The 273832-nt window shown below is 45.8% G+C and overlaps 11 protein-coding genes and 1 long non-coding RNA gene across 20 annotated transcripts; 6 read left to right on the forward strand and 6 right to left on the reverse strand.

The window, feature by feature from the left end:
- The first annotated feature begins 54320 nt into the window (after positions 1–54320).
- Positions 54321–57302, forward strand: LOC130204533 (uncharacterized). Its single transcript, XM_056431337.1, has 5 exons — positions 54321–54380; positions 54672–54958; positions 56345–56611; positions 56698–56838; positions 56930–57302. The coding sequence occupies exons 2-5, from the start codon at positions 54685–54687 to the stop codon at positions 57094–57096; spliced, it is 849 nt and encodes a 282-aa protein (XP_056287312.1). The 5' UTR covers positions 54321–54380; positions 54672–54684; the 3' UTR covers positions 57097–57302.
- Positions 57303–57557: 255 nt separating this feature from the next.
- On the forward strand, positions 57558–71509 carry gk (glycerol kinase). Of its 2 annotated transcripts, XM_056431155.1 has the most exons (20): positions 57558–57729; positions 58319–58392; positions 58487–58593; positions 58707–58784; positions 58883–58962; positions 59196–59333; positions 59418–59527; positions 59941–60007; positions 67836–67871; positions 67961–68028; positions 68116–68158; positions 68241–68321; positions 68423–68501; positions 68601–68697; positions 68792–68876; positions 69119–69239; positions 69622–69765; positions 69878–69964; positions 70326–70412; positions 70493–71509. In XM_056431155.1, the coding sequence occupies exons 1-20, from the start codon at positions 57637–57639 to the stop codon at positions 70501–70503; spliced, it is 1686 nt and encodes a 561-aa protein (XP_056287130.1). In that variant the 5' UTR covers positions 57558–57636; the 3' UTR covers positions 70504–71509. The 2 variants fall into 2 exon arrangements, with proteins under 2 accessions (XP_056287130.1, XP_056287129.1); XM_056431154.1 differs by lacking the exon at positions 70493–71509 and having other exon boundaries at positions 70326–70429.
- Positions 71510–71604: 95 nt separating this feature from the next.
- Positions 71605–77201, forward strand: nfkbiz (nuclear factor of kappa light polypeptide gene enhancer in B-cells inhibitor, zeta). Of its 3 annotated transcripts, none has more exons than XM_056431157.1 (11): positions 71605–71973; positions 72095–72159; positions 74136–74215; positions 74525–74790; positions 74871–74976; positions 75052–75198; positions 75781–75844; positions 75917–76080; positions 76162–76272; positions 76366–76533; positions 76750–77201. In XM_056431157.1, the coding sequence occupies exons 2-11, from the start codon at positions 72129–72131 to the stop codon at positions 76786–76788; spliced, it is 1176 nt and encodes a 391-aa protein (XP_056287132.1). In that variant the 5' UTR covers positions 71605–71973; positions 72095–72128; the 3' UTR covers positions 76789–77201. The 3 variants fall into 3 exon arrangements, with proteins under 3 accessions (XP_056287132.1, XP_056287134.1, XP_056287131.1); XM_056431159.1 differs by lacking the exon at positions 71605–71973 and adding an exon at positions 73822–73889 and having other exon boundaries at positions 71980–72159; XM_056431156.1 differs by lacking the exon at positions 71605–71973 and having other exon boundaries at positions 71980–72159.
- Positions 77202–77313: 112 nt separating this feature from the next.
- jagn1b (jagunal homolog 1b) lies at positions 77314–79155 on the reverse strand. The gene is made up of 4 exons (XM_056431160.1): positions 79065–79155; positions 78178–78275; positions 77909–77981; positions 77314–77827 (listed from the first exon to the last, which is right to left on the reverse strand). The coding sequence occupies exons 2-4, from the start codon at positions 78264–78266 to the stop codon at positions 77441–77443; spliced, it is 549 nt and encodes a 182-aa protein (XP_056287135.1). The 5' UTR covers positions 78267–78275; positions 79065–79155; the 3' UTR covers positions 77314–77440.
- A 799-nt stretch (positions 79156–79954) lies between these two features.
- Positions 79955–92503, reverse strand: LOC130204732 (collagen alpha-1(VIII) chain-like). Of its 2 annotated transcripts, none has more exons than XM_056431679.1 (4): positions 92460–92503; positions 85072–85196; positions 83518–83789; positions 79955–83050 (listed from the first exon to the last, which is right to left on the reverse strand). In XM_056431679.1, exons 3-4 carry the CDS (start codon positions 83783–83785, stop codon positions 81105–81107), a joined length of 2214 nt encoding a protein of 737 aa, XP_056287654.1. In that variant the 5' UTR covers positions 83786–83789; positions 85072–85196; positions 92460–92503; the 3' UTR covers positions 79955–81104. The 2 variants fall into 2 exon arrangements, with proteins under 2 accessions (XP_056287654.1, XP_056287653.1); XM_056431678.1 differs by having other exon boundaries at positions 83518–84572; positions 84639–85196.
- A 6742-nt stretch (positions 92504–99245) lies between these two features.
- si:dkeyp-34c12.1 (uncharacterized protein LOC570187 homolog) lies at positions 99246–108557 on the reverse strand. Its single transcript, XM_056431771.1, has 10 exons — positions 108381–108557; positions 107820–107871; positions 107613–107725; positions 107428–107526; positions 107176–107360; positions 105689–105746; positions 105547–105609; positions 105042–105478; positions 101322–101455; positions 99246–99253 (listed from the first exon to the last, which is right to left on the reverse strand). Exons 1-10 carry the CDS (start codon positions 108555–108557, stop codon positions 99246–99248), a joined length of 1326 nt encoding a protein of 441 aa, XP_056287746.1.
- Positions 108558–112515: 3958 nt separating this feature from the next.
- On the forward strand, positions 112516–191349 carry filip1l (filamin A interacting protein 1-like). Of its 2 annotated transcripts, none has more exons than XM_056431573.1 (6): positions 112516–112601; positions 158913–159234; positions 159476–159649; positions 159751–159929; positions 183412–186241; positions 190910–191349. In XM_056431573.1, exons 2-6 carry the CDS (start codon positions 158923–158925, stop codon positions 191090–191092), a joined length of 3678 nt encoding a protein of 1225 aa, XP_056287548.1. In that variant the 5' UTR covers positions 112516–112601; positions 158913–158922; the 3' UTR covers positions 191093–191349. The 2 variants fall into 2 exon arrangements, with proteins under 2 accessions (XP_056287548.1, XP_056287547.1); XM_056431572.1 differs by lacking the exon at positions 112516–112601 and adding an exon at positions 122456–122810.
- LOC130204805 (serotriflin-like) lies at positions 118944–121305 on the forward strand. Its single transcript, XM_056431772.1, is given in 9 exon segments — positions 118944–119006; positions 119144–119147; positions 119246–119364; positions 119497–119560; positions 119563–119586; positions 119706–119848; positions 119940–120034; positions 120841–120923; positions 121129–121305. Coding segments are annotated over 9 exon segments (771 nt in total). The 3' UTR covers position 121305.
- On the forward strand, positions 148016–149693 carry LOC130204806 (cysteine-rich venom protein-like). The gene is made up of 5 exons (XM_056431773.1): positions 148016–148132; positions 148241–148335; positions 148812–148894; positions 149121–149239; positions 149685–149693. The coding sequence occupies exons 1-5, from the start codon at positions 148016–148018 to the stop codon at positions 149691–149693; spliced, it is 423 nt and encodes a 140-aa protein (XP_056287748.1).
- Positions 191350–191631: 282 nt separating the features above from the next.
- Positions 191632–198539, reverse strand: LOC130204678 (epithelial cell-transforming sequence 2 oncogene-like). 4 transcript variants are annotated; one of them, XM_056431582.1, is made up of 21 exons: positions 198285–198538; positions 197435–197547; positions 197190–197352; positions 196843–197098; positions 196497–196722; positions 196216–196327; positions 195907–196072; positions 195272–195412; positions 195104–195196; positions 194780–194986; positions 194588–194691; positions 194357–194506; positions 194194–194280; positions 193714–193823; positions 193491–193638; positions 193335–193408; positions 193091–193247; positions 192936–193001; positions 192743–192831; positions 192254–192426; positions 191632–192153 (listed from the first exon to the last, which is right to left on the reverse strand). In XM_056431582.1, the coding sequence occupies exons 1-21, from the start codon at positions 198420–198422 to the stop codon at positions 192020–192022; spliced, it is 2907 nt and encodes a 968-aa protein (XP_056287557.1). In that variant the 5' UTR covers positions 198423–198538; the 3' UTR covers positions 191632–192019. The 4 variants fall into 4 exon arrangements, with proteins under 4 accessions (XP_056287557.1, XP_056287558.1, XP_056287555.1 ...); XM_056431583.1 differs by having other exon boundaries at positions 195284–195412; positions 198285–198537; XM_056431580.1 differs by having other exon boundaries at positions 193491–193823; positions 198285–198539.
- A 678-nt stretch (positions 198540–199217) lies between these two features.
- ccdc28a (coiled-coil domain containing 28A) lies at positions 199218–202496 on the reverse strand. The gene is made up of 5 exons (XM_056431588.1): positions 201189–202496; positions 200931–201106; positions 200654–200808; positions 200421–200443; positions 199218–200282 (listed from the first exon to the last, which is right to left on the reverse strand). The coding sequence occupies exons 1-5, from the start codon at positions 201341–201343 to the stop codon at positions 200228–200230; spliced, it is 564 nt and encodes a 187-aa protein (XP_056287563.1). The 5' UTR covers positions 201344–202496; the 3' UTR covers positions 199218–200227.
- A 506-nt stretch (positions 202497–203002) lies between these two features.
- LOC130204686 (uncharacterized) lies at positions 203003–211118 on the reverse strand. The gene is made up of 3 exons (XR_008833756.1): positions 209305–211118; positions 205102–205218; positions 203003–204628 (listed from the first exon to the last, which is right to left on the reverse strand). It is a non-coding gene; the product is annotated as an uncharacterized LOC130204686 (long non-coding RNA).
- Positions 211119–273832: the final 62714 nt, after the last annotated feature.

Genomic DNA, 273832 nt, shown 5'->3' on the forward strand with positions numbered 1-273832 from the left:
TATTTATATTCGCGTGGATGCCGGGAGCCGAACAGCTCCATCGAGATCTGCATAAGAGTTGAAGAGGTGAGCCGCTTGATGGCGCGCCTCGTTTCGGGCGCGTTTGACTCTTCAGCATATTCCCTGTAGCCCTCGGTACTTCTGTGACAAGCATTTCTATCAGTCGGTCCAGCGAAGAAGCATCACTTAGCATTTCCGCGAGAGCCGTTCTGACGTCCTCGAATGTGCCATCACGAGACTTCTCCTCCCGCATCCACATCGGTCAAACTCAAGACTGGCACAAAGAGGAGTGGCTGGGCAGAGGATTCCTAATATCTTCCAAGAACTTGCTGACTCATGCTTTATGAATTCGAGATGAGGTCACGCCACCCCTGCCGGAGCGTCTTGGATTGGCTCCGGGAGCCGCTCGTGCGCGGCAACATTGAGCTCCAGCAACGGGGAGACGAAGTGGAAACGTAAATAGCCGAAGAATGAAAAGAAAGCTGCGTCGCCTCTTATTTTTCTTATTAAAAATCGGGCTAAACATCAAGCGGTAAAGCAGCCCTCACGCTGTCCCTGCAAACAAGCTCTGAGGGGAAACTGAGACACAATCCATTTGACGAATGAGAGCTCTACAGCTGTGCACACTGCAGGCTGTTCAAGGACACGCCGGGGTGATTTTCCAAGGGAAAAGGCCTAAATTACTTCAGGTTGTAACTCTTTCAGAGTGATGCAGTGCCTTGAAAGAGAAACACATGAGGTGTGCGGAGGCCTTTTTGGTATTCAGTGCAGATGCGGATAAATACATTAGGATGGAAATCTTGAAGCTTACGCTGGTCACTTTATCTCTCGGTGCTGTGATTTCATTATGAAGCTCAGAGCTACAGGAGACATAATTGAGTGTGTGCACATATGGCTGAGCTGTGAAATACCTTTGTGCGCTGGATGAAAGGACACTCCCTCATGCAATAGAGACATGTCGGTGCACCAGTTGAATTTCTTTTTTTCAAATCACTATGAATGGATTTTATGCCAGAAGTTGACTAATAAGCTGCTTGGTGGCGAGAAAAGAAGAAAAAAATGTAGTGCTTTGAAATGCAGCCTGGGATAAATGTTCAAATCAAATTGCACTGCAGGGAAGGCTTGTCAGATATCACAATAACCTCCCTTTTAGAGAATATTTAATAACATTTTAAGAATAGCCAACTAAAATATGCGATTTGTCTCTCGCCTCCAGTTAAAATGTGTAGAAAAAAGAAAATAAATCCCTCTCAGATAATCACACACAATCATACATCATCAATTAGTGATATTTACTGCATTATTTTGGCAATAACATGTTGCAATCACTTAAATATATAGTTGTATGACTTCTCTGAACATGTAACAGAACCAAGAGTTGAAATGTATTTTGGTTTTAGTCCATTTGTTTTCCAAACAAGGCAGTTAGGTGTCTAACATCAGAGCTAGCTAACGGGGAGCTAGGAGTTGGTAAAGGAGCAGAAAGCTAACATTAGCATTGCAGGCGGTTCACTTCACTTCACTCCAAATTAATATAACTTCCAACACAAAGTCGTCCTGTATTTGAAAGTCAGCCAGGTTTCCTTCGACTCAGAATTCCCAAGTTGTTTGAAACTGAATTAACCACAACGCTTGATTAAAGGCAGCTAATATCAGCTAATCATGCTAATTCAGTCCTTTTAGGATTGATGAGCACGTCGCTCTCCAGTGAAAACCACGTGTATTTAAAAATGTATTTCTTCTTTTTGTGGAACACAAACAAAAAAATGCTTGATCATTGATGATTTCAGCTCAGTGGCAGTGTTTTCGAGAAAATCCTGTGTGCTCAGATGTAATAATAGCAAAAGACTTTATTAATATTTTGAACATTTATTCATGGAGAAGCCAGAGCCAAACCAGAAACTCAAGGACTCGAAGGTAGGACTCGCCACACAGTATCACTAACATGTGGGGGTGGAAGAGTTGTTGATTATCTGTTCACCAGGTTAATTGTATTATCTGTGTGTGTGAGGTTTTGGGGTTTTGAGTGAAATGTAGCAACAGCTAATGGTTGACTTTATTACAAATCACTATGGTTACAAACCCAGATGATACCCGGGTCTCATCTCTTTTTTCGATGGAGTAATTCAAAATACACAATGTCAAACTTTTAATTTATCATTTACTTTGGTTTATACGAACAATCACCTGCAAAACTACAGGCATTGCCGTCAGCTGTACTTTGTGCTCGGAGCTAATGAGCACATGTTGGCGTGCGAACACAACTCAACACCGTTAGCATCATTCCGTGATGAATACCTAAAGATAATATTTCTATCTATCTTCTGAAAATATGTATTCCACAGTTTTCTTTATTTCCAGGGAGCCGAGCTTCCCCATCAAACGTTTTTTAGCTGGCAAACCAGAAAACAGAATGGCTTTCTCAATCTGCTGGGGGGGGGGTTGTAGTTTAATGTCACGGGGCCAACAGCGAGTGATTTAAATCAGAAGCCCTGCGCACACAAAAGAAGTCCTTCGCTCAAGTCGTGCAATTTACATTAATGTTGAATACATCTCGCTCATGTTCCTATCGGTGCGTAGGAAGCGCTTTACGGTTTTGCTCAAGAACACTTCACACGCGCGCTGATGTTTGGGGATTTGACATGTGAGCTTCCAATTATGATGCTATCTCTTTCCGTGCTAAGCCAAGTTCACATTGTGGCGACATATTAGGAGAGCATGTGCTGCAGTGTCCCCCTTAAATCGATTATTACATTTGCAGAAAGCACCATGCGTAACGGAGCGGAGCCTAAGGATACAATTCTCACCAATAATTGAATGCACGGCAGGGTACATGTCAAGCTATTTGCAAGCCATTCGTGAGCCGTGGTATTCTTCTCTATTAGCCTAATGTGCCAGAGATACTCAACTTGGCTTCGTGCAAATTCATATTGGATTTTTATTAACACTCAAACCCGCGGTAATAGCTGTGCCTCTGGGGTAGCTTCCAAAATCTATTCGCTAAATAGCACAAAATTACCCCCCATAATTGTCTCCTTGGACCGCATTACCTGTCGAAGGTGATTCTCATCCGAATCCGGGTGAACTTTGCCTCATTGTCCCAGACGCTCCCTCGCTTTTGACTCCGCGTGTTCCCTCATTACCGCAACGACCCGACGAGAGCGGGAAAATCACAGCGCAGTTCCCGCCCGTCGAACGTCCCCGTGGCCATCCCTGCTGCTAATCCGAAATGGAGCTGTGTGTCTGGACACATGAATATGAACACAATCAGCTAGACTTGGCTCATTATTGAGTCAGGGAGAGCAACCAGCAGACAGGATTAATTAATTACAGAGTGACATTTATGGATAATAACCTTCTGGTGGATATCACGGCTAATGAATATGCATAAGACTATCAATGGGGAAGCATCCAGCCAAGACGAAATGTCTACATTCAGATCCACGATAGGGTTACTGCCGCGTGATGTCAGAGCGTGGGAAGTTATGAATTATTCTTTCACAACTCTGGACCACGTGATGAAACTTCGGCGTCGGACATATTGTGACGTTTCCTAACGTTGCCTTTTGAATATTCAGGCCTATAGCTGCAGAGGTACAAAGAGCACACCGTGAACCGGATCTAAACTGAAGCAGTGTGTATGTGTTGGGGTTACGTCTCCGTTACACCTAGCTTTACCTCTTGCTTATTGGGGAAGAAGAGCCAGAAAAGCATTGTGAAGTAGAGTAATTTCCTCATAGACTTTTATACAATTGGACCAGAGGAGTCGCCCCCTGCTGGTCAGTAGAGAGAATGCAAGAGTAGGAGAGCCTTGCTTTGCATTTGACATACTATATATTTGAAAAATACTGAATCTTCGCCAAAAGGTTAACATATGCTAATGTTTGGCTGAAGTAAAGTTAATAGGAGAAAAAAAGTATGACAACTTTAAGTAACTTTTGAGCAGAGGTTGAATTAGTTTAACATTAAAGGTTGAGTTCCTTCCATGAAGCAGAGAACCGCTCCTTCACTAAGACATTTCTGCCAGTGTACAACACATAATTAACCATCACATGAAGCAACACCTTGTCAGTGCAGCAGATGGGAGATAGGAACATTAAAGTATTAGTTAGGAGCAAGGGGCCCCTTTGGTTTTCATTGCTTGGCAGAAACTTCATACAGCATCGGGCTTAATTGAATTCCCTGGCTGAGCATTAAGGTGGTACTGTAGGTCAAACTAATCAAGTAGTTATAATCAATGGGATTATACAATGCAACTGATAAAAAACACATAAAGATCCCTGTTTAAGAATAATCATTGTTTCTGAAGGTCAAGGTAATTAATGTCCCTCCCCCATCCTTGAGGGATCTTTTACCCGACTCCGCCCGGACGTTACATTTCAAAAGAGAGTGAACCCGTTCAGCGTCCACGCCGATGACCTTCTGCAAATGATGATTGATACGGCTCCCCCTTATCTCATTGTCTCTTTCCCCGGCTGTATCAATCACTCACAAGACATATAATATGAAAAGATGTTCTTTGAGTTGGATGGAGGTCAAACGGAGGAACGTGCATCAAAGTGTCCAAACGGGCATTTCCTACTCCTCGTTCACGTTGCCTGGTTAGCCGCCACGCGACTTGACTTGAAGATGTTTCCACCGGAAAACAGATTATTCGTATATATGTCACAGTAAACATTTTTTAGGACGACTTTGTGTTGGAAGTTATATTAATTTGTAGTGAAGTGAACCGCCTGCAATGCTAATGTTAGCTTTCTGCTCTTTTACCAACTCCTAGCTCCCCGTTAGCTTGCAAGCTACAAGGCCAGAGTCAAAGCCACAAGATTGTCACAGGATACACTGAGCTGGTCAAATATAAGACTCAATTAATGTGATTTACCACACAAAGCTGGTTCCACTGTCACATGATGTCAACGGCAGCTTGCTTCTCGGAGGTTCAAGTACTTCCTGTTGAAACAGGACGTTGACAATGGGGCACCGTTAGCTAGCTCTGATGTTACACACCTAACTGCCTTGTTTGGAAAACAAATGGACTAAAAACAAAATACATTTCAACTCTTGGTTCTGTTACATGTTCAGAGAAGTCATACAACTATATATTTAAGTGATTGCAACATGTTATTGCCAAAATAATGCACTAAATATCACTAATTGGTGATGTATAATTGTGTGTGATTATCTGAGATGGATTTATTTTCTTTTTTCAAGTGGTGCAGGAATAAATCCAAAAGCAGGTTCTACAAATGAACCATCACAGCCAGCAAATTCCCTCAAAGTTTCTCTTAAATTGGAATGTAGAGAGCGCCTAACTATCTATGAATACGACTTGTGAAAGAATAGGGTCAGCTCCTGCCTTTTGGATCAGCTCCAGTCCTCCTCAGCCGTGTGCACTGGGAGATTGGATCATTTCTTCAAAGGGGCTTCCAGTTCTTTGAGAGATGAAGGAAATCTGCTCTACACAGTGTGCTCCACAGCTTCCTGTGAAGGTTCAGTGATATTTTGATGTGAGGATCAGGAGACTGCGGACGGCTTTCCGCTTTATCCCGCTATTCATGAAACCTTGTTTCTTTTTCACTTCTTCCAAATGTCCCGATGCGGAGAGAGAGGAGAGAAACGACATGTCACATGTCTTCTCACATATTGGTGTGAGAAGCATCACGCTGTGGGGGGCTGCTCAGTCGAGAGAGACCGTAGCTGAAAATGCATTGATGGGAGCCAGATTCTAGAGCAGCGGTCGGGAACCTATGGCTCGCGAGCCATATATGGCTCTTCCGGTGCCGGCATATGGAAAATTCGAAATATAAAATAATGTAATCTAAAAAACTTTGCCCGCCCCCCTGTAATTTTCTCTATAGCGCCAGATTACAGCAAAAGTAATTTAAGGTCCCTTTTCTTAAAGACGTCTTTGTTCTTTCATGAAACTAAACGTCTGTTGTTGGTCGTCTCTACACAGCAGCATGTCATTCTGTCTCTACTTCTCGGCTCGCCGTCTCGTGCACCTCAGAGCTCCGATGCCGGCGTGTGTGCGCGCATCGGGGCGGAGCAAAGAAAAAGTCACCTGCACCCCCCCCCCCCCCCCCCGTAGCATGATCATGCAGCACCAGAAGTCGCATTAAAAGCAAGACATATTTAATTTATTATACGTTAAAATACTATATGGCTCTCAATGAAATATATTTAGAAATATTTGGCTTTTATGGCTCTTCCAGTCAAAAAGGTTCCTGACCCCTGGTCTAGACAGTAAAGATTTTATTCATTAGAATAAAAATGATCGAAACTGGACCCTTGTATTACTCGGTGACTCGCCATTCCTCGTCAAATGACCCGATCGGGGCTGTTCTTTGAACAGCAGGACCGACCTGAAGCGGACCGAGCATCGGAAAAGTCACTTTTAAAAGGGAATGTAGAACAATTTCATGATTGAAATATGTCAGACGAGCTACGATGAATGGGGAGCAGGGATGTCAGAATGTGTCCTTGGTTTCTGGAATGGATGCTTACAATGGGCGCGTTTTGAGAGCAGGTACTTTTAGTTAACTTTCTTACGGACTGGAAGTGAGTGGTCGCTCGCCGCTTCCTGTGTGACCCGTGGGAATGTTAAATAAGTGTTCAATGTTTATATCACTGCAATGTCAGTTTCGCAAAGTGAATTTGTTGCTTTTAGCAGATGTGCAACTTGTTTGGCCTTCTTCTCACTCCCGAAATACAAATGTTCCTGATGACACACCGTTAATCCCAATCTAGCAGCCTAATGGATGCAGACGATACTCGACCTGTTATTGGACGCGTCGTTGCCCCATTATCCCAAATTGCCCTGAAATATGATCTCGTTACACGGGGCGCATGCTGGCAATCATTATGGATCATCAACACACTTTCGACATCCCTCCTCCCCCCCGCCCCACCATTGTGACTCCACTAAGAACATTCACCACTTGACGTATTCTATTGCTTTTTAGTCATCTGATTTTCTTTTTCTTTTTCTTTGTATGACTTAAGTTGATTTGCATAACATAACATATATCTTATCCTTCAACTGTACGGAGCATCTGACTGCACCATTTTTATTATTTTTTACTTTGTTGTACTATTTTTAACTTGGTTTCACGATATGTTTTGTATGTTTTTGTATGTATTGTATTTTGTCCTTTCTGTGGACCCCAGGAAGATTAGCGGTCGCTAAGGCGTCAGCTAATGGGGATCCAATAAATAAACTAATAAACGCCCACCCAGGATGACACCTGTCACCTGTTTTAGCGCTCGCCAAAAGGTGAGATGACATTTTGCGTGCTAAAAATGCGAGCGAGTGATCCCTGTGGTTTCAGCCGCCTGTCCATTAAATGTGTTTTTTTTAAAGGGGGGTTTCCGATGGCTCGCCATTTCGCCTTCGCTCGGCAAATCCGATTAGGGGGGGGGGGCTGTAATAGCAGGTTGCGTGAGGGGGGGAAAGCACTTTTGTGTATGAGGAGAGAGGACAGAGGCAAACACAGCCCCCCCCCCACTCCACTCTCTCTTCAAAATAACATGAAAGTGTATTATAGAGCGTCGCGCCGTCACCTTGGGCCGCGATGGGAAGTGGAATGGACTACTCAATAGAGCGCCAAATTAACTGTACTGTGTACAAATGCACATGCACAAGGCCACATACCTCATCGGTGTTCTGTATCCTGCTTCTGAAGAAGGTGTCCACCCTCTGAAGAGGCGACGAGGACGATCGCTGATGCCCTCGATGTGGCTGTTTATTGTTCAGCTAATACAAATAAACGTATTAGATAGATAGATAGATAGATATATACTTTATTAATCCCCAAGGGGAAATTTGTCGTAGCAGTAGCAGCACCAATAAACCAAACACACAAGAATCAAAAATCAAAAATCAAATATAAAATATAAAAAACAGGGATGAAAGATATAGAAGCATACAAAGCAAAATATAAAATAAAATATATATGTATATATACAACATATATGCATACACAATACTAATGACAAATTAAACTAAATATAAAAACACCAAATATAGACAGTGTGTATCAATAAACCCGGAGAAGTTTCATGGCTAGTTTTACCGACAATAACTTTAATATTGCTTTTCATCTATTGCGACATAACATTTGAAGGTTGCAAATTGCATTGGAATCGGGGGGGGGGGACCACCACATCGATCAGATTGCACTGTGATCTTTAGTTTCGTGGCGTGGGCCTACAGTCAACATCGAGACGCGTCGTGTTTTTGAGTTTGTGTTTGTATAATCACGCTGCTGCTCATCTGCTCCAGTGTTCTCATCGTGTTGAATGACGCACCGTCCCCGTAACCTTTACCGCTAACCGACGTGGCGTTGGAGAGCCGTGAGTTTTCCGGAGCGGCTGCAGGAATGTGCCGGCAACATCTGCTCTACCTTCCCCGGTTTACTTCGGAGAGACTCTTGAGGTAATTAGGCTGATGGTATTTCTAACACATCTTTAACACCGTGTGCGTGACAGAAGTCAGGGGGAATAACGGGAGGTGAGTCAGCGGCTGATGACACGAGGAGGGATATTGGACACGGCGGTGCGGCTCCGTTATTATAAAGCCGATGATTAAATCCACCCTTTTGAGCTTTCATTTCGGCTCCTCGTCCTCTTTCCCTCCATCGATGTCGTCTTGAAGTCGTGCCGCGAGCTCGCCGCTGTCGCTTCTGTGGATGTTCAACTGCTTCGCCGTTTCCGGTGCAGCGGCTTCACAGTTAAAGCCGCCTGCGTGCAGCCGCCGGTCGACACGAGGAGGAAGCTCTGAGATTAGTTTCCTGATCGCCCGCCCCCTCCTTTTGTCGCTTGAGGTCCCGATTTTCGATTGTCAATTTCATTATGATGTTTGTTTCTGGACGCTCTGGAAAACTTTGAGTTTATTTACAGTTCCTCTTCTCTCCAAGGAGCCCAGGAAATAATTGAGGAGCACCACTTTGTCCACTCTCGTCTTTTATCTCTTTCTTCCACATTACTCTCTCTCTCTCTCACTCTCTCTCTGTTTGCTACTCTCTCTCTGTCTCGGTCTCTCTCTCTCTCTCTCTCTCTCTCTGTTTGCTACTCTCTCTCTGTCTCGGTCTCTCTCTCTCTCTCTCTTTCTCCCTCTCTCTCAGTTTGCTACTCTCTGTCTCGCTCTCTCTTTCTGGTTAATACTCTCTCTCTCCCTCTTTCTGTTCGCTACTCTCTCTCTCTCTCCCTCTGTTTGCTACTCTCTCTCTCTCCCTCCCTCTGTTTGCTACTCTCTCTCTCTCCCTCTGTTTGCTACTCTCTCTTTCTGTTTGCTACTCTCTCTCTTTCTGTTTGCTACTCTCTCCCTCCCTCTGTTTGCTACTCTCTCTCTCTCCCTCTGTTTGCTACTCTCTCTCTTTCTGTTTGCTACTCTCTCTCTCTCCCTCCCTCTGTTTGCTACTCTCTCTCTCTCCCTCTGTTTGCTACTCTCTCTTTCTGTTTGCTACTCTCCCTCCCTCTGTTTGCTACTCTCTCTCTCTCCCTCTGTTTGCTACTCTCCCTCTTTCTGTTTGCTACTCTCTCTCTCTCTCCCTCCCTCTGTTTGCTACTCTCTCTCTCTCCCTCTGTTTGCTACTCTCTCTCTTTCTGTTTGCTACTCTCTCTCTCCCTCCCTCTGTTTGCTACTCTCTCTCCCTCTTTCTGTTTGCTACTCTCTCTCTCTCCCTCCCTCTGTTTGCTACTCTCTCTCTCTCTCTCTCTTTCTGTTTGCTACTCTCTCTCTCCCTCCCTCTGTTTGCTACTCTCTCTCTCTTTCTCCCTCTGTTTGCTACTCTCTCCCTCTTTCTGTTTGCTACTCTCTCTCTCTCCCTCCCTCTGTTTGCTACTCTCTCTCTCTCTCCCTCTGTTTGCTACTCTCTCTCTCTTTCTGTTTGCTATTCTCTCTCTCTCTCTCCCTCCCTCTGTTTGCTACTCTCTCTCTCTCCCTCCCTCTGTTTGCTACTCTCTGTCTCTCTCCTGCCTCCTCTCTCCTCTCCGTCCACCTCCTGTCCTCTCACATCCTCTTTTCCTCCTTTCCTCTCAGCGGGGAGTCGAGGCTTTTTTTGTTTACTTCGATTTGATCTCCACTTTCATCACAAGTATATGTTTCCAGCCTCGGCTCTTCCGTCCTATGAATATTCCGAACCAGTTTAGCCGACAGGCTAAATCGTGTTCTCTGCTCTCCGTGTGTGTTTCTACTGTTTCTATTCTGGTTATCCTGCCGGTAAAAAGATTTGACTGCAATCTTTAGAATAACGTAGCTCTACTTGTGGTCTTATATTGTTGTGCCATGCTTTACAACACACCACTTCCATCATCGGCACCACTGCCGTTTTTTTTCCGACTTCTCTAAACAAACACTACCTGCCGAAATCACATTTGAACATGAAACCTTTTTTAAAATAAATAGAAACTCTGCGGAGCGTCCGAGACACCGAATCGGCGCGTAACATCTGCTTCGGTTTGGCCGCCGGCCAGCTTGGGCGGAGGCGGAAGATGGCTTTTATTGACGTCCGTCCTCTCTTTTCGGCTCGTCCCCCCCCCTCCCCCGAGCCCCACACCGAACGTCCTCCCTCCCGGTTAAGCCGGCAGCCGGGCCAAGCCGCCACCGGAGGGGGGTCACACCGGGTCACGGCGAGCCAGCTGCTCATCATTGCCCAACCGGCCTCTCGGCAGCTGTGATTGGATGTCAGGGGTCGCCCCGCTCGGCCCACAGGGGCTCACACATGTCCTCTACACCGAGAACAGAGCTCAAACCGAGGCGCCAACAGTTGATTTGTATTCATCTGGGTCCAGAAGAAGTCTCTCCCTGTGTCTTTGGGACATGAGAATAAATCAAAGAAGAGACGAGAAGACGACCGGCGGAGACCAAAAGGAAAGGTCAGCGCTCGCCGGCAGCAGAACGAACCGCGTGGAAACGAATGGATACAATCTTGAATGTACAAAGGAACAAAATGATCTTTCCGAGTCATATTCTTCCAGGTATCGTTTCTAAGCAGGTTCTCGTTTATCTCCTTTGACGTATGCAGTCAGTTGTACGAGGTCTCATTTTCTTCTGTCACTTCTTATTTAGCATTTTCTGTCCTACGACAGATGAGGTCAGGAGACGTCGCTCAGTTTAATCCCTAATTCAACACCATTAGGCATCCCTCTTTAGTCTTTACTCTAAATCCATCGTTCATGGTTTTCATTGGCAAAACTCGGTGGAAACAATTATACAGGGTTTGTACGGTCCTGAAAAACCTGGAAAAGTCATGGAATTTAAAAAATGGTTATTTCCAGGACTGAAAAATTCCTTGAAAAAAATTAAATCCCCAGAATGTTGGAAAATGTGAAAAATGTCTAAATGAATAAACATTTATTTAAAAAATTATTCTTTTAATCAAACTATTGTCATGTAAGGTATTTACTCGTGTATACACCGAGATTTCTCAAAATGTTTGGTCATGGAAATTTGGTTTAAAGTCCTGGAAATCCATTGGTCACCACGTCTATGAACCCTGATTATAGTAAAAACCCGCCGACCGGAACCGACCCATCGACTATGTTTTTACTCGCAATGTAAAAAAAAGATTTGTGACCTGGTGGTTTGAGTTTGTGCGGACCCAAAATCTCTCTTTGTCACAGTTCCCCTTTGGGCGTTGACAATCAGTGCTGAAGACAACAGTCAGACAAACAACGCCAGCTGCCTTGGACGCCACTCTCAAAACAATCAGCCACAATAAAAGAGAAAGCCCCCCCCCCCCTCACAGGCTTTAATTGTTAATAAGGGGTTTGTGGCATAATTTATTTTTTTCTTTCATTCAGTTCCCAATTTGCTCCCGCTGCGATGGTGTTTGTGTCCCTCGGGTTTAATCTAACATTCAAGTTTCAACCCGCAAATGCTTGTGCAACAAACAGCCCTGAGGAGGAGGAGGAGGAGGAGGAGGAGGAATACGTTGATCTCAAAGTTGCTCGGCAGCCTCGCCGAACCAGATGTATTGTCACATGGAAATGTCACCGTGCCTCAGAGACTTTTATTTGCACATGGCGGGGATTCAAAATACCGTTGTGTACATCTGCACGGATGCAGCTGTCATCCAGGCAGATTCCTCCTCGCCGCATCACTGCACATGGAACTGCAGGCAGTGCGTTTAAATTAGGCCGGCTGTTAGTTGACGATGGTATTAGACATCATTCTTTTTGCAGCCCACGCGATATGCATGACACTTGTTCATCAGCTTGTGATAATATATTGTATCTCATCAGCGGGAAGCGTTGCCGCTTTGCACAAACAGACTTTTTCTGCAAAGATGCCATTTTGAGTTTATTGAACGCAAGATGTGAGTCCGACTCCTCCTGTGCGCGCTACACGGAAGCTTCCGCTGCTTTGGATGAAAGCGCTCCCATCCTCTGCAGTTTTATTCACGTCAAATTAGAGACCGCAAATCGAATGAGACGGGAAGCAGTTGTGGTCTGTTTATTCCTCCATTGGACAGGAGTGGTTTATGCTATTTCCCGTCTTTTGAACGGGCTTTTTTTCCCGAGGACCCCGGGATGCCCCTCTAAATCTGTGTTGAGTTGTGCTCCACTTCTTTTGAGAGCGCACACGGAGATGAGGCGGTGCAACCTATCTCGGAGCTGCCACACTTAAACAAGAAGCGTGGCCGTGCATGTGCATCGATAAGCAGCCGACCTCCAGCCCCCCCCCCCCCCCCTCGCTGTGGTTTATCTCTGTATCCATGCTTGTGTTGCTTTAACGTTATTTTCCCCCCCATTATTTCAGCCATAGTTTCCCCTCCAGACTAGTTTCTCCCACATCGACTAATTGAGATGAACAATATAGGGTTATACGTATCGGGGAAAGTGAGGTTGTCTTAAGTTTTCCCCTCGGCGGGGTCGAAGGTCACTTCATTTATGCTGCTTTGTTTGGATGCACTGTGCAGCACGAGGTTTTTAAATATATAATCAACCTATAGATAGATCTGAATCATGCCCTCTAATTACAATAAAACCTCATGCGATTATCACACAATCGGATCATTTAATTGGGTCCCAGGCATAAATATAAATGTCCACAGTGTCGTAAATTAAGCAAGCTTTTTAGATTTCTATTCCTCATTTTTGATCCCCTAAGTAATAATTATGCCGTGGGTTATTTGGGATAGGAGTAGATTAAATACTCTCCAATCACACCCGGAGCTGTTTAATGACTCACCAAGGAGGAATACATTGATTTTAAAACGCTCCAAAACTAATAAACGTTCCTCCAGGGAAGTAGAAGCTTCTTCCAGGACGGACAGTCTTGGATATCGGGCGCCTCGAATTAAGTTTTTCCATATTTCGTAAAAACAAACCTCGACACATGTCACCGAGTTCGGGGTGTGACACATTTGTACATTTGGTCTTGTCTGGTGTTATGGAAACGGATCTCTCGACGCCGTCACAGTAAATACTTCAGCGCTTAGAAATGATGCATTCTGGGATGCCCCTCCGGATGTTGCCTGCAGCAACTACTTGCAATGTTCCTTCTTCTCTCACGGAGAGACCTCGAGTGGTGCTTCAGAGCACACGGGGGAACACAACATGTTTGCAGTCATGAATGTGCTTTGGGAAAATCAAAGAGCTGTTGGGAAAAAAAAAGGTGCAGAAGACGAACATTAAAACAAAAAAAGCATTTCCACGCGCTCTTCTCCTTCTCCCGGGAGACGGAGGTCAACCACTGGTTCGAGAAAACGGAGCACCCCGTGGCGAGCTCATTTTGCCAAAGCTTCGGACACAACTTCCTCCCCGCTGACTCGTCTTTCTTTATCCCCCCCCCCCCCCCCCCTCTGTTCCAATAAACGCATGAGGCCTCAGATCTGTTATTAGTCGTCCGTTTGTGTTTTAATTGGATGCTTAAGTCCAAGGATTCGACCACAAAGCAAATAATTAGGGGAAGAAAACTGACACGCCGTGTGATTCGCTGATCACTGAGGCGGCCTAAGACGGAGAGAACATGAGAATGCGGGGAACGGCTTTAATGGAGTCCGTAACATCCCCTGGGAGGCACCTTGATAGAATAGGTTAACAAGGGATTCTGCTTTTATACTAATTAACCAATTTAAAATGAATCAAATGTTCCTACTCTTGCAATCGTCTGTTCTACAGTCTCTGATTTCCCTTTGCTCGGCGGCTGGATTGCGACATCACAAGATCGCGACAGACCCTCTGATCGGACAGGCGTGACTCAGGCGAGTTTTTGGATTCAAAAAAACAAGAAGAAGAAGAGGGCCGCTCTTCTCTCCCGACTCGCTTCGGCAGGAGTTCGATTGGCAGACGGCTCGTCCAATCCGCTGCCAAGTTTGGAAACGGTTTCCGATGATGACGCCGGCTCAGACGGTTGGGTGTCACACGCCATCTGGAGGCGTCAGCTGTCTGTCGGAGAGAGAGGCCGTACACGCATCTTCATGTGAAAATGCATTTACGGTGTTTGCATCCTGGAATTGCTTTTTCTTTGAAGTCAGCTTTAGGGAAATTCAGCAATTTTCCTGCACAGGATCCAATTGAATGGTTCACTCTTGACCTTGAAATGAAACGCGTTGACACAATCACAAGGTCGTACGTGATCCAGCATTGACTTCCTGGTAATGGTTTAACAACTCAACCATCCCCATGGAGGACTCGCTTCCTGCACAGTGGGCTGATGGTGTAGTTTGATGGTTTGGGAAGCTTTTAAAGATCATTTGGTAACCCCCCGGAATCCGGATGCACAGAGGGGCAAGATATTGGGGCTCCGTGGTCAGACGGCATTTTTTATCATCTTCTTCCTTCGTCTCTCATCGTTGTTGCATGTCACAATCAATCTGGTTCAAAAAAGAAGAAGAAAAAAACATTGTGGGCTTTAACAGAAGGTTTTTATTTGCTAATTGTGCGACCCCGATGGCGAGGGCTCGGCTGCGGGGCTTAAAAGCCAGGCTTCTCATTCGTGGATGTGTGCAGCCACGCTGGATATGCAGTATGACAATCACTGACGGGGGATCCTTCTTTCATCACGGAGGCCATTTGTCTCGGTGCAGAAGCCAGACGGAGCTCGGCCTGAGTGGGCGACGGGGGGTCGACCTGTCGGACACGGAAGAGTCCCCCGCTTGAGGAGTGGGAAATCCAATTTTCTGATGCATGATCTACAACTGTGGACTTTTGGATTTCTTCAAGCGTGATGGACGCTCAGAAAAAGTCGCTCTTTCCTTTTTTTTGCTCCACTGCGGCTGCAGGAACCAAGGTACTTTGAAATTTATCTCTATGAAAATAACAACAACAAAACGTCAAGACTTATCGGAGGAAAAGCTGCAGCCGGCTGCGCCGCTAATCGAGGCTAAATCGAAGATCTCGGAGATAAACATCACAGCTTCGCTTTCACAGCTTTTTATGCAGCGTTCATATTGAATGATTTGTCCTCCAGCGAAGCCTCGGCAGGCTCTGAGAAATGTGGACTCCGCTCTAACTTATTTGCAGCTTGTTTGAAGGATGAAATGCAGTTGCTATAGCAACCCGGGCCAGCAAGGTAGTGACTGTTTGCCCAAAGTCAAATTAACCTGCACTCTGCCTCCTGTAAGGAGATGAGAGGACTGAACGCCGTATTATTTTTCCAGTGCCAACCTTTTATCGGGGACATTCAATCAATAAATCTTTTCAGATGGAATTGCCGGTGATAAACATTGCCCTGCTGGAACGAAACATCTATTGACAATACGAATGCAGACTTTTGAAGGCGTATTCTCACATATACTCGAGGGGGCAACAAAGAAATTGCTTTGCCGAAGGATAGAAGAGGAGCGGCCACGAGAGACCGAAATCAAAAGGTCTTGCCTCGTCAACGTTAGACCTGCAAGCACGGCGTTATCACAACAACGAATCCTTGTTCCGTTTCATGCAAAAATAACTAAAGACGATGCGCAAAAAAAAAATCTGATTGGGAGCGTGACGTTGGAGTTGCCGATAAAGACGAGACGCCGTTTGTCGTTGCCGGGGTGAAGTCGTGCATTTCAATTCCGACGCTCCCATTATCTCTGAACGTGTGTCATCAGTCTGCAAATCAGCCAATTAAACAACATGAAACGGACGAAACGAGTCCGGCCGGAGCCGTCGCCGCCGCGCTCCCTTCTCATTACGGCTCAGTGGGGATTTTTCCGTGGCTCAGTAAGCGGCGCCCGGCAACCGCTGCTGTGCATTTGTTTCTTTTCTTTTTGCTCGCGCCTAAAAAGGCAGCTCGGCTTCCTTTTCCTGCGAGCGAGGATACATCTTTTTCATTTATTTTTGTTTGTTGTTGCTGTTGTTGTTGCCTCGGTGGTCATCTGGTGTGCGAGGAAAGACCCGAGCCAGGGCTGAGCCCTTCTGTGCTCTGTTACAGAAAATGGCTGATCCTATTACATCGCTCGTAATCTCGCCGGGGCCAGACGGGAGGGGTGAGGGGGGGGGGGGGTCCCATCCACCCCCTCCAGCACCATCATTGCCCACTGACCTTCTGGAGTCCATTTCCCAACAGCAGATCCAGGCCAATTGACAATTCTCTGGTGCGCACAGCGAATAAGACGGGAAGAGTCTCAGAGACCATGTGACGCGAATGAGAAACGGTGAGATCAGTTTGCCGCTGCATGACGAGAAATATAGACGGGATCAGACGAGTTACCGGGGATATCCAGTCACATCTACTTCAGATATCGTTTAAAAAAAAATATTTGCCATTTTTCTAGCTCAAAAACACACGTAATGCATTCTGTTTTATCTTTTACTTCTCAGTAGTGGGAGGTATTCGATATCTTTGCTGCCTTATTTTTGATCTTTGTGTCTGTTTCTTTGGCTTTTTTTTTTGCAGCATTCGGGCATTCTTTCCAATCTCCGTGAAAAGCATCCGAGCCGAGTCGGTTTCTCCGTCTAATTTAAGTTATTTTTGAACTTTTAAGCATCTACAGTGACAAATGTTTCCGTTACTGTGCTTAGCCGTCGTGATTTACGACTGCTCGACGAATGGAAAGTGTATGTGCTCGAAAAAAGCTGCGGCATACTTGCATATATACGGAAATATATGAATTGTCATCACGGCACCCCATTTTTTTTAATCCACTGGATTCCAAATAAATCTGCCGGACCCCTAAAGGATGATAATCTACAGCATATTTAATTTAGCTGTAAATACTTCCATATCCTCTTCCGTGGGATCTTGGAGTTTCCTCCCCCACTGAACCGAACACATTGTCGCACCGCGGGGGGTTGCTAGTTATCACTATGGCCTCCGCTAAGTGTGAGGCATCCTAATTCTCCTCAAAACGGTAGACTGTGAAACACGACAGCGATCCGACTGATTCCCTGGACCGCCCTCCTCGCGGCGCCAGATGGCGTGCTCCATCACATGTGAAACCGGGGGAAAAAACAACGTGTAAAGTTAATGACACCAATTCTGGCAGCTTCGGGAGCACGAGCTGGGATGAGGATTTTGGATGATCGCAGTTGCAATCAATATATTGGTTTTTAAAAAAGCACTTTGATTTATTCCAGTTGAGAGTGCTCTGTATAGTTTTTGAGGAAGCGTCTTCACAGCTGCAACGAAAAGGCTTTCAACATCTTTAATCAAAAGATAATCGCTTTGAATTTTTCTCACCCGTGTGTGTGTGTGTGTGTGTGTGTATTCCGCCCTCGCCCTGTGTCCCCATATCAAAGTCCCCAATCAGTCCGTGCATCGGAGATAGCGAAGCTCATCCCCACCTCGCAGACTCTGATGTCGTGCCGGCGCCTCCAGGGGGGAATCAATTAGAAGAAGAGAAAAAAGTGCGGGAAAAGGGGATTTTGATACTAAGCTAGTGGTTGGTTTTTTTGGGGTGGGGGGGGGGTGGATGTGAGAGCATTTACTGGCTCAGCCTCGCCGGCGTTAAAGTCGAAGCAAAAGCTGCAGCGATAAGCCGGAGAGTTCCTCGGACTGTCGGAGGAGAAGTTTGTTTGCTCGCTTTGTTTTTTTTACAAATCAATCAAAGACTATATAGGTTTCATTTGAATAACTCTCTTTAAATTGAGTTTTCTCGCCGCGTATGCTAATGTCTCGCTGCATGCCAATCACCGACCGACATGTCGCCTTTCTGGGGGCGAAGCGTCCCCCATTTTGTATTTGAATTGAGTCCAAGGAGTTAAAAAAAACTAATTTGTGCTGCAAATTATTACGTATATATATCCCAGGTCTGTTCTTGGGGAGAAACGACAGACAACTCGCCCTGTGGAATTGATAGCGACGGCATCAAGCCGCCCGGCGTGGCCTCCCTCATGTAAGTCATATTATGAGCCAGTTCAATGGCCTGGTTAATGACACAGCGGTCTGTTACACTCGTGTCTGTAAACAGAGGCGCGTGTTGCTGCTGCCAAAGATCTGCCCGTCATAAGTTTGACGAGAGTCTCCGACTTTGTTTCCACAAATAAAAGAAAGAAGCCGGCAAAATCACATCACGGTACCGAAACAAGCGCGCCACAGTTTGCAGGTGAGATGCAAGTTTGGTGATCAATTCTCATTTGAAGGTGATTTCAAGCGTTCTGCATTCATTCCTACAACCTCCTGCGCCAGAAAAACTCACCAGAAAGTAGTTAACAAAATAAAAGAAGAAGCTGACATTCAACCAGTGCCCCCAGAGGGAGCGTCTTCCCTCCACCCAGCAGCCTTTCGGGGTAAAAGCCTCTAAAGTCTATTTTAAAGGCACTTCTGCTTCATTAGACAGTCCACAGTAAAAAAAAAAAATTTTAAAAGGTAAAAAGACGGGAAGTACCAAGTAAAAGGTCCAGGCTGCTTTTTAAAACTCACTGCTTCGAGTTGACAGACCTCAACGTCTCCATATGTCTGCGTCTGTTAAATACGGAATACGCCATCAGTCAAATTAATAACTTTTCACACAGCTGCTCCTGGAAACTGACCGCGCATTAAATCCATTCGGCTGCTCTGGATTTACAGTGCATGTTATTGTGGAACGCTTGCCACGTACAATATAGGGGGCCATTTAAAAAACCCTGTGTCCTTCACAATGGAGGCGGTCCATCACCTCCGCCTCGATTTTTTAATCCCAGGTGACCGGAAACATCTGTCAGGATGACTGAATGTCGATAGAGCGGTACAGCCGGGGGGAGGGGGGGGGGGATGCAGATCCAGCCAGGAGAGATGACTTTGAGATATGAGAATCTCATCCAGATGTGGACACACAGAAACTTCCATGAAATGCATTAATAGAGGCTCATTCTTCCGTCTGATGCATGTTCCTCCCATAACAATATGGTGGCTGCATGCATTAATAGGTGGCGCCAACAACCCTGGAAGAGATAAGTGTCATACTTCATCCACCGATGGTCTGCTGGAAGACGGGTGGAGCGCATGACAGCGGCCCGCCTGCGGTGCATTCGAGGGCGGCGGGACAGCGGACGCTCGGGGGGGAAAAAGTCCATCTTTGACAGACGAGGTTATCAGATATTCATGTGGCCCAATTAAACAAGCACATCCCTTCGCGATGGCATAGAACATATACAACTATTTATCAAGGAGGAAGCCCCGCCTTCTTGTGTTTTGGTTTTTTGATGAATTGAGTTCCTGCGACGTTCCTTTAATGTGACAACATGAGAAACTCGAGCCAGTAAACCAAATAACAAATGGCGGAACATTAGCGTTGCTGTGATGAATCCTAATCGTAACTCTAAGGCCTGTAAACCTGAGGTAGGGGTCCTCCCATCTGCTGCAGCACACACTGCTGCAGGCGTCTACACATGTCTCCAATTAACAGTCTCACACCTGAGGTGAGAGAGAGAGAGAGCGAGAGAGAGAGAGAGAGACTCCCAATTAAACACGTCGACATTGTCACAACCTGGCGGCCCTGTTTGCGCAATTGCCTAATAACAGTAATTGCTAATATTTAATGGATCCTAATGGTAAAATGATGATTGGCAACGAGAAGCCCGTCAGCCGCGTCGCCCATCCACCTGTCAAAAGAAAAGGACGAATCATTTAGCGCACCTGTCATGGGAATATTTATTTTTAGAACGTCTGGTCAACAGTTTAAATTTAAAATGTGTTATCTTATCTGAGCAAAAAAAACTGCCTCCTGAACCCTCAATATTGTGAATGTGTTGCACAAACGAGCCCTCCTGTCAATCATGTGGGTGAAAAACCCGAAAAGAAAAATGTGTATGAAGTCAGATATGTACATGCAGATCTCACGAGGCATAACTCACTGGGACCAGGTTCATAACTCACTGGGAACAGGTTCATGACTCACTGGGACCAGGTTCAGGACTCACTGGGACCAGGTTCATGACTCACTGGGACCAGGTTCATGACTCATTGGGACCAGGTTCATGACTCATTGGGACCAGGTTCAGGATTCACTGGGGCCAGGTTCATAACTCACTGGGAACAGGTTCATGACTCACTGGGACCAGGTTCAGGACTCACTGGGACCAGGTTCATGACTCACTGGGGCCAGGTTCATGACTCATTGGGACCAGGTTCAGGACTCACTGGGACCAGGTTCAGGACTCACTGGGGCCAGGTTCAGGATTCACTGGGGCCAGGTTCAGGACTCACTGGAGCCAAGTTCATAACTCACTGGGACCAGGTTCAGGACTCACTGGGGCCAGGTTCAGGATTCACTGGGGCCAGGTTCAGGATTCACTGGGGCCAGGTTCAGGACTCACTGGGGCCAGGTTCATAACTCACTGGGACCAGGTTCAGGACTCACTGGGGCCAGGTTCAGGACTCACTGGGGCCAGGTTCATGACTCACTGGGACCAGGTTCATGACTCACTGGGGCCAGGTTCATGACTCACTGGGGCCAGGTTCATGACTCACTGGGGCCAGGTTCAGGACTCACTGGGACCAGGTTCATGACTCACTGGGACCAGGTTCATGACTCACTGGGGCCAGGTTCATGACTCACTGGGACCAGGTTCATAACTCACTGGGGCCAGGTTCAGGACTCACTGGGGCCAGGTTCATGACTCACTGGGACCAGGTTCATAACTCACTGGGACCAGGTTCATGACTCACTGGGACCAGGTTCAGGACTCACTGGGACCAGGTTCAGGACTCACTGGGGCCAGGTTCAGGACTCACTGGGGCCAGGTTCATGACTCACTGGGACCAGGTTCATGACTCACTGGGACCAGGTTCAGGACTCACTGGGACCAGGTTCATAACTCACTGGGGCCAGGTTCAGGACTCACTGGGGCCAGGTTCATGACTCATTGGGACCAGGTTCATGACTCACTGGGACCAGGTTCAGGACTCACTGGGGCCAGGTTCAGGACTCACTGGGGCCAGGTTCATGACTCACTGGGGCCAGGTTCATGACTCATTGGGACCAGGTTCATGACTCACTGGGACCAGGTTCAGGACTCACTGGGGCCAGGTTCAGGACTCACTGGGGCCAGGTTCATGACTCACTGGGACCAGGTTCATGACTCACTGGGACCAGGTTCATGACTCACTGGGACCAGGTTCAGGACTCACTGGGACCAGGTTCATAACTCACTGGGGCCAGGTTCAGGACTCACTGGGGCCAGGTTCATGACTCATTGGGACCAGGTTCATGACTCACTGGGACCAGGTTCATAACTCACTGGGGCCAGGTTCATGACTCATTGGGACCAGGTTCATGACTCACTGGGACCAGGTTCATGACTCACTGGGGCCAGGTTCAGGACTCACTGGGGCCGGGTTCATGACTCACTGGGACCAGGTTCATGACTCATTGGGACCAGGTTCATGACTCACTGGGGCCAGGTTCAGGACTCACTGGGACCAGGTTCATAACTCACTGGGACCAGGTTCAGGACTCACTGGGGCCAGGTTCAGGACTCACTGGGACCAGGTTCAGGACTCACTGGGACCAGGTTCAGGACGAGAGTTTAAAAGACTGCGGGGCGTGGCGCGGCCGTGTCCAGTCGCCGTCGCGGCAGCTCCGCGGAGATTGTGCGCTCTTTTAGTTTTTGTGTTTATTTTTAATATTTTCTTTGCCACAAACACATCGGCACTAACAACATACGACCGCAGCACACTTTTGGACATAAACTTTTGCGCAAAACAAGGGTTTTTGTCCACTTTTCCATCGATCCAGCGTGGCGGCAGAGATCGTGCGAACCACAACAACAGCAGTGGAGCCGCTACTACGGGAGACGACGAAAACATCGAGGGAAACGGAGCGGAATTCGGACAGACTGAGAGTTCAAGCCCACCGTCCACCTTTGCCCAGCATCCTTCTTGCTAACGTCCAGTCTCTGGAAAATAAGATGGATGATTTTAGGGCAAGGATCAGATTCCAACGGGACATGCGGGATTGTAACATCTTTTGTCTGACGGAAACTTGGCTGACCCGCTGGTGCGGATCGAGTCATATGTCCAACCGAGTCCTTCTCTGTTTTCCGTGCAGACAGAACGGAAGAGTCTGGTAAATCTAAGGGTGGAGGGTCTGCTTCATGACAAACAACATGTGGTGCGACCCCAAGAACATTAAGACTCTTTCTCGTTCCTGCTCACGAACCTGGAACATCTGACGATCTCATGCCGTCCATTCTACCTTCCCGGGAGTTCAGCTCGGTCATCACCACAGCCGTCTACATTCCACCACAAGCGGACACCGACGTAGCACTATCGGACCTACATGATGTGTTATGTCGGCATCAGAACAAGTATCCCGACGCGCTGTGGTGGTGGCTGGGGACTTTAACAAGGCAAACCTAAAAAAAGTCATGCCGAACTTTCACCAGCACATTACGTGTGCTACCAGAGGAAAGAACGTTGGACCACTGCTATACGCCATTCAAGAGAGGCTACAAGGCTGTCTCTCTCCCTCCGTTAGGGAAATCAGACCATGCCGCCATTTTTCTGCTTCCGGAGTATAAACAAAGGATCGCGGGAAGCGGTAGTGACGAGGAACGTAATGCGGTGGTCTGACCAATCAGAGGCTGAGCTACAGGACGCTCTGAGTATCGTTGACTGGGACATGATCCAATCCAGTTCCAGTGACGTCAGCGAGTTTGTGGAAGTAGCAATGAGCCTCATAGCAACGCTAACGGACACCATCGTCCCCACGGTAAAAGTTAGGGTCTTTCCTAATCAAAAGCCGTGGGTTGATAGATCCATCCGTGAAGCTGTGAACGCCCGTACTGCTGCCTATAACTCCGGTCTTGTATCCGGCAACATGGACGAGTACAAGGCAGCGGTCTATGGACTGAGGAGGGCGGTGAAGGACGCCAAAAGAAGGTACCGAGACAGAGTGGAATCACAGATGGAGCAGCGCGACACCAGGTGCCTATGGCAGGGGCTACGGACTATCACAAACTACCAGAGCAGACCCCGCGCAATGGTGAGTGCCGACGCATCCCTAGCGGACGACCTGAACTCATTTTATGCACGGTTTGAGGCTAGCAACAACAGCGCTAGCTCGCCGGCTAACAACAACACCGTTAGCGTAGCCGAGGTGAGTTATACCGCTGGGGATGAAGACACACTCTCTGTGACCGAGCACAGTGTGAGGAGGGCTCTGTTGAGGGTGAACACCAGGAAAGCTGCAGGTCCAGATGGCATATCTGGGCGAGTACTGAAGACCTGTGCTAACCAGCTAGCTCCAGTGTTCACCACAATATTCAACCTCTCCCTGGCTGAGTCCGTGGTCCCCGCCTGCTTCAAGAGATCCACTATTGTCCCTGTGCCCAAGAATGCTTCTCCAGCATGTATGAATGACTACCGACCGGTGGCCCTCACCTCGGTGGTCATGAAATGCTTTGAGAGGCTGATAAAGGACTACATCTGCGCCTTCCTCCCTTCCTCCATGGACCCGCTGCAGTTTGCTTATCGCCCAAACAGATCCACGGATGATGCTGTCTCCCAGGTACTGCACACCACACTCTCTCATCTGGACAGCCAGAGGGGGCTATGTGAGACTACTGTTCATTGATTATAGTTCAGCTTTCAACACCATAGTCCCTCCAGACTGGCGGCACGCTGGTTGAGCTGGGACTGAGTACGCCCCTGTGTGCTTGGATCCTGGACTTCCTGACCGCCAGGCCACAGGTGGTCAGGGTGGGCAGACACACCTCCAAATCCCTCACCCTGAACACAGGATCCCCCAGGGTTGCGTCCTCAGCCCCTACTGTACTCCCTGTACACACATGACTGTGTGGCCAGGTTCAACTCAATACCATCATCAAGTTTGCGGATGACACAGTGGTGGTGGGCCTGATCTCCGACAACGACGAGAAGGCCTACCTGGAGGAAGTTGCTGATCTGTCACTCTGGTGCCAGGACAACAGCCTCATCATGAATGTCACCAAAACTAAGGAGCTGATTGTGGACTTTAGGAAGGTACAACAACAGAGGACGTACTCACCACTGGGGATTAACGGGACTACTGTGGAGAGGGTGAGCGGGTATAAATACCTGGGAGTCCACATCACCGAGGATCTGACATGGTCAACAAACACAGACACTCTGGTGAGAAAGGCAAGGCAGCGCCTCTACCACCTCAGGCAGCTGAGGAAATTTAAAGTTTCCCAGAGGATCCTTCAGTCCTTCTACTCTGGAGCTGTAGAGAGCGTCCTGACAGGAAGCATCACAGCCTGGTTTGGCAACTGCTCCGCTCAGGACAGGAAGGCTCTGCAGAGAGTAGTGCGTTCGGCTGAGCGCACTATTGGAACTACACTCCCCACCCTGCAGGACTTGTACACCAGGAGGTGCAGAACCAGAGCCGGCAGGATCATGAAGGATCCTCACCACCCCAACAACAGACTGTTTCAGCTGCTGCGGTCAGGCAGGCGCCTCCGTAGTCACGCTGCAAGAACAGAGAGACTGAGACGGAGTTTCTTTCCTCAGGCCATCAGGATTGTGAACTCCGACCTCACCAGGACCCCCACATAGACCCACACAACTGCCCCTCTTAGGCACACACACACACACACACACACACACACACACACACTTACTGTAAATATTGTGTTTTTTATTTGTAAATAGTGTGTACTTGTTGCCCTTGCACATTCCTGCTGAGCATTGCCACTTTCATTTCACTGCACACCCTGTGTGTGTATGTGACAAATAAAACATCTTGAATCTTGAATCTTGAATCTTGGTCTCGAAGAGTTAATGGCGATCGCTCTGCTGTCTTCCTGCCAGGTCCCCTTCCCGTAGAAACCAGCGGCATCGCCCTGATTAGCAATCCAAACAGACTACCTTATAAAAAAGTTAATAAAACCCCAATAAAGGCGAGAGCAGCCGGCCTGGACCACCACCTGCATCTGTTCCTGTCCTCCTTTTGGCTTAATTGAGATACAGATGTCGGGTAATGAGAGCCGATGCCGCTAATGATGCTAAATCCAACGGGCGACAGTTGGCAGTGCCACCACGTGCCGCTTTTGATCTCTTTCCACGGCGTCCTTTTCCTCGTCCAATATTTTATTTTCCTCCCATTTTTTTGGCTGTATTTCTGGCGGTTTGTGGATTTAAATAAAAAATCATCACTATGTGAGATTTGTGACCATTTGAAGTCGGTGTTTTGTCACCGGAGCTCCTCCCCCGCGCCGCACACAGTCGGGCGGACTTCATTCGACAGGATAGAAAAACTCATTCCACCTCTCACACAGAACATCAGAAATTAAAAGCCTTTTTTTTTTTTTCCTCCTTCCTTTTTAAACGCCCAGCACAGCACTTTTTCTTTTCGACTGCATATTACTTTTTTATATATATATATATATTATGGAAAACAGTAAAGTTAATGTAAGTATTACATTAAATTGCGTGTAAATCTATTGCGTTGAACCCATCCAGCCGAGATCCCAAGGTGGACAAAGAGGAATTCGTCTTTTTAGGAGGCCGTTAAGCCCGAGGTTTGCTCACTCTTTCTGCATTCCAGACACTTCCACTAAAAATAAAGTGTGAGGCGGCGTCGCGAGGATTTCTCGCGGCGTCTGCTGAAGCGAGCACACAACTCCCAGAGTCCTGGCTAATCCAAGACCTTCGTGAAGCATGTGTTGGGCCTTAGCGACACATCTGTCATTCTGACGTCCGCTAGCTTGGTCTGGACTGTCGGCTCCTAATCCATCTGCGCTCCGCAGAGACCGTCTACTGCCAACTGGATCTCCACTAAGCCTTTGGAAAAAGCCGACTGCCATCTTGCCGGAAGTTTCTCCTTCCTATCTTTTCGTTTTTTTGTATTTCAGCTACTCCTATCCTTTTTTTTTGTGTAAACACTTGCCTGGTTAACCCTTGTGTTGCCTTCGGGTCATTTTGACCCGAATCAATATTACACCCTCCCCCCGCTTTAGGATTAATTTGACCCCATTCAATGTTTAATGTCGGTGTTCTTTCGGTAGTCAACAAACAAACATAAAGTGCCTCACACTTAAACTTGGAAAACAATATTAATTCTAATAATTTTCTGGAGGTTTTAATTGCTGGCGTCAAATTGAACCCAAAGGGTAAAATATGTTAGTAAATATAAAGGTAACAGGAGGGTGAAACATTGAATCGGGTCAAAATGACCCAAAGGCGGGGGGAGGATGTAATATTGATTCGGGTCAAAATGACCCTAAGGCAACACAAGGGTTAAGTGAGCGTGTTGACAAATGTTTTCCGAAGCTTTCGCCTATTTGCTTTGATGTAGCCGAGCGGTCGGGAATCCGTGGAAAGAGAGTAACTTTAAATCCTACAGCACCGAAGGCAGAATCAGGCCAATGACTTTGATCTCTCATGCAAAAAAAAAACAGTAATGTTCCACTGCACACCCCAATGCTGGGAATATTGGATTAAAAACTCCCTCTTTTATTCTGCTGTCCACTCATGTGAGGCCTGAGGTGTGGATGGAGTCTGTCGGCATAGAGATAGTGAGAGGAAGAGAAACAGGCGATTTGGCAGATCTCCTTTGGGAGCACCGGGAGGCAATTCAGCACAGCCCCATGTCATTTCCACGAGGGCATACAAATTCAAACGGGGCCCCCCCCCCGTGTGTTGATGGACGACCTCTTTCAGGCTCAACCTGCATCGAGTGGTACATAAGTAGTGTAATAGCGAGCTAGACGTAAGGTCGTGTGCCTCGGCGGCGGGCGGCATTGCCGGATTCCAGCTGGGGTGTTTTTTCTTTTCTTTTCCAGACTCATCAGAGGTCAGCGAGCTCATTCGCAGCCACTCGGATGCCCTGGGAAATTCTACAGCTGGGGAATCAAAAGGGCCACAGCAGTGTGGAGTTCAGATAATGAGTCATTACCGGAAATTAACAGCCGCGCTGATGGGGTTGTCTAATGGCAGATGATGGGAGCCGGTAATAGGTTTTCAACAAGTGTTCGTATGTTGTCATAACCAGTTTCATTACCAAAAAGCATCCCCTGCGCTACGCTAATTGCTAAAGACGAACGACAGCATTTCCTTTGACGGTCATGAGGATAATAAAGACGGCTAAAAGTTTCACCGACGGCTAAAAAGCTTCACTGAAATGAGTGTTTATGTATTCTTGACGGGTGAAATGGAAATAAAAGGTGGCGCTACAGGACTTAAACGACCGGTTAGCAAACAGTTCGTGGTTTGTGATGCTAACGTTAGCGCTCATGCGTCGCATCAATCCTCTAAAAACGAAGACCCAGAAAACTTGCATCACTGTGTGAGCTGGTGAGTTTATTTTGTAGCTCTCTACTTCAGTATGTGCTGATTAAAAGAATCAAAATCAAGACCTTCCCTTTCCCCAGCGTGTGGTCGGCCTCTGCATGTTTTTGATCACACATTTCTTCAATAGACTCGCGGCAGGTTTCAATTATCGTTTAAAAAACGTGCCTTTTTTTTTCATCCTTTCAAGCCCGGGGGACGGGTGACGGGGCCCGTATGCCTAAAATCAGATCGGGGCATGAAAAGAAAAAGATATGTAATCCGTCACGGCCGCTTAGTGATCACAGGTATGGCGCTACGTGTCTCCACGGCAACGTGAGCCCGTGAGACATAGATGTACTGTGTCTTTAAATACTTTGTGGACATTGTGTGTGGGCTGGTGACATGCGATTACCCCTGTGCATCGAACTCGATACCCGACATCTGGCCGTGGAGGTACCGTGTGGATCGCGCTGCTGCACCGGCCTCTTTCCGGCGATCCACGCGGAAAGTGACAGATTGCATTTGAGGGCGCGGGAGACTGAGAGAGGCTTAGCCTCTGACACGGCCGAGGGGCAGGGAGCTCGTCGGGGTGAACGGCTTTCCTTGTTCGGGGGTGGAGAAAGAGATTCTCGGGGCAACGCTAGTGCGAAAAAGGGGAACGGGGGTAAAAGTCAGAGACGGTGTGAAGGGGCCAAACAGGAAGGGGATTGTAATGGCAGGGTTTAAGACGGTGGGGTGAGAGAGGTGTGATGGAGGCAGGTGCAGCAGAGAGAGAGAGAGAGATCAGGTCACATTTCATCACTGTATGGATAGTGGAAGAGGAGGGAGAGGGGGAGGGAGGGAGGGGGGTGTATTGAAGGCCATCAGAAAGGCCTTGAAGGATCGTCACTCCAAAGCTTGAAAAAGATTGTCGACTCTCCGGCTGTGCTGACCCGTTCACAGCAGACCCCAGTGTGTGTGTGTGTGTGTGTGTGTGTGTGTGTGTGTGTGTGTGTGTGTGTGTGTGTGTGTGTGTGTGTGTAAGCACCTTTTTTTCTTCTTCTAATGAACGGAAATAAACCACCGGATCTCTCCAAAAGTCACGACAGCGACACGTCGTTGGAATAGGGTTACAAAAAAAAGAATAGCTCCCATTATCTTTCTCTGTGGACATTTAATTAAAATACTCAAAAGAAAGCACCTGAGTTTAAATGCACCACCACCACCACCACACCCCTCCTCTGCCTGTAGAGATGGATGAATGCGCTCGGACCCTTTGAGACATGGTACATTCCAAAGCCCGTGTAATAAAACGATCGATGGCCTCCCGCCTCCACACTCACACACAGATACACACTTTATATCTAACACCTTAGAATGAACCCATTAACCAACTCTCAACATGTGTTATCTTGTGTCTGTGTGTGTGTGTGGCGGGGGGGGGGGCAAAGTGATGTGTTTTTTGACCGGGCTGCCTCTCCTCTCGTCTTCATTGGCAATGACGAGAGGCAATTTGTTGGCGAGCAGCCGGCGGTCGGGGTTAATTGCCCGCGCTGCCGGTCGGGGAGAGAGAGAGAGAGAGAGAGAGAGAGAGAGAGAGTGTCTCGGCGCTCTTCTGCTCCGGTGGGCGCTGGAGTCCGGATGGAGAGAACAGCAGTAAGCACATTGTCATCTCCCACCTCGACACCCTAATCAGCGGCGCTACGCACTCCCATTGTTCCACTGAACTGGCTCCCTTCCCGGGGGAACTCTCTCTCTCTCTCCTTTCTCTCGTTTTCCCAGCACACCACCAAGCACATCCGCTTTTCTTCTTTTTTCCCCCCATCCCCAAAGATTCACTCCTTTTCTCCGTCTCCGTCGCCCCATGCCTGCTCGATCTCCCATATCTCCGGATCAATCATTATCCCACCATCACCCGCCCCCTCCCCCATCTCCCCATGCTCCTTCCCCTCACTTCCTGTTGTGTTGACCCCATCTTGCTCCTGGCCTCAGCCACTTTCCCTTCCCTCTTCCCAGAGGAGCAACGTATTGATGCCCTGAGTGCTTCTTAAGCTGCTCTGACCGACCCACCGCCGTCCACCCATTGTCCCCGTAACCGCAGGAAGAGACTCGGCCTCCCAAGAGGATTATCCCACCAGTCCTCCCAGTGCCGTGTCCAAACAAAAATAAAACGGCGAGAGTTTTTTTTTGACTGGGTGTCTGAGCGGCTCGGCTGGACTGACATGCCTGGCTGTCAGCGTGGTAATGGATCACAGAGATGTGGGCGGCGCTGTAATGAAGTATCGTCGAAAATAGAAGTGGAACGAAGGTGGGAAAAAGCGACTCGGCCCCTCGCAAAAGAAATTTGATGAAATCGAGTCGAAACTCTGGTAAAAGCTGATTGTTCAAGTGGACACGGATAACGTGGAGATTGCAGTCCGCCCCCTGATTTTCCTCATCGCTCTCGACTTGAGGTATCCGCGGCGTTGTTGGCGGCGTTCACGAGGTCACGTTCCGGGTCAACAGAGTGATTGAGTTTGACACGACTGAGCCGTGTTTCTCTAACCCCGGCCATGACTCCAATCTCCCCACACTCCCCTTCTTATTGTCTCACAGTAGTTTCCTTTTCAATGTCAAGCTTTATTTATTTGATTTATCAAGCTTTATTTTTCGCCCACTGTCGTTTCCCTTCTTTTTTTTATTATTATCGTTTATTCTTTATTTCATTGATTTGGGATGTTTTCAGATCATCTTTTTATCTTCAATGATGGAGCTGGCTATCTATTTAAAAATGTAATTTGTTATGGGGCGGAGTTATGTGCAGTATCCAGTTATTTAGACCCGAGGAGAGTTTAAATGAATTAAAAGTTGACACACCTACGGCAGCGTGTGAATCACAGATTTGGCTGCTCCGTAATTGACATTTATTTTGAGAGACTCCCACTAGGACCGCCAGCGCCGACCTGGGTGGCGAGAAATAGCTTTTATTTATTTATTTATTGAAGGAACGCTGGTGAACAAACTCAGAAACATGCATGTTTGGAGAGATGTACTATAGATGAGGCTTGGCTCTTCATTTGACATCCATAATCCTCATAACTGTATAAATGTGCATCATTAATATATTATATTATACTGCCTGCATCTCTGCTCACACAGCATCTGATCTGCAGTGAAAGTGGCCCAGTGTCCGATATTTAAAGCCAACTAATTATATTTTCTATTGCTTTTTTTTCTTGGTGTTTTTGTGCATAATTTCATAAACATTACCCTGTAAATCATTCAGATGGAGGAAGCGGACCCTAACATTTTCAATACTAAAGCTGCACATATAGACTTCAAATGTATTTCACGTCGTGTCTGCAGGGGGACATTTCCTCTTCTCACAGAAGATGGGGCTGGGATTTGTATTGATGTTGTTGATGGGTTTTTTTTTACTCACACACACACAACCTTTCTCTTCAAAGTGCCATAAACACAGCAACACCAGAGCCCGGGCTCTCTGTTGTGCCGCTGTCAAAAAACAACAGAGACCTTCAAAACTCCCGGCCACTCTTGATGAGCTCCGCTCGGCAGATCTCGGGGGGGCGGCTCGAGTCTTTTTTCCCCGTTTTTTCCCCCGATACGAACGTGTCACAAAGTTTTTACGTCGACATAATTGATTCGGTTCCAGATCAGAGTCGTTCCCGGAGCTCTTTGTGTCCAGCGCCGCTCCGCTTTATTCTCTCCGGCAGACGGAGAGTCTTTTTGGTGGCTTGAACCGCCGCAATGCCGGTTGATGGTCGAATCAATAAAACGGGTCCGAGCTTGTTTGCGGCCCAACATTTTTCCATATTCATGTAGACGCGGTAGAAAGATGGCAGGAAATGAGGAAGAGAGAGAGAGGACCCTCTTTGTGTTGTCTGCATGGCTGTGACGGCGTTCTGGGACAAAGCTGTTTACGCTCTTTCGAGGTGGTTCTCGCTGAAGTCGATGCGCTAAACGAATTTTACCGCGTATCTCCATAATGTGCAAACACTTGCCTCATTGGCGGTTATTTTTTCTTTCTTTTGTGGCATCACGTGACTGTGGAGGTACTCCTAGTTCCATGTGCAGTAAACCGGATCAACTCCGACGGGACTTCAGAGGTCCTTTTGTTATTTACCTTCTCCGACGCTCCGGTGATAAACTGTGTACACATGTTTACAGCCGCGGGACCGGGGATCATTAACCATCGGGGGCGAAGACCCAGGTGAGGAGGATTATCCCCGCGGGACCGCTACGAGAACCGCTCCGCCGCGGCGCCGCGACTCATTACCCGCCGTGGACTTCTCTGCGCCGGGCCCGGCTGTCACCGCCGGCGTCAGAGAGGAAGTGAATCCGGCGAGCGTGAATCGTCCGTACGGCGAGCGGCCCGCGCTGTCAGAGACGCATCGCGGAGGGATTGTGTAGCTCCGACGGGGACACGGAGGATAGAGACATGCTTGAAAGGTTGAGGTATTGAATTTTTACTTCCTGACAGCTGAGTGACCTTTTTCGGCGCTCAAGGAGGGGGACGGGGGGCAGGGGGGGGGGGGGGGGGACAGAGATGGATCTCGCGGCCGCTCCTCCTCCTCCTCCTCCTCCCACCGGGTTAAGAATGAATGCTCCCTTCTGCCTCCACTGCTGAGCGAGGAGGCCCGAGCTGAACTGCATCACCGAGCGCTCGTGTGGAACGTGGCGGTGAACGAGAGAAGAAGAAGAAGAAGAAGAAGAAGAAGAAGAAGAAGAAGAAGAAGAAGAAGAAGAAGAAGAAGAAGAAGAAGAAGAAGAAGAACTGCACAAGCGGAGGTGGTTATTCTCACGCAGTCCGACCGTTCGAGGAAGAGGCAGTTAATGCGGCGAATACCAATGAGACCCTCGTCTCGAACTCTCTTCTTCTGCAGTCTCACATCCTCCGTCTGTGGGGCCTGTGAGGTGAATGTTACCAATCACAGTAGCATCCGACAGCAAAAAAAACAACCTCAGTTCCTAACGTCTTTGTCCCTTTTCAGTTCGGATTGAATCCGTGGAGCATTTAGTGCCAGTGCTGAGAGTGTCTTGCTCAGGGACACTTCAGCAGGATGTCGGCTCGCCAACACACGACACTGAGCCCGGATCATCCAGCTAAAAGGACCTGGCTCCCACCGAGCGCTGCTGCAGTATTTACTGCTCGCGGTATTCGGAGCATGCTATGAATTCTTCATGAGCATGTCGAAAATATTGTTCTGGGAAAAAAAGCCCTTCTCCATGCCATTTCACACGCAGAAGGAATACACATGCAGTCCTCCAGCGACCTGCATTCAGTTTGGTTGATTGCCAGGCTGAAGAACAGTTCAAGCCAAACTGGCCAAGCATGGAAAAGTCTGATGGCTTTTATTACAAATTAGAGGAGGGGTCAAATACTCAGGGGTAAGATTTGGATTTTGAGGGGATTGCAAATACAGATGCAGGGTGGTGTATACAATACACACTTACAAGTAAAAGGTAATTAAGGGGGTGCCGGGGTTGTTTTTGTTGTTTTTTTTGGAGGGGGGGGAGGGTATGTGTGTGTGTATGTGTATATATGTGTGTGTATGTATGCGTGTGTATATGTATGTGTGTATATGTGTGTGTGTGTATGCGTGTGTATATGTATGTGTGTATATATATGTATGTGTGTGTGTGTATATATATGTTTATGTCTGACATTTTTGTACTTGTTTTATGTTTATATGACTAAACAAATAAAAAAAATTAAGTGACAAAAAGAAAAACTATGTATCTTTGGAAGATGTACTTTCAGAATCCCCCCAAAAAAAAAAAAGTTTGGTAATAACGTCTCACCTTGATTTTGAAAAAGACTGCAGACAACATATTGAATGTGTTTATGAATATTGGTCCGGCACCAGACTAGCTCGTGGTTTCCGATGGTGGTTTAGAGGCAGCTGATCGGAGCGCACTTTAGTGTAGCCTGTCGTGTCAACGTCGATCACGGCGGGTTACGGCGAGAGGGCGAGGAGGCGGCTGGAGACTCGAGCGGTGAAGTGAAATAGACCCTCAAACTGCCACCGTGCCCTCAGGATAACCCGTCAACACCCCCCCCCCCTCCCCAAGACACGTTCATCCCCCCGCGGCTCCGACGCGGCCATGAAACGCGTCCGATGAAAGGTCGGATGGTCGGTCGGGAGTGAGTGACGGGATGTCTTAGTCAGGAAGAGAGAAAGGGGAGAGGGGGGGGGGGGATTTACTGGTCCCCGGCTCTGTCCCTCCGTGGTTCAGGCCCTCACATCGGCAACCTTTATGGTTATGCTGCATCTTTCTGTCTTACTGATACTGTATTCAAATCCACAAAATAAGTGATTCAAGATCAAATCCCAGGGTTTCCACGGTGCATAAATCAATAAAAGAAAAGAGTTCCATGAAATGTGTAAGAAAGCCCACGGAGTAAAATACCAATCAGGAAGCCAAGGTTACGTCCTCGGTGTTGAGCATTCAGCACGTTGTCAGGCTGATTCTGGTCTTTTGAATACTTTAATAAAGATAAAGAAAATGAGTTAACAACAGTAACATTAGTATTCAATGTATTTCCTTTGTGTTCATCCATAAGTCCTAAACCCTGTTTATGTGAATGTAGAAGTAAATTAAATAGTTGGGAATGAATTGTCTACTTTTCATACGTGAGTAAATGTTGAAGTAAACACATTAAATCTATTTCAAGCAATAACAACAATAAATAAAAAAGCATCATCGCCGCATTGTTTCGAGCTTTAATGGTTGTTTCATTATTTTTCCCTGAAAATATCCAACCAAGCTTAACAACAAAGGCTTCTGCAAAACTGTGTGACGTTGCAATCTTTAAGAGAAAAAAAAGCGGTTCATGTAAAAAAACAAAAGGGTCCCTTGATTTAATTTCTCAGACTGTCGTCTCACATGACGAATGGCGCTGTCGTCGTTTCTTGAACTCTCCTGTGTGACAAGTTTCTCTTCTCTTTCTGTTTCTCCCCGAAGCCTCGAAAACATCCGTAATTACATTTCCCCATCTGTCCCCTCGCGCGATCCCGCCCATACATCACCATCACAACAATGCCATTAAGTCCCTCTGCGTTAAATAAAGAGGGCGAACATAAAAGGAGTGGGGGGGAGGGGCGCTCATGAACATGAGAGATGACGCCAGTGATGAGGTGAATCCCTCAAAGTCGTTTGTTCGGACGGATGTTTTTTAAAGCAACGCCGTCGAAAGAAAGGAAAGACTCGGCGGGCCGTTTCAACCCCTCCTCCTCTTCCTCCTCCTCCTCTTCCTCCTCTGTCTCCGTCTCTATGCACCTCGGCGCCGCCGAAAGTCCCCCGCAAGATGGCGAGGTGTAAAGCGGCGACCACGCGGGGAGTAATTACGGCTTCGAAAGGAGGAGAAGAGAACGAGGCGATTGAACAACGCAGTCGATAACGAGCACGTTTTTTTTATTTTTGACAAATTACTGTCAAGGTTTTTTTTTTTTGCCGTTCCGCCCGAGAAAGTGGGGCTGGAGACGAGCAACCCTCCCCTGTGGATCAGAATCATTATTCACTTTTGCAGGAAGAGAAAAAATCGAAAAACATCAGTAGAAGTATTCATATATATTAGGGCTGTCAGCGTTAACGCGTTAATCTATGCGATTAATTTAGCCGCGATTAACTCACTAAAATATTTTAACGCAATTAAAGCAACTTTGTTTACTTCCGGTGTGCGTTGAAGTTGTTGCACTCCTCTGAGTGTCAAGCCGCGGCAGTCCGCCTCCTTCCTCTCGTCTGCTCCTCGATATTCACAGAGAAGCAGAGGGCGACGTGTCGGTGACGCGGGGCGGAAGGCGCAGGGGACTTTTTATTTTGCTCCGCCCCGATGCGCGCGCAGACGCGCCGGCATGGAGCTCTGCGGCGCGCGAGACGGAGAGCCGAGAAGAGTGACCGACACGTCGAGACAGAATGACATGCTGCTGTAGAGACGACCAACAACAGACGTTTAGTTTAATAAAAGAACAAAGACGTCTTTAAGGAAAGAACCTTACATTACTTCAGCTGTAATCTGGCGCGATAGAGAACAGTACAGGGGGGCGGGGCCTCACCCTGATAGAATGGTGGGGGAAACACTGGGATGTGTCACATGAAAAAGCCTTTAAAAGGTGAATTTACATGTTTTTGTTTTTGTTAACGTGACATTTTACCAAGTTCACTTGTTCTGCTGCTGTTCAATGTTAAAGATGACAGGATCAATGGGGTCTCTAATACACCTTTGTTTTTTACTAATCTGGATGTTTCACTGAAGAAACAATTTATCATCCACGATATTAAATACCTCGCTGGCACTTTATAGGTAGGAGCCTCTTTGAAAACACAGCTCTGTGTGAAGTTTTGTCTTTAAAAAAGAATACAATTAAACAAGTGTCTAAAATAAACGCGGTCTGAAGGGATTACTCGTTCATTTAGAAGATTTAGTCTTTAGAAGAAAAAAAAACTTTTAATCGCGATTAATGAATTTCAAAATGTGCGATTAATTAGTTAATTTTTTTTAATCGATTGACAGCCCTAATATATATATATATATATCATTTATTTATCTATTTTTTAATACATGGAATGATTGCAAAATGGATTTCTAAAGCTCGGCGACTGGAAACGAGTGAAATCTCACTAATTTTCTCCGTTTAATCAATGAGTTTGAGTTATGGAACAAATCCAACGCTAGCTGTTTCCCTCCGTTTCCTGTCTTTGTGCTAAGCTACGCTAAGCAGCTCCCGGTGTTTCCCCTCACGGGCGTGAGAGATGTCAATCATCTCGAATAAGCCTGTTTGCCGAGATGTCGCGCTGAGTAAACATATGGAAGCGATGCGCCTGCTTATATGAAACATGTAATCCACCTTTTTTTCCGGCAGGCGTTTTGACGCGTCGGCAGAACGCGAGTTGCTAAGATCTCGAGGGAAGTTGTGCGCGTGTGTGCGTGACGGCGTGCTAAACGGCTAAATGGCATCCAGCCGTCAGTATTCCGTGTTTTTTCTCCCCTTCCTTTCTACACCTGAGCTTCTCCTGCGGGGACATGTCAACATGTCTGCTGTGCTCGTCCACTCGTAGCGGAGGCAACAAAGCGAGAGAGACGCGTCGCACCCACGCAGAGCCGAAGAGGTCTAATCAGCCGAAATAAGTGGGTTTACCTGAGTAGGTGGCTGCTAATCAACAATCAGACAAGTGGCCAAATTGTTATTTACCACGGCGCGGCAGACAATTAACTCGGGCTGTTTATAGAAGTAGCCCAATGGTACTTTTAATTAGCCCATTATGCAGTGTGGCATTCAACATGAATGGATGTGTGTGTGTGTGTGTGTGTGTGTGTGTGTGTGTGTGTGTGTGTGTGTGTGTGTGTGTGTGTGTGTGTGTGTGTGTGTGTGTGTGTGTGTGTGTGTGTGTGTGTGTGTGTGTGTGTGTCGCTGGCAACCGGGAGGCGGTTTTCCTTTTGTGTTGGGGATGTGAACCACCCAAAGGTCACCTTGGGAGAGTGGATCACGGGAGTCGGTGTGGAGCCGGCTGCCGCTTCTTTTCTTCGGAGAGAATTGCCTGTGCTTCTTCGTGACCTTCGATTCCGATGGCGCGGAAAGGGAATACGCATTTTTATGTTCACTTTCCAGATGTTCCCGGTTGGTCGCTGAATTATAACTGACGGCATCCGGTGGATGAAGCCTTCTGGGAAGCTGTCGACCCCTAACGAGGCGTAGTGGGCGCAGAGAAATGCGATCGGAGACTAAATTGTAGAGGCAAACGAAGATGTAAGGCGTTTGTGTTTCATCCGTGTGTTTATGTGCTTTCTTGCTTTTTAAATCCAACGATTACAAACACCCATGAATCATTAAAAAAAAAGCTCATTGGAAGCATAACAACAAGCCCATCATGAACTATTCCGAAATAATATCTGAGTGCTTAAACGGGTAAAGAACAAACACACACACACACACACTCACGGATGGCGAGCGAGCCCCCGGAGATAGTTGGCTTTATTTAGTGCGCCTTAGACAAGGAGGGATGCGGTACAGATTGGAGACGGAGGCAAAATCAATAATCAAGACTTTCATTTCCAAACGAGATGAGGCGCCAGGGAGTTGATGCATCGACGTGGAGCCGATGCACAGAGAGAGGAGGGAGAGAGGGAGAGAGAGAGAGGAGGGGGAGGGAGAGGGAGAGAGAGAGAGGGGAACCAGGCCTGCCACCGTCACATGACGAATGCCTGACGGAGCCGTCAGCTCCATCCTGGTGATCAAATCAGAGTCCAGGGAGACGAGGGAGGGGGGAGTAAACAAAAGATGCAAAGGGGACGAGCTTGACTTGTTTACTTTGCTCCAAGCAACAAAAACACACAGAAAAAGAAGATGAGGATAAGACGGAGCATATCTGCAGTGACGTTACCATCAGGAGAGATGGGTATTGAGAGTGGAACAATAATTCAAGTGAATAAGTGTAAATATGAAAGGAGAAAAGGGAAGTGGGATTTTAAAAGCTTATTTTCGATGGAACGACACTGAGCCAACAAAGCCAGTAGGCGGCACCGGAGAGAAGAAAAGAATAATCAGCTCGAAGGGTCCAAAACGGTTCATTGGAGGGGCATTTGTTTGGGACCTCTGGGATTCCAACAAACATAACGTTTGTCAAACTCATGTGCACTCAACTGTGCACACATTGACACAATTTAACTGCTACTTTTACGGTTTTTCTAAATGTGTACAGCTCCTAAAGAACGTAAACGCAGTCAGAGAGTTCAGTGCAGATGAGCGCGTATTCTCATTTCATCTCATGTTCCACATTTAGTTTGTATTTTGCATGACCGATGTAGACGGACAGTGTGGACAAGGCTAAACATTTAATTGGTGCAATGTGTGTATTCATTAATACATTATGGTGCATAAATTGTCTAAAATTGTGTGCTACTTAAAATGTGAAGGAATAATTAAAATACTGCTCTTTGTTATAGAGGGATTGGGGCGATTGAAACCTCAGACATGTCTGTAAGGTGCACATGCAGCTGGAGCCAATTAGCTTAGCTTAGCATAAAGAGTGGAAACGGGGAAACACCGAGCCTGATTCTGTCTAAAAGCTTTTTTTTTTTAAAGAACAAATCACCATTTTATGTGCTGACATATTTATATTTCTTTGTAGGCCCCGCCCCAGAACCCAAATATACAGGATTATATCATTAAGTGTGGCCACCTATATGTATTAGAGTAAGTGGAATATAATAAAAACATGGAATGGGAAAAAGTTTGAAGACTCTCACAAAAAGTCACTCGGTTCAGCAAAAAAGAATTAAAAAAAGAAAGAAATAACCTTATTCTGCCCTCCTCTCCCTCCTCTATCATTTATATGGAGCTTTATCTCTCAGTTCAAATGATTTTGAAAGTGTGTAGTTATTAAAATCTACATGAACATTACATCTTCAAAGCCACCTGGACAACATGTAAAATAAATCTCAACACTTTCTTTTTTTGAATCAGTATTATTACTGAGGACTAGCTCCTCAATAACCTAGAGATATTGAATTACTATCTGTATCCAATTACGTTGTTTCCATTTGAGAAATTCATCCTGGTTCACGGTGGATCCTGTAAAAAAAAAAGAAAAAAAGTGAGAAGTCGTTTCTTTGACAAAGGATCATGTGATAAAAAGGAAAAATGTGAGTTAGAAATGAAAAGTAACCTGCAGGGCGAGGATGATGGTAATGTGATGTATTAGAGCATGGCGATACTAAGTATAGTTCCCCTTTATTACAGAGGGACATGTGTGCTCCGTTCCCCCTGTGCAGACTGAAGGAGGTGTCACTCCTGCACTAGTTGCTCTGCACTGGCTCCCAGTAAAATCAAGAATCACTTTTAAAATTCTTCTCTTAACGTACAAAGCCTTGATTGGTGATGCACCATCATATCTTAAGGAGCTTGTAGTACCATATTTCCCCACTAGAGAGCTGCGCTCACTAAATGCGGGACTACTTGTAGTTCCTAGAATATTAAAAAGTAGAATGGGAGCCAGAGCCTTTAGTTATCAAGCTCCTCTTTTATGGAACCAGCTTCCACCTTCAGTCCGGGAGGCAGACACAGTCACCTCGTTTAAGAGTCGACTTAAGACTTTCCTCTTTGACAGAGCTTATAGTTAGGGCTGAATCAGGTTCACCTGGTCCAGCCCCTTGATATGCTGCTATAGGCTTATAGCTGCCGGGGGACGTTTTAGGATGCACTGAGTACCTATCTCCTCTTTTCTCTCCTTAAGGATGAATTTTCATCTCTCAATCACACGTTACTAACTCTGCTTTCTCCCCGGAGTCCTTTTGACTTCACGTCTCATGGGGTCATCGGACCCTATGAGACGGCATAGATCCTATCTGCCTGATGGATCATCGAGGTCTGGGTCGTGGAATTCCTGCTCCTGACTACGCCACTGTCCTGTTGAGACTCCGCCCACTGTTGAGCCTCCACCCACTCCTCCTCCCTACCGCCATCTGCCTGATGGATCGTGGAGGTCTCCATCGTGGAATATGCCTACTATGAACTATTCATACACTCTGTCACATTCATTGAATGTATTTAAACTCTAAATCTGTCCTTCTGTACACATGACATCTATTGTTCTGTCCATCCTGGAGAGGGATCCTCCTCTGTTGCTCTCCTGCAGGTTTCTTCCCTTTTTTTCCCCCTGAACGGTTATTTGGGAGTTTCTCCTGATCCGATGTGAGGTTTTGGGGCAGGGATGTCTATGTGTACAGATTGTAAAGCACTCCGAGACAAATTTGTAATTTGTGAAATTGGGCTATACAAATAAACTGAATTGAATTGAATTGAATTGTGCAGACATTTAGTAATCTGCTGTCTTCAAGCGCCCCCTGATCAGGACACCGGCAGCCGTGTGTGTGTGTGTGTGTGTGTGTGTGTGTGTGTGTGTGTGCCCCTTCTCCCTAGTCACTTCATACTCTCATATAGACACCATATCACTTCCATGATGCTCCCTATCGCACTAAGCCTCTCATCCCCATTCAAACCCAGCCTCCTTGCCCCGTTCCCATTTCAATCTGCTCTCCCTGTAATGGAGTTCGCTATCACCGTCTCCCAACGGGGCAACTTTGCCTCCGAGCCAATCTCTTTAGCTCTCTGTTTTATATACCGTGCCTGGGTGTGAGTCACGGGTCAGCAACGAAATGGTGAGTATATCCTCCGCCCCCTCCTCATCCTCGCGTTGGATCGTCTGGGAGCGCCGCTGTGTCAACAGCCTCTTCATGCATGTGCAGGGGGGTGGGGGGCTAACTCGAGAGGACCCCGGGGCTTGAGACGTGTGCTCTGCAATGACGGAGCCGCCGTGTGGTAAACTAAAGAGCTCCGGAGCCTTTTCATACCGACGTTCGTGGAGGAGAGGAGGCCAAGAAAACACCGTCAACACCAGCAGAAGGTTATTTACTCTCAGAGTTATAAATCTCTTTATCGCGGACGATTTTTTTTCTTCCTCCAAAACAAGCAAAACAAGATTCACAGAGTTTTGGCAATCAAAACTCTGTGAATCTGTTTCGCTCATCTCGACAAAAAAAAAACCGATCCCCAATTTATTTTTCTAAATCATTATCGGCTTGATTGGGGTTGGGGGGGCGAGTCGGAGCGGAGAGTGCGCTGATTGGAAAGATTTACGGTTGTTCGGGAGGCGCGCGGCTCGGAGGAAACCAAAGGCCACGCCGCCATGCGTTAATCAAAACCCGGCGTGTGTGGGGGAGGGGGGAACGGCCCGTCGCTGATGAAAAGGGGGACTGATCGGTGTGTGTGTCGACACAACCTGAAAGAGGAATAAATTGTGTCTTCATTAAGCGCTTTGATGTACAATCTCCATCATTGCTGGAACATCTGTGCCGCTCGGTAATGGCCGCTTTAAAAAGCCGTATTTTAGTGTGAAATGCTGATTTAATCCCATTAGAGGCCGTATAACAAACACTGAGTCCCAGCGCCTTCTTCCAGTATTACATAACGCCGCCGCTGCACTGAGCCACGCCGAGCTCGTTCTCTCGTTGCACAAGTCTTTTAATTTCTCATTCCTCATATCTTTGTGCCAAATATGGAGCTGGACCTCGTGTTGGCTTTCTCAACCGACGGCAACAAAAAATGCCATTTTAATAAAGCAAAAAGTCATTTGCTGGAACAGTGATATTTTTTTAAGGATTAGCGATGGAGAATTTGGCTTTCTTTCTGCAAATAATTGCACTTTTCACTCTGAGTATATTTGTCCGACAAGTTTGAATCAATAACTTCACTTTTTATGATTGTTATATCAATAAGGCGTCATTTGTCCCCTGGAGTAAATTCAAAAGCTACCAAGCAGTATGTAGAGTACAAAATATATATATATATATATATATATATTCAAATTAGCTCCACATTTAACAGCTGCAACACATTATTTCATCTATAAAATATATAATAATAAAAAAATATATATAATAAATATATTGATTTTAATGCAATAAAACTTAGTTTTCTTGCAGTATTTTAGTCAGAAAAGGCTCCAAATGGCTCAAAAAGGCTTAATTTGTGTTTTTAAAAATCACTAAAGAATGTATTCCACCCCCTGTATGGCGTCCCATTCTTCTGTCTCAGAAAGCCTCTCCAGACGGACGCCGCGGCCCATGCGGTCTCTTGTCCACCGCCACATTATTCTGTTCCATCAGCGGCTTCGGGGATTAATAAGGACGACGTTTAATCTGCAGCATGCGGCGGGATCGACGGGTCGCTGGGGCCTCCGATGCGGACGTCCACTCAGGATGTCGGCGGCTGGAGGAAGAAGAAAGAGGAAAGAGAAAAGAGAAAAGAGAGGAAAGCACATTGAGGAAAGAGAAAAAAGGAAAGGAAAGTGGAAAGAGAAAAAAAGAAAAGAAGAAAAGAGGAAAGGAAAGTGAAAGGAGGAAAGAGAAAAGAGGAAAGGAAAGTGAAAGGAGGAAAGAGACAAGAAGAAAAGAGGAAAGGAAAGAAAGGAGGAAAGAGAAAAGAAGAAAATAAGAAAAGAGGAAAGGAAAGTGAAAGGAGGAAAGAGAAAAGAAGAAAAGAGGAAAGGAAAGTGAAAGGAGGAAAGAGAAAAGAAGAAAAGAGGAAAGGAAAGTGAAAGGAGGAAAGAGAAAAGAAGAAAATAAGAAAAGAGGAAAGCGCATTTGTTAAGGTGGGGGCAAGGTTTGGACCCAAGAGCAGCAGAGAGTTCTCAAAAAAACAAGGTTTATTCGCTAGGATCGAGCAGGAACAGGGAACCACAGGGAAGGAAGAGCAGGGAAACAGAGGAAACCAGACGGGGACTTCAAAATAAAACAGGAAACACTCCAGGTCATAACAGCATTGAGGAAAGAGAAAAGAGGGAAGAGGAAAGGGCATTGAGGAAAGAGCCTTAAGAAAAGAGGAAAGAGAAAAGACTAAAGAGGAAGGAGGAAAGAGAAAAGAGAAAAGAGGAAGAAGAAAAGAGGAAAGAGCGTTGAGGAAAGAGGAAATAGGAAAATGCCTTTAGAAAAGAGGAAATGTTAAAGAAAAATACTAAAGAGGAAAGAGGAAGGAGAAAAGAGGAATGGGGAAGAGGGAAGAGGAACGAGGAAAGAGGAAAGAGAAAGGAAGAATACTAAAGAGGAAAGAGGAAAGAGGGAAAAGGAAAGAGGAAGGAGGAAGGAGAAAAGAGGAATGGGGAAGAGGGAAGAGGAAAGAGGGAAGAGGAATGAGGAAAGAGGAAAGAGAAAGGAAAAATACTAAAGAGGAAAGAGGAAGGAGAAAAGAGGATTGGGGAAAGAGGAAGGAGAAAAGAGAAAAGAGGAAAGGGGAAAGAGGAAGGAGAAAAGAGAAAAGAGGGAAGAGGGAAGAGGAAAGAGAAAAGAGGGAAGAGGAAAGAGAAAAGAGGAAGCAGCAGCTTCTGGACGAGTCTCTAAATAAAACCCTTTCAGGCGACGGGGGACGCCTCCTCAAATCCTCGGAGCTGGGCGCTCATTAAAATCGTGACCTGGGACAAAGGGAGGCATAAACAATTTGTTTCCCCTTTTGTTCTGCCCCTTCTCTTTCTTCCCCTCTTTCTCGGGGGAGTCCGACTCAGGGAAATTAATTACGGATTTTACTCTGACAACTCGGCGAAGTAGCTCACGGGAGCGGCGACAACTCCCACCAATCACGTGTCATCACACACTTTCCTGCTCATTTTAAGAAGAAGGAAAAAACACTTTTTTTATATCATCGTGAATATAAAAAATATATTTGTTGTCCCCCCCCCCCCCCTGAAGTCATTTCCAGCTGTGGTTTTTTCCCACCTTGAAGAAAAATGAATTACGGCATCGAAACGACAGCTTTGGGAGAAATATTGGAATTTGTCTTCGTACATAATTCACGCCGGGTCTCGTAAAAAATAAAAAAGAGGCTTACATTTGATGAATGCCTCCATCAAACAAGTCGATGGAACTGGATTCTGGTGCATGCAGGAGTGCTTCGGAGTGTCCGGCCCGGTGAGTGCACGTGTGCTGCGTCTTGATTGGCTGATGACGTAATGCCTCGGTTAATATTAACCCTTTAATGTCCCGATGGACCCGTCTCTCGCCCTCGAACACTCGACTAGATGTCGCTGTCTCTTTAAATATCGGGCCTTTCCAGTTTTGTTGTCGCTGTATGAAATAAACAACAACAACTGATGAACATGCACTGTTGTCAAAAATCATATATTTAATGTTATTCTATCATATGTTTGATGGAATGAGTAAAACTGAAAATGAGATCAATATTCTAGAATAAATGCCTGGTTACTAATTTCAATCCAACAAATTTAAAAAAAGTCTCTCGAAAAATGAACTGCAGGCTCTGTTTCTAAGAAGGAAACGCATTGATTGTTGTTAATATTTCGCGCCGCGGGAAATAAAAAAATGCAAAAGATAGAAAAAGGAGAAGAATAAATCTCATTGATTTTTTCTCGGCGAGGACATTCGATAGGTAAAGGATAATCTCAGAGGACGCCGCGGCGGATCAATGTTATTCAGATTGAAATGGCGCGTCGCATCTTCCTGCCTCCGCGCTTTGAATGATTTGAAAGTTTATTTTCAATACATGAGTGTAAATATGATTTGAGAGATGTTTGTAAATTCACGGTACAAAAGGCTAAAAAAGGGATTAAAAGAAGATGTATTTCTGTTGTAGGAGTCCAATTATGGAATAATGTTGAAATGAATGTAAGACTGGTGAACTCCTTTTTGGTTTTCAAGGGAATTATTTATAAAACAATTCTTGAGAGTTATAAATGTAATTTAAAACGTATTAATATGGAAGATGTATGTGGTAGTATATATAAATATATTTTGTTTTTTATTTTGTTTATTGTTGTTTTGTTGTTGTTTTATTTTCTTCTTTATTTTATATTAATTTTCTGATTTATTTTGATTTCAATTTAGGATAGGAATTCATAAGCATTTTTTTGCTTCTACCTATACCTTTTCAGTCTTTCTCTTTTGTATATTATTTTGTAAATATTGTATTGTATTTGATTTGATTGACTGAATAAAATAAAAATAAATAAAAAATAAAAAATTCACCCTTTCAGAGGCGCGCCGCCGTCTGCCGGAGTGACGGAGGGCGAGCAGGAAGCGCCCTGGCGTCTCGCTGAAGGACGTTCGCGGAGGATAAACGGCTTCCCGCCACACACGGCGGCTGTCGGCCGCGACGGAAAAACCCGTGTGACCTTTTCGGATAAACGGCGGTCTCTGCATGGGGCCCCAGCCAGCCAAGGTCAAGGAACATGCCAAGAGCTCCATGAGGGGTCCTCGCGCTGATCTCTGCTCACATGATGTGGACGCTTGATGGGACGGCTGCTCGTCACCAGCGGAGGACGAGAATGAAAGTAGAGAGAGCACTTGGAGTCAGTCGAGTGCTCGTTTCAGGGACTTGTGTTAGTTGGAGTGCACCACGCAAACACGCCGAGCTTTCCACCACGGAACTAGTTTACTTTTTGAGTCCAAATCACAATGCACAATTCATGTAATTTTTTATTTTTGCAGTTCTGGTTATTCATTTCTACATTCTCGCTTTCTAGCATATCTGACCTTCAGGCTCCCGCTTGCAAGTCCGTCCATCCACCAGCTCATAAATCTTATGAAAAACCCGGGTGTCACAAAATGTTGCCATATCCAATGGGAATGATGGAGAGAAGCATGAAAATAAGACCCAATCTGTAATAAACCAGTCCTCTGGTCCTTTAAAGGGAGGTACGTTAGTACTCCTGCCACCCTGGGTCATCATTAAAGACAACTCGGACCTTGAGGACTGTGTTCCTGGGGATGTGGTTTGAGGGGGGGGACTGAGATCGAAATGAGGCTAACGGCGTCGGCCATGGTGTGATTTCTTTCAATCATATCATTCAGTTTGTCCTTCCTCTCATCGTCACTTGAACATTCAAGCTTAAGGCGAGAAATGCTTTTCACGCAGTGATCATCTTTGAGATTTTGGGCTGTTTAGCTTCCGTAATCGCGTCTTCATTCAGATTATTGAGAAGAAAAAATGCTTTTTTAGGCATTTATTCTCCTAAACTCGCCAATCGTTAGCCGTATAACGCATATTTAATCACAACGCTTCAGAAAACAACACGAAAAAACGAAATACTTTTTATTCCAATCATAAATATAGCATGTTGAACCCTTTAATGTGCGTCTCATTCTCCTCTCTGTGTTTGTCTTCTTTAACCCTCCAGTTACCTTAGGGTCAATTTGACCCCATTCAATGTTTAATGTCGGTGTTCTTTGGGTTCAATTTGACCCCAGGCTGTTTTTCACTGTGTCAAACATATAAGAAATATCAACTTTTTTATACATTTAAAGGGCTATTTAGGTAGTCAACAAACAAACATGAAGTACCTCACACTTAAACTTGGGAAACAATATTAATTCTAATAATTTCTGGAGGTTTTAATTGCTGGGGTCAAATTGACGCCAAGGGTAAAATATGTCAGTAAATATAAAGGTAACAGGAGGGTTAAACATTGAATGGGGTCAAATTGACCCTAAGGTAACAGAAGGGTTAATTCAATCTACCTTTCATGGGCACGTCAGGGTCGTTTATTCAGAGTGTCAGAATATGTTTCATGCTTTCTTCTTCTGCTCTGACTCTCCCTGGTTATTTGTCACATGTTTCTTAAAGCATGGCGTCAGCTGAAAACTCACATTACCACTTTAATAACCTGCGTTCCATCCTTTGATCTTCATCGGCGAGGCGGAAATGAAAGCGCTATAACTTAGCGCCCGCACGTATGACCCGATCGTGTGGATCATATTGAAGATGCAGTTTGTTGTTGTCTTTGGTGTGCACCGACTCTGCAAGAAAACGTAGCCGTCAGTCAAATCAAATGTCGAGATGATCAATATTTGTACACAACTATCGTTAAAATGCTGCACGTACGTCAACACTGCTCGCCGATATTGTTTTATTATTTTTTTAATTTGTTGCTGGTCACATCGAGGTGACATGTTGTTTCATATCTCTTACTGATGTAGTTCAATTCTTATTATTTGTGTTTACGGTAATTCATGTTTTGTGCACATACTAACTGTGAAGGGAGGAAAGTGCTCGTTGTTCCGTTGGAAAAGAGCGCTGTCTCTTTAAGAAGGGGGCGTGGCTAAAGCAGGTGCAGGCAGCCTGCTGAAGAAAACAGAGTATTCTTGCTTTAACCGGGAATTTGTAAAATTAAATGTTGCTAAAAAGAAGAACGAAGTTTTATTAAAGAGTTCATGTCAAAGGTGCAACATGAACACTGTGCAGCGTTTCACTGGGTGGAGACCAAAACTGAGCAAAAAGAGTCATAAATCCAGAAACATGACACTAATCAAACTCATCATGTTAACACATGTTAATATTTCATGTGTTTACCACGTCACGGCTGACCCTGAGAAATTAACCTTCAACCTTTTTTCTTTTTTCCCCAGTATTTTACCCTGAGTGCTTCTGACAATCAGCATTTGAGTGGATTACTCAGCAAATTATGACTCTTAATCTTCCTCTCTCTCCAGGGAGAGCCGTCTCGAGGCAATGAAAGCACAGTTATTAAAGTTATTAAACGTCATTATGGATCCCGTCGTCGACGTGAACGTAGAGCGCTAGTTCAGCCACCGCGGACAAGAAGGTGGTTCATGCTGCAGAATGTTCAAGGGCCACTCCGAAGTCTCCTTCCGGGCTGCGAGTGGCCCCTGAACCGGCCTTTGAGCACCACGGATCCACAGCGCCGTGTGTGTGTGAGAGCTCATTAACTGGAGGGATCCTCTCACACACGATGGCACCAGTTCAACAACTTTTCCCCGGCGCATGTTTGCAGAGTGATAAGTCAAACCTTATTGAAGGTGGGATACGGCCCCCACCCACACAGGGTGGAGGTAAAGCCTGAATCTGAAACACACACACACACATGCACACACACACAGAACCATGTATGCAGGGCAGCGCGTTGCTTAGTGCTGCAGGAGAGATTGCTTAGGCTCCCTTCCGTGTCTGAGCTAATCCAAGAACACATAAGTGAAACAGGGGTCACTGTGTGTGTGTGTGTGTGTGTGTGTGTGTGTGTGTGTGTGTGTGTGTGTGTGTGTGTGAAAGACGGCGAGTGAATGAAAAAGAAAGTGCGAGGCTGCAAATCTCTGAGCAAATCCTCGGCGGGTCTATTTAGATATTCTTTTGAAAATCCCCGGAGCTCCTCGGGCTTCCGCTTTCACGCTCGGAAAACTGTTTTTTTGCAGCTCGATTCAGGCCCCTCGAAAACGCTCTGTACACTATTTTCATGGCCCACCACCACAACAACAACAACAACAACAGCGAAAGCGACGCACGTGGTCGTTGTGCCCCCGTCCCTCCGGAGCGCTGGGTGAAAGGTGCTGCCCGGTCCAGAAGCAGATGAGGGGGGGGAGGGGCTTCTATGTGTGCGTGTGCATGTGCGTTTGTGTTGCGACACCTTAAAGCCGACTTGGTGGTGTCTCCAATCGGGGTCATTTGCATAGAAATTGGTTCCTGATCGGGAGATGGACCCTCACACACACACACACACAAACAAATAAACATATAGAGAGTCTGTCCCTTTTGAGGCCCAACCACTCCTCAGTGGCGTCAGCAGGGAGGCCGTGATGAGAAATAGATCAGAGGATGCTCGTGTTTGAAGGGTGAGTGGCGGCCGGTGAGGATGAAACATGCAGGAATCCTCCGCACGCCGTTCTCTTTCAAGATGTTTATTCTCATGCCTCGGGTCCTCCACGCCGGCTGCTTCATATTCATATTGTGGTTATATCAGAAAGGTTCTTGGAGTTGACATGTTAAGCCACAAATCCTCAAAGTCAGTTTGACATTAATTTATTTGCTTTCTTGCAGAGTTTGGAGGAGAATATGTTAAATCTGTGGATATATACATATAAAACACATGGCTACAGACCGCCGCCTGTTAGCTTAGCTTAGCACACTGATGGATCGCGGTGCCGTCTCCAGGTGCGTTACCAGGACAGTCTTTTGGGATCGGAGTCTGTTCCCAGAGAATTCCCATCATCCCTCTCGGCGGCTTCTGCGCGTGGACAGAAGAAGAAAAAAGACAACGATGTTGCCGATGCCCATGGCGATGGTGTCGCTTTGCTTCCTCTGACAGACAAATTATAACTGGCGCGCGGCCGCTAAAGGACTTAAACACGGGTTGTTACGGGCAGACGAGCAATAAGCGCATGTGTCGCTGAAATTGGTCAATTTGCGCGACATCGTGTTGGGATCTTTTTAGTTTTTCAAGTTGCACCTGAACGCCTCCACATCCAGATGAATGGGAGGAACCGTCACTTTTCAGTATTTGCTGCGAGGGTGCAGGACGGAGCATCCAGAAGCGTCTTAGTGGGAAAGTGTTCCGGAGGAAAGCTGATGAATGTCATGACGTTGACGACTAAATGGGGGGTTGAGGGGGGGGGGGGGTCTGGAGACACTCAGCTGTAGTGACAGCCACCACAGTGGGCATCATGAGCTAATGCCAGGCTGCCTGATGCAGGTGTCCGGGCCTAAAGAGCCCCTTTCAGTCACACCTGCCATATCGGTGTGTGTGAAGGCTCACACTCGGAGTTAGCAGGCGGAAAGTTTTCTCCCGGCTTTTAGTGAATGTCACACAGCAATTTTCTTGGGGGGGGGGCTGACGACTTCAGAAAAGAACTCATCGCCTTTCTTTTTTTCTCGTGATGTACGAGCGAGGGAGACGGAAATCGTCACCGGTGTCGAGAGAAACCTGACGGATGTCTCTGAAGGAAAATCCACCAGCTCGATCTACAGTAGGGAAGATTATCTGCCAAGGACGGTTTGTTTTTGCAGTTCGGGGTGATGTATAGCGGTTCCCAGCGAGAGGCGTTTGCTCTGTTGTGAGGCGAGGTGGGAGCTGTGAAATAAAACATTCAAACACCTGAACGCAGCTTTGTCTCAGCGACACGAGGCATTCATTCATAATGACCTGCCGCTGCTTCCCTCCACGCCCTTTTATTTGTTACATAACCGTCTTTGGCAGTAATAAAAATACATTTGATAAAAATAATAATAATTCTTGAAGACGTGATTGAAAGTGTCTTGTTTGTGTGAAGTTCAAGTGTCTGGCTGGATGGTGGGAGCTTTGAGGAACAATGTTATTTTTTTCATTTAATTATTATTATAATATGATTATATGATTATAAATATTATATATATATATATATTATATATATATATTATTATACATAAATATATATGATTATATTATATATATATTGTAGTGGCCATTTGTCATACGAAATCAAACAAAACTATAAATCAAACCGCCACTGATGCACCGTGGGTTTCGGTGTTGACGCATGCAAAAGAAAGTACTGTCCATTTTCGCCTGTTATTATTTTAATAATGTATTTCTTAAACCGGCTGCACGGTGGTGTAGTGGCTAGCACTGTCGCCTCACAGCAAGAGGACCGTGGGTTCAATTCCCGGTCGGGGCGGTCCTTCTGTGTGGAGTTTGCATGTTCTCCCCATGGCAGCGTGGGTTCCCTCCGGGTTCTCCGGCTTCCTCCCACAGTCCAAAGACATGCAGTCAGGTTAATTGATCTCTAAATTGCCCATAGGTGTGAATGTGAGAGTGAATGGTTGTATGTCTCTATGTGTGCCCTGAGATGGACTGGCGGCCTGTCCAGGGTGTCCCCTGCCTACGCCCAATGTCAGCTGGGATCGGCTCCAGCGCCCCGCGACCCTAATGAGGATGAAGCGGTATTGATAATGGATGGATTTCTTAAACCAAAAAATAAAGAACAAACTAAATGTTGACACTTCTCTGTGCTGTGGTAAAAAAAAACATTGGCCACCCTGGTGCATGCTGTGCCTATCCACCTCTACATATAACCACAGGTGCCCAGTGTTACCCAATCAGTGAACCTAAAACTAAATATATTAAACTAAAGTACAACTATCATAAGAAACAACTAACATATCAAAATATAACCTAAATAAACAATCAATATTACTTTACAATAAAACCTAAATACAAATGTCAAATTAAATCGCTCCAACATCTATATATAATAAATATATATGATTATATTAGTATATGATTATAATTAGCCCCATCGGCTACTTATAATCATATTTTATGTTTGAATTGAAGTCATCCAGAAACTGGACAGGAATCAAGCACTGCTGAAGGTTTCTTTTGTGGCGGTGGGGACATAAATGCATATAATTTAACGGCGCTAAATGTCTGAGGGCGTTATCAACCTGGAGCAATTAAATGTGATTCATTGACGTGCAGCATGTCGACTCCATATGCTCCTTCTGACTGAACAGTGGGACGGGATCCACCATGAAAAGAACAGAAAGAGGCGAGAAAAAAGCTCCTCGCTGCCGACGAAAGAACAATCTGTGCCACGCGGGAATCACTTGAGAGAACAGGCCATTCATGGGGTTTTAAATAAACCATGAACAAAAATATCACTTTTTGACAACTGAGCCTGGCAGGTATATAAACTGCTATTTTTCCCTCTATAATTTAAATTACCGGCGGATCAGGATTTGGCTCTCGTGAGACTTCTGTCTCGGAGGACAGCCCCCACGGAGATGCCACTTATTCTATGATTCAGGGAATGCAACATTCCCATTGTGTGTTTTTTGACGAAAAGAAAGAAGAAGAAAAAAGCGTTCGTCTCCGTGACCCAGAACCGCCTTCTGGCGAGACTCTGCTCCCTCATTTCAATGCTAATGCGCCGTCACGGACATTTTTTTTTTCCTTCAAAATTGCCCGCCGCTGTTTATCATGAATCAGTTTACCTGAGAGGCGGCGGCTTTTAATCCTGTAGGTCCTTTCCTCCAAGAGGTCACGGAGATATCGTTTATAGACTCGGCCCGCCTTTATTATTCCAAAGGAGGGGACGACTACGGGCCTGGAACCAGCTGATGGATTCACTATTTACTCCCTCGTGCCACATCTGCTATCTTTACCTCTCTGCCACTTGGCAGGATCAGCGGCGTGTCCACCCAACAACACCTCCTCCTTATGCTTGTTTGTTCACGCCGGGTATCTTTATGAATTACTCGTCACAACCCGGAGGCTCCCGAAGAAGCTTAGAGAGAGGACAGCGAAACATAATGAATATGGACCCCGTGTAATGGGAGAGAGGGAAAACAATCTCAAACGGCCTCCAGCTGTTTACTGGAATAGAGTCAAAAGCAAAAAGGTACGTCGGCGGGGGCACAACAGGAAGTGGAGACTCCAATTAAGAGTTCGCCAGGCGACGGGCCCCCGTGGAGACGCGAAGACAAACGCATCATTAGACGTGAATGTCGTGATGATTGTCAATAAATGCAGGCTTTTATATATTCAGAGAAGCCAGCTGCGGCAAATTATAATACACCAGAGAGCTGGTGATTAGTGAGGTTGAAGGTTTACAGCACGAGACGATTCATCACCTCGTTGTTTTAGAGGATTTCGGGTTAAAAATAACCACATTGTGATGGTTGTTTCTTCCGGATGAGGTTCAGAATCCCTTAAACTGCGATGTCAAAACGGTTCAATCGGTCCTCTCCTCCAGTCCCGCTTGTTTGTGTCTCGGTAATTGTGGCATTGATTTCCGGAGCCGGGAGCTTCCCCCAGTATTCACATCATTCGCGTATAATCCCTCTCGGATTAACATATCGATCGGTGCATTCGTTGACGAGTATTGCGCAATGATACTTCACAGGCACCCTTCCCCTCCCCCCTCCTCCTCCTCCCCCCAACGGAGAGCTTCAGCCTCCCCGAGAGAGAAAAAAGCAAATGGTGATGTGGAGGTGAAGGCTGCCTGTGAGGAAGCGAGACAGCCTCTCTGTTTCCATCTTTCATCCCGGACGTGTGAAGACAACACACACACACACGCACACACACACACACACACACGCACACACACTACCTCATCTCCCCTGTGACGTGCTTCATATCGGCAGCCGGATCACGTTCGGAGAACCCAGTCAGTTTGAATCACGCTGCGCTTTTTCACCGACTTCCTGCGGCCATCGCTGCAGCTGAGCAACACCGGGAGGAAGTGGAGGCGAGACGAATACCAAGTTCGTGATTACTCAACAGATAACGTGACAGGGAGAAAGATCAAAGCAAGGTGGTCCAGAGCATCAACCCAACGTCTGTGCTTCTTGAAGCCCACCGCCAGATGGCATTATGCCGTGACTCGACGCATTTGAGTTCTCGCAGGCAGAGCCAATGTTGGCACAATTGATGTCAAAAGTAATTGGGAGATAATAGTTGTCCTGTGAAGGTGCTGTGTGGAGCATGTGGAGCTCAGTAGTCTGGCTCAAATTTGAATTTATTATGGCTCTTTGAATAAACATTTTTTTTATGTGACTCTATTGAAAAATGGAAAAAAAGGAAGAAAGAAATATGGAAATATTCCATTAGAATATCTAATGTCTGCCTTTTTTGAAGAGCCTCTGTGCCTCGGGAGAACAAATGAATCCGGGTATGCAGTCCTGATGCCCCCCCCCCCCCCACACACACACACACAAAAACACACACACACACACACACACACACGATGGAGGAGGTGGCGGTCAGCAACACAGGCCAGGTTGTGACCATATGTTCTGTATACATGCTGCGTTACCACAGAGCTCCGTTTCGATGCAGCAACACTGACCTCTGCTGGCCGGATGGGGAACTGACCCAGGACGTCCTGCGCTCCAATTACTCAACTTTGTGGGGTGGGGGGGGGGGGGGGATCTGAAACAATTCTCATGTTAGTATTTGTAAAGTATTACAAAATGGTTGGTGTATTCTTCAAACTTATGGTCGAAAGTTTCCTCTAATACTTTAGAAATACACATTTTAAATGATATTACTGGTCTTACTATTTATATTGTAACCTCACAACAAATTCGCCCTTGTAAAATAAATAACAATAATCATATTGCTGAAATCCAACTTCCTTGAAAATATAGTTGTTATAGCAAGAAACTTAATCAAGACAATTGCAATGTATTCTGGAGATAATTGTAATTTATTCGCCAATCTAGTTCTATTTAATTTGTAGTTAAATACGATTAAAATGTTTCTATATCATATGTTTTACATTTTTTATTGAAATACTGTCCATATATGTGACTGTATCATTTGTTTACCATGCTTCTCTCTTCTTCGTCTTCTTCTTCTGTCATGGCTTTACGCCACCACTAGGGGGCGTAGGTTGCGGCTGTGCTTCTCTGTCCAACCCCGCAGAGACACCACCGAAGCGTGATCACGTGACCGTTGAGCATGCGCACTTGCTTGTTCGTGTACAGCGGCGCTGCTACCTACCTGCTACCTGCTTCTTCGGGAGATGGTAAAGAAAATGACTTATTGAGACTGTAATAAGCGTAAAGACAAATAATCGTAAAGAGAAATAAACGTTAGACATATAAGAAAGAGACTCCTGACTCAGATTAGAACCACAAACAGACGTTTGGTAGCATACGTTTCACAGAAAAGGATGATCATTTGCAAGTTATGAATTCAGAGGCTGTTTTTATCCATTTAATTGGGGACATTAACCTGACGCGTCATGGATTGGTGCACAGGTGATTGCAGACAGGTATGTACAGTTTGGAGCTAACCTCAAACCCCCTCTTTCCAGGTGAGGCTTTCTCATGGAGGCAGTGTGTGAGCAGGTCCATGGAGGTGGTGAGGAGGAAGAGGAGGAAGAGGAGGGAGAGGAGGCAATGCTGTGGTCCATCCAGGAGGCTGTGGAGAGGCAGACCCAGCAGATAGGAGCGTCGACCTGCGGGGCCACAGCCGTGGTGGACGTGCTGAAGGCCCTCGGCGTGGACGTGGCCCCGGAGGACGCGGACCGCTGCGTCCAGACCCGCCTGAGGAGGCCCGAGTCCCCGCTGCCCGACTACCTGCTGTCCCGGAGCCAAGCCGGTAAATGTCCAGGAGAGCGAGCCGCGGGGCATTTACTCAAGTACTGCACACCGAAGTACATAATCAAGGTACTTGTACTTTACTTGAGTGTGTCCATGTTACGCAACACTTTGGCCTCATTTAAACAGTGTGAAAGTATCTCCAAATGTGGAACAGCCACACCTCCTTTCTCTTTTTTATATAACTTTTTTTAAATTTATTTTTTTAAAGCACAATAATACAATACATGAAATAAAGAAAATGGAAAAATTGCAAATTAAACGGGAATTCATTGTTTTGTGGGGAACTTTTCTTTTTTAGTGAGTACATTATACAGTATATAAAATGTATATATTGGTAAGACACTTTTACTTTTGATACCTAATTGTCGAAGTTTTTCTACTTACCCTCCCACCGAGGTCCCAGCATGCCTGTGAATGAAATATAGCTTTGACGCAGATTAAATAATGCACATTTTATTCCTTGCACGGTAATAAATGTACCACTGAAATATTATCTTTTATACGGGAAGAAAATTAAATCATAAACAACCAGCAGGGTAGCGTTACTGACAGCTGTGCAGTGTTTCCCCGACCATTAAAACAGGGCGGCGGTCCGCCCCCCCCCCCCCCCCTGTAATGTTCTCTAGAGCTCCAGATTACAACAGAAGTAATCTAAGGGTCTCCACCTTATTCTTTTATTAAACTAAACGGCCAAATCGTATCTACACAAAGGCATGTCATTTTTGTCTGATTTTGATAAATAAATACAGTAAATAAATAAATACACTACATTAATTAATAGATGGATACAACACAGTGCATAGAGAATACTGTAACCCGAGGTGAAGCACTGCTGTGTGTGTGTGTGGAAGACCGAGTTCAGACAGAAACCCTTAAAAGGATTTATTAGATCTGTTTGAATTCAAGTGGACTAAACTTTGCTAAATTGTCGGATATTAGGCTTTAAACACTTCGCCCAGCTGCCCTGCCACCGTTGTAGGTGATGCGATATGAATACATAAAGCATGACTTTGCACCTCCCCGCCGGGCTCCCCAGACCTTTCTGGGTGTCACCGGTGCTCGCCGAGACGATAACTCCCCGGCTGAATGTCGAGAACCCGTAGTGACAGCTGGCTGCACTGCCAAGCAGGCAAATTCAGAAGCACCCTCTTGAATTAGACAAAGATGTTTACGTCCCTCAGAGGAGCGACTGTAATTGACCTTTTGGGCTCCGTTACCACCGTCTTCTGCGTCGACATCTCGGGCGTTGACCTCCAGCCGTCTTCAAACTCTGAGAGGAAAACAAACTTTGCAATCGCCGGGTTTTTAGGTTGAGTCAAATCTAATGTCGGTGCTGTCTCCCTAGGATATGAAAATAAATGTGGATTCCTCCCTTTGCTTCTAGGTGCGACTCACGCGCAGCTCATCCGAGGCGCGCAGGAGGCCAGCGAAGGGAAGGTGGCGGGATGCTTCTTCCACCTTCACCCTCGGCGGCGGGTCGGGCTGGTCCCCTGGCTCGCACGCTGGATCCGAAAGGGCGCCGTGCCGGTGGCGACCATGAACATGCAGCTGGCCGTGCCCGAGGGGGAGGAGGTGCCGGACGCCTGGCACCATCAGCTCGTATTCGGCGTCGCACCCGGCGCCGTTTTCATGACCAACCCTTTAGATGTAGGTGAGTATGGAGAATTCTCTCCCCGGGCATTTATACAGAATTTCTACACACACACACACACGCACGTATAAATATATACTCTTCAGGAGGCGAGGAAGAGGTGCACCAGAGACTCTGCAGTGAATCGGTGTTGCTGATTCGTCGAGAGGATGTCCTGCAGAGACTGACGCCGGATTGCTGTCTGTCCAGTTTGTCTGACCCGCTGTGGAAAGCCCTGGATATCGAGGGTAACCGCCGTTAATTAAGGTTTACGCAGACTTTCCATCCCTTTCAAAAAATAAAAGTGTTCTCATCCAATTGGTTTCCCTGCCCCGTCAGGTCAAGTGAGGCAGATGGCCCTCGAGGAGGAGCAGGGGCCCGATCGACCCAAGTCGGCACACGTCACGATCCCGGCCGCGTACAGCTCGGGCGTCACGCTGTTCGCCCTGCGAGAGTCCGGACTGGGACGGGAACTCCTCAAGGCCCCCGAGCTCCCGCTGCTGTGACGGGGCTGCCACCCGGGGGACATGGAAGGGTTATTTTATTGTGACGTGGGAATGAAAGCGGGATGAAATACCTCTGTGTGGAGGCCAGTGGGATCAGTGCCCACATCTTCATCTTCATCAAGCATCTTCTCCTTCTAGTCTGTGTACTCTGAAATGTGAAATGTGTGTGTGCGGCTGCATTTTTAAATAAAGATTGAGCTCCATAACCCTCTCCGTTCTTGTCTCTGGAGCCCCGGGAGGAGACGGACGCCTCAGGGACAGAGAAAGAAGAAGAAAAAAAGTAGATGACGGTTTGGCCGAAATCGCCTCGTCCAAACCGCCCCGCTGAAAACGTCGGAACATCTAACTTTTGGATGCGCATGCGCGGAACGCGTGGCGCCCATTCCGCCGACTGTCCGCGTCATCGTTGTGCGACAGACGAACGCGTACGATGAAAGCCGTCGACGGACCCCGCGCATTCCTCTAGCTTTAAGCCGTTTCTGCCGGTGTTGATACTCGGTTCTCTAATCCAGCTCACTGCCACCGGCTCTCGGGTTGCCGATGAACGGCGACATGGCCGCGTCCTCACACCGGATAACGTTCGGCCCGTTGGTTGCCGCCATCGACCAGGGCACGAGCTCCACCCGGTTTCTGGTGAGTTCAACCGGAGCGACGTGCGGCTCTACGGTGCCGACAGCTCGCGGTGTCCTTGGGTGTGTTTTCATACGTGTGCCCTCTGGTTGTCGCTACCATCCATACATTAGTTTTACTTTTCACTCTATTGAAAGAATAGATAAACTAGTTCATTGAGTTGTTGCTCTCTTAACTAGAAGGAACAGATGTGTTATGTGTGTTCTAGGTGTGGCTGATATATCTTTGTATTGGCATAAGTCAACACAAACCAGACGCATGGCCACATATTTTGGATTTTAGATTAAACATATACGGTGACGTTTAATAGAAAGATATATTTTAATTGAACTGTGACTTCAAAAAAACTAATTGAATTGAATTATTGAAGCTGTGTCTTAACTTACACCTGATATGGCACATTCTCACTGGAGACGTGAGTCATAATGATACCAAATAAATACATACTTGAGCAGTTTCATCCCTAAAATGCTGTTTTTTAAGTTAAATGAAGGGAAATCAGAAATCCACACTGAACTACCAGACACGAGGCATGTTCAGTCACCTCTCTCTCTGAAGTGTTGTGTTATTGGCTCGTTTCTGTCTTCTGAAGGTGTTCAATTCAAAAACAGCAGAGCTCCTCAGCCATCATCAGGTGGAAATCAAACAGAGTTTCCCCAAAGAAGGGTGAGGGAAACGCATTCCTTAAAAGATGCACGCACAATTCAGAAATGCGTTTTTATCAGATTTCTTTTTATATTTTTGCCTTGTTTCTTTTCAGATGGGTGGAGGAAGACCCCAAAGAAATTCTGCAGTCGGTGTACGAGTGCATGGAGCGGACGTGTGAAAAGCTCACCCAGCTCAACATCGACATCTCGAACATTAAAGGTATTCATTCACATGAAGGCTTCATGCTTCCGCCTGCTGCCTTCAAGACATTCTCATTCATCTCTAAGAGGCGTTATTGATCTCAAATCTTTAAAAAAAATCTGTGTGTCCAGCTATTGGAGTGACCAACCAAAGGGAGACCACGCTCGTCTGGGACAAAGAGACCGGGGAGCCCCTCTACAATGCAATTGGTAAAGTAGTTGCGGTTCCTTTTGTCCTGGTAACGTTGTTTACTCATGTAAACTAATGACTTTTTTCTTTTTTTTCTGTTTCTATGAAATAACTTCAGTTTGGCTAGACCTGCGGACTCAAGCAACAGTTGAAGGTCTTATTAACAAAACTCCAGGAAGGAATAAGAACCACTGGAAGGTGATTTACATTCGGTTCTCTCTTCTTTTTTTTACTGGAAATGTTGCCTTTTTTTATTTTGTTAAAGGACATTTTTGCACATTAATGAGGCTTTATAATCGTGCCTTTTTTATTTTAATGCCACTTTTATTGAATCTTGTGGAATTCCAGTTCATCCCACAATGTCATCTTTCATTCCTACACGTTTGATATTGAAATGTCGACCTGGCTGAGTGGTTCATGTCGTTGTCCAGCACAAGACGGGGCTCCCGATCAGCACTTACTTCAGCGCGGTGAAGCTTCGCTGGCTGATGGACAACGTGGACGAGGTCCACGAAGCCGTCGTGTCTCACCGCGCCATGTTCGGCACCGTGGACTCCTGGCTCATCTGGGTGAGTGGCGGCTGCACAGACGTCGTGTGACTAGCTGCAGCTGACGGGAGTAAAACTGGACCCATGTGTGTTTGTATCTTTCAGTGCTTGACCGGGGGCAAGTCGGGCGGCGTCCACTGCACGGATGTGACCAACGCCAGCAGAACCATGTTGTTTAACATTCACACGTTGGACTGGGACCCAGAACTTTGCAAGTACGACATCCGTCTGTCATTTAGACTTTTTCCTGATGTTTTTAATTATTTGTATTTAAATTAATGTATCTTTTATGTCGCCAGGATAATCCCATTTGATACTTCTTTTACAAGAGATGGCAGCATAGAAGACTCACCACATAAACACAAAGATAATACACTTTAAAAACTGTGAAATAGGAAATTAAAACGAGTCAAACTTGAGAGACGACAGACGTGGAACAAACCAGAAAATATCATAAATCCAAGACTTTACGAAAAGTGTTAAAACGATTAAATTCAGTGCTCAAATGATCCTTAATTCTGCATTTACAATCGTGCATGTTTATCAAATATCTAGTTTAAATTGAACCAAGATGGTCCAAACACTTTTTAAATCTATAACTAATGGTGCTCCTGCTCTTTCCCGTCAGATATTTTGGTATTCCCATGGAGATCTTGCCCAAAGTGAGGAGCTCATCAGAAATCTACGGTCTCATGGTAAGCATGCAGACACATAACACAAATACACTCTTACAAGGAGTCTATCAAATTCACATTTGATCCTAATGATGTCATTGCTGTGCGTCGTGCTGTGTTGAAAGAGTGGATTTCTGCTTTAAGTGCGTGACGGTGGACTAAGAAACTATTTTAGGCTCTTTTTTTCTTCTGTGTGCCATTGTCTCTCCTCTCTACTGGTAGAAAATTTGTTCTAGCCGGTTAAGTAATACTCGTCATCACATCCTCTTCCTCCTCATGCACAGTAACCTGTCCCGCTGTGTCTCTGTGGTGGAGGCAAATACGACATCACACATGCATTTCCAAGATTCGAAGAACATCCCCAAAAACAAATAAACAAGCGGAGAAATGGGGAACATGTTTTAAATGTTTTTATTCAGCGTAGCTTCATCACAGACATTCGTGTTGGACATGTACCTGATGCTCCTCATTGCCCCGCATTGCTTCTGTGGCTGGTTGTCACCGCTGTCCCGGAAAAAAAAAACCTCTTCACTCTTTTGCACGGTTTTTAATTTAATCTCACCAAAGCAGAGATTCACCCCCATGTGAAGGAGTGAAGAGATGTTCATGTACACAGGTTCACACTCTTCACGTGGGGGAGATTAGAGTCTGTATGTGTGTGTTATTTGGCCTCCTGTTGTCAAATAACTAGTCGTTTGATTATTGCTATTGACGTCAAATATGTTTTAAGTTCACGGTTTTAATCTTTCAATTTATTTTCTGTTGGGAGGGAAAAGGCACATCGTCGGTTTAAAACAATGTCTACACTTTTCTTCTTTCTATCATACCTGCAAACTTGTTTTGAAATCAAAATAGGTCATCCAAGTGAATCGTGTAGATCCGAAGAGTTTTTGTTTTGGGGTAGGGGGGGGGGGGGGTCAACTGGCCGGCCGGCGTTTATGAGATTGGAGTGGGACACGGAGAAAGTGTGAAGTGGTGCTCTTCGCAATAAAACATCTTTGATGGGACGTGTCGCGTCTCGGCCAATCAGCGTTAAGATCTCCACAGCGTTTGGGGGGTTCAGGTTAGCTTGAATGTTAGTCCGCTACATCTGCTGCTGTCGCGCTGCACGGTGTAGCGATGCTAACAAAGTACCCGTACGATAAACACGATATGATTTAGCATATTTTTAGTATCAATACTTCATTAAAAGAGCGATCAGAACGCACGCGCTGCTCCGTGTCAAGCTGTCTGCACACACCGCGCAGCGCTCACAGCGAGTGGCGTTAAGTGGCGGAGCTTTTGAGACTTGAAGTCTTCAGCTTTAAAAAAAAGATGATTCCAGAAGTGAAATTTTCAGTTCTGTCTCCAAGGCAGAAAGTCTGTAAAGTTGTGTAACTCTACAGCTGCTCATCCTGATGAACTCTGTATCCTCTGGTCAGATACTGACTAAAGGCCTCATAGTGTATAATCAATGCTATGATGGGACCATGTAGTTTCATTAATATCTGGCTGTATTAATACTTATAATACTGCCATTTGTTAAGTGTTGAAAAAGTTGGTAAAAAGTGAACCATACAGATGTTTTATTTATTACTATTATAGACACATTTACCAGTATCGTATTTTTGGTATTGTTTTTATGGTATTTTATCGAATTCTGGTATGATATTTATGGCAGGTATCATATAGAAGTTATAATGTTAGTGACAGCCAGGAGAGGCAGAACAGACTCAAGGAACAGAGTCATGGCTCAGCAGAGCTCACGAGTCCTTGCTGTTCAGGCCAAAGAAAGGGAAGTTGGTTTATGAATGACTTTAACCATATGATATATAATGACAACGCATGTTTTATTACTATCATTATATCATTAATAATATTTCTACTTTATACATTTTGTTGTAAAACTACCAAAGTTCAGCTACAAATATTATTAGATTAATCAATTAGTTGCTTAAGAGAAGAAGAAAAAATTGATAATAATTTCACTTTAAATAATTTAAAAAACATTTTATGGTTCCAGCTTCTTAAATTTGAAGATGTGCTACTTTTTCATTTTTCCTAATTTGAATGATTTTTAAATATTGTTATACTTGTGTTCGCCAGTAGGGGGCAGTAGCGGGTTTTGACATGACTGGTGCCGTAATTCTTGTCTTAAACAAACAAGTTAGACCAGCGTAACAGAGACAGTGACGCAGCTGTTGATGCGAGTCTCTTGGGTGAAAAACGTACATAAGCACCAAATATATATTAATGTTATGTTCGCTCGCTTTTATATTTTGACAGTTATTAACTGTAGAAGTTAAAGTGAAGACAGTTAATTAAAGCTAGCGCCGTTTAGCTAGCGGGTGTTAATCGCGCACTAGCGTTTTACCACCATTGTACAATATTCTGCTGGCCTAATAATTACATTGTTCCATGAAAGATTAGATAGTTACATGTTGTGTCCCGTGACAGATATAAACAGTAGTATGCACACATAAGTACATATATACATCCACAACATGTACATGCATATAAAGTTTAAACAGGTTTCCTGGTGGAACTCACTTCTTGTCAGTGCTTCGATCTCCGTGACCTTGTCCGTCACCATGGAAACATTGTCACGTGACATGTAAGGACTCTGGTTCTGTGCTGTGACGTCGCTACTCGCTAGTGACGTCACGGAGCACCGAACCAGAGTCTGTATATAGAGTGATTTCCAGCAGGAATTCAGTGTGTGAATCTCACAGAAACCCCCCCACCCCTTCTCCATTCAGCCACTTCCCGGGGTGGAGGCCTCTGATGGGATATCACAGACAGGGTGGGTGGGAAGGTTTATTATATATTATTGGATCAAATAAGGAACAAAAGGAATTACTTTCTAAAATAATTTAGAAATTAAAAAAGTGTTCAATTCAATTCAGTTTATTTGTATAGCCCAATTTCACAAATTACAAATTTGTCTCGGAGTGCTTTACAATCTGTACACATAGACATCCCTGCCCCAAAACCTCACATCGGACCAGGAAAAACTCCCAAATAACCCTTCAGGGTGAAAAAAAGGGAAGAAACCTGCAGGAGAGCAACAGAGGAGGATCCCTCTCCAGGATGGACAGATGCAATAGATGTAATGTGTACAGAAGGACAGATTTAGAGTTAAAATACATTCAACTAGAATGGGCACTCGGTAGAGCGCATACCTTCGCATATCACAAGATTGGGCATTGAATTATGAACATTTTGGCATTAGTTGCATTCCAATTGGACAAAAATGTATCGTGCTATGGTAAAAAAAGAGTTTGACCTTTCCATGACCTTGACCTTTGACCCGATTGATCCCAAAATCTAAGCAAATGGTCCCCGGATAATAACCAATCATCCCACCAAATTTCATGCGATTCAAGAACATTTTGACCTGTTCATGACCCTTGACCTTTGACCCGATCGATCCCAAAATCTAATCAACTGGTCCCCGGATAATAAACAATCATCCCACCAAATTTCATGCGATTCGGTTCAATACTTTTTGAGTTCTGCGAAAGATTTTGACCTGTTCATGACCTTTGACCCGATCGATCCCAAAATCTAATCAACTGGTCCCCGGATAATAAACAATCATCCCACCAAATTTCATGCGATTCGGTTCAATACTTTTTGAGTTTTGCGAATAACACGCATACAAATAAATAAATAAATACACGGCGATCAAAACATAACCTTCCGGCATTTTCAATGCGAAGGTAATGAATATGACAGAGTGTATGAATAGTTCATAGTAGGCATATTCCACGATGGAGACCTCCACGATCCATCAGGCAGATGGCGGTGGGGAGGAGGAGTGGGCGGAGTCTCAACAGGACAGTGGCGTAGTCAGTAGCAGGAATTCCACGACCCAGACCTCGATGATCCATCAGGCAGATAGGATCTATGCCGTCTCATAGGGTCCGATGACCCCATGAGACGTGAAGTCAAAAGGACTCCGGGGAGAAAGCAGAGTTAGTAACGTGTGATTGAGAGATGAAAATTCATCCTTAAGGAGAGAAAAAAGAGGAGATAGGTACTCAGTGCATCCTAAAACGTCCCCGGCAGCTATAAGCCTATAGCAGCATATCAAGGGGCTGGACCAGGGCAAACCTGATTCAGCCCTAACTATAAGCTCTGTCAAAGAGGAAGGTCTTAAGTCTACTCTTAAACGAGGTGACTGTGTCTGCCTCCCGGACTGAAATTGGAAGCTGGTTCCATAAAAGAGGAGCTTGATAACTAAAGGCTCTGGCTCCCATTCTACTTTTTAAGACTCTAGGAACTACAAGTAGTCCCGCATTTAGTGAGCGTAGCTCTCTAGTGGGGCAATATGGTACTACAAGCTCCTTAAGATATGATGGTGCAGCACCAATCAATGCTTTGTACGTTAAGAGAAGAATTTTAAAAGTGATTCTTGATTTTACTGGGAGCCAGTGCAGAGCAGCTAGTGCAGGAGTGATGTGATCTCTTTTCTTAGTTTTAGTGAGAACACGAGCTGCAGCATTCTGGATCAACTGGAGGGACCTAAGAGATTTATTAGAGCAGCCTGATAATAAGGAGTTGCAGTAATCCAGTCTCGAGAAGTAACGCGTGAACCAATTTTTCTGCATCTTTTGAGACAAGATGTGCCTGATTTTTGAAATATTACGTAGATGAAAGAATGCAGTCCTTGAGATTTGCTTTACGTGGGAGTTAAAGGACAAGTCCCGATCAAAGATAACGCCAAGATTCTTTACAGTGGTGTTGGATGCCAGGGCAATGCCGTCTACAGAATCCACATCACCAGATAATTGATCTCTGAGGTGCTCAGGGCCGATTAAAATTACTTCGGTTTTGTCTGAGTTTAACATCAAGAAGTTGCAGGTCATCCATGTTTTTATGTCTTTAAGACATGCTTGAATTTTACCGAGTTGGTTGCTCTCCTCTGGTTTTATCGATAAATATAGTTGAGTATCATCTGCATAACAATGAAAGTTTATGGAGTGTTTCCTGATAATATTGCCCAAAGGAAGCATGTATAAGGTAAATAAAATTGGTCCAAGAACAGAACCTTGTGGAACTCCGTGATTAACGTTGGTGGTTATCGGCGTCATCGTTTACAAATACAAACTGAGATCGATCTGATAAATAGGATTTAAACCAAATTAGTGCCGTGCCTGAAATGCCAATCGACTGCTCCAGTCTCTGTAACAGGATGTCATGGTCAATGGTGTCGAATGCAGCACTAAGGTCTAACAAGACCAGGACAGAGAGGAGTCCTTTATCTGCTGCCATTAAGAGGTCATTTGTAATTTTCACCAGTGCCGTCTCGGTGCTGTGGTGTTTTCTAAATCCTGATTGAAATTTCTCAAATAAACTATTATGATGTAGAAAGTCGCACAACTGATTTGCGACCACTTTCTCAAGGATCTTGGAGAGGAAGGGAGGTTAGAGATCGGTCTGTAGTTAGCCAATACCTCTGGATCCAGAGTGGGCTTCTTCAGGAGAGGTTTAATAACAGCCACCTTGAAGGAGTGTGGTGCGTGGCCTGTTAGCAGAGACACATTGATAATATCTAATAGAGAGCCGCCAATTAAAGGCAAAACGTCTTTAAGCAGCCTCGTCGGGATGGGGTCCAAGAGACAGGTAGACGTGTTCGAAGTAGAAACCGTTGAAGATAATTGGTCACGGTTGATGGGAGAAAAGCCCTCCAAATATACACCAGGGCATACAGCGGTTTCCAAGGCCATTCCACTTGAAGACAGATTGGCACTGGTTATGGGCAAGAGATTATTAATCTTGTCCCTAATAGTTACAATCTTTTCATTAAAGAAGTTCATAAAGTCATTACCACTGAGGTTTATAGGAATGCTCGGCTCCACAGAGCTGTGACTCTGTCAGCCTGGCTACAGTGCTGAAGAGAAACCTGAGGTTGTTTTTATTTTTTTCTATTACTGATGAGTAATAGGCTGCTCTGGCATTACGGAGGGCCTTCTTATATGTTTTAAGACTATCTCGCCAAACTAAGCGGGATTCTTCGAGATTAGTTGAACGCCATATGCGTTCAAGCTTTCGTGACGTTTGCTTTAGTTTACGGGTCTGAGGGTTATACCAGGGAGCAAACCTCCTCTTCCTCACTGTCTTCTTCTTCAGAGGGGCTATTGAGTCCAGTGTCATTCTCAGAGAGCCTATGGCACTGTCAACAAGATGATCAATCTGGGACGGACTAAAGTTAGACCAGGAGTCCTCTGTTATATTGAGACGTGGTATCAAATCAAATACAGAAGGAATCACTTCTTTAAATTTAGCTACAGCACTGTCAGTTAGACATCTGGTGTAGAAACTTTTGACTAACGGAGTACACTCCGGTAGTATAAATTCAAAAGTTATGAGGTTGTGGTCTGACAGAAGAGGATTCTGTGGGAAGACGTTCAAATGCTCAATGTCAACGCCATAAGTAAGAACAAGATCAAGCGTGTGGCCAAAGCTGTGAGTGGGTTTCTGTACTCTCTGACAGAAGCCAATCGAGTCCAACAAGGAGATGAATGCAGCACTAAGGCAATCATTATCAACATCCACATGGATATTAAAATCTCCAACAATAATAACTTTATCAGTTTTAAGAACCAAACTTGATATAAATTCTGAGAATTCAGATATAAACTCTGAATATGGACCTGGTGGCTGGTACAGAATCACAAATAGAATTGGCTGTAGTGTTTTCCAGGTTAGATGTGAAAGACTAAGAACAAGGCTTTCAAATGAGGTGTAGTGTAATTTTGGTTGAGGATTAATTAATAGGCTCGATTCAAAGATGGCTGCTACTCCACCTCCTCGACCGGTGCCTCGAGGAATGTGAGTATTAATATGACTTGGAGGAGTCGATTCATTCAGGCAGACATATTCTTCATGGCTCAGCCAGGTTTCAGTGAGGCAACATAAATCAATGTGATTATCTGATATTAAATCATTCAGTAACACAGCTTTAGATGACAGAGATCGAATATTTAGGAGACCACATTTAATAGACCTATTTTGTTGCACTGCTGAAATAATGGTGTTAACTTGTATAAGGTTATTGTGTACGACTCCTCTTCTGCTTACTTTTGATTTATTTAATTGAAGTGGCCGTGGGACAGACACAGTCTCTACTCTAAAGTCATGGGTGGGTAACTGCTCGAATGTAAGAGCAGAGAAGGGTGTTAAACTACAACTCTGCTCCCGGTTCCTGATCTGAACCCTGGGTTGTCATGGATTAAGTCCGGTGATCAACTTGGTCATATTCGCAGAAATGAGACGCGCTCCGTCCAACGTGGGATGGATGCCGTCTCTCCTCATCAGATCAGGTTTTCCCCAGAAAGTCTTCCAGTTGTCTACGTAGCCCACATTATTCGCTGGGCACCACCTCGACAGCCAGCGGTTGAAAGACGACATTCGGCTATACAATTCGTCTGTCTGCAAATTTGGGAGAGGGCCAGAGAAAATTACGGTGTCCGACAAGTGCACACAATTCAGGAAGTTACTTGATTTGTAAAATAGTGTAACGTGGGACTTGTTAACCTGTGTGATTGTCGCTCAAGTGGGACGTAGAGATTTCTCTGAATGGGCCTCGCTCCTATTCACACCTGGGCCCATGCAAAATAAATATTACTGAATATTCCAAGGTGTGGCGGCCATATATATATATATATGTTTGTATGTATATATATATACAAACATCTATTATATTCTTATTAGAAGGGTTTGTGGGCACTGACTTAGTCAGAGCAGAGGACCCCCCACCCCGTTGTCACCTTTTTCACCCCTCATGAGTTTGCAGTTATGTTCTATAACCAGCATTGACTTTTAATCTTGCTTATAAAACAAGTTTCATCTTTTCTCTTGGCAGAAATCTGGAGCTCTTTCGGGGATCCCCATCTCAGGGGTAAGTTCATCTCTATTTTGACTCCCCGGCTTCTGAAGCCTTTGAGGCGTTCAATGTTCACCTGACGGATGTTTGTCATTCAAACCCAGTGTCTCGGGGACCAGTCGGCCGCGCTGGTCGGACAGATGTGTTTTCAGGACGGACAGGCGAAGAACACGTGAGTGGCTCTGTGTACTTTTGATTTTCTTCTCTTCAAACCGATGAGTTCTCGCTCTAGTAGTTTAGATTTATTTTGGGCTTTCAGGTATGGAACTGGCTGCTTTCTCCTGCGCAACACAGGACCCAAGGTAAAAACACTAAACACTGTGGTGTTAGCGATGACATCATTTTGCACACGGTTGCATATTTCTCTGTTCTGTCGTTTCGCAGCCCGTGATGTCCGACCACGGCCTCCTGACCACCGTGGCGTACAAACTCGGTCGAGACCAACCCGCCTGCTACGCACTCGAGGTATCGTAAACACTGATATTCCTCTCATTGTTTTCTGTGAACGCTTTTAGTCCTTCTAACCGCAAAATTTGTTTTATTCCCCCTCCGCTACTCGTCTCCAGGGCTCTGTGGCCATCTGCGGAGCCGTGGTCCGCTGGCTGCAGGACAATCTGGGGATCATCGAATCAGCCGAAGAGCTCGGTATGGAATAATAATCCCACGTGACATCCTCGGTGTCGGTTAATCTGACTCAAATGATCATATAAAAGGTGAAGTTCCCTTTCCTTTCCATTTATTTAGAGAAGCTGGCTGCGTCAGTCGGTACGTCCTACGGCTGTTATTTCGTTCCGGCTTTTTCCGGCCTCTACGCTCCGTACTGGGAGCCCAGTGCAAGAGGGTAAGTCCCAAGACCTCGTCCGCAGAGTGGTCAACACTGAGATGCTGGTCTCTGGGTATTTACGCCCCCCCCCCCCCAACCCTCTGACCCACAGGATCATTTGTGGGTTGACTCAGTTCACCAACAAGAGGCACGTGGCGTTTGCCGCACTGGAAGCCGTGTGCTTCCAGACCAAAGAGGTGAGCGCTCTCGGCTTCCCTGATTGGACGATACTGCAGCTCATGATGCACACGCTTCATTATTGTAAACTAACCCCAACCAACTTGTATAATACTCAGATTTAGCTGAAAATGGCATTCCTAATTTCATTTATCAATTTGACTCTGGTGTGAAAATCACCTGTAACAAAAACCATATATCATAATAATTCTATAGGTGTTTCTGTCGTATTAATAATAAATATATGTATTTTTTAATGCAGATACTGGACGCCATGAACCAGGACAGCGGCATTCCGCTGACTCAGCTCCAGGTGGACGGAGGGATGACGTCCAACAGGCTGCTGATGCAGCTGCAGGCCGACATCCTCTGCATCCCTGTTGGTGAGACGGCCGTTCATGTCTTCTCATGTGTGATGCTTTAACCGTGGGATCATAATCAACGAGATGAATTTTCCTTGCATGTGGCTACATTTTTTTTCCAGCACAAAGAATATAAAACAAACTCGTCATTTTCTAACCAAACGTTATGGCGCTACACTGGAAGTATCATCGCCCTCTGCTGGCAACACGATGCATTACTTATAACTCACTGAACATCTGCTTCTCATGACTGTATCTTTGTGTCAACATGCAGTAAAAAGTATTGTTTACAAAGCTAGATTGCCAGAATGAGTCCATAGCAACGCATCAATGTAGTTATGACTGACTAAAGAATATGAGTATTGAGTATTTTGGTTTCTCTTGTGATCGATGTCGTCTCCAGTGAAGCCGTCCATGCCGGAGACCACGGCTCTCGGCGTGGCGATGGCGGCGGGAGCGGCGGAGGGGGTGAGCGTGTGGAGCCTGAACCCCGAGGACCTGAGCGAAGTCACGTCGGAGATGTTTGAGCCGCAGATCAACCCCAAAGGTACGGTGAGCCGCCGCCGCTGCCGTACTGCACGCGTACCGTGTGTGTACCGTGTGTGTACTGTACTTCCTGCCTGTGCTTGAGAGGTAAAAAGGCCTCTGTGCGTCTGCAGAGAGCGAGTTCCGGTACGCTCGGTGGAAGAAGGCGGTTCAGAAATCCATGAACTGGGAGACGACGGAGCCCGTTGCTAACGGAAACGGTAGGCAGTTCAGGGACTCGTGTGTGTGTGTGTGTGTGTGTGTGTGTGTGTGTGTCAACCCCTTCTTTTTAACTACAATATTATTTAAACCATGAAACCAAAATGTGAACACTCATGTTGTCCTTTCTTAAAACAATGGTTCTGTGCTTTGAAGGTGTTGTTTAATGTGAGTGGAGGGGTCGACGCTCTATCCTCTAACTGCATGTTTGAGGCTTCACCTGCTTTCTAATGTCAATTCTGAATTTATCATAACGGTTAACATTGACACGCCAAAAAAAAGCGTCTCCGGATAAACACGTTCTAAGTCGGCCCTTGAAGCGGGGTCGTCGTCGGGGTAACCGCTCTCCGCGTGCTCCTCCAGGTGAGCCGAGTATCTTCAGCAGCGTCCCGCTGGGCCTCTACGTCATGGGCAGCCTGCTGATGCTCGTCGGAGCCAAATACCTCGCAGGTCAGCGTCTCTCGTGATGAGTAACAGTACAGTCACATTAATTATCAGACTCACCAAATGTTCCCGGTTTACGCCGACAGGCCCCGACTAGACTGGTGGAGGAATCGAACGCTCGTCACGCCGGACCGGCACCACCACCACCACCACCACCCGCTGCTGCTGCATTACCCAATACCAGGACAACAACGACTTATACTCTCTTATTCTCTTCTTTTTTTGGTCCTGTATCTTTCTCTGATACATTAGAGATTAATTTTAGCACGAGTGTGCATGCAGTATTTAATTTCTTCCCCGTGTTGATATGTTTATGGTACCGATGGGTTCTCAGTTCTGTGGTCTTCCAGCGGCCGTGTGTCCCGTCTGCGTTCGGAGTGTTTCAAGCCTCCACTTTGAGGCACACAGCACTTTATGTTTTTGTCTTGTGGGATCTGTCTACTCACGGAGTTTAATCTATATTTTTTCTAACAGTTGGGATTAAGATGAAAATGTTGAGTTTTCTGAGATATGAAAATAAGTGATAGTTGAGTACTGAGTTTTTTTTCGTTTAGAGAAAGCTCTTGTATTCGTAGTCATGTTCTTAAACTGTAAAATGTAAAATATGTGAAGACGGGCAACGATGAATCAACACACAGAAAATATGAAGACCTAAAAAGACACATGTAGTCGTCTTTAAACATTCTCCCAAAGTGGAGCGACAAAGATCAAAAACTGAAGCAGCTGTTAATAGGTGATTTATTTTGTAGATCATATCTTCAGAAAATCTTTTTTCTTGACCTATTATGGTTAAAATCTCCAGTTTGTGTCTATATATGATCATCAAAACAGAAAAATGTGTGATGTTGATGTAATTTGTTAAAATCTGGTAACTGCACGTAGCTTTAAAAAAAATGTGATCAGCTTTATTGCACCTTTTTATATTAAACCTTTTAAATGAAGACACAATTCAAAAGGGAGATTTAAACCAAGGAAAAACAAATTGTTACGCTTGATGAGGTCACTAATGTGTATTTATTGTTTGCTCTGCACATTCATGAAGTCACTTGTTCAACCGAAGGGATGAAGTGTATTAAATGTGCTCTTTTGGGGTGTAACCACAACTTAATGTGTGTTTATGAATGAGTTGAATACAATGGAAACGAGTCACCTTACATGCTCAAATGAAACTGGAGGACTGAGGGCAAACATTAAAGTGACATTTGATAAGCACTGGTTTCATGTAGAATAAATAAATAAACAATACGTCTCCACACTTTGGCCCCGCCCCCTTCAACTCCCTAACAACGGATATCAAGAGTTAATGATATACAGCAGGTTGTTCTCATATGCAACTCATTTGCATATTTACTGACCCTCAATACCTGGTTTATCGGCTGAGGGGAGGACTTTATGCTGACTCGTGATTTTAGAAAGTGAATAAACCCCGATCGAGGATTATTTTAATGCTTCTTCGTCACATTTAAGAGTTTTATTTTGAAACTGATTAGAGATTAACGTCAGTAACCAGTCCTCCAGGAAGTGGAGTCAGGTGTTTGGGTATTTCTACATTTAAAGTGGCACACAGGTGAGTCAGGCGTTTCATTAGTACTGCACTTTACATTCCAGGTGTGTGTGTCCAGGTGTGTGTGTGAGAAGGAAGAACCTGCAAGTGTAATTAAATAACTCCTCTACATGTTGAATCCAAGAGGGGACGAAGCCAGAGGAAGACTCATCGTGCCAATGGAGACACACTTCAACCACAACGATGAAGGTCAGTTGTTGCTGTTATGGTGGGATATGAATGTTTTTTATGATTATGAAATTGAAACCCGAGCTGGTATCTTTGATCCCACTCGTTTGGTGTTCAAGGCGGAGGGGAAATGAGGAAGTCCACCGAGTTAAACTTCAACATTAGAGAACACTTTACAACACGACTGCAAACTAACCAAACAATAAACTGAAGTTATTTTTTAAATGTTCTTTTAAGCAGATTCAACGTTGGGGGGGGGGGGGGGGGGGAATGTCATTTTAACCATTATGAAAGTAAAACCTTACACAACAATGGCCCCTTCACAAATCCTCTAAATAGTATCTGCTTGAATGTTTTTAGGGCATTTTTACTCTGAATTAAATCTAATAATGTCCATTATAGCACTCTGAGGATATTTCAAGTACAAATCTGAATTCAGGACTTTGTATGATCGAGTCAAATACTTAAAGTCAAGGATGTGAATTATTCTACCCCCCCCCCCCCCCCCCGCCGGTTTGTTTGCCAACTATTTCCTTTGTACAATGTCAATTCATGATTGTGTATCACTCCCCCTATGGAGGACTCAAAATGAATTGAGTATAAATAAATGCATGAATAACTAGAATGGGCACTCGGTAGAGCGCATACCTTCGCATATCACAAGATTGGGCATTGAATTATGAACATTTTGGCATTAGTTGCATGCCAATTGGACAAAAATGTATTGTGCTATGGTAAAAAAAGAGTTTGACCTTGACCTTTGACCCGATTGATCCCAAAATCTAATCAAATGGTCCTCGGATAATCACCAACCATCCCACCAAATTTCATGCGATTCAAGAACATTTTGACCTGTTCATGACCCTTGACCTTTGACCCGATCGATCCCAAAATCTAGTCAACTGGTCCCCGGATAATAAACAATCATCCCACCAAATTTCATGCGATTCGGTTCAATACTTTTTGAGTTCTGCGAAAGATTTTGACCTGTTCATGACCTTTGACCCGATCGATCCCAAAATCTAATCAACTGGTCCCCGGATAATAAACAATCATCCCACCAAATTTCATGTGATTCGGTTCAATACTTTTTGAGTTTTGCGAATAACACGCATACAAAAAAATATATATATACACGGCGATCAAAACATAACCTTCCGGCATTTTCAATGCAAAGGTAAATATAGGAATAAATGCATGAATAAATGTATAAATAAATGCATAAATAAATAAATACAGGAATGAATAAATATAAGTTATAAATCAACAGGACATCATTAAAAAAATATATTTCTACATTTCTGTATTTCTTCATTCATTTATTTCTCTATTTATGTGTCTACACGTATTTCTTCATTTATTTATGTGTGACATCTACGTGTCCGTATATTCAAATGAGCTGGGCCGGTCCGAACCTCTGTCTAAAGCATGATTGGTCACAGGAGTGTGATGCACCTGATGCTGAAGTTGACTCGCTCAGCTAACCGTTAGCAGAAGTTAGCCTAGACAGCTCCACGTCGCATATCCTTATTAGGCTGAATCTCGATAAACCGACCACAGATTTGATGCTTAAACTACTAACTTCTCGGCTGAAAACATCCTTAAATTACATTCCGTGACTGAACAACAGTAGTATTTAGAATGTGCAGACAAGAACGCATAATAAACGCTGTTCATCTACAGGTCCAAGTGCTAGGGATCGATTGCTTCTGTCTTGCTCCCTGACTTGACCAATCCTGTTCAACAATGAGGTTCGGACCGCCCAGCTCATTTGAATATACATAAATAAATGAAGAAATACGTGTGGACACATAAATAGAGATATTAATACATGAAGGAATACAGAAATGTAGAAATACATTTATTTAATGATGTCCTGTTGAGTTATAACTTATATTCATTCATTTCTATATTTATTTATACATTTATTTATTTATTCATGCATTTATTTATTTATACTTAAGTAATTTTGAGTCCTCCATATCCCCTCCCCCCAGGCTTTTATATGACTGATCCCAGACCGCCGGAATACTTCCAGGTTTCACAGAGGAAAGAACTGCTGCTGATGAGACGCCAGGTGAGTGGAGGACGAGTTGACCAGGCTACACATGAAGCTTGGGGGGGGGGGGGGGGGACAGGAAAAGGTAGAATGACATCAGGGTGAATAAATAAGTTCAACATAGCTGTGTTAAAGTCTAGAAAACGCATGAACCAGAACGTGGATGGATAAAAAAACACAAGGGTCAGATATGGATGAACACGAGTCTTTAGTTCCTCATGAGGAAGAAGGGATTGGAGCATTCCTACACACACACACACACACACACAGGGCCCATGTCAGATCGATCACGACTTAAACCGCAGCTCGGGAGCGCTTCTCTTTCAGGAATGGAACGACGGGAACTCTGTGCACCCGTTCAAACGTGCGACGTTTGAAGCTTGCGGCGAGGAGCCGGTGGGCCCTCCTCCGGCGCCGGTGAACTCTCAGGTCACGGGTCATCTCCCGGGCCACGCGAACGCACAGCGCCGACGCGTGGCGCCGACTGCCGAGCCGGCTCCGACTTTGTTTCACTGGCAAATCCAGCGAGAGCTGCGGAGGCTTGACGGCGTCGCTCCGGAGACGCTCTACATGCAAGATGCGGACGGTGACACGTGCGTACCCACGGCTAAAGTACGACAAGAACCGTGAAGCTCGATGGAAACCATTTTGAATACGTCTCCCTCCTCGCCAGGTTCCTTCACGTGGCAGTGGCACAAGAGAGACGGGCTCTTGCGTATGTGCTCGCGACGAAGATGTCTCCGTGGGGCTCTCTGGACACGAGGGAGCACAACGGGCAGGTACCGAGACCCCGCAGAGCGCCGGGTCGGCGATGAGCGCTCGTGTAACGCGGCGGCGCTGCTCTCTGCACACAGACGGCTCTCCAGGTCGCGGCCGCCGCCGACCAGCAGCTCATCGTCCACGACCTGCTGACCCTCGGAGCCCAGATCAACACCCGGGACCGCTGGGGCCGCTCGCCTCTGCACGTGTGTGCGGAGAAAGGCCATTGGCTGAGCCTCCAGGTGAGGGGTGGACCGTCGAGGCCGAATTCATGGGATTCAACGTCAGTTTGGCACAAAATTTAAAAAAAGGTTTTGATCATTTGGAAGATCCACTCCAGGGGATTGAACTAGTTTGGGTCAGTGTGTGTGTTGGGATGCCGTTCCTCCACCACGCAAAGGTTCTCCCGGTCTCCACCCGCCCCCTCGCCAACACGTGAGCTCATTTTCTCCCCCTGGTGACTAATTGGACCAGACCGTTGCCATCTCTATAGAGGTCGGTTGATCTATCGCAACATATGTACGCTGACATATATTTACACGCTTTTACTAACCCCCAACACCTCCATATAAATGTACACCCACATTTAGACTTCCGACAACTAAAGTAAATTATAAATCCATAGTTTTACTTCAATAAACTGTCATGATCTGGAGTTTGTCTTATTTTGAAGTCCCTGCTGGAGCAGGGCAGCCAATCACAGGGAAGGAAGTGCAGGGAAACGGTTGACACGAGAGGCAGGGACTTCAAAATAAGACACACTGTGTAACTAGGTGCACCGATCGTCTGGTTGATCGGTTTCGTTGATGCTTATTTGTCCTCAGAGCATCTGGAGGACCCTGACGGGCAGCGGGCAGCCAATTGACATCGAGATGTTCAACTATGAGGGTGAGTCCATCTCATCCAGAGAAGCCGAGCGGGACGCTTCATGTGAACTGACTTTCTCTGCTCTGTCTGGAGGTTTAACGCCGCTGCACGCCGCCGTGCTGACCCACAACGCGGCGCTGAGAGGGGGGCGGAGGAGCCGCTGTGCGTCCGAGGCCAAGGAGCAGCTGCAGAAGGCCGGGAGGTCCGAGGAGTGCGTCAAGACGCTGCTGCTCATGGGCGCCTCCTGCGGGACAAAGGTGACCATTGCAGCTGCATTTTGGTTATGTTTCCAAGGCCTTTTTTTGTTTGTTTTGTAAACCTCCAATGTGTTTCTGCAGGATCAGAAGAGCGGGAGGACGTGTCTGCACGTGGCCTCGGAGGAGGCGAATGTCGAGCTTATGAAGGTGCTCCTCGCGCAGCCCTCTTCATCGTCGGTTGTCAATGTTCAGGTGATTTGTAAAAAAATAAAAAATATTTGAACTAAATCCGAAGTGGGGGGGGGGGGGGGTAAATAATGCTTGTGACTCTTCTGTTGGTTTCAGACTTTCAGTGGGAACACGGCGCTGCACGTCGTCAGCGCGCTGCAGAATCACGACGCGCAGGTGGAAGCGGTGAGGCTGCTGATGAGGAGAGGCGCAGACCCCGGGGCCCGGAACCTGGAGAACGAGCCGCCTGCTCAGCTCGCGCCAGAGGGGCCCATTGGGGAACAGGTAGGCTGGGTGAATGAGTACGTCATAGCCCAATATCACAAATTGACCTCAGGGCTTTACAATCTGTATACGACATCCCTGGACCTCACATCGGATCAGGAAAAACTCCCAAGATGCTCTTATGCAATATGATTCTTGTTGCAAATTATGCCTAATAATCTCACTAACATTATAAATGATGGTGCATGTTTTAATTATTCACTTGTATCTCTCCAGGTGCGGAGGATCCTGAAAGGGAAACATTTAACAGCTTAAGTGAAGCTCAGAAACACTGTCAGTCAGACAGTCCAATCTTATCATATTATTATTTGCCAAAACAAGGCAGATGCTGGTTGTTTCTGTGAAACATGAATTTGTTATTTACCATGTAATGCACAACAGGAGACATTGTGTTTTTTTGCAAATTAACCTTGAAGGTGGTATGTTAAGATAGCAATGCAGATAGTCTGCAATTGCTATTTTTCAGTTATGCAGGGCTAAATTGTTTAACTAAAGTAGTTTAATTTTAGTCAACTATTTTTGGTTTAATGTAAGTAGAAATGCTATGCGCATGTGCTTTAACTATTATTTTGCCATTTATGTTTAGAAACACTGACATGTACTACATTTTATTGTGACGTTTGTATTTGAATTGTTTTCGAACAATGTAATTAAAGGTTTATATCTGGTGTTCGACCTTTATTCTAAACAGCAGGAAAAGACATGAATAAAAACAGATTGGCACTTCTGGTGATCCGAGTGGTTGGATGCACTGTAAGTCGCTTTGGATAAACGTCTGGCACACGTTAACATTTTATTTTTGGATTCAACAATGAACAAGTTAATAACGATAATTGTGCATAGAAAAGAAAGTCTCGGCTGCCTTCCAATAAAAGCAGAAGGTGTCAGCACTGAGCTTCAGGTTAACTCATGTCTTCTTCTTCTCCATGCTGGTGAACCACTGGTCCAGCAGCTTCTTGCTGTAGTAGATCTGCCAGGCGTGCACCTGCACGGCGATGACGATCACCAGGTACATGACCGTCACGGCAGAGAAGCCGAAGATGAAGCGGTAGGATTTGCCGTGCCGGTACAGCTGCTGCGCCACGGGGAACATCTCCATGGTGCCGTAGATCAGCGGGGCCACGCAGAAGAGCCCGCCGCCGATCATGGAGGTGACCAAGTAGCTGATGTTGTTGCGAGGCAGCGCCAAGAAGCTGAAGACCGTGGGGATGGCGCTCAGGAGGTACGGGTACTCCCACTGGTACGGAGAGGCTACGACCTTGTAGGACACCAGGCCCAGCAGGCTCACGGTCACCTGAGAAAAGATCAACACAAGAGTCACAGCTCACTTGTTCAAGGTTACAACCGTCAGTCAAAGAACACGGTGGGGCCTCACCTGAGCTGCAATCAGCAACCAGATCAGCACATGGACAATGTTGAGTTTACGGATTTCAGACTTCAGAGCAACGCTGTGCCAAATGAGACGGATGGATACGGTCACACACTAAACACGTACATTCAGAGTTCACTGAACTCATTGATGCATTGTTGATGAATCCTGGGGATCAGATGATGTCAGAGGAAGTCCGTAGGAGAGACTTGTGTTACCACTTGATATCCGTCTGAGACAGAACGCTCAATTGCTTCGTTGGTAACAGATCCTACCTCATCTGGTAGTGCGAGGCGACCCTCTCTCGGTGCTGGAAGTCACTTCCATCGGTACCTGCTGCTCTCGGACCTGCTCGAGAAGCCATAGTGGATATCTGGAGGGAAAACACACAACTATGTTTATTTATTTATATATATATATACATATATATATATACTTAAATAAATACACACAGACTGCTGTAAGCCATTGTCCGAGGTTCCCCCTAAGGTTCAGGACTCCTTCCCTTCTTCATTCTCCTTGCTCCCCCATGGCTGCCGGTGCAGTTTGTTTACTGTAATTAAACGCCACCGTGGTCTCCATGTTTACTGCTACGCTAAGGACACACAGCTTTTCAACTCCACCTAATCCACCACACCGACTACCTCCTCCATCAGCAGCAAACATCCTGATCACTGGCCCCACATCTTCTCCCCTGCATCAACTGCTCCTCTGTTCCTGCTTCTCATGTGTAACCTCGGTGTCATCTTTGATTCAAAACCTCTCTTTTTGAACACGTCAAGCAAATCACAAAAAACACCTTCTTTCATCTTCAAATTAACACAAATTAATGTCCTTTAAGTGCTGTTTTCAATCGCCACTTTCAAAACAGCATTTACAACACTTTAGTTTGAATATGCATTTCGCCTGTGATACTAGTCTTTGTTTAGTGTCTCACTATTGTCATCTTCCTTCTATTGTTTAGCCATAAAGAGATAAAGTATCATTGACGTTACAGGCTGCACAGCTGCAGCTTGATTGAACCTTAGCCGAGTTGACAAGCTAATGCTAGCTAGCTTTTGGCGCGTGTTAGTTAGACGGCGTGCCATAAATGGGGGGCTAAATGTCAAAACTCTGACGTGACACTAGTGGAAATACACGTGAGATTAGTCATAGCACTTACGTGTTATTTGCCGTTGTTCATAAAGAGAGTTAAACCATAAATACGCCGGATGAAACAGGGAGACCTGCTCGCTGACAAAGTCCATTCAGACAGATCGGAAGGATGATGACGTGTCAAACTCTGATTGGTCAGACTTTTTCTCGAGTTCTCGCGCGAGTTTCCGTGACGTGTCATACAAGCAGGACATACAAAAACATTGGATTACGAACTCTACGATTAAATAATTCTTTAAATAATGATTATTATTTTTTCCTATATCTTAAATAAGACTTTTATAGCTTACTGCATTTACACAAGTACAATGTACAATTGAGGTACTAGAGTATTTCTATTTTATGCCAATTAAAACAACTAATCTACTCAGGGAAATACTGTACTTTCTGCTCTACTACATTTATTGGACAGTCATAGTTAATAGTTATAATACAGATTATTGATAAATGATTCACAAATTAATTATATTTTATTATCAAAGATTAAGCAACCCAGAAGTGTATACATTTGTTAATGTAAACCCAACCTTTACCATCCGCAAATTAAACTGATGCTTACACATAAATTGCACACTTAACTATAATCCAATTATATAGTAGATGCTATTCTGAAATGGACAATTCTGCATTATGACCACTTTTACTTTAGATCACACTCGAGAGGTCACAGACTTGGCCTGGGACACCTTCGCTGTCTGCAGAAATACTAAAGATAAATTGTGTTACACAAACCCCTTTTGAGGTTTTCTGACCCATCTGTGATGCAATATAAATGAGAGATGTTTAATTGAATGGTAACAGAATGCTTGGACTTTTTGGGGTGATTTCATTTTATGTCTTGTTTACCACTAAATTGTACTACGTAATATTTCATATTTTTTAATAAAAAACAAAGACCAATGTTTACATTTTTTTATTAAACCAATAATCAACCAATCAAAGCAACACACCTCACATACTTTCGGCACCATTTCCCATTTTATGCTGTGCACTATTGTCCAAAGTTAACAAAAAACACTACAACATTATAAAACGACACAGTTCAAAGAAATAAAGTATACAAATAAAAAGACACACGGTGGTATGAATGGGTTTGAGGAGCATATTTTTCAATATTTGTGTTTTATGTTTTGACACTGAACGTGTACGATCTGCATTTTTTTATGTATTCCGTCATTTACTGTCAACACACAGAAATGAACACAATCCCAAATAATCAGTAGTCAAACAAATAAATTACAGAGAATACTGACAAAAAACTTTTAAAGAATTCATGTCTATTACAAATAAAACAAGACAAATCATGACATCAAATAGTCAAAAGCAAAACAATCAAATTGTAGTTCAACTGCCAAATTGTGAACAAAACCGATCTTTTGTGGACTCAAATACTTATTTTACAGTCAGATGATGTAAAGAGTTGTCATACGATATTATTGTATTAAAAAGACAGATTTTTAAAATACCATAAAATACCAACAATGACGTCATAACTGTAAGATGACCTTCAAGACATAATACAGCATTGTGTACTGACAGCTGTGAATAAATGCATTTTACAATGAAACCAATACGTTCGTATGTGCCCAGTACGCAGTATAGAACTGTAAAAAAGTAATTCTGCAACAAAAAGCGTCATTGTTTTCCAGGAACTATTCCAGCCATGACATGAGCAGATATATTGAGTGTGGATGGATATAAGAATAAATGCAGAATGTAAACTCACAAGAATTATGACAAGTGTAACAGTATTTATTTACCTCTGCTGTAGCATGACTTAATTTAGCCAATGACCAGATCTATTTAAGAAATGAACACACCCTGCCCATTTTAAAAACTGCATAACTTTCTGACTCTATCGATGTAAGATGTAATGCAAAGAAAAATTCATTGAAATATGTTGCTATTATATGAAAAAGTATTATTCAGACAACTCATTGTAAACCATTCAACTTGACCCACATTGTACCTTTGCTTTAGTTTTACCATACATATGGTAAAAGACACCCTCAATGTCATTATCGTCTCCTTTGTTGACACACATTTCTTACATTGGGTACAGTAAGTATCCAGAAAACGTAGAGTGGACGTATTGACCGGCATAAAGTCCTGCAGCCTGGTCGGATGGCAGCTGTATATACACAGTGTCTCCCTCTCGCAACGGGAGCACGGCGCTCCCCGACGCCTGATCCAGCAAGCCCTTCTTGTATTCGTCGTACGTGTACATTACCGGCTCGTTGTTCTTCATCAGTGCCACCCACACATTACTCCCTTTGCAGTGGACGTGGTAGGCAAAGTAGTAGACCCCCGGCACACTGCAGGTGAAAAGACCATTCTGGGGATTGTAGTCCTGGTTGCCGTTGTGCAGGAGTTTGTCGAAGACGACGGGCGAGCCAACGAGAGGGAACGGCTTCGTGAGCTTGGCTGTGAACGCGGGCATCTCCACGCCATTTCCACCCGCATTGCCTCCATTCTTGTAACCTTGTTTTTGGCCGGTGTATGAGCCCGTCGCCGGCAGGATCTGTCCGAGGTCAGGAGATGCATTGGATAGTCCGGGAGGACCGGGGGGTCCTGGTTGTCCCGGTTGCCCTGGAAGTCCAGCGGGGCCACTTGGCCCAGGGTTTCCTTGAGGACCGGTATTACCGGGGGATCCGAGCTTCCCCTGCCCAGGATAGCCAGGTTTACCAGATAGGCCCGTTTCGCCTTTTGGCCCTGGCCGCCCAGGAGGTCCAAGTGGTCCTCCTGGTCCTGTAAGCCCAGGGATACCTTGTGGTCCCTGGTAGCCTGTATCTCCAGGTTGCCCCCCTCCTCCTCTTGATCCAGTTAATCCTGCAGCACCAGGGGCACCGGGTGAACCCTTCATACCGGGTCCTCCTTTAGGTCCGATAGGCCCTTGTAAACCTCTTGGACCTAGTTGTCCACCGACACCGGATGAACCCGGCTGTCCTGGAAGACCTGGGGGCCCTAATTCACCCTTCATCCCTGGATATCCTTTTTGTCCCCCAAGACCATCTTCTCCCTTTTGCCCTGGGAAGCCAAGACTACCGGAATGCCCTATTGGTCCTGGTGGGCCAGGCATACCGCTCGGACCAGTGGAACCAATGACCCCTGTAAGACCTGCATGACCTTTATCACCTTTTGAACCTGAAGGTCCAGGAAGACCAGCATGACCCTTGTGGCCTTTAGGTCCTGGAAACCCTGGTTTACCATAACCTGGCAATCCTGGACCCCCTGGTAAACCAGCAGGGCCAGATTCTCCCTTCCCTCCAGAGAACCCCGGTTGTCCTTTTACACCATCTTTTCCCGGTTTTCCAATTCCCGTCAAGCCCGATGATCCCGGTTGACCTCTTTCACCAGGAGGCCCTGCCAGCCCGGACTCTCCAGGAGGACCAAGTTTTCCTGGTATCCCTGGTTGTCCAGGTCGACCATTCAAGCCAGTTTTGCCAACCCCAGGGATGCCCACATTTCCAGGTGTACCTGGTGGTCCGTGAGGTCCTTTTAAACCTGGCAAACCAGGCTGACCGTGTCCTTTATCTCCCTTGGAGCCTGGAGGTCCAGGAATCCCAGGTGGCCCTTTGATGCCAGGCTCCCCTAAAGGACCCAGCTGGCCAGGAAACCCTTGACCTCCTGGTTTTGAAATCCCCGGGAGTCCAGGGGGACCGGGGAGCCCTGGAGGCCCAGAAAGTCCAGTTTGTCCTTCTCCACCATGAGGACCAAGGTCACCTTTTGGTCCTTGTAATCCGGGTCTTCCAGATTTGCCTGGCAATCCGGGCATGCCAGGTTTTCCTATTCCGGGGTAGCCTTGAGGACCAGGAGGCCCTGGCTTTCCTGGGAGCCCTGACAATCCCTGGCCTGGTAGCCCAGGGGGGCCTTGTGGTCCTGTTGGTCCTCTTGGTCCTGGGGGACCCTGAACACCTTGTGGTCCCTCTCTGAGACCTTCTCCACCTGCAATATGGGGAGGTGGACCTTTGGCCCCTCTGGGGAATGTTTGTCCTGTAAACAAGAACAAGTTAAATATTTGTGATAATCGTGAGACTGGTTAATAATTCTAGTTTACAGTTTGGCCTTTATAGCTATATGACTCTTTGAATTTGAATATAGATGACTATGGTACTTTTGTAGTTCGACTATGTTGAGGAAATGTTACTTCCTGTATTCTTGTTGTTCTTAGTTTGTACTCTAGGTTGAAATGCACTTATTGTAAGTCGCTTTGGATAAAAGCGTCTGCTAAATGACATGTAATGTAATGTAATATGGCGCCCCCTACAGTTGAGAAATGGTGGCAATTCAGGTCAGCTCTTAATTTACCACCAACAGATTGACCGGATACAACAAAAAAACTGTCCTATGAGTGAATAACTCAATCAAAAGCTGCATGTATACATCTTTATATATTTTAGCTGGCAAATATTAAGTGAAAACAAAATGACCGCGAGCAGTTTTCACTAACTTGACCTCACCTTTGCCCTCACTCAGTTGCCTCTCGTTGCCCATTTGCAGAGGCAGCTGAGGAAGCTCTTGTCCATACTGAGGCAGTGATGACCCTTCTTTGCCATAAGGCAGGTGTGGCATCTCGTTCCCCAAAAACTGCTGCTGAGGATACCCATCGTTGTACTGAGGCAGGGGCTGCTTCTGTCCATAATACGCCCCGCCGTGGGCCAGGGGGAGTAACCACAGCTGGAGCACCGTGAGGGGTAGACAGAGAGAGTGCAGGGGTGCAGCTGCCATTGTTCTGCAGTGGAGGAGAAAGCAAGTGCACATGTAACACAGTGTATGCAGTGAGGTCTCTTGAAAAAAGCATTCATATTACAGATTAAAACATTAGAACACATCTGGAGGATTTTGCATCTATATGGTATATTTGAGATATCTTGACTTTTAAATCCTACACTTCCCATAATTCGACAGGATAGTGTTTTCACAGTTTAGTTTGTAACAACATGTGATATCCATGTGTAGTCTCTAAAAGCCTGCATAATTAATATCACCGTGGTTGTTTTTCTCCATTCAGAGCCATAAACACATAAAACAACTGAACTAATAAACTGATCTTAATGTGTAAAAGTGTTGCATCAGCGATTCTAGTCGATTCAGTGAATATCTCCTCACACTGGTGTTCTCACTCAGCACTTCCTCTGCAAATGGGAAAATAACAAGGCTATTTCAGCCAATCGGCACAGGGGGGCGTTCATGCTCGTGCACAGGCCAGGGGGAAGGCCACGGATGTCTAAAGATTAACACAGTGGGAGCGAGAGGAACGGTACTTCTGGGGTGGGAGTAATTGTTTATCTTCTTCCAGAATTGCTGACTCCACCTTTAACTAGTTATTGATGTCTCTTCTCTCAAGTTTATCATTCACTCTGCAGACGAGCAGAAATAAGAGCCTGGGAAGAAGCCTTGCAGTCTGTAATGTGCTGCTTACACCGCTAGGATACACACTGTACACACACACACACACACACCATTTTCAACATGTGTGTCCATGACCAGCAGGCTGTGCTCTTCCATCTTGCAGCTGAGTTAAGAAAATGATGAAACCCACTGAGGTGAAACCAGAACCCCCCCCCCCCCCCCCTACTACCTGACTTTGGTCCTCGTTCACACATCCATACAAACATACTGTGGAAAAGCCTCGCCTCACACTCTTGAGGGGATACACACACACACACACAATGCTAAAACCTATATCATAATTAAGAGGCAACTTGGGGGATGGGGGGCAGTTTTGAAAATAATCCTTGAAACATGTCTCTGCTAAGGAGATTGGCCAAGTGCTGCCAAGAGCACAGTGGGAAAATAAACTGTGATGGTCCATGTGTGTTTACCTTCGAGATGGTATTTATATGTCCTGAAACAGTACCAAAGAGATCACGGTTTGGGGATTTTTGGGGGGATTAATTGCACTTTACTTATTGCAGTGAATGCACAAGTCATAATAAATGTGCTGAACAGAGTTTTTGACATCTATAAATGTGTTTTATGGGTCCACCGTGCAAAATGACAACTTCCGTTACGTTCAGACGTGTCCTCCTTCGTCTGCTCCCGCCTCTTCTTCCCCTCGGTTCAGGTCGCTTTTTCTGGGTCTTTTCCAAGGCATGAGTGGGACGGCGGCCGTGCACGGGATCCAGCCAGGTGTCAGCTGTGGAAAAATAAATGAATGAACGTCAGGTTTTCGATGTCAGGCGTCGACCTTTCGCGGAGGCCTGGGGTTTGTGACACCGAGCTGCCATCTTGACCTGGGAGACATATTTTGGCCTCGATACAGCCGCGGCACACCCCTTTCCTTGAGGAATGTCGGGACAGAGGTAATAAAAATAAATGTTCCAGAAATGTAGAATTATTAAACGGTTGCTCTGCAGCCCGTGTAGGTGCTCGGTATCACTATAAAACATCCTCTGCTTGCACACTGACATTTCGGAGGAGAATTGAAGCTCCAATTTCCAACTCGTCTGGTGCGGAAAAATAGATGAAATAGTGATAGTATGTCACAAAAGACTTTATGGTGATTTTAAATGCAGTCCTTTGGTCATCAAGTGAAATGTATAGATCCAGCACCATGGACAGATACAGCCTGTATACTCTGGAACTGACCTCTGATCTCTTTCTGCAGAATAATATGGATATTATACATTTTTAAAACAGTAATAATCCCATTTTCAATTGAAAATAAACAAACATTCTGAGTTTCCATTAACAGGATCAATGAATCCATCACACCAGTTCATCGCTGAAAGAAGGAATGCTTAGCAAGAAGATTAAATGTGTGCTTTTATATTTCCTGCAGTAAAAAGTCTCAGCTTGTCAACTCACGAGTTGATTTTAGTGTTTCAAGGCCGGAGTAAAGAACATTTTTGATCAGCCCGTTGACCTTTTTAGCACTCGCTTCAAAATCCAAACGTCTATGTCATATTTATACTAATCCCTCCTCAATATGATGTAATGTCCTGTAATATGTTTAAATCTGAGTTGAGTTAAATACGGTCCTTTTTGTAAAATGTATTTATTTGATCTGAACGGCAGCAACAAGTCCTTTTATTTTGTACTTTGCCTCTTTGTGTTTGTAATAATCCAAGGTATTGTAAATAAAATAACTTTGTATGACCGACTCCATCTGGTTTGACGTCGCCTAGCACAACTTTCTTTACAACAGATTAATGATTGGACTAATGTTTAATAAATAACTGTTCTTTGGGGCTCCCATTACTCTTTCAGTCATTTCCAGGAACACAACATACGCTTTCAATCATAACTCAAAGATCAATAAGTTTATATAAAATAAATAACCCTGCTCTCTGAAGCTCCCCTTACTCTTTTTAACAGGTCATTTCAAGAAAGTATGTTTCCCAGAACACAACATATGCTCTCAATCATAACTCAATGATCAATACGAGGGTCGTGGTGATGCCAGTAAAAGCCTGAACAGCAGCGGGACCTCCGTGTCGGAGCCAATGTTTCTAACATTATATTACAGACGGTACAGAACTAGTACGTAACCAACGGCAACCCATCGATGAGCCTCTCCATCCACATCCTCCCATGTCCAACATCTGGCAGCTCTTAGAGCAGACATCTGCAGTGTGTGTGATGAAATATACAGGACTGTCTCAGAAAATTAGAATATTGTGATAAAGTTCTTTATTTTCTGTAATGCAATTAAAAAAACAAAAATGTCATGCATTCTGGATTCATTACAAATCAACTGAAATATTGCAAGCCTTTTATTCTTTTAATATTGCTGATTATGGCTTACAGCTTAAGAAAACTCTAAAATCCTATCTCATAAAATTTTAATATTTCCTCAGACCAAGTAAAAAAAAAGATTTATAACAGCTGAGTGTTTGTCAAGGCTCAGGAAACCCTTGCAGGTGTTTCGAGTTAATTAGACAATTCAAGTGATTTGTTTAATACCCTACTAGTATACTTTTTCATGATATTCTAATATTTAGAGATAGGATATTTGAGTTTTCTTAAGCTGTAAACCATAATCAGCAATAAATCAGAATAAAAGGCTTGCAATATTTCAGTTGATTTGTAATGAATCCAGAATGCATGACATTTTTGTTTTTTTAATTGCATTACAGAAAATAAAGAACTTCATCACAATATTCTAATTTTCTGAGACAGTCCTGTATATTGAATGTGCATTATTGGAGAATGCGTTGCGTTCACTGGGTCCTGTGGCGCTTTGTGGCGTTCCCCTGCTCCAACATGTTATTCCAGGAACAATATGTCATTCCAATATGTATTCATGTGTACTCAAACGCCGCTCGACTTCCTTACATCTCGAGACCAAACGAGGATCCATTCAGAAACTATTTGTTATTATTTAAGGCTCATAATTAGATGGCGGATGTTGAAAAATAGGCCCTAACGGCAGCGCTTATGAAATAATGCAAAAATACATGCGACCGTTCTGTCAGTGCAGTGTGAAGACGTTAACACACACACGCACACAGACACACACAGGAATGCAACGATCAGCTGACAGAAGCAGTACAAGGGCCAAGACAACATCTGGGGAATGTACCTGTGTGTGACTATATGCATGCGTGTGTGTGCGTGTGTTGTTATTTTCTAACCTTCATGAGTAAAACACTCCTCCTGCACTTCGATTATTTTGCACTCACGCTGCAGTCCCAACAGATTACTCCATCAACAGAAATATTAATGGACATTTTTCGAGCAATTTTTCATATTTTTTTTTAAAAGCCAACAGTTTCCTGGTTCCAGAATTTCAAAATGAAAATATTTGCTGCTTTCCTGTAGATTATGTTATAACAAATTAAACGGAAAAAACAAGTTATTTTTAGGTTAATGATTTCATAAAACAAACAATTATATTTCTGGGCTGCTTATATTATAAATATACAACATAGCTTGTCCTGCTGCGTCCCTCCACAGTGCATGTAAGGTTATCCCTTTTATGAATGATTACATGTGGACAGCACGCGTCAGACAAACGATCGTTCTCACTGCAGAACAAGCCAAGTTCAATAGAGGGCGCCAAACTCCAGAGATGAATTACATTTCCAAGTCATCGATACCCATATTATCTTGTTTACCCGCGTTTTCCACACATCTGGGAGGACGACTACAAGAAGAAAAGCCGTCTCTCGTTATTATTCTCACAAACCGCGAGTTTTCTGGAGTCCGTCTCCGAGCAGGTGACTTGTCCCGCCTCCATCATCCATCAAAGTAGCATCGTTTCCTCGCCGTCCGCTCGGCTTATCTCGACGGGAAGAGTTTTACTACGTCTGCTCCACTTCCTCTGCGACCCTATTTTGGCATTCCTTCACACCTCCTCGATCTCTTTGCAGGCCGACGGCCGGAGAGAGGGAGAGACGCCCTTTCGGAGACGTCCGACAGCCTCAAACGGGAAGTAGCACGCGGATGAGTTTCAAATTGGCAGCCGCGGTGTTTGCTCACCGCTCCTCTGACCTTTGACATACACGTATACGGAGGTGCGCAATAATTGCTCCGACACCTCCCTCGCACTCCGTCTCATTGACTGATTCTGGGAACCGCAAGTCACCCGACGTCTGCCTGCAATTTATTTTCCTTTTTTAGGCCACATTTGGAGCGGGAGGTGATTTATTTTCCCATTAGCTTTGAGTTCTGTCAAGACAGAGTATCCCGTGTCGGCGGACGGCAGTTCAGAGCACTTCAGAACTAAGAATCCCTTCAGGTTTTTGGATACTTTTACAGAGGTTGGGAATCAAATCAATGGGAAACACGGATGGGAAGAAAGCTTTTCTGAACCTGAACATTGGCTTGTTTTTAAATGGTTTGTTCCCCTATCTGTAGAACGTGCGATGCCTCTCAGACTTTTTCCAAACTCCATCCAGGTTTTGGTGGTTTTTGCCACATTTCTCTCTTGCCCCGGCTCGTATTTGCACTGGCTCTCGGAGGGACACTCCACTAGCGAATGATTGTTTTTGTAGGCAATAACAACGTTTGGCCAATAATCAGATCTGATCACTTGTACTCTGCTGAGACCGCAGACTCCAGGAGGGAATTCTGCAGTTTGCAGCTGCGTAAATACATTTGATGAACTGTGTGAATGGGGAAGAGAGCGGCCCTCACTCTGTCTCTCTCCAACGCACACTGGTGGACAGGAACCACATGGATCGACTCAAGTGCTGCACATCAATACTCATTTGTACTTGAACTTCACTTTTTCCATTTGATGCTACTTTATACTTATTAGAGTGTGAAGTATTGGACTTTTACTCAAAAACAACAGATGGAAAATACATGAAGGGCAATTTTTATGAAAACAGTTTTCTTTTTGTCCGAGAGGCGAAAGTCTTGTCCCGTTTCTGATGTTCTCCCAAAGAGACGTTTACCCTCTTAGTTCCCCGATGGTTTTATAGAAATCATTTTGAAAGAGAAGATTAGAGAAAAGTCCAACAAATAAATACAAACTTGCATTTCTAGCACATTGTGCTTTACTTTTTTTAGATCGTCTTAATTGTCTCAAGACCCCTCGGATAAATATTGTGACCCTTCGGAGGGGCCTTGACCTTTAGGCTGGGAACCACTGGCCCAAACCAGCTGCAACAGTAACATGCTGCTCACACATTGATGCAGCCGTGTTATCAATATCATAATCATAATACATTAGCCACAAGGCCCATTTTTTCCTGTTGTATATTTTGCTGCTGTTACTGTTGTACTATTCGTACTTCTACTTGAATTATAGATGTGAATACGTCTATCATCCAAAACAAAGCCATACAAAAAGATGGATGCTCCTGCAATTCAAACACACGCGTTGGGCAAAAGAGAAGGATGATAGAGGAGTGCAACTTTAAAACAGAACTAGCTGGCGAATATATGTCGCTGTGAAAGGGAGTTGATTAACGACACTTTGATGAGGCAGACTTCTCATCGGGCTTTTTGGCTGCCTGCATTTTTGCACATAGGCTACATCAATTTATTAAGATCATAAAAATGGCCGGTGATTATTAAAATTCTTGCTCCAACATGCATGCATCGTCTGACCGGGGACCGTAATGGGAAACTTAATGTGTTACACAGTCACACCGTAAAATATGCCACTCAGAGAAAATAATATGATCCTCCCGTTTCCTCCTGTCCAGATGTTTTTGCAGTGGAGTATTTACGAGGGATTGTAAGAGCTACAACTCTGTCTACTTAGGAGTTCAGATAAGAGATACTTTGCAGTAAATCTGCAAAATGTTAAACTTGAACTCCAGAGTGGAATCCCCCCCCCCCCCCCCGCTTGCGGAAACATGCACGCGATTAAAATAAACCTGCAAATTACAGTTAAAGAGGGATTCATATTTCGTAATTCTTTGAGACGTTTTTTCGGCTGCTCTGCACGGTAGCAGGAGAATGTTTGGACAACATGGCCTCGAGTCACCGAGTCTGCAGCTGCGGGATCAAGAGACACGTGCCCTCTCAGCCACATAAACACTTCGTGTTCAGTAGATGAGAACTGGGAGGGAGTCTGAGAGGGGAAACCCCTCGGAGAGTGTCAAATACGTAAAGTCATAACTGCGGACGGAGGGATCTGATTCACGGATTACAAACGTGCAGCTTGGACTCTTCTGCAACCCGTTTCTGCAGCTTCTGTTCTCATAGCTGAGGAAACAGCCAGAAGACCGTTAGCTTAGCTCAGTGGCGTCCCTAGGCTAAAACATCCGGGGCTTTAGCCCCGAATGTTAATTTAAAAAATGTAAAAAGATTTGGCACACAAGTGGTTAACACCTCCAGGTCGCACGTGACGTCATTCACCCAAAACAGCGGAGGGCACCAAGTCCTGAGGGGGCACCACAAAATAGGCACCAAAAAAAATCCTCATAGTTATAATAATTATAATGCCGATATTATTTCAGTCTAGAAATATTAGGCGCCTTTTAGGCATGTATATCACAAAACAGGCAGAACAAGAGATATATTTAATCGCTCAGCACCCCCCCCCCCCCCCCCTCCCACACACTCATTCCAGATGCAGGCGACTTCAATCTGACAATGTTGGCGATTCTGCTTCATGAAATGTAAATGCACAAGATGAAGTTCAGTTTCCGTAAAGCCAGATCGTCCCGTGAACTGGTTGCTCTGCCCGTCCCCTCTTCCAGAACAATCAGACGTCAACTCGATGGACTTGAGGCTCTCCATGTTCTTGATGAGAGCGTTCGTGACCTGCTCCCATCTGCAGATCGGCGTTCTGTGTGTTTCCACCGTGCCGCCGCCTGCCTGCTACCACATTTCGCTGATGCCAGCGGTGGATTACACTCGCGGTAATCAGCGACTTAATTGCGCAACTTGTTCGACCTCAACTATTTCGGCTTACCCACATTTCCCCCCTAATTAAAGAGCGTTCTCTCGGAGAGAAGAGAAACACGATAACGTTAAATGAAAAACAGACCCACGAAAAAAAAAATTTTCCATCAAGAAAACTGACCTTTGTGGTTCATCTGAACTTTTATTGAGACACGCATCACCTCAGCTCATCAGACAGGCCTGTGAAGCTCATGAGCCCAAAGAGGCACATTTCTCCCTCTGATGCTCTGGCGTCCCGAGTCAGAACGCGATTCTGCCCACAGCCTCGCCTTGGACATGTTCAACATTGCCATAAATCCATATGGGGTGTGATATTTGGTGTTTTCTGGCAGGTGCACACTCAGATGCTCCATCATCAAGCAATGGAGAGGATAGAGAGGCATAACATCGGACTGCACTGGAGCGTGAACACCAAAGACAGAACAACGCTGCGTGTTTTTAGGTCCAAAGAGCGAGTTCCTGAACCCCCGAACTTTCCGTCTCTGACTCACGCCAATGCACTGCCAAGAAAACGACTTCAACCTTGTTTTCTTTACCCGGGATCGTTGAAACCACAATAGCCCGAAGGCCAAATCCTTTTCCCATCCTCAAACATTGGATGAAAGGGTGCCAACTCTTTGTTGAAAGACGTGCAACCGAAACCTTGAAAATGTCAAGACATTCCATCAACTGGTGCCAAATCCCGTCAGGATGCTGCACCGTGCATTTATTTTAACAAGCTTAAGCCCGAGTTATTCTTCCCAGGTGTATCTTTTTGGATGTCCTTTTGGACATTATCTGCAGAGACTTCGGTCAGCGGAGGCTTCGTGAAAGCCGTCTTCTTGCTTCGCCTTTCCATCTCTATCATTCTTCCCCCTCATGCGATCCCACAAGATATTCTTGCATCGTTCTCGGGAAATCAAAATGGGACGTGACCCGACAGTGATTTCCAAGGATCGGATGACCGACACGTTCAAAATCAAAAACCGTGAGCTAACGAGTGCTCGCTGGATTGTTACTGCATGCATCCCAGAAAATAAACCTAAACGCGGCGGCCCTGCCAACCAAAACATCGTGAAACCCTGCCGGTGCCAGAGGTGACGCGTCAACTCACCTTTTTCTGGTGTGTGTGTGTGTGCTGCTGCTGCAGGCTGGAAGTATCAGAACGCTTTGGAGGAGTTGGGGACCGGCGCTGGTGAGGGCTTGGCTTTTATCTGCAGGTGGGTGGAGCTGCACGAGCCGAGAGAGAGGAGCAGCTCTGGGGTCTGTGCAGGAGGAGGAGGAGGGAGGAAGGAAGGAAAGAGAGGAGCTGAGCGAGAGAGAAACCACGACTGGAACTGCGTGTTTGCGGCATCGGACGTTATTAAAGGCCGGAGCGAGCCCGAGGCCCAATCAGCCGCCGGCTACACATCACAGGGAGGAAGACTCTCGTTTGACTTGGACCTCTCGCTGCATTCTTTGCATGCGGAAAGGATTTAAAAGCAGGGTCTCACTTGACTAAGGTCAAGATGGAGAATTATACACACACACGCAAACACACACACAGTTAATATCTAACCACAAGGTCTGTTTAGAAGCCGTTCTGAAGCTTTTTGTATTGCGTCCTCCTCATGAGTTTCCCCAGCGTGTTTACATTTCCACCTAACGAAGTCAGTATGGAGGAGAGAATTCACTTTCTTGTTGTTTTTAGCGTGCCAACGTGCGGGTATAACGCTCGCCGTCTTAGCGCGACGGCGTGCTAACGCCGTGCAGCTGAGGCTAGTGGGAATGTCCGGTATTCGGTGAACTCGGGGACCCGATAGCTGAGACATTTGAGCTGTTCGAGGAACATTAAAGTCACCACAAATATCTGTCGACAACGTCGTGGAAATGCATCTAATATTCAGAGTAGATGCAGCTCTGCGTGCGACGTTCGGCTGTAAAATGTCCAAAATGCTCAACTCCTGTTCAAAGTCTTCACTGTGTGGAGGCGACAGGCGGAGGCAGGGGGGAGGCCATCCCCACTCTGAACAGCTGGTTCGCATTTTGAGGAATTATTGACTTATTGTTTTTGTTTGTGCTGCCGTTTCAGGTCTTTAACGTGTTCTCTCGGCGCAAAGAAAACATCGACCGTCGGCTTCGTCGCGCTGAGACAAGCGTTTCTAAATCTCACAGATGAACCCATTCCTCATTTTTTTTTAAAGCTTTGAAAATCCTACCAAGTCCAGTTTCCCAACAAAACAACAAGCAGTCAGCTGAGTGGAAACACTGACCTCATCATCCCAGTCTGCGTCGACTTCCTGTTCGTGTCGTTATTAACCTGCGGCTCAGATCTCGGGGCCAGGCGGCGTGCAGAGCGTAGAAAACCCTGACGATGACTCTTATTACTCCGTTTCCTCTTCCTCAATCAACCTGCTTTCATCTTTTGGGATCGGCGGCGGCGCTGACAATAGCAGGAGTTTGTGTTTAATGCGTACATTTATTTAATATCCTCGCGATTTGGCAACAACTAGAAATACGGTCACGCTCCAAAATCAACAAAACACTGAAGTGAAAAGTGAAGTGGACGTTGGGAAAAAAAAGTAAATGTCTGTGGGCGCTCTCTTTATTTCTTTTCCTGGCACCTCTGCCGGACACGATCGTTCGAGGGTAACGGGAACATATTCGGAGCCATTACACATGTGCTTCCTCCTCACGTCACGAGAAGTTGTTTCTGTTTATGCCAAATACTCAAGTTTCACTCTATATTCTGGAGTAAAGATGTCCAGACTAAGGCCCAAACAGCAGATTTGAACCTTGGGAGTCTTGTCTGGTCGGTTTCTTTTAAAGGGGACATTGTTGAGCTCGTTTATGACGGAGAAAGAAAAACAGGAGCCGGATGCAGGAGAAGGGAAGAGAGCTCGACAGTGTATCCTGGCTCCGGCTCCTATTGGAGCGCCGCTCCGATCGCCCGACTTCTTTCCATCCAGCAGACACACAGCTGCCGGTTTTTGGCTGTCGCAGGGCACCGTCTGGCAGACCGTCGCTTGAAAAGCTCAGAAAAATGCCGACTTAACACTTTCTCCAGTGCACCTCTCGGCTATTTGCAAGAGAAAGGAAATAATTGAGCGTTTAGGATCGAGGACGGGAAAATAGTTTCATGATAATCTGTTTTACAAGCCGGGACTTTACACTCTCGACAGTTTGACCACTGACTTGGCAAAAGAAGATTAAAGAAGAGGGTTGTTCTCTTTATGCATTTTAGTGAGTCAATAAAAAAGACATTATCATCTTTCTTTTCTTACTTCAGTGAGCCGCTCTAAGGCCAAGCATTAGCATTCTATGCTAACCAGCAAACAGCATCTATATATATATATATATATGTATAGTCCAAGCAGCCTTCTATTGGAAACTATATAAGACTAGACAGCATAAATAATTGTACAAATATCATGTTTTACTGCTACTGTAGCGCCTCCTGCAGGCAGAATTGCAATTTTTGTTTCAGGGTTCTCAAGACGGTGTGCACCAATATTAGATAAAATATGTACCAAAAGAAACAACAACATGCCTATAAAGTAACAGTACAGGACTGTCTCAGAAAATTAGAATATTTTGATAAAGTTCTTTATTTTCTGTAATGCAATTAAAAAAACAAAAATGTCATGCATTCTGGATTCATTACAAATCAACTGAAATATTGCAAGCCTTTTTATTTTATTTATATTGCTGATTATGGCTTACAGCTTAAGAAAACTCTAAAATCCTATCTCATAAAATTTTAATATTTCCTCAGACCAAGTTAAAAAAAAGATTTATAACAGCTGAGTGTTTGTCAAGGCTCAGGAAACCCTTGCAGGTGTTTCGAGTTAATTAGACAATTCAAGTGATTTGTTTAATACCCTACTAGTATACTTTTTCATGATATTCTAATATTTAGAGATAGGATATTTGAGTTTTCTTAAGCTGTAAGCCATAATCAGCAATATTAAAAGAATAAAAGGCTTGCAATATTTCAGTTGATTTGTAATGAATCCAGAATGCATGACATTTTTGTTTTTTTAATTGCATTACAGAAAATAAAGAACTTCATCACAATATTCTAATTTTCTGAGACAGTCCTGTATATATCGATATTGCACCTCCGAGTCCCCTCCGTCACACTGGACCTCGACTACCATTACATCTCCTCGTGGAGAGTTTCATGAGCTCTCTCTGGATTTACTGCTGCCAGTGTTTTCTTTAAATGTTCATTTTTGAGGAAACAACGTCTCCCAGGTTTGGTGTGACATGCAGTAGCTCGTATTCAGGCCAACAGAGCTCCGTCTTCTACTCCTAGATCTGTTCTTTTGCACGGTTTTGGCTCCAAAACTCTTCTCAGCTCCCGACTGCAGCGACACGATGATGTCATCACATGAAACGATGCAAACTAAACACTCCTTACGGCCGTGCGAGGCAGAACTGCACGATTCCAGTCACAACATAGACATGGGGAACAAAGTGAAGGTTGTATATCGGTCAACACTGTCTGCTGGACTGACTCCTGCTGGAACCGGTTACTTATTGCGGTGACGACTCTCTCTCTCTCTCTCTTTCTCGCTCTCTCGCTCATGACCACCTCTGAATTTTTGTGTCTGGCCGGTAATCCCGCCGACTCAGAGCCTGCTCTGCAACGCCAATGTTCCTCTCCATCTTTCTGTGGATGTGCTGGGAGTTTGGCGGCCGGATACAAAAAGGTTCTGGAGGCCGCAGATTGTCTTCATCCCTTTTTTAGAAGTATACATACTAAATTGTAACCCCTGCATTCACGATTTTGGAATCATTTCTCCAGATTCCCGCCCAAAAAACCCATTGAAGTAGTCGAACAGCAACACTAAGAAGCAGCCGACTTCACGGATCCACAGACCGGAGTTCGGGAGACGGGGTCCGAGAACACGCGTTTCATTAAATCACGAGAAATCTGTTTCTGATGAAGAATAACCGAGCTACACGTGTGCTTGTAATACCAACATGTATAACTCTGCTGGCACAGAAGAAAAAGGTTTGGAGGATGTTGCACCCCCTTTTAAAAAAACACACATAAAATGTTAGATTTGAGGGTTTTCATATTTAAAACTACCTTACTGCACCATCACAACATGTGGAACAGCTTCAGAGCTCTTTATAGCAGACTCTCAGCTTAGCGGTCTCGATAATTTGCTATTTGCACATAAAATGCATTTAATGCAGTGGCCACTGAAAGGCCACAGAGTGCTGCGCGTTAATTTCGTCGCCGTGCGTTTTCTCTTCTTCCGCTGAAATCGGGCCAATTACAGAGCAGAGCGGAGCACGCCGGCTCCGCGTGGAAAAGGATCGTTAAGACGCTAACCGCCTCCACCGGGGTCATTAAGGCTGGAAGGCAGACGCGGCGTGGTCGTAGGGCGGCAGACACCCCCCCCCCCCTTCTGTCCGTCACTACACTGGAAACATGTCGACGTGTGGAATGTGCACGACTCCCAGCGTGGATGTATTTTCCCCGAGTTCGATGCCATCGTCTGGGTTTCGGCAGACGCGGAATAAAGAATCATTCTGCTCCAATTAAGTGGCTGAAGTTCACGGTTGAATTAACTTTTTGTTCTGTGATTTTACCGTGGCACCACCCTGCAACGTGTCCTCACAGACTCCTTCTTGTTTCTCATGCGCTTTGACACGAGCAATCCCGGACCTCTTCCCTGTGCAGACATTGTTGCTCTGAAATCCCGCCTCCTGACTCGTGATCCACTTGGATTAATTTCTTCAAAGATATCTTGATTTGTAGTCCTCTGGCGATCCAGCCTCCTACACTTCCCATAATGCTATTCAAAAACTGCTTTGCCAACAAAGACCTTTTTAAATACGCACGAGGTGCGTTCAGGTTTCTCAAAAGTTCTCCATCGATAGAGCAATTGTGCAACGTGGTCCGGCCTCGTGTCCCCGTGTTTCCAGGGTTACCTCCAGAAAAATTGAAGTGAATTATATTATTAAAATAATGGCAAATATGATCCATAGATGTTTACTTTTCAGTCTGTCAAACACCAGCTGCTAAAGAGTGCCGAGACAGTGGATTAAAATGGTGGATTAAAATTCACTTTGGGTGTTATTCCTATTTAAAGAAAAGCAAGTGCTTGCACTTAAATATTGGAAAAAACATTTCACGTATTTTTTTGGATTACATTACGGTGAAATTTAAGTGCAAGATTACTGCATATTATAAATTATCCGGAGGCTAAAAAACATCGAGTGTTGCTGTATAAAATGTATATAAATCGCAAGAAAAGGAAATGTAGTGATTTGTTGCCAGAACAGATCTAATGTAAAAAAACAAATCAGTTTCCACTTTAAGATAAAATGGAACATTCAAGCTCTTAAAAGTAAAACTGCGAGCCGTATCTTTACCACAGCATGTGCACAGAGTTATAAAACGTTCCCCACTTTCATCCGCGTGATGAAGACCACGCTGCCATTCCACTCCGAGCCTTCTTCGCCGGCCTTGGACGCGAAATGCAATCGCTGTCCGTCACGATTTGCCGCGTGTATACGAGAGCTTTTATTTATTTGGCTGGGAGTTGGAGCCGTGTCATTCCCCGCGCTGCCCTTGGAACGGGAGCCGAAATATCTGCGTGGACTGGAAACCTCCCGCTGTTTGATGGTGGGAAGTGAATCAATCAATTTTAGATGTCTCTCCCCCCCCAAAAAAATGAAAAAAAGAGCTTGCTGGTCGCGAGGTCTGGCCAAAGTCTGAGCTCACGGGGTTTGGGGGGTAAATGTTTCAGTGAAGCCTGTTGCAGACATTTTTCCAGCTTCTTCTTCTTTCACCGTTTTACACTTGTCAACATTACATTTGAGGTTACGGAGTCAATGTCACGCTGGATATTTACATACAGGCGGAAAAAAGCGTTTGACGTCGTAGGTTTCCGCGAACCTGCAGACACGTGGAATGTCGACGTCTTTGAATTCGGTCGGAGCAAAAGCGACAAGCACAACAAGCGGCTGCAAGTGAACGTTGACTGGTGAAATAAAGAGTGGAACGCGCTGGAAAAGTCCACTGAGTGTGTGTGTGGGACTGGTCAAACAAACACAGGACTTTCACCCAGGTGCCAGCTGTTCCTGTTGCCAGTGAAACATAAAATAAACATCGACTTCACGCTCGCTACATGAGAAAGTGTGTTATTTATTTTGACGGTGTATTAACCACGTGTGGTTGTGCGTTCATGCAGGTGTGATATGAGGCTGCTATAAAACATATTTTCGGGTCCACTCGAGCCGACTGCTCCAGTTATTGTATATAATAACTTGGTTTAATAAGTCAGGTATACTAATCTAATGAATGTGATGAATAGAGTGAGGGGATTTTAACCCAGCGAGAAGTGACGGCTTCAACACAGAGATGAGATTATTTCACCCGCATACTATTTATTTTCCAATGCAATTATGAAATGATGTAGATGGCATTAAACAGAAGATGAATACGAGTTTAACAGCAGTTCCTCTGGGAGTGGAAGTAAAGAGTCACGTCCAGGGGATCGAGTAATGATCAAACACCATACAAATATTAAACTCTGCATTTTCTAATACACTTAATATGGCTCCAAATAAGACCAATATGTTACCAGCATATTAGTATAAAGGCGTTGCTTCATTAATCATACATTCTGAGTGAAAACGTATGGCCCTGTTTCTACTATTGTTTCTACTTGTACTTGAGTGTTCTCTGTTATGGAGCTCGACTCACATGTTAGTGCAATAAACTAATGAAGATAAAACATTTGCCGATTTACCTGATTTACGAGTCAATGCTCGGTCACACTAACATTTAAAAACAGATAAATATGGTACAGAAATAAATACATTTCAATGAAGTCACTACAATATGAGGATTTCCTAACCAGCTCATATTCTGCAGGAGCGGGCGGCCGTCTGACATTCATGCAACTGGAGGTACAGAGGTATGGACATATGAGTTTAAAAAAAAGGAGACAAAGAGACAGAATGATGTCTCTTTTCCATGATCCATGGCTGTCAGAGCTGTTTTCCCATAAATGATGGATTCCTTTCCCCTCCATCGATGCTAGAGGTCATGCTGTCGTTGGGGGAGAATTTACAGCCACCTCCTTCACGGGTAAATGTGCGCGTCACACACTTTGACCAAGCTACAGGTATTTGAGTTGTGCAACAGTGGAAAGTATCATTAGAGAGAATTGTCATGTGTTTTTAGAGAACATTTGTCAAGTGCTGGAGCGTGATGTCGAACAGAAATACCTTTGGAGTGCGTGTAAAACCCCCGAAAAAGCCGAATTCCTCGCTGCTCGCGTCAGACGAAGCCCACGAAGCCCTATTTTATTTCTGCACTTGGCTCAATATTTGCATTAATATCTTAAAAAAACAAGCTCGCTTTTTAACGACGCGCCAACCAGATCACAGCGCGGCGATCGCCAGCACCAAAAAAATAATAATGTTGATCCCAGATTCTGTCTGTCACACACACACACACACACCGTGAAGACCAACTGGCTGCAGACACAACACCAGAGCCACTGTGCTACATAAAACACAGAGGCAAATATCAACTGGCAGAATAAAAGAATACATATGTGTGTGTGTGTGTGTGTGTGTGTGTGTGTGTGTGTGTGTGTGCATCCAGAAAGAACACAACTAAGCTGGCGAGAAGGAGCACAAGTTGAAGCAGACAGGGCAAACAATTCCCGGCATTCCTCTGGGCAGCAGAGTAAACGGACCCCTGAGTGAGGATGTGTGTAGCAACGGCCTCCAAAAGAGAGGAAGCCTCCTGGTAGACATCACGCCCATGTGCCTAAAGGTAGTTTGAGCCTGATTACCTTCGCATTGAAAATGCCGGAAGGTTATGTTTTGATCGCCGTGTATTTATTTATTTATTTATTTATTTATATGCGTGTTATTCGCAAAACTCAAAAAGTATTGAACCGAATCGCATGAAATTTGGTGGGATGATTGTTTATTATCCGGGGACCAGTTGATTATATTTTGGGATCGATCGGGTCAAAGGTCAAGGTCAAAGGTCATGAACAGGTCAAATCTTCTTGAATCACATGGAATTTGGTGGGATGATTGGTTATTATCCGGGGACCATTTGATTAGATTTTGGGATCAATCGGGTCAAAGGTCAAGGTCAAGGTCATGGAAAGGTCAACATCTTTTTTTTACCATAGCACGATACATTTTTGTCCAATTGGCATGCAACTAATGCCAAAATGTTCATAATTCAATGCCCAATCTTGTGATATGCGAAGGTATGCGCTCTACCGAGTGCCCATTCTAGTTAGTTGATGTATTACAACCTTTAAAAGGCAGTTGTAGTTTATTTGGAGACCCTGGAAGCGAGGAGTGCTTCTTCGTTTAAGTATCAGCTCACGAAAATGAAGTCTGTCCCTCATATTTGTTATTATTTCGTTGGTTAGATTTCGTAAAATAAAACGAGTGGGAAGAAAGTTATCGTCCGTTTCATGTTTGATCTTCTCATGACGCCACATTCCTCTTTATATGGCCGTTAAAACGTGCTTCATCGTCCCGATTTCATCGCTTATGAAGAGCAGGAAGCTTTTGGATATCTGCAGAGCAACAGGTCCTCCAAATACAACCTCAAAATATACCACTATCGTATTACATAAACAACTAGAACGGGCACTCGGTAGAGCGCATACCTTCGCATATCACAAGATTGGGCATTGAATTATGAACATTTTGGCATTAGTTGCATGCCAATTGGACAAAAATGTAATCTAATCAACTGGTCCCCGGATAATAACTAATCATCCCACCAAATTTCATGCGATTCGTTTCAACTTTTTTGAGTTCTCAAAAGATTTTGACCTGTTCATGACCTTTGACCTTGACCTTTGAGTTTTGCGAATAACACATACAAATAAATAAATAAATAAATAGGGGAATCGTCGTCGGCCAATAGGAGTGTCTGATAACACGAGCGCAGCCAGGGGCCACCAAGGAAAGGAAGGCACTAGATTACCGTTGGCCCTCTGCGTTGTTGTTGGCTCCGTGGAGATCGCACCCACAGAGACCGTCGGCCGAGGATGAGGTCGCTGCTGAGAACCCGGCGATGGAGGTTTTTCCGAGTTCACGGGCGCCAAATCTGAAACAAGGCTGCAAAAAAAGACTTTACTTAAAGACATACAGGCAGGAAAAACAAATACAACAGTTCCCCTTAACATGTATTGTAAAAGCGACCGAGTAAGAGGGTTTCACCCTCCCTCTTGCATTGGTTATTTCGTTTAGAACATCTGGTGCTGATTACCGACTGTAATTCCGTGTGGCTATGCACATAGAGCACGGCCGTTTCTCGGAAAAACGGCGGAAAAATTCGCAAAGTCTATGGGGAAAATAATTTGGACCTCTACTCGTATCACAGCGTACCTCGCAGATACGTAAAAATACATCAAAACGTGATCAGGAATCGTGTGGAAATGACTCTTCTCAGAGATCGGAGCGGCGCTGAGCCCCAACGGACGGCGAGAAATGGTCCCATTCACTTGAATGAAAAGTTCAGAGTTTCGGGAAAAGAAAGCGCTCATCTTCGTGGCCGCGGTGACTCGCCGTACTTTAAAGGTAGAGGAATGATTTGAAGTTTCAAACGTTAACAAAAGGATGGAGTGTATCTGTCCTATTGGACTTGTTTTCATGGCTAGCACAGTTTTTATGGAATCATTGTTCAGGTCTCCGAAGATTTCCGGGCTGTTGCCATACGTCTTACAATCTTCACTCTTTATACAACATCGACGGATCAAAACGTCGAACATCTTGTGTCAGTTATTTTTGAGCGCCGTTTTCTCTCTCGAAAGACACTAGAGCACTTTCTGACCCGCGATTACGCTCTAATGTCTAAACCCAAAACATTTAAGGACACGCAAACGTTCACACAAGCCTCGAGATCTCATAATGCCGACACTTTTGCGTCATGAGTCGTGGTTTTCGGTAAAATTCCACATTTTGACAGGTTGTTTCTCAGCTCAGTCTGCCCCTCGGGGACACAGCTGGGTCACGGTAATCAATCAAGGCAGTCTTCACACAAACACAGATTCTCATTTATAATACGTACTGGGGTCAGCGGTGCAGAGGACAGATAGAGAAGGGGGGTTGGGTGTGTCTCCCCTCCACCCAGCAAAGGTGAATTCCTTTATTTCATTGCAATATTCTAAGTGACACTGGAGGACGAAGAAGTGAGACGTGTCCAAACTCCAGAGAGCAAAGCGATGGTGAGGAGAGCGTTACGGGAGAAGCCCTCTGCCGTCAACGAGAGTCATGTCGCTGCTCCATTCCAGATTAAAAAAGGCTTCTTTAGCCCCAATAAAGCAGCAGATGCCAAATGTGCCAACGCTTTGGATTGTATTTGTTTAGGTGCGTTTCCAATGACCTGATTGGCTCCATGTAGTTTAAACAATTGCTATTGCCACTTGTTAGTAATTTTAAGTCGTTAGAAATTAATTAAAAACACACAATGAGAGCGACTGTGCGTGTGAGAATTCCTGCTCAGCAGTTTGAAGTGAACCCGAGTCGGTTACATGAGACTAATTGACTACAGTTGTGTGTGTGTGTTTCCTCCATCTTTGGGCGACTGGTATTTAGAGCATTTTTCATCGAGCGGTTCTAAAGCCGAGTGTCGGTCGGGGGACACTGGGAGCCTCATGCCGACCACCAGACACGGTGGCATCCAGGTGCTCACGTCTCCCACGAATAAAGCTCGCCACGGATGCAGAAGACGACATCGTCGTTTACACGGGGGACACATTGACCCTGACGTATGCTTTCTCCTCCTAAAGATCCACTCTATGATAGTTGGAGACAATGTGGGTCAAACACGTCACTCAAAGGATTAAAGCTCTATTTTAAAACCACGTTGAAGAGGAGCATCCTCCCGTGAAGTGCACTCTCGAGACGATGCGGTCAACGTCTTCCAGCCTCGTCCTCGTCAAGAATACGACATGTCTTCATCCTTTCAAGGACCCTCAACATCAGAGAGAATGTTAATCAAAGCCCAAAATCACACATCTAGAAACGCACTCCTTAAGTTAAAGTTCTACATTTTGTGTGGGTGGCAAGAACAAAGCATTGTGATTTTGTAAGAGATATGGGTGAAAATAAGCAACGCGTGCATTTGAAGTTATATTTAAACATACAGCTTCTTATCTCCTCTCTTATTTGAAGTTATTATTTTTTCGAATAGATTTTTCTTTCACTCAAAACAAATTACACGACGTCTAAAAATGGTAGCGTTAAAAACACCGTTTCCATCTAATAGTAAGATAGAAATTTAAAGGTGTTAAGTCAAATTGCTTTGTAAAATTGGATAAAGACCTCAAAATGAAGTTATACCCAGTTCATCGCATATGATTCTGCAGAAATATGTCATTAAAATATTTAACAATTGAAATAAAGTATAGAAATAAAGGCGAGGAAGAAGGTTAAGATTTAGAGTGCAGTAGATGGTTAACATTCGTAGCAGCGCCCTCTAGTGGTGGCTCTCAGTAAGCGCACCCATGCAACAAGTTGTACTGGTACAATTAATAAAGGAGCTGTAGAAGCACCAATTAGTTTGTTTTTGTACATAATGGCATTACATTCAAGCTAATATTGTACACCATAAAAAGCTAATATTTTCAATTATTGCCTGTAATATAGTAAACAAGGCTACTGATCTATGCAGTACATCTATGCAATGTTTAGACACGTGCCACCAGGGGAAGTTCATCCAGCCACAATGAGAAAAGACCCGACCCATAATTTCTTGGACCCCTTCCGTAAACAAGATCTCATTTCTGAAACCGACCCAGTCGAGGCAAAGTTCCCAACGCCTCGATTTCCGAGAAGCGGTTCAGGGCTCCAGGTTTGGCAAAGCGGAGCAGAGGAAACGACCCGAGATTAAGCCCGTCCTCGAATAAACTCATCGCTCGCAATTAGTTTGACTTCATTGGTTTAAAACCGAATGGCAGGATGCGGCGCCACGGGTCCAGCCCTGTGGTCGTGTTACTTTGCTCTTGGCCGGGTCGCCCACCATCAGACCGACATCTCCGATCATGCACGGGTCCATGGAGGAGGGGGAACTCCCGCCAGAGGTTCTGGGGGATTACAGTCAGCCTGAAAGAGGTTTAGCACTTCATATCTGACCGTGAGCTTAATTAGTAACTCCAGGAGGTGCCTTGAGAAACATTCCCGCCGTCAGCGCCATGTTGCCCCTCTGCGGCCTCACGGGAGACGGAACGCACAATTGCAGCGATTCTGCCAGGACGCATTTCAAACTGGAGGAGACGAGGCGATGAAATGGTTTCATAATCTCAGAGTACCAATCCAGAGTCGTGATTACTAATCTACAGAAAGCCATTTGTGGCGCGGACTCTTTGTTCCTATTAAACGTCACATTTATTTCCAGTTGTCAGGGGTTTGGGCTTCGTGCTCCCGACGAGCTTTAAACCACGACCTTTGACCCCTTCACTTTAGGAACAGTTAAATAATGAATTTGTCGTATTTTTTCAGTTTATTGTACACAGTAAGCCTCATCATGCAACAACACTTATGAAAGGTAAGTTTTATATTAATTAAAAAAGGGCAGATTCTTTAAAAAAAACTACTACTTCTAAAACATTTTTTAATCCCAACCGTTTGTTTAGAGTTGCTGAATTAATTTTAAACGAGCCATCGAACACAGCGTCACATTAATAGCCACGGAACAGTTCACCTCCTGCTGGCTATCCTCTTGGATCTCCTCAGGACAGGGGACTGCGCCTCCTCCTCTCCTGCAGCTCGATTCCTGCCCTGCAGAGGAGCCTCCTGCTGCTCCCCGGGGTCAGGAGGCCTTCTACTCCCTCTCGCAGACTCCTGCCGAGGCCCTTTGGCCCTCTCCTCCTCCTCATCAGCAGCAGCTCCAGACTTCAGATCCGTCTTCTCTCCATCCTCCTTCACGTCTCTCCCTCCGGTCCGACTGTCCCCGAGTTTGCTCCTCGTCGGTTTACCTGCGTCTTTCACCTCCTCGGTTTCCCCGAGAGCTTTCGCTCGTCCCTTCGCGCCCCGCTTCGCTCGTCTTTTGGCGGCTTGCTGCGTCTCTGAAGCGGCCGCATCTTCTTCTCGTGGGATGTCCGGTGCTTCGATCTGCATTTCAAGAGCTTTGTAGAGTTCCTGTGAAGCGGCGACTCCTTTTAGAGAACGGAACATCCTCGACACCAGAAACCAGAGCAGATGCTCACCTCTTGTTGGCCAAGTTCAGATGTCAGGTCCGATAACAGGATCATTAATCCCTGGATATCCAGCTGGAAGCAAAACAAAAAGATTATATACAAAATAACCTCGCAAGGGAAAAAAAATAAAAAAAATCGGAGCCTCTCTTACCTGCTGGAGGGCGACTTGTTTTTCTAGCTCTCCTTTCACTTGAGCCTCTTTCTTCCTCCTAAGTTTGAAAAACGACTCCATGTTAGTATTTTACCTCACACAAAATTACATATATATTAGTGCTGTGAAAAATAACGCGTTAACTCAGTTAATTCAATTACAGGTTTAACTAGTTTTTTTTTTTACGCATTTAACGCATGCGCAGAATGAGCTTCCAATCCGTCTGTTGTTGGTCGTCGGGACGAAAAAAAAGTCACTTGCAAAATGAGCTTCCAATACACCACTTCAATCTGAACTCTGTCCGCTCTCATGCAGACGGTCTGGTCATCGGTAATGATCCTTCCGCAGGTTCACCTACGGAAACCTTGTGACGACTTCTACTCCCTGTAGATCAGGGTCTCAACACGTCGATCGCGACCTGCCAGTCGATCGCGGCGTAGTGTTGGTAGATCGCATGACATTAAAAAGATTGGCCCGCCCCCTGACATGTTCTCTAGAGCACGTCTTTGTTCTTTTATTAAACTAAACGTCTGTTGTTGATCGTATCTCCACAGCAGCATGTCATTTGTCTCTTCGCGTTGCGTTAACACTTATCGATCACAGAGCTCCGTGCGCGCGCATCGGGACCGAGTCAAAAAAAAGTCACTTGTCAATCTGTCCACCTGTCCGGGCCGGTGAGGTTTCAGCTTTGCAGCGGTGTCCCCGCCGTTCCTTTCATCACGGCCCAGTTCATGAAGAAAACCCACACAGTCAGTTTGCCTCAGCAGCTGCTAGAGGAAGACTAGAGGCCTTTAGATTGTATCATGGTGGAGTTAATGGTTGACAAACGAGAAAAATGTTCTGTTTAACCCTCCTGTTACCAACATATTTTACCCTCAGGGTCAATTTGACCCCAGCAATTAAAACCTCCAGAAAATTATTAGAATTAATATTGCTTCCCAAGTTTAAGTGTGAGGTACTTTATGTTTGTTTGTTGACTACCTAAATAGCCCTTTAAATAAATAAAAAAGTTGATATTTCTTATATGTTTGACAGTGAAAAACAGCCTGGGGTTAAATTGACCCCAAAGAACACCGACATTAAACGGGGTCAAATTGACCCGAATGGTAACAGGAGGGTTAAACATTCTGTTTAGGATGAAGATGTATTAATGTTCCATATGGAAGAAAACTGCTAAATAACTGCTGAGTTGCAGCACCATTGTATAGAAGAATGTATAAATGTATATATCCGTCTTTTGTCATAAATCTCTATGTTCTCACAAAATATACCGAGAATATCGGTAATATGTGATTAATCATGATTAATCCACAAAAACCTGTGATTAACCCGATTAAAAATTGTAATCGTTTCACAGCCCTAATATATATATATATATATCTTTTCGACAATTATTGTGGATGGTCATTTTAAAGTTGGAAATAGACTTAAGTCAATAACATTTTGTTTTAAATGAGGCGTTGACCTCCTTCAGGGACGTTACTGACTTGTTCGCCACCATCTTCTCCAGCCGGCCGAGCTCCGCCCTCTTCACCTCCGCGGCTCTTCCAACGTCGTTTCTCGTCAACGTGGCAAGGAGAGACTTGGCGTCGATGTGCGCGACCTCGGCGGAGGGCGAGGTCGTCTCCCGGGCCGCCTTCACCCACTCGGTGAGGTCTTCACAGGAGGGGAGCTGAAGGGGAACACGGGCGCCATGTTTTATATCCCGCTTGTGATCTTATTCAGTCATTCAAACTCACCTTTTGGAGTCCGGCTTGTGCCTTCTGACTGGAGGCCAACGCCACATCCAACGACGCCGTTTCCTTCACGGACAACCTCTGCAGCTCCTCCAGATCTCCCTGAGGACGGTCAACAGATAACCAGAGCCGCTCCATAAAAACACTGAGCAACAACGACTGCAATCGTGCGGCAGCAGAATAAATACCTGCAGTTTTTTAAGGAGTTTCTCCACCCTCATGTTTTCCAGGAACTCAGAGTCCGTCTGGGTCAGCTGGTAGCCGGTCATCCCCCTCAGCATGGCGCCGGGGTCCTCTGGTTCTGTTGGAGGGAGAACATGGAGGTCAACGCATGGGGTCGGTCGTTCTCCGTAGAGCAGCGGGTCATACAAGGTCACCAGGTGTTCATGTGGCACCTGGTTTGATCACCAACAAATCCGACATTGGGCTTCGGTCGTCCCCTTCAGTCTAATGAGGAGGAGAACAGATGTGGTCAAGTACAACTCAAATACATGAATGAAACTAGAACGGGCACTCAGTAGAGCGCATACCTTCACATATCACAAGATTGGGCATTGAATTATGAACATTTTGGCATTAGTTGCATGCCAATTGGACAAAAATGTATCGTGCTATGGTAAAAAAAAGATTTTGACCTTTCCATGACCTTTGACCTGATTGATCCCAAAATCTAATCAATTGGTCCCCGGATAATAACCAATCATCCCACCAAATTCCATGTGATTCAAGAAGATTTAACCTGTTCATGACCTTTGACCCGATCGATCCCAAAATCTAATCAACTGGTCCCCGGATAATAAACAATCATCCCACCAAATTTCATGCGATTCGGTTCAATACTTTTTGAGTTTTGCAAACAACACGCATACAAATAACTAAATAAATACACGGCGATCAAAACATAACCTTCCGGCATTTTCAATGCGAAGGTAACAATGTGCAGTGACGTAACGCACGTGCAGCGGCGCCCTCTGCTGGGGCTCCTCGCGCTCCTGGTTTGAATCCTCGCTGGAGAAATCCAGCCGTTTCCTGACGCTCCTCAGAGGAGGAGTCCGGGGGAGCTGTCGGCCCGACGGGATGAAGCTCGACGACGCGCGACCTTCTCTCATGATCTCTAAAACTCGGTCTGCCATGTTGAAGGTGCAGGTTCAGGTTCTTTTCCTCCTCCTCCTCCTCCCTTTTGTTTGAGTCGCTGTGTTCTTACTAATCAGTGCATTATTGTTTTCACCTGTGGCTCAAATTGACTGATTGCGCCCTTTGGCCAGCAGAGGGCGACATAGTCTTGAAGTTCAGCAGCGAGAGGCTGTTGACACGTTTCTTCTTTATATCATGTCCAAAAAGTGCAGGAAAAGTTCAATTATTTATGTATTAACACTTATAATATAACTTAAATATATATATACACACAGTGAATAATTAATAATTTCCACAGACCGCTACTACTGCTGTTACTGTTGTGCACATAACACATATGAACATCTTTAAATAAAACATTTAATAAAATCGCTGACGACAATAGTGAAAAGCAACTAAGTGCTGTACTTGCATTTTGTGTTATTTCATACTTTTAATGCATTTTAGAGGCAACTATTATACTTTAATTACACAGTGACATCATCTGACACATTATACAGTGATTGTTACTCTGCACAAAAAAATATTCACTGGCAGACAGACAGACAGGCAGGTGTACAGATGGATAGATATATAGATAGAAAGTCAGGCAGGTGTACAGAAAGACAGATAGATATATCGACAGGTGTGCAGACAGATAGACAGATATAGAGGTGTGCAGATAGACATATATAGATAAACAGGTGTGCAGACAGACAGATAGACAGATAGGTGTGCAGACAGACATACAGATATACAGGTGTGCAGAGAGACAGATAGATAGATAAACAGGTGTGCAGACAGACAGACAGACGGACAGGTGTGCAGACAGACAGACAGACAGATGGACCCCGATACAAAATGTCCAGATAGCCAACCGAACCCGTCTATCTTTAACCTGTCTCACTGCCGGCCCCACGTGTTCACGGAGCTCCAGGAACTCGAGAGGAGAGTGCTGAGTCGTAAATACCTCTGCTTTTAAACAGGCCTGCTCCCATAATGCCGAGGGAGAGGAGGACGATGTCGGGGAGTGTGTGAGATAAATTGGTGCGCTGTGACACCGCCTTGGCATCGAGCGAGTGGAAAACATGTGCGTGGTTTATGTTGCAGCTAACAAATCATTCCTCAATAAAAATCAAGAATCAAAATGACTTTTCACATCTTCTTCATACCGACAATTCCTCTCCGGTGTAAGTGTCTCTTTCTACCGGGTGTGTGTTGTTTCACGGGGAGGAAATGTTCAGCGGGGGGTCCTCTGTGACTGAACACAGTGTCGGTGATTAAAATAATGCCTCATTCTCTTGGATAAGAGAAGAGAATCCTTTATTAGCCCCGCAGTGGCGGAAATGTGCAGGATTACAGCAGCAGGTAAAGAGACATAGTATAAAATAAAAACATAAAAACATATTTATATTAATATATATAATAAACAGTAAAGAAAAGAATTTAAACAAATTATTTATTATTTATATTAATATAAATAATAAACAGTAAAGACAATAATTAAAACAAATTATTTATTATTTATATTAATATAAATAATAAACACGAAAGAAAATAATTAAAACAAATAACTTATTATTTGTATTAAAATAAATTATAAATAGAAGAAAAAAACAGAATCCACAAGAACTGAATATTATGTATACAAACAGAATAACTATTTTGCACAGTGTATTTCAACATGTCAGATATCATGAGATAAACTGTTTCCCCTTGTCGTGTCTCCCCTGAAACCCAGAAATGTGCAGCTACCGACCAATCTGAGCTGTAATGGAAGACACGTTGATTCTAAAAAACTTGAAACACATTGAAAATGCACGATGTCATTGGAGAGCTGGACGGATAACGAGCAAACATTCGCATCGGCACTTCAAAATCAAGGGACAATGGAGCTTTTTCATGTTGGCACACGAGCGCCGGATCAAAATCCTCTCGCACGTCACTTAGAGCGCCGCTCGCTCGACGGTGGCCATTGTGTGCCATAAAAAAAAAGCTCCCCGCTGCCGAGTGAAGTGTCCCAGAAGCCCATTAGCAGCCGCTCAGACACATTGGACTGGCAGCGGGCAGGTCGGAAAGGTCAAAGGTCAAACAGCCTGCTGGTGGCTGTGGATTTGAGGCAGAGACAGGTGTGCAGACTTCGCTAAGAGACGACTGGACAATGGTTATCTGCTGTGACAAAAACGGAGAGATGATGTCATCGTTTATATAATCTCTGTCTTTTTAATAATGTCAATTGTTTCACGCACAGAACCGGATTACGTACGCTTTTATTTTGAAGTTTGACTGCAAGATAAAGGCCTTTTCTTTACCTTTTGGACCCACCTGGTTACTTTGAAATGCTCCTAAATATATAAAGTATGTGATCCGCTCAAGGTTTTTAAAGTGCATGTTGATTACACCAGATATGACATTTCATAACATGCATACTTCACGTAGCTTTTAAATATTTCAGCTGTAAACAACGGTTTCATAAATATCGCTACACAGAGTTGCAAACCCTCGTCCACCATTTGTCGCTGTTATATTTTCTTTGTGGGCTTTTGTTTTGTTTTCCAGATTATTATTTGAGCTTTTGCAAATGTACAGAATATTTATTTTTGTAACTTGAAGGCAAAATGTCTGTTTAGAAACAGCCGAGTCACTCCATTTGCTAAACAAAACATCTCACATTGTTTTCTCCTTTGCTTAATCATTTCACTCATTTGATCCATAATAAACTGAGAAATGATTAATGGGAGACATGTTTAATTGCAAAATCAAGAATTGGAAGGAGCAGCTGAAAACCAGAGATCAATAGAGCCGAACACAGTTTGTCAATTGATTGATTTTCACAAAGGAATCAGAATTTCTGTCATTTTCGCAGCAAAAGTCCCCAAAACGTCGGCTAGTTGCAGCTTTTTAAATTCTTTTCATCAACAGCAAACTGAATCTCTTTGAGTGCAACAACTCCCACCAAAGGGGAGTTAACAGTACAGAAAATAATATTTATAATGCACTCCACATTGACTGAGTAAAAACAAAATCCTTGGATGTAAAGGTTTGAGCTCTGCGTGGCTTCTGAAGCTCAACAAAGACCATCGTCCTCCTCCCAGAGAGGGAAGGAGGCTGTGACTCAGCACTCTGACTCTCTGACTACATCACAGAGCGACGCAGCCTCTTAACCGGTGCAGCGCTCAGCACTTAAAATGCCAGCTACGTATATTTGGTGCAACCCCACCCAAAAAAAAAAAAAAAAAAGAGTAGTTAAAGGGGAACTCAAAGACGTCTTACGCGTCGGAGGGAGTCGTGTTACATGGCCTCAAGTGATTTCACTAAAGCTACGAGGGAGTGGATATCTGCCAAGTCATAAACATCTTGCGTTGCATTGTGGGTAATGCAGGCGTTAGGTTTTCGACGATGAAGAAGGAGGGAGAGGGATGAAAAAATATATATCTTATGCGACTCGTCATATTGCATCCAAACAGTGCAGGATGCATGATGTAGCAGTTTTGGTTTTTTTTTCCCTCCTATTATTTTCCCACCAACACCCGAAAAAATAAATAAATATTGCCCCCCCCCCCCTGCCCCCAATGTCCTCGCTCTGTTTGTCCAAGGGGACCGTCACAGACTCCCAAGGGCTCAGTCTTCTGTCAAGGGCCATATGGTGTCGTCAGAGCTGTGTGTGTGTGTGTGTGAGAGTTGGAGAGCAGCCGTGGGCTCAAGGTGTCAGAAGGGGGGGGGGGGGTTAAATTTAACTGCAACCGGGCTGATATCTGCATGGCAGGTCGTGTCTCTCTCCCCTCTGCTCTCTCTTTCTAACACACACACACACACACACACAAACACACGCGTCTGTCCTCACAGCCCCCAGCCACACACACACACACACCCACAGCAGCTCCCCCCGGTCAGTCAGTACAGGCTCCTCTTCTTCTCTTCCGCCTCGCTGACCACCTGGATTGTACGACAGCGGCCGAGCCCTCGCTCACGCGGAGGAGGAGGAGGAAAGCGCTCCATCGCAGGTCCAAGACGCCGCCGGCGGCACTGCAGAGGCACAGCGGGCTACAGCTGCACCGTGAGAGGTAAGGCTGGAGCTTTGCTTTGGGAGGTGTGTGTATGTCTATGTGTGTGTGTGTGTGTGTGTGTGTTATAGACACACCACTATTCATCTTTCATATCGGGGCAAAAAGGCAAAAGGTTGCATCTGTGTGGTGAAGGTTAGTCAGCAGTTTGTGAATGACATAACTATTATTTTATATTCATACTATTCATTAATTATGCATATCATTAATTTTATTTGCGGGGGGGGGGGTTATGTTATTATTGTTTTATTTTGTAAACATGCAGTTTGCCTTTGACATGTCGAGTGGATTCACACAACACGATGTAATCTGCATCTTTTCTGCAAGGTTGTTGCTAATTATCCAGATATAGAGATTATCCACCAGAAGAGGGGGGTCTCATTTTAATCGTACTGGATTCAATCTGCTCGAATTGAGTGGGATCTATTTGTTTGGGAAGACAAAAGATGTAAAGAACAAAGTGCATGTGTAACTTGCGCACGCCGCCGTGCATTGTTGATGAAAAAGAGATTCACTCGCGGTTCATCAGCGATTTGATTTCCAAGACTACTTGCTGACGGCTGTGAACCCGATAGGGGGGGGGGGGTGACACACATGTGGTCAATCCGCCCGCCGCATCAAAGCCGCGGCGATGATCCGCCCGCTCCCGTGCGTTCGATGCCGTCCCGAGTGTGGACTCCGCCGGTAGCTTCCAAAGGGAGCGTGCGGGGAGGCGGGGGGGGGGGGGGGGGTCAAGTTACGAGGCCTGCGCTCATGTCTCAGTTTGGAAAAGCATTCAGGGGCAGCGGGAGAGGAGAGCGTTCAATTGTGAAACTCAGACGTTGTTATTTTGCATTTCTTTTGGTGCTCTGACATCCAGAGGGTGATGGTGTGTTGTGTCAGCATGGGAAAAAGAAAGGGTTAGCATAGCTCATCATCAAGGGTTAGTTAGCTCATCATCATGAATAAATGAAGCTTCTAGTTGCATTCATAGTCACTTTTTCTACACGTCATATATTTGGGTTTTGGGCTGTTCATTAGACCAAAAAAAGTAGCAATTTAAAGATGCCGCGTGGTCATTTGTCCCTGGACTCGTCAACATGACCCAACAGGTGTCGAAGCCTCCGTGGCACACAAAACCTCCCTGTTGTGGCTAAATACGTGGCTTTAAAAGGCTCGGCGTTCGGCATGCGACTCCAAGTGACGGGTTCATCTGCTCCAATGTGTATCGCGGCGAGGCGGGGGATGACCCAACGGAGTGATCGGCGGGTTTAGAGGGAACGGCAACGAGGGGGCGGGGGGGTCACCAAAGGTCGACGCGTGACGTCTACGGTCGTAACTACGGGCGTTAAACATGACGGGGGATGCGTCGGCATTCAGGAGCAATTTAACCTCCAAATAACATTCAAATGAATACAACTCTCACGCCGCCGTATTTTGAGATCATCAAAGAATCCCCTGGCACCTTGAGCCGGTCGGATTAGAAGGCGTGGCCCTGAACGCCTCATCTAAGGGCGTTGATGCATTAATAAGGAGAACTTGGTGGTGTGTGTGTGTATCACGAATCAAAGGAAATCTTGATTTACCCTTTTTCTTCATCCTCCGGGGAGTTGCCGGACGTTTTTTCTCTATGCTTCCAGTGATGAGCAGAACTTTCCCACGGTTTATTGCTCTCATATCGCAGCATATCTTCACAGCTCGCTCCACAAAAACAGAGACGGTCGTAACTGTCATTCCTCTCGTAACAACCAAAGGCCTGCTGAAGTGTCCTTGGGCAGGACGCCGGAGCTCTCCATAAAGTGTCACTTTACATTTTTTGGATCAGGGGGTAATAAGAATTCCCGAGCCGCCTCCCCCTGAGTTGATGAGATCGGTTGTTGTGAGCTTGTGACCAGAGGAAGACATGTTATCGTTTTTTTTAAATGTTCTAAATGTTCCAGTCCCAGCTGTGGAGACATTGGTACAGCTATCTATGTATAAGTAATTTGTAGGTCTATGTATTTTATTATATTGAAAATACTGAAATAAAAGTTCAATGATGATGATTGTTAAGAGACTAGGGCAGAAAAAGTGTCAAGGACTCAGAGATTTTAAATCTCAGTGGCACTATAAAGAAGACTAATACAACAATAACTAGAACGGGCACTCGGTAGAGCGCATAGCTTCGCATATCACAGGATTGGGCATTGAATTATGAACATGTTGGCATTATTTGCATGCCAATTGGATATAAATATAAATATATAAATTTGGTAAAAAGAATATTTTGACCTTTCCATGACCTTTCCATTGACCTTTGACCCGATCGGTCCCAAAATCTAATCAAATGGTCCCCGGATAATAACCAATCATCCCACCAAATTTCATGCGATTCAAGAAGATTTTGACCTTTTTCATGACCTTGACCGTGACCTTTGACCCGATCGATCCCAAAATCTAATCAAATGGTCCCCGGATAATAACCAAATTTCATGCGATTCGGTTTAATACTTTTTGACTTATGCGAATAACACGCACGCACGCATACAAATACACGGCGATCAAAACATTACCTTCCGCATTTTCAATGCGAAGGTAATCATAATAATATCAAAGAATGGGGACGAATGGACTTGGGTCTCCAACTAAAAGGCCCCAGTTCTCATAATCAATGGAACCCTTCAGAACCGGAGAGTGAAGCCCAATGTGCGAATCCCCGATGTCTGAAAAATAAAGAAATGGCTCAATTCATTTCCTCTCCCATAAAACAACCTCCGAGCTGATTTCTTTCTGTCGGGAGGGGGGTCAGCTGGTCCGAGAGCGGCGTTGACTGGGCGACATATTGTGTTTGGCTGCAGGAACAGTGACTTCAGAACCAGAGGGTCCTGTTTCTCTCACGGAATACCAGCCGCTCGCACTCTGGGAAAAGAGCCCGATATATACTCACCCGGAGAGAGAGAGGGCGAGGGTCCCACACGGCTCGCCCTCCGCATGTCTCTCTGTGTGACCCGGAGAAGCCAAAATGAGTCCACTGAGATCTGTTTGTGCAGCGAGGGGGGGGGGGAGGTTGGGGGAGGCTTTTGAAAAAAAAAGACCAGCTGGACGGTGCTTTCGCAGAACCTCGCCGCAGCTCAGAGTGTCAGAGGCAGGAGATGGTAGAATTAATCAACAATTAGCGATTCCATATTTCTGGCTTTTCCCTTCTCGGTGGAACGTTCGGTTAATCTCCCGACGCTATTAATGTCAGTCATCCGACATCGCTCGGATTTGTCAGTGTGTTGCGACCGTTACTTTATTTAGTGCCCGTGTTCTTTGTTAAATATACCACACGGATTCCTCTGCGAGCCGTTGGACGGGGCCAACGCTTTCCATGATGCGGCAGAGATGGAGGGGGATCATGTGCCCGATGAAGTGCTCCGCCACTGTCGACTGGTCCGCATGTCATCCAACACGGTGGAGTGATGGTCCACTTTAAAAGAATTATTTGAGAAAAATACCACTCACCACATCCGAATATACAGTTTCTTGGCCAATAAGTCACAGTTCGTGTGCTGGTGTGGGGTCAGAGGTCAAATTTGGAAGCCAAACAGTCGATTACTGTTAGCGTAGCTGAGCATAAAGAGTGGAAACAGATGGAAACAGCTAGCCCGTCTCCGTCTGGTAGAAACAACATGCACCGAGCAGCATCTGCAGAGCTCACTGTGCAACACGTTGTTGTTTACTGGGGGTTATGCATCAGACTAATTCCTGGAAGGGAACCGCAACTTCTTGAAATTTCGGAGAATCCCTTTTAATGGATACATGAGAGTAGCATGTTCCCCCAGGGTGCACCCCAGCAAATTTTTCTTTGTAGCCACACCTCATGTCAACAGACTCCTTACAGTCAACGAACATCTCAGAGCTATTTGTCCCCCCCCCCCCCCCCCCCCAATGCATGGCCTCTGCTTCTGGCTGTGAAATTCTCGGCATATGTGACATAATTGGATAAAGCGACACAGGTGGCAGCTTGATGCTAAATACGCACCGTTCGGAAAAAATACATGGATAAACAAGCAAGCCGTGCTGTGGACCCTCCATCGCCCGTTGTTTCCCGTCCCTGTGTTTGCCGTCGCTACGGAAACGGACCCAGCTGAGAGGAGAGGGCTTAGCGCGGCGCTGCGGCTTTGCATAGCTTTCCCATTCCCTAAATGACACGGGCTATTTAATTATCGGGCTATTCTCTGCTCCACTAACATTTCCTTCCGCTACCCTCTTATTCAAGAGACACGTCGAGAGCCACGGGAACAGACGAGGGAAGGACGGGAGCGTCGCTAACGGGAATGCACTCACGTTAGTCCGCACGAGGCCGGACACATTTGGGGACGTCTCCTGAATGGGCGTGGTTTGATCGGAGGCCCGGGGCCTCGGCGGTGAGGGTGAAGGAGGGTGCGTTACACCCATCTGCCAGGATGACTCATCGGCAGGGCTCCAGGGTTGGGGATGAGCTTCGGGCAGCTCATCCTGAAAGTGACGTGTCCTTGTATTTTCAAAATATCCTCTCATCACTCCTTTTTTTTCTTTCACCGCAGCTGAATATAAAAAATGCCAGAGAAGCGCATTATCATCCTCCATGTCCCCACATTGGGGTTATTGGGACAAACCACGTGTCTTGAGATAATGTGTTGTTTATCTAAACTTTCCCATTGTTCTTTTTTAAAGTTCTGACTATATTCCTCTTGGTTTTGGTACCATTGCAGCTCGTGGTCTTCAAAAGCGTTTATGTGACCGTCGCTGATGGTTTTTTAATATTAATCTTATTACATTATCGACACATTTTGCAAACTCCTCCTGAATGCTCATCTAGCGGTGCTTCATGTGCAGTAACAGACGAACCAGAATCACTTGCAACGTCTGGGTTGAACGATCTTCACAAGCGATCGATCAGGTGATCGAAGCCTGAGCTGAATGTGACCCTCGACATTAAGACCGCCTCACTTCCCCTCATAGATATTCCCGAGTCAACAAATAACATCCACCTTGTTTATTTGCACCTCGTTGTTTTGCCGATGAGCATTGTCTTTGAGACACGCGTCAGAAAGGCGACGCTCTCAGAGAGACATGTGACTCGTGGAAAGACAGAAGCACATCTTATTGAGGTGGTTGCTGGGCAACTAGGATGGGGGGGGAAGCCTGCAGGGATAACAAGATGTAAGGAAGCAAAGCCCACATTGAATTATAATATTTTAGTATTCTCTGAAGAGTTGATTTGTTTGTTCCCCAACGTCTCAGCTCTCGCCTTCTCCTCGCTTCCACCGTCCACGGGCTTGGATGACCCCTAATTTTAGCCCGGGGGTTCGTCGGATACCGGACGACGGATTGGATTACAGGCTAAAAGGAGGGGGCGGGCGGGGGCAGCAGTAATTAGTTTGGGGAATAATCCAAAATATCACAACATTTCTGATTTATTTGTGACACTTTGAGTTCATCTTCCAGTGAGAGGCAGGGTGCGCTGGACGCTGTGACCCTGTGACCCTCTGCCACGACACAGATGGGTGGACCGACTGGGAACGCACCAGTGGATGAATGAGTACATGCTGATACTTTTTAATGTTTTTAGCATTGCAGCAGTCGATGTGCATCTTTTCTTGGAGGACATTGAGTTGAATTGATACTCCGATATCATTATTTATATACTGGGACGCAATTACTGCAGACAAAGTGACCAGCTGACTTCTCTAATCTCCCCACAACATCCAGAGGCCGCGTTGCTTTAAAGCAGCGGTGTCTGGTTGCAGCATCTCAGGCAGGAGATGAGACGCGCTGTCCTGCAGGCCGCCGACCCGATGAGCAGCAAACAATGTGTTCTCAAATATACTAAAGAGGAAAATATAAGAAGAAAAAATATAAGAAGAAAAATAGGATGCAAGCGTTACCCATCTTGTTTTTCTATGTTGTATGTCTTTATTTGGATCCTGTTTTTATTGTGTTAAAGGTTGACTCTGTTGAGATAAATATGCGTGTGTTTAGGCCCTTTCAGGCCACTGTAGGCCGCAAAAGTTTTATAAACACACCAAAGGAGTCAAAAATAACGAAACAAATGTGCATTGTTGTTGAGCGCAAACACTCCAGAGGGCCTCTCCCAAAACTAAAAATGCCGCCCTCTGCTGGCTGAACAGAGCTAAGCGTCCCAAAAAGGCAGAATGATAATGTCCAGTATTTATGATGGAGACGATATCGCAGTTATCTTGAACACGTGTGCTCCGTCAACACAGACCTGCACATTTCCAGAACTTATCAAGGACATCTAACAGGTGACCCATATGTTGGCCTGTCACACGTCGGCGCGTTGCCGCGTATATAAGCGGCGCCAGCGGCTCCCGGCGGTTAACAGTCCTGGACACAACCATGGCGACCTACACTTTGACCTTGCTGTGCCTCTTCGCTGCTTCGGCCTTCTGTGCCAAGCTGGTAAGTGAAATACATTATTTACATCTCTAATCTCAATTATATTGAGTTTTATTGTCATCTCACATTTTTGCCTTTGCTCCTATGTGCAATAAACTAACCTTTATTTCTCTCCCCCTCTCTGAAAACCATTCCTGAAGGGAGGTGAGTGTTTGAAATGATCATTATTATTATCTTATGATTAATATGATAATCATACACATTCACACTTCACAAAATCGTGTTTCTTTTAATCCATTCAGGACCCCCGGATTCATCCCCAGACTTCGTCACATTGGCAACCAACCCGAGTGCCATAGTGAACCAGCATAACGCCCTGAGGAGAGGAGTTCAGCCGGCTGCGAGCAACATGTTGCAGATGGTACGGTCCAACATCAAAGAGCGTATCGTGTGCTCCGGATTTATTTGATCTAGTACTCGGCCTGATACAACATGCATTTGTATCCAGTCCTGGTCCACTGTGCATGTCCAGTAACGGCCGCTCTGTCCACAGAGCTGGAACGACGAGGCTGCAGCCAACGCTCAGAGATGGGCCAACACCTGCTCCATGAAGCACAGCCCGGCAGCGACCGGGTGATCAGCAGTGAGTCCATCGCTTGGTTTGGACACGAGACTTATTGGAGCCACACATAGAGCGACATGTGGAGACGGTGCATGATCGTGATGGTGCGTAACGGTGTCTCTCTCTCTCTCTCTCTGCAGCTAGCGGCTGTGGAGAGAACCTGTACATGTCCAGCGTTCAGAACCCGTGGAGCGACGCGGTCCAGTCCTGGTACGACGAGGTGAAGGACTGGCGCTACGGAGTGGGGTCCACCAACGGAGGCGTCGTGGGACACTTCACACAGGTGCAGCAAGGGGACCCATTGATATGGACCCACTCAGTATTTTGCACATGCGGTCCTGGAGATTTGATTTCCTCTCCTGTCCTCCAATCAGCTGGTCTGGTACCGGTCCAACAAGGTTGGCTGTGCGATGGCTTACTGCCCCAACTCTTACTACAAGTACTTCTACGTCTGCCAGTACTGCCCACCGTGAGTACAACACATATTCTGGCACTTTTCACTGCTAATAATTCACATATGCATGTGTGTTTGTCAGTTGCGTGAAATTGATTAAGATAAAAATCATTCAATTAAATGTGAAAGAAATTATATTAAAGCACTGAATTTTCTGCAGGGAAAAGTTATTTGACAGATTTTTACGATTAAACTCTTTCAATAAAGTGACGGCACTAATATGTGAGCACTATTTCATGTCTTTGGGGGTCAAAGATTTTCTTTTTCTAACAAAAGTGCTCTAGTTTTTGTACATTTCAGGACACGATGCTAATATATATATATATATATATATGCAATGCACACATATATATATATATATATATGTATATATATATATATATATATATATATATATATATATATATATATGCAATGCACACATATATATATATATATATGTGTGCATTGCAGTTTTGTTACCTTCGCATTGAAAATGCGGAAGGTAATGTTTTGATCGCCGTGTATTTATTTATTTGTATGCGTGTTATTCGCATAAGTAAAAAAGTATGAAACCGAATCGCATGAAATTTCGTGGGATGATTGGTTATTATCCGGGGACTATTTGATTAGATTTTGGGATCGATCGGGTCAAAGGTCATGGTCAAGGTCATGAAAAGGTCAACATCTTCTTTTTACCATATAGCGCGGTCAATTTATATCCAATTGGGATGCAACTATGCAAAATGTTCACAATTCAATGACCAATCTTGTGATATGCGAAGGTATGCGCTCTACCGAGTGCCCATTCTAGTTTATTATGTATTTGGCCTATTTTACAGAGGGAACCTCCAGTATGCTCGCCCCTACGAATCAGGATCCTCCTGCGGTGACTGCCGCAACGCCTGCAACAACAAACTGTGCAGTAAGTGTCAAACACAGAACACGAAGACTTCATCTTCTCAGTTTCTTCAAGACTTATTCAGGTGTTCAGTGCATTAACAGGGCGGCTAAGTAGTTAGCTCCGTCCGCTACATTGCTGACGTTGATGTGTCTATAGACGGATGTGGAGCTCTCCTGGGTCATGTCCTGCTTCATCGTCATGCCTCTATGTTTCTCTGTCTCTGCAGCCAACCCCTGTGCCTACACCGACCAGTACAGTAACTGTGGGCAGCTGAAGCAGCAGTGGGGCTGCTCCAACAGCAACGTGGCCTCCTGGTGTCCCGCCTCCTGCAAGTGCGGCTCTGAGATTAAATCAATATCACATGGGGCTCTGACTCAGTCAATTAAATATGCTAATGTGTGAAGATTGTGTCTCTCTGCTGATTTCTGAACAGGTCAAATAGTCTATGTATTAAACCCACGACGACTTTGAATGTTATGAATAGATGAATATTCAGTATTTCGGCCAATAGGTTACAGTTAGTGTGCTGGTCTGGGGTCAGAGGTCAGATCTGAGCGCTAAATAGTTGATTACGATTAGCATAGCTTAGCATAAAGAGTGGGAACAAATGGAAACAGCTAGCCTGTCTCTGGTGGTAACAACAAACACCCAGCAGCATCTCCAGACCTCACTGAGCAACACGTTGTTGTTCACTGGGGGTTATGCACCAGACTAGTTCCTGGAAGGGAACAGCAACTTCTTGAAATGTCGGAAAATCCATATTTTAGACTGTTCCTTTAAAAAGTATCTCACAAAGCGTTATTATCACCTTCTTAGCACACTAGAATGATCTACGTGAAACACGACCCGTTTACTAAACTTGCTCCCAACCCTAGAGTGTTCTCCCAGGGTGCACCTCGGCACTTTGTGCCTTGTAGCCACACCTTATGTCAACAGAGAGGTCTGAACCCTGCCGGACATCTCGCTAATATTTATCATGTAAATAATCGTTGCTATGACTTGGGAATAATTTAAATAATCTGTTGGCGAACTGCGAATGTTTACCTTGCTGTGAAGAGATACAACTTTGTTATTGATCTGCCCTCTGGTGTGTTGTCCTGCCGCCTCGGGCCCTTATTCTAACATTTGACTTGAAGCTTTGGAGTGAAGTGGATGAGCTCTTCAGTAAATGTCATGTTTCTAATTATCATATGTTAACAAACTGTCACAATAAAAAGAAAGCGAGTCAAGCCGCGGCATCAGAGCTACGCAGCTTAGTGACAGTCCTGGACTCAACCATGTCTACGGACACGCTGACCTTCCTGTGCTTCTTCGCTGCCTCGGTCTTCTGTGCCGCGCTGGTAAGTGAAATAGGAAATTGAATTGACTTTAATTGAATTTAATTAATTGTTATCTTCCCTTTTTGGTGCCGTGTGCAATAAACTAACCTGTGTTTATCTCCCCCTCTCTGAAAACCAATCCTGAAGGGAGGTGAGTGTTTAAAAAAGAAAGTCAAACATTATGTTATCATTCATATTATAAGTATACACATTCACATTTCACAAAACCTTTTTTATTTCTTCAGACCTAGCTGAGCAGAATGAAATTGTGAACAAGCATAACGCCCTGAGGAGAGGAGTTGACCCGGCAGCTAGCAACATGTTGGAGATGGTACGGTCCAATATCAAAGAGCATGGTGTGCTCCACTGATGTGGATTCATTTGATTTGGTGCTCCGCTTGATACAACATGCATTTAGTCAAAGATCAAACGACTATCCAGTAAAAGCTCTGGGAGATGTCCACTGTGCATGTCCAGTAACGGCCGCTCTGTCCACAGAGCTGGAACGACGAGGGTGCAGCCAACGCTCAGAGATGGGCCGACACCTGCTCCATGTCGCACAGCGCCAGCAACATCAGAAACATCGGCAGTAAGTTCTTTGCTTTGCTTGGTTTCGATACAAGACTTCACAAAAAGTTAGAATAAGATAAGCAGCTTAGAACCCAGAGCGTAGACAGTGTGAAACAGCTGCGTTGACCATCATGGAGCATCGAGATCTACATCCAGAGAAATGACATCACTCAGGGAGCAGCTCTTTCACTGAATTAGTTGTTGACATCACTGTGTTTGGGGCAGCCATAATGATCTAATGAGAATTATTATTTTTGAGAGATGGATTGCATAATTACTTAATTGTTTGTTAGTTTCTTATCTAGCTAGTCTAATTTGTAATAATCACATTTTCATACATGATTTTGGTTCGGCATATAAATACGTTTCATGGAGCACAGGTCGTACTTGAGATGGATGAAAAGAGGAGTCAGTGTCTTGATGTTTAATATAAAAAGCCAGTATAGATTCAATAAAAGTGAAACCACATTCAGGGTTTTTCCTGCATAGAGAACATTTGGGCGCGCGCCTACGCCGTTTTCCCGAGCCCCTATGACAAATCCCGAGCGCCTAAGGCAAAAAAAAGTCTGCGATGAAAAAAAACAACAACAAAAACTGTTCATCCCGTGCATGTCAGCGAATATGTTCTCAATAGTATGTTTCAAGTAGGCTACAGCCGAACCCTCGTTCTGTTTGGATCAATAGTAATCGAGTTCAGTGTTTCCCCTAAGTTTAGAGCTTCAGGGGGGCGGGACTAGTGCCGCTAGCCATGTTGGTGCCCTAAGCTTAAAGTAACACTGAGGTGTGCGCGCATCACGGCATCGGAGCTCTGGCGCGAGCCGAGAAGAGTTGTTGACGGGGGGGTGGGGGGGGGGGGTGCTCGTGACAGTGTGCGCGAATGTGTGCGTGCATTACGGCAGAGCTTCGATGCCGGCGCGAGCCGAGAAGTGTTGACGGGTGGTCAGATTTCACCCTGTTATAATGGTCGGGGAAACACTGGAGTTGATAAGCGTGTCTTCTTGTCTGATCAATACGCAACTGTAAGGTGCGCGACTTGACAGAGCTGATCACTCATTCAACAGCCCGACGTGTACGAATAGATGGTAATAAAAAAAAATTGGGAGCACCGAAGACCCATTTTGACCCAGGAAAAACCCTGCGCTTCACTTGCTAAAGCTGCATTCTCTCTACTGACCACTAGGGGGCGACTCCTCTGGTTGTCTAGAAGTCTACATAAAAGTACTTTGCATCTTCTCTTGATTTATTCAGTCTTGTAGTTTTAAACAAAAATAATAAATAAATTGGGATACCATAATATTTTTGAATATTTCAAATAAGTAATATTTACAGTAATATTACTGATTTCACATACTACTAATTAAATATATGTATGTTTCAGTGCAGCTGTGGTGCAACAAGGCTGTAAAAACTATAATCCTGCTGGATATCTTCTTCTTTATTATTAATATGTTTATTTTTTTTGGAATAGTTCCATAAGCCCCGCCCCCAGAATAGCCACAAGCCCCGCCCCCAGAATAGCCCCACCCCCAGAATAATGGCATTTTAGCCACTTTGCCTTTGATCCACTTCTCGTTCACTGTGGCTTTAATCTATTTCCTGTTCACTGTGCCTATGACACACTTGATGACACTGTGCCCACAGAATGTGGCTTTGATCTCAAATTCTATATATACTCCTGGAGAAGCAAGACAAAGTACAGCAAGCAGGACTATCACTATTATTATTACCGGAGTAATAATAATACATAACCTCTTTCTTTTTTGAGACGCACATCGTAAAACAAAAGTTATGGATACCTTGGATTTAATCCCAGACTCGGGCAAGCTCCCTCCCAGCTTCACGAAGGCCTCAACTTGCGGTCCGTCGTCGTTCATCACCTGTTTGATTGAAGGAGTTTCATTCAAAGTCCTGCTGGACAGCGGCGCTAACGTCTCCGTAGTGAGCGAAAAATGGATGAGGACATACGCCCCCTATATGGAATACGGGGGTAAAAACCAGGACATGAGGGTAAAGGGAGTCAACGGGGTTGATTCCGCTCTCGGGATCGTCAACCTCATTTTCGAGATTAGCGACCCGCCGGCAAAGATATTGTCCCCCGTGTTAGTCATGAAAAACCTCCCCAATCCTATCATCGGCACCAATATCATCAGCATCCTCAAGGCGATAAAACAAAAGGCAACAATGGACGCGTGTTGTCCAACCTGCAAGTGCCAAATAACGGCCGCAGATTCGACGGCCCAGGTGGCCGTCGAGGAGAGCGAGCCCATGGCGGCTACGGCCGTGTCTGACACGCCAACCTGCGAGAAAACCTCCGATCTCGTTGAAAGTCAGATCCCTCAGGAATCGGTCAATCAGACCCCTGAAGCGCCGTGCTGCCATGAAACAAACACAGACGTCGGCAGCAACGATTTGCCGGACCATGATTCGCCGACCCCGGAAGAATTGCCGCAGGTCATCATCGAGGAAGAAACCCGTGCCGAACCTCCGCGGGACCACGAGAACAAGAAGTCCATCGAGATCTCTGTGGAAAGTCAGATCCCTCAGGAATCGGTCAATCAGACCCCTGAAGCGCCGTGCTGCCATGAAACAAACACAGACGTCGGCAGCAACGATTTGCCGGACCTTGATTTGCCGACCCCAGAAGAATTGCCGCAGGTCATCATCGAGGAAGAAACCCGTGCCGAACCTCCACGGGACAACGAGAACAAGAAGTCCGTCGAGATCTTCGTGGAGGGTCTGTTGTCGCGGATTGTCAAGAAGGCCAAAGTGGGTGGGACCGTTGAGATTTCAGATGCCGACATTAAGCGAGTGTTTGAAAGGACATGGTCCGAAGTCGAGGGTGTGGATTTCGTTGCCGCTGAAAAAACCTTTAAAAACCTCGACAGGACGATTCACCGGGACCTGTGCAAGACGTGGGGCGGTGCAAAGATGGTGCTGCTCCACACGAAATTGCAGAAACCAGAGCTTGAGAGCGACATCGCCTCCTCCGTCAAAGAGCGCCTGGCACCGCCACCGAGAAAGCTCAGTGCCGTCGGCAGGTTCTTCTCGGCCGTGGGCAACGCCATCTCCAGGCCCTTCCGACGCGCCCGGTAGAATACAACATGTCCGTAGGGATGTCGCAGTAGATCTGCGACATGCCTACGGACATGCGTACTACATGGTGCGAGGAAGAAACCTGAGTTGGCACAAGGGAGAAAAACAAAATGTCCGTAGGGATGTCGCAGTAGATCTGCGACATCCCTACGGACATTCGTTCTACATCCTTACTACATGGTGCGAGGAAGAAACCTGAGCTGGCACAACGGAGAAAAACTAAATGTCCGTGGGCATGTCGCAGTAGATCTGCGACATGCCTACGACATTTACATGCGTACGACATCCACACTACATGGTGCGAGGAAGAAACCTGAGCTGGCACAACGGAGAAAAACAAAATGTCCGTAGGCATGGCGCAGTAGATCTGCGACATGCGTACGACATGCGTACGACATGCGTACGACATCCACACTACATGGTGCAAGGAAGAAACCTGAGCTGGCACAACGGAGAAAAACAAAATGTCCGTAGGCATGTCGCAGTAGATCTGCGACATGCCTACGACATGCGTACGACATGCGTACGACATCCACACTACATGGTGCGAGGAAGAAACCTGAGCTGGCACAACGGAGAAAAACAAAATGTCCGTAGGCATGTCGCAGTAGATCTGCGACATGCCTACGACATGCGTACGACATGCGTACGACATCCACACTACATGGTGCGAGGAAGAAACCTGAGCTGGCACAACGGAGAAAAACAAAATGTCCGTAGGCATGTCGCAGTAGATCTGCGACATGCCTACGATTACGCACATGCGTACAACATCCACACTACATGGTGCAAGGAAGAAACCTGAGCTGGCACAACGGAGAAAAACAAAATGTCCGTAGGCATGTCGCAGTAGATCTGCGACATGCCTACGACATGCGCATCATCGCGACATCCACAGTACATGGTGCGAGGAATAAACCTGAGCTGGCACAACGGAGAAAAACAAAAAGTCCGTAGGCATGTCGCAGTAGATCTGCGACATGCCACGATGCGCATTTATCGCATTCGACATCCACACTACATGGTGCGAGGAAGAAACCTGAGCTGGCACAACGGAGAAAAACTAAATGTCCGTAGGCATGTCGCAGTAGATCTGCGACGTGCCTACGACATGCGTACGACATGCGTACGACATGCGTACGACATCCACACTACATGGTGCGAGGAAGAAACCTGAGCTGGCACAACGGAGAAAAAAAAGAAGTCCGTAGGCATGTCGCAGTAGATCTGCGACGTGCCTACGATGCGCGACATGCGTACGACATCCACACTACATGGTGCGAGGAAGAAACCTGAGCTGGCACAACGGAGAAAAACTAAATGTCCGTGGGCATGTCGCAGTAGATCTGCGACGTGCCTACGACATGCGTACGACATGCGTACGACATCCACACTACATGGTGCGAGGAAGAAACCTGAGCTGGCACAACGGAGAAAAACAAAAAGTCCGTAGGCATGTCGCAGTAGATCTGCGACGTGCCTACGACATGCGTACGACATGCGTACGACATCCACACTACATGGTGCGAGGAAGAAACCTGAGCTGGCACAACGGAGAAAAAAAAAAGTCCGTAGGCATGTCGCAGTAGATCTGCGACGTGCCTACGACATGCGTACGACATGTGTACAACATGTGTACTACATCGTGCGAGGAGGAAACCTGTGCCGAAGCTCCACAAGCTGCGGTGGCACAAGGGGAGAAAAACAAAATGTCCGTCGGGATGTTCGCAGTAGATCTGCGACATGCCGACGACATGCGTACGACATGCGTACGACCCAAATACAACATGTCTACAACATGGATACGACATGCGTACTACATGGTGCGAGGAAGAAATCTGAGGTAGCACAAGGGAGAAAAACAACATGCATACAACATGCGTACGACATGCATGCAACATGAATACAACATGCATACAACATGCATACGACATGCATACAACATGCATGCAACATGAATACAACATGCATAAGAGATGCATACAACATCAATACGAGATGCATACAACATGCATACAACATGCATGCGACATGAAGACGACATGCATGCGACATGCATAGGAGATGGATACGACGTGCATACAACATGCAAACATGAATATGACATGAATACAACATGCATAAGAGATGGATACGACATGCATACAACATGCATACGACATGAATACGACATGCATACAACATGCATAAAAGATGGATACGACATGCATACATGCATACGACATGAATACGACATGCATACGATATGCATAAGAGATGGATACGACATGCATACGGCATGAATACGACATGCATACGATATGCATAAGAGATGGATACGACATGCATACGGCATGAATACGACATGCATAAGAGATGCATACAACATGCATACAACATGAATATGAGATGCATACAACATGCATGCAACATGAATATGACATGCATACAACATGAATATGATGCATACAACATGCATGCGACATGAATATGACATGCATAAGAGATGCATACAACATGAATACGAGATGCATACAACATGCATGCAACATGGATATGACATGCATACAACATGAATACAACATGCATAAGAGATGCAAACAACATGCATACAACATGAATATGAGATGCATACAACTTGCATGCAACATGGATACGACATGCATACGACATGCATACGACATGCATACAACATGCATACAACATGAATACGAGATGCATAAGAGATGCATACAACATGAATACGAGATGCATAAGAGATGCATACAACATGAATACGAGATGCATACAACATGCATGCAATATGGATATGACATGGATACGACATGCATACAACATGCATACGACATGGATATGACATGCATACAACATGCATGCGACATGAATACGACATGCATAAGAGATGCATACAACATGCATACAACATGAATACGAGATGCATACAACATGCATGCGACATGCGTAAGAGATGCATACAACATGCATACAACATGAATTCGAGATGCATACAACATGCATAAGAGATGGATACGACATGCATAAGAGATTCATACAACATGAATACGAGAGCATACAACATGCATGCAACATGAATACGACATGCATACACCATGCATAGGAGATGGATACGACATGCATACAACATGAATACGACATGCATGCGATATGCATAAGAGATGGATGCGACATGCATACAACATGCATAAGAGATGCATACAACATGCATAAGAGATGGATATGACATGCATACAACATGCATACGACATGAATACGAGATACATAAGAGATGCATACAACATGCATAAGAGATGGATATGACATGCATAAGAGATGGATATGACATGCATAAGAGATGGATATGACATGCATACAACATGCATAAGAGATGCATACAACATGCATAAGAGATGGATATGCCATGCATACAACATGCATACGACATGAATACGACATGCATAAGAGATGCATACAACATGCATGCGACATGAATACGACATGCATAAGAGATGCATACAACATGCATACAACATGAATACAACATGCATACAACATGAATACGACATGCATACAACATGAATACGACATGCATAAGAGATGCATACAACATGCATACAACATGCATACAACATGAATACGACATGCATACAACATGCATACGACATGAATACGACATGCATAAGAGATGCATACAACATGCATGTGACATGCATACAACATGCATGCGAGATGAATATGACATGCATAAGAGATGCATACAACATGCATGCGACATGAATACGACATGCATAAGAGATGCATACAACATGAATACAACATGCATACAACATGCATACGACATGCATGCGACATGAATACGACATGCATGCGACATGCATAAAAGATGGATATGACATGCATACAACATGCAGACAACATGAATACGACATGCATACAACATGCATGCAAGATGAATACGACATGCATAAGAGATGCATACAACATGCATGCAACATGCATAAGAGATGGATATGACATGCATACAACATGCATACGACATGAATACGACATGCATAAGAGATGCATACAACATGCATGCGACATGAATACGACATGCATAAGAGATGCATACAACATGCATACAGCATGAATACAACATGCATACAACATGAATACGACATGCATAAGAGATGCATACAACATGCATACAGCATGAATACGACATGCATGCGAGATGAATACGACATGCATAAGAGATGCATACAACATGCATGCGACATGAATACGACATGCATGCGACATGCATAAAAGATGGATATGACATGCATACAACATGCAGACGACATGAATACGACATGCATACAACATGCATAAGAGATGGATACGACATGCATACAACATGCATACGACATGAATAAGAGATGCATACACCATGCATGCGACATGAATACGAGATGCATACGACATGCATAAGAGATGCATCCAACATGCATGCGACATCAATACGACATGCATAAGAGATGCATACAACATGAATACAAGATGCATACGACATGCATAAGAGATGCATACAACATGCATGCAACATCAATACGACATGCATACGAGATGCATACAACAGGCATACAACATGAATACGAGATGCATAAGAGATGCGTACAACATGCATACAACATGAATACGACATGCATAAGAGATGCATACAACATGCATGCGACATGAATACGACATGCATAAGAGATGCATACAACATGCATACAACATGAATACGAGATGCATAAGAGATGCATACAACATGCATACAACATGAATACAACATGAATATGACATGCATACAACATGAATACAAGATGCATACAACATGAATATGAGATGCATACAACATGCATGCGACATGAATACGACATGCATAAGAGATGCATACAACATGAATACGAGATGCATACAACATGAACACGAGATGCATAAGAGATGCATACAACATGAATACGAGATGCATACAACATGCATACAACATGAACACGAGATGCATAAGAGATGCATACAACATGAATAGGAGATGCATACAACAGGCATACAACATGAATACGAGATGCATACAACATGCATACAACATGCATACGACATGCATGCAACATGCATACAACATGCATACAACATGCATACAATATGCATACAACATGCATAAGAGATGCATACAACATGCATGCGGCATGAATACGACATGCATGCGACATGCATAAGAGATGGATACGACGTGCATACAACATGCATACAACATGAATATGACATTAATACAACATGCATAAGAGATGGATACGACATGCATACACCATGCATACAACATGCATACAACATGCATAAAAGATGTATCCGACATGCATACGACATGCATAAGAGATGCATGTTGTATGCATGCGACATCAATACGACATGCATACGAGATGCGTACAACATGCATACAACATGAATACGACATGCATAAGAGATGCATACAACATGCATGCGACATGAATACGACATGCATAAGAGATGCATACAACATGCATACAACATGAATACGAGATGCATAAGAGATGCATACAACATGCATACAACATGAATACAACATGCATACAACATGAATATGACATGCATACAACATGAATACAAGATGCATACAACATGAATATGAGATGCATACAACATGCATGCGACATGAATACGACATGCATAAGAGATGCATACAACATGAATACGAGATGCATACAACATGCATACAACATGAACACGAGATGCATACAACATGAATACGAGATGCATACAACATGCATACAACATGCATACGACATGCATGCAACATGAATACAACATGCATACAACATGCATACAATATGCATACAACATGCATAAGAGATGCATACAACATGCATGCGGCATGAATACGACATGCATGCGACATGCATAAGAGATGGATACGACGTGCATACAACATGCATACAACATGAATATGACATGAATACAACATGCATAAGAGATGGATACGACATGCATACAACATGCATACGACATGAATACGACATGCATACAACATGCATAAAAGATGGATACGACATGCATACGACATGCATACGATATGCATAAGAGATGCATACAACATGCATACATGAATATGAGATGCATACAACATGCATGCGACATGAATACGACATGCATACAACATGAATATGAGATGCATACAACATGCATGCGACATGAATATGACATGCGTAAGAGATGAATACGAGATGCATACAACATGCATGCAACATGGATATGACATGCATACAACATGAATACGACATGCATAAGAGATGCAAACAACATGCATACAACATGAATATGAGATGCATACAACTTGCATGCAACATGGATACAACATGCATACAACATGCATACGACATGCATACAACATGAATACGAGATGCATAAGAGATGCATACAACATGAATACAACATGCATACAGCATGAATACAACATGCATACAACATGAATACGACATGCATACAACATGCATACAACATGCATACAGCATGAATACAACATGCATGCGAGATGAATACGACATGCATAAGAGATGCATACAACATGCATGCGACATGAATACGACATGCATGCGACATGCATAAAAGATGGATATGACATGCATACAACATGCAGACGACATGAATACGACATGCATAAGAGATGCATACAACATGCATACAGCATGAATACAACATGCATACAACATGCATACAGCATGAATACGACATGTATACAACATGCATGCGAGATGAATACGACATGCATAAGAGATGCATACAACATGAATATGACATGAATACAACATGCATAAGAGATGGATACGACGTGCATACAACATGCATACAACATGAATATGACATGAATACAACATGCATAAGAGATGGATACAACATGCATACAACATGCATACGACATGAATACGACATGCATACAACATGCATAAAAGATGGATACGACATGCATACGACATGCATACGATATGCATAAGAGATGCATACAACATGCATACATGAATATGAGATGCATACAACATGCATGCGACATGAATACGACATGCATACAACATGAATATGAGATGCATACAACATGCATGCGACATGAATATGACATGCGTAAGAGATGAATACGAGATGCATACAACATGCATGCAACATGGATATGACATGCATACAACATGAATACGACATGCATAAGAGATGCAAACAACATGCATACAACATGAATATGAGATGCATACAACTTGCATGCAACATGGATACAACATGCATACAACATGCATACGACATGCATACAACATGAATACGAGATGCATAAGAGATGCAATACAACATGCATACAGCATGAATACAACATGCATACAACATTAATACGACATGCATACAACATGCATACAACATGCATACAGCATGAATACAACATGTATACAACATGCATGCGAGATGAATACGACATGCATAAGAGATGCATACAACATGCATGCGACATGAATACGACATGCATGCGACATGCATAAAAGATGGATATGACATGCATACAACATGAATACGACATGCATAAGAGATGCATACAACATGCATACAACATGAATACAACATGCATACAACATGCATACAACATGAATACGACATGCATACAACATGCATGCGAGATGAATACGACATGCATAAGAGATGCATACAACATGCATGCGACATGAATACGACATGCATGCGACATGCATAAAAGATGGATATGACATGCATACAACATGCAGACAACATGAATACGACATGCATACAACATGCATAAGAGATGGATACGACATGCATACAACATGCATACGACATGAATAAGAGATGCATACAACATGCATACAACATGAATACGACATGCATAAAAGATGCATACACCATGCATGCAACATGAATACGAGATGCATACGACATGCATACAACATGCATACAGCATGAATACAACATGCATACAACATGCATACGACATGCATACAGCATGAATACGACATGTATACAACATGCATGCTAGATGAATACGACATGCATAAGAGATGCATACAACATGCATGCGACATGAATACGACATGCATAAAAGATGGATATGACATGCATACAACATGCAGACGACATGAATACGACATGCATACAGCATGAATACAACATGCATACAACATGAATATGACATGCATAAGAGATGCATACAACATGCATACAGCATGAATACAACATGCATACAACATGAATACGACATGCATACAGCATGAATACGACATGTATACAACATGCATGCGAGATGAATACGACATGCATAAGAGATGCATACAACATGCATGCGACATGAATACGACATGCATGCGACATGCATAAAAGATGGATATGACATGCATACAACATGCAGACAACATGAATACGACATGCATACAACATGCATAAGAGATGGATGCGACATGCATACAACATGCATAAGAGATGCATACAACATGCATACAACATGAATACGACATGCATAAAAGATGCATACACCATGCATGCAACATGAATACGAGATGCATACAACATGCATAAGAGATGCATCCAACATGCATGCGACATCAATACAACATGCATACAACATGCATACAACATGCATACAACATGGATACGACATGCATAAGAGATGCATACAACATGCATACAACATGAATACGAGATGCATACAACATGCATACAACATGAATACAACATGCATACAACATGGATACAACATGAATACAACATGCATAAGAGATGCATACAACATGCATATAAGAGATGCATACAGAGATGCATACAACATGCATATGAACATGCATACAACATGCATACAACATGCATACAATGAATGAATGCATAATAGATGCATACAACATGAATACGACATGCATACAACATGAATACGACATGCATACAACATGAACACGAGATGCATAAGAGATGCATACAACATGAATACGAGATGCATACAACATGCATACAACATGAATACGAGATGCATACAACATGCATACGAGATGCATACAACATGCATGCGACATGAATACGACATGCATACAACATGGATGAGATGACCATCTCAGGGGGGACCAGAGGGGGGAAACAAAGGAGGTAAAAAAAGAAGAAAGAAAGCGAGACGGGCGGGCGAGGCTCCGCCCACAAGGAGTGCTTCGAAAATGACTTACGTCGTCTGGCACCTTCGGATATGTTTTTTTCTTCTTCTTTCTTCTCTCTGTCATCCCCTCCTCCTCCTCAGTGCCCTCATTCCACCTCGACTATAACAAACACACACACATACACACACACACAGTCCTGCGTGGGCATCGAACCGAGGACTGGGTGAAATAACTCAGGGAGTGAGGACCACCCTTTCTGCTATATTTAAAAATAAATGAATGTTGCATTTGAGCACCAGGAAGCTGCCCCACTAAAGATCCCACCTCAGATTATTTTTATAAGAATTCAAATTAAATCAAATCCTGACCAGTTGACCATCAGTGAGGACCGTTTCCTAGAGGGCGCTGTTGGGTTCATTTTTTATAATGGAATAGTTGACGATCCTTCTCTCTTAAGCTGCAGTTATTATTTTGTATGTAATTATGAAATAATAAATAGGTGTGTCTGGTTTAAAAAGAGTGACCATGTTATGACATCATTAGAGCGCTGCAAAAAGGGACAGGTGATTGTTTATGGATATCATTATTGATAGACAAAAGTATTATCGTACACTTTCCAAGAAAGATGCAATGAACAGTGTCTCCTGAGTACAGAATTGATTTATTTAAACAATTACTATTATAGAACAATAGGTTGCATGAATTGTTTTCTAATGCATTCACACGGCTTTAGAACACGAACAGTGTTCTCACCCTCAGTCTCTCTCTTCTTCCCATGTCTCTCTCTCTCTCTTCACAGAACACTAGGTTGCATAAACTGAACACAACTGTCTCTTCTCTCTAATATAATTTGTGGGACGCTTCCCTTCCATCTCGCGTCACAAAGTCGTTGTGTACAAAGTTGTTGTGTACAAAGTTGTTGTGTACAAAGCTGTTGACTCTGGTTCCATACGACCTGACAGCTGTTTTGTGACAGCAGTCTTTTCCTCGTCCACGTCCTCTTCATGTGTCCTCTGGTGGCCTACAGGAAGTAGAACATGTCACATGACACACAGAGCTCAGTGTGGATGTGTTCATGCAGACTCTGACACATGACACTACTTTACCATTTCTTTACCATTTCTTTCTCATGTCTTGAGTGTTCTCTTCTCAGCATTGTTCTCCTGGGCTGTGATCCTCAGCCACAGCTCCACATCCTGCTGGTCCAGGAGAGATGAAGGTTTACAGCATCAGGCTGGAATATAGAAACACACGGTTACTACGGTAACAAGGCCTGGTGTTCTACTCTGGTACTTTAATGTTCATTAATAGACAGGTGAATGTGACTACATGAACAGGTGCATGTGACTACATGAACAGGTGAATGTGACTACATGAACATGTGAATGTGACTACATGAACTGGTGAATGTGACTACATGAACAGGTGCATGTGACTACATGAACAGGTGAATGTGACTACATGAACAGGTGCATGTGACTACATGAACAGGTGAATGTGACTACATGAACTGGTGCATGTGACTACATGAACAGGTGAATGTGACTACATGAATAGGTGAATGTGACTATATGAACAGGTGCATGTGACTACATGAACAGGTGCATGTGACTACATGAATAGGTGAATGTGACTATATGAACAGGTGCATGTGACTACATGAACAGGTGAATGTGACTACATGAACAGGTGAATGTGACAACATGAATAGGTGAATGTGACTATATGAACAGGTGCATGTGACTACATGAACAGGTGCATGTGACTACATGAACAGGTGCATGTGACTACATGAACAGGTGAATGTGACAACATGAATAGGTGAATGTGACTATATGAACATGTGAATGTGACTATATGAACAGGTGAATGTGACTATATGAACAGGTGAATGTAACTACATGAATAGGTGAATGTGACTATATGAACAGGTGAATGTGACTATATGAACAGGTGAATGTAACTACATGAATAGGTGAATGTGACTATATGAACAGGTGCATGTGACTACATGAACAGGTGAATGTGACAACATGAATAGGTGAATGTGACTATATGAACAGTTGCATGTGACTACATGAACAGGTGAATGTGACAACATGAATAGGTGAATGTGACTATATGAACAGGTGCATGTGACTACATGAACAGGTGAATGTGACTATATGAACAGGTGCATGTGACTACATGAACATGTGAATGTGACTACATGAACATGTGAATGTGACTATATGAACAGGTGAATGTGACTATATGAACAGGTGAATGTGACTATATGAACAGGTGCATGTGACTATATGAACAGGTGAATGTGACTACATGAATAGGTGAATGTGACTATATGAACAGGTGCATGTGACTACATGAACAGGTGAATGTGACTATATGAACAGGTGCATGTGACTACATTAACAGGTGAATGTGACTATTTGAACAGGTGCATGTGACTACATGAACAGGTGAATGTGACTACATGAATAGGTGAATGTGACTATATGAACAGGTGCATGTGACTACATGAACAGGTGAATGTGACTATATGAACAGGTGCATGTGACTACATGAATAGGTGAATGTGACTATTTGAACAGGTGCATGTGACTACATGAACAGGTGAATGTGACTACATGAATAGGTGAATGTGACTATATGAACAGGTGCATGTGACTACATGAACAGGTGAATGTGACTACATGAATAGGTGAATGTGACTATATGAACAGGTGAATGTGACTACATGAATAGGTGAATGTGACTATATGAACAGGTGCATGTGACTACATGAACAGGTGAATGTGACTATATGAACAGGTGCATGTGACTACATTAACAGGTGAATGTGACTACATGAATAGGTGAATGTGACTATTTGAACAGGTGCATGTGACTACATGAACAGGTGAATGTGACTACATGAATAGGTGAATGTGACTATATGAACAGGTGCATGTGACTACATGAACAGGTGAATGTGACTACATGAATAGGTGAATGTGACTATATGAACAGGTGCATGTGACTACATGAATAGGTGAATGTGACGACATGAACAGGTGAATGTGACTATATGAACAGGTGAATGTGACTACATGAATAGGTGAATGTGACTATATGAACAGGTGCATGTGACTACATGAACAGGTGAATGTGACTACATGAATAGGTGAATGTGACTATATGAACAGGTGCATGTGACTACATGAATACGTGAATGTGACGACATGAACAGGTGAATGTGACTACATGAACAGGTGCATGTGAATACATGAACAGGTGAATGTGACTATATGAACAGGTGAATGTGACTACATGAATAGGTGAATGTGACTATATGAACATGTAAATGTGAGTACATGGAGACATGAATGTGGCTACATAAAAATAACTTACTAGTTTTTTCCCCACCGCCTTCATGCTTCCTCTCCTCTTCCTTCTCTGAGCCGGGCTTCTTCCTGGACTCTGGTCTACAACAGAAAAGACAAACTTTAGTTGGTGGCAGTTAATAAATAACACCTCAGGTATATTGAATATCAAGGTTTATGTTTAGTATTTGATTGTTCATGAGTGGTTAATATGTCAATGGCTGACATTAATATCGGACTAGCTGGCTGCTAATAATTAAAAAGAAGACAACGTACCATCAGCCCCCTCCCCGCCTCGCTTCCCGTCCGTGGGACGCCAGTGAAGACGATGTGGGACTTTCAGCTGTAAAGTTAGCAGATTACAATACAAGAGCTTTTGTGAGTGATTATTTTCTCTGGTAAATTGTGAATTTTAATTGGTTAGAGTGTGAATGGAGCTTTTTAATTTTACTGGTATGGCTATTGATTATTTTTGAAGTCACAAAAAGGTTTTAAAGTAAATATAATCCCTAACAAGTATTTTTTGTACAGTTCCTCACTCACTCTCCACATCCGAGCCCCGTCCTCATCACTCTGGTCCGGTGTGTCCTGGTGGAGGAGAGGTCAAAACCTCCATCTAAAAAAACAGAGTAGAGTGAAATTTGTATCCAGCGTTGGAAAGAAAAGCCTTCGGGCTCTGAAGCTCCGTCAGCCGACCCGTCCCCTCTCTCTCTGTGTGACCCACGCACGAGCTCACGGAGCAGGAAGAGGAAACCCGACTGATTCATCGAGTAGTTTAAACTGGAGGGTTAAAGACGCAGTGACTATGGGCTGCGTGCATTGTGGGTACTGGGACAATATGATGACATCATTATGAAGCCTGTCTTCTATCCTAATGGTAGATAGGGCCCCGAGTTCTTTACTTCATTTAATTGTGTTCTTATAACTAAATTATCTATATGTTATTAGTCTTGGATCCATAGAGTACCTCACAGATATAACTTACTGACTACTCTACTAATGTAACTACTAAATAAACATTATCACCCTTTAACCCTCTGGGTGCTCCAGACAGAGGCAGCCGGTCGGTGACGCGGTGCGACAGAACTCAAGGAACTTTCACCATGATTTAGATTTTGTGAAAAAAACACCCAGTGAAGCCCAGAGCCCACAGGGTTAACCCTTGGAGATAATTAACACACCCAGAAACCAATATAACATTACATACAACAGTGTCCCACTTTTTAACATAAAAAACAGGAATATTAAGTGTTTTAACTTGTTGTTGCACTATGCTGCATTAAACCAAATAACCTTCTCTTTCACTTTTCACTTTGACTGTGATACACAAATACACACACCCCAGTAATACTTCTTAACTAAGCCGACAAACTAAACCTTTAAATAACAAAAGCTAGAATCATCATGCTCGGCCTGCTGTGCCAGAAAGAGGCAGATATAAAGATATAAAGCAGTGTTATGATTTCTAACAAGCTAACATAGTGTGTTCAGTACCAATGAACCACTAATTACAGGTAAACTATCCTGATAATTACATCATGGAAATATTTTTATATATATTCTTACCTGCTGTGAAACGGAAGGTGGTTGTTCCGGTTGACTCCGATGACGTCTCAGTGGCTCAGTTCTCCTGGAGCCTGGAGGTTCTGCAGGCCCCGGGTCAGGCTTCAGGCTTGCAGAACTAGGCCTGAAGCAGACTGACGTTCACGTGTCTCAGAGCCGGTGGGGGAGGGGCGGACTCACTCCAAGCTTCAGAGCAGCTCAAAGCCGTTCTGGCCTCAGCTGCAGGGGGCGGGGCCTCCTGATGGGGCGGGGCCTCCTGATGGGCCATCGTTTAAGTCCCCAGCGCAGCGCAGCAGAGCCACCTCACTATTCTGAGTTTCACTCTCTGGCCTACAGGCTGGTTTACAGCCTTATGGTGAACGTTTATCATTTATCAGCACAGTTAGTAATTACACAGTTTAATCCCCTGTCATAAGTAAAAGTTCTGCATTAAAAATTACAAAATTAATAGTTCGACATATAGTACCCAAAGTAGTAGAGCCCAAGATTATAAACATGTTAATATAATGCAGTCCAACATAATTGGACCTTTGAGAATTAAAAAAAAAATGTCCACACCATTCTTTACTGACTGTTCTGCAGGTTTGGAGTGTTTCTTACATTGTTGTTGACAATGAATATGCAGCGACAACAGCATCATCATGTTTATACGCTTTGCTAATCTTGCTTTAAATGGCGTAGACATTAATGTGTCCCAAGTAAGAATCTCCGGTCCATTACCTGTAGGGTGACCATATCCATAACTCCAAAAAGGAGGATACTATGCGGTATTTTTTGAGGCTGTGAATAATTGGACTTTGCCATGCTCTCCTCTACAATACAACATTGTGTGATTCTACATGATGTCTGTGTAACAGAATAGGAACAAATAGTCTTGAAGAGTCAGAAAGTCTTTGTTCACAGTATTTGTATTTATTCACATTGTGGTGTTCAGAAACTGACCATTGAGATGAAAAGTGCTGAGTGCCTCAATGCATAACATCCATCCATTCATTGTCATCCGCTTATTCCGGGGTCGGGTCTCAGGCAGCAGACCCAGACTTCCCTCTCACCTGCTCATTCTGGAGGATCCCGAGGGGTTCACAGGGAGATAGAATCCCTCCAGCGTGTCCTACAACATAACAAGCATAACATTTGTGAACTTAAAATGTACACATTAAATCACAGGTCACATAAATAATAAAGAGACACATTCATGTTTTAAAAGCATAAAGAATTTGGTTTACGGCTCAACAAGTAAAGACTGTCTAAAGTGCTTCAGTCTCTTGGAGACTTGTGAGCAGCGTCTTCATCGTGTGCAGCAGGCCACCTCAAGACCAACGGCCTGTTCCTCTCCTGCAGGGACACACAGCAACAAGACTGTTATCAGCATTCACACATCTGTATAGTTTCAACCCCAATGGATATTCATATCATATGTAACCCATTCATAAAATCAAAATGCTGCATTAGAAATCAATTTGGCTTAAGAACTTCCTACAGGAAATTAATATATTTTCTCAATTTAATTTACAGCAAACAAACTGCATCATATGGAGTGGATGCCCTGACACAACATTATCATAGTGTATCTGTTTGGGGAATAAAACATCAGACTAGTGTACTCACTAAATAGTTAATTCTCTATTTGCAATACTGGAGCTCAATCTGGCTGCTGGCCGCCATAGAGACCTTGATTCTGAAGTCATTCAGACACGACCTTTGACCCCAGGAGGAGGTAAACAGTCCATGTCCCACCTGTTGGACTTCATGGTGCCCATCTGTTACTGTCCTGGAGCCCCCCCCACTGCAGGCTGCCTCCTCTTGCCATGAACAGCAGCAACAGCACTTCCTAACACATTAAACACATGCAATAAAACAACTGTTATACGGTCATAATCTGACAAAAATCACTTATATTCACTATTTATAGCTTGACTTTCTAGAAATGGGTCACCGTTCTCTCTGAATCACTGCATAGCCTCGTGTTATACAACACTTTAACAACATTAAACATAAAGTCTTAAACTGTATTGCCGTATTTTTAAAGACAATATACTAAGTATATCTTGTTGCTGCAGAGGGCATATCTCAAGAAATGGTCATTTCATATGAATTTTAGTTTCTACAGGAACCTTATGATTAAATATGGTGACTCCATTTTTCATGCCCTAATTTCACTCATTTTACTAAGTCCTCCACAAATAACAAGCATGTAATCACCAAGCACAACCACTCAAGCATAGCATGTGTGAGTTTCATCAACTTACCATGTTTAGTTTAGTTGTTTGGACCCAAATTGTCGAGCCGAGCTGCAAAATCGTCTTTTCCGGGACTCGGAAAAAAGAAAATCTGGATTGTTCGGCCTAAATCTGGACGTCTGGTCACCCTAATTACCTGAGCTCACTCAGTTAGTGTTTGGCTAATGTAAGGTCAGCTAAATGGTAAAGTAATAGGGGTGTATTTTTTACTGCTGAGATATTGTGAAGACACGTATGACACCAGGAACCAGCTGATACCATAGAACTCATGGAAGAGCCTCTGAGCAGCAGACCCATCAAGATGTTAAACTGAACCAATGTACTACACACCCTGCACTGTAGCTCCTGAGAGAAGCAGCATGAAGCATTTTATGTACGAGTTCTGAAGTCATGAAGACTTGTTAGCTGAGTTGTATGAGAGCAGCTAGCACTTTAACGTAGCTACACAACGCTATATATAATCTCTAAACCACTGACTCCCACAGCAAGTCATGGGATTATGTTGCATCATTAAAAACGTGTTTTATTGTGTTCTGTGATGGACAAAGCTATACACATTTACACTGAATGATACCGCTATGGAGGGGGATTAGTGGCTACCATAGGCCTGCTAGCCTCTCTAGCAGGAGACAGTAAAGTTGATCTGCTAAAATGGTCACGCTGTTGTGTGTTCACGTTGTTGAGATGGTCACTCTGTTACGTGGTCACTCTGTTGAGATGGTCACTCTGTTAAGATGGTCACGTTGTTGTGTGTTCACGTTGTTGAGATGGTCACTGTTACGTGGTGACTCTGTTGAGATGGTCACTCTGTTAAGATGGTCACGTTGTTGTGTGTTCACGTTGTTGAGATGGTCACTCTGTTACGTGGTGACTCTGTTGAGATGGTCACTCTGTTAAGATGGTCACGTTGTTGTGTGTTCACGTTGTTGAGATGGTCACTCTGTTACGTGGTGACTCTGTTGAGATGGTCACTCTGTTAAGATGGTCACGTTGTTAAGATGGTCACTCTGTTACGTGGTCACTCTGTTGAGATGGTCACTCTGTTAAGATGGTCACTCTGTTACGTGGTCACGTTGTTAGATGGTCACTCTGTTCACCTGTTCATGTAGTCACATGCACCTGTTCATATAGTCACATTCACCTGTTCATGTAGTCACATGCACCTGTTCATATAGTCACATTCACATGTTCATGTACTCACATTCACCTGTTCATATAGTCACATTCACCTGTTCATATAGTCACATTCATCTGTTCATGTACTCACATTCACATATTCATATAGTCACATGCCCCTGTTCATATAGTCACATTCACATGTTCATGTACTCACATGCACCTGTTCATGTAGTCACATGCACCTGTTCATGTAGTCACATTCACCTGTTCATATAGTCACATTCACCTGTTCATATAGTCACATGCACCTGTTTATATAGTCACATTCACATGTTCATGTAGTCACATGCACCTGTTCATATAGTCACATTCACATGTTCATGTAGTCACATGCACCTGTTCATGTACTCACATTCACCTGTTCATGTAGTCACATGCACCTGTTCATATAGTCACATTCACATGTTCATGTAGTCACATGCACCTGTTCATGTACTCACATTCACCTGTTCATGTAGTCACATGCACCTGTTCATATAGTCACATTCACATGTTCATGTAGTCACATGCACCTGTTCATGTAGTCACATGCACCTGTTCATATAGTCACATTCACATGTTCATGTAGTCACATGCACCTGTTCATGTAGTCACATGCACCTGTTCATGTAGTCACATGCACCTGTTCATGTACTCACATGCACCTGTTCATATAGTCACATTCACATGTTCATATAGTCACATTCATAACAACAATCTGACCTGCCATGACATGAAAGTCATTACTCACATCTAAGTTATACATGAAGACCTTTAAAATAGTTTCAAATGTAAAGCAATTATTATTATTTTATATTAAGTACAAAAGCTACATTTAATGTACTAAAATAAAAATATATAATTTATTAAAAATAAATAATACATTATAACTTTAAAAAATATATATATTGTATTTCATTTAACTAAAACAACCTCGTAACTCTCCTTTTCTATTGTAAACGTTGCTCTGGGCTAATAAATAGGACATTCCGATAGGGGGCGCCAAAGAGCAGAATCGTGAAATCCACACTACAAACACGTCAACATTTTTTTTTTCAGTTTACTATGTTTCTGAGGTCCAAGCTGAAACTTTGAGAGAAGCATTTTACCACCCTCTAGAGGCCATATCAGTGAAAACAAAGTGAGGACCGGCCTAAATGTCCTCACTTTGTGTTTTGGTCCTCACTCCAAAGGTTAAAAACTCGCGATTGTCCTCAGTTTGATGCAAGTGCAAACACACACGTGTATTGTAGAAACACACACACACACACACTTTCGGCAAACGGAGGATGTTGTAGCAGTGATGGACGCCAAAGCCGGAGGGTGAAAATTGAGGACTCAAAACAGCTCCATACATCAGCCCGTGTGAGAGTGTGTGTGTGTGTGTTTTATTCCTCGCCCAGATGACACACTTTTGAGTGATACCCTCACAACACACTCACACACACACAGATAAACAATGAAACGCGCCGGCCTCGCCGCAAGATTGCGACCGACAGACGAGCCGCGGGAACACGGGGCGACGGCGTGATGTCACACTCGTTTACCGAAGTCTCTCCATCCGTCGAGTGTCAGAGAGGCGGAGGTGTGACCTCTCGCAGATTGCCTGAACTCATCCCGCTGAGCAATCTCTCTCTCTCTCAAGCTTCTCTGTTTTTACCTTTTTGTCATATCCTCCTCCTCCTCCTCCTCTTTCTTTAGTTTTGTTGTTGTCGTCTCGTTGACACTTCAAAGGAGGAGGAGGAGTTTTTTTTCTCCCTGTGTACTTTTGGAAATGCAGAAAGCCGGAGAAGAAGCCCAAACGTGATGAAAACAAGGCGAGGAGCTCCCCCGCGTCACTTCTTTTGGGAGACGGCTGAACAAATAACCCGGAGAAAGAAACAAAAAAAAAGCCTGTCACATCGGGAGAGATCTTAGGCAGCTTGAGTGTGATCTCAAGGCAATTTCCAGAAATACACACACACACACACACACACACACACACACACACACAAAACACACACAAACACACACACAAACACACACACACAAACACACACAAACAAACACACACACACACACACACACACACACACACACACACACACACACAAAGAGGCAGCTCGGGCTGGTTTTGTTAGCGCAGCATGAAAGATGGAGCGGGAGCGACCCGACTGGAGGAGCCTGGGTTTTTCCTGCATAGAGAAAATTTGGGCGTGCGCCTAAGCCGTTTTCCCGAACGCCTAAGGCAAAAAAAAAAATAAACTGTGTTCATCACGTGCATGTCAGCGAATATGTTCTCAATATTGATGCACCGATCTGATCGGCGCCGATCCATATCGGCCGATATTCCCATTATCAGTTTTGATCGGCGTTCGCAAAGCGGCCGATCAGATGACGTAACATCTGCGAGAACTATCAGAGACGTTTCAATCGCGGCGCATCGCAACGGAGACGATGCGCCCGGCGAGGGCCGCAGAGTGAGAGGTCAGAGGGGATCCTCACGCACCGAGCGGCGTCCCCGTCCCCCGAGTTGAATCTCTGGGTCAACTCAGCCGACTCTCACACGTCTGCCCCTATAGACTGATGTTCACGGTAAACACAGTCGATCGGGAGCACGCGAGGGTTTTGATAAAGTTAGCGGAAGGATTTATGTGACACAACATCCGGTTTTGCAAAGTTAGCGGATAGAACCACGTGAAACAACATCCGTTTTTCAAAATAAGATGTCGACAAATCATACACAAGTAAACAATTAACTGATTTTGTATCTTTATAGATCGTTTCTGAGATTTAGCTTAAATTATGCTAACATTAAAACATTTTTATTGTACTAAGGAAGAGTTTATAAAAATACTTTTGTATGTTAAGAAAAGTCCTGTATATACAGGACTGTCTCAGAAAATTAGAATATTGTGATAAAGTTCTTTATTTTCTGTAATGCAATTAAAAAAACAAAAATGTCATGCATTCTGGATTCATTACAAATCAACTGAAATATTGCAAGCCTTTTATTCTTTTAATATTGCTGATTATGGCTTACAGCTTAAGAAAACTCAAATATCCTATCTCTAAATATTAGAATATCATGAAAAAGTATACTAGTAGGGTATTAAACAAATCACTTGAATCGTCTAATTAACTCGAAACACCTGCAAGGGTTTCCTGAGCCTTGAAAACACTCAGCTTGGTTCAGTAAACTAAATCACAAGTATGGGAAGACTGCTGATCTGACTGCTGTCCAGAGGACCATCATTGACACCCTCCATCAGGAGGGTAAGACACTAAAGAGAGGCGCAAAATCCAAGTTGCTTGAAATCCAGTGTGAAGTTCCCACAGTCAGTGATGGTTTGGGGAGCCATGTCAGCTGCTGGTGTTGGTCCACTGTGTTTCATCAAGTCCAGAGTAAATGCAGCTGTGTACCAAGAGATTTTAGAGCACTACATGCTTGCGCCTGCTGAAAAGCTCTATGGAGATGAGGATTTCATTTTCCAGCATGATCTGGCACCTGCCCACAGTGCCAAAACCACCAGTAACTGGTGTACTGACCATGGCATTACTGTCCTCGATTGGCCTGCCAATTACCCTGACCTGAACCCCATAGAGAATTTGTGGGGTATTATGAAGAAGAAGCTGAAAGACACCAGACCCAACAATGCAAATGAGCTAAAGGCCGCTATTGAAGCATCCTGGGCATCCATAAACCCTCAGCAATGCCACAGGCTGATTGCCTCCATGCCACGCCGCATTGATGCAGTAATCCGTGCAAAAGGATTCCCAACCAAGTACTGAGTGCATTAATGGACATTTTCAAATGTTTGATTTTGTTTTGCTGTTATAAATCTTTTTTTTACTTGGTCTGAGGAAATATTCTAATTTTATGAGATAGGATTTTAGAGTTTTCTTAAACTGTAAGCCATAATCAGCAATATTAAAAGAATAAAAGGCTTGCAATATTTCAGTTGATTTGTAATGAATCCAGAATGCATGACATTTTTGTTTTTTAAATTGCATTACAGAAAATAAAGAACTTTATCACAATATTCTAATTTTCTGAGACAGTCCTGTAGATTTCCCCAAGAGTTCCAGGAAATGAATGATGCAGATGTGTTCCATACATATCTGAAATCCCCTACAATAGCAATCAAACAATTTTAATGTATCAATTAGGACATTTTTCAAAGTAAAAGTCCTAAATGTTTAAAGAAATCTGTAATTTCTTTAATGTTTGAGGTGCTTTATATATGTATTTCCTCATAGTCCTCATCGCAATAATGCTACACAATAAATAGAATGCTTCAATCGACACCGTGATCGGTGATCGGTATTATCGGATCGGCAGATACTGATTTCAGTGATCGGTGATCGGCACCTAAAAACCTGATCGGTGCATCTCTAGTTCTCAATAGTATGTTTCAAGGAGGCTACAGCCGAACCCTCATTCTGTTTTGATCAATAGTAATCGAGTTGATAAGCGTGTCTTCTTGTCTGATCAATACAGCAAATTTTTTTTGGGGAGCACCGAAGACCCATTTTGACCCAGGAAAAACCCTGCACATAGTTGTCGCTCAACCGAATGATGTCATCTTTTGACTCCTTCAACAAAGAACGGCAGTAACGCCGAGTGGAGGCAGCAATACATCGGAGAGGCATATAAAGCGTGTTTTTTAAATATCTGCAGACAGCGGCTGCGGAGAGAACATTTATATGTCCATCGGTAAGCAGGCGTGGAGCGACGTGGTGCAGGACTGGTACGACGAGGTGAACAACTGGCGCTACGGAGTGGGGTCCACTAACGGAAGCGCCGTGGGACACTTCACACAGGTGCAGCAAGGGGACCTCGCATTGATATATAGACCCACTCTGATCTTGGAGAACAGTATTTTGCACATGAGGTCCTGGAGACTTGATTTCCTCTCCTGTCCCGACCAGGTGGTCTGGTACCGGTCCCACGAGGTTGGCTGTGCGATGGCTTACTGCCCCAACTCTTACGACAAGTACTTCTACGTCTGCCAGTACTGCCCACCGTGAGTACAACACATGTTTTATCTCCTGAAGAGAGCATGTTCTCGCACTTTTCACTGAATATTGACATGAATATTTATTTGTCAGTTGAGTGAAACGGATCAAGATCACACACATAAAAAATAAAGTCAAATAAATGTCAAAGAAATGATTAGGAATTTCTGCATTGAAACGTAATTCGACATTTTTACAAAATTGTTCTGATTATACTTATGCAATAAAGTGACGGCACTAATATTACTTAGAGTGCTATTTAATGTATTTTTGTATTAGCATTTTTTATTAAAAGATTTCTATTATTTGTACATTTCAGAACACGAGTGCTATTCTTACCAAAAATAACAATATTAGAGGATGCAGGAAATAAAAGCTCTCTGAAACTCTTTTACACATCACAGAATATTATATATATATATATATGTGTGTGTGTGTGTGTGCATTGCAGTTTTGTTGATTATGTATTTGGCCTATTTTACAGAGGGAACCTCCAGTATGCTCGTCCCTATAAATCCGGATCCCCCTGCGCTGACTGCCCCGACGCCTGCGACGACAATCTGTGCAGTAAGTGTCAAACACAGACTTCATCTTCTCCTTCACGTTTTTACTTTGTTTATTTATGAAGTTTCTTCAAGACTTATTCAGGTGTTCCCTGCATTAACAGGGCGGCTAAGTAGTTAGCTCCGTCCGCTACATTGCTGACCTTGATGTGTCGTATAGACGGATGTGGAGCTCTCCTGGGTCATGTCCTGCTTCACCGTCATGCCTCTATGTTTCTCTGTCTCTGCAGCCAACCCCTGTCCCTACAACGACCTGTACGGTAACTGTGGGCAGCTGAAGACGGACTTGACCTGCGCACACACCGCTGTGTCCAAAGGGTGTCCCGCCTCCTGCCAGTGCACCACTGAGGTTTATTAAATATCACATGCGGCTCAGACTCATTCGGCAGTTTCAATAAAATATGCTAATGTGCAAAGATTGTGTCCCTCTGCTGATTTCTGAACAGGTCAAATAGGTCAAATAGCCTCATGTATTAAACCGTTGACCACGCGCTCAGAGTATAGTTTGTCGTCTCAAGTAACGGGAAGTTTTTTTTCAGCTTCCTGTGGAATTCTTCGAGCCTGGATTCCACAGGAAGAAAAGAAAAAAGGTGTTTTCATGAGAACATAAATCAGTGACATGAAGAATCAGATGTGGAGGTCCTGAACACAAACATGCGAGATGCACACGGCTCTACAGGTGTGTGTCGATGAGATCCAAATAAGGCCGAAGATGAGTTCACAGACGCGTTTGGAGCAAAGGGAGCCGGAATTAGGGGTGAGGAAACTCTCTAAAGCTGGATTTGGTGTTGCAGCTGGTGTGATCGTGTCTTCACGGCTCCGGGTTTCTTGGTAAAAGCAAAGTCTCTGTGCCTCGTACCGCTGTGTGTGGATGAGACGGCGTTGTGTCCGCGTGTGCATGTTCGGGGTGAAGCGGAGGGGATCGCCGCGTCAGGATGTCGGTGGCTTCGCCTTCTTCCCCCCCGGTGGCCCGTGTGCTGACAGATATTTACACCGTCCGACCATCGGATCTGTCTGTGGCTCTGTCATGCTGGGCACACGGGACACTTTGGAGGGGGGGGGGGGGGAAGGGGATTGGCATTTAAAACAGGGGAAAGCAATCTGTTTTTTAAATTTTATGTTGCCTAATCGGGGAAAACGATGTTGTCTGATTACTGAATACCTTTGTGGTGAAAGTAAAAGAAAGATCTACTTATGTATGTTAATTTCCCCCCCATTACTTACATTTCCTAATCACAGGTATGACTACGACTGTTATCATCAATATTGTGATCATTATTCCATTTTTTATTTTGAAGGTGTGGGCATCGTGGGCAGGGAGGGACATAGAGTAGCTATTCTAAAAACAATACTAAATACTTATTGTTTCTTTAATTTTAAAGTAGGACCACATTTGAACAAATATATATATATATATATATATATACACATTTATATATATACATTTATATATATTTATATATACATATATATACATTTATATATATACATATATATATATATATATAAAAACAAGATCTGATGCAGTTTTAATACTTTGAAAAAAAAGAAATGAGTTTCAGGTAAAAAGTTTACGTTGAGTTAATTGAGTAACATAGTTAGCGTGAGCAGCTAAATCAGGGGTGCTCAATACGTCGATCGCGATCGACCGGTCGATCGCGGCGACCTGCCAGTCGATCGCGGCGTTGTATGGTAGATCGCATGACATAAAACAATTTGGCCCGCCCCCCTGTCACTTTCTCTATAGCGCCACATTACAGCAGCAGCATGTCATTTCTGTCTCTACGTGTCGCGTTAACAGTCCTCTGCCCGCCGTCTCGTGCGCTGCATTGGGACGGAGCAAAAAAAAAGTCACTAGCACCCCCCGTCAACAATCCTTCTCGGCTCGCGCGCTCTCACTAGCACCCCGTCGTCGTCGGTCGATCGCCTTGACTTGGTCACATAATAAGTAGCTCGCATGCTGAAAAAGTGTGAGCACCCCTGAGCTAAATGCTCCACTATGTTCACCAGCTTGTTGCTTTATCACAGCTTTTGTTGACTCATCTTTTGGCTCTTCATCTTTCCCATGAAATATATCCCTTGTCCATGGATTATACAACATATTTCTTCACGCCGCTGTCGAGTCTAAACAGTGACGCAGCAGCCGGAGCCAGATGGCCCTTCTGAAGGTGTGATACAGATGAAGTTACCGTTGCCCAGGAGCTGCCGGCTCACTGAAGCCCCATCCTCACCCTCTCTCAGGACCACCTGCTCCACAGCAGACACGGTTACAGTCTGACGGAGCACCTGCCAAGGAGAGGAGGGCGATACAGGATATTAAATCTATTGGGCGTGTTCAGGCCGCGCGTGGGGGCTGACAGTTCAGGCCAGCAAGGCCATACATGGAGTGGAAGAGCAACAGCGAGACAACCGGGTCCACTTCACGTGGTCCAATCCAAACAGAAGGACTGGCCCCGCGAGAAGGTCATTTGGTCCCAGTTCTGGTTCAGAGGTCGTCGGACCAGCGTGACCTTGTTGAATGTGGAGACCTTGGCTCGACCTGAATCACTAATATACAGCGAAGACTTGCACAATTACAGATGTTACCCACACACACACACATACAGAGACACACACACACACACACCGTAAAACGCAGCGCTTGGAGCCAGCCATGAGGTCATGAGAAAGACATCCTGATGGCAGACCAAATAATGTGTACAAGTGTGTGTGAGTGTGTGTGTGTGTGTGTGTGTGTGTGTGCTTGCGAGACTTAGCTCTTCTCCGAGATTGAAAAACTTGTTGTTATCCAAAACCCCAAAGATATTCAACTTAATATAATTCCAGAGAACTTTTAAAGCGGCGCTCCGACAGTTGCCCGAGAGCCTCCGTCATCAGACACAAACAGAAACACACCTTTCAAAGAGGAGAACCCTCCGGCCCCGTCGTTTGAGATGCTCTTCCACTTTCTTCCCTCTGCACATCCTTTCCTGAGGTGTTAATGGCAACATGGCGCCGTCTTGTGAAAAATAGATGCTCTTAAATGACAAGAAGTAGTACGTCAGGACAACTCCTGCCAGTCTGAATATTTCCCGGCATGGCGTCTCCTCGCAGAGAGGAGGCCTCGAAGCCTTTTCTTTTTACCGCGCGGGCATCAGAACCGAGGAATCCCCCCAAAAAACCACTTCTCTCGTTGCTTTACGGTTCCAGCAGCGCTAATGCTCCCAGGAAACATTATTATTATTATTATTTTTTTAATAGCGCCTCGTCCGACCCCTCGTGGGCCTGGAGGCTGCTCGCTACCTGTTGCCGTGGCAACCGCTGCTCTGTTTCCGCAAACCTCTCACTGGCGTCTCCAGCGTGGAGATGATGGAAAGCCCTTCCGGCTCCGCACGCCACACTCTCTGACGGGCGCTCTCCAGCCTCACTGATGCATTTAACACCGTTTAATAACTGGGACACAAGAGCCGTGTTTATTTTTTACAATCTGCTCTCAGAGACCTCGACAGATCATCTGGCCTCCAGCATATTTTATTGCTTGATGGTATCTGAAACCACAGGCAATGCGTCTGCCTGTGTCTCAACGCCTCGCATCGTAGGAACTCTTTTCTGTGCATGTTTTCACTGCACCGGGCCAAAAAAACAACAACAAAAAAGGGGGAAAAGTGCTGCTTTCTGGTTCTCAGAACTTCCCTCGACCTCCTCGCGGCGCTGTGAGTTTGCGGTTTAATCATCGCCGGCGTTACATTCGACTGGCTCCCCGTCGTCTGCTCGTTCTGTGTGTGGCCTCAATGATTGTGAACAATGACGTGCATGGATGGAAGAATTACGGCCGGATAACTGATGAACCGTGAATAACTGATGCGATATGCAAGCGTGTGTGTTACTGCAAAGCACCGGGGCAGATGCACACCACACGGGGGCTTTCTGTGCCCGCAGGAGGCCGACGCCCACCAGAAACTGTCAAACACCAGCAACGTTTATATGTTCGATTACACAGTCCAGACTCAGGCGCTGACCTCCTCCCGTTCATCACACCGGACCAGCACTTTGAACAGTGTGAATAATCAGCCACGTCTGATCGTCGGACGTACATTTTGATATTGATTCACGACTTCACGTCGATACGCGCCGGGACGACAGCGGGCCTTTTGAACCGAATTATCCATACCTGATCCCCCCCCCCCCTTTGACAAAACCTACAGGAGATCAATTCTTCACGGGCCAGATGGACAGTGTGTGTGTGTGTGGGGGGGGGGGTTGATGGACGAAGACAGACTGGAGCTGAGCTGCAACTCACAGAATAGAGAAGCAGAACATTTCCCCTCTCTCTTACGGGTGGATCGTCGACAGGAGCTGCTTTTCTTTCGTGCACATCGCCTGGCTCCGTGCAAAAGAAACCAACTTCCTCCAAAAACGTGAGATTAGTTCACAAAGGATCTAATGTCCTTCATTTTAAGGCATGTCAACAACAAAAAAACAGCAATTCTCTCAGGCCTAGGGTGCTCGCCCTGTAAGCGCCTTTAGGATATGTATCCATCCATGTTGCATCAATAAGCTCCTGACGCAGGTTTATCAGTTGAAAAAGCAACACTGTGCATGAGTGGATAGATTTTTTCCTCTTTTACAACCGTTACATAATCGACTCGTGCCACCTGAAAGCATTTAATCCTCGTATGTTGACTTACACTCCAAAGTCCCCTCTCGAGAAACGGTGATTTAGTGGACACGTTGTGTACAGTGGGCTGCGTGCGGATCCTCCGGAGGCTCGAGTGCAGCTCCTCCATCTCGCCCTCGCCCCCGCTCCCTTTTGATCCGCGCCTCGCTCGCCCTCGATCACGCTGACAGCGGCATGATGTCAGGCTGCAGGAATCCACTCTGTAATCTCTGCAGCGGTGGGCGTGTGCACGCGGTGATGTGGGTGCATTTGTTCTTGAGTGCGTCTGCCTGTTTGCATGCGTGTGTGTGTGTCTCCATGCATAGTAAGTGTGTGTGTGTGTGTGTGTGGAGAAAAGAGGTGCATTTTCTTTTGTAGCACACCTGCTTCCTCACCTTTCACCTTCCTGACTTTAACGACCCTCCCTTCCTCCGCTTCGTGAACAGTGATGTCATCAGCACCTTGTTTAGCTTTGCCGAGAGTGTGCACTCAAAGGTAAATGCTTTTCATGTGTGTGTGTGTGGCAAGGGTGTGGCACATGGTTTAAGATTGTGGGTCCCAACACTAACAGAAAAAGATCGGTGGTGGAAAAAAGAAAAGCCCCAAAATAATAAGCTGAGTCGCTTTCTTGCTCAGATGTGCGATGATGAAATGACTTGACGGACTTTACGAGGGTTCACGAGTTAGCGACCGGCTGGCAGGCGGGCTCGGGGAGTTCATTGCAAAAAAGAAGAAGAAAGAAGCTCTTTAAATGAATGAGCCTTTTGACCCGGTAGCCATGTCGGCGAAACCACGGTGGTCTCGGCTAGACGAGTACCCAACTGCCAACTGCTTCCAGGAACAGTTTTGCTTTTTGGCCTCGGACCTTGTCCTGACTGCCTAATGAGAGCAACACGGTAATGGAAGGGCCTCGGGGAAGGAGGGGGACGTGAGCTTGTGAATGAATAAACTGTCTTTCTATTAATAATGCTAATTCCGAGCGTATAGCTCCGGGGGATTGGCAGCGGGGCCACCCCTTTGGGGCCCCTGGACTGAAATACTTCAACAACTATTTCATGAATTACCGGCGAAAAGCTCGTAAGAACATGCAATTCTGTTGATCCTCAGACTTTTGAACATTTAAAATGGTCCAATACTCAAGTTCATGACCAGATATTCCACCAGCCTCTGCTGTATTGCGTGTTTATTACCTTCGCATTGAAAATGCCGGAAGGTTATGTTTTGATCGCCGTGTATTTATTTATTTATTTATTTGTATGCGTGTTATTCGCAAAACTCAAAAAGTATTGAACCGAATCGCATGAAATTTGGTGGGATGATTGTTTATTATCCGGGGACCAGTTGATTAGATTTTGGGATCGATCGGGTCAAAGGTCAAGGTCAAAGGTCATAAACAGGTCAAATCTTCTTGAATCACATGGAATTTGGTGGGATGATTGGTTATTATCCGGGGACCATTTGATTAGATTTTGGGATCAATCGGGTCAAAGGTCAAGGTCATGGAAAGGTCAAAATCTTTTTTTTACCATAGCGCAGTCAATTTTTATCCAATTGGCATGCAACTAATGCCAACATGTTCATAATTCAATGCCCAATCTTGTGATATGCGAAGGTATGCGCTCTACCGAGTGCCCGTTCTAGTTGAATGTGTGAGCGTTAGCATCTGAGCTGACGGAGCCGCGAGCGCCGCCGTCGTCCTGATTAAGCGAAAAAGAGACGCTCTGCGTGTGATCCCTGATTTTAGAGAAAAAACTACCGTGTCCACACACACACATATATATATAATGATGACCGTCAAAAAAAAAGAACACATTCATTAATACTCACATATACGCTCGAATGATTCTTCTCAATGCGTTGACTTACGTGCCAAAAGCCGAGCGCAGCAGCCAAGTCCCTTGCTTGAGATCCGAGCACCTGTTCATCATCACATCACCTTCTGGCACCGAATGTGAACAATTATTGTCGTTTATTCGAGCCTCGACGCTGGCGTGATGGGATTAATACGCCCGGTTGAGTCCGTTCATTCCACGCCGCCATTGTCCACGATGGGAATCACGATGGGAATCACGATGTAGCGGTTATTGCGTCAGAAGCACAGGTACAAACATGTCCCCCGGAGGTGGAGACTCGTGAGAAATATTAGTTTCCAACTAAAAAGATCTGAGAAATAAATCAATAAGTCAAAGTGTCTGGTTCAATCTGCTAAAGAAAAGCCGTGTGAGGCCTCGTCGGGGTCATTCCAGGCCTCGCGCCGCAGATGGCGGCTAATTACCTTCGCATTGAAAATGCCGGAAGGTTATGTTTTGATCGCCGTGTATTTATTTATTTATTTGTATGCGTGTTATTCGCAAAACTCAAAAAGTATTGAACCGAATCGCATGCAATTTGGTGGGATGATTGTTTATTATCCGGGGACCAGTTGATTAGATTTTGGGATCGATCGGGTCAAAGGTCAAGGTCAAAGGCCATGAACAGGTCAAAATGTTCTTGAATCGCATGAAATTTGGTGGGATGATTGGTTATTATCCGGGGACCATTTGATTAGATTTTGGGATCAATCGGGTCAAAGGTCAAGGTCATGCAAAGGTCAAACTCTTTTTTTACCATAGCACGATACATTTTTGTCCAATTGGCATGCAACTAATGCCAAAATGTTCATAATTCAATGCCCAATCTTGTGATATGCGAAGGTATGCGCTCTACCGAGTGCCCATTCTAGTTAACTTTGTGTTTTGGCACTTTTCTCGACACACCTTCACCGAGCTGACGACGTGGACGACGCATGGAGGAAATATGTGCACACGCGGCGTACACAAGCAGTTAAAGAGCCGGCGGTTTGACTCCTCCGGGCTGCAGGAGGCTCAGAAGTCATTTAACACAATTGCATCGTTGCTTAAGCTGCGCTTTCATTGGACGCGGCTTCTTCCTGACGGCGGAGCCGACGAGCTCGGCTCTCATCACATTCGTCATGGGTCATGGTAAACATCTGTAAAAGCTAATTATTTGTAATCTAATAATGTGAGCACATTCAGTACCTTCAGGCTTTTTGGATGGATCTCCGGGAAAATCTTCAAATGATAAATCGGTCATGAAAGAAATGTGTTTTGGGTTTTCAACCACGGTTACAAAAAATATAGAAAATCACGCTCCGTGAACAAATCCGAAAAGCTTCAAGAGGATGTTCTCAACTCTCGCTCGCCGTGCCAGTATTCTCACCGCTTTGCAACCAAGAACTCAAAACCAGGACCATGAGGACCATGAGGACCATGAGGACCCCTCACCAGAGATCCCACGCTGCAGCGGGCCGAGTCCAATCCACACCGTGCCCCCCCCCCCCCGTCCCCTCAGTGAACCGCTTCATGAACTACGTGATATATTTCTGATCCATCTCGGAGATCTTGCAGATACGTGATACTTGGGACTCCCGGCGGGGGGGGGCGTTGGATCAGTTGCGCAATCTCCGCTCAAATCCGTATTTTCTTGTGTGCGTCGGCGTGGAGCATCTGTGTGTTCGCTGCGTCACGCCAAGCGGCTGCAGGAGAGACTCTGATAGCGGGTTTAATTATATATCTAGCGGAGTGACGTCCTGCTCTGATGAAGGTCGGACACACACACACACACACACACACACTGTTGTGTATCCTTTACGTAGGCTATGTGTCCATCACCTCCATCTGTGCAAACAGCTCACGTCTGTGTAGATCTCTGAGTCCGTCGACGTGGAGTCTGTCTCGGGCTGCAGGGGATGACCTCAGCTCTGAATCATGTGGCGCCCGGCCGACAGTGTGCACGATGCAATCACTCGGCCATCCTTCTTCCTCATAAACTGTCAGAGGGCCTCACACAGAGGCGGCACTCACACCACAGGAGTCTTCTGCACTAGTTTCTCAGGTCCAATTAGGGCATTAAGATTGGAGAGGTCAAATATTAAAGTGCTGGAAGAAGTATCCAGATCTTTTGCTTTGAGGTCCATATATATTTGTGTATTTTCATCGGTGTGTAATCACCTGAATTCATGATTTATCTTATTACTGATGATAATCACTCTTAAAAAACACTGTTGATGAAGATGTTTTACACGTTACGTAATCTATTTCGGTTAATTAGATATTCCAGGTATTATAAAGCCCTTTATAATCCCACAGATGTCTCCACTTTTTCATCAAAGTAAATGATTCATGAGCTTTTAGAAGGATGTTGAACATCTTCATAAGTGCATCTAAAGTCTTCGTATTTTTGTGTGTGTTGCCTGTCAGATATTAATTGTTGACGAATGAAAAAACTGAAGTGATTTGTGAAATTGTGTCTCCAGCCAGAACCACGACTTGTGAGCTGGAAACATTTTGATATGCTTCCAAGCGGATGGGTGATGTCATGCCTCCGGGCCGATTATTCCCTCTCACATCAAACGCCGTACGAATGAGTTGCAGCATGTTTTCGTCCCAGTCCTGCTTTGCCTTTTCGAATATATTTACTTTAGCTGAGCATCACGCTGAAGAAGTCATACATCACTTGGCAAAGGAGCTTACGGTTGTTTTGCCTGTGAGTCTGCAGCTTACCGCGGTCATCCATTCATCATCCGGTGATTCGTCTAAATCAGTGAGTCACCGAGGCGGCCCGCTCGTGAACCAGATGACACAAAGACGCGCTTGTCCGCTCCAAACAAACCTTGGTCGGTAGCCATGGTGCTTTTGATCTACTCTTACGTGAGCGGTTTCTTTTTTTTCTTCCGGACCACCGAGAAGACCAAGGCGCCGAAGTTCTCCGATTCAAGGCGCCTTTCTATCGTCAAAAAAGTGGCACGTTATCGGGAAAAAAATAATTCACGAGCTGCGAATGACGGTTGGCAACTTTGAGGGACTCGTGACGACAGGACTTAGAGGTCTGGGGTCCAAAACAAAGAGGAACTTGAGGCACATTGGTGCTTTGCGGCCGGTGGCACCTCGTCGTCGTGGCGACGCTCTCCTGACTGACTCATGATACCACGACGGCCAATGACGACATGCCGCTGTGTGGAGGACCGATGTGAGACTGGATGTCGTAAGCCGGTCTAGATTGAGCCCGACTCACAGGATGACGACACAACGGGCTTTTTTATCTGCACAGTCGGCATGCAACAAACTAAAAGTTCTGGTCGGACGTGCAGACTGTGTCTTTTTTCCTTGCGGTTTGTTTGACATATAAATAAGACGTCAATGTGTGTCGCAGGACAAGTTGCAGATCACAGATCGATGACACCTGACAGTGTAAGAGCATCCGAGAGGATTTAAGCCCTTCAAGGTCAAGGTCATGGATTAAAATGTGGCACATTACAGATCCTCGGTTTTAGATCATGCACGAGACGGGAAATGATGAAATCCCTCGTCCCTCCCTTCCTTCTCAGGTAGAGGAACATGCGATCCCGGAGCAGCAGCCTGGAGGACCAACCCAGGGCCGAGGCGGCGCAGCAGCGGGCGGACGCACGCAAGCGATCGGCGGAGCGATCCGAGCCCTCGGGAAAGGCCGAGCGCCGCAGCCGGCGCCGGGAGCCGCCGGACGACACCGGCACCGTTCGGCGGAACCGCAAGACGGACAAGAACGGCGCCGGCGGGAGCGGGAGCAGCAGCGCCGGCGGAGCTGCAAAAGGAGGGCAGAAGGAGAAGGGCCGGGACCTTTCCCGAGATGACCTCGTGTTTCTCCTGAGCTTGCTGGAGGGAGAGCTGCAGGTAATCCAGACTGTAGAGGGTGGAGTCGGACACGGCGGCTCAGGGGGCGCTTGACAAATCAATAGATGGCCGACAGCTGAGGCTGCAGGAAGCAATCAATGTGATTGTGTGACAGGAACGAGGTTTAAGCGAGACCCCGATAGATATTGAAAAGGTCGCTCCTGCCCCTGGAACTTAATCCTGCCGCAGGTCTCACAGCGTCGAGTCGAAACCAAATCCCCCTGTGCTTCCCCCGCTGCAGGCCAGAGACGAGGTGATCACCGTGCTGCGGGCAGAGAAGATGGACGTGGCCCTGCTGGAGGCCAAATACGGCTTCGTCACGCCGCAGACGGTCCTGCAGTCGCTGCAGCGGGACGCCATCCAGGGCGAGGCCGACGTCTTCCAGGAGGACATCTACGAGAAGCCCATGGTGGAGGTAACACATCGAGCGGCCGACCAACGCGGAGCAGTCCAGAGGTGACGGGTGTTTGTTTTTTTCTTCTTTCTTCTCTGCCCCCCCCCCCCCCCCCCTGCAAGCTGGACAAGCTGGTGGAGAAGCAGAGGGAGACGCACCGGCGGATGCTGGAGCAGCTGCTGATGGTGGAGCAGGCGCACAAGCAGGCGCTCTACAAGCTGGAGGACGAGAAGAGGAACCACGGGGAGTTCATGAAGAAGAGCGACGAGTTCACCAACCTGCTGGAGCAGGAGCGCGAGAGGTCAGTGGGAGGGAGAGGTGGCGGTCGGCCAACAAGGCAACGCCACCAGAGGCTCCGCCTCCACACATCTGGTGACGACACTTTCTGAATGAATGGATGAAGGCTGAGGATGAGGATGGAGGACTTTGTGTCGGCTCCAACGTTCGGACTGCCAACAATGTCTTAATAATCCCCATATAATGGGGGCGATAAATCAAAGTGTCCTTCAGGGGGGTTACAGTGGGGGGAACAACACCCTCAAGAATTCCATTATTGTTTTTCCCACGACCCGGACCTTTCCTTTTTACGATCGCCCTTTATTGAACGGCTCGGCACCGAGCGGGAGCCGACCGAGAGACTTTCACTGGAGGCGGTCCAGCCGGCCGAGTCGGGTGTCGACGGATCGTTTGGGTCTGAGATGAGACACACCGACGAGCTTCCTGTGTACGGCTTTGTGGACGCACTGCGGCCGTGTGTGACCCGGAGAGAATACAAACACACGTCCCTCGATGGCCGGCCTCCAGTCTCAGAGCGAGGCGCGCTTGAAGATCAGCATTGTTAATGCTGCGGTGATATAATGTGGTCATTCTCTAAAGGGTCCAACATCATAAAAACATAGTTCTCTGTCCCGCACACGCCGGCCTAGAAACCAGATGTCATTTTGTAATAACCTCGCCGGCGCTCCGACTTTTCATCTAGCGCCACCATCGGGTCAGAATGAAACAACTTTATGAGTCAATGCATGCAACACGAAAGACGTTCCCATCACAACGTGGAACATATTCGTTTACATATCGTCGTTTAGCTCTGGAACAACAAATCAAGATCACGCTGAAGCTATCAAGCACTACACACACACACACACACACTTCATTTCATCACGGTACACTTCATGACGTCCATCACTTGGTTGCAGAATGTTTGAGTTGGACCGGCGGACCGCGTGACGACGAGCCTGCGCTTTGTCACCGGCCACGACGGGAAGGACGAGGCTGCCATGAGAAACACGCCTCCGCCCGGCGCCGGGCTCATTACCGCGGGAGAGAAAAAAGTAAAAAGATTCATACGACAGAGAAGAGGTGGGGGGGGGGGAGAAAAACTCACGCTAATGTCTCCGAGAGGCATCAATCCCTCTGCCTGTTCAACTCGACGCCAGGTTACCATGGAAATAGTGGACGAGGGTGTAAAGTCTCAGTCTCAGGTTCGACAGCAGCCTTCAGCGCGAGTAAAAGTCCATAGAAATATGTGTGTGTGTGTGTGTGTGTGTGTGTGTGTGTGGGGGGGGGGGTGTTCTGTGATTACATAGCTGCGTAAGACATCAGCATGATGTCATGTTTAAAGTTATGAGGTGTCGTCTGATTGGTTCGTCCAAAAGGTTACGAGCTGGTACTGATGCCAGAACCTTTTACCAGAACTTTATTTGATACCCATCATGTATACGACCACCAGACAATATCCCAGAATGCATTTTGGCCAATGGGTTTAACAACATGATTCCTTAAATCACACTCTGCAGCATTCATAGCATGAACTGAACTACAGGGGTATAGCGTCAGCTTGATAATTAGCATAACTTGGGTTTTGACAACGCTCCAATCAAGTGACGTCCCGGTGTTCCCAGGACAAAACTAAATCGGACCCAAGCTTAAAAACTAGCCAACTGAATGATCCTTTAAAGTGCAGTCCAGAGGTAAACACAAAGACTCCCCGAGGAGCTGAAGTCCTTTCAGTCCTCCAACCGGCTCCTGTTCTGCTCTCCTTCCAGAGCATCATCGCAGAGGGCGAGAACAACGGAGGGAAAAACCAAAATAGCTTTGACTTTGAGAGGAAAACTCCACTTGTTATCACTTGTTTGAGAAGAGCTGGACCAGCGCTCTGCGTCTGGAGGCCGGCGGCCGCGGCTCGACGTGTCCGGTACGAGAGGCGCCCGATGATGTCACTCCCGTTAACGCGTCGCTGTGTGACGGACGTGATCGTTTCCGTTTGTCTGGAAAGCTGTGCGACTGGGAGAGAACGCCGTTTCCCTTCTTCGAAAGCACAACGATCAACTTGCCTCCTATTCTGACCTTACAGCAGAGCAGGGCGGTGGCTCCGACTGCGTCTCACCCTGGAAGCCCTTAATCTGGGCTGGGGGGGGGGTGAACCGGGCTCCCCTCTGATTAACTGGCTCGCCGTGAGCGATGACCTCATCACACGCCGGGTACTGCGGGAGCAGCAGGGGTGTGAGAGCGAGAGCGGCATCTTAACCGCCAACAGATGTTAACGACAACTTGACACACACACACAGACACAGACACACACACGCACACACGCGCACACACACGCACGCACTCGCGGCGCAAACACGCCTTTGTTCTTCTGCAGAGAAAACGGCTTTATGACCACCTGCATCCTCTGAGTTATGATTCATAACAAAACCTAAATCAAGGCTCACTTTCGGGGACACATAACTGGCGCTGAGGCCGGTGTGAGGAGTTCGGCTCATGTCGACGTGTGATGCCCTGAACCCGGCGTGGAAATACGAGCCCCCCCCCCCCCTCCGGCTATCGCTACCCCCCTTTTTCGAGCTCCGCCCGGCCGCTTCACGTCTCCAGATGACGGCGTCGGGAAAAACGAACTTGGCCACGCAGCAGAACGGCTGTGATGTAATGGCATAAAAACGCACACGGCGCCCTCATGTTGACCGAGACAGCTGCTCTGGGATCAGTTTTATACCGAAGGGGAAAAGGGTCGAGTGTAACTGAACCCGGGTTCCTCTGGATGGAAGTCTCACTGGCTGCGGCGTTGGTATTTTTGACACTTTAATGCTGTTGTTTCATTTGGCAGCTACACACAATAAACACCACCTCAACATAATAAACGGGACAAATTGCAGGATTGAGGGTGAGAAGTACTCAGAATAAGATACTTAAGAGACTAAAAGTAAAGGATTGGAAAGGAAGTATATCACTCAGATGTCATGGAAAGAGATCTTTGTGCGTCGTTGTTATTATTGTTGAACGGACATTTAAAAGATATTATAGGGCCAATAAATCAACTAATATCATATATGTTGTTTAAAGTCCATTAAAGAGCAATAACAGCTGTAAAATGTACATTTCTGCTCGATGTTCATGTGAAAAATGAATTTTGGTCATTAAATTGATATCAGGAATCCAGTATTGGTCGGCTATAGTCATAACAACCGTATTGCGTAATACTATATTCACTGCGTGGTCAATATTATTGCCAATGTGATGCAACATTTTGAAATCAGTCGTCTGTGAGCGTTGGATGCTCTATTCTGTGATTCACACTAATTGGACGTGCGTACTTTCCCACAATAAAATGTGAATTCCCTGTATTTATTGCGCACCGCGTCAGGGCCTCCACGAGGTGTTCAAGAGCCTCGAAACCCGGAGCGATGGAAAAAGCGGCCGCAGATGAAACAAACACGTTGACGCAATAAGTCATAATCACTATTTCTGAGGAGATGCAAAAGCCCGGTAGCTGCTGACGTGACACCGCACGACCTCCCCCCCGTCTTAATGATTTACAGGGCACACAATATATCTCCGTGCCATCTGGTTGGCTTAACTGCAAGCCGGGGGGGTGACATCATCGCCAGTGTGGATCCGATGGAGAACATTCTTCGGCGATGTCCTCACCATCTTCTGAGATGCTTATTATCCGGACCTGCCCTGTTCTTTGAAAAACGGAGCACGGCCTCTTCGATATATATATATATATGTTTTTTTAACGATCTGGGGGATTTTCTGGGGTTACTAATTATTTCTGTTCACCGTGACAGGCGGGTTGTGAACATTGCAGGGGGAAAAACAGTTAGAGAAGGTTTTAGGATGTCGTCAAGCAGATGTTTTGGGCCGCGCAATCCAGTGCATGCACGAGCAGGAGCCGTCTCCACCTCGACGTCGTTGAGATAGCATCAGTACCACGGAAAGATTCTGACGGAAATCGGTCTCGTTCGTCAACTGCGGCGTGATTGCCGAAGCCGGTACAGCACACCTGTGTTCCTCCCCCCCCCCCCCCCCCCCCGAAAAAAAAGTGGTTCAGTTGTTCTGTTTGTTTAATGTCGGGACGGGTAAAGCAGGCGTTTTTTGAAGCACGTCCTTGTATGGGAAGGAAAGCTGTTCCTCTGCACATGACGTTACTCAGTTACTGGCTTTCAAGCCCCACCGGCGTGCCCCCATGTTGAGGTCAGGAATCACACCAACATGACACATTCAGCGACACACACACACACACGTACACACACACGGCGTGTAGCCACCTGAAACACTGCATTTCTGCCAAACGCGTCAGTGCTTGGGAGTTCTCGAGAAGCCTCGTGAGAATGTCTTGGAGTTCAGACGACAAATATGCGACGAAGCACGGAATTTATGGACGGAGAGAATCCCGGAAGAGAAGGAATGATGTGATGTTCTGGCCTTCAGTGACGAGGACTGGAGGGGACAAATGCTTTAAAGAAGATTTACAGCTTAAGTGCTCTGAGAGGAATATCCGATTGTTTTCATCAGAAGTGGAAAGAAATTAAGAATATTTACTCAAATACTTCTACTTTGCTTGAGGGAAAATATTACATTTTTCCGAAATGAATGCTTTTATTTTATTAACTGTTGTCAAGTAAGGTCACATGGTGAAGGCGCTGAAACTGATTCGTCCTCTGAATGTCATTGATCCTCTGAATCTCATTAGTCCTCTGAATCTGATTAGTCCTCTGAATCTGATTAGTCCTCTGAATCTCATTGGTCCTCTGAATCTGATTGGGCCTCTGAATCTCATTGGTCCTCTGAATCTGATTAGTCCTCTGAATCTCATTGGTCCTCTGAATCTGATTGGTCCTCTGAATCTGATTAGTCCTCTGAATCTCATTGGTCCTCTGAATCTGATTAGTCCTCTGAATCTCATTGGTCCTCTGAATCTGATTGGTCCTCTGAATCTGATTGGTCCTCTGAATCTGATTAGTCCTCTGAATCTCATTGGTCCTCTGAATCTGATTGGTCCTCTGAATCTCATTGGTCCTCTGAATCTGATTGGTCCTCTGAATCTCATTGGTCCTCTGAATCTGATTGGGCCTCTGAATCTGATTGGTCCTCTGAATCTGATTGCTCCGCCATGTTTACTGTCAGTTGACATCATGCGGTGAAATGAACTCATGAGATATATGTGGGTCTCTGATCGACACGAGCTGATGGCATGGGAACGTGGAATGCTTTGTTTGCGTATCTAGACACTCGTCACTATCATTTCCACATCGTCGGAAAATCTGAGTGTCCGCTGACCCAACCCGGGCCGGCCCGCCAACACTCCCTCTGGGCCCGATAGCCAGCAGATTGCTCCACGGTCTCCTCCACCTCCGGCTCATTGGTCGGACTCTACTGTACCAATACTGATTCTTGGAACAGTGGCAACACAAAGTGTGTTTTCGTCATGGTCAGCGAGGTGAAAGGACTGTTTCTGTCATTGGAGTTTTTAAAGGAGAGCATATCTATTCTATGTTCAGAAATACTAATAATTGTCCAATTCCCTGTTGATCATATATTGGCATAGCTTTGCGTGACGACTGCAGAGTCATCTTTTCTGGGAATGAACGTCGATCGTGACCTTAACGCCACTGAAGAAACAAGACAGATGTTAGTGGGTGTTCGTGGGAATGGAGCTTACAATCAATTATTAGAGCGAAAAAAAGGATTTCTGGTTTCAAAACACTTTGGTCCGGAGGGCTTTTCATGAAAAAGTCAATCTAACACGACCTTTTCTCGCGTGTTTTTGACAGTTCTCCAGAGTATTTATGAAACTGTAGTCTGAGGAAGCCGTCTTCTTCAGCAGCAACATGAAAACACACGAGAAAATAATCTGCATTATGACAGAAATGAGTTCGTCCTTTAGAGTTTGACGATAAACGAGGACGTCGTCGGTCGAATAGTAGAAAGAAGTGAGCTCAGAGTTTTTTTGCATTTTTGGATCTGTTGTCCGTTTTGGGAAAACAATAAAACAATAGAGCAAAGCGTTTCCTTTGGACACAATGGAAGTTGTCAAGAGGCTTGTTTTTGCTTCCCGATTACAATCTGGCCTTGTTTTAACGGGGCAGTTATCTCATCGCTCAAATATCAAGGCGACGTTTAAAAAACGATCGGGCCGAGGTGAACCGTCTATCGGCGGCGACATAAAATGGACGCCAACTCACGTGAAATGAAAGCCTGTACGCGCGCGGCCTCGTTCGAAGCGTGCGAGAGGCCGTCGGAGCGCTGCTCCGCTACATCTGCGAGCTCGGAGGTAATGAGGCCCCCGAGAGTCGTCATCGCGTGGCGTAATGCGATTACATCTCACCGACAGAATGCAGCGATTAGACCTCACCGAAACCGCGAGGAACGCGAGACTCGCCGCTCGTTATTTTTCCTCAACATAAAAAAAAAAAAACTTGCTTTAAAAAAGGGAGAGGGCACCGTAAAAATAGAAGTTAAATGCTGCATACTGCGGGCTATTTCTGTTGTGGGAAAGCGTTCCCACTGGTGGAATAATTTGAGGAAATCTTTTGAAATCGGTTTCAAAGACAGGAGGGCAGAAAGTGGCGAGAATAAAAAGCTTTTTTTTCTGCTTTAACACTGTGGGAAAAGTTATTTTCCGGTTGTTAAGAGGTATAGGCAGTGTGAGGCCGCGTGGATACTGGGTTGTGTGTCTGCAGTGACGTGGCCTGTGTTGACACATGACATACTGCAGGACAAGAGCTGCAGTGTTCCCGGAGCATTAAGACAGATTGTTCTGTAACGTCTGTCGGCGATTTAAAAAGAAGCAGGAAAAGAAAAGCAGAGAGAAGTGAAGGGTCCGCTGGACAGAGCTTGACAGAGTGCATTCTGCAGGAGTGACGTACGGGCTCATCTTCTATTTGTGAAAAGGAAATAGCGGCGGGGGTCAAGGAGAAAAAAAAGAAAAAAGAAGAAGAAAAAAAACACAGCTAATATAGCGTCAGCGCGACGTTTCCTACGAATGACGGCGAGTGACACGTGGAGGATAATCTCTCTGATTTACCTTCTTCTCACGTTTGTTCTGGCCGACACCTCCGTGAGTTACGGCTTGGCGAGGCGCGGCAAAGGGAAGCCATCTGTATTCCCGCCCCTCCCCCGTTCCTGTCGGGGCTGGAAGGAAGGGACGGCGAGAAAAACTCGCACATTACGTCCTCGCGGTCTGAACAATGACTCGAGATAGCGAGTGAAATAGGGAGGGAGGGGAAAGAGCCGGCATGGATCCGTCTCGCTGTGGTGACGGCCGATCTGGACGCTGAGTCAATGCGGCCCATTAGCGTGATGGAATACAGAGTAATCACTTATTTAGATTGATTTGAACACGTCGTGTAGTTGTAAGCGGGACGTTTTGGGGTATTTAATAGTATATTTGTCATTGATTATAGCTTTCAGAACTGGTGTATAAACAGTTCACGGGGAATTGATAGTGGTATTACAAAGCGGTCGTGTGATGTAATGATGATGTATGCAGCATGATTGCAAACGACTCGCTTGTGTAAAATATACTAATATAAATGTGCTTTAAAATGTATTCAACGTCCACTTACTACACTTGTAGCGGAGCTTTTGGCCACATTGTGTCACGTCAGGGAGAGTAAAAAAAAACAACGTGTATTTGACAAAAATATATACTTTAAAAATAAATATAAGTAGGATTCATACTTAATTATATTGATAATAATTAACGTGGTCATACACCAGAAATGGAAGCTTCAGAGGCATAATATACAAACTTGTTGCCTGCAACATAATTATAATAAAATTAATAATACAATTAAGTATACGCCTATATACGTTTTAAGATATGGTTTCAAATGTACATTGTGTCAAAAATATGTATTCATTGTTAATTCATTGCTTATAAATGCTAAATGAGGAGATCAAATTAAAATTACACACACACACATATATATATGTATATAAATAATATATAGATAAAAATAATATATATATATAAATATATACACATATATATATATAAATAATATACATATATATATATATAAATAATATATACATATATATATATGTAATTTTGTTTATCTTTTAATTTTGTTCAGTATATTTTAATAAATATATTATGGCGACATCTTGGCAGATGAGTCCACTCAGGACGTTTATTTCAGCACAGGTCGTGACCTCACATCCTGCTCCAACCACTGGGAGGAAGAGTCATCTTAGCCGACCTAACAGGCAATAAAACCCTGGCCCGTGGCACAGAAAAATTAAAACACTTAGTTATCTTTTTTTTCTTCTCTCACTTCATTACACAATGGAAATAGTTGCCTACGAGTCCTCCCTCTCATTTGGGAAGTTCCCGCCCCACCACATGTCACTCATCTTGATGAAGGACACCTTGCTGTGTCGGCGAAGCAGCAAATAATTGCATCCTGTCAGGCGGTAGCAGCGCGAGTGTTTTATGCCACTATTGTTCATTTCACTTTCCCCTGCTGGTGCTTCTCACCTCAAATGACACTCAACTAAATAGAAATGTAAGCCGATTTAACTGGGTAATAAACTGTATTTATCCTTCACTAATAATCTAGAAAGAAATCAAACTTTCTTGAGTCATCGTGGGACTTTATGGGATTTGAGTAAAAATCTAAAATAGCTCTTGTAACTTTCTCAGGGGCTGAGGAAGCACCTGATTTAGAGGTGATGACTTTTAATGAGGGATGTTTATAGGGTGCAGGGTTTTAATTTACTTTTCCTTGACGAAGTTTGCCTGGAAAACAAAGCCACTGCCTTTGGGTTACGAGTGAACGCAGCTCTTTATTTGGATTTTATCGTATCGGTTCAACATTCATCATCTCGAAGGAATTTAAAGATGTAGAAGAGAAAACACATCCCTGCGCACCATATGAAAGCGGGAGGAATAAGCCGGGGGTAAAAGTTTACGGTTATTGTGGCAGGCTGCGTTAGAGGACCTGTCGAGATCGAGGTGGTCGGCTGTCGGGACGTGATATGGAAACCAACATTTTAATCTTTAGGGATTTGACTGTTTGAACAATAGAGCGCCGTCAGAGGGAACACCGTGTCGCGGTGCATCCTGGGCCTTGACGGGACTCGCAGGCCAACCAGGAAATAAGACCCACAGTTGGGTTTTAAATTCCCTCCGCCCAGATTTCGATGCGAGGCCCTGCAGATGATTGATGAGGAGGCTTTTGCTGTAAGGTTACGAGACTGGAGGAAAGCTGGCACTGCTCGGAGGTATCCGGGTCAACATTATCCTTTCAGACACACCTTTCCCTCAATAGCAATGAATGGTTTTATTAATATACGGAAGGAAATCCTTCGAACTTAATCGGGATGCATCTGCGAGTAACGTCTCGAGACATATTTTCATAAAACAATGGGGAAGCGATGTTGAACAGTTTAATGTTTTTTTCACAAGCCCGCCGAGCCTCCGCAGGAATGCAAAGTAAGTCTCGATAACATGCACGGCTTACCAGGAAACCGAATCCTCACAGTTTTTTTTTTTTTTATGGCAGGAGATGAGAGCGGAGCCAAGCTAATTAATACGCCGGCGCTACCGCTCTGACGGCGCCGACGCTTGACAGGTGACGAGCGCCGTGTCATAACAGCAAAACAAACAGCATCCGCCTCCCCCGGCGCTCCGCCCACAGCGCCGCACTCGTCCTACAAGTCATTTCCAGAGTCCTTTTTTCTGATCCGAGGCCCAAAACCACAATTACCCTGTATTTTTCCAAGATTGAATCATGCAGTCAACTTAAGTTTGACTCAGAAATCTCCTCTCTCCCGATGAGGCGTTGAACCCCCCGGCGAGTGAGCTGCAGGCTGGCCGACCCCGTCGAAAACGGCGAAGGACAAAGACGTCCGGGAGATTGCTCATGCGCTCCACGCCGTAAAAAAAAAAAAAAAAAGATTAATGTGATGAAATCAGACGTCTGTCAAAGTCCAGGGGCTGATATCTCGGGGCAAATGGTTTTTGGGGCTCGACACCGAGCAAATCCTCGTGGCGGGAGACGGGGACGGGGGTGTTTAGTGTGACTGAAGGGTGGAAAAACAGTTTAGAGGGTCGATCCAGTTTCAGGGGCCTCTCGCGGCTCACTGTCGTCAAAGAAAAGGGGAAGTATCCATGTCGGCGAGGAGACAAGTGAGGTCGCACACTAGGCCCTTACGAGGCTTCTTCAGAGAGGGCCGAGTGCCACATTCGATGCTTTATGCTTTATTTGTCCTACTTCCTTATCTCCTTCCTGCAGAAGACAATAATGTTTTGCCAAAGCAGAGAATACCTCCTCATATCACCTATAATCAGTTTGAAAAGCATGCAGCACATTTCAGGAGGGCTCTTGTAAAGCGTGAGGAGGAGGTATGGTGTCTGCGGTCTGGACAGAGAGCAAACACAAGAGAGAATAAATGCTGTGCCTGGATCTCTCTAATTCTACGTAAGTATAGCATGAGCTCATTCCTGAGGCGCACTCATGTTTTCCCTCTTTTTTTTTTTTTTAAACAAAGAAAATTATGAGGCCACATTTTGAGAAAGCCGTATATTCCGGACAGTTTTATGCTCGACCCCTGAAGATATCATAAAAGTATGATTTAGCAGCTATTCGTTCACCCTGGGGTCGTTTTGGACGGACCGCACAGCGTCCAGGTCTTAATGTTACGTTTAAAAATGTTTTGGGAAGTGGAAAATGAAATGCAATGTTTAGCATCAAGAAAAATATATTTTGAATTTCTTTTGAGTCCAAAGTCAAGTTCTTCTGAGCCACTGAGGGAGTTTAAGCCCCAGTTAAACCCAAACTATTCAAGCGGCGGAGCATTAGCCATGTGCAGTACGGTGCTGCAGGATGCGTTAAAACACGTCACGCAAGATGCAATTATGATCCTACTTGAAAAAGCATAAATCACTTTGTACGATCTACTTGTTCTTCGCAAAAATCTCGTCGACTCATTGTCTCACTCGAGACATTTTATGGGCCAACGGTGTCTGTAATTAACAAGATCCACGCAGCTACGGCAACAGATGGTTTTTTTTACTCGTTTTAAAAAAATATCTTTTAAAAAGCTCTCAAGACCGAGCTTCCTGCCAGAGCTAATTGTAGTAAAATAAAATAAATAACACCACCATCAATCCTCATCAACACTCGGGGCGGGTGGACGGAGCTCAACCTCCTAACCCTCGGCTCTAACGTGCCTCTCTGGAAGCCCTCCAGATGTGAGCCATCTGTTGTGCTCGGTCACCGAGGTGAAGCTCGTCGTGTCCACCCAGACGGTGACATCACCCGGAATAGAGACGGGCCAAGAATCCAACATCGAGGCCTTTCATTCATAACGCCGGTGATCCGAGGCGACGTGCACCGAGGTATCCCACCGGTTCGTCAACATTAGAGTTTTCTGCCGCCTAATGCAGATAAAAGGACCCCGTGACTGGACCACGGTATCCCTGACATGCTCCCCCTTTCCTTCCCCGAGTGGTTTCACATTTTATGGACAAAGGGGAGCAGATCGCACCCGTTTCAACCGGGTCGCGGGATGAAAGGTGACCCAAAAAGAGGTCCATTTACAAATACTGAGGCACCGGGCTTTCTACGTCCTAAAGCGAACCCATCCGGGTCAATATTAGTCAGCACAAAGTATTTGGAGCCAGAGGGCCGGAGCGAACCTCTACGTTACTGACGACATGATGACAAACCATAAAGTTGTGTAGTCCCGCTGCCTCAATCCAACCAGGCGCACACCTTCTGCGTCAAGATATGATGCAAGAGGCTTCTGCCCAATATGACGAGGAGGATGAGATCACGTTGCATCTAGACACATGACAGACAAGCGGCTATTTAGTTGCCTCGCAGCACGAAGTGCAATCATCTACTTTGCGAGGGATTAACGCCAGCTATTCGAATCGCAGGCGTGACTCACTGCCTGACGACGGTTGGGTGAAAAGCGTTGCCGGGGACGACGCGTGGCGATGCACGAAGGAAATCGAAGGGCCGACGCGGGGGCCGGGCGGCTCGGAGCCTCGGTCTGCTTCTCCTCACGTTTTAATCGAGAGTTCGAGAGAGACAGATCCGAGGAAAGTTTTTCCACGTTTACCGGGATAATGGAAGCTGCGCGCCCGGACAGGAAGGGAGCGGACAATAGAAAGAGCTTTTTGTTCAGGAGCCCAGCCCAGGGGTCTCATCCCCTCCGAGCTCTCTGGGAGGGGATGATGTCGCCCCCTCAACGCGCCCACGGAGACAGACGACCACACGGACTCGCAGTCCGTCGCCGCTCTCGTCTCGCTGAAGTGAAAAAAATTCCAGCGTCACACCCCGACATTTACATTCCTCCCGAACGCAAAGACGTGAGCGGCCGGGTGGGAGGGTCCGGCGGGAAGGAGCGAGCAGCTGCGATGGAACGAGCGGTGGAAGATAAGACGGGGAGGGAGGGAACGAGAGAGAGGAGCTAAATAATCCACTCGAGATAACAGGGGTCACTGTACTGGAAAATCACATCAAACTCAATCAGCGTGGAAGTGCGAGCGCACTTTACTACATTCGTCTCGACGCGTCAGTCGAACTTCAAACAGGTGGCGGGTTACGCTGGTGTCGAGCGGGCGGCTGCCGTCCCGCCACATCGTTCCATTCGTTGTAATCCGATCGCATCTTCTCCAGCCAATGTGACAGATGACCTCACACGCGAGTCGTTATTCCGGCAAAACGATGCGTGTGGAAGGGAACCGAGCCTCGGCGTCGCGGAGAGAGGGTTCCGGGATAAATATCGACATGTGGAGGAGCTTTTCGAAGCGCCGCGTCATCGGCGTGGCGAGAGAGAGAGACCGCCGTGGCGCTGGGCCGAGTGGAAAATGCACTCCGGTCCGTCAGGAGGTCGACAACCTCGCTAGTTTAGACACACAAAGAACAACACGTCAGGAGTGTGTTGACCTGTCGGTGCTCCTTCTCTCTCTGTTGATACTCATGCAGCCATTGCTCAGGACGGCCAGTTCAGTCCCACAAGAGTCAACGTTTAGAAACCGGCCCTGAGGTTGAACCGCAGAGGATCAAACTGCTGCGAGAACAAAAGAGATGGGGAATGTTCCCCTGGAAAAAGGTGCTGGCGTCAGAAACCAAAAGTATAAAGAATCCCCGTCATGTGCCAACGCCAAGAAGAAGAAGCTCCCCGATGCCAGCGAAGCGCCCTACATAGTCACACTCCACCACACACACACACACAGGGGGGTTTTCACACGTAAATCTTCCCCTCAAATACGACCCGAAAGCGAACAGCGTGTTCTCATGTCTGTTACATAACAACGCGGTCCTTGTGCAACTTGTTGCAGCTCATCTGCGCTCTCCTCTGGCTCCGAGCCGAGCGTCTGACGGCCTCTTGGAGCCGAGCCGCCGGGTCGACATAGCGATGAGGTGACAGCGCTGTCGGCCCGGCGTGTTCCGCGGGGGGGGGGGGGGGGGGGTTTGATCGGTTAATGCAGCGCGTGAGAGGACGAGCCGATTACGAAAGCCATTTCCTGTGTTTAAAAGATGCCGGACAGTGTTTGGAGACAAGTCGGAGGATGAGTAAATGGGGCAGATATCTCGAGTGGGAGTCGGATACGCGGCGCTGACGGCGGACTCGAGCAGAAGTTTGTTTGTCCTTGAGCTCGTCACGAAAACGGGTTTTGGAAAGAGCGATTTCGGCTCAAAGGGGACGCTGAATTCAAAGGAACGACTTCATGCATTTCCTTAAATCTTTGCTGCATTGACTCGTGGTCACACCCCCCCCCCTTCCCCCCCAACCCCCTTAAACACAGTCTCAGCACGGAGGCTTTGAAGTGCAGCGATCTTCTGACGGAGTAAATACAACCTTTATTATGGTGCAGACAGACGGGCGGATCAGGGCCCGGGTGGGGATGGACGTGCATGTTAAATAGAACAGAGGGAAACAGATTAGCAGGTGGATGTGCCGGCACACAGGTGTAAATAATGGCGTTAAAAGACCCGACGACTTGAGAGAGCTCGGCTCCGTGGAATCCGATACGGAGAGCCTCGGCAGGCCGTGTGAGATCAATGCTAATCCATCAGGAAGCCATCAAAGAGTCTCTGGATGCAGCTCCACCCGGCTCACCTGACAACTGGACAGATTAGTGTGCGTGTGTGTGTGTGTGTGTGTATCACTTCCCCACTTCCATGTGATTGTTTAAGAGCATCGCAGTGGCTCGTTACCCTCCGGCTACGATAGGCCCGAGTCCCAGGATCGATTATCAGCTGTACCGATTGAAGGCAGGAGACACACGGCTGCCCTGCCGACACACACACACACACACACACTCATTTCTCACCACCCGTGCGATGTGTTGTGAGGCAATAGCTGTTGTTAGTGTGTAAATTACAGCCCGGCTACCTGGTCCAGCCCTTCAATCTGAGGCTGCCAGATTAATCCCTGCCTATAATCTGGTATCGCTCCACGTTGGCATGACGTGTTTTCATTCTGTCATGCGGGAGGCTGGAAGGGAACTATTTGTTCCCAACACTGATGTTTTGGGAAGATAATTCCATCAAGAGCGAGGGGGAAGACGGCCTCGAAACAGTCCGTCTCCGTTATTCAATGCAAAAGAAGGAGAATTGAAGAGAATAAATATCACAGGCCTTTTGATTTATTGTGGTTCTAATGGGTCTTTTATCGAAATTCACTGCGCCACAAATGAGGAATCGGAGACTCTTGAAAATTCAAGGTACAAATGAGTATTTAGTGCATCTGTGTGTGGTGTCAATGTGTTCCAAAGACAGCCAATGCGGCAGGAGACGTGAGTGTCTAAAGTAAAGTACTCTTTGGGTCTCTTGAGGTTGCATGAGGCTGTAACATCCTCGTTATGTAACGGATGACAGAGAGTTATGGAGACGCTCAACAGAACATGAACATGTGTTTGGATTTTCCTCTCATCAAATATTGATTAAAGCGGCTGCCCGAAAAAGTCTGCACGGCAAGTTATTAAATATCTTCACGGAAGGAAAATATCTAGAAACTTTGTGTATGTTTTGAAGAAAAATAATCCAGTAAAAGTCGAGTGTTTGCTTTATCTCTTTACCTTTAAGAGGGTACATGGCTCTACAGCTACACACCTCCCCCTGGGTTACAGCCCCCTGCCTCACTTTTCATTGGAGACACACAAACAGGCGTGTTCACACACCTGGTGCACGGCATGAATAAGAAGGAGACACTGCGTGAACACGAGGCGACGGGAACGCAGTAAAAACACGACGGAAAACGAGAAGGCAGGTTAAATGTTGTGATGTCATCAAAACAACCAACAGAATGGTCAAAAACAACAACTCAAGATTTTGGCCATAAAAGGAGAGAAAACTGGGATGAGATCAGAAACAACAGGTGGAGATAAAAAGACAACAGACGGAGGAAGAGTGTGAGGGAGAGAGGGACAGAATTCCAGCGGCAGATAAAGAGAAGGGGACAAGGGGACGAGGGAAGGAGACATAGGGTTTTGATTACAAGCCGATGATGTCATTCATGTGTGTCAGGTAATCAGGCCCGGGATGTGTGTGTGTGTGTGTGTGTGTGTGTGAGTGTGTGTGTGTTAGGCAGCGCTGAGTGTCCGGGGCGAGACCGGGCCTCGTCTGAGGCGGCGGCTCGTCCGATTCCCACCGAACACAAACTCTCGCTCGGCGAGAGGGCATGTGTGTGTGTGTGTGTGTGTGTGTGTGTGTGTGTGTGTGTGTGTGTGTGTGACAACATATCACTGCTGCGGCTCTCACAGAGGTAGGAAATATCTTGCCTCCATCTGGTTTGGTCATTAATGGTTTATCAGATTCATGCTAGATATCAGGTACCAGACAGCCCGCACACACACACACACACACACACGACAGCTGTTCGTCACGTCAACCCAAACCAGGGATATCTCGTATCGAGTGTTCACTGATATAACATGAAAAGGTAGAAGTCTTTGAGGTGGAGGCGGGCCTTCAGATGCTCTGCAGCCCTCTCATTGGTCACAGCGTGTTGCTGGAGGGGCAGTTCACAATCACGTGAATGAGGGTTTCCATCCTACACCGTTATAAGAGTTAATACGTGCATTACTTCTGCAGTAAGGTGCCATTCAACTGATACGTTTCCATTGTGCTGAGCATGTGGGAACCTTTCCACCTCAGCCAAGCATAAAACATGCAGGATGACCGACTTCAGTTACATCATGTCCAATGTTTTTCCTTCACACAAATTAAACAGGAAAAGCACAAATCGAGACACATCACTCCAGAACACCACAGGGCTTCCTTCCTCACGACCGAGAGGTAAACAGGAAGTCAACTGCCGAGTATGGGCAACTCAATCGGCCAATTTAGTGTCGTATGACGTCGTGGTCGAAGCAGATCCAGGTTCTTTGGACAATCCCTGTGCTTGTATTTAAAATAGATTTGTGTCACTTTATCGGACAGTGAGTTGCAACACAGGTCACACACACACACACACACAGGTCACAATGTTCACCGACGTCCTCGTCGCTCGCGGATCCCAAAACCTCGACATTCTTTTCTGCGTCGTCGGCGCTCGTCCCCCTGTCGAGGTTTACACAAAAACAGAACGTCTCGCGTCACTGCAAACATGTTTGTGCGGCCGCGCTCGCGTGTTTGATCCCCGACATCTGTTTCAAGTGCACGGCACTCGGGGGCGGGGCCCCTCGAATTATGTCCGGATCCAGAAATAGAATCTAAATTTGGGATGACCGAATTGTTTGTTTTCCGAGAACAAATAATGAGTTGCGAGGAAATGGGAGAGAGCACGCCGACTCAGAAACACCGGAGTCCAGAGCCGGGGCTCGGTTGTCGGCCTGCGTGACACTGAAATATTGGTTTTTAAATTGCCTGAAATCCATCCAGCTTGACCCAGGCGTGCACCCCGGCTCCCTGATTCCCATGCAAAGTATTAAAGGAAAGCTCTCCCTCGCCGATGGACTTGTGGCACTTTCAAGTTCCTTTCGGAAAGCTGAACCTCGTGGTTCCTCCAGCCTCTGATCCCCCCCCCCCCCCGGCCTCCGACCGCCAACAGCACATGTGACGATTTCCAGAAAGCTCTCCCTCGTGCACAGCGGTCAGCGAACGACAAGTTCGAGACTCGCAGTCTTCTCAAACACCAAATCAAAATGTCGGCGTGTTTGCTCAGGCAGCGGCGGCGAACAGCGATGCTGTCGTTGGCTCCTCTCGTGCCACACGACGGCCATCCAAAACCTTATTTTTTTTCTTTTTTTCACACAGGCTTATATATTGTCGTCCAACAGCGGTCTCCTCCAATTGGTCGAAAGGCGCTGTGATTAATTGCACGTTTTTTGTATTTTTTTTATTATTCTTCGCATGAGTCATAGGGCCACATGTTTTCAGTTTGCCTCTTTTTAGGAATTCGTGAGTCTGGCTGCGGCCGTGACTCACCAGAGCCGCTCCATGTGCCACTAAACACGACGTCTACACTGGCGTTGGTTGTATTTGTCAACATTCGGAGAACAAATACATTCATTTTGCCGAGAGTACACGACAATGGAGGATTTCTGGACACAAGGTCGTCCAGAGGTTTGTGAAGACGGTTTCCTGTCATTATTCTGATGTGTAATTACACGCTTTAAAGCTGGGGATTAACGGCGGCACATTGGGGACTGTCGGATGTGCCGCGTGGCTCTTGGCAGACGTTCAGTCGAGCCACGAATCCACGTCGGACGACGACTCAAAGACGTACGCCGTCGCTTCGTTTGTATTTTTACGACGAAAATCCTGCCGAGTGCGGCATAAAAAACCCCAATCCGGCTAATCTCTTAGTCCCTCGGCTCAGCCGGCGAAAAAAAAAGCTCGTGAAACATTTGGCGGTAGTGACCTCAGCCGTCGTGAAGCCATGACGCATCTCATTCGGCGGGCCGAGAGACAGGAAGAGTCTTGCCCTTGTAATCCGCCCGGCGACAGGAACACACATTGTGTTTTTACAGACCGATACATGTGACTAATTCGCCGTTTTATTGCGCGTCATGCAACCGCACGGCGAACACGAGGTCCTGGAAGTCGCCCGTGTGTCTTCTGTACCTCATTGTTCGATTAAACAATAGAAACACTGACGGCGGAGCGGTAACCTCGATGGGATCTGCTCCCGTCGGACAACAATAGATGACGCAGCACGTCCAGACTTTTTAAAAAGATGGATTGAGTCGATCTGATTCTGAAAGTAAAGACGGAGGCATTGTGAGCCCGAACAATGCGCCACTGATAAAGAGCGCCGTGAGTCGGCTTAGGCTACGATTACACCGCCGCATAAAAAATCCATTATATTTGTTTGCGGAGCCATTAGCGTAAAGCCACTTTTACACCCACAGGTGTGTGGCGGCCCAGCCCTCCACTCGGATAATCCCACCATGCTGGCAGCAAAGTAACAAAGTACTTAAGAATTTAAGTTTAAGGGAACTTTGAATATATTTAGGGGGAACATTTTTCTTTTTTACTCAATTTCTACCTTTTTTTTTCATTTGGATAAAACAAACAAGACACAAGCCGAGTTTCATTTAGTTTTTTTACGCTACGCTAAACGTGAACGCACACCTCACACGTCAAAGACATATCTGCGCGTGACGCGTCTCGTCTTGTTCTGCCGCTTTGGTTTTCAATTACAAATCCTCCTCCAAAGATCCTCTTATTAACTTTGCGAGCCGATTCTTTCTCTTTCTTTTTTTCCTCCCTCCCCTTTCCTCCGGCCGAAACACACGACTTGTGTTGACGAGAGCCAGACGGCAACACTGCGACTGGAACTCCTCGTCTCTCTTCGCCTCTCCGGGCTGTGACGGAGCTGTGCGGATATTTCACACATTACATACGTCAAGAAAAGAAGAAAAAAAGCTTTCCCTCTCTCCGCTGCCACATCCTTTTCGTTAAACACTCACACTGGCAGGTACACGCAGCACGCGAGCAAGCACACCCCCTTCTTGCGAGCCTGTGCAATGCAAAGCTCCATATAAGGGCATGCTGATGATGTAATGGTCCATAGGCCGGGAGCACATCCCTTATTGTTTGGTCTGGCTGCAGGAATGCCCACATTACAGGCACTCAGAGAGTGAGACACACACAGAGAGGAAGAGTTGGGGCTGTCGTACGGGAAGATAATGAGCTCGTGAAGTGAGAGACGGGAGAGCCGGCGGCAGCACAGGTAGGCTTCAACACATCGCTCTCAATTTAGGGGGAAAGAACGGTTCAAAACTTTGAGTAAATAACTTGTTCTCGTGACTGGAGGCGTACAGATGTTCAGGGTCGCATCCCTCCATGCTGCTTTGTTTCACAGAGTTTTAATTCGACTTCTTTTGGCTTCAGAGTTACTATTTCTTGTGTCGTTTGTCTGTGAAGTTTCTAAAAATTTGTATTTTTAAGTCGACGAAAGCCTGGATGTATTTATCTATAATTCTCGGGAGGTTTTAAAGTCTTTTTAATTTAATGTGCTGATTTAAATACAAACGATGGCAGGAATTAAAAAAATGTTTCGATGCAAAGTTCCATCATCGAGTTTAATTTGAAATATCCGTAAAGAAATGCAGAAGCACATTGTGGAACACAAAGATATATCCACTATTTAGACATTAATGAATCTCTGCGTTGTCGGAAAGTGTTGGAATCTTTCAAGTTAACAAAACTTACTTAAGTAAGATATTTAAGATGAATAGTACAATGTTCATGTGGCGAAGTAAAGTAAAAAGGCAGTGTAAGAAATACAGTGTGGTGTCACACATTGTGTGATTATACTATATTTAATATATACAGTATATAGGGCACATTATTATTTAGAACGGCATCAAGGAGGCATTTTGTGATTTTACGGTATCAAGTACTTTTCATGGCTTTTATATCGTCAGACGAGGATGTAAAACATATATAATTCAAAAGGAGATATGAAAACAAAAACCTGATTAAAACCAACAACTCATATGACGTAGATGGCAGCAGTACTAACGACATGAAGAGTCTTCTCATGAACTTCTTTGCAGCTATATGTTTAGAGAAAAGAATAATCTGTGTTGTTAAAATACTGAAATAGGATTTCATGGAGCAACCAGAGGTAGAACTAAAAATAAAAGTAGGAATACCACTAGGTAGACATACAATGTTACAAATAAAGGTCCTCCAGTCAAAGTATTACTTACAACAATGTATTAGTGTCGTATAAGTAAGCCCTGAGTGCTGTACAATTAAAATACTCATTGTGTCCCTTTATGCTCATGCCAATTTTCTACTATATATATATATATATATATATTTCAGTTGAAACTGTTGGGTGGCAGTTGAATTTAGATAATTTATTAGTACGATTTATATATTTTTGTTGATAATCTGCAAAGTAACTAAAGTCAAACATGTTGTTGAGTAATAAGTATTATATTTCCCTATGAGATAGAAAGTGGACATACTCACAAATGGACACCACTGTATGTACTTGCGTAATCTAAGTAATAACTTAAGACACACAGAAAGCGCTTCTGGAAACACACCAACCGCCACCGGGAAGTTCATAAAAATCAGAGTTACATATCTCCTGCATGTTGATTGCACTCTGGGGGCACATCACTTAGCCTTTACATGCAGTCCACACACTGCATCAATCAGCCCCCCCCCCCTTAAAGCTCCGTCACACATCAGGACTTCCACACGTGAGCAGCGGCGGTGGCCCTGTGTGCGCCTGTGCTGCGTACACACGGGTCTGCGCGTACGTGACCTCATCCCTCGCGGCGAGGAGATGACAACATGTGGAACGTGTAACACGGCCGCTGAGCCACAGTTTCCAGCTCCGGGAGCCACGTGAAGAAGAGAGGGAAGCCCTCTGAGAAGCTGCGGCTGCTTGCGACTCCCTGACTGGTTATTTGCTCTTTTTTTCTCATTTGCAACAAAGCCAGAATCAAGCCTTTTTTGTCTCTTCCATGACATATCCACGACCCCCCCAAACCCCTCTGAAACACGTTGCCTGTTGCACAGGCTGCAGAGTGGGTGGTCAGGTGCCGTGTAATGTTGACAAGCCATTAAACTGTTAAGCTTTATGTGCGGCACTTTGCTATTTATTCCCCCAGAATGATGTTCTCTCTTCCATAACGTCGTGAGATAAAAAATAAAAAAACTTGACTGGGAAGGAAATGTGGAGAAAAGCTTGACCGGATGGAGCTGATATATTTATGTATTTTCTGAACCCACGTGGATATCGATGGCGAAAGCTGGTCATTGAGCTATGACTACTCCTTAAAGTGCGGTTGTGGGTGTCCAGCATTATTTAAGTGTCAGCTGCAGGAGTCTACGGTCCTTCCGACTATATAACACGTACAATATATTGAACTGATGTGGCTCTGTAGACTCATTTATGTGTATATATGAGTTAATCCGGAGCAATATTTCCTCAGGCACCACAGAGGGCAGTGGGAAATAGCGTGATACAGTCCCATAAAGGGCTCCAGGTGATTTCACCCGTGTGTTCCCGGGCACATGAGCCGTGTCGTTTCCTCTCACAGGATTTGCCTGTATTAGTGCAAATTGCCCTTTAATGCAGCCCCTCACAGGATTAATACCCAAGTTCAGGATTTAGGAGCATTTAAAACGAGAGTTCCCAGCCCTCGCCGCGGAACTAAGTACATTTCTCCTTCTATTTCGGCGGATGACATCACTAGAAAAACAGCGGGGACTGAGATAAGAGATTGAATAAACAGCGATTAGAGGCCACAGGCCAGTTCGCAGGAAAGATGTCTGCGTGTTTCATTTAGCAACTCAGTGTTTCTACGTCCAGCATTCGCAGAAAATGTCGTTTTTTGTCAACACAGGTTCTAAGACAAGGCGCGACGCTCTTATCCGGAGGCCTTGAAAGTTAAGATGATTAAAATGGTTTGTCAACACCAGCCAGTGTATTCTGTAACAAGGGCAAACTTAAGGTCAACATAGAAATGTTATCGGAGCACCTGGAATACTAACTGACAACGAAATATAAATATATAAACGTAATTTTATTAATGTATGAAAAGGCGGCGATGTAACACAAAATGCCAGATTCTATTGGCTTAAATTCCATGAAACAATACCACAGTGTAAAGTAATGCGTTTGTAATGCATCTGACTATAGCCTGAATTTCCAGTTTACATAAACTCAAGTTAACAACACACTTCATAGCCACAGTGTTGCATTCGCTTCTTGAAACGTGGCCGCAAGAATCTTGTAATTCGCTCCATAATCGGTAACAATGAGGCTCGTGCAGAACGTTTCATCCGGATCACGTCGCAGCACATGGATGCAGTTACACGTCCTCGTTCCCGCTCCCAGCGTTTAGCAGCTACTGCTGAGAAGAGACCCCGCCCTTCTACACTTACATCATGGCCCGCGATCCAAGTGTACATGTGGAACAAGTGATCCTTGAGACTGCGTGTGTGTGTGTGTGTGTGTGTGTGTGTGTGTGTGTGTGTGAACCGAAGTTGCCTTTGACGCAGGGGGAATTCCTTTAAATGCATAGAAGAAACAGGGAGGGTAAGGTGGTGGTTTTGGTAAAGGAGGAGGAGGGTTGGTAGTCGAGAGAAATCCCTTAATTAAAGGATTGTTCCATGGGCCATCTGTGTGGAAATGCCTGGCAGCTGCACACACACAGCAGACATAACACATCTTCCCCCGGGAATGTCGGCCCGGTGATGGATGCATGTGTGAGATGTTCTGACCCGGTCGACGCACTGCAACTGCATTTTAATGGCACATGTGACGTAATAGGAGGACTTTGTAGCCCGTCGGCGTGTATTGCAGATAGAAATATGAGATGCAAGTAGTTGTGGAAGTATGAATATCATATATTCTGATCTTTTACCTCACAGCCTTTGATCTTTTGGAGTCTGTCGAGGTGAATTTCGACATCATCCTTATGAGTTTGACAGTGTTGCTCATCTTACCTGGTGAGATTATTTTCAGAGGTCACGGGCTGCTTGTGGGTCTTTTCACGTTATTTCCCGGAGGACTTCATCGGCCATATGCTCCACCGTCAACCATTATGGAAACTGATCGTTAAACTCCAGGCCTGATATTTACAGCAGGAACTCAGGTTTCCAAACCATAGGAGAATCAGTTGGCAACAAGGGAACAAAAAGAAATGTAACCTCTGGTATTTCAGACTCCCGACCTGAGAGAGTCAATGTAACGCTTTTTATGATGTGTAAAATTTTCCATGACATAAAAACGTTAGTCCGCCTCAGAAATGCGGGGAAAATAACCGTGTTTATGACGTGTCGGTGCTTGGAGGAGTGAGCCAAAGTGGTAATGACAGTGGGGGTGTAGAGTTTCTTGTGCTCCTTTCATATATAACACAAGTGACTATAAAAGTATGACATTTTTAAATTAACAATGATTTAAATATGCAAGCTCCAACTAATAGAAAATGCAACTGCAGAGAGGGAAAGTGACAACTTTGCAAAAGTAAACAAACTCCTATGTACATTGTATATGCACGTTTTGAATTGGATTGCTAAAAAAACCCACGTTTGCCTTGTTTTTGTTTCTTACAGGTTGAAGCTGCTAATCGATCAGGATAAGGCCTACCAGAAAAGAAGGGACGACGAGAACAACCAAAAGGTCACGAGTCTCAAGGAGGAGCTGACCAAACTCAAGTCCTTTGCGTTGATTGTCGTGGATGAACAGCAGCGTCTCACCGAGCAGCTGGATCAACAAACGGCGAAGGTCCAAGAACTGATTGCCGGTGCATCGCAAGCCCAGGAGGAGCTGAGCTCGGCTAATGCCCGTCTGCAGGAGGAGGAGCTCAAGGTCTTTCGCTTGGAGGCGGCGCTGCGTGACCAAGGCGGTCGATACCACCAGGAACAAGAGGCCATGACAGCCAAACTGACCTGCGAGGATGCCCAAAGCAGGCAGCTGCGCCAGAAGCTGTCGACTCTCAGCCGGCAGCTGGACGACCTGGAGGAGACCAACAAGACCCTCCGGCGAGCGGAGGAGGAACTGCTGGAGCTCAGGGACAAAATTAGCCGCGGCGAGTGTGGAAACTCTAGCCTCATGTCTGAGCTGGAAGAGTTGCGGAAAAGGGTACTTGAAATGGAGGGAAAGGACGAAGGGTTGATCCGAATGGAGGACCACTGCAGCGACCTCAACAAGAAACTGGAGAAAGAGGCCAATCAGAGCCGGAGCTTGAAGGCCGAAGTCGACAAACTGAACCACAGAATTATGGACTTGGAGAAATTAGAGGACTCTTTCAGCAAGAGCAAACAAGAGTGCAACTCACTCAAAAGTAATCTGGAGAGGGAGAGGACGGTGTCAAAGGTTCTGACCAGTGAGCTGGAAGTCTTGAAAGTCAGGGTGGGAGAACTGGAGGTGGCTGAAAGCCAACTGGGAAAGACCGAGCTGACACTGAAGGAAGATCTCACCAAGTTAAAGACTCTGACCGTCATGCTGGCGGATGAGAGGAAGGCAATGGCGGAGAAGCTCAAGCAAATGGAGAACAAGGTCCAGAACAGCACCGGCAAACTGCAAGCTGAACAGGACAAAGTTACGTCAGTAACCGAGAAGCTAATTGAGGAGAGCAAGAAAGCACTGAGGTCAAAGGCCGAGCTGGAGGAGAAAATGTGCAGCGCCACAAGGGAAAGGGACGACTTGAAGGCCATGTTGCTCGCCGAAGAGGAAAAGAGCAACGATTCGGAGTCTAAAATCAACATGATGAAGAAAAGGTTGCAATCGCTCGAGAACATAGAAAGAGAATACGCGAGAAGCAAAGCCAAAGAGGAGAACGTCAAAGCGCCGGTTGCAAAACGCTTCCAACTAGAGGAGAACCAAGTCAAGGACTTGACGCAGGAGGTGAAGCGCCTGAGGCACAGATTAAAGGACATGAAGGTGGTGGAGGGAGACCTCCTAAAAACAGAGGAGTTTGAATCACTGGAGAAAAGATTCGCCGATGAACAAGAGAAAGGTAAAGCCTTGATGGAGAAGCTGGAAATATCCAGAAAAGAACTTTCGAAGTACCAACTGGCTGAAAAGAAAGAGTGCAACCAAGAGCACGTTCTCTACAAACGCTTGAAGGACGAGGAGGCGAAGTCGAGCCATTTGACCAGAGAGGTAGCGGCTCTAAAAGAGAAGATCCACGAGTACATGGGGACGGAGGAGTCCATTTGCCGCATGAAGACGGACCACTCGACACTCCAGAGGAAACTGACCCAGCAGGAGGTCAGGAACAAAGAGCTGGCCAGAGAAATGGAGACGCTCACGCGAGAGCTCGAGAGGTACAGGCGCTTTAGCAAAAGTCTTCGCCCCGGCATGAACGGAAGGCGCTTTTCAGACCTTCACGTCTCGACCAAGGAAGTGCAAACCGAGCCCCTCGACGCCGTGTCTCCCGGCTGGAAGACGGCGGCCCCGCTGGAACGCGCCGTGGTGAACGGCAAGCTGTACGACGAGAGCGACCCCGAGGAGAACGCCAATTACAGCAACGAGCTCCAGCTCAGCAAATGCAGCCCCGCGCTGATCACCGACGTGAACAATCTCAACAACTTGAGGAGGGCCCGAGTGCCGTTCCTTAAAAACAAAGACGCCGCCCCCCGTCAGGTGAACGGGAAGCTGCAACCGCGGCAGAACGGCAACCACGTGCAGCCGGGAGACGTCGTGCTGACCCACAGTCCCGGGCAGCCTCTGCACATTAGAGTGACGCCCGACCACGGACACAACACGGCGACCCTGGAGATCACCGGCCCGACCACGGAGAACACCCAGTCGTTCACCAGCACGGCCGTCATACCCACAAGCGGAGGTCCGCCCAAACAGAGAATTACCATCATCCAAAATGCTTCCATCTCCCCGACTGCCATATCCATTTCCCCCAGATCTAAAGGTTCCCCGATCTCTGACGGACTGTGTTCCCCGGATCGGGCCCTGTCGCCGTTCACGATTGCGACGTACTCCAGAGCGATGACTCCAGACTCGTGCGGCTCCGGAACACCAGACAGAGCAATGTCGCCGATACAGATCGTGTCGGTCACGACGGGCGCCCCCGAGCGCTCCCTCTCCGCGGAGCCGCTGGAGCTTCTCGGAGGGCACGCCGTCTTCCGATTGACCCCGGAAAGGCAAAGCAGCTGGCAGGTCCAGAGGTCCAACAGCTCTGGGACAAACGTCTTCACCACGGAGGATAACAAAATCCACATTCGCTTAGGGAGCCCCTTCATTCAGAGCATCAGCACGCCGTCGCAGACACCGAGTCCGGGCCACGCGCCTGGACTCGCGGAGCAAAGGACTCAGCTGCTCGCAAACTGCGGCACTCCCACTGCAAAAGGCAACGGCAAAATCACAAGTAGCATCACGATTACGCCCACCTCCACCCCAATCCAAAGGCCATCACAAATTACAGTAAGTAATGTCTATGATTGACCTGATAATCCCCCAAACCCTCCATCCCAGCCATTGTTGCTGAATCCTTCCCATGAAATCCAATTCAACCATAGACCCTTAAACCCCGATGCATTTACATGTCTGTCTTACTTGATTTATGATTTACTCTTAAACCAGGGTTTGAATGTCTCCTTTTCACTTTGGTTATTTTGCTTGGTTCTGTGTGATTAAGTTCCAACAAGTGTTTGCCTGCATGAGAAAACAATACCATTTAAAGCACTAGAACATTTGATTTATTTTGACTTGACACCAGCTTTTTAACTTATGTGCACTTACTGTATTGTACTCAGTGGCCTATTTGCCACGTAGCCTGCCTATTCACACTGATGTATCAGACCAGTTTTTATACTTCATATTACACATACTGCATTATGATTAAGTTGTTTGATTTTCTGAGCATTAAAGTGTGCGAAAAGAAGTGTTTTATAGTTCGTCATGTCATCCATGCTTGCCAATTTCACTTCTTCACTAAATCCAGCATGTTTTTGAATGTGTAAAATAAAAAAAACAATCTGAGAAAAATGCAAATAGATTGAAATCAGTTGTTTGAGTTGATTTTTGGTGCATGCACAGTAACTTTGAAACACAAGAGTTCTCAATCCATTGTGTTCCTGTTCCACGGTGTCTCGTCGCAAGATTACGACTCACTTTCTCAGATTTGAACATTAATACTGTCGAGACTTTGTTAGACTAATTAAATGATACCCAAGCGGAAGAGTTGTGTGGAAAAACCCTTTGTGCTCAACACTTGAACGGATTACAAGACTGAAAAAAATATAACTTCTGGGATGCTCACATGTGTTTGCTTGCTGGAGTTGAAATCATAAGCTGATGTCATAGTTTCTTCTAACAGAATGAAAACCAGCGTGATGTGAACTCGCTGTTCTCTGAGATGATTCAACGGAAACTCTGCATGAAACCCTTTAAACCTCAGAGCGGTGCGCCGTAAAGCTGCAGTTGGAGGGGAATCAAATGGTGGAATCACAGTTACAGCTCTTCTCCACTGGACTTCCATATATAACTAAAACATGGTCAGGATACTTCGTAAAAGAAAAACTAAAAAAATCAGACAAGTTGATCCCTCCTGGTCCCGAATGACACACTGAATTAAAAGCAGATCAACAGTGGGTTAGTTGTAGATATTAATACTTCACCCAACCTGTCGATGTGTCCTTGAGGGCTGCTCTAAAAATTATCCATCTGGGATCGACGTGTTATGACAAAGAATAAAATCAAATATTTCAGTGCTGGAAGAAAGAGAAAAATGTATTGCCCCACTTATATACAACATGTATATATATGCACACCAAGAAACATATTTTAACCATAAAAACCTTCAGAAAACCTGAGCCGTCTCAGGAACACTAATGTATTTGTTGATCAAGTTCAACTTGAGTGGTCTTTGAGCAGAAAGTCTCAGTTAGCTCGCTGTTTATCGGGTGGAAACCCAAAACGTCTGTTATATTTGGACTTATCCCACGAATGACGTGCTTTGAAATGAATGATCAGTACAAGTTAGGAATGTTTTCTCCGTGTATATGCAATCCTCTACGTGTGGTTCCATGTGGCCGCAGTGGAAACGTTACCGCGTACGTGACATTTGTTCAATTAAATCTGTACCGAAAGTCAAAAGATGATGATGATGTGGGCATGGAGAGTTAAAAGACAGGAATGGAAGGGATGTGAGAGAGGATGCAGTGGGAAGGATGCAGTGGGAAGGATGCAATGAGAAGGATACAGTGAGAAGGATACAGTGAGAAGGGATGCAGTGAGAAGGATGCAGTGAGAAGGAGGCAGTGGGAAGGATACAGTGATAAGGATGCAGTGGGAAGGATGCAGTGAGAAGGATGCAGTGAGAAGGATACAGTGAGAAGGAGGCAGTGGGAAGGATGCAGTGAGAAGGATACAGTGAGAAGGATACAGTGGAAAGGATGCAGTGAGAAGGATACAGTGAGAAGGATACAGTGGAAAGGATGCAGTGAGAAGGATACAGTGAGAAGGATGCAGTGGAAAGGATGCAGTGGAGAGGATGCAGTGAGAAGGATACAGTGGAAAGGATGCAGTGAGAAGGATACAGTGAGAAGGATACAGTGGAAAGGATGCAGTGAGAAGGAGGCAGTGAGAAGGATACAGTGGAAAGGATGCAGTGGAAAGGATGCAGTGAGAAGGATGCAGTGGAAAGGATGCAGTGAGAAGGATGCACTGGGACGATTGTATCTTTTTTTCTTGCAGTAAGTTTTGAGATTCTACTTCATGAAACCAGAAGAGCTCGAATCAGATGCAACATTATAACAACGATACTATAAAGCATGAACCGAGCCCTCGGTGTCATCTGGACGGAGCAAGACAACTGTTGCATGAAAACACCCACACACACACACACACACGAGATGATGAAATCAAGCATTCAATTGAATGAGTGTGAAGGAGCACAGCTGGAGAAACCGGATACGAAGCCGTCTGGAACGATGCAGCCGGCTCAACACGATGCTATTCATTAGACCACGACTCCAGCAAGCATCCAGCAGCTGGGATGACCGTCTGCGACCTCAATTACCCCCCGAGTCACTTCAGATGCTCTCGATTCATGAACCGTCCTCAGCCAAGGAGGACCGGTCTGCTCGTGGTGCCAGACTGGTCTCATGAGCGTGGAGTGACACGCCGGGAGAGTATTTCATCGAGAAGCTGCTGTCTGCCGAGCGAGAGGTTGTGATGGGAACTTTTATTTTTGGGTGGGGGGGGGGGGGTGAAATAAAACGTAAAATCCAATCGTGATGGAAATTGAAACATAAGAGACATCATTTAATGAACTCCTGGTGGGAACAAAGTGTAGCCAAGAGAAGTCTAATTCCCAACGTGCATGCCAGAGAGATGACACTTCCTCCTTTTTAGCTGCTCACCTCGACCGACCGGCGCGGTGAAACCGAGGAAGAATAACAAACAGTGGTGTGTGTGTTTGTGTGTCGGGGGGGGTTCTCTCTGCAGAACAAAAGGCTTCGTGTGCTGCGCGTGAGAGAGAGAGAGGGGCGGCCGGGCACTGCGAAAAAAAGCACAACCTCGCTCCCACCGCAACACAAGCACCAAAACAAACCTTGTGTTTGGTTGCCGTGGAAACAGCCGGGGCCAGAGGAAGTGCTTAGCCGAGCTCCTGCTGCAGCGCCGACGCCGGAGAGAACCCAGCCTGCACACCGAGGCCTCGACTTATTCTGAAATGTATACCCACGTATGAATAATTAAGGATATATAGTTATACATTTTCTAAGTGCTTTATTCTCGAGCGGGACGTTCGGGAATAAAGCAAAGTGGTGTGACGAAACTCACGGGGATGCTGAGGAGCTTCAGTTTCAGTCTCTGAATGCTTGTTTTTAAGTGTCAGTCGCACATTCGGATATTTAAAACGCCGCAGTGTGGATTACCTGGGGAGGTGGGTCATGCAATTACTGCTGAGGAAAAGGACGAACCAAGCGGGGCCCCCGTTGTGATTGAAAATGATACGGTCCAATTTGACCCCTTGATAACTTTAAAGAAAATAATTGCCTCCCGAGTGTTGCCATAGAGGGACCAGTAGCAAGCCGTTAGCTCGAAAAGGAGGAGAGAGACTCACACGTCTGACCCGTGTTCTTGAAATGATTAAATGTATGATTTTTAAAGCTAATTTAAAAGTCGAGACACATCAATAATATGTATTATTTTGCGGGAGCTGCATTAAATGAGGAGTGCACTGGGCGCAGTGTGCCAAGCTTACTGGTGATAGTGGAAACATCTTATCGCAGTAAACAGGAAGCCGTCTCCTCTGCACAGGGGGGCCGGTGCTGTGCCTCCGTCTGCTGGCAGCCTGCAGCACACGTAAACACGCTGATTCAAACGGGATTGCACAGAAAGCGGAGCGTTGTCAGAGAGTCTGAGAAATGGGACGTTTCCCACCATGTTTTTCCTCTCCTTGTTCGCTGATTGGGCCGCGGAAGACAAACACTGTGTGCTGAGCAACAAACGCACCGTTGTTGATTCTGAGACTCAAATATTAGACAACAATCTCTTAGATTTTCATTCACTGCAGGGGGTAAATATTTAAAACAAAATCATTTCCAACAATATTTTATGATCAATTCATTTTCTCGGTTAATTGTCAATTTGTTTGTCCATAAAATGCAAGAGAATAGAAATGAAATACCCTCTTTAATTAATTTAATTGATTAAAGGAGTATTTGTTGCATTGCCTGTAAAAGGCGTTAAAAGCACACTTATAGGACACTAAATGATGTACAGGAATATTTTAGCTCTCCATGTTTACCACATATTACTGAATATGTAACATTGTTGAAAGGATGCGATGCATTTAAAAAAGTGGAATCCATTTGCATTGGGAACATTAGTCCACATCTGTATGAGCTTTTAGTCCAAAGTGCAGCAGGAACCGTTTGGCACTGCGGTCATCTACTGACCAAAGAATAGCGTTTGTCATCATCTAGTGGTCATTGTCGGTATTGCATCAGATCGTCGCGCGGCTCCTGGAACCTATTCAACTCGTGGAGTCAACATGCCTCCTGCTGTGTACCCCACTGCCTCCTATTTGCCTTTGCTTTAACTCACTTTTCGCTTTTCCACCTCGACTCTGTTCCTCCACAGATACCTCCAGAAGCACTCCGGAGACCGGGGCCGACGAGGATCCCCAAACCGAAGGGCTACGGCTCCCAGAAAGGGAAAAACAGCACGGTGGCAAACCCCGGGGTGCAGAGCAAGAGTCAGCCGCCGGGAAGGAGCAGCACGCACACACCAACAACAACAACAACAACAAACCAAATCTCGTGAACCGCGAACTATGATACATTTTCAGATCATCCTGAAGGTCACTTTGGATATTAAACTGATTTATAAATTATATAACACATTAAATAGTAAACAATCAAAGTGCAATTAAAACTTTTTAAGAGTATAACCTATTCCTCATATAACAGTGTTTTGTGTCAATGTGCTCACGCTGTATTACATTTTAGAAAGTAGCTCCAGTGTCCAGATTGGAGTGAACATGTCATTGTGATCAATACAAATTAAACTGATAATACTAAGTATGTTATATGTTATGCAAGTACTGCATCTGTTGAGGGTTACTGATAATGGCACATTCATCTCATCCATCGGCTGGAAAACAGGGATGTTTATTTTGAATAAGTGGCAATATTGTACATAAGTGTATAAGTGGTGTGTAGTACTGCAGCTACTTGATCGTGGTCATATCTGAAAAGTGACATCAGCGTTATTTTTGGTTATCAATAAAGACTTTTTTATACCTGAAATAAAAGAAATGTCTCTGATCTGCTAATTATAGGCAATTATGAACAGAAACAAAATCAATTTGAAAAAGGTTTATATTAACACTGAAAACTTGGTATTTGAGTCATTTTGAAACACAAGTGGATACAATAAGAAACATTACACATTAATATGACAGGGTACCATGACGGTTGATAATATTTACTAAAATAAGACATTTAAATGATTGATTGCTAATGTTGCTGGTGTAATGCATGATAATGATGTGATGACACAATATGCTCAGTGTACAGCAGGTGTGTAGAGAGTTTAACACAAAAGACAACACAAAGGGCAAAGTCCAGTCCGAACACTTTAAGGAGGAAGTGAGACGCTGACACGCGGCTGCGTGTTTACGTCATGCGTGGGGCGGAAAGGTAAACGCCGTTTAAAAACGTACCATATTAAAAAGGCCACGCCTCCTCGTCACGGGCGTCCCGTCAGAGCGGCGCTCATGGCTGAACGCAGCACGCACAGGAAGTGCTCTCTCTCCTCGCCTCTCTCCGTGGCGCAGACCCAAGAGCGACGCGGACCCTCCAGGACAAAAGCGTGACGCACGTCTACAGAGAAAGACATTATCGAAAAAATCATTTAATCGCCATACACGGAACATAATGAAAGCTGTGGCAGCATCGTTTCCTTTAGAAGGTTCCGGCTCACAGCGCGTGTGCCTGATCTCCCTGACAGCCAGGCTGCCGAGGGCCACGGAGGCCAGGAAGGTGTGCGTGCTCCGGTGGGCCAGCGAGAACGGCGTGTGCTGCACGCTGCGCCGCGTCAACACCAGCGCGTCGTTGAACAGGAAGAGGCCCGCGTCGGACACCTGCTCGTAGATCCTGATCACGCACACACACACACACACAGAGAGGGAATCGAGTTATAATCTGTGGTAAAATACAAGTTGAGGGAATAATTACACTTTAAATTTCTAATTTTTATTTATAATTGTCTTGAAATTCTAAAATTGAGCATTCCTTTTAACATACTTTCTCAGTAAATGTAGCTTTCTCACTAAATTATAAAATGTAGGCTGATTACTACGCTCAAGGTGAGAACCTTGGTGCAAAATACATCAGTTTGGCATGCAATCAAAGTACTCAAGGTTGGTTCATATTTAAAAATAAGTGAATACAAATAAAAGAAAATACACACCTGAGTGATTCAGGAATCTTTTCATCGGGGCTCATGAGCAAAGCAGCATCCTGTGTTATTATCAGCTGCCTGTTTCCTTCACTGAGGCTCTACACACACACACACACACACACACACACACACACACCATATTATTTAACGATACCTCAACATGTACATTTTGGATGTTGTTTTCCGAGCGCTGTGTTTTTACCGGACAGCCTTGGATCATCTTCTGCGTCTCCTCCATCCGCCCGTCTCTCTCTGAGTTTCGCTTCAACTGAAACAGAAGCAAACGCGCTCACGACACCGAGAATGCGCCAAACTCCGGAATCGACCGCCCGACGTTAGCCGACGCCTCGGTCGTACCTTCTGTATGAACTCTCTGAACCCCAGCAGGGTGTCGAGGGCCGAGCACAGGTGTGTGTGGTCGGGGTGGCCGCTGTGTGTGTGTGAAGACAACGCCTGAAGCAGAGTCACGTACTCCTGTATTCTCCACACCGGACACAGCAGCAGCTCCTGCAGGCTTCACAGGAGCACACCACAGATTCATGAATGAATACGATGGATGGCAATTGCCTCGTAAACAAAATAAAGATCGTGGTGTCATTACCTCAGCATGTGTGTGGCCAGAGTTCTGTCTGCCCTCTTCAGGAATGCCCGGAACGGAGGCTTCGTCTCCCTGCACTGAGATCAGAGAGAAGCAAAGCGTGCTCAGACCGCCGTGCACTCGACACCTGGCGTGTGCCCGTGCGCCGGCCGCCCGTACCTTGTCGACGGTGCGCAGGGCGGTGGTGTAGTTGTTGAGGTAGTTGGTGTAGACTCTGAGCTTTGAGCACAGCTCTACGAGCACGTCCCCGACACACTGCTCTGCACCCCACCGCTGCAGGCGGCCGTGTAAATCCGCCTGAAAGCCCCTGAAGCAAACACCACGCACAGATATCATGACAAACAAGACAGCGTCGTACAGATGTGTGTGTGTGTGTGTGTACCTGTTGAGCTCCAGCAGTTGTGTGACAGGGCTGAGGACGAGGTGGATGTCGGCGTAGCTGAGGATGGCTCGGTTGGAGTTGAGAGCTGCCGTAAGAGGCTCCTGGTAGACCTTCAGGAAGGCCAGGCACCAGATAAATACACCGGTCATCTAATACCGACAGATCTCTGCATCTGAATGGACGAACAACACTTGCTCGCTCCGAAGAAAACATCTCAATGCTTTCCAAAAGGAGATTCTAATAACAACGTGGGGAAGGGAAGGGTAGGCCACGCAGCTGTAGAACCATCAGCAACAACTAGTTTAAAAATATATTTTATAAGCTTCCTCGTAGTTTGCTGAAAGGGTCCAGTTCTGGATTTCATTTGACAGCATTACTTCATGTTTCAGAGGAAGATGTATCAGTCTGATTAGAATTACACCTGAAACAGTTGGTCTCTCACTAAAGGTCCTGTTGGTTGTTTTTACTGGGACAGTCTACCTTCAGCACGGCGCCCAGTCTCCCCAGATAAAGACACTCGCTGTGGTGGAGCTCTCTGGCAGCTGCTCCTCTCCAATCAAACAGCATCTAAAGACAAAGAGGAAGAGATGAAATGTGCTCCTTCAACCATCAATCACACGCGCACACACACACACACACACACCTGCGGTTGCTCAGATATCAGGCCGAGTGGTGCCAAAGAGGAATCATGGCCTTTGTTTCTCCCCCTTTCCTCTCCACTACTCTCTCCTCCTCCCTCCTTCTTTTCACTCCATCTTGTCAGGAAGACAGCAAGAAACTCCAGAGGTCTGGTCTGAAGATGCAGAAAACAGAGAACATTGTTCATCCACAGTTCATGAGGCTTCGTTGCTCTTGTTGTATGAAACACGCCCACCTCTCCCTGTCGAGTGAGGGCACTGAGTCCCTCAGTCAGAGCCTCGGTCAGTTCTTTGGACACACAAAGCTCCTCGAGGCGGATTTTCTCCCACAGAAAATGACCTATATTAAACGTATGAATGGATTCCTCAGGGGGTTTACAGCACACAGGGTATGCAGGCATTCGTTTAAAGCTGCCATTGAAACCCACCCAGCGCCCGGCCCCTGGCCTGGAGGCTGACGCCGTGGAGCTGTGGCCCCCAGCTGCCCCTCAGCTGCCCCAGAGCCTCCTCCATCCACTGGGCCTGTCTGCACCAGCCCAGCAGCGCGTCCTCACACACAAAGCGCAGTGCCGGGGAGGCTGCTCGCTGCTCCGAGAGTCCGGTGCACACACGGCCGTCAGACCACTCGCCGAGGACTAAGAGGGTGAAAAAAGACGATTATAACAATTTCTATAAAGTCAAATTCAAAATCAGGCGCCGGCTGGCTGAGGTGTCTTTTTGGTGGCGCTTCAGTGTTGCGCATTGCGACTCACTGTTCTGGAAACTTCCGGTGGCAAAACCCATCGGCGCCAGAACCTGCAGACCCGTCAGAGTAGAGAGAGTCTGCATGAGAGCGAGTCCCGATGCTGAGGAATAGAGGAAGAGAGACAGGTTAGTGAGACAGTGACGGAGGGTACAGATTAGTGTGTGTGTGTCCCAACATCTGTGTCTACCAGCTGCAGCCAGCGGGCAGAAGATGTCGATCCCTCCTCCTTCCACAGTCGGTGCCACCCAGCCACACATCTTTTCCCAGAATTCCCTGTGGTCGGGGGTCAGCAGGGTCCTCTCTGACAGGCTACAACCTGAAGGGTCAAGTGGAATCGGGATTTGCGGACGGAAAAGAGCGGTTTGTTAAAAGAGTTACGTTGACAGTTTTCAGTTATGCAACGTACTTTGCCATCAGTGTCGTCGTACCATGAAGAAAACACTAAAAATATACAGATGTTTTGGTTAAATATGATCCAGAATGGCGACATCACAGGCAAAAAGGATAACTGTACAAGTACATTCATCACTGTGCCACAAAGTTATGTAAGAAATGAAAAACCAGTAATGTAAGATTGATGGTGATTAGTCCTGGTCAAAGGGAGCAGGGAAGCTGCAGACTTACTGGAAAGAAAAGAAAAGAAAAAAGGCAGTACTATCATCATAAAATAAGCCATGAAATATTTTTCGCAGATGTGCTTCACGGCATCCTGAGAGATAACCCTGGAGCACGGGAGGCTGAACTCGGACCGGAGCTGAGCCCGGTCCGTGTTTCCACACATCACGATGCAACAGGATTATTAATTCTCACCACGCAGCAGATGGATTTCCTCCGTCCCTCCTGGAGCGAGCAGGCCCAGCCTCTGAGCTCTCTGCCCAGACATAGTCCTCGCCACCTGGGTTAACAGAGCCGAGAGAGTCCCCCTGTGGTCGTACAGAACCACAACCACTCCATCCTTCACGCCACTCAGCACCAGCTGGGTGGAGCAGGAGGGAGGAAGAAAAAAGAGCAGACGGGGAGAAATAGGAGACGGTAACCTTCACAATGTGCCTTTCTCTTTCACACTCTCCGTCGCCGCTAGATGCTGATTGTAGACTATTTCTGGATTTGTTTTTTTACTTCATAGGCAGGAATTCTGCTGGAGATCAGCAGTAAGAGGGCAGGAGGGGTCACGGAGACCAGCGGAGATCTGCTGGTGAAGGAGGACAGCGCTCCTCTGGCTTTGCTCGGTCTTTCCCGGAAAGAGAAGATGGAGGTTAATACAAAAATAACAAATGGTCTCAATGGGACCACGTTTAATATTCCAAAGACAGGATTCATCAAACAGCTGTCACGTTGGGTTGCATTATAGTATGAAATGTATCGCGTCATTAAAAACGCTGATTAGTGAATGTGTTCACCTGGAGGCCTGGACTCCCTCCAGGCTCCGGGCTGCAGTCGTGGGCGGTCCCCTGTCTAGGCTGAGGCAGACGCTGGGAGACCCGGCGGTCCTGGGAGGCCAGGAGAGAGAGGGCCAAGAGCTGGATGTTATTCCAGAGCCGGGCCTCCCCGTCTGAGTCCCTCCACCTCTGGCTCCTCGTGGCTTTGTGGAGCTGCCCCAGGCTTTCCTGGTTCTCAGAGCGTGTTCTGCAAAACATCACCGACGGAAGCACATGGCTCTAAGAACTGGAACACATTTCTGCTTAGAAGGTCGGGACAGGAGTCAAAAGGTTGCTTGTGACGCCTTTCTTTTTTCTTCCGACTCACTCTTCTCCTCCTGGAGTTTGTCTCTGAGCATCTGTCTGATCCTCCTCTCCTTCCTCCTCTCCTCCTCCTCCTCCGCCTCCCCCACGCTTCGCTGGTTGAGGGTCCCGTACCGCTCGGCCGCCTCCCTGGGGGTGAGCCGGTCCAGCGTGGCGACGCAGGACACGTAGTGGTTCTTCCACGCTCCGGACTCCTTCTCCGCGGGAGTGTAGGGAAGGAACCAGCCTCTCGAGATGCAGCGGCCGGCCCAGAGGCAGTCCTGGGGTAGGGAGGGATGGGGGGGGGGGGTAAGTCTCAATGCAAATGCAAGCCTGGAAACCGCAGTCGGCATCAGACATCTCGCCTCTGACCTGCTCGGCAAGGACCCTCCAGTGCCAGCTGACTCGGGCAGCGGCGGAGAGGTCCAGAGGGGACAGGAACGACATCACATACAGGGACAGGAAGCGCGGCAGCACCGACGTGAAGTCCACTCGCGTCACAGGAACCGCCTCGACGAGCAAATCCTTGCAGTACCTGAAGAAGAAGAAAAACAAGTATTGCAATAACCTCGGTGTCCCGAGACAAACACACAGCAAAGGGGGAGAGGAAAGCCTACTTGAGCTGTGGCTTGCTGCAGCGCGTGAGCAGAGAGCGCAGCAGGTGTTTCCTCTGCCCGTCGGTCCACAGGTCAAACCAGTGCAGCACGAGGGTCGTCCTCTCCTCAAATAACTGGGAGGAAAACGGGAAAAAGGACGCCAAGAAATGTCATACAGCCGGTGACGCGTGGAAGGTGCACGTCGTTGCATAAGACTTACTTTAAAAAGTTGTTTGTTAATCAAACAAGAGAAACACCCTCACTCTGCGTGGAACCCTTAATACCGTCCACTTACATGAAATGGTATAGCTCTAATATGTATTCATTTATTTGGGGCGTGCTGCATCATATTGGCAAACAAGTCACTGGTTACATGACCAGTCATGGTATACAAGGAAGGAAGGAAGGACGGAAGCAAGGAAATGTCTCAACACTCAACTTCCATACAAATATATGGATACAGTGTTCTCTGTCTTTGTTTGCATGAATATTTTATATATCTTGCTCGGGACAAAATAAAACAAAAACATTATTAAGCCTGAGGGGCCTAAAACCTCTGCACACAAAATGCAATTAAATGATAAAAACAAAGGGTATTTATCTTTTGTTGCGTGTGTGACCGGAAGCATAAAGGAGGGGGGAGGACGGAGGGCTTTTCGTCTGTGTGTGCACCTGTTTGTAATCAGGCTAATTAGCCAGCTGAATGGTGGTATTTCATATTCTAGCCTCGCCGTTAAGTGATAAAGTGAATATTACATATATTTACTGCACTGTACAACAATGTGGTCATTGCTGCCATCTGGTGGTCATTCATAAAAATAAATAATCTGATTTAATAAAAGTGCACCGGAGGGGATGGTGGTGGTCTGACCTGCAGGTTGCCGGCCCGGTTGTTCAGGGGGGTCCACGTGCTGAAGCGGGTCCCGGCCCGCAGGCCGCGGTCACAGCCGGTCCCGCTGAGCTGCCACCGGTTCACCGAGTGAGGGGTCGACGTCAGGGACGTCTCCATGTTGCTCTCACGCGCACTTTAACGGGAGAGGGGGGACAAAAACACGGCCTCGGTTTCTGGTCCCATTCGGCTCTCTTCACTGAACGCTGTGATGCAGTGCTGCTCGCGCGCCGCCCGCTCGCGCGCAGTCCCCTTAGAGACGCATCAACAGGAGGCCGTGTGCACATTCCTTTAGTCTGCAGCCGCCTGCACGGTATTAATAAGTAACGAGAAACAACCGGGCTGCTACGTTGTGTTGTGCATCCTTCTCAGAGAGTTCCTTTAAGGGTGATAAAAGATGTGCACGAGCATTAAATCATAAATCTATCTTAATTCAAATATGTGTCATAACCGTCTAAAAAAAGGAACAGAAAACCTGAACCACGAGTTCTACTACAACCTCAATATCTTAAATGGTGTAGCTTTCAAGAAAATGCCTGATAATTACCTTGGCATTGAAAATGCGGAAGGTTATGTTTTGATCGCCGTGTATTTATTTATTTGTATGCGTGTTACTCGCATAACAAAAAAAGTTTTAAACCGAATCGCATGAAATTTGGTGGGATGATTGGTTATTATCCGGGGACCATTTGATTAGATTTTGGGATCAATCGGGTCAAAGGTCAAGGTCATGGAAAGGTCAAAAACTTCTTTTAACCATAGCACAGTCAATTTTTATCTAATTGGCATGCAACTCATGCCAAAATGTTCATAATGCAATGCCCAATCTTGTGATATGCGAAGGTATGCGCTCTACCGAGTGCCCATTCTAGTTATTTATGTTTTAATATGTTGAATCTTTAAAAAAGCAGTAGCTCAGGAGAAAACATTTATTATTAGGTCAATAAAAATACAACCACCAAACATCAGAAATAACCTCACATCAATACTGGTTAAAACAAGAAGTGATAAAGTAGGATGTAAATCAAAGCAGCATCAAATGATCATATATTATATTAATACAGACGCTTGCTCTATGCAAGTCATTTTAAAAAGGTGAGATCCAACAAGGCAAAACATTAATAAATGACTAATGTAAGGCATGTTTGTGACATTTGGATAATTCAGTATCTTCCAGCGTCAAAGTGATGATGTGCAGGGTGTTTTATGCATGTTTTATGGATATGTTTAAATATATATTTAACACTGAACAAGGTGTTGGAGCTGATGTAAGGCCGCACACAGGTAGAAACAAGTCATAGCAAACAGTGCAGTTTCTATCATTTAAATATTATTTGTGGATTTAACTATAATTAATGTCATCAGGAAACTTATATTTTAAGTCTCTAAAATGAGATATACGATTGGGTTTAAAGCTATATGTAGGAAAACAGTTATAAAGATAATTTATGCATCTATACTTTGATATGTTTAGCTCCACGTCTTTAGTTTGTGTGACAACAATTAAGACAAAGTGCAACAGAGAGTTTAGGTATCTGAGAATTAAAATCACTTATAATTAATCAGCTGCTTCGGGTAGCAGTGTATTGCAAATCTACACCGTTTGGAGACGAGTGAACCGACCACGCGGATGGACCGACGCAAACGTTGAGAGAAAAGAGGAAAACACTGCATCCGATTCATCAGTAGAAATTCAATCCCGTCTCCGGAGGTTCATCCCCGTCATCCCGCTGTTCGGTATTTTCTCGGCAGTGAAGAATACGGCTGTGGGTGCATCCCTGTTGTGACATCTTACAGTAAATCCAGACGTGGAAACGCTGGTGAACGGCCACAATACTTGAAGGAGAAATAGTGCCTTTGAGCTCGCCTCATCAGCCCCTCTAGGTGAGGCGGGTCTGGCTCAGACGGGGTGCAGGAGAGATGAATCACATGCTGGCAGTCCTCGGGGTCTCCTGGGAGTCGGCCAGATTCAGTTTCTGACTGGAGAAGCGGGGTGAAGGAAAAAAACAGCCAAAAGTCTGACTTTCTTTTTAGAAATAAGTGAGTATAGAAGGCAATTAATGGCTAATGTGATGCTTAAAGATGGTGTTTGTTAAATACAACAACAAAAAAGGATACATTGATGAACTCAGCTCCTCAAGCTGTGGAGAGAAAGAACATTTTGATTTTGTGACGCACGTCAGCGCCTCCTTGATCCCGTTCGACATCCAACTAAACTGTTTCAGAGTTTAACACTTAGGAGGCGAATAAGCAGCTAAGTCCTCGCAGTTGCACCACACATATTACTACTTTATGAAGTACATGCAACAGCACAATGAGCAACAGTGGGCGTCTTTGCTACCGGGTCTTACGTTCAGAAGTAATTTGTCCATGTTGGTGTCGCAGGCTACTTTCTTCTGGTCCTCGGGCATTTCGTCCACCTCGCTGTGGAGGTCAAAGTGCAAATGTGCCAGCTTCTCCTGCATCTCTCTCACCTGCTCCATCTGGCCGATGGAGCACTCGTTGCCTGATGAGAGGGGGGGGGCACTTTATTAGTCGTTTACATAACATTGCACAGGGTTTAGGGTTGCTTTTACTTTAAAAACACACGTTTCCTGGTGAAAAGTCCACTCTAAGAGCCAACATTACCAAACGCTTGTAGTTTCCCTGAGTGGAAGTCGTTGAGGAGGCTGAGCAGGCCGTTCTCCATCTCCTGTACGTCCGATACATCGGTCAGAAAGGAGTGCTGGATGATGGGTGCCGTCTGGCCCTGGTTCTGATGAAGTCTCCCACCCAAACCCAGATGATGCCTGGGTTTGACTCCCCTGTAAAAGACCGAAACAACAGAAAGTGAGCACAGGAGCTTAAAACGATCATATAAAACTAATATTAGTTTGACATTGCTACCTTTTATTTTTGTTCCTTTGGCTGGAGTGAGTCCCCGTGTTGCCGACCTGCCGTCCCTGGGAGGGCGCGTTGCTCTTCCGGCCAGTGCCACCGGTCGGGGCCGCCGTGTTGGTGGAGGTCCTGGGACTCTTTCTCTTTAGCTTCCGCTCCTCCATACCTTCATGTTACGGGGCTGGAGGGTAAACACCAGGCCCTGTGACGTGGTGCTGAACCATGCAGAAACGGCTCCCCGACCGGTATTTACGTGGTTCGTGACTAGGTTGCTGTTAGCTTGTCCCCGGCTAGCTAGTTGGCCGACAGAGTGCAGGGCTCTCAAGTGTCACGCATTGAGCGTGAGACTCACGCATTTCGGTCTTAAGTCACGCACTCCCGCCACACATCGTATTTCTCACGCTGAAAAATACTCTCGGCTATTTAATGTTTTAATGTGCCACAGCGCGTAAACATGAGCTGGCCGCGCTGCCCTCACCGTGGAGGAATCAAGCGCTCCCCTGGATTTCTGCTGTGAGGTGCCACTTATCAGCCAATCAAAAAAAAGAAATGGGCTACACAATAGCCAATCAGAAAAAAAAACGTATCTGTTGTATCTGGGTAAGATTTAATCCAGCAACCATTGAAAATAAAGCGTCACACGTCGTCCTCACGAGCCACACACATGTTGAAACCGAGAGAATGCGGATGTTGCCCGTGTTACGGATTAAGAAGCGACCGTGTTAACTGGCGACTTTGAACCAACGCGCCCGTTGGTGTGTCTACAGACAGCTGTTGAAAATATGAAGAGAACACGTAGCTGCCCTCGTATTGTTTAATATGTATAGTATATTATTATTATGTATATGAGAGGGGTTTACACTTCATTGAAAAATTAAACCAAGCGGCATTCACGAAGGACAGCTCGACAGGAAGTCGCCAGTTAACTGGGTCGCCTGTTAAACCGTAACACCGGTTAGTGCGACCGTAAACTCTCAAACACTTCCTGTTTTGGTCACATCGCGGACTCCAAAATGTAATTATTCCACTCTACGTTACGGACTAAAATACAGTATCACTCAATGTCACTCAACGCAGGGATAAAACTACAATATTACTGACTTGTCGAACAGAATAAAAGTGAATTTTCCGAAAGAAAATGTTGAAAGTTGCTCACTGCGGTCGCTCCACTACGGATAGGAACTGGGCCCCTCGTCGTGTTGAATAGCTTGGAAGCAGTAGCCTACAACTTCGCTTGAATATTATTATTAGCACGAGGAGATTTGTTTATAATTCTCCCGAGGCCTCCCTTATTTTAAGCATGAAACATTTTAATTACACCTCGTTCATAAGACACCTTTTTATGTTTCATTGTTTCTTTTTGCATCCATATCATTTTATTTTCTTCTCAATTATGCTAATGTATTGTTATTATTGTTTGTAGTTATAGTTGTCCTGACCTTAGTTGTATTTATTATTATAATTATTTATTGTTTACTATCCCCTTATTTTTCCTCTCAATATACATCCATGTTTTTTTGTAGGACATAAATAAACTAGCTGCAACAAACAGTCTCCTAAATGCCTCACGCCATCACACACTTTCCTTAGGTGCTGGTTTCCTTGTCATGGAGACAACTGACTCAGCTCTTATGTCTAAAATATTTGGAATAGCACATTTTTCTGAAGCGAGGCTGAGATGAAGTTGCAGTAAATATCCACAAGGGGGAGATAAGTGAACATCCAATAATGATCCCCTTCTCCCTCTTCTTAATTAATGAAGTATTACGCTGATTATCATGCTGACAAGACTTTGTAAATGTTATGTTTTCATAAACATAAAACATATTCAAAACGTTTATTAATAGAATTCCAACACAATTCAAGCCTTTATTAGTATACACCACATACGTGTTCAGTGAGTGAGGATTGAAATGTGTTTTAAGGTCATGGAGGTGATGCTATTCCAGTCACAGTCTTGAATAGCTGATGATATGCACTTATTTCTCTAATTGTCGGTGTTTGCAGCTGTATTGCTTATGCATGGTATTTTTAGGATGGCCTTTACAAGTCAACACAAAGCATTAGGACGCTTCAGATAAATACTTCATCTGTCACAGGAATTAACTTCAGTGTGCAGATAAAAGCTCTAACTTCATGTTGAGTTCCCCAGAAGTATTCCATTACAATATTATATAAATATGAGTACAAGTCATGCTTCTGTCACTGGTCACAGACCAGAGGACCAGAGGACTTATCCCCCGGAATTGAATTTGACTACGACGTTACACACCTTTAAAACCGTGAAGTTAAGTTAGGAGGAAGGGTAAAAAAAATACATGCATGAAATATAAAGTACAAATATTATTAATGGAATAGAAGGTTAAAAAACTGAAAAAATCACCAGAATTCTTGTGAAAGTTCCAGAGTTTTCTCTCTCCCTCTCCCTCTCTCCCTCCCTCTCTCCCTCCGCTCATGTGTGTGTTTGAGTACTCGCGGTGTGTGACAGTGGCTGAGTGAGGTGAACCAGGATAACATGTTACAGATGAACACATTTAGCCTGCCGCGTCCACACAGCCATTAACTAGGTGGATGCACACACACACAAACACACACACACACACACACACACAAACACCTATCTCTCGTCTGTAATTGCCGTGTAGGTGCTGTTTGAATGAAGCATCGGCTTGTAAATGAATGACAACTCGTTTAATTACACGGCGCGTCTTCCTGCTCATGCTAAGTCGCCTGCCTCTCTGATGCGGCGCCGGAGACACACACACACACACACACACACACACACACACACACGCATCAATCATGGGAACACAAGTTACTTTGAATAAATTGAACAAAAAAGCATCAAAACATAGGCAGTGGGGACGATCTGCCCGCCATGTGATGAGCACACGCACAATGCTCAGATAAATATGACCCTCGGTTTTTCCTCTGTGTATATATATATATATATATATATATTTATATATATATATATTTATATAGATATATTTATATATATATATTTATATATATATATCTATATTTATATAGATATATATATTTATATATCATGTATTTTATCTTTTGAGTCTTTCTCCCTGTGGACTTGACCCATAAATGAAATGTTCAAGTTGCATCAATCGGAGAACGAGAGCTTGAAGGCCGCTCTGTTGTTTCCATTCATGTGCGTGTGTTCGATTCCCTATATGTTCCCCCGCGTGGCACGACTCTCCAGGGACACTGAAGGTTACAGGTGTGTGCGTGTGTGTGTGTGTGTGTCAGCACAGTGACCCAGAATCAGACTCCTGTTCCTTCGTACAGCTCTCCTCAGTCGTGTGTGAGTGTTTCCTCAGGACCACAGTTGATCATACAGGGGTCTTGTCCTCCACCTGTCCCCCTCCCCCACCCCCTCGCCCCCCATGCAAGGACAAGGAGCGGGGGACACATTCAGATGCACAGCGGGACTGCTGTGGGCAAAAAGAGAGAGAGAGAGAGAGGTAAAACACATCTGCATTGGGGTTTTTATGGGCTTCACTGACTTCAATAGAAATGCCGCTGAGTGATTTGCTGCAGTACAGTTGAGCCAATTCATTTTAAACTAGAGACAGGTGTTACATCCCCCCAAAACACCCGCTCGGGGTTCTTTGTTTGCACATGTGTGTCAACGCCTACAAACCGACGGTGGTTCCAAGCACCCGTCTCTCTGTAATGCTCGAGCTCCCGAGAGCATCCAAATTCTCGGCATCTTCACAACTTCACGTGCAAAGCCAGAGCCGCCCGGCAGGAACCAAACTTTTAAAGTGATTCCGTCTCCTCCTCTCGCCGCTCCGTCGTATCTCCTCTTTAACTTTCGCACCCCCATCGCAATCCAAATCCCCATCCCCTCCTCCTCTTCCTCCCCCCCTTCTCTCCCTCTCGCCTCTTCCTGTCCTCCACTCACGCGCTCTGTAGAGGGTCCAAGTGACATTTGGCCGTCCCCTGCCTCCAGGGGGTCCAGGAGATGCAGACTTTTTTGGCAGGCGGGCACAGGGACGCCTAGGGGTCCTGACGGGGACTCCTGGACCGGGAAGAGAACCAACAAAAAGTACACATCACAAAATGCACCCGCAGTCAGCAACACACACACACACACACACACACACACACACACACACACACACACACACACACACTCTGAGGGTGCATGTGCATAAGCAAACAATTGCAAAGACACACACACACACACACACACACAATCAAACAGGCGTAATGAAGACACAGTGGACGGCTGCCCCCGCGGGAAAGTGTGTAGCACTCAGTGAACTGGGATTTGAAATCTCTAAACTGGGAGCTTCAATGTGACTGGCACAACTTGATTGATTACTGCTTTTCACACGGACGGCGCAATCAAATAGAAACCACGACGGACGCCTATGAATATGAATGTTTCATCCCAAATCCCCAAACGATACTGATATGAGTCGCATGAGTATTTAGTAGAAATACGTAAACCCGACACGGTGGAACAGGAGCGGATGAAATAGCTCAAAGACAGACTTGTTCTGGCGGAGTCATTGTCCCTCTGAGGTCCCTCATCCCCCTCCCCTCCCTGGACGCACATGGGCTAATTGCGGGGGATGGGGATGGGGGGGGGGGCGAGCTCGTCGGCGTGCCACTGCCCGCTGGTTTTCTGGCTCATCCGTAATTACCTGGTAGCCGCAGATGTTTCACGCCATTGTTGTCCACCGGGACAGAAAGGAAGGGATGGACGGAGGGGTCGTCGGAAAAAGAGGGCGGGGCGGAGGCTCTGCTCGCCAAACTTCTGCACGCGCGACCAGACGCCATCCATCCGTCCCACCGTCGCTTTTTTTCTCTCTTCTCTTTTCTTTTTTTCAAATCTTTTATTCATCTCTTTCAATCCATTAACAAACTGACCCTTTTATATTTGCACCTTGAGTGTTGATAGGTGACAATCATTCTTTGTGTGTGTGTGTGTGTGTGTGTGTGTGTGTGTGCGGGGTGCAGCCTTCCCACTGAGGCAGAACAAAGTAGCATAATAACTCAGACACTGAGCTGACCCTTTCTACTGTGTGTGTGTGTGTGTGTGCATGTATGTGCATCCTTGTGTGTCTATTTGAATACGACGGCTTGCACTCAGCCGACTGTGTGTCTGTGTGTGTGTGTGTGTGTCCATGTATGAGTGTATCCTGTGTGCTCAAATAGCTGATCCCCTCCAGGGGTGAATTGTTATGGATGCTGTTTTGTTGAAATTACTGTTATTTGTTTCCTCTAAAACAAGCTAATTGCAACATAGTGGATTGCAGTGTGTGCGTGTGTGTGTGTGTATTCTTGTATGTGTCAATTTGTTTGCTTCCTTGTTTATTGTTTGTGTGTGTCGCATTGCAGACCCCTCCAATGTCTTTACCGCGGACACATTTTCACTCCGGTGTTAAACCTCTTTGTGCTGCAGCTGTCGGCCAGTAATTTGACTTTTTAGCCAATTTTCTCTAAAAAAAATTCTCAGCTAAACTCAATAATTTTTTTATTTTAAAAGGACAGCAAATTATCTGCACATAAATTATACAACAAACAATGACTCTCATCCAGTGAAAAATGATCAATTAAGTATTTTGTGTTTTTAAACCACGTTCTTAGAGAACACGGAACACGGCCACATGTTGTTGTCAAGTGCTGCAGGTCTTTTATTGTTTAGCTAATACACTCTTATTAAAATACAACGGCAATTATACTCAACGTGCATCAGAAAAGACGATAGTGGGATCCAAGCCTGCAGGATTTGGGTTTCATTCGTCTATATTTCTAAATATACATCTCTATTTCTGCCTTCACCTCATTAGTTACAGCGGAGATTCATTGAATCGAGTTGAAGGAGCTCACATTTAAAAATAAGAAAGAATAAATACAAAATGAGCTCCTATTTGATGTGTTAATAACTCCAAATGATGCTGGAGCTCGTGCTCTTAAATACTTTGGAGATATTTTTTTATTTCTGGTGAGGACTGAGATATTTTGTAAAAACAGAGCTCATGTGGACATCATTTATTTTTTAATATCCATATCCACGCCGTGTGAGGACGGCGGTGTATTAACATGCTGGTGTTTTCCATGTGCGGCGTCTTCATTTAGCGCTACGGCTCGCAGCCGAGGCTCATGGGAACGAGTTGAGCTCAGTATTGGACGAACAAAGTTAAAATCCACATTAAATACAGTATATCCGTCGATGCCATTAAAAAATGACGTGTTCAGTGCGGTTTATGCTACTTTACACACACACACACACACCTCTGCCAGCCCCTTCTTCGTCCCGTCTTTGTGTGCCAATGAAAGCGCGGCGGTTCTGACGAGGGGGGGGGGGGGAGAGGGAGGAGAAGAGGTGGCCTCGCCTCTTCCCTCTCATCCCTCAATCCAACACTTCTCCTCCTTTCGTTTGGCTCCGTCCGTCAGTCAGTTCTTTTTTTCCCGTTTCGTGGCGTTCCACGCTGCCTGTCGGCCCGGGCCTCCGCTCTCCTCCCGTCCTCCCTTTCTTTGCGCTCCATCCTTTTTTCTCCCCCATCGCCCACCGGCTTCCCTTTCTTTCCCGTCCATCCCCTTTCTTTCTCCTCGTTCCAGTTTTCCAAGTGCTTGGACGAGTGTGTGTGTTTGTGTGGTGCTCAGGTCACTGCTTGGGGAGTACGGTGAGCTGAAGTAGGCCCGGGCGTAGAAGAACATCAGACACACACACACACACACACACACTCAAACCGAAGCCCTTTCTCTTGCTCCAATTTCATCGTGTCTTGTGTCTCTGCCTCCTCCAGATCCCAGAGCTTATCTGTGCACACGCAGCCGAGGAGGCCTGAAGAGAGCTGGTCCCACATCACAGGCGTCCCGACGCCAGAGCGCTCGCAGATAACGCTCCCCGACTCCTATCGCCATCGGTTACCGAGTGAAGTTCGGTTCAACCGGGGAAAAAAAACTGCACTGGAGTTCAAACCGGCGGCGGACAGGTCGCGTCCGCCGGGGAGGAAATGAGTTCATGTCGAGTTGAACGACTTCTACGAGTCGCGAGCGTTTATTAAAAAGTTATGAACAGAGTACGATTCATTCTCCGAAAACAAGCACAACTCTTCTTCTGTTTACCCCTCGTCATCCTCACCCTCGCCCCTTCATCCTCATCATCACCTTCATCGTTGCATATTGATTTTTCGTCGGCGCTCTCCGGGCGTGCGCTGACCTTTCACACGAGGTGCTCGTTCCTCAAGACTTCAAGAGGTGAAAATGATTGATGTCTAATCTTTGATATCCTCTAAAGATGTGTGTGTGTGTGTGTGTGTGTGTGTGTGTGTGTGGGCTGGTTGCTTAGGACCTCCTATAGTTAAGGAACCAAAGGTCCTCAGGGTATTAGAGCAGCAGATCAGGGAGTCAGCTCACAGCGCATAGACACACACACACACACACACACACACACACACACACACACTCGGGTGTCTCAGCGACCTCTTGGGGAGTTCAGTGGCAAGGCGTGGTGTGAGTAGTCGTTTGAACCGGCAGATCTTAAAGATCACACACACACACACACACACTGACAAGCACACACACACACAGCTTAATGCTAAAAGAAGGAGTTCCGATGGGGGGGTCTGACTGGTGAAACGGAAGCGGGGGAAACGGAGGAAGAGAGTTATAGTTTAAAGGAAGATCATCACAGTGATGAGGGAGGAAGAAAACGAGTGACAGGTTGTTAAAAAAAGAGATGACTTCATAGGCACTGGAGTACTTTCTATTATAAAGCAACACGATGAGTGTGACCTTTGACATGTAACGCGTGAGTTACATGGCCTTGGCGGATGAGCATGAGCCTCGGAGAATGATAGAGTTATGTAAAAGAGATGAAGAAAGAAGGACGGGGGAGGGGGGGGGGGGAGATGAAGGAAAAGAGAGAAGTCTTTAATGTGCGTGGGCCTTGTAAGGTCAGACGGGGGTTGGTTGAGGAGGGAGGAAAGGTTACAGGAAAGGTTACCATTATTTATTTAATCACTGATCCCTCACACACACACATTCCCTCCCGAGTACACACACTTATTATCTCCCGCACACACTCTTCTCTCAGATTAAAGAACGATATAAAAGAGGAAGCAGACAGAAGCCGTGGTGGAGAACTCACATGAAGCCATTGGAGGGATCGCCATGGTGATCGGTCCTCACACTCGTGTTGCCTTCAGGGGCAATTGTCCAAACTCTGGCGATGCCGTGACTTTGGATCCAGAGCCAACGTTTGTATTTCTCCGATACTTTGGCCAAATATCTGCAGAAACCCCAAAAAAGTAAAATTGTGTTATTATTTATTTTTCAATATATCTTTGTGTGTTGAGATTGTGCTGTAATGTATATTATATTATTATGAAATATAAGTAGAAGTTTTACTCACACACTTGATGAGTTGAGAGAAAACTTGTTTTGTGATGAGGATATAACTAGTTAGTTATTCCCTGTGATTTATGGGGATTATGGGAATTCTCATCACATGTGGATGTTGTCTTTGACCACTCTTGTTTTTGGCCAAAGTTTAATGAGGACATTGTTTCTGTTTCCTGTGCAGCCAACAGTGGGCTTTAAAGGCAACAACAACAACAACAACAGCAACTGACATATTGAGGACATTTGGGAAATTTCATCACGAATATTGTCTCTATTTTTCAGATTAATGTTGATACCAAATTGATTTTTTTTCCATATTTGCATTATCAGCGATGCATCCGAGCGTCGCCAAACACAAACTTTGTCGCCGCTGTTCTGTGAACTTTCCCAGGTATTTCTGGCCCAATTCCCCCCCCCCCCCCTGACAGAAGCGCTGGGTTTTCCTAGAACGTGTAAAGAGGCACAGGACGACTAAAGAGAATAGGGGAGCGCTGCATCGGCGTGCGTACGTGCAAAAGAACTCTCATGAAATATGGACGACTTTGGAATAGTCAATGTAATTAATGTTAGCGTTGAAACAAAACGTCAACCCCCCCCCCCCACCCCCCCGCTGTCACGCCGTGCACACGCACACACGTCTTACCCGGGTCGGGTGGATGGACCGAGAGGATGACGGGAGGATGAAAATGCAGCTCTCTGGGGTTTTTTTTTTCCTCCCCCTTCTGTGGCGCCTGAATGCCCCGAGGCGAGATTTAACAGAGGGAAGAGATAGAGAGAGGAAGTGAAGGATCGGAGGGAAAAAAATTACTAAAAGGAGGTGTCTCAGTGACAATGCCAAACCCCCCTCATGCCCCCCCCCCCCCCCCCCCCTCACCTCGCTCCGTCCTCAATTGCCTCGCTGGAGGCCTCACTAGCCCTTCGCAGGGTGCGACCTTGGTGGCCGCAGAGCTGGTGTTGAACATGCAAGAAAGCGGCCATATGGGTGAGACGGAGCGGGAAATGGATGGAGGGATTCAAGGAGAGAGCGCCATCTAATCCCCGAATTCGCCTCCCCACCCTCCACCCTCCACCCTCCGCCGTCTGGGCTGCATATGTGCTCCTTCACCCCTAACTCTTGGCCGGGGCCGGGGCCAGTGCCCCTGCCACCTCACCCAGGGCAAGGGCTGCATATGTTGGGAAGGTGGGCACGACAGAGGGGGGTGGGGGCGTGGGGGGGGGGGAGATGGGCTGGGTGGGCGGCAGATGGCTGAGCCCTAAGGCCTCCGCTGGTGTGGCCGGTGGTGAGTGTGTATGCATGTGGTGGGGGTGGGACGTAGGTGTGTGTGTGTGAGTAGGAGGAGTGTCTGTCTGTGTGTGTGTGTGTGTATGCAGGTTTTCTGCTTGAAAGGATGGATGGAGGGGCACCAGTGCAGAAGAACTTCTTCTGGTCACGGTGAGAGAAAAGAGGAAGAGGAAAGAGAGTGAAGGAGAGGAAGGAGAGAAGAGAGTGAAGGAGAGAAAAGGGAGAAAGGACTGAAATAACAGGACTGATAGCAGGAAGAAGCGCTACCTGTCTGTCTGTGTCACACACACACACACACACATCTGAGGCCGTATCGGTCTGGTTCTATCACTGTTAAATATGTGTGCAGTTATTTAGCCTTTTATTGTGTTGGTTTCACTCTTTTATTTCCTTGTTGTTGGCAGTGGAAATGAGTCCTGTGCCACTTTAAATACTCTACATTTAAATCAATATATTTAAAGACAAATAAACAAAATCTGGTACCAAAATCAAGTCATTTGAATTATAACACACATTGAACACAAATGATTATATATTCTTTTTTAATACAGAACTTTAAAATTTGATTACAATTTCTAAGGGTAATTTTCTTATTTTTCTTATTTGATTTAATCATTGTCTGAGTGTGCGCTTGTCTATTGTGTGTGTGTGTGTGTGTGTGTGTGTACAAGGCCTCTGGCACCTCGTCTCCTCTGCCCTCCAAGGAGGCGAGGAGGACAACGTCCACCGCGCCGATCTCTCCTCACCCGTGGGAAGGAGACGATATGAGTTTGTGTCCTTCACCTCTCCCACAATCCCCCTCTTCTGCCCCATTACGGACGAGGAGAGCGTCCCGAAGACGCTCGCAGGTATGACACAGCTGCCACGCTCTGAATCACACACACACACACACACACACACACACACACACACACACACACACACACACGCACACACACCTTGCAGGTTTGGGCCAGTTGCCATGCTCTAGATAATAGGCTGTTGAGGGTGCAGCTTGTTAGCCAGACACATCTGACATACCCCCCCCCCCCCCCCCACACACACACACACACACACACACACACTCACACACACAGTGATGACTCAATCTTTTTTCCTCAGGCTCTTTCTTTCTATATTTCTTTCGTCCTCTTTTTCCCCCGCCATTTGATCACTTTCTCTTTATCTTCTTGTCCCTATTCCACATCCCCCCCCCCTCTGCCCCCCCCCTCCCATCTCTCTCTCAGACAGATGGGTCGCCCTGCTGCTCCTGATGTTTCTATTAAAATGGCATTACCGACCGTAAAAACTTCGTCCGGCAGCCCATCCATAACCATTTAGCCCCGCACCTGTTTGCTAGGAAGGTACGTGTGTGTGTGTTATTTGTGTGTGTGTGTGTGTGTGTGTGCATTGTTGTGTGTGACTGAGACACGTCAGAAGGAGCTGATTGTACTCAACTCACACCTTCATCACCCACACACACACACACACACACACACACGTCCCACAGACTCCCAGAAGGTCATCCCCTCTGAGGATGTCTGTTTGAAGTGAGGCCCTCCGTGGAGACCTGTCAGGCGTGTGTGTGTGTGTGTGTAGATTCCTAAATGCCGATGCAGATATATCCTCTTTCTATATTTATGAGCGTTTAGTTGCATGTCTCATGAAGCTCGTGTGCATTACGTGGACGTACGCGCTCGTGCGAGAGCGTCTCTGTGTAGAAATGAAGCGCCCCCGTGGCCGCAGTGGTCCGTGCCCCCCGGTAATGGATACTAATGGCCCTGGGCAGGCCTCCGTGGAGCAGGGGGTGGGGGGGTGGGTGGTTTTGTCTGTTTGACCCCATCCTGCTGCCCTCACCCTCGGGGAGGGGGGAGGGCCTGAGGGGTGGGAGGGCCCCGTGGGGGTCCGGGTCGCCATCAGCATGCATAACACGCAACACAAACACACACAACGCCTCGCAGTGGAAGTGACAGCGGAGCACGCGAGGCTCACAGCGGCGGCGGAGAGTTTGAAAAATAATATCCACGTCGCAGCACTTCATACTGAAAAAGTGTTTCTGTACACTCAATGTGTGTGTGTGTGTGTGTGTGTGTGTGTGGCGGGGGGGGGGGGATTCAAATTTTACAAAAGGAATGAAACTACTTTTCATTATAAACGGAACATGAAAAGAGACTTCACTTGTTTAAAGTGGCTTTCAGCGACTAAATACAATCTTTTTTTTAAGAGGCCGTGGCGTGTGTGTGTGTGTGTGTGTATGTGTGTGTGTGTGTGTGTGTGTGTGTGTGCAAGTTGTCTTATGTGTGAAGGGGGAATCAATGAGCGCCATGTGAAAGCATTTCAAGGCCTGGGACATTTCAGACTCAATACTCAAAGGGATAGTTTTTAATTCTCCTGAAGTGGATTTGAATGAGGCAACATGTCGTGAGCTTCAGTCTCAGATGATCCGTCAGCTCCTTCTGATGGGAGCTGAAGCATAATTAATAATAATAATTCATAAGTCGGTCGTTTATCCACCTGCTGCCTCGTTCGGTCAGCTCGTTTGTGTTTCAGAGACTTTGGTGTTTATCTCAGATTCACTGAAGTCACACGGCAACACAAACCAACAGGAGAAAAGAGGAGGAGGTGGACGAGTAACTCTTCGTCATCGTAGCCCACGAAGCTCCTCGGGAAGGAGATCATGTTTGCTTTCTGCATTTCGTGGTGAAGCTGAAACATTTGGGACTCCTGTGTTCATGTCGGGGTGTTTTTAAACTCGTCAGGCGTGTCCGATGAAAGCGTCGTGACATTCTGCTCGACCTCCGAGTCCGGAGCAGCTGCACGAGTCGCTTCCTCCGTCTCCAAGGAGGTGAATGTCAAAAAGAGAGAGAGGGGAGGGAGCGGTTCAGGTAAACAGGGCTCTCAGGGGAGAGGTGACCTTTGGGTTCGCAGTCAGGGGGACAAAAAAAAAGTGGAGGGGAGGGGGGGACAAGGTTGAGTGCAGGAGGGGTAGGAGAGGAACACTGAAAGCATAGAGTGAGAAGAGAAGGAATAAGAGAAAGAGATGGAGAAACTTTACTCGGGTTGATACCTTTCAAGCACTTTCTGAGAGGAATTTGGTCAATTGTGAATATTTGGGCTATTTTGGAGCTACACAGACAAACTTCACATTTAGGTGTTTATTTGACAAATCTGTCTTTTCTATAATCTATAGATTCATCCTAAATACATGAGATAACGCCTCATTTATATCTTTCAACAAAAAGTGTCAGAACACTTTGAATACAAAACATAATTATCCGAGGTAATAAAGTGGGGAGGTTTCGTCGTGACATCTGAGTTCATCTTTTTTCTCAAAATGAAAGACATTTTATAAAAACATCTCTTTAAAGGCCGTTTTCTCCCCTCCAGTAGCTCCTCCATCCTCCATTGCATTCCTCTCATTACTCCAAAGGTTTTCACAGAGGGGTTTGTTCATAAGTCATTCACAGCCACCGTGTTATTCCCCAAAACAAAGTGAAAGAGGATCCGTTTGGGTCATCTCTGTTGAGGAGTGACGCACATCTGTAAAAACCTTTCCCTCTAACATGTAAACTAAATAAAAGCTCATTTAAAACCTGTTTTTGTTCCAATCTTACGCTTCGAGGCGCCTGTAAAACCCAGAGTGTTCTGCATGTGTGTGTGTGCGTGTGTGTGTGCCGGCTGTGCGCCTGCATTCAGATCAATGTCTCCTCTCCGCAGGTAACCGCCACCGAGAGGCGGAGCCTCCTCCTCCTCGCCTCCTCTCCGCGTGTCAGAGGAGAACAACAGTGACAGCTCCTCTCTTTGAGCTGCTCACATCCTCCTCTCGCCCACTTCCTCCACGTCTCTCTCTCTCTCCTTCACTTCCTCCTCTTCCTCTCTCTCCGGCCCCTCCGTCTCCCAGCGTGCCGGGCGCACACCGGTCGCCCGGGGGGAAGTGCTTCGCCGTGGGAAGGAGCCTTGGCTTTAAGTGGCTCTAAGTGGCTCTCGCTGTTTTGTCTCTTTAGTTGTTTATTTTCCTCCTTCGCTCGCCCCGGGCGGGGAGGAGAGAGGGACACTTAGCGGCGAGAGAAACCACAGCGCGGCCAGGCGGGGAGGTTTGACGCCGCTCAGTAGCCTGCAGAGTTTACATGGGAAGGGGAGTGTGTGCAAGTTTATTATTAGTTGTGTGTGTATGTGTGTGTGTGTGTGTGTCATTTCATCATTAGAAATGTTATAAAGATGTCCGAGGGCTTGTGTGCATTTGGCTACGTCGTTGTAATTATAGTGTGTGTGTGTGTGTGTGTGTGTGTGTGTGTGTGTGTGTTTGTATCGACGGAGCCGAAAGGTCCAGGTGTGACCTTCTAAGATGACATTATTTGCCATCGATTTGCCTCTGTTTCGTATTTTGTCTCACCGCGGCAACAATCGCCCTCCATTGTTCCCGTTTTTAAAGACAAACAGCGACGCCGCGTCGCCTCGTGGAAAAAGGCGAAAAACAGTCGAGAAATTGTTCAGCTGACCCGAAAACCAAAAGGCCAAGTGGTTATTTTCCAAAAACTCAAACATAATATCAGAACAATGCATTTTTACGAGCTCCGAACGCACCGCCGCGTTAATCGCGTGCGAGCGGCCGCGTCGCGTTCAGGTGCAGATTGTCGCATGACAATTCAAAAAAACACTTAGCGCTGCACAATAGCCGCCACGTTAGCATTTAAACACCGCCAACAACAACTTTTGCATCAAGCACACGTTTTTCATCTCAATTTCTCGATTTCCTCGTCGCGGACTCCTTCGAGTGTCGGAGTAAAATCGCGAGAGTCTTTCTAGAGTTGAGTCGCGCTTCGTGAGCTTCATCGTTTGGTCTTCGTAAAACTTATTTTTCACGCCCCCGATGTTCCGATAAAGTTTAAATATCATCGGACGTTTTTAGTTTTGGTTTCATTCCTTGCAACAACAAAAAATCAAACACTTTAAAAAGTATTTAAAAGCTACTGGTGCTGATGCTCATCTCCGACATGGCTGCACGTCCAGTGGATGACGAGGACATCGGATAACACATCTGCAGCTTTCCATCATTCGCCCTCGTCTCACTGGCCTCTGTAACTTCTCTGAGTGTGTGTTGTTCAAAGATTACGGCGAATAGGGGTTTCATTTCTCTCAGTGAAGCCGTGCGTGAAGCGCCGGGCGAGCATGTCTTCCTAAATGTGTGTGTTACCAAGAACCCAAGCGGGTGCATCTTAGTGTGTGATGCGTGCGAGTGCAGGCAGATGCACGTAGAGAAATTAGAGCCCTCTTAGATACCCACACACACACACACACAGACACACACACACCTTGCGAAAGTGAACACTTCCACGCCGTAATGAGGATTACCTGCATGGCCTCACATTGCCCTTCTCATCCGATTGCCCACACACACACACACACACACACACACACACACACACACACACACACACACACTTGTGCCGTTGTTCATCTGTCCTTGTTCCATCCTCCCCCTATCACTCTTTCTTGTTCCCATCCTTGTTTTCTCTCTCTGTCTACTACACACAAACACACATACACGCAAAACAAACACACACACACACACACACACACACCTTCAGTGTCCTATGGCTGTCTCAACTTGAGCAGCAAATGAACACAATTAACCACGGCTCCGCAAACACACACTGGGGTATTGTTCTGCTCACACTCACTCAAACCTTAATCTGGTGCTCCAGAGGGACCTGTGTGTGTGTGTGTGTGTGTGTGTGTGTGTGTGTGTCTGAAGGCAGTCGAGGGGAAGCGCTGCAGAGCCCAGCTGACAGAAGGGGCTCCCAGGCCTTTTTCCCTCAGAGGTTTCCACGACGATGCTCAACTCCTCGCACCTTAGTCCTTGCTGTGCTCGCCTCGGTGCCCAAACACACACACACACACACACACACACACGGTCACACTCGCTCTTTGGGCAATGGCCTATTCGGCTTGAATGCATTTTAAACACGCACACACAAACACAGACACCCACCCACACACACACACACACACACACACACACACACACACACAGCCTTCGGTCAGAGCCAGATGTTACGGGTGAACAAAGGCATTGACTCACAAGTTACTGCTCTCAACAGCAGGTTGAGCCTCAGGTCATTATTAGCACACACACACACACACACACACTCCTTCACACACACACTGAGCAGCGCTCACTGCACATCCAGTGTGCTTGTCTCCTCTTCCCCTTGAGCGAGTGTGTGTTGCTCCTGCCTAATTAGACAGCAGGTGTCCCGCCTGACAAGATCTGTTGCAAGAACACGTGCGCGGGCGGCGGCCTAATGGCCGCTCTTTAAGACGCCTCCCGGCCCCCAGCGGCGACACTCGGCGGCTCCGGGGCCAGTCGCCGCCGTCGCACCTGCAGCCCGTGGCGGCGCGGCGTTTAGCGTTAAGAGACCCGATCCCCTGGTGGGTGTCACTTTAAAAACAAACTGCTGAGACGGAGAGGGACGTATTTTCCGATAATAAAAAATCTCCAAAATACAAATAACTTGAAACTGTAAGAAGTCAATGAACACAACAAAGAAAAAAACTATTTCATACTCAAAGTTTGTGGCCATATTTTCGTGGCAGTCCAACGCTTTCCACACGATGGAGATTATTTTAGATGCTTTTACAATATTGTAACATATCTGAAGAAGCTGCGTGTTCGATATAGTCAGGCCAATAAGTGATAAACGTGTTTGCTATTTGAAATATTGATTGAGAGGAATCATACGTCAACTGAAACGAATGCAGCAAAACCGTCTGGATCAGTGCAGGGAACAAGTTAAACACGACATATGTTGTATTCTATATCGTGCAGCTTGCTGGTCGCTTCCTGAATCCAACACGGAAATACAGCATGCAGCAGAAGATAATCTCGAAAATAAAACACACAACACATATTTTACTCTTTTATGGGCCTGAAACAACAACGACGGCAAAGAGCTGTTTTATCACCGGGTCGTCTTCCTCCTGTGAGCCGAACCCCGTGAAGCTCCGCGGTGGCATTTGGAGTGGACACACACCCTCACATACACCCCCCCCCCCCCCCACACACACACACACACACTGTCATTACCATCGCTGCATAGAGCCAGAACTCAATCTCAAAGTGCACCAGATGTGCTCGCTCGTGCAATTATTCCAGCAAAGACATTGGCTCAGATGTATTTACATGTGTGTGTGTGTGTGTGTGTGTGCACATACGGTCTTGTTAGAGCTGTAAATGTCTTCCATTGGAGCTGCTGGCTGACCTTCTAGCTCTCTGTTTTTCATGTTTAGCCTTTCACTGTTCTCACCTTTCCTGCCAAGACAACGTTCATCTCTCCATCTCTCTTTCCTTCTCTATTGTTTTCTATCGTCTCTCTCTCTCTCTCTCTCTCTCTACACACATTCCTCCTGCTCTCATCTGTCACGTCGTCTAGTATATCTGTGGTGGGCTGCCGTCACCGTTTGTTTATGTTTAACTTACTCACCAAAGGGCACGTTCAATATGAAGAAATTGCTAAAGTGTGGACTGACAAATACATATTTATGTCAATTTATTGCTACTTCGTGTCAATTTCAATCCAATGAGCTCAGGTGCACACACACACACACACACACGCTAAACCTTTACCCCCCCCCTCTTTCCCTTTACTTCACGTGACAGTAGTGCCAGCTTTGTTTGGGCAAATTGCTGCAGAGTCATTTGCATATGTCTGTTCTGTGCTTACAAGTTCACATTGTTTTTCAACTGAAAAATATGCTAATGCTTTTGTGCTATGGGGGGTGGGGGGGACATGTGTGTGTGTGTGTGTGTGAGCGGCGTGCCATGTGGCAGGCCTTGTAATAACAGCGCGAGGTGAGGGTGACAGAGGTGAGCGCTCGTGTCGCATTAGCGCGTCGCGGCGGCTATTATTCCCATTTGCATCGGTCCGTACGCTGCATCCGCGTTACCACGGCGACGTACGTCTGAACCGCTTTGTTTTTGTGAAGCGGGGGGGTGGGGGGGCGAGTGGCGAAGGGATCGTCTCAAACGGCGCCATGTGATTATCTGTGAGGAAATTCCCAGAGTGCCCCGTGGGGCGTAGGGGATGGGGAGTTTGACCCCTGCACCGGTGCCCGTGTGACCTCAGAGTTGACCTTAGGTTACGGAGCACGACTATTTCCCTTGCCGGCTGTCACTGTCGCTAATTTACTTTGAAAACAAACAGAAACGATGGATTTTAGTATCAGAAGCGGACGGGACGCGGGTCACGTGATGAAGAGTATGATTGATTGCTGCTGCTTTATGAGCAAGGAACGTGTTTCTTTCAATCGACTCAAACTGGAGCTTTTCACCAAAAAGTGACGACACAACGACGAAGTTCAGGCAAAAGTTCACACACACACACACACACACACACACAGCATGGCCTCGAACACAATACTTGTGTAAACATTTCTAAATAGGTTCATCAAATTGTTCCATCAGTATAAACGCCACTTCACACCGATCGCTTTCCATTCTCTCCTCCCCTCTTCCTCTCAGTGGTGTTCCTCCCTCCCTCTCTCCAGCCTCTCCCTCTCTGTGAAGGTGTCTCCTTTCTCCTCTTCCGTGCCTCCAATTAAATGCGTAGGCGTGTTATCCTGTGATTAGTATCGTGGTTGTTCAGTGGGCAGGCTCATTATCTATGCGCCCCGTTAGTAAAAGCCTTAACGACGCCTAACGAGACGTCTAATCAGACGGGTTCTCGCCACAAAGGGCTAATTGCAGCTGTTGCTTCTGTCGTCCGTGGCGACGGAGAGAGGACACTGGGAAACCTGTTTGGATCGGTGGGTAATTTAAAATAATGCACAAAACATACACCAATACACACACTTAATAAGACAAACGCGGCACTATCGGTCGTTTCAGTGTGTGTGTGTGTGTGTGTGTGTGTGTGTGTGTGTGTGTGTGTGTGTGTCTCACAGTGGGGAGTCTCTCTGCGGCTGTGAAGAGTAGGCCCGCGAGTGCCTCAGGTAGCCACACATACACACACACACACACACACACCTCGGCTCTGAAAGGTTTTAACTATAGGGCTGTCAGCGTTAACGCGTTAATCGATGCGATTAATTTGGCCGCGATTAACGCAACTTTGTTTACTTCCGGTGTGCGTTGAAGTTGTTGCACTCCTCTGAGTGTCAAACCGCGGCAGTGCGCCTCCTTCCTCATCGGGTGACGCGGGGCGGAAGGTGCAGGTGACTTTGTTTTTTTTGCTCCGCCCCGACACGCCGGCATGAAGCTCTGCGGCGCGCGGGACGGAGAGCTGAGAAGAGTGACCGACACGTGGAGACAGAATGACAGGCTGCTGTAGAGACGACCAACAACAGACGTTTAGTTTAATACAAGAACAAAGACGTCTTGAAGGAAAGAACCGTACATTACTTCTGCTGTAATCTGGCGTGATAGAGAACATGACAGGGGGGCGGGGCCTCACCCTGATAGAATGGTGGGGGAAACACTGGGATGTGTCACATGCAAAAGACTTTAAAAGGTGAATTTAAATTTTTTTGTAAAATCGAGAAAATGCCCCCAGACTCCAGAGGGTTAACATGACATATTTGTCAGTTTACCAAGGCCACTGGTTCTGCTGTTGTTCAGTGTTAAAGATGACAGAACCAATGGGGTCTCTAATACACCTTGTTTACTAATCTGATGTTTCACTGAAGAAACAATTTATCATCCACGATATTAAATCCCTCGCTGACCCTTTATAGGTAGGAGCCTCTTTGAAAACACAGCTCTGTGTGAAGTTTGGTCTTTAAAAAAGAATACAATTAAACAAGTGTCTAAAATACACGCTGTCTGAAGTGATTACGCGTTCATTTAGAAGATTTAGTCTTTCGAAGAAAAAAAACCTTTTAATCGCGATTAATCGCGATTAATGATTTTCAAAATGTGCGATTAATTAGTTAATTCTTTTTAATCGATTGACAGCCCTAGTTTGAACATATAAATGTGTGTGTTTGTTGGTCTGTGTGTGCAGATCTCTTTGTTGATGTTCTCTCTGATTCCGTGCCAGCATCACATCCATCTGTTTTCATGACACACACACACACACACACACACACGTGAGTCCTGTACATGTAATTTCATTTCTTTAAAAAAAATTAAAACCAAACCAATAGTGACTAGTTTTTCCTTTTTTTTGGCTGACACATCTCAGCGGTTAGTTTCTTTCCAGCCAAATTAATTTTCTCAACTTTCCCCACACACGCACGCACACACACACACACACACACACACACACACACACACACACACACACACACACACACACACACACACACACACACACACACACACACACACACACTGGAAACACATGTAAATGGATCAGAAAACACAGATCCGTACGTCATCAAGGGTCCAAACCCACGATGACATCATCACTGGTTTCCTGCTTCTCCTACTGGTGGAACGGGGACTCTGGTGCGTTCTCCTGAGTACATTTAGAATCAGAGCGAACTAATCTAACTAACAGAAATGACGTAATTCCCGATATTCTCCTCCTCTCACTTTAATGTCACCCTCTGATTAAAATGAGAAAAGTTTAAATATATAAACCTGCAGCAAAGTGAGACAATAACAAGAAATACAATTACATATTAAAGTAAATATGCCACATTTATAATTTTACTGTATGCATTCCTTTGCAGGTACGTTTCTCACAAACCGTCCACATTTCACAGGGTTTTCAACTCTTTTCTTTAATATTCTCGTCATTGATTTAGTTCATTTTATCCTTTCATGTCAAAAGAGGTTGACGACAAAATACTTCTTATATACAGGACTGTCTCAGAAAATTAGAATATTGTGATAAAGTTCTTTATTTTCTGTAATGCAATTAAAAAAACAAAAATGTCATGCATTCTGGATTCATTACAAATCAACTGAAATATTGCAAGCCTTTTATTCTTTTAATATTGCTGATTATGGCTTACAGCTTAAGAAAACTCTAAAATCCTATCTCATAAAATTTGAATATTTCCTCAGACCAAGTAAAAAAAAAGATTTATAACAGCAAAACAAAATCAAACATTTGAAAATGTGTTTCCAGGTGTTTCGAGTTAATTAGACGATTCAAGTGATTTGTTTAATACCCTACTAGTATACTTTTTCATGATATTCTAATATTTAGAGATAGGATATTTGAGTTTTCTTAAGCTGTAAGCCATAATCAGCAATATTAAAAGAATAAAAGGCTTGCAATATTTCAGTTGATTTGTAATGAATCCAGAATGCATGACATTTTTGTTTTTTTAATTGCATTACAGAAAATAAAGAACTTTATCACAATATTCTAATTTTCTGAGACAGTCCTGTAGGCGTTAAGGAAAAGGCTGAATAAGACACAATGTGGCCATTAAAATATAAATGGTGTACAATGTACAAAGATGCAAGATTACAATATAGTTTCCTAATTGGCTGTTGTGAACCCTCTTCCACATGAATTCATATCTGCAGACACGACGTGTGTGCCTGTGCCCTCTCTTGGTATTTGTCTTCTTCGCCTGTTGAATCGGTCGCTGTGTGTTGTAGTTGCAGTGTTTGGCCAGTAGGCGGAGACATGCTCAGTTCACCTCATCTCCTCCATCCAGCAGAACGGTACTTTTTACAAAGATTTTCATTAATATCACTTCAATCCAACTAATTTTTTGAAACATTTTTTTTTACAAAGTGACACATCTCTTCTACACATAGTCATGATTTATGGTTTATCCTGGTGGAATAATTTGTAGAGCAGTTACATTGTTTAGTGGATAAAAGGGTATTCTCACTTGTCCCCTGGAGTGTATTTGTCCTGCCGATGCATGTTTCTGTGTGTGTGTGTGTGTGTGTGTGTGTGTGTGTGTGTATGTGTGCACGTGTGGAGTTCAGTGGGTCCTCTTTTGTTCAGTTCAGTAAGTGTGTCTATGTGTGTGTTGACCTGATAATCTGTGTGCTTTATAGAGTGCTGTTCACACATCGGTCTCCACTCTGATCCCAAACCCAAACACAGCTTCCCCCATCCTTTATCAACACACACACACACACACACACACACACACACACACACACACACACACACACACACACACACACACACACACACACACACACACACACACACACACACACACACACACACACACACACACGCACACAGACTGATTTGATTCAGAGCTAAAAACAACGTTGGTCTATCGGTTCCCAACACTTTGTTTTAACATCATCACATTCTAGTAAATCACATCTCTCGTGTTAATTCCCATAGTTTGAACCATCTGTCTCTCTCTCTATCTCTCTGTCTCTCTTTTTTCTCCCAGAGGCCAGTTGCGCTGATCACACACACTGCATCCGAGAGCGATCCCAAACCCAAACACAGATTCTTTATCGGAGAACACACTCGCTCGTAATCCCTGGATGACGACACCTGTGTGTGTGTGTGTGTGTGTGTGTGACAGTGTGCGTCTGTGTGTTAAAGCTCTTAATGCAGGACACTGCCATATCGTTTTGTTGCATGTTGTTCCTTTAGGTTTTTAGTTGAAAGACATTCTCTGGGCGTATTTAATTTTTCAGTGAAACAAAAAAATGCTCCGGTGTAATAGGAGACATGTGGATCCATAGAAGTGAAATAAGTGCCTGATATAACTGTCATAACACGTGAGCATATATTCCTCTTGTCGCTAACATGAGCTTGGATAGAAAAACTAATTTTCCACCTCTATTTTCTTTGATAATATCATATAATGTTGTGTTTTGGGCTCAAAGACTCCACACTGCTCGACTACAGTTCATCTACTACCACAAATAATAATAACCCGACTTCATTTAACTTCCATTTCCGCTCTCACCGCGAGGCCGAGTGGTAATAGATGTGTAATGATTAAAATGGGGCGCACGGAGGTTTCCTTGTTGATGTCATTACATCTTTAATTAGTGTGTGTGTGTAATGTAAATACAGTCTGTTTTGATTGCTCCTGCGCCTCCTGTCCCACGGTAAAACACATTTTCTCCCTCATTAGGCAGTCACTCCTTCAAGTGCCTCCTTCCCCCCGGACCTGCCCCGGACGAGCCCGCGTATGTGTGTGTGTGTGTGTGTGTGTGTGTGTGTGTGTGAAGAAAAAAAAAGGATTTATATGGAAAAGTGCTGTTAAATGAAAAAATGTAAACACAGAACATTCTCTTAAATTGGAAGTAAATCTCACTGGGATGATATTTTTATTTTATTTCAACTCTCCTGACGAAACAATGTGGCCGAGGCACATGAGCAAAGGAAGAGGACTGTCTGAATAATGCCCGCCACGGTGTGAACTGTGGTCGGCCTTTCAAAGAGACTTTCTGGGAAAAGTGCAGCAGGATGCAGAAGATGGAGGGAATGAGGGGAGAAGGTGTAGGATGAGAGGAAGTGACCAAAAAATAATAATCAGAGCGGTGAAATGACGAGGAAAAGAGAACGAGAGGGAGAAACTAGGGAGAGACGTGCCATGTGTTCAGTGGTGTATAAAGTACCCAAAAGTCATACTTGAGTAAAAGTAAAGATACTTGACTGGAAAATTACTCAAGTAAAAGTAAAAGTCACCTATGAGAATACTACTTGAGTAAAAGTATTAAAGTATCTGATTTTTTTTAAACTTAAGTATTGAAAGTAAAAGTAAATGCTGTTAATAAAAAAAACAAAGGGTCAGAATTTTGAGAATTATGAAGTTTATTTGTTTTGGTGCTGTGGCCGCCATGAACAAGGAGTATGAGCTTGGATGAACTTAGCAATATATGAATACTATGAAATTACTAAAATATAAAAACACGATTAACACAGAAAAAAGCAGAACCAAAATCATCACTTTAAAGTGAAAAATGTATTATTCATCTTCAAAAGAAGTTGATTTTCAAAATGGACAGATTTCAGTGTCGCTCTTCTGGGGCTGAAGACGAGTCCTGCGATGCGGAAGAGCCGTTCACATGGTGCAGGTAGAGTGTGTCTAGCTTCACAGGCCCTGATGCAGGTAGAGTGTGTCTAGCTTCACAGACCCTGATGCAGGTAGAGTGTGTCTAGCTTCACAGGCCCTGATGCAGGTAGAGTGTGTCTAGCTTCACAGACAGCAGCACACAGTTGGGAAGCATTTCAGCAAGTCAACGTGATCCACGTCTCCATCCAGCTGTTTGCTGCTGTCATGCGCTTGAGATGAAGAAGAAGTCCTCTTCATCAGATGAACTGGACCTGGTGGCATCACCTAGCTGCAGGGAGGGTTCTTCCATGTGCTGCTTGATGTAGTCCATTCCTGAAATAAAGTGAGAGTATTATAGACATGATAGAATAAATAACACTTCCTAACATGTCATGACCCCAACCTAAAGTTTTGTCCAAAATAGTTTGTTTTAATTTGAGGTTTATACATTTAGTTTCATGCACTGTCCGTGCATCCAGAGTTGATTTGTGAATATGCACTTGTATCTCTGTAGTTAAACACAACAACAGTCCAAAATCAATATCCTCGGCATTACTGGACCGTCACTCTTATAATATTAATACAAATAATGATAATAATGCTGTAATGATTAGCATTATATTATAGCTAAGACGACTCAAATCAACACATTTTCACAACTGTCAAAACACTTCTTCAGCTCATTAACTCGCTAGCGATCTGTCTGCTGCACTCACGCTAATTGTCTCATTTAATTGACGATAGCTAGCGAACGTTAGCCTAACATACAACATGCGTAGGACAATCAGACACCTGTCTCCCCTCTCCTGCCAAAGATATAACTTACTCCAATCCTGAGGACAACACTGCTAGATATCTTAACAGGTTTATGATGACTAAACATTAACGTTGCGGCTCATGGGATTAATCTTAATTTACCTCAATGTGTTTCCTGAGGTTGGTGAGTTGTTGAAGGCCATATCTCCGTAGCTTTCGGTCGGCATAAGAGGCACTTCATCCGGTAGGAAGAAACTTTCACTCTGACAAAAGAAAAGAGTTCGCCCAAATATGGCCACGGACGTTGATCTTGGTCCCCGTGGTTGTTCGAGTAGCTTCCATTGCTGCTCCACATGAAATGAGTCGTATCTGTAGCCGCTCGCTCGCATCCTGGGCATCACTGGGAATAGAAAACACGCGGCAAGCACCACTGACCCCCAACCTGGTGCTCGTGCTGCGTTCAGGTGCGCTGCGGTGTGTTCCACAACAGGCCCCGATGTTTTGTCTCATGATTATTTTTTTCCCGTAGTAACGAGTAACGATACTGTTTCAGGGGAAATGTATCGGAGTAAAAGTACAAGTTTTCATTGCAAAATGTAGTGAAGTAAAAGTAAAAGTAAACAGAAATATAAGTAGTAAAATAAAGTACAGATACCCAAAAAAACGACTTAAGTAAAGTAACGAAGTACTTCTACTTCGTTACTATACACCACTGCATGTGTTGCACACCTGAGCTCTGAGAAAAGGAGGGAGAGGAGGAGGAGGAGGAGGAGGAGGAGGAAAGAGGGGGATGATGGGAGGGAATCAGTTCCACTTCACGCTCATTACCACCTATTCATCTGGAAGACATCTCTGCACAGATCCAGTGGTGGCTAACTCCCAGTGTCCCAGTGTGTGTGTGTGTGTGTGGGCGAGGGGGGTTATTTGTGTGTGTGTGTGTTTGTGCATTAATGTAGGTCTGCCTTTGTGTCCCCCCCCAGTCCGAATGAGATAAATGGCTCCGTAACGGCCCTTATGTACATTTTAAAGTCCTCGCTCTTGTCGAGTGCGTCTCTACTTCCTACACGCTCTTACTTTGAAGGCCGTGGCGGTAATTAAATCCCTTTAATGTCCTGCCCTCTTCTCGTTGGCGTACGCTCGTCATGTCACAAAGCCTCTTGTCAGGCCAATGTAGGCCTTGTGCTATTGAATGCAGTTTTACATATTCGTCTTGAGAACAACAGGAAGCCACTCAACCGCGAAGAGGGCGAAGGACAACTGATGCTAACATACGTGGATGTGGATGAATGCAACTCCTTAATAGTTGGAGCTCAGTGGCCTTTAGACTCCAGAGGGAGGCCTTGAGAACGCGAAGGGGACAGAAGCATCGAGGAGGAATACGTTGACATATACTTTCAGAATTGAAAGTATATGGTTGGTTGCAAACATGGATTTAATGGGATTTTAAATATTTGCAAATGTGGGGGGAAAAAAAGCCTTTTAAAATATTGCCGACATGGCGGCCGATTAGTTCGGAGGAGCTCGTGGACGCGTGACTTGGAGGATTTTTTCTTTTAGAGCAATTGAGAAAACGGCAACGTTGGTGAAAGTGTACGACGTCGCCGTCTCTCCTGTCGCGGGGATCGATCGCGACGCCTTCAAGACACTTTTGTAAAACCCGTCTTCGCGTCTTCTTCTTTTTGTGTGCAACACCTCCCATATGTGCGCGCGGTACAGCTGGCAGCCTCGCAGACAGGTGGGCACTGCGCTTCCAAAAGAGTCGCAGCTAGTCCCCCCCCCCCCCCCCCCGCGCTGCCTTCCTCCTCCTCGTTAGCCGCTGTTCTTTTTTAACGCGCTGTCCCAATCTGGACGGACATATGCAGTCGCACATGCCCCCCACCCCCCCTCCTCGTTTGGGCTCCTAAGAAATCGTCCCACATAAACGTGGCACATTTAGGCCAAATGGCCTTTTATGAAGTCTTCTGTCCCCAAACCATTTCACACGGCGGCCTTTATTGTCTCTCCGATGTGCATCTGTCCAAGGAAATAAACAAAAGGAAACGAACCACAGATTGTTCTCTTCCTCGCTCGTGTGTCTGCCGGCTCGTGTTTATGACGATGCAAAGCAGTTCTCTGCGTGTTTTTATTGCGTGAAAGTTCACGGAGAGGCGTGTTCCCAACATCGTGATATATGACTGGACCTCCTTCCCGAACGGAGCTATTGTGTCGGAAGGCAGACCAGACACACACACACAAAGTCACCCCACCAGCTTGAGCATTTGTCTGTGTGTGTGTGTGTGTGTGTGTGTGTGTGTTGCCGACTATCGTGCCAGAGCCCTCTGCCCCTCTCTCCATCTGCTGAAGCCCCCCAGGCTGGACCAAGGTCACTCCTCTCCTCTCCTGCACCACGGATGTGGAGCTGTGTGCACGTTCTACTGCACGTTCACTAGTGTGTGTGTGTGTGTGTGTGTGTGTGTGTGTGTCAGGAGCAAGGAGAGATGTGCTTGAAAGACGCTGCTAATGCTAAAGGAGACACATCATCTCATTACATGTGAAGCGCTGCTTGTTATACATTATCGGGGTTGATATTTAATATAGTTATGAAGTCGGCTGCCTCCATATCTGGATGAACCAGAGGCTTCTCAAAGTGTTTCAGTCGCCACGATGTGAGGCCTCCCTGTTAGTGCAAGGTGAGTCTTCACACACACACACACACACACACACACACACACACACACACACACACACACACACACACACACACACACACACACACACACACACACAGCGAGCAGAAAGCAAACATTGGCAGAGTGCTGCTCCTTCTCCCAGTCTTAAGACGAGCCTCCTCCCTCCAGAGGGAGCGCACTGGGCTCCCTGCCAGACACTGAAGTCCACTTAGCGGCTAATAGCTCACATAAGCACTGCACTCTCTCTCTCTCTCTCTCTCTCTCTCACACACACAATGACTACTACAGTATGCACACACACAGACACGGCGACTATTATACCAAATAAAAACAAATAATCAGGTACATGCAGGCGAACCCGAGATGTGTTTTAGCAGCATTTTACTCGTGGGGATGGGGAGTAACAGGAACTAATGACTTCTCTTTTTGTCTGCACAGGATGGGAAGACGCAGATCTTTGCTGCATCTCCTCCAAAGTTCATCTATTGTACTAATTTTCAAGACTTTTAGGAGAACCGCCATGACTAAATGCGACTAGAAACGTATTCTTATTGTTTTAATGTGCACATCCTTCCATCTGGGTCTTTAATAATGTGGTTTTTTTAGGACACTGTTAAGTTGTAATAGTTTATTTTGATAACATCTGCAGAGGTCTTATGTTTTAAATTAATACATAGAAAGATTTTATAATAGACAATATTAAGGAGAATATTGATGTTGTTATTAATGTATTATGAAGCATAGGGGTAATGTTTACTCTATGCAAATGTAAATGGCAAGAATTAATGTATATTGCATGAGAGTGACTGTATGTTCGTATTATAGATTGACGAAGCCGGTTGAAATCCGTGAAGTGACTCACAATAACAAGAGACTTTTATTGTGAAGGTGACTTTAACAAGACGGGATTCTTATTGTGAAAGCGTCGGAACCGGAAGTGACGTTTCAACCAGCGCAAGAGAGGATTATGAGACAGCGTGTTTTTAGAGAGATCGTTCTCTTTTCTCAGGTAAGCTGGACCCAGGAGGGTGTGCTCCCGTGAGCTCCCGGAGGAGCCGAGAGCAGGAACACGAGGAGAGCGCCTCGAATGATTGTTTTACACTTCCTGCCATTAAATGTTGATAACTTAATCCATGCGTGTCCGGAAGCCTGTTTTTCCACCATCTGCGAAGTGCCCTGTTTCGAGAATACCTTACAATTTGGAAACCACGGAAGGCGAAACTGAGATGGCCGCCAGAGACACGGGACTTCGGACGCGGTGAGTAGCGCGCTAAGGTATCGAACTATTTATGCCGTCAGAACACGACGGGGCACAAGCCCGCCGGAGAGTTTAACAAGCAATCGACGCTGTGTGTTTGTGTTTTATGTGTTTTTTCCAATCGCGTTTTGCATGTTCTGCGCGTTTAGTGGCATTTACGCGGGCAAGTCGCCCACGTTTGGCCCACGTGGTTGATCGAACGCTTCGTGTCACTGATGAGTAGTCTTGTGTGTTTGTTCCAGTGCGTTTTGCATGTTCTGCACGTTTAGTGGCATTTACGCGTGCAAGTCGCCCACGTGTGGGCCGTGTGGTCGATCGAGCGCTTCGTGTTACTGATGTGTAGTCGTGTGTAAGATTGGGTGTGTTTGTGTCTGTAGTGCGTTTGCACGGATGGTTGTCTCACGCTGTTGAGTACGTGATTTATTTTTCCTGTTTTCTTTTACCGTTCCTCGTGTAGAGACTCTTTCCATGTCTAGTCTTTTTCCTGTTGTTCCTTGTGTTATTGTAGAGATTTTTCCACTCTCTTTTCACGTTTTTTCTATGTGTTATCTTGTGTGTTTTGTGCGTGTATGCTGCCACGTGGTGCGTGTGAGCTGCCACGTGGTGCGTGTGAGTAGCCTGTGTGTACTCCACACCAGGTGTGTCGCTGTTGCAACAGTGTTGTGTATTTATCTTGTTATTTAATTGCATGTTTTTGTCATATTGTGCGTTCCTCGTTGTTCGGTTTGTCTTGTGAGTTTCACGTTTTGTATCAAGAGTTGTGGCTCAATGATGTGCCTGGAAGCCAGGAGTGCTTGGCACATAGTAAATTCAACCCTGTATCACAAAAATTACGTTCCCCCAGACCTAAAATGCAATTTGCAGTTACGTTTGACTGAAACATATTTCTCTCCAAATTACGTTTGACTGAAACGTATTTCTCTCCAGATTACGTTTGTATTTGACGTATTATAATAACAAATACGTCTCTGATCAACGTATCTTTGCCGTTTGTTATCTCTCTTTTCTACAATGCTGTTATGAATTGTAAAAAGCGTCCTCTAGTCTTATTTATTATTATGTTATATATGTTGTTTCGCCTGCGTATTCTGACAGCAATAAGCGTTGTCAGATCATATGAATTGGCGTGAAGACTTACTGCTGGTGACTTTCCTTTATTTTCTTTTTTTAGGTGACAATACATTAATTAAAACTCGTAAACTATCACCACCTCATCACCACCTTAACAGAGTCAGTCCCATACGGGTCAAATCAACTATTAAACTTGTTATAAAATGCGCATCTGTCCGTAATCTATACCATAAAGTTCGCATTTTAACCTAAAAAAAAGTGCGCTTCCTTGTTACCTTTCAAAATAAAAGTCTGATTTGTCTGTTAAGCGGAAGTAGTATAAAACGTCTATATTTATTCAAACAATACAATATAAAGGCATACATCAAAATCAATAAGGAAAATGCTGAACAGTCAAACAACTCAAAACAATAAACCCTTCATGGCGTCATTTACAGGGGTTTACTTCTCATCAAACAAAAAGAGCAGGTATCTGGAAAAATCTGGGAAATAATTTGGGAATTGTTAATAAAACATGATTTACCCTTCAACTTCCACTGATATGCATGCAAACTAATACATCGCTTCACACACACACACACACACACACACACTGACAGAAACACATAGACACTCACATACGTACACACACACACACACAGGCAGAGACACACACATACTCACACACAGACACACACTCTCATACGCACACACTCTTACACACACACACACACAGACAGACACACACTCAGACACACACATACAGACACTCACATACATACAAACACAGGCAGAATCACACACACACCCACACACACACAAATACACACGCACACACACGCATACTCTGCAGACTGACCTTTGACCTCCCAATTGTCTCTCAGATATAACCCTTCTGCTATATATTAAATATATTATATTTACCTAAATATAAGACTTTGAGGTCGTGGGGGGAATCCCCTCCAAAAGATTCACAAGAGAAAATTGTCACCGTGCCAATAACCCTTGTACGATCCTTAAAACCAGTCTTTTAGTTAATTTTGCACACTTTCAATCAATTTAAAGATCTGGATTCTTTTCAGATTCAAAGAAGGGCATCTGAATATGATATACCCTACAGTTTTGGACCGATAGCACTGAGCTAAGGGCCCCAAAAACAGGTCTAAAGGGTCAAATTGGGCCTTATTCTCTTAAATTTGCATATTTTTTGACAAGTGCAAAAATGGCCATAATCTCCTAAATATTAGTCCTGATAATCCCAAATTGAACACAGACACTCAGGACAGAGCCTACAATGAGGTGATGGGGTGAAATTTCCTCCGAAACACCCACAAGAGTTAATTGGCTGTCTGAAATCCAGGACTTGAAGAGGGTGTGTGGTTTAACAAATCTGAGACCCTGTTGTGAGTTTGGGCTGATTTTAGCTTTTTTTTCTCTAAACATGTCAGAGCTTAGCTTTCTTTTGCGGGTTGTAGCCCCTCCCAAATGGGTCCCAACCATGTAGGCTGGCCACATATAGCACTTAGCATCCCTGCTTGGGAAGGGTTTAAAAACCCGAAAAACAAAATTCCTTCCTTCAAGGTTAACAACTCCTCAAATGTTTGTACTATATGAACAATTTCAATTGTATTCTACCCCATTTGGGAGTGGCTACAACCTGGAAAAGAAAGCTAAGCTCTGACATGTTTACCCAATTTGACCCTTTGGACCTGTTTTTGGGGCCCTTAGCTCAGAGCTATCGGTCCAAAACTGTAGAGTATTCATATTCAGAGGGCCCTCTTTGAATCTGAAAAGAATCCAGATCTTTAAGTTGATTGAAAGTGTGCAAAATTAACTAAAAGACTGGTTTTAAGGATCGTATAAGGGTTATTGGCACGGTGACAATTTTCTCTTGTGAATCTTTTGGATGGGATTCCCCTCACGACCTCAAAGTCTTATAGTTAGGTAAATATAATATATTTAATATATAGCAGTAGGGTTATATCTGAGAGACAATTGGGAGGTCAAAGGTCAGTCTGCAGAGTATGCGTGTGCGTGATGTGTATTTGTTGTGTGTGTGTGTGTGTGAGATTTCCTGCCTGTGTTTGTATGTATGTGAGTGTCTGAGTGTGTCTGTGTGAGAGTGTGTCTGTGTGTCTGTCATTCTGTGTGTGTGTGTGGTGTGTGTCTGTCTGTGTGTGTGTGTGTGCGTGTGTAAGAGTGTGTGCGTGTGTGTGTGTGTGTGTGTGAGTATGTGTGTCTCTGCCTGTGTGTGTGTTCAATTCAATTCAATTTGTACACATAGACATCCCTGCCCCAAACCCTCATCACGGACCAGGAAAACTCCCAAATAAACCTCAGGGGGAAAAAAAAGAAGAACCCTGCAGGAGAGCAACAGACTCTAGGATGGACAGATGCAATAGATGTAATGTGTAGAAGGACAGATTTAGAGTTAAAATACATTCAATGAATATGACAGAGTGTATGAATAGTTCATAGTAGGCATATTCCACGATGGAGACCTCCACGATCCATCAGGCAGATGGCGGTGGGGAGGTCTCAACAGGACAGTGAAACCTGATTCAGCCCTAACTATAAGCTCTGTCGTATGTGAGTGTCTATGTGTTTCTGTCAGTGTGTGTGTGTGTGTGTGTGTGTGTGTGAAGCGATGTATTAGTTTGCATGCATATCAGTGGAAGTTGAAGGGTAAATCATGTTTTATTAACAATTCCCAAATTATTTCCCAGATTTTTCCAGATACCTGCTCTTTTTGTTTGATGAGAAGTAAACACGCCTGTAAATAACCCCATGAAGGGTTTATTGTTTTGAGTTGTTTGACTGTTCAGCATTTTCCTTATTGATTTTGATGTATGCCTTTTATATTGTATTGTTTGAATAAATATAGATGTTTATACTACTTCCGCTTAACAAACAAATCGGACTTTTATTTTGAAAGGTAACAAGGAAGCGCACTTTTTTAGGTTAAATGCGAACTTTATGGTATAGATTACGGACAGATGCGCATTTTATAACAAGTTTAATAGTTGATTTGACCCGTATGGGACTGACTCTGTTAAGGTGGTGATGAGGTGGTGATAGTTTACGAGTTTTAATTAATGTATTGTCACCTAAAAAAGAAAATAAAGGAGAGTCACCAGCAGTAAGTCTTCACGCCAATTCATATGATCCGACAACGCTTATTGCAGTCCGAATACACGGGCTAAACAACATATATAACATAATAATAAATAAGACTAGAGGCGCCTTGTACAATTCATAACAGCATTGTAGAAAAGAGAGATAACAACGCAAAGATACGTTGATCAGAGACGATTTGTTATTATAATACGTCAAATACAAACGTAATCTGGAGAGAAATACGTTTCAGTCAAACGTAATTTGGAGAGAAATACGTTTCAGTCAAACGTAACTGCAAATTGCATTTTAGGTCTGGGGGAACGTAATTTTTGTGATACAGGGTTGAGTAAATTCGACAAAGACCACGCGGGGTCTCTCTAAGAGCACGTTAGAAAACTAATATAAACATCCGTAAACTAGCGCACGGCGGCGAACGACGCTGTTACGAGATTAAAGTTACATACGTAAGCTGGTGTACGTCGGCGCACTGCACAGTTACAAGATCATTGTCCCACAAAACTCAGTTGGGTGGCCCGTGTAAGTTGTTAATGTACGTTTGACCCTTGTTTAACATGTCCGGCATTGACAATATTCACTAAAGGGGATCCTTCGTATAAATACAGCGTGTTTTTGTGTTTCCTGTTTTAAATCCCATTTTAAAATGTCTATGTATTTTGTATGCTGTTCAATTTCACTGTATTCACCCTAATTTGCATTTTTTCCCAACTGCACCGCATCCACAAATTAGACACATAGTGTAGAATAAATTTCCTTTCGATTTCTTTCGAAAAATCGATTTACGATTTTTGAGGGATTTTGATCTGAAATTTTTTAGGAATTTCTGTGCTCTACATTTACATTTCCTTACATATATTAAGCCTCAGTACCTGATCCCTTCAACAATGTCAGAATCAACGTCAATTAAGACCCCTACCGCGTGGATTGAGGATTTTCTCTACGCTGCCATGAAGATGGTGGAGAAAGCCGACAGACTGCACCACTACAAGAAGCTGAGGAAGCACGTGCAGGAATGGCATGCAGAGGGTTTACTGGATGTAACAGCCCTGGAGGCCCACAAGAACAGAAACTTATGCTTATGATAGTGCTCAAGCGTCGCATCAAAGCAGCAGAAGAACAGAAAAAAGGGGAAACGCTGGTTCAGATCCCGATCAGCAGACATCGCCAAAGCCGGTGACGCTGTGGTGCAGGGAAGGCGGTTGTTGCATGGGATGACAGTCCATGCTGACAACAAAGCAAGGAAGCTTCAGTCCCAGCAGCAAGGAACAGCCCCTGAGAACGCTCCCAAAGAAGAAGCTCCCCCGACTGAAACCCTGCATGAAGAGGCAGCTCCAAAACCAAGGCCATCAAGCCTGGCCCCCATCCACCCCAATCCACCGACCAGAGAACTTGGCGAGCCAAGCAGACTCCGCCAACAGATGACGTCCAACATCAACTACGGAGATACCAGCCCTCAGACAAGACCGCTGCCACAGACGGAGTGCCCCCAAGACAAAGCGGAGCAACACCATATCCAAGCCCCACTCATAACAATGAGCACCGGTGTCACCCAGTACAAGCCGTACAGCCCAAGGGATATGCATTTCATCACCGACCAGCTGCCCCCCATATCGGGAGGAGGGGTCCCCTGGATAAAGGCACTCGATGCTGCCACCACCGGGATCCCCTTGGCAGTAGGAGACATGAGAGCAATCCTGGCGAAATGCTCCTCACTGAGAGAGCTAGACGATTTGGAGAGAGATGCTGGCTGCTCATCTGCCCATAACAGCCAAGATGTGGACACTGTCAACATACACCTGTTCGCTGCCATCAGAACACGGTGGCCCTTTACCCCTGACATGGCCAACCTGTCCGGCATCAAGTTAAGGCGAGATGAAGACGCTGAGGCCTACTTGTCACGCGCTGCAAAAGTCTGGAAATCAGCTACAGGCACCAGACACGACAAGGATACCACCTCCATGAACATATGGAAGGATGCAGTGATAAAAGGACTCCCACCCAATCTCGCCAGAGAAATGTACCGGACGGTGGGCATCCAATATGTCACCTTTGAGATATGGAATGCACACATCACCCACTTCATTGCCCAGCACATCGAAGATGAAGAAGAGGAAAAGGCCAACAAAGAATAGATGACCATGACACTGCTAAAGCTACAACTAGCAGAAAAACATACAGAAGCTTCTAAAGACCACCAGAAGGCAAAAAAACAGATGGCTCTTGCACCTGAAATAGCAGCCCAGATCGGCGTAGAAGTATGCAAGGCCATCACCCACTTCATACAACAGGGAGGCCCACACCAGCCTGCCTTCCAACGGCACCAACAAGCCATATTTCCCTGGCAACAGTTACAAGCGGATCCCAGAGAAAGTGAGCCACGTTTCCTCCAGTTTGGATACTGGATGCCGGACTGCCAGCATGAAGAAGACCCAGGAAGAGGAGGACTTCGGTATAGACGACCGAGAGGAGGACAAAACGGCCCAAACCCTCAAATAATGCCACGTGACCAAGAGTCTGAGGAGAACCTGTCATCACAGGTGCCATAGATTGTGCATTGCCAAATTGCACCATGAAGTACCACCACTCTCCACTTGAACACTGCTGAACAAAAGCTGACTGCAACATGCATCCACCTTGAGTTTTCTGAATCAAAGGTTGTTTCAGAAAAAGGAGGGATAGAGGAGATAGCTGATGTACTACAGCTCAAGCGAGACATAGAGGGCAAAAGATGAAGCAGAAGATGCAGCGACAGATGTGACTGGTACCGAGATGTGGCGTTCGAGGAGTGATCAGGTCTGGCTGACACACAGCTTTGCAACCAAACACTTAACACATTCAGAAACAAGCACCTACATGAAGAAATATATCTAGAGAACACATTCACATTCACAGAGGAGCAGACTATCGCCCAGGGAGGGGATAGCAGAGTTCATGGCGTGGCTTTGGAGAATATTTGAGGAATGAACTAACCAGAGTTAAGTTTTTCTTTGAGCAGGTTACCGGAGCCCACCAGGAGCCAGTGGACTAAGTCCAGGCGAATGGGGTGCTCTGAAGTCATTGCAACGACCTCAGAGCGCCCTCGATCTGTTTTAGGGGTTCGAGCACGAGAGAGAAGGGTGCTGGACGAATACCTGCCTGCTATCAGATCCTAGTAGGATTTGAATAATTCTGTGCCCTAGTCAAGGGCCATAGATAGGATCAATTACATTTATCATAACCAGTAAAAGATAAATAAAGTTAGATTGGATTGGATAAGTAATTGAGACTCTGTTGGACGACAGATGCGCATTTAATAGATGATTCCTCCCACACGGGGTGAGAAGCTGCTCCTCCGACTCAGTTAAAAATTGCGAATTCAAGCCTAGAAAGTATTAGATACTTATTAAATATAGAAATTAAAATATAGACAATTTTTCATAGTCAAGTGTCACATTCTGTATAGAGCTGGCCTAGTGGCCGTTGTGTTGTGTTGTGTTTTCTCATTCTCTTCAACAGCTACACCTGACGCTCCAGCATCCTCCATCGTGTGCTGACTGCCTGCTGTGAGGACCTGCCATGAGGAGCTGCCCACAGGAGCATCGGACACCATCATCACCCGGCTCAGAGAGACTGAGGAGCAGACGGAGAGCCATGCTGAGGACCCCTGCGATGCCATTCGGAGCAGAGGACAGAACGATGCAGAGGAAGAGGGACAGATGACATCATGTGGATATGCGAATCCACCGACGGACGGACGGCACAGCCAGTGAAAACCATGAAGAATAATATCTCCCCAGGGGCTGGGACGCCCAGGGAGGTATGAGACAGGTTCCAGAGAGTCAAGGCTTTTCCGACCTTTTTTCGGCCAGAGAACCACTGCATGCAGGTAGCTGCATGGAGGCCGAAATCCTTGAGAAGTCCTCAGCTGAGATTTAGTGAGTGTGAATTGCTGGTAGACAGTTAACTGCTTGCAGTCTGTGGACGCAGTAGTTCATGCTCCCTCAGCTGAGTGGGACAATCGCAACCATCATTGACAATCTGCTTGGAGAAATGCTGAGTCATTGGAGAACTGGAGTTGCAGAGCATGTATGCGGAGGGACTGGATTCACAGGGATGCACAGACACCTGCACAGATAGACACTTAGTGCACACGTTACATTAACCGGAACCATCAGGACAGCAAGATTTTTCACCTGTGTGATGAATACATTCACACTGACACTTAGTGTTATTTAGTTTCCTTGAGAAGCAGGGATGAAAGGAGGGAGTGATGTTCTTCTTCCACAGGGATGCTGAATGTGTTACGGACTCAGACACTTAGGAAGTAGGACCCAATTGCACGACCCGGGAGACAGAGATAAAGTATTTGTAAGTACTTTATTTTTTCAGTTCTGCAGTGAGCAAAATGAAAGCGCTCACGTAGTGAGGGATCAAAACCTTTTCAAGAGCACAAAATAACCCGACCTGATCATGGCAAAAGACAAGACGAACTGACAAGGAACACTGGGAGACAGGGGAATTTAAGCACATGGTGACAAGACACAGGTGGGACCAATCAGGGGCGGGGCTGACACTGATGAGCATAGGAGACAGGTGTGATGACAGGTGAAAACAATCAGGAAGCCTGGAATGAGAGAAAGCGAACATAAATGACATGAACCTCTCTAGCATCTCTGTCGGTGCACAACAGTACCCCCCCTCTAGGGCCAACTCCTGATGGCCCAGGCTGATTGTAAAAGTCGTGGATAAGAGTCTTGTCTACGATAAATGAAGCAGCTACCCAGCTTCTAGCCTCAGGACCGTAACCCTTCCAGTCTACCAGGAATTGCTTGCCCCTCCCCCTATTACGGACCTCCAGTAGCTTACGGACCTTGTAAACCTCACCCCCTTCAAAGAACTGGGGCAGTGGAGGGGTCTTGGAGGCGGGAATAAGTGTGCTCTCACACACCGGCTTGATTTTACTAACGTGAAACGTTGGGTGCACTCTCAAGGTCCTGGGGAGTTGCAAGCGTACCGACGCCGGGTTGATGACTCTGGACACTGGAAACGGACCCACAAATCTCGGAGCCAGTTTCCTTGAGGCGACATGGAGTGGTAAGTCCTTGGTAGAGAGCCAAACCTTTTGGCCTGGACTGTAGGAGGGAGCGACCTGTGGCCGCCGTAGGAAGGGTATTGTGGGCAACCTCGACCCATGTGAGGTGGTCACTCCAGGTGGTCTGGTTCCGGGAGACGAGACAACGTAGCGTAGTCTCTAGTTCTTGGTTCAGACGCTCCGACTGTCCATTTGACTGAGGGTGATATCCTGATGACAGGCTGACGGTGGCACCTATGAGTCGACAAAACTCTTTCCAGAAAGCGGAAATGAATTGTGGACCCCTGTCGGAAACAATGTCATTAGGGAATCCATGGATCCTGAATACGTGATTCATCATGACCTCTGCGGTGACTTTGGCAGAGGGAAGCTTGGTCAATGGGATGAAGTGAGCCATCTTTGAAAATCGATCAACCACCGTTAGAACCGTAGTCTTGCCTCTGGATGAAGGAAATCCTGTCACAAAATCCATCGAAATGTGTGACCAAGGACGTTGGGGAATCGGCAGCGGCTGGAGCAAGCCCATCTTAACTTGAGATGAGGTCTTATTACACGCACACACCGGACAAGCCGCTACATACTCTGCCACATTTTTCTTCATGGATGGCCACCAGAACCGTTGTTGAATCCTGAACATTGTTCTTGCTACTCCCGGATGGCACGAAAGCACAGATGAGTGAGCCCAGTGGATGACCTTGGAGTGAAGAGCCTCAGGAACAAACAGCAGATTGTTGGGACACTCGCTAGGTGCTGGATTCATGACATTTGCCTCTTTAACGTCTGACTCCACTTGCCAGGAAAAGGCTCCGATCACACGGTTAAGTGGAAGGATGGTCTTGGGCTCTACCGCAAGTGGTTCGGGATCGTAAAGACGAGACAAAGCATCGGGTTTTGATTCTGAGACCCGGGACGAAAAGAGAGTGTGAAGTTGAATCTACTAAAGAAAAGTGTCCACCTGGCCTGACGGGAGTTGAGACGCTTAGCCTTTCTTATATATTCTAGATTCTTGTGATCTGTCCAGACTAAACACGGTTGCTCTGCACCCTCTAGCCAGTGTCTCCATTCCTCGAGGGCAGCTTTTACAGCTAACAATTCCTTGTTTCCCACGTCATAATTCCGCTCTGCCGTTGTCAACTTCCGCGACAGGTAAGCACATGGATGCATCTTGTTGTCTTCTGCAGAACGTTGAGACAGTACTCCTCCAATTCCCTCATTGGAAGCATCCACCTCGACCATAAACTGGCGCTGGGGATCTGGAATGGTGAGTATGGGAGCTGATGTGAATCTATCTCTGAGAAGTTGGAAAGCAAGATCAGCCTGGGGGGTCCACTTGAAGGGAACCTTAGGAGAAGTCAGAACATGCAGAGGAGCAGCAACAGAACTGAAATTCCTAATAAACTTCCTATAGAAGTTAGCAAATCCTAGGAACTGCTGAACCTTCTTCCTGGAGTCTGGTGTGGGCCACTGGGATACTGCACTGACTTTCGCAGGATCCATTTGGATATGATTAGGTGAGACTATGTATCCTAAGAAAGACACCTTTTCTGTGTGGAACTCGCACTTCTCTGCCTTGACATATAGCTGATTATCCAGTAGTTTCTGCAAAACTTGGCGGACATGGTTAACATGAGATTTAGCGTCTGGGGAGAAAATCAGTATGTCATCCAGATACACAAACGCTGAAATATTCAAGAATTCCCGCAAAACCTCATTCACAAAAGCTTGAAAAACAGCCGGTGCATTGCACAGACCAAAAGGCATTACCAAGTACTCATAGTGACCATTCTGAGTGTTGAATCCAGTCTTCCACTCATCCCCTTTTCTTATTCTAACCAAGTGATATGCATTTCTTAAATCCAACTTGGTGAATATCTTGGCCGTTTGAAGCAGTTCAAAAGCAGATGACATGAGTGGCAGAGGATAGCGGTTCTTCACCGTAATGTCATTTAGTGGACTGTAGTCTATGCAAGGTCTCAGAGACCCGTCTTTCTTTCCCACAAAGAATCCGCTCCGGCTGGAGACGATGAAGGACGGATAATCCCTGATTTGAGTGAAGAGGAGATGTATTCATCCATTGCTGTTCTCTCAGGTCTCGAAATCGAGTAAAGTCTCCCCTTGGGAATGGAGGCTCGGTAAGAGATCAATGGGACAGTCAAAATCTCGGTGAGGAGGTAGCGACAAGGCTTTAGACTTGTTAAAAGCTTCCTTTAAATCATGGTAACAGGAAGGTACCTTCTGTAGATCAGGATAGTCAGGGTGATCTATAATGATCCTACTAGAGTCTGTTGGTGCCTTAACAGGTTGCGAAAGTTTACACCTGCCCTTACAATCCTCTCCCCATTCCTTAACTTTCCCTGAAGGCCAGTCTATGTGAGGATTGTGGATCTTCAGCCAAGGAAACCCCAAAATAATCGGGTACTGAGTCGACTCAAAAATATGAAATTGCATGCTCTCGGTATGGTCCTTATTTATAGTAATCCGTATGGGCTCAGTGCAATGGGTAACTGTGAACAACAAGCGGCCGTCTAAGGCACTGGCACTAACAGGATGAGATAGCGGGACAGTCTTTATTTTTAGCTGTTTGACTAGGCCCCAGTCTATAAGGCTTTCGTCAGCCCCTGAGTCTATTAACACACCCTGGTCAATGGTCTGATTGTTAATACAAATGTCTACCTGAGTAACAGGTCGAGGAGGGAAGTCTGCGGGAAACTTGCTCACCAGCGCCTCCTTTTGACTGGTGAGCACGATCTTTCCCGGGCATGAAGCGAGTTGATGACCCGGCTGGCGCAGTAGAAACAGCAACCCTCCGTGACGGCGCTGCCTCTCCTCCAGAGAAAGCCTGGTTCTTCGTAGCTGCATGGGTTCACCGGAGTCATTCGGTAGTGTAGTCCTCTGATGGTCCGGTAACATGAGCTGGAAATCCTCCGCTGGCGGCGCGACCCTCCGAGGCGAATTCTGGAAGCTGGGAATAACATCTCGGTTGCGTCGACGCTCCTCTCTCTTTCGAAGACGGTTATCGATCCGGATGGCCACAGCGATGAGGGATTCCAGATCCCGGGTGTCTCCAGTGGAGCCAGCTGGTCCTTTATCGGTTCCGAAAGTCCTGTCATGAAGGCGTCACGAAGAGCCGGAACATTCCATCTGCTGTCCGCTGCTGCTGTACGAAACTCGATGGCATAATCAACCACCTGACGGTTGAGCTGACGTATTTGAAACAGTCTTCTGCTGGCCTCCGTAGCAGGCGATGAGTGGTCAAATATGCGCCTCATAGTCTCTATGAAATCGGCCAATGAGTAACATAGTTCGGTGTCTCTAGACCATTCTGCAGTAGCCCAGGCTGCAGCTCTTCCCGTTAAATGAGACACAATAAACGCCACTTTACCATGCTCAGATAAAAAGCTGCTGGGTTGTGTTGAAAATGGAGATCACACTGTACCAGAAAGGCTCTGCAATTCAAGAGTCTCCGGAAAATCTCTCCGGAAGAGCCAGCCGTAACGGGGAGGAAACAGCCTGACCTGGGTCGTCAGCTGGAGTATTGACAGGCAAATTCTCAGCTGTGGATGACGTCACCGGAGGAGCAGTCTGTTGATGAGTGAAAAATTTATTCATTTGGGCAACCAGTTGTTGCATCTGTGTAGATAATTCTTCCTGAACCCCGGCCTGGCGTCCTCTCAGCTCTTGTATTTCCCGGCTGACTTTGTCCAGTTTTTCCTCGTGATGAAAAATCGTCACGCCCTGTACCGACAGAGCGGCGTGAAGCGTTCTTGGGTCGGCTGGGTCCATAATGTGGTCAGTTCGTTCTGTTACGGACTCAGACACTTAGGAAGTAGGACCCAATTGCACGACCCGGGAGACAGAAATAAAGTATTTGTAAGTACTTTATTTTTTCAGTTCTGCAGTGAGCAAAATGAAAGCGCTCACGTAGTGAGGGATCAAAACCTTTTCAAGAGCACAAAATAACCCGACCTGATCATGGCAAAAGACAAGACGAACTGACAAGGAACACTGGGAGACAGGGGAATTTAAGCACATGGTGACAAGACACAGGTGGGACCAATCAGGGGCGGGGCTGACACTGATGAGCATAGGAGACAGGTGTGATGACAGGTGAAAACAATCAGGAAGCCTGGAATGAGAGAAAGCGAACATAAATGACATGAACCTCTCTAGCATCTCTGTCGGTGCACAACAGAATGATAATGAGTGATAATTAAAATGTTGTACAATGTTTGTTTACATAGAGCGTCAAAATAAAAGGGCTATTACTTTGTTGTTTATACTATTGGATAAGTATAAAAGGAGGGATTGTTAAGTTGTAATAGTTTATTTTGATAACATCTGCAGAGGTCTTATGTTTTAAATTAATACATATAGAAAGATATTATAATAGACAATATTAAGGAGAATATTGATGTTGTTATTAATGTATTATGAAGCATAGGGGTAATGTTTACTCTATGCAAATGTAAATGGCAAGAATTAATGTATATTGCATGAGAGTGACTGTATGTTCGTATTATAGATTGTGAAGCCGGTTGAAACCGGAAGTGACGTTTCAACCAGCGCAAGAGAGGATTATGAGACAGCGTTTTAGTTTTAGAGATCGTTCTCTTTTCTCAGGTAAGCTGGACCCAGGAGGGTGTGCTCCCGTGAGCTCCCGGAGGAGCCGAGAGCAGGGACACGAGGAGAGCGCCTCGAATGATTGTTTTACACTTCCTGCCATTAAATGTTGATAACTTAATCCATGCGTGTCCGGAAGCCTGTTTTTCCACCATCTGCGAAGTGCCCTGTTTCGAGAATACCTTACAACACCTTCAGTTGAATTGTGTCACTTTGTCATAAACCCGGTTATCTTCTCGTCGCCATGCGGCTCAGGGACGCCTGAAGTCGACCTGCTCCCCCCTCATCAACGAGGGGAAGCTGGAGAGGAGCCAGAGGTTGAGCTCTTTTTGTGTTTTCTAATTACTCCATTCAGCCTCAGAGTCACAGCCTTTTTGTCTCACGGAGGTTACGACAAAAAGAAAAGCGTGCAAAAGCTTCAGGTCGAAGAGGAATGTAGCAGGTAGTGTGTGTCTGTGTGTGTGTGTTTGTGTGTGTGTGTGTGTGTGTTTTCATACTCGTTCAATTTATATGTGTGTGTGTGTTGTGTTTTAGATACAGTGTGTGTCTCAAGGTGAGATCTCCTCTCTTATCTGCTGTGTCTTCAAGGTGTACTGTTGATTGGTCGATAGTGACACACACACAAACACACACACACACACATGCGCGTGCACGTATGAGTTTTACCGTCCTCTGATCTGCAGGATCTGGACCGTGCTCCTCTCCTCCCTTCTCCAACGTTTACACGTCACCACGAGCTCGATCACATGATGCGAAATATTACAATGTTATTATTATCTATAAGAAGGCGTCCAACCTCCAAGTCAAGCATCTCCTGAATGGCATGTATGAAAGTTAAGTTGAAAAAAAGGAATAGTTACTGATTAGTAAACCCTTACAGAGTTGAAATTATATTAAAATGTTTTGTTTTCATGAAGAAATTTATTGTGCAGGTATAAGCAAGACACACGAGTAAAGTATTCACACACACACACACACACACACAGACACACACACACACACAGTCCACTTGAGATGAGATGGCGCGGCTGGGTCCAGTCGCCGTCGCGGGATTTTTCGCACTTTTGTGTTTTGTTTTTATTTTTTGTTTTTTTTTTATATTTTTTCCAAACACAACACACCCTAACATAACACCTTTGCACACACTTTTTGGACATAAACTTTAAACTTTAAACTTTTTTTTTTGTTTTTGTCATCCCGATCCAGTGCGGCGCAGAGCAGAAATCGCAGTGGCGCCACACAACAGGGCAGCCGCTACTACGGGGACGGCGAACGACGAGGCAGAAGCGGAGAAAGCCCAACACCAGACTGAGGATTGCATCCTTCACTGCCCACAGTCCAGCATCCTTCTTATTAGTGGAAAATAATGGAAATGGATTTGGATGATTTTGGGGGATCATAAGGGGGAACAGGACTTGTCTGTATTTTGTGTCTGTCTGATCCCTGACTGACCGGCTGGTCATCGAGTCGCTGTGAGTCAGGTCCTTCTCTGTTCCTTCTCTGTTTTCTGAGAACGGTCTGAGAAATCTAAAATCTGGTGTAACATGTGAAACAACATGTTGTGCAAACAACAGAACAACATCCTCTGAACATTTCTACTTCCATGAACCTGAACATCCTGGATGATCTCATTCATCCATCTGACCCCCTCCCGAGTTCCCATCCTCATTTCCCGTCTAGTCATCCACACAGCCACACAACGGGCACGGTAGACCACACCCTACCCATCGACATACATGATGTGTATCAATTGCTCATCGGGCTGGCTGTGGTGGTGGTCCCAAACGCCTGGTGGTGGGTGGTGCAAAAAAAACACTTTAAAAAACTTAAACCGACACATTCCAACACACATTCACCACTACTTGGACCACCAGTATTGCCATTCAAGAGCTGTCTAAGGCTCCGTCTCCCCTGGTTGAAGAAAATCCATGCATCTGTTTCTGTGTCCAAACAAAGGATGCAAAAGCGAGCCAGCGAGGAGGCGAGCTATAGGGGTGGTGACGATGAGGCTCTGATGGAGCTGAGGAATCAGACTGTATGTGGTACAGGACGCGATCCAATCCAGTTCCAGTGGCCAGTCCAAAGACTATGAAGTAGCAATGCATCCAGTAACGCTTCTGCCGGAGCAGCATATAACCACCACGGAAAGACGGGGTCTTTTCGGTAAAAAAAAACTGGGTTGATAGACCGATCCCTCCTGAAACTGCATCCAGTACTGCTGCTGCATCTTACTCATCTGTCATAGCTGCGGCATATGGTACAGGCCAGGCGGTGGCGGGCACTGAGGGGAGGCGGAGACGGTGTGCACGAGACAGAGGGAGGAGAGAGGCAGAATCACAGATGCAGCAGCGCGGGGAGCACGCAAACTAGGGGCTCTGGCAACTGCCAGGGGTAGGCAGAGCAGCATCCCCCGAGGGGTGACTGACTCATTTTTAGCGGACTTTTATGCACGGTTTGACAACTTTTGGGAGCATAGCACAACAGCGCTAGCTCTTAGCAACTAACAACAACACCGGTTAAGCCACAGTGTGATGAAGGAGAGGAGGAGGACATCTGACTGTCTGCAGTGCAGAGCTGAAGGTGGAGAGGTGAGACAGTGAGGGCCAGGAAAGCTGCAGGTGAAGATGAGGAACCTGCTGGGGGTGCTGTTCAACCTCTGTGCTAACCAGCTAGCTCAGCTGCCCAGCCACCTCCCAGTGTATGGGTCCCCTGTGCATCAGGAGATCCACTATTCCCTCTGTGCCCGGCTCCAGTCCCGAGAATGGTAGAATGACTTCCCCCCTGGCCTCACCTCAGTGGTCAATGCGCCCTGAGGCCTTCCTAAAGGACTCCATCTGCCTTCCTCTCCTTCCTCCTCATGGACCTGCGTGCTCTCTTCTCCCTCAAACTCTCCCATCGTGAGGTTGTCTGACAGGTAGACTCCTCACTCTCATCTGGACAGCCAGAGGGGGCAACTTCTGTTCTCACATGACTGGATGGGATTTCAGCTCAGCTTTCAACACACCCCTCCACTCTTCTGTCCAGGAGCTGAGACTCCAGGACTGAACACCCTGTGTGCTTGGATCCTGACTGTCAGGCCACCACCTCCAAATCCAGGCTGCCCCGACACTCAAATCCCTCACCTGAACACAGGATCCCCCACACTGCGTCTCAGCCCCCTGACCCAGATCAGGTCCAACTCCGCCCGTCAGCCCTCAGGTTCACCAACACTCACATCCATGATGGGATGGCCAGGTTCAACTCTGAACTGGCCTCAAAGGAGAAGGATGACACAGAGGTGGATTCTGGAGGACCACAAGGGTCCCATGTCCTGGGACAACAACCTCAATGGATCTGATTGACGAACTGTGCAAGGGGAACAGAGACTGTCACAGGGACAGTGGGACAAGGATGACGACTGAACAGAGGGGAAGGACAGGACTAGAGTGAAGGCGAGCGGGGGAGGGGAGTGGAGAGTCAGGTACACCAACAGACACATACAAACAACACAGACAGGCAGGATCGGCAGGGACAGGCAGCAGGCAACCACCACAGGAAAAAAATGGGGAGCCTTCACTTCAGGACACTCTGGGCTGTCTGGGAGGAGGACAGAGACACACAGATCACAGCACTCTGCGGCCTCTCAGGACAGGAGGGCAGTGCAAGGAGTAGAGAGCAGTGCGTTGTGGAAGGGCACACACCCCAGGACACACACCCCTGAGAGGACCAGGACACACACCAGGAGAGCACCAACCACAGGGCCATCCCAGGAGGCACACACAGCAACAGCTCTGAGAGACTGCTGCGGCAGGGCTCCGACCTCCCTGCAAGAACAGAGAACTCAGTTGGGTTTGCCCAGAGACTTCCACAGCAGGTCACTTACTCCGAACTCACACTCCCCCAGAGACCCACCACACCCACACACTTGCCCACACACAACACACACACACACACACACCACACACACACACACACACCTGTTAGGCACACACACACACACACACACACACACACACACACACACACACTTACTGTAACATTTGTGATTTTTTTCACTGTGAGACATAAACACACACACACTACAATCAGAAGGACCGCATTTTCTGAAGACTCAAATACTATAATCAATAAATCAGGTGACGGTGAGGTGATTAGTTGGCGAATGATAAGGTACAAAATAACTAGCTGTGTGTATGTGTGTGTGTGTGTGTGTGTGTTGCAGCTTTGCAGGTCAAAATTGGCCAGTGAGCGACCTCTTACTATTTCAGGTCCTCAGAAGTCACCAAAACAGCTGGAGAAACACAGACACACAGATAGACTCCAGCACAGAAACTTCCAGAAATGCCCCTGCTAGTTTTACACACACACACACACACACACACACACACACACACACACACACACACACACACACACACACACACACACACACACACACACACTGCTCTGTATACAGAGAAATGTCACCTTACTCTTGCAAGCTGTTAGCCAAGCGCCACCGTGCCAAACCTCCCTGCCCCACTGGAAGCAAGGGTGTGTGTGTGTGTGTGTGTGTGTGTGTGTGTGTGTGTGTGTGTGTGTGTGTGTGTGTGTGTGTGTGTCCGTTGGACAGCTCTTTAAAGTAGAGAGCTGCCCGAGGCAGAGTAGGTTGTGCGGACGAAGACAGGCAGATAATGGAGGGGCCTGTATGTGCCAAGGACTGCACCTCAAAGTCACTCCCACACACACACACACACACACACACACACCTGAAACACACACATCCATGCCCACACTCTACTGGATACATTGTCTGTCCTTGTGTGGTTCTATTTATCGTTTCTACATTTATCTGAAAGCCTTTCCAAGATGTCTCTTTCTCTCTCTCTCCGCCCCCCCCCGCCTGTGTCTCTCTCTCCTTGTGCTTTTCCCTTTGCTCTCTCTTTCTCTTCCTCCCCTCCCTCTCTTCCACTCATGTCATATCTCCCTTCAATTTCACATATCTTGAATTAGCTGCAGATAGCCTTAAGTACCCCGCAGTCCACTTCAGATAGGGCCTCATTCACCGATGGACGGATATACAGTATGTGTGTGTGTGTGTGGTGGTGGTGGTGGGGGGGGGGGGGGGGGCAATGTTTTGGAGGACACGCACACTGAAAGGGCCTCACATAGAGTATGTATGTGGAAAGAGCCCCTTCATGGCCGAATCTTTAGGTTACAACTACTTTTTTCTTTCACAGGGAAATTCAAGTGTTGCTGTAAATGAGCATCAGATGACGCCGCGTGTCTTACATCCTTTTAACGGGAACAAAAAAAGAACAATTATCATGAGCGTGAAAGTGAGTAACATCTACGACTAACATCCCAGAATAACGGAGCAGAACGTTGCACTGTTCTTTAAACCTTGGTTAGAAGACACTTCCCTTCCCTTGTTTGCAAATATAATACACAAATAAAAGTGTTTCATCGCCGTGCCGACCGACTCCTGAAGGTCTGCATGAACTAATTCCACAAATCTGTAGGCAAATACTGTGAGGCAACTTCACAACAGGCTTTCTTCTGATTTACACTCTCGATCTAATCTATGTGCATGTGTGTGTATTTGCATGTATGTGTGTGTGTGTGTGTGTGTGTCATACCGAGTCTGCCATCGTCGCTCTCTGCCAGTTGGACGGTCCCCAACATGGCGGCGGTGGACAGTAAACACACTTCTCAGGTGCAGCCTCTGGGTTTGGAAGAGAGCCTTGTGAGAGGGCAGGACTCCTGAAGGTACACACACTGTGCTCCTGTTATCACACACACACACACACACACACACACACACACACACACACACACAAGCGTCTCCTGAATACACACCTATTGGCGAATATCTTGTTATAAGTTACTTTCAGCTTGGAGCTTCTAGTTTTCACATTGGATGTGAGCATGCGGAGCGCTCGCTCCTCTTTAATGAACTCTCTTCTCTTTGTTTGTATCCCTCTTAATCACTTCGTCTTTATTTCTATAATTGCAATGTCACGGGGGAAAGTTCTCCACAAAGGTCTTATTTTGCACAAACACGCTTAACGACATTGACTGACGTGTTCTTTTTGTGCCCCGATGAATCTGAATCTCCTCGTCTTCTCCTGCTCGTCTTTTCATTCACGTCTCCTCTTTCAGTCCGGTCCCACGATATCCTCTCTCTCTCTTTTTTTCCCCATCTTTGTCCTTCAACTTTTTTTTTCATCCTCCTTTACCCGCGGCGACTTCATGTAAAAAAAACAAAAAACATCCTTCGTCACACGCCGCATATCACATGGATTGTATCGCTAAAACAATATGCACTCAGTATTCACAGTGTGTTCCTTACACTGGTTTATTCCCCCCCCCCCCTTTGATTCCAACGGAGGAAAACAAAACTGTTGCTCTGCACGTTCGCCGGTCGTCGCTCCCAGCATGCATCATTCAGCAGACGGCTGCCATCGGTGCGCGGTGACAGGTGAGCGCCTCGAGACACATTAAAGAGTAACGGGGATGAAAGCGTCGGGATGCAGCTGAATGTCCAGAACTTTCACTCGTGTTCGACGTCTCACGGCTCGAGTGAAGACGACGTGTGTGTGTGTGTGTGTGTGACTGCAGCGTGGGGACAAAGTCCGGCCGCTGAAGAGCCAGATGTTTCCCCTCAACACAGAACCAAAAGGAGAGGGAATACTGGACCTGGACGGGTCGACGCCGTCAGGACTGGAGATGAAAGGGTTAAAAGGGGCGTTCAAGTGCAGCCACAATGCAGTAAAGTAATAGTACAGTGCGTGTTGTTTTTGCGGAGAGCAAATAAGCCGATAGCGTGATGCTGAATATGAATAAATACATAATAACGTGGGAAGAGGCGGAGCTTCTCACATCACCTGCAATCAGCCGGGAAGACACAGAACCACCGATTAAGCCGCTCGCGAACTTTCAATCTGCGTTTAGATTTCCGTCGGTTTATGTTGTCGCTGCAACTTCATCTGCAAACCATAAACCTCCATGACACAACACCGGAGAGTCGTTTATGTGTCTATATGCAATGCTTGTGTGTGTGTTTGTGTGTGTGTGTGTGTGTCGGTGTGTGTGTCTGTGTGTGTGTGTGTGTGTGTGTGGATTAATTCCACAGTCTCTGTCCTATAATTTACAATTTCTTTTCAGTCCTTGCTATTATCCTTTTCCAGTTTACGGGAAAAGATGCCCCGGCCACCTCTGGCCTTGTGTGTGTGTGTGTGTGTGTGTGTGTGTGTGTGTGTGTGTGTGTGTGTGTGTGTGTGTGTGTGTGAGCACGTGTGTGTCTTTTGTCTCCGGCGGAGGAGAGCGTGGCGCGTGCATTAATGGCTGTTTTATATTTGAGTGTCTTTTATTCCCGTTGACCATGACGGCCTAATATCTGCCTGTCAAACAACCGCCATTCACTCCGCTAACAGAGCGGAGACTGATACTTAAGTCACACACACACACACACACACACCAACGTATAGGGGGGGGGGGGGGGGGTCGTATCCGGCTCCTCGGTGGATTCGTGGGTGGAGAAGGAGCCACACTGGGCATTATGTGCTGTTCTTCAGCCAATCAATTACTATTCATGTATTCTGAAGGAGTGAGTGTGACCCGAGCTGAAGAGACTCGCAGTTTATTCAAATCTTTGTTATTTTTTTACAAAACTTGGTCTCCGTTTTCACTCTCCTCCCACCTCCCGTGTGTCTCTCGTCTGTTCGCCTCCTCCCGCCCTTCCCTCTCTTTTGTTAGCTCTTTGATTACTCTCCTCTCTCGTCACCTTCCTTCCTTCTTTTTCTCATCTTCCAAATCCTCCCCGTCTCCTACTTTCAGTCTCCGTGCGCTTATTTTTTTCCTTTGCTTCCTTTTCTGTGTACAAACGCGGGACTTTCACCCAGGAGGTTTCTGTTCGTGTCGCGCGTGAAACCAAAAGTGGAGGTTGACTCTCCCCGTGTCGCGTGATGTTAAGGCAGGTGTGTGTGTGTGTGTGTGTGTGTGTGTGTGTGTTTTTGCATTAATTCACATGCTTTATTAAAAACGTTTTAGGTATAAAACCAAAGTGTAAAAACTTCCATGTGACTCTTTTCTCTTTGTTCTTTCCATTCATAAAAAAAGGCGGGCATAATCAACTCAATTGAGATTGTATTCATGTTTAAAAAAAAATTAAAACCTGAATTGACTGCAACTGAACAAACGTTTTTAGTTTCAATGTTGACGCCTGGAGTTTTCTTTTAGAACAAATAAAATACAGCCCGGATTTTTTAAATCTCAGACTTTCACCCCCCAAAACTCCCACTGCTCCATCTCTCCACTCCATTGTGTCCATGTAAAGTATGTAGTAAAGCCTTGTAGTCCTAATAACATCCAATTGTAAGCCCTCCACATCCATTACCAACAGTACAATTATGCCCCCTCCCCTTTGTGTCTCTCTCACACACACAAACACACACACACAGACACACACACACACACACACACACTGCATTAGCCTTGGGAGAGAACAATGTGTAGTTGTGACATTGGTCTGAATGGACTGCTTTACGGTGTGTTTGTATTGTATGTGTGTGTGTGTGTGTGTGTGTGTGTGTGTTTGAGAGACTTTACCCACTTAGATCATTTTGAAAGATACATTACTATTTAAACATCTGTGCACTGATCTGATCAGACTGCACTAGTCTATCAGTTTCTATCTCGCTCGTGACATTATGTGTCATTGATATTCAAAAGTGGGAAAACCTGAGACTTTCGAGCCTTGAATATGATTTAAAATGATATGATTTTGTATTTTTGATACTCAAAGAAGTAAGAAACACGCAGAAAGTCTCCGTGCAATGATTTAAAACGATATACTTATTCGAAGACACTCCTCACTTAGCAATGCTGCAAGATGAGACAATAGATCATAATCATAAATGACCCCACCCATTTAACCGCCCAGCCCCGCCCTGCCCCTTCAAAAAAACACACACAAAAACGTGATTATGACATGATGGGGGTAAAACTGAAAGGGATGCATTAGTGGCACGATCCACATAATTGCTGCACTGTGAAGCCGTTTTGGGGTTTTCCGGGTGTCGAGGCTCCTCGAGTGGCGCTCTGATGAAGAAATATCGGTACGTATGAATCACACTCGTGGTTTATACATTCCAGCTTCACCGCTTCATTCATGCGTCACGAGGCTTCCTCGTTTGGCTTTTGATAGAAATAATTGCACACATAAAGCATATGATGTTCCTAAAAACACGACGCGGCCTCTACAGCGATGGTCCCATTTAGATTCAGCGAGAACCTTTCCGTAACTCAATGGTGTTCAGAGCTGTATTAAGTTATTAAGTTATTAAATTATGAGCCAATCAACATTTCTAGTTGCAGATGCTTCACTTTAAAAGCCTTCGACGGGATTTTATTTTGAAGCAGCCGCCGTGAGATCGATGGATGGAGCTAAACGCTCATTTCTTTGCATTTATTAGTCGGAAATTATTTCATAACAGCGGGAGGCTGTTTGAAGGACCGCTCCGGGCTTTCATCAATACCCATTTCATCATCGATTCCTGATAATTGTTGGTTGAAAAACAAAAAAAGGTATGCATACAAGTGACACTCAGGACTTTCACCACCATCCAAGGACAAATTATTCCAACCAGTAACCACGGGTGTCCCCAAATGAACCAAATCTTCCTGGATTTCCACTTAAAACACGATGAAATTGGGACGTAAGAACTTCCCGGAACACGGCGTGCTAAAAGCTGCAGCGTGCAACCATTAAACCACGCGACCCTTCATGCACAAATGGCGATGAACTTTATGCAATTTCTCTCTTAAGAACATCTTTTCCTCCAGCTTACCTCCTTTGTATCCTCATTCCCCTCACAGGGTTTCAATTAAAGGCTAATTGTGAATCATTTCGCCATCTCTTTCTTCTGCAGCCTTCCCTCCTCCGTGACTCCGAGGCTACATAAGATAACCCCCCCCCCCTCCCCCCCTGTCCTCCCTCTGCCCCCTCCCTCCTCTTGCCTTTGTAAGAACCAACAAGTCTGGCGGACAGAAAGAGGTCAGACTTCTTATCCCAGCTTCATAATGGTTTCTGAAGAGCAGCGCACGGTGCATTGCAATAATTACCACGGCGTGGGACAATGGACGCCGCATAATCAGTATGGAGATGTATGCTGTCTGGCCGCACTTCTCCAAATCAAACTAAACACTCTCCTGCTTCCTTGGAGTGTGTATTTTCCGGCCTTCCACCGACGTCTCGGTACCAAAAAGCCCTCTCGCTCCGTCGTCCTCGGGCGAAATTGCCTGGAAAAAACCTCTTGCTTCAGTCCACAGCAGCAGGGTGGAGAGGAATACGTGCGTCTGCAGGGTTAAGAGGTTGTGCGTGTGCAACACTTGCCCGTGCAGGGTCGAGTGCGGCCTCCTCCTCGGCCTCGAGTTCCCCTTAAAGGTCCCCTTCATACTCGGTTTGCGTAAAAATAAAGTCTTCCAATGCTACGCTGGAGATGCATCCCGCTTTGAGAGAATCATTTGAATCCCAAAAGCCAAGTCTCCTTCATGCGCAGGCCGCTTTGCATAACGATGAATGAGAGGAGAGCGAAGGTGTCGAGGCCTTCGACGCTGTGAGTTCTATCATTTCGCTTTTTACCTTCGCATTGAAAATGCCGGAAGGTTATGTTTTGATCGCCGTGTATTTATTTATTTATTTGTATGCGTGTTATTCGCAAAACTCAAAAAGTATTGAACCGAATTGCATGAAATTTGGTGGGATGATTGTTTATTATCCGGGGACCAGTTGATTAGATTTTGGGATCGATCGGGTCAAAGGTCAAGGTCAAAGGTCATGCACAGGTCAAATCTTCTTGAATCACATGGAATTTGGTGGGATGATTGGTTATTATCCGGGGACCATTTGATTAGATTTTGGGATCAATCGGGTCAAAGGTCAAGGTCAAGGTCATGGAAAGGTCAACATCTTTTTTTTACATTTGTGTCCAATTGGCATGCAACTAATGCCAAAATGTTCATAATTCAATGCCCAATCTTGTGATATGCGAAGGTATGCGCTCTACCGAGTGCCCGTTCTAGTTTTATATTTGTATTGAACCGAGGGCAACGCTGGCGCTTCAGCTGCCCGACTTTCACCGTCATCGTACATCGGATTTAATGCGTGAGGATATCTCCAAATGTGTATTGAAAATATGAGCATGGAATGTAACGCGGCTTTCAAAGAATCACGAGGTGGGGAAAAAGAAGAGAACATGAGAGCGATTGATTGATATTGGAATCATGAACCAAACTCCTCATCTATCATCGCGCTGCACGCGTTCCCGTGTGGGGAGGGAGACACTTCACAGACGTTTCACGTGAAAGTGAAGCGGTGAAGACGACTTAACCCGAAGTTCAGCCGTTTCTGAAGCCGTGGTTATTTCCTTCATCTTGTATTTTGTCCGATGCAAGTTGTTTAACTGTAGTTTACTCTTTTATTTGTGTCATTATTCAAGCGTCTGTCACATGGTTTTTAGTACAGTTGTTGCTAATCTAACTGATGTTCATTTTGGCTGGAACCACTATTACACACACACACACACACACATTTTAACACATGGGCATGCACAGGTCAGCCTCTCAGGAAAGTGTGATTTGGGCGGCGTCCAGCGCAGATGGCTCCGAGCGGAGAGGAAGAGCTGCACAGCCGGCGTGAGTTCACAGGTAGAGCGACGGCGGTGGAACTGGTCATTTTTTAAAAAGGGACACGAGATACAACGTCAAGGAAAGCTGTAACCCGGGAGACCGTGGTTCATGTCCTCTATTTTCTGCACAATACAGCTGCAACCGGAGCCTTCGGAGCATGTACTGTGCACGTCGAGAACGACCCAAACATTATATTTACACATAAAAGTGTTTTAAAATGTAAAAAAGTCAGAATTATTCGAAAGAAATTCTCAAAAATACTAAATAACTTCATACCCCTGCAGTCTGAGAGGAAAAGATGAAGCAGAGGAGGACCGACACACTGTAAACATCAACACATATTATGTGTAAACATGTCATTTACATATTAATATGATATTTATATTTGTTCCCTTTATATTGTGACTGTAAAGCCAGATTTAAAGCACCTACATTCTTGGGTTGTTTCTACTTATTTGGTGAAAGTTGTACAAACTAAACAGAATCAACAAATATCGAGAAATCTGATTACAATGTAATAGAGTTGACTTGTATTCAGAGATGAATATGGGGTAAATAACAAGAGAAATGTCTCAAATAGCTCTTTTATTCAATCCACGAAGGACATAATGTTCCTGTGTTGTGTTGTTAATAAAAAGATGTCCAAACTCGAGGTTCTTTCAAACGTGATCAAACGGCAATTAAGGAATTTGACAGAAAACCATCATTAAAAAAAAAGACAAATTTGAAGTTTGGTATCTTCCTTTTGATTGAGTCGTCAACGATGAAGAAAAGAAAAGAATAAATTTAATTACTTTTAGCTTATTGGTGACATCTTATTAGACTGTTAGACTGATCCAAGGTCAGCACCTCTCTCTACCAGGAAGATGTTACAACACTTCTTCTAAAGACACACACACACACACACACACACTCCCACACTCCCACACTCTGACAGGTTGCCCGGGCTTTAGTTTCTTCTTCTTTGTTTTCCTTCTTTTTCTATTTGCATATGAGGTCGTTACTTTTCCGGAAGCCGCGTCGTAACGAGCGCTGAGAAGCCGAACGGGAGGCAAATAATAACACTTGATAATGCGGAGGACACAAAAGAGGGGGAGAGGCCTCCCATTCACCGAGACAGGGGGCTCAAGGTAAATATGCACGCTAATTATATATCAGTGCACTTTAATTATGAGGGGGAGAGAGAGAGAGAGAGAGAGAGAGAGAAAGGAAGGAAGATGGACAGAAGCACGTTGATCAGACTCAACGGCATATCAATTAAACATTTGAAATAAAGACACAATGAGGGAGACTAAGAGAGGAATTACTGGGGGGGGGGCGACAATGATTAGTCACACAGTTTTGCACAAGACTATTTGCAAACACACACACACACACACACACACACGCAGCTTCATTTCACGAGGATGTGTGCGTGACATCAACTCGATAACAAAGTAATCCCTCCTGTTAAGGCCACTTGTGAGAGATGAGCATCTTGAATAAAAGGCTAATCAATAAACTCAAGGAAGAGCCGTGTGTGTGTGTGGGGGGGGGGGGCTTTGTGTGTGTGTGAGGGGGGTGGGGGTGGGTTATAATATCAGCAGCATAGGAGTGTATGAGCCCAGCAGGAGGCCACGCCTACCTTCTGACGGGCTGAATAACGCGGCGTGTTGTGGATATAGATCTAAACGTGTTTAAGGGGCTTCACGATTTATTATCTCTTTTAGGGGGGGGGGGGTACCGTCCAAAAAGAAATGCACGAGATCGACATGTTTCTGACACAATAATGTGAGACTGCACACCGAAGCACACGACGACCCCGAGAGGAGCGAGTCAGAACCGCCCGCTCATCGCTTTACGATGCGGAGAAAGGTTTAAACTATAAAGACAATTTCCGCACATGCATTTGTTGAAGATGTTTTTTGGGATAGTTTGATGGATGGATGGATGAAGAGAGAGAGAGGGATGAAGAGAGGGAGAGAGCTCTTCAGAATGGGGATGAGGAGGATGAGGAGGATGAGGGGTGGGTATGGAGTGGACAGATGTGCTCTAATGTGTTTTGGCCAGATCTGTACAAGGACAAAAACATGAGCACACACACCTACACACACACACACACACACACACACACACACCTCCTCCTTTATGTTCCTCTGTGGAGGAAGAGGCGAGTGTTACATCATTCCTCTCTGCCGTTCCACATTTCTCCTTCTCCATTTGTCTGCTTTATTCTTTTTGTTACTCTCTCAAGCATAACGTGTAGGAAATGTAACTTTCTGATGATGCTTTATGCACACACACATAAATCCACACACACACACACACACACACACACACACACACACCATCACACACACATGCTCTGTTTACATGGAAAGAAACCTAATGTGTCATCCAACCATCCTCTGCCGCTGATTTCAGCCAATCACACAATTAGAGAGATGATGCCCCATCTGTCCATACGATTGGCTGATGGATGTGTGTGTGTGTGTGTGTGTGTGTGTGTGTGTGTGTGTGTGTGTGTGTGTGTCGGTCTGATGAGTCCCCAAACACATCTAGCCCATGACAATTTTCTTTTGTTACCCGCAACCACCAACATTTACAGAGAGAGAGAGACAGAGAGAGAGAGGGATAGAGAGAGAGAGAGAGAGAGGGATAGAGAGAGAGAGAGAGAGAGAGAGAGAGAGAGAGCTAATGCGAGCCCGTGAACAACTTAATAGCACTTGAACCAGTTTGCCAACTTGGAGAAATAATTTCATTCAATTAGATAATTCTCGCCCCTCTCGCTCTCTCGTTCTCTCGTTCTCTCGCTCTCTCGCTCTCTCGTTCTCTCCGGGAACGACTCATTTGTGATATAATAGTGCGATGATGATGGCGTTGAAACGGGTTCGGCGAAGGGGGAAAAAGACGATGAATTTTTTTAAAAAAGCGAGGTAGCAGAGGCCCAGGAGTCAACGGGAACAGCACACACACACACACACACACACACACACACACACACACACACACACGTGCGCTCCATTTGCTGTCCATGAACAGTGTGGCGCCGGGCGATAGCAGAGGCGATAGCATCTTCTCCGATGGAATCTGTTATCGAAGTACACGCGTCCTTCAGGCGCCCATCGCCCTATCGCTCCTCTCATCTCTCCTCTTATCTCCCATCGCCTCCTCTCCTCCTCACCTTGCCTCTCCTCCTCGCTCCTCGGCCCATCGCGTATCCGTCGTCTTCGCCTCTTCTTCGTCATGCCTTTTCACGTTGATGAAGAACGCCACTGTGAGACAGAGACATTTAAAGACTTCATCTCCCGGCCGCCGTACGTGCCAGGGACTATTTTGGTGCGTTCAAGGACACTCAGACATTCGGACCATCAACATTCAAGAAGGCCTCACGCGAGGCTGAGATGAGTCATTTCTGAGTGCGATCGATTTTTACGATCGTCTCGGCCTGTCGGGGGAAACAAGGAGACCCAAACGGCCCCCGCATCTCCAATTAAATAGTTGAGTGCTGCAAAGATGATGAGCAATCCCCCCCCCCGGAGGTTAGCGTCCCACTGGTTGCCTCGACAACAAGCCAACAGCATTTTACCATTGGATTTTTTGACATTTTTTAAGAAAATAATCTACTCAAATGAAGACAATGATTTTGGTTTTTTCGGCCGAAGTCTCATTCAGGAGGCACGTAAAAAGCTTCAAAATTCACCAGACACACACACACACACACACACACACACACACACTTGATTTCCAATAAATTTCTGCATGTTTCTCCAAGTGGGCTCAGGTGAATTGGCCGATCGCTTACGTCGAGGATTTCTGCTAAGTACTCTGCTGTGAGGGGAACTTCTCTCTCTCTCTCACTCTTGTCTCACTGTCTTTCTGCCTTTCTTCATCACACACACACACACGCACACATGCACACGCACACACACGCGTCTCCTCCAGGAGGCAATCAAGCTCTTGTGGAAAGGTGGGAGTAGTTCATACGAACGCCGCGCTCTGAGTGGTTACTTGAGTCATGAGGTCATGTCTTAGCCACCACTCTCCTCTCGCCCCTAATCATCCTCCATTACCCTATTTGTGTGTGTGTGTGTGTGTGTGTGTGCATGTAAATGTGTTTCCCCGTATGTGTTTTCTAAACGTGCACACTTTTTTTTCTCTCTCTGTATCCACGTATGCATGCAGATCTTCGTGAATAATGTGTGTTTGCATATGAATACCGCAGGTGCAAGTGTGTGTGTGCGTGTGTGTTTGTGCGTGTGTGTGTGTGTGTGTGTTGCAGGAGCATCCTCATAAAAACCGCAGAGGCCACAGAGGTGACGGAGGAAATGGGAGGAGAGGGAGAGGGGGAGATTAAGGAGGTGACGGGTGAGATTGTTGATGGGAAGGAAGGAGCGGGGTGAGGAGAGGAGGGGGGGAGGAGACCAGGGGTGAGGAAGGGGCGTGAAGGAGGGATGGAGAGAGCGAGGAAGAGAGAGCTCTCGAGAGGAAGAGGGTGGTAATTACTGGAGTTCCGTTTCTCTTTTTGCACTTTAAATGAGTTTTTGTGTCGCAATGCGTCGGCCGAGAGGAAACACAAGGTTTCCTATTGTTTCAAGATTCTCGTGTTTTAAGTTTCATTAATAAATGATTCATCATCACACACACTTAAAATAATGAACGAAGACAAACGGCCTCCTCGTCTTCTGGCCTCTGCGTCCTCTTTACTCCTCTCACAGCGGTTTGTAGGAACTTAGCACACGTGTTTGGTTGAGATCATCAAACAGCTGTAAACTAAAGTTGATCATGTGATGATGTCATCACACACACACACACACACACAGCATGACTTATATACAGATAACAGATGAATGGAACAACACATTACGTCAGTTGTTAAAGTGTTCTATAGTTTTGATGAACAAATCTTCCGTTTTTTCTGTTTCATTTCATTTTAAATAAAATGCATTTTTTGCTTAAAGGCTTAAAAACTCTTTGAAGACTTTGGATCGTAGTTTTCTTGAACTTTTCCTGACTTTCTCTTGATTTCATTGTTTAATAAACAATCAACAAACATCATAATAATGAATGAATATGATAAAAAACCAAACAAACTTGGGCCCAGAACTGGATGGTGTTCTGGGCCCTAACCCTAACCCTGGTGCCACTGGTTCCCTGACGGTGTCACTGGTTCCCCGGCGTTCCCACTGGTGTGTGTGTGCCTGTGTGTGTCTCATGTGTAAAAGGGTCAAGAAGGTGTTGTTTGTGTGTGTGTGTGTGTGTGTGTGTGTGTGATGATAAATCACTCTTTTGATTCCCAGCAGGAGGAACTGAAACCGCCTCTCATCCGTCTCTTTCCCCTCCGCCCCCTCCGCCCCCTCCGCCCTCGCTGCTCCTCCTTTCTCCTCGGCGCTGCGGGATCCTGTTCTCTGACAAAAGGGCTAAAGAAATGGAGTCAAGAGGTGGCAAAGCATCTTTCACGGAGGCGGAGGGGAGGGCACCACCAGGTCCGCCGCACACAAACACTTCATGGAGACGGATTCAAACCAAATAAAATACATTTCTTCATGATGCGTTTGGACGTGCGGCGCACAGAGCAGCCGAGCGGAACGTCGTAGTTCTGCAGGTATTTGGTGGAAACATATCATCCCTGGTATTCCCTCAAGAAGAGGACGAGTTGACCTTCACGGACACGTAGAACAGAAAAGGAAACAAAGCTAAAAACTGATAATTGCATCAGTAAATGTTTATGTTCCCAACTTGGCTGCTTGAGGCGAGTGTGCTCATCCCCACTTCATCCCCTTCTCCATCGGTCCTCCAAGGCGTCTCCCCGGTGTCCATCTCCAAGACACCTCCTCCACCCTGAGAGCTCTCTGTCTCTCTCTCTCTCTCTCTCTCTCTCGTGTTATCGTACATCTCGTTTTTCCGGGCTTGTGTTTGCTCTTCCGGGGACGAGAGCGTCACCTTTTCTTTAAAGAAGAACAGCAATCAAACGACGCGTCTCTCCTCTTTCCGCCCTCATCCCTCTCTCCTCTTGTCTTTCCAGAGGATTAACCCGTTTATTTGTTCTCCTCATCCGCCGGCGGGGGCGTGCTTGTTCCCTCGTCTTTTATCCTCCCTTTCATGTCCTTGCTTTCTCCTGTCTTATCAGTTGTGTGTGTGTGTGTGTGTGTGTGTGTGTGTGTGTGTGTGTGTTTTCAGCTTTAAAAGACACATTTCCACGTGAATAATCTGAATTATGTTTCCTATTGTTGGGGCGTTTTAATTTGCCGTCTGACATGTCTATTGGATGTTATTCTCTTGTATATTTTTGTTATATTTCGATATGAAAATACGTGTAAAGACATTGTAATGAGGTTTTTAGACTTTTGTTTGCACGGTTTAAAAAAGGAAGTCGGTGAAACTGATTCATACACAGCAAGAAAAGCCAAACGGTGCTCCACATGGTTCTGAATGTTGTGCTAAGGATATCTGGGAGAGGGTAGAAGTGACCCGGCACAGGATCTCCAGTCCCCTCTGGATCGTTACCTTTAAAACAATACCATTTCCAGGAGTTTCTCTCCGAGCCCATGAAAACAATAAGAGAGGAAACTCAAGTAACTTGGAAGGTTCCAGCGACTATAAATAGAAATAAAGAAAAAGTAAAGTTGGAGACACAAACTTGTTTTTTGCCTTTGAAGCCAATCCAATTTCAAAATCTTCATGCGTGGAGTCCAAAAACAAGAAGCCGGGCAAAACACTCCCACTAATGCAACCGTCTGTCTTGGCTGCCATGGCGACGTGTCGACTGACAGAATAGAATAGAATATACACTTTTATTAATCCCCAAGGGGAAATTAGTTCTCTGCATTTAACCCATCCTTAGTTATTGAGGAGCAGTGGGCTGCAGTGAAGCACCCGGGAAGCAACTGGGGGTTCAGTGCCTTGCTCAAGGACACTTCAACTTGCAATTAATGGGGAGAGCGGGGATCGAACCCACAACCCTGCGGTTGCAGGACAGCCCTCTTACCCCACTGAGCTAAAGCCTCCCCGCACTAGAAAGAGACGCGTCACAAACCATATGCTCAACACCATGCACACACACACACACACATATCATGTGTAACACTACAAACATATCTTTATGTGGAAACTAGGAATGCGTCATTCTTTTTTCTGGCTCGCCCTTCTTTTGCTCACTACGCTGGATTCCCCCCCCCCTCTCGTCTGTTTCTGTGCCACGCGGTGGAAACAGGACGCGTATGATAGACCAGGAGGCTCCATCGCCGTCCCTGGGCACCGCCAGTGTGTGTGTGTGTGCGTGTGTGTGTGTGTGTGTGAGATAGATGGACACAGCTGTCAGCTAAACGTTTCCTGTCGCCCCTCCGCTGACCTCGCCTTAACCTGGAAGTATTTCTCAACACCACGGCTCAAGTCTTCCTGTTTGGAGGCGCTCCAGGGCTAAGCAGCTTGCCTGTCTATCTCTCTCTCACACACACACACACACACACACACACACACACACACACACGCACAAATTCAAGGATGTATCCGCTTTAGTCTGCAGACCCTCAGAGAGACAGAAAAAGGAAAACATGTCAGCCACTATCACACACACACACACACACACACACACTTGTCTTGCAAGATGTCGCTCGTTCGCGTCGACGCCCGCGAACGAGACGAGTGCTCAGCTGTCACTGCACGGCGTCAGCGTCGTCTCTCCCGTGAGCGAATGAATAAAAGAGCCACGATGAATGAATTATGGTGGTATGAATAAAAGCAATCGCTGATGTGACCAATATAAATGGCCCTCCGGATACTTTGTGTGTGTGTGTGTGTGTGTGTCCAGGGGCAGAGCTCCACTCGAGAGGCCTTGTTGGGCGGCGAGCCCCGGGGCCTCGCCTGAAGGAGAGCCCGTCTGGAGGAACCCTCGGCTGGGAGGCGGCTGAATAAAAGATGGGAGGGAAGTGTCAGTCAGGAAGGCCGGCAGTGCTGGGAGGCCCCGCCTCCACGGCCAAGACAAACAGATGCTCGCCGAGACGGAGCAAGAAAGGAAGAGTGACCCAAGGAAAGAAGAGAAGTGATAGTTGTTGGACATGCTTCCTTTTGAGAACAAGAACATCTGTCATTACAGTCCAAAACAGTACAGTGTAACCCCCCCCCCCCTCTCTGTAAAACACATCCATATGAGTCAGAAGTGTGTACTAATGAGTCGAGTGTGTGGGCAGGGATAAGTACTGTGTGTGTGTGTGTGTTTTGCATTTGAATGGAATCTGAAGAGCCCCAACGTGTTTCACTGGCACTCTGCACAAACACAGCTAGTGTTTCATAGACACCTCTCACACCTCCTCAAGAGCGCGTGTGTGTGTGTACGTGTGTGTGTGTGTGTGTGTATGTGTGTGTTTCAACACATTATCAGTGATTGCAAATAACAAGGATGGGAGAAAGAGATCTACTGGATATATTATATCATTTTCTGTTGAGATTCTGTCAACTCAAGTTAAAGTTTAGAATTTAAGAATGTAATTATACTGAAGACCACAGGCGTGAATACCGTACCGTCTACGTTTATATTTCAGGACCAGGACTCCAGCGTGGGTCATCATACTGAGTGTACAGCCACGCCATCAGGATCATCACAACAATCTAATACCTTTCAAGAAACTTGCCTTAAGATCTAGATACACAGAATATATTCAAGAAAAAAATAAACCACGTGTCTGGTGGGGTCAGCCGAAGAAAGTGTGAAAAAAAAGAAGAGAAGGAAGAGAAAAAGAGAAAAGGAAGCAGGAAGTACTTCCCAATAAAGGCTCCTGACAAATAGGATGCAGAAGGGGAAATGAAAGGATGAAAAACAATAAGACGACGGGCAAACGGCGGGGAACAGAGAGCGATAGAGACAGAGGTGGAGGGGGGGGGGGGGTGGGGTTATCTCGGCCTCTCAGTGTTGGCTGATAGAATTTAAGTGTTTAGCATATATGCAAATCACGCACACAGACACCGGATTACCCCCGCACCGGGCCAAGTCCTCTCCATCCACTCCTCTGGCATACCGTTCCTTATCTTCTTCTCGTTTGTCCTTTCCACCTTCTCTTTATGTCCCCTTCCCCTCCCTTCCTTCCTTCCTTCCTTCCTTCCTTCCCCCTCTGGCTGCCTGCGTGTCGGTATCGACGAGCACTCGGGAAGACACGCTGCTCTGCAGGTCGAACATGGCGGCCAGAGTTTTAACAAGCGATCGACTCGCCGCCGGTTCAATAAAGAACGATTGACTCCTCGTGGGAGGCGAGCTGAGGGAAGCACGCGGTGGGAGTTTATGAAAAATGAATACATGAGAGTTAAGGAGGGGGGGAGAGAGAGAGAGAGATACTTTTTCCAAATTCGAGCTCAGAGTTTATCTCCCTCGTTCACAGAGGCCACTGTGCAAATATTACACTACAGATTCCATGGCAACACACACACATAAACACACACACAAACACACACACACACACACACACACACACACAGGGAGGGGGGGGGGGGGAGCGTGGAGGCATTGGTGTAACTATACACTGTTTAGCTTATAATGATGATGTGTAGTCATAGTTCATCTCACACACACACACACACACCATCGTTTGATACGCTGTGTCTTTCATGCACCTTTAATCCTACAGTTTGCGGCACTGATGTTAATATTCTGGGATGTTTGTCGGCCTGATACATGAAATATAACTTTCAGCTTATATGCGAGAAGCTATTCATTCATGTATGACTCAACACTCTTACGTTTGTAGAAAGAAACTCAGTCGTTTGGTGACGCGTGATTGACAGCTCTGCTTTCCTCAGTCACAACACTGCCACATGGCGATATGGACCACACACACTCATATGGAGGCACACACTGGAGTATTTATAAACACGGGGCTAAGTAAGATGCTTTTTGATTGGGGGGTGTGGTCTGGCATGGCAAAGACACACACACACACACACACACACACTCATTTGTGCTTACCAGGTGCATGCTGGTCCTGTACCTGCCTCCTCCTACTAACCACATGGTGCCCACAACAACAACAATGAATTCAACTAAACCTAAAGAAAAAGCTAAAGAAGCAAACAACCTGAATGATTAAACAACGCTACTCGTCAATAAAATAACTAAACACTCATATCAAATAAATCGCTCCAACAGTGAGTATTATGAACCGATGTGCCGTGTCTTTGGCCCTTGAGAAGCCTTTAAATCACATATTTATTTTCTCAAAGATTCTCTTGATTATATGTCAGCTCTATAAATAAAGAACCACGTTCACAAATAACAGTTCAGGGTCATAATTCATTCGTTGATACTGGAAACTGCAACTTCGAGAGAGATGACGCACGGCCCCTCACGATGTCTTGGCATCTCTCGCTCCCTCTGTTCATCTTTCTCTCTCTCTCTCTCTCTCCCTGTGTCAGGCTACGTCTCTCGCCCTCCTTGCCGATAGTGGCGGACTACAGCGGGGCCCTGGTGTGAGGTCACAGGTGGCCTCCTTGGAGCATATGGACTTGTTTCCTTCCAAGGAAACTCCAGCCAGATGAGACCACACACACACACACACACACGTGCACAGAAGCACACGCACAAACAAGACACAACTGATGGGATGCAATATGGAGAACACATGCAGGTCGAGCGCACACTGGCAGTGTCGGTGTCTGAGATTAGAGGATCTGATCTCGCCTCTCATCTTCTCTAAGAATCGGGGGGGCGTCAATCTATTCGACTCGGAGTAATCTCGGTGATAAAACACACACACACACACACACACGCGCGTGCGTTGCCGTAATCCACCGGAAACATAGTGCCGTCTCATCTTAAATAAGCGTCTCAAACACACACAGGAGTTAAGTGGTATGGAGTAATCTTTAGCGGGCTTCAGTGGGAGCTCTTGGACACACACACGCGAGCATATGCAGGAGGACACACACACACACACACACACACACAGAGCTGGTAATCTTCCAGCCAGCTGAAGTGTAATCAAGAAGGAGACTGCCATATGTCTGAGGGTGCTGAGCCTTGGCTTCTCTCCTCCTTCTCGACTGTCTCACTCTCTCTCTCTCTGTCCATCGTCCTCTTCATTCTCGCTCTCCATACACGGCCCATTTCAGGTCTTTTTTTTGCTCACTTTGCACTCTGTTCTTCACTCCTTTTCTTTCATTTCCTGCATGAAAAGAGAAACAAGGTGCACAAGGAGAGCCACGTGGACCTCGTTCACACAGAAGTCTGCTGAACACCATCCCACAGCAGTACTATCGCCTTAAATTGGATACAAAAATGCATAAATGTGTGTAACCAGGTCATGTCACCCCTTTATTTACCTCTTAAGTTATGATTTCATCTTCTCTTTCTCTCGTTTTTTGATGGAAACACTCATTCTTAAAGCAATACTGATCGATAGGTGAATTTATGTGTGTGTACATGTATCTAGCGGTCTGTTTTCTGTGTTTTCTGCCTGTGTGTGTGTGTGTCCCGGTCCCCTGTGTGGAGACAGCTGGTGTGGCAGTGACCCCGGCTGGAAGGAAGCCTCGTGCTTTTTTCATGTCTCCCTATCCCATAATTCCCGGGGCCCGCTCGGGGTCCTCGCAGGTTTTGGGTGGCCGTGGTTTTTTTTAAAATCACTTTTTTGCCGGTAAAACCATTCGAGGTATACAAATCAACTCCTGAGTCGTAAAGATTCAGTTCAATTCCACCAAAAGCGATGAGCTGAAGTCATCTCCCGTCTCCTCCTGCAGTCCATCCCTCCATCCCCTCGTCCGTCTCCATTTCTTATCATCTATTTTTTCCTTCTTCAGTCTTTTCGTAATCCTCCAGCCGTCTGATGAAATGACCATATCTCATCCTGTGGTCCCCTTGGGAGACATGTCCCTGTATGAAGACAGTAAATCCATGTCCGTACAACATGCTACACATGTCTTTCTTCATCATCCCCTCTTTCTCTGTCAATCTCTCTTCACGTCTTTCTCTTCAATCTTCTAAATCTTGTGTTTTCATGTTCTGAGCTCCCGTAAAATGGTACGCGAATAATCTCTCACTCTGTGTTTGTCTTTTGTTTGTTTTCATAATTCCTGACAGTGTTTCTAACCGTAAATTAATTTGCATATTCGCCGACAGTAAATTAATAAAAGACTCGGAGCAACAACTGCTCCGGTAGACGCCAAGGTCACCGGGATTTATTTTACCTTAATACAAAACTGATGAACAAACAATATTGTGCCTCCTCCATCCTGAAAAGATCGTCCCTGACTACCCAAGATCCTTCACTCCGGGAGCGGCAGCATCCGTCGTGACATCTCGATTATTCCCTCTTCCTGCTGCAGCAACGTGCAGATGTGTCTTTTCTTCTTCATTACACATCAGCCACTCATCCTAGCAGACACCAATTGTGTGCGTGTGTGTGTGCGTCTGTGTGTGTTTCCTTTGGAGGCCTTCCAGGTGTCTCAGTGCCACCCTGCTGATCAGACAAGCAGAAGAAAAGCTCCGTGTTTTTCTGCTCCATCGACTGCCGAGCAGGTGCCAGAGACCTCGAAACACAACCCGCCTGATGCGGACGGGTTTTTTTTATGCTTCTTATTTCATTAAATATGAAGTCAGGATTCCTTTTGACTTCAAAGTGCCATTTAAAAAAGTGCTATATTAGATATTCTATTAGAAGTCCAAAAGAGAGAAGTGTGTGTGTGTGTGTGTGTGTGTCCGTCTTAACGTGCTTGTTGGCATGTTGCCTATACGGCTGGACTAGCTGCCTTCGGGCAAATAAACACACACACACACACACAGACACACACACACACAGATACACACACACAGATACACACACACAGATACACACACACAGATACACACACACAGATACACACACACAGATACACACACACACAGATACACACACACAGATACACACACACACACACACAGATACACACACACACCGATACACACACACACACACACACAGATACACATGCGCTTTCAAGGGGCGGCAGAGGTTAAAGAAGGAGAAAGGACCAGCTGCCAGCTTTCCAATGTTTTAAAGCAACTCAGAGGAGATTTAGAGCCGCGATGACAGCGGACGGGGTCGACGCGGAGGGAGGAAGAGGAGGAAGACGAGAGAGGAAAGGAGGATGCAGGTGAAGGGTAGATAGAAAGAAGAGCCAAGTGTCACCGATTGAAGACGAAGAGCAAATACAATACAAATGGGAGGCCAATAGTTTCAGGTGAAAGTGCAATAACAATCATCAAAGTGGTCATGTGTTTGGCTTTAACTTATCAGGAAACACTTGTTGATTTGAGGTGAAGAAAAGTTTGTCTATATCTCCTAATTTATGCTCTAAAACACAAGGATGCCGTGTCTACTTCTGTATCAATAATAAAAAAACACAAGAAGCGTCCTTCCGAAAGTCTACGGACCAAAGCTCAAGCTGTACACACACACACACACACACCTGGTCATCTCTGAGATGCATGGAGGGTAATCAGGGTGGTCAGATCAATTGGACATCAAACACAGCTCAGTGTGTGAGTGGTATCCTCTAAACACACACACACACACACACACACACGGAGGACGGCTGGTCAATCGGAGACAAGGACGAGCAAACAGGCCGACAGACGTCCTCCTCCCCGGTCCAGAGAAATAAAATTCCACAGCGGACATGCGCCACATGCACACCGACCCCTGACCTCTGACCCCTGACTCCGTGCAATTGACTCCCTGAATTTAAAAGGTTGCACGTGTGTTTCCATCTCCGCTGAAATACAGTAACAAATCATCTGCAGAGGACCGCGTGGTTCTCTTCCTGGGCGTGGAACGCGGACGGCGCCGCTCTTCGGGAAACAACCGTGACGTGACGCCGCTCTCACCTTCTGGACCCGCGGTCTGAAAAAGGAGAGCCCTCCACGGGGAGCTTTTCCACAGGAAACGGCCCGGCGGTATGCGCGCTGCGGTCCAGCGTTATGGCAAGAGAAACACACACAGGTCAAAGGTCATCGACACACATCTTCTGTTACACGTGCCCTATGCAACCTCTTCTTTTCTTTAACCCTCCTGTTACCTTAGGGTCAATTTGACCCCATTCAATGTTTAACCCTCCTGTTACCTTTATATTTACTGACATATTTTACCCTTGGGGTCAATTTGACCCCAGCAATTAAAACCTCCAGAAAATTATTAGAATTAATATTGTTTCCCAAGTTTAAGTGTGAGGTACTTTATGTTTGTTTGTTGACTACCTAAATAGCCCTTTAAATATATAAAAAAGTTGATATTTCTTATATGTTTGACACAGTGAAAAACAGCCTGGGGTCAAATTGACCCCAAAGAACACCGACATTAAACATTGAATGGGGTCAAATTGACCCGAAAGGTAACAGGAGGGTTAAATCAACCAGATCGATGCGGATCAGATCCATCCATCTACCTCAGCGTTAATAAACACCTCGGGCCAGATGCCGGAGCTACGAGACATCGATCTGAACACTGATTCAAAACTGATGTCATATCTAAGGGTGGAGAAGGTTTTCTCGAGGGCTGCTGGTGCACAGCGCGCTAACGAGGTGCGCCCGTTTCCCATTCTTTATTTGAGGAATATCCCGTGCGTCAGCGCTGGATGACAGAGGAAACTCCACGGCGAGCTGCCAGTTCACGAAAAGCTGAAAAAGATTCTCTGAACTTAATGAGCAGCAATTAAATCTGACATTCGTGCCGCTTCTTCTTTTTTGTTTTTCCGGGGTGTGAAATGTGCCGATCAGTGTGCTGCTTTTAAAAAAACACTGCATTTTAGTTGCAATCTTTATTTAAAGACGTTGTTAAAGCCCGTGGACGCGCTGGCTGGGTGGTTTCCTCCCGCCGCGTGCGTATAATGGCTGCTGACAGATTCACTCTTCCTGATGTTCGGCGCAGTATAAGAACGGACGCGCCGCCAACACGCGCACACCGATTCACAGTCTACAAAGTCACGTCCGATAACTCAGGCCCGGTAACACAGGAAACATAAGGGCTGTCTTAAAAAGCTGCTCACGAGCCCCATGAGTGACACGCAGCGGTGTTTTTATGGCGCTGTTGTTCTCGTCGGACGGTTCACGTGAAGTTCAGGACGCGGTCGGGACACTGGTGCGAGTGGTGGGACTGGGAACTGGCGTTTGAGCCAAGAGAGTCACAGATTAAAGCTTCATGTCACGGAGAAGAAATCTATAAGACGATGAGGAAACAGTCAAAAGACATATTGTATATATGCAATTATGAGGCTTTCAAAAAGAACAAACCATGTGAGTCATGTGACAAACGCCCCCGACTGGAGTCCTTCTACTTCCTGTTCAGGGTCAGACAAGAGGTGACTCAACTTTTACTTCCTGGGTCGGAGGTCGGAGGCAGGTGTAGGACCCAACCGCAGCTGCATCCGCAAGGATATGTGTGTCTTGGTGGGCGTGTGTGTTTTTCAAAGCTTGACTTGTAACAAGTTGTCTTCAGTGAAGTGGAGATGAGCTGCTCACTGAGGCTCATCCCGGACGACAGACGTTGTGTGTTGCGCTCGCTACTGACTGAATTAATCTACTTTAATGTGTGCGTCTTGTCGAGGAATGCATGTACGGTGCTCACACACACACAATTTACCATTGATTGAACCAGCTCAATACACTCACTGTGCCTGTGATGATTCAGTTTAGTTATGGTTTTGTTGTGTGCCTTTTTGTGTTTTTCTTCTGTCTCCTCCTCCCTTCTCTGTTTTCCTCTGCAGGCCTGGTGTGTGACAGGGAGTTGGCTGGCTCCTCCCAGCAGCAAGCGAGGCACACCTGTTTCCACTCACCTAATCACCTGTGTATAAAGGCCTAGTCCTCTTGCCACTTCCCTGCCAGATAATTCCTTGTGTTCGACCCTACGGTGTGTCTCGCTGCTATCCTGGGTTTTTGCCTCCTGTCTCTGACGTCTCCATGCCAGCCAGCTTCCTGCCTCCACTGCCTTTTTTCTTTGCCTCTGCTTATCTAAGAATAAACTTTTTGCTTGTGATCATCTCTCTAAGTCTTTTGCTTTGGGGTCCAGTATCTCTAGGCCGTAACAGAATTATCTGGCCAAAGTATGGACCCCGCAGAGACTGAGAGAATTAAGCAGGCTCTTTCCTCACAAGGAGCTCGTGTGGGGCAGCACGAACGAGCTCTGCAAGGAATCATGGAATCCCTCCAGAACCTTGATGCCGGTGTAACTCAGCTCAGCAGCCGCCTGACCCAGTTTTCCACCCAGCTCAACGTTCTGACGGCTCCAGCTCCTGCTTCACCGCCTCCAGCTCCAGATATTCAAGTCATTCATCCCGACCAACCCCGTGAACCATTCATCCCCACCCCTGTGAGGTATTCAGGTGATTCAGGGACATGCAGTCAGTTTCTTCACCAGTGCTCCCTAGTCTTTGATCAGCAGCCTTTAACTTACTCCTCTGACAGAACTAGGATAGCTTTCGTTATGAGTTTGTTATCGGGTAAAGCGTCTGCATGGGCGGTGGTCATAGCCAAGGGTAATCCAGCTATCTATAACTCCTTTCCTGTGTTTGAGACCGAAATGCTTAACGTTTTTGACCACCCGCTTCAGGGTAAGGAGGCCGGTAATCGACTCCTTTCTTTACATCAGGGTTCAGAGTCAGTCTCTACATACTCCATTGATTTCCGCATTCTTGCAGCAGAGAGCGGGTGGGGTGAGGCGGCTCTACGGACAGTTTTTTCCCGTGGATTAAACGAGGAGTTAAAGGACGAGCTAGCTGCTCGAGATGAGACCTCGTCCCTTGAGGAATTAATCTCTTTAGCCATTCGCTTAGATAATCGCCTTCGTGAGAGGCGTAGGGAGAGAACAGGCAAGCAGAGATTCCCTCTCCCCTTTTCCCAACCCAAGTCACCACGTCCGGCTGGACAGTCTGCACCTCCTAACCCACGCCTGGAGCCTTTTCCCTACCGGGACCCACTTCCATCAGCCTCCTCATCTCTAAGCCCAGAGGAGCCTATGCAGCTTGGGAGAATGAGGCTCTCACCTGCCGAACGTGAACGCCGCTTCCTCCAGAAGCTCTGCATATACTGTGGCCAGGCTGGCCACATTCGAGCCAACTGTTCCGTCCTGCCAAAAGAGCAGGCTCATCAGCCAGGGGAGGGGCGCTGGTGAGCCATACATCCGTCTCCCCTGCCCTCGTTAATCGCCTCCAGTTAAAGGGTACTGTTTCCTGTGCACAAGTTTCCCTTCCCCTCCAAGTCTTAGTAGATTCAGGGGCTGACGAGAACTTTATTGACTCTGATGTTGTTTTCCAGTCAAATCTTCCCTCAGAACCCCTTCCCGAGCCCAAGGACATTTTTTCTCTTGATGGTAGACTTCTAGCCCGTGTAACTCACCGTACTGCCCCAGTGTCACTGTTACTCTCAGGTAATCATCATGAGACCATTTCCCTTTATCTCATTCCCTCACCCCTTGCTCCGCTTGTGTTAGGTCTCCTGGCTTAAACTCCACAACCCACACATAGACTGGACCACCTTATCCATCATCAATTGGAGTTTGTTCTGCCACTCTCACTGTTTGCACTCTGCCATACCCACCACTGTTACTTCCAAACCTGTTCCCCTAAGCCTGTTGACCTCACGTCAGTTCCCTCGGAGTATCATGACCTCCAGGAGGTTTTCAGCAAGGATCGTGCCCTGTCTCTACCACCTCACCGACCTTATGACTGTGGCATTGACTTGCTCCCCGGTGCTCCCTTGCCTTCGAGCAGACTATATAATATCTCCAGGCCTGAAAGGGAAGCCATGGAGACTTATATCACTGACTCTGTTGCTACTGGTCTCATTCGCCCTTCTCGCTCTCCATTGGGGGCAGGGTTTTATTTGTTGCCAAGAAGGATAAGACTCTACGCCCCTGTATTGATTTCAGGGGCTTGAATGACATCACAGTGAAGAATAAATATCCTCTCCCGCTCATAGATTCAGCTTTTGGTTGCTTCCATCAAGCCACCATCTTCTCAAAGTTGGACCTCCGAAATGCCTACCACCTAGTAAGGATAAGGGAGGGAGACGAGTGGAAGACTGCATTTAAGACTCCCCTGGGACATTTTGAGTATCTTGTTATGCCTTTTGGGTTAACTAACGCCCCTGCTGTGTTTCAGGCACTCATTAATGATGTCCTTCGTGATATGCTTAACAGATTTGTCTTTGTTTATCTTGATGATATCCTCATTTTCTCTCGTGACCCCCAAGAACATGTCCAACACACAAGGTTGGTGCTGCAGAGACTGCTAGAAAACAGACTTTATGTGAAGGCTGAGAAGTGTGCATTTCATGTTTCCTCTGTTTCATTCCTGGGTTTTGTGGTCGAGAAGGGGCAGGTCAGAGCCGACCCTGCCAAAGTCATGGCAGTGGCCGAATGGCCCACTCCTACAACGAAAGCAACTCCAAAGGTTAGTTGGTTTTGCCAATTTTTACCGCAGGTTTATTCGTGACTATAGTCGAGCAGCCGCTCCACTCACCAAGCTCACCTCAGTTAAAGTTCCCTTTGTGTGGTCATCTGCAGCTGAGGCTGCTTTTGCTAGGTTGAAGTGTTTGTTTTCCTCTGCTCCTGTGTTGTCTCATCCTGATTCTTCAGCTCCTTTCGTAGTCGGTGGATGCCTCCGACACTGGTGTCGGGGCAGTCCTCTCCCAGCGCTCAGCCTCCGACCAGAAGTTGCATCCCTGCGCCTTCTTTTCCCGCCGGCTCTCCCCGGCAGAAACGAACTATGATGTGGGCAACCGGGAGCTGCTGGCAGTAGTCTTAGCCCTACAGGAATGGAGGCACTGGCTGGAGGGCACGACTCACCCGTTTGTGGTATGGACTGACCACAGAAACTTATCGTATCTCCGTTCTGCTCGTAGGCTCAACTCTCGCCAGGCTCGGTGGG

Source organism: Pseudoliparis swirei, chromosome 14 (assembly GCF_029220125.1).
Source record: "Pseudoliparis swirei isolate HS2019 ecotype Mariana Trench chromosome 14, NWPU_hadal_v1, whole genome shotgun sequence".
In the NCBI taxonomy this organism is placed as follows: domain Eukaryota; kingdom Metazoa; phylum Chordata; class Actinopteri; order Perciformes; family Liparidae; genus Pseudoliparis; species Pseudoliparis swirei.

Coding starts and splice junctions, on each gene's coding strand:
- gk (XM_056431154.1), top strand. CDS start 57,637: ATGAACGGCGACATGGCCGCGTCCTCACACCGGATAACGTTCGGCCCG. Junction 58,785..58,882: donor GCCCCTCTACAATGCAATTG/GTAAAGTAGTTG, acceptor AAATAACTTCAG/TTTGGCTAGACCTGCGGACT. Junction 59,528..59,940: donor TGGGACCCAGAACTTTGCAA/GTACGACATCCG, acceptor CTTTCCCGTCAG/ATATTTTGGTATTCCCATGG.
- LOC130204806 (XM_056431773.1), top strand. CDS start 148,016: ATGTCCATCGGTAAGCAGGCGTGGAGCGACGTGGTGCAGGACTGGTAC. Junction 148,133..148,240: donor CCGTGGGACACTTCACACAG/GTGCAGCAAGGG, acceptor TGTCCCGACCAG/GTGGTCTGGTACCGGTCCCA. Junction 148,336..148,811: donor GTCTGCCAGTACTGCCCACC/GTGAGTACAACA, acceptor CCTATTTTACAG/AGGGAACCTCCAGTATGCTC.
- LOC130204732 (XM_056431678.1), bottom strand. CDS start 83,818: ATGTGCACTTGCTTTCTCCTCCACTGCAGAACAATGGCAGCTGCACCC. Junction 83,051..83,517: donor GCAACTGAGTGAGGGCAAAG/GTGAGGTCAAGT, acceptor TCTTGTTTACAG/GACAAACATTCCCCAGAGGG.
- si:dkeyp-34c12.1 (XM_056431771.1), bottom strand. CDS start 108,557: ATGGCAGACCGAGTTTTAGAGATCATGAGAGAAGGTCGCGCGTCGTCG. Junction 107,726..107,819: donor TTTGTTGGTGATCAAACCAG/GTGCCACATGAA, acceptor TCCCTCCAACAG/AACCAGAGGACCCCGGCGCC. Junction 105,479..105,546: donor CTGAACTTGGCCAACAAGAG/GTGAGCATCTGC, acceptor GCCGCTTCACAG/GAACTCTACAAAGCTCTTGA.
- jagn1b (XM_056431160.1), bottom strand. CDS start 78,266: ATGGCTTCTCGAGCAGGTCCGAGAGCAGCAGGTACCGATGGAAGTGAC. Junction 77,982..78,177: donor GCCTCGCACTACCAGATGAG/GTAGGATCTGTT, acceptor CATTTGGCACAG/CGTTGCTCTGAAGTCTGAAA. Junction 77,828..77,908: donor GGTTGCTGATTGCAGCTCAG/GTGAGGCCCCAC, acceptor ATCTTTTCTCAG/GTGACCGTGAGCCTGCTGGG.
- nfkbiz (XM_056431156.1), top strand. CDS start 72,081: ATGTTGAATCCAAGAGGGGACGAAGCCAGAGGAAGACTCATCGTGCCA. Junction 74,216..74,524: donor TGCTGCTGATGAGACGCCAG/GTGAGTGGAGGA, acceptor CTTCTCTTTCAG/GAATGGAACGACGGGAACTC. Junction 74,977..75,051: donor CGAGGGAGCACAACGGGCAG/GTACCGAGACCC, acceptor CTCTGCACACAG/ACGGCTCTCCAGGTCGCGGC.
- filip1l (XM_056431573.1), top strand. CDS start 158,923: ATGCGATCCCGGAGCAGCAGCCTGGAGGACCAACCCAGGGCCGAGGCG. Junction 159,235..159,475: donor TGCTGGAGGGAGAGCTGCAG/GTAATCCAGACT, acceptor CCCCCGCTGCAG/GCCAGAGACGAGGTGATCAC. Junction 159,930..183,411: donor CTGGAGCAGGAGCGCGAGAG/GTCAGTGGGAGG, acceptor TGTTTCTTACAG/GTTGAAGCTGCTAATCGATC.
- LOC130204533 (XM_056431337.1), top strand. CDS start 54,685: ATGGAGGCAGTGTGTGAGCAGGTCCATGGAGGTGGTGAGGAGGAAGAG. Junction 54,959..56,344: donor GCTGTCCCGGAGCCAAGCCG/GTAAATGTCCAG, acceptor CTTTGCTTCTAG/GTGCGACTCACGCGCAGCTC. Junction 56,612..56,697: donor GACCAACCCTTTAGATGTAG/GTGAGTATGGAG, acceptor TATACTCTTCAG/GAGGCGAGGAAGAGGTGCAC.
- LOC130204678 (XM_056431580.1), bottom strand. CDS start 198,422: ATGGAGACGTCCCTGACGTCGACCCCTCACTCGGTGAACCGGTGGCAG. Junction 195,197..195,271: donor TGCAGCTGGTAGACACAGAT/GTTGGGACACAC, acceptor TCTATTCCTCAG/CATCGGGACTCGCTCTCATG. Junction 194,987..195,103: donor CACCGGAAGTTTCCAGAACA/GTGAGTCGCAAT, acceptor TCACCCTCTTAG/TCCTCGGCGAGTGGTCTGAC.
- ccdc28a (XM_056431588.1), bottom strand. CDS start 201,343: ATGGAGGAGCGGAAGCTAAAGAGAAAGAGTCCCAGGACCTCCACCAAC. Junction 200,444..200,653: donor TGGACAAATTACTTCTGAAC/GTAAGACCCGGT, acceptor TTCTCTCCACAG/CTTGAGGAGCTGAGTTCATC. Junction 200,283..200,420: donor GAGGAGCTGAGTTCATCAAT/GTATCCTTTTTT, acceptor CCGCTTCTCCAG/TCAGAAACTGAATCTGGCCG.